Here is a 269,568-nt window from a genome sequence, read left to right on the forward strand (position 1 = left end):
TTCAGTTGGGGGTAACAGTTTGCAGACTCATCTGCTTCAGGTATGACTGGTCTCCTTCTAACAACACAGGCTAATGCTAGATGACAGTCATATTTCCCCTCAGGGGAAAAGGTAAGCCATTTTTCTTTCACCTCAGCAAAAAAGATAACAGGCTTCCCTTTTTGTTTTTTATGCTGGTAGACACTGTTAGGGGCAAAATCGATTGGTTTTTATTACAATATGATACCATTTGAAATATTTTATAAGCTCACATACACTGGGGAACGTTTTTTATTGATCTGGCTTGTTTTAGACACCTAAATCTAGTCAGGAAGGCCCCTTCACTCTAGTGTGCTGAGGGAGGAAGCCTCATTTTGGTGCTTCAGCTGCACAGTTGATTTACAAGGCAGTGCATGCAGATAGGGTCCTGTGGCTCAGAAAGTGACTCCAAAAGGCTTTTTTCTGTGAATGGTGACCCCCTAAGGAAGGTAAAAAGCTGCAACAAGGCTGTAGCAGGGATTGTAGTGTATAAAAACGGTTTAAATCCAACAATTAGCTCCGGTTTGCTTGTTTTAAGAGCTAGAGTCTCCATATTTGCTGTGCAATACTTTCTAAGCATTAAGACACTGGGGTCCAAATTTCAGAAAAATCGGATATTGCCTTCATAGTTTTTTGAACATTCAGAAATAAATGTGTCATTTTATTATTTAAAGAGACAGTAACGTTTTTGTTTAAAATCGTTTTTATTGCATTGTTTGCCTGCCTAAATCTGTTTAACATGTCTGTTCCATCAGATAACCTATGTTCTGTGTGTATAGAGACAAATGTGGTTCCCCCTTCGAGTGTTTGTGATAATTGCACCATAGCGTCCAAACAAAATCAGGACAGCTCTGTTATTTTTCATAATGTTGCCCAAGATGATTTATCTAATGAAGGTAGTGGGGATAGCTCTACATCCTCTCCTTCTGTGTCTACACCAGCTTTGCCCGCGCAGGCGACACCTAGCGCGCCAGTGCTTATTTCTATGCAACAATTATCAGTAGTAGTGGATAATTCTATAGCAAATCTTTTATCCAAACTGCCAGCTTTTCAGAGAAAGCGTGATTGTTCAGTTTTAAATACAGATAAAAAGGATGAACAATCAGAGGCTGACGATGCCTTATCTATTTTACCCTCGCATCAATCGGAATTGGCTGTAAGGGAAGGGCTGTCTGAGGGTGAAATTTCAGATTTAGGAAAAATTTCTCAACAGGCAGAACCTGATCTAGTGGCATTTAAGTTTAAACTAGAACATCTCCGCGCTTTGCTTAAGGAGGTATTAGCTACTCTGGATGACTGTGATTCCATGGTATGTACCAGAGAAGTTGTGCAAATTGGACAAATTTTTAGAGGTCCCAGTGCACGACGACGCCTTTTCCAATACCTAAGAGGGTAGCGAACATAGTGGAAAAGGAGTGGGAGAAGCCAGGTGTACCCTTTGCCCCACCTCCTATATTTAAGAAAATGTTTCCCATAGTAGACCCTAGAAGGGACGCATGGCAAACGTTCCCGAAGGTTGAGGGAGCTGTTTCAACACTAGCGAAGCACACAACTATTCCTATAGAGGACAGCTGCGCTTTCAAAGATCCTATGGATAAAAAATTGGAAGGATTGCTTAAAAAGATTTTTGTTCAGCAAGGGTTCATCCTTCAACCAGCTACGTGTGTTATTACTGTCACTTCAGCGGCGTCCTTTTGGTTCGAAGAACTAGAAAGGTCGCTCTAGAAAGAGACTTCCTATGAAGAAGTCATGGACAGAATTCACGCATTAAAGTTAGCTAATTCCTTTATATTGGATGCCGCCTTTCAAATAACGAAATTGGCGGCGAAAAACTCAGGTTTTGCTATAGTAGCGCGGAGGGCGCTTTGGCCAAAATCCTGGTCGGCAGATGTGTCGTCCAAGACTAAGTTACTGAATATTCCTTTCAAGGGTAAGACCCTTTTTGGGCCGGAATTGAAGGAAATTATTTCAGACATCACTGGGGGTAAGGGCTTTGCCCTCCCACAGGATAGGCCTTTTAAGGCTAAGAACAAGTCTAATTTTCGTTCCTTTCGCAATTTCAGGAACGGACCGGCTAATAACTCCACTGCCGCTAGACAAGAAGGTAACGCGGCCCAGCCCAAACCCGCTTGGAAGCCCATGCAAGGCTGGAACAAGGGTAAACAAACCAAGAAACCTGCTGCTGCTACCAAGACAGCATGAAGGGGTAGCCCCCGATCCGGGACCGGATCTGGTAGGGGGCAGACTATCTCTCTTCGCTCAGGCTTGGGCAAGAGATGTTCTGGATCCCTGGGCACTAGAGATAGTTTCCAAGGGATACCTGTTAGAATTCAAGGACTTCCTCCAAAGGGAAGGTTCCACCTGTCTCGCTTATCTTCAGACCAGATAAAGAAACAGGCATTCTTACATTGTGTAAGAGACCTATCAAAGATGGGAGTGATAAACCCAGTCCCCTCCGGGGAACAAGGTCTAGGTTTTTACTCAAACCTGTTTGTGGTTCCCAAAAAGAGGGAACTTTCAGGCCAATTCTGGATTTAAAGATATTAAACAAGTTCCTCAGAGTTCCATCCTTCAAGATGGAAACCATTCGGACAATCTTACCGACAATCCAACAGGGTCAATTTTGACTACCGTGGATCTAAAGTATGCGTATCTGCATATCCCAATCCACAAATCTCATCATCAGTTCCTGAGGTTCGCCTTTCTGGACAAACATTACCAGTTTGTGGCTCTTCCATTCGGTTTAGCCACCGCTCCCAGAATTTTCACAAAGGTGCTAGGGTCCCTTCTAGCGGTCCTAAGGCCGAGGGGCATCGCTGTAGCACCTTATCTAGATGACATCCTAATCCAAGCGTCGTCCCTTTCCAAAGCGAGGGCTCATACAGACATTGTGTTGGCCTTTCTCAGATCTCACGGGTGGAAGGTGAACATAGAAAAAAGTTCACTGTCACCGTCCACAAGGGTTCCTTTTCTGGGAACAATAATAGATTCTGTGGAAATGAAGATCTTTCTCACAGAAGTCAGAAAGGCAAAGCTTCTAAAAGCTTGTCGAGTTCTTCATTCTATTCCTCAACCCTCCATAGCTCAATGCATGGAAGTAATAGGACTAATGGTCGCAGCAATGGATGTGGTTCCTTTTGCTCAAATTCATCTAAGACCATTACAGCTATGCATGCTCAATCAATGGAATGGGGACTATACAGACTTGTCTCCCCAAATTCAAGTAGATCAGGTAACCAGGGACTCACTTCTCTGGTGGTTGACCCAGGATCACCTGTCTCAGGGAATGAGTTTCCGCAGACCGGAGTGGGTCATCGTCACGACCGATGCCAGCCTCTTGGGGTGGGGCGCGGTCTGGGACTCCCTGAAAGCTCAGGGCCTATGGTTGCGGGAAGAGTCGCTTCTCCCGATAAACATTTTGGAACTAAGAGCTATATTCAATGCGCTCCTGGCTTGGCCTCAGCTAGCGGAAGCCAGGTTCATAAGATTTCAGTCGGACAACATAACGACTGTTGCGTACATCAATCATCAGGGGGGAACAAAGAGTTCCCTAGCGATGAAGGAAGTAACCAAGATAATCCAATGGGCAGAGAATCACTCCTGCCATCTATCTGCTATTCACATCCCAGGAGTAGACAACTGGGAGGCGGACTATTTGAATCGTCAGACTTTCCATCCGGGGGAGTGGGAACTCCATCCGGAGGTCTTTGCTCAATTAACCCAATTATGGGGCATTCCAGACATGGATCTAATGGCGTCCCGTCAGAACTTCAAGATACCTTGCTACGGGTCCAGATCCAGGGATCCCAAGGTGACTCTAGTGGATGCATTAGTGGCGCCTTGGTCGTTCAACCTAGCATATGTGTTTCCACCATTTCCTCTCCTTCCCAGGCTCATAGCCAGGATCAAACAGGAGAAGGCCTCGGTGATTCTGATAGCTCCTGCGTGGCCACGCAGGACTTGGTATGCAGACCTGGTGAATATGTCATCGGCTCCACCATGGAAGCTACCTTTGAGACAGGATCTTCTAGTACAAGGTCCATTCGAACATCCAAATCTAGTTTCTCTGCAGCTGACTGCTTGGAAATTGAACGCTTGATTTTATCCAAGCGTGGGTTTTCAAATTCTGTGATAGATACTCTGGTCCAAGCCAGAAAACCTGTGACTAGAAAGATTTACCATAAAATATGGAAAAGATATATCTGTTGGTGTGAATCCAAAGGATTCTCCTGGAGTAAGATTAAAATTCCAAAGATTCTCTCCTTTCTCCAAGAAGGTTTGGATAAAGGGTTGTCAGCTAGTTCTCTAAAAGGACAGATTTCTGCATTATCCGTCTTGTTGCACAAACGACTGGCAGCTTTGCCAGATGTACAAGCTTTTGTTCAGGCTTTGGTTAGAATCAAGCCTGTTTACAGACCCATGACTCCTCCTTGGAGTCTAAATTTAGTTCTTTCAGTTCTTCAAGGGGTTCCGTTTGAACCTTTACATTCCATAGATATTAAGTTATTATCTTGGAAAGTTCTGTTTTTGGTTGCTATTTCTTCTGCTAGAAGAGTTTCTGAATTATCTGCTTTGCAGTGTAATCCACCATATCTGGTTTTCATTCAGATAAGGTTGTTTTGCGTACTAAGCCTGGTTTTCTTCCAAAAGTTGTTTCCAACAAGAACATCAACCAGGAAATAGTTGTTCCTTCTTTGTGTCCGAATCCAGTTTCAAAGAAGGAACGTTTATTACACCATTTAGATGTTGTTCGTGCTTTAAAGTTCTATTTAGAAGCAACAAAAGATTTTAGACAAACCTCATCTTTGTTTGTCATTTACTCTGGTAAGAGGAGAGGTCAAAAAGCTACTGCTACCTCTCTCTCTTTCTGGCTGAAAAGCATTATCCGCTTGGCTTATGAGACTGCCGGACGGCAGCCTCCTGACCGTTTCACAGCTCACTCTACTAGGGCTGTGGCTTCCACATGGGCCTACAAGAACGAGGCTTCTGTTGACCAGATATGTAAGGCAGCGACTTGGTCTTCTCTGCACACTTTTGCCAAATTCTACAAATTTTATACTTTTGCTTCTTCGGAGGCTATTTTTGGGAGAAAGGTTTTGCAAGCCGTGGTGCCTTCCGTTTAGGTAACCTGATTTGCTCCCTCCCTTCATCCGTGTCCTAAAGCTTGGGTATTGGTTCCCACAAGTAATGGATGACGCCGTGGACCGGACACACCAATGTTGGATAAAACAGAATTTATGCTTACCTGATAAATTACTTTCTCCAACGGTGTGTCCGGTCCACGGCCCGCCCTGGTTTTTTTAATCAGGTTGAAAATTTTTTCTTTATACACTACAGTCACCACGGCACCCTATAGTTTCTCCTTTTTCTCCTAACCGTCGGTCGAATGACTGGGGGGCGGAGCCAGAGGGGGAGCTATATGGACAGCTCTTGCTGTGTGCTCTCCTTGCCTTTCCCTGTGGGGGAGAACATTTCCCACAAGTAATGGATGACGCCGTGGACCGACACACCGTTGGAGAAAGTAATTTATCAGGTAAGCATAAATTCTGTTTTTTTCCCGCCTTGGGAGAAGCTGAAACACGCTATCGGATCACGCTCCAGCTTACAAATAGGAGCGATCCTGGTGCAGAGAGTGAGTCTGGAGCATCAATAAAGTTTATCACTTGGGGAGTTAAAAATTCTTCCCGCAGTTACTAAGCCTGCAGGTTTTTGCGTGCATTGGGTTTTTCGCTTGTGTTACATGATAAAAGTAAATGCGTTCACTTTAAGTTTGGCTTTTTATGCATGCGAGTGAAAACTGTTTACTTTCAATCTCTAATACAAGCACTAACCGACGTGCACAAACCATCTCCATACTGATGAGACGTTTTAGGTCATCTTGCCTGAGCTGAGAGCTTTAGAATATCAGGCCCTAAGTCCCTAATTCAGTGTTTTTGTGACTGTTATTACTGATTGTATTTCCTGCCTGCTATATGAAATATTGCTATAACTTTTTCTTCTGTCATGTAGCATTCTGGTACTGTCCCCATTTCTGCTTCTTTAGAGGATAGATTATACAATGGTCTGTGATTTAGCCTCTTTTACTCACCCAGCTCAATTATGCAGCTAATCGCCTAGACTTAGAGTTTTGTCGGTAAAGACCCGCGGTGCTAACGAGCCTTTTTTTTCTCCAGCGCACCCTTAAGACAACGCTGGTATTATGAGTTGTCTGAATGGCTGCGTTAGCCTCAGAAAAGGGAGCGTTGAGCATAATTTAGCTCCACTTCAACCCTCAATACCAGCGTTGCTTACGGTAGCGGTAAGCTGGAAAAACGTGCTTGTGCACGATATCCCCATAGGAAACAATGGGGCTGAGCTGGCTGCAAAAAAACCTAACACCTGCAAAAAAGCAGCGTTCAGCTCCTAACGCAGCCCCATACCTAACACCCTAACATGAACCCCAAGTCTAAACACCCCTAACCTTACACTTATTAACCCCTAATCTGCCGCCCCCGCTATCGCTGACACCTACATTATACTATTAACCCCTAATCTGCCGCTACGGACACCGCCGCCACCTACATTATCCCTATGAACCCCTAATCTGCTGCCCCTAACATCGCCGACACCTATATTATATCACCTATATTATATTTATTACCCCCTAATCTGCCCCCCCCAACATCGCTGCCACATACCTACACTTATTAACCCCTAATCTGCCAACCGGATATCGCCGCCACTATAATAAATGTATTAACCCCTAAACTGCCGCACTCCCGCCTCGCAAACACTATAATAAATTGTATTAACCCCTAATCTGCCCTCCCTAACATCGCCGCCACCTACCTATAATTATTAACCCCTAATCTCCCGCCCCAACGTCCCCGCTACTATAATAAAGTTAGTAACCCCTAAACCTAAGTCTAATCCTAACCTTAACACCCCCCTAACTTAAATATAATTTAAATTAAACAAAATAAATTTACTATCATTAAATAAATTATTCCAATTTAAAACTAAATACTTACCTATAAAATAAACCCTAATATAGCTACAATATAACTAATAGTTACATTGTAGCTATTTTAGGATTTATATTTATTTTACAGGCAACTTTGTATTTATTTTAACTAGGTACAATAGTTATTAAATAGTTATTAACTATTTAATAGCTACCTAGTTAAAATAATTACAAAATTACCTGTAAAATAAATCCTAAGTTACAAATGCACCTAACACTACACTGTCAATAAATTAATTAAATAAATTACCTACAATTATCTAAACTCAAATACAATTAAATAAACTAAACTATAATACAAAAAAACCCCCACTAAATTACAGAAAATAAAAAAATTACAAGAAGTTTAAACTAATTACACCTAATCTAAGCCCCTTAATAAAATAAAAAAGCCCCCCAAAATAATAAAATGCCCTACCCTATCCTAAATTACAAAGTAATCAGCTCTTTTTGCGGGGCATTGCCCCAAAGTAATCAGCTCTTTTACCTGTAAATAAAAATATAATACCCCCCCAACATTACAACCCACCTCCCACATACCCCTACTCTAAAACCCACCCAAACCCCCACTTAAAAAAACCTAACACTAACCCCCTGAAGATCTCCCTACCTTGAGTCGTCTTCACTCAGCCGAGCCGAATTCTTCATCCAATCGGTGCAGAAGAGGTCCTCCATCCGGTTGAAGTCTTCATCCAAGCGGGGCAGAAGAGGTCTTCCATCTGATTGAAGTCTTCATCCAAGCGGAATCTTCTATCTTCATCCATCCGGAGCGGAGCGGCAGCATCCTGAAGACCTTCAGCGCGGAGCATCCTTCCAGCACGATGGACTAACGACGAATGACGGTTCCTTTAAATGACGTCATCCCAGATGGCGTCCCTCGAATTCCGATTGGCTGATAGGATTCTATCAGCCAATCAGGATTAAGGGTGGAAAAATCTGATTGGCTGATCCAATCAGCCAATCGGATTGACCTTGCATTCTATTGGCTGATCGGAACAGCCAATAGAATGCGCGGTCAATCTGATTGGCTGATTGGATCAGCCAATCGGATTGAACTTCAATCTGATTGGCTGATTGAATCAGCCAATTAGATTTTTCCTACCTTAATTCCGATTGGCTGATAGAATCCTATCAGCCAATCGGAATTCGAGGGACGCCATCTTGGATGACATCATTTAAAGGAACCGTCATTCGTCGTGCTGGAAGGATGCTCCATGCCGGAGGTCTTCAGGATGCTGCCGCTCCGTTCCGGATGGATGAAGATAGAAGATTCCGCTTGGATGAAGACTTCAATCGGATGGAAGACCTCTTCTGACCCGCTTGGATAAAGACTTCAATCGGATGGAAGACCTCTTCTGCCCCGCTTGGATGAAGACTTCAATTGGATGGAAGACCTCTTCTGCCCCGCTTGGATAAAGACTTTAATCGGATGGAGGACCTCTTCTGCCCCGCTTGGATGAAGAATTCGGCTCCGCTGAGTGAAGACGACTCAAGGTAGGGAGATCTTCAGGGGGTTAGTGTTAGTTTTTTTTTAAGGGGGGTTTGGGTGGGTTTTAGAGTAGGGGTATGTGGGTGGTATTTTTATTTACAGGTAAAAGAGCTGATTACTTTGGGGCAATGCCCCACAAAAAGAGCTGATTACTTTGTAATTTAGGATAGGGTAGGGCATTTTATTATTTTGGGGGGCTTTTTTATTTTATTAAGGGGCTTAGATTAGGTGTAATTAGTTTAAACTTCTTGTAATTTTTTTTAATTTTCTGTAATTTAGTGTTTGTTTGTTTTTTGTATTATAGTTTAGTTTATTTAATTGTATTTGAGTTTAGATAATTGTAGGTAATTTATTTAACTAATTTATTGATAGTGTAGTGTTAGGTGTATTTGTAACTTAGGTTAGGATTTATTTTACAGGTAATTTTTTAATTATTTTAACTAGGTAGCTATTAAATAGTTAATAACTATTTAATAGCTATTGTACCTAGTTAAAATAAATACAAAGTTGCCTGTAAAATAAATATATAAATCCTAAAATAGCTACGATGTAACTATTAGTTATATTGTAGCTATATTAGGGTTTATTTTACTGTTTAAGTATTTAGTTTTAAATAGGAATAATTTATTTAATGATAGTAAATTTATTTTGTTTAATTTAAATTATATTTAAGTTAGAGGGGTGTTAGGGTTAGGGTTAGACTTAGGTTTAGGGGTTAATAACTTTATTATAGTAGCGGCGACGTTTGGGGCGGGAGATTAGGGGTTAATAATTGTAGGTAGGTGGTGGCGACGTTAGGGAGGGCAGATTAGGGGTTAATACAATTTATTATAGTGTTTGCGAGGCGGGAGTGTGGCTGTTTGGGGGTTAATACATTTATTATAGTGGCGGCGAGGTCCGGTCGGCAGATTAGGGGTTAATAAGTGTAGGTAGGTGGCAACGACGTGGGGGGGGGGGGCAGATTAGTGGGTAATAAATATAATATAGGTGTTGGCGATGTTGGGGGCAGTAGATTAGGGGTTCATAGCTATTATGTAGGTGGCGGCAGTGTCCGCTCGGAAGATTAGGGGTTAAAAAATTTTATTATAGGGTTTGCAATGTGGGGGGACCTCGGTTTAGGGGTTCATAGGTAGTTTATGGGTGTTAGTGTACTTTATAGCACAGTAGTTAAGAGCTTTATGTTCCCGCGTTAGCCCATAAAACTCTTAACTACTGACTTTTTTTTTGCGGTTGGAGTCTTGTCGGTAGAGGGTCTACCGCTCACTTCTTCCAAGACTCGTAATACCAGCGTTAGGCAAATTCCATAGAAAAGATAAGATACGCAATTGACGTAAGTGGATCTGCGGTAGCCTAGAGTCAAGGAAAGAAAGTGAGCGGTAGACCATTTCCTGCCTGACTCTAAATACCAGCGGGCATTAAAAAGCAGCGTTAGGACCCCTTAACACTGCTTTTTAACCCTAACACAGAACTCTAAATCTTGGCGACTGTATGGCAATTGCATTACAATAGTAAGTCTAATGCGGTTATTGTCTCCAAAGTTTGTCTTACCTCTGATAGTACAGTTCTAAAGTGTGACTCAGATTTAGCTCCAGAACTTAAAAGATTGGTGCCCTCTTCTGTGTCTGAGATGTTGGTGGTCTTGCCCCCTCCAAGTAAGTGTAAAAGAGCTTCTGATAAGTATATGTTTTCTGAATTACTTTCTACTTCTAAGTCTCTAAAGATCAGAACAGCCAATGTTTCTTACTGATTCAGATTCAGAAGTTGAGGTGTCCTCAGATGACAAGGAATTTGTATCTGATCAAGATTCTGATTCCTCTTCCTTTATGTTTAAACATGAACATCTGAAAGCTCTTTTAAGACTGGTCTTAAGTACTTTAGAGGCGCAAGATCCTAAACCTACTAAAGAAACATCAAACAAATGGATCTTATTTTTAAACCCACTGATAAAACCCCAGAAGTTGTTTCCTGTTCATGAGGCGATCGTTGTAATTAACCTTGTGAGATTGAGAGATCATTGAGCAGAAGCAGTAGATAATAGCTATTATTATTAGCTATTAATATTGGTAGTCTAATAGCTCCTTGTTCATTTCAACTCTCTTATATATTTCCTCAAACAATCCTTCTTACTAGAGTGATCTCTTGAATCAAGCAAGAGTAATCAGTAATTTTGATTGATCCAGCCTCACCAAGCAGAACTTGGTTTGCAGGACTAATTTGGATGTCCAGTTGTCTCCCGTGGCCTCTTCCTTTTTGGCATGACCTCCTCTCCCAAGGCCCTCTATATCATCAAGATCTCGAGTCTCTCAACTTGAAGGCCTTATTCTAAAATAGAGGTTTTTTTTTCAGATAAGGTGTTGGCAACCTTAATTCAAGCCAGAAAACCTGACAATAGTAAATTTATCACAAGATTAGGAAGGTTTCATCTGTCTTGGTGTGCAAAGAATGAATTTAGTTGGCATTTATTTTGAACTAATTGATAAGCCTGCCTAGAGGGCAGTCTATGTGTTGGAAATACAACCCCCCAAGCTACAAAAAATAAAAAATAGAAATACAGAAAAAAATAAACACATTATCCAAAATAAAAAAATTAAACCTTATCCCTATGAAAATAAACCCCCCCCCCACATAAAAAAAAAACCCTAATTTAATGCTAAACTACCAATAGCCATTAAAAGAGCTTTTTGTACGGAATTGCCCTAAGTTAAACAGCTCTTTACATTAAAAATAAACAAAGTCCCCCTAACAGTAAACCTCCCCACCCACCAAACCCCCCAAAGTAAAAAAAAAACCTAACACTAATAAACCTAATCTACAAATTGCCCTGAAAATTGCATTTGTATAGGCATTGCCCTTAAAAGGGCATTCAACTCCTTTTCATTGCCCTTTAAAGGGCATTCGGTTCTTTTGAGATTTGCCCCCCAAAAAACCTAATCTAAATAAACAAACCCCCCCCCCAAAAAAAAAAAACCTAACACTAAATCCCCAAATAGTTACTTACGGTTTCAGAAGTCTAGCGAAGAAGGTCGTCTTCCAGGCGGGTTCATCGTCTTCATCCACAGCGAAGGCGGTGCGGAGATCTGGAGCGGTCTTCCCAGATGTGGTGATCCTCAGCGGAGGCGGTCCTCAGCGACATGGAGACTCCTCTTCATCCGTTGTCCGTGGTATACTGAATATTGAATGCAAGGTACCGCAATCAATATGGGGTACCTTGCATTCCTAGTGGCTGAATTTTTCAAAACAGCCAATAGGATTAGAGCTACTAAAATCCTATTGGCTGTTCAAATCAGCCAATAAGATTTCAGTAGCTTTCATCCTATTGGCTGATTTTCAAAATTTCAGCCAATAGGAATTCCAATAAATATGGGGTACCTTGAATTCTTTCTTCAGTGTGCGGCGGACGATCGCATGAAGAGGAACTTCCATGCCTTCACCGAGGACCGCCACCGCCGAGGAGCACCACCGCCGATGACTGCTGCCGAGGATTGCTACTTCTGGAAAGAGCGCTCTGAACCTCTGGTTCCCGCCGCCTTCGCTGTGGATGAAGATCATGGACCCACCTGAAAGAAGACCTTCTCCAACATTTTAGGTTTTTTTTTTGTTTTTTTTAAACTTACCGCTAGATTTAGAGTTCTGTGGCCAAAGGGGTGCGTTAGCTACATGTGCTTTTTTTCTCACGCACCTTTTAAATACCGCTGGTATTTAGAGTTCACAGAAGGGCTGCGTTAGGCTCCAAAAAGGGAGCGTAGAGCATAATTTACTGCCACTGCAACTCTCAATACCAGCGGTGCTTACGGACGCGGCCAGCTTCAAAAACGTGCTCGTGCACGATTCCCCCATAGGAAACAATGGGGCCGTTTGAGCTGAAAAAAAAACCTAACACCTGCAAAAAAGCAGCGTTCAGCTCCTAACGCAGCCCCATTGTTTCCTATGGGGAAACTCTTACTACGTCTGCACCTAACACCCTAACATGTACCCCGAGTCTAAACACCCCTAATCTTACACTTATTAACCCCTAATCTGCCGCCCCCGCTATCGCTGACCCCTGCATATTTTTTTTAACCCCTAATCTGCCGCTCCGTGCACCGCCGCCACCTACGTTATCCCTATATACCCCTAATCTGCTGCCCCTAACACCGCCGACCCCTATATTATATTTATTACCCCCTAATCTGCCCCCCCAACGTCGCCGCTACCTACAATTATTAACCCCTAATCTGCTGACCGGACCTCACCGCTACTATAATAGTTATTAACCCCTAATCTGCCTCACTAACCCTATAATAAATAGTATTAACCCCTAATCTGCCCTCCCTAACATCACCGACACCTAACTTCAAGTATTAACCCTTAATCTGCTGACCGGACCTCACCGCTACTCTATTAAATTTATTAACCCCTAAAGCTAAGTCTAACCCTAACACCAACACCCCCCTAATTTAAATATAATTTAAATCTAACGAAATAAATGAACTATTATTAAATAAATTATTCCTATTTAAAGATAAATACTTACCTGTAAAATAAACCCTAATGTAGCTACAATATAAATTATAATTATATTATAGCTATTTTAGGATTAATATTTATTTTACAGGCAACTTTGTATTTATTTTAACCAGGTACAATAGCTATTAAATAGTTAATAACTATTTAATAGCTACCTAGTTAAAATAATTACAAAATTACCTGTAAAATAAATCCTAACCTAAGTTACAATTAAACCTAACACTACACTATCAATAAATTAATTAAATAAAATACCTACAATTATCTACAATTAAACCTAACACTACACTATCAATAAATTACATAAAATACCTACAAATAAATACAAATAAATAAACTAACTAAAGTACAAAAAATAAAAAAGAACTAACTTACAACTAAGTTACAAAGTTATTGGATGATCGGAACAGCCAATAGAATGCAAGCTCAATCTGATTGGCTGATTGGATCAGCCAATCGGATTGAACTTGAATCTGATTGGCTGATTCCATCACCCAATCAGAATTTTCCTACCTTAATTCCGATTGGCTGATAGAATCCTATCAGCCAATCGGAATTCGAGGGACGCCATCTTGGATGACGTCATTTAAAGGAACCGTCATTCGGCGAGTAGGCGTCGGTAGAAGAGGATGGATCCGCGTCGGCTGGAAGAAGATGGCTCCGGAAGAAAGAAGATTGAAGATGCCGCTTGACAGAAGACTTCAGCCCGATGATGGACCTCTTCAGCGCCCGCTTGGATCAAGACTTCAGCCCGATGATGGACTTCTTCAGCGCTCGCTTGGATCAAGACTTCAGCCCGATGATGGACTTCTTCAGCCCCCGCTTGGGCTTGGATGAAGACTTCGGAGGCTCCTCTGGACGGATCGATGATACCCGGCGTGGTGAACATAAGGTAGGGAGATCTTCAGGGGCTTAGTGTTAGGTTTATTTAAGGGGGTTTTGGGTTAGATTAGGGGTATGTGGGTGGTGGGTTGTAATGTTGGGGGGGTATTGTATGTTTTTTTTTACAGGCAAAAGGGCTGGTAAGGTAAAAGAGCTTTTCTATTTGTATTTTAGAATAGGGTAGGGCATTTTTTTTATTTTGGGGGGCTTTGTTATTTTATTAGGGGGCTTAGAGTAGGTGTAATTAGCTTAAAATTGTTATCTTTTTCTAATGTTTGTAAATTATTTTTTTATTTTTTGTAACTTAGTTCTTTTTTTATTTGTTGTACTTTAGTTAGTTTATTTAATTGTATTTATTTGTAGGTATTTTATTTAATTAATTTATTGATAGTGTAGTGTTAGGTTTAATTGTAACTTAGGTTAGGATCTATTTTACAGGTAATTTTGTAATTATTTTAACTAGGTAGCTATTAAATAGTTATTAACTATTTAATAGCTATTGTACCTGGTTAAAATAAATACAAAGTTGCCTGTAAAATAAATTTTTAATCCTAAAATAGCTACAATATAATTATTATTTATATTGTAGCTATATTAGGGTTTATTTTACAGGTAAGTATTTAGCTTTAAATAGGAATAATTTATTTAATAAGATTTATTTCGTTAGATTTAAATTATATTTAACTTAGGGGGGTGTTAGTGTTAGGGTTAGACTTAGCTTTAGGGGTTAATACATTTATTAGAGTAGCGGCGAGGTTGGCAGATTAGGGGTTAATACTTGAAGTTAGGTGTCGGTGATGTTAGGGAGGGCAGATTAGGGGTTAATAATATTTATTATAGGGTTATTGAGGCGGGAGTGATTAGGGGTTAATAACTTTATTATTGTAGCGGTGAAGTCCGGTCAGCAGATTAGGGGTTAATAAGGGTAGGTGGCGGCGACGTTGGGGGCGGCAGATTAGGGGTTAATAAATATTATGTAGGGGTCGGCGATGTTAGGGGCAGCAGATTAGGGGTACATAGGGATAACGTAGGTGGCGGCGGTGTGCGGTCGGCAGATTAGGGGTTAAAAAATTTATTAGAGTGGCGGCGATGTGGGGGGACCTCGGTTTAGGGGTACATAGGTAGTTTATGGGTGTTCGTGTACTTTAGAGCACAGTAGTTAAGAGCTTTATGAACCGGCGTTAGCCCAGAAAGCTCTTAACTACTGACTTTTTGCTGCAGCTGGAGTTTTGTCGTTAGATTTCTAACGCTCACTTCAGCTAAGACTCTAAATACCAGCGTTAGAAAGATCCCATTGAAAAGATAGGATACGCAAATGGCGTAGGGGGATCTGCGGCATGGAAAAGTCGCGGCTGCAAAGTGAGCGTTAGACCCTTTCCTGACTGACTCTAAATACCAGCGGTAGCCCAAAACCAGCATTAGGAGCCCCTAACGCTGGTTTTGATGGCTAACGCCAAACTCTAAATCTAGGCGTTTGTTTTTTTGGGGCACTTTGAAAAAGAGCTGAATGCCCTTTTAAGGGCAGTGAAAAAGAGCTGACTGCCTTTTTAAGGGCAATGCCCATACAAACGCCTTTTTCCGGGCAATGGGTAGATTAGGTTTATTATTGTTAGTTTTTTTATTTTAGGGGGTTTGGTGGGTTAGGGGGTTTTACTGTTAGGGGGAACTTTGTTTATTTTGAATGTAAAAGAGCTGTTTAACTTAGGGCAATGCCCTACAAAAAGCCCTTTAAAAGGGCTATTGGTAGTTTAGCGCTTAGATTGGGGTTGTTTTTATTTTGGGGGACTTTTTTATTTTCATAGGGATTAGGTTTAATTTTTTTATTTTGGATAATGTGTTTATTATTTTTTGTAATCTTAGCCTTTTTTATTTTTTTGTAATTAGATTAATCTAATGTAATTTTTTTGTATTTTTTATTGTAATGTAGTTTATTTTTATTGTAATTAAGGGGTTAATTTAGGGGGTGTTAGGTTAGGTTAGGGGGCTTAGTCATTAAATTAGTTTTTTGTGTTGTGGGGGGTTGGCGGTTTAGGGGTTAATAGATGTATTAGGTAGTTTGAGATGTTGGGGTTTGCGGATTTAGGGGTTAATAATTTTATTAGGTAGTTGCTTTTTTCTTAATACTTCGTACGGGCGGTTAGTTTATTTCTTTCTTAATACTTCGTACGGGCGGTTAGTTTTTCTTGTTTAATACTTATTGCGGGTGCTTAGGGGTTTTTTTAATAGTTATTGCGGGCGTTTTTTGTTCTTTTTTAATACTTATTGTGTACGGTTAGGGTTTTTTTCATACTTATTGCGGGCATTTTTTAATTTTATTTTTGTAATGCTCCGTTTGCCTTCGCTGAATCCCGGTGAATTCTGAAAATGGCAGGGTGTGAAAGAGCCCACCTGCGGTTCTGTTGGCTGCCTCGCACTGCCAACATTCCTTTGAGCATGCGTGCCCAACTGTCGACGGCGACAGACATTACAAACACAATTATAGTATAGATTCCTAGATTCTTGCAATTTTTTTCTGGAAGGTTTAAATAAGGGTTTGTCTGCCAGTTCTTTAAAGGATTAAATTTCAGTTCTGCCTTTTTTATTTCACATAGAGATTGCAAAGACCAAAAGGTTTCAGCTGTCACATCAGCATTGTGGTTAAAATCACTGATTCATAAATCTTACGTAAGTCTCCTCTAAAACGTATTGCAGCCCATTCTACCAGATCTGTTTCGACTTTCTGGTCTTTCGAAAATTAGTTTTCTGTTGAGCAAATTTGCAAAGCAGCAACTTGGTCATCTTTACATACCTTTACTAAATGTTATCATTTTGATGACTTTGCTTCTTCAGAATTGGATCTTGGTAGTAAAGTACTCCAGGCACCAGTGTCTGAAAAATATGTTCCTACCTTCCTTAAAAATGTTTCTTTTATCCATCCCAACAGCACGTGTGGACTCCACAGCTTGGATATAAAATCCAATGTGCTATGGATCGTGGACTCTCACCAACTTATTAAAGAAAATAATTTCTGCTTCCCTAATACATTACTTTCTTTATATGGTGGTGAGAGCCCACAAGCCCCGTCCAGGTTTTGTAACATTTTTTAAAACAGTACCATTTTACACGTCTATTTTTTCTGCTTTGCCCTTTCCTACTTCACTTTCTTTTACTCCTGCTTGACTATACTGTAGGTAAAACTGAGATGCCAGTGAGGTGGAAGGGATGAAGAACTCTGGAAAGTTTGGGAATCTTTGCCTCCTCCTGTTGGTGGGAATTGTTATCCTATGCATAATAGATTGTGGACTCTCACCACCATGAAATAAAGGAATTTATGAGGTAAGCATTAATTTTGTTTTTGTAATGCTGGAATCTTTAATGCAGCCCAACAGATATATTTTAGATTGCCGTCCTTTCTACCTTTATGAAATAAACTCTAATGCTAATATTTTTCTTTGCCTATATTGTAACTTGCTTAAAGGGACAATGGACTGTACATTTTTCCCCTTTAATGTTTTTCTTATTATCCATATTACCTTCTGGACTGTATTAAACCTTTATTTTGCCATTTGAAAAAGTTGTTTTTCCTGTTGAAACCTCTACCCATACTTATAATTTCAATATTGCAGTAATGACTAGAGAAAAGCTTTGTAAACAACAGCCCTTTAAAGGAAATCAACCTCCCATTTGAAAGTGGGAGAGAGAGAGAGCCCAGGGCCATTTGAAATGGTGATTCTGAATCAGTTTTAGATACAATGGACTTTTATCTGCTGCTTGCCTGAGTTCACTGTTACTTTACCCTTATTGATTTTATTATACAGTATATAAATATACATTATGTTAAAATTGAAAAATTTTAATATGACTTTTCCATATTTATACATGAACATGACAATTACATCCTTAGCTACTGTAGTGCATGCTACAAAACATATTCCTTTATAAGATTATTTTTGTGCAATAATTCAGTCAGTAACTTAAAGGGATAAAAAAAAGTCAAAAATGAAGTCTGCATGGGTGCATTTACATTTGAAATAGAAGTTATTTTGCAATATATTCTCATCAGCAAAAATGCTTCTAGTAAAAGTTATTACTGTTTTTTTTGTTGTGGCATACACACATATCCTGTAAAGGTCGTTCACCAGTATTCAAACATGCCTGTCGGGGGTGTACATTGCTTCTGTAGACTTAATTTGTGTCATACAAGTCATTGTTTACTCTAAGAAAATTTACACCTAGATTACGAGTTTTGCTTTAGAGGCTGTGTGGTGCTAACGAGCAGTTAATGCTCACCGCTCACTTACAGACAGCGCTGGTATTACGGGTTTTTACAAACCAGACAAGAAGTGAGCGTTGAGCAAAATGAGGCTCATTACCGCACTCCAATACCAGCGCTGCTTACGTTAGCGGTGAGCTGGTGTTACATGCTCGTGCACAATTTCCCCATAGGAATCAACGGGGAGAGCCAGCTGAAAAAAAGTCTAACACCTGCAAAAAAGCAGCATAAAGCTCCTTAACGCAGCCCCATTGATTCCTATGGGGAAATAAAATTTATGTCTACACCTAACACCCTAAAATGAAAATCGAATCTAAACACCCCTAATCTTCGACTTATTAACCCCTAATCTGCTGCCCCCGACATAGCCGAAACCTACATTATATTATTAACCCCTAATCTGCCGCTCCGGACACCGTCGCCATCTACATTATGAAGGTTCCTTTAAGTGACGTCATCCAAGACCGCGTCCCTTAGATTCCGATTGGCTGATAGAATTCTATCAGCCAATTGGAATTAAGGTAGGAAAAATCCTATTGGCTGATGCAATCAGTCAATAGGATTGAACTTCAATCCTATTGGCTGATCCAATCAGCCAATAGGATTGAGCTGGCACTCTATTGGCTGTTCCAATCAGCCAATAGAATGCCAGCTCAATCCTATTGGCTGATTGCATCAGCCAACAGGATTTTTTCTACCTTAATTCCGATTGGCTGATAGAATTCTATCAGCCAATCGGAATTGAAGGGACGCCATCTTGGATGACGTCGCTTAAAAGTACCTTCATTCTTCAGTCGCCGTGGAAAGAAGAGGATGCTCCGCGTCGGATGTCTTGAAGATGGACCCTCTCCGTGCCGGATGGATGAAGATAGAAGATGCCGTCTGGATGAAGACTTCTGCCGGTCTGGAGGACCACTTCTGCCGGTCTGGATTCGTTGAGGACTTCGGCCCGGTTGGATGAAGACTTCTCCTTGGGGGGGGATTTGTAATTTTTTTTTTTTTTACAGGTAAAAGAGCTGATTACTTTGGGGCAATGCCCCGCAAAAGGCCCTTTTAAGGGCTATTGTAATTTAGTGTAGGGTAGGGCTTTTTTTATTTTGGGGGGGCTTTTTTATTTTGTTAGGGGGATTAGATTAGGTGTAATTAGTTTAAAAATCTTGTAATTTGTTTATTATTTTCTGTAATTTAGTGTTTGTTTGTTTGTTTTTTACTTTATCTAATTTAATTTAATTGTATTTAGTTTAGGGAATTAATTTAATTATAGTGTAGTGTTAGGTGTTAGTGTTACTTAGGTTAGGTTTTATTTTACAGGTAAATTTTTCTTTATTTTAGCTTGGTAGTTATTAAATAGTTAATAACTATTTAATAACTATTGTACCTAGTTAAAATAAATACAAACTTGCCTGTAAAATAAAAATAAACCCTAAGCTAGGTACAATGTAACTATTAGTTAAATTGTAGCTAGCTTAGGTTTATTTTATAGGTATTTAGTTTTAAATAGGAATAATTTAGTTAATGATAGTAATTTTATTTAGATTTATTTAAATTATATTTAAGTTAGGGGGGGTTAGGTTTAGGGTTAGACTTAGATTGAGGGGTTAATAACTTAGTATAGTGGCGGCGACGTTGGGGACGGCAGATTAGGGGTTAATAAATGTAGGCAGGTGTTGGCGATGTTAGGGATGGCAGATTAGGGGTTAATAATATTTAACTAATGTTTGCGAGGCGGGAGTGCGGCGGTTTAGGGGTTAATATATTTATTATAGTGGTGGCGATGTCCAGTTCGGCAGATTAGGGGTTAAAAAATTTTATTTTAGTGTTTGCGATGTGGGAGGGCCTTGGTTTAGGGGTTAATAGGTAGTTTATGGGTGTTAGTGTACTTTTTAGCACTTTAGTTAAGAGTTTTATGCTATGGCGTTGTAGTGTAAAACTCTTAGCTACTGACTTTAAAATGCAGTACCAGTGTTGACAGGAGAGGGTCTACCGCTCACTTTTTGTCAGACTCGTAATACCGACGCTATGCTAGTCCCATTGAAAAAAGAGGATACGCAATTTACGTAAGTGGATTTGCGGTATTTCCACGTCTGGCCAAAAAAGTGAGCGGTACACCTGTACCTTCAAGACTCGTAATACCAGCGGGCATTAAAAAGCAGCGTTGGGACCGGCCAGCGCTGCTTTTTAAGCCTAAAGCACAACTCGTGTTTAAAATACTGGTGCAGAGTCTTCACAAGACAAGTGCGTAGAAAACTGAAAAACAGTTTTAACTTTTACTAGAAACATTGTTGTTAATGAAAGTATATTTCAAAAATGATTTTATTTCCAACTAGTGGAAAAGCCTGCCCAGAGGGCAGTCTATTGTGGTGAAGGAACCACCGAACCACCCTGCCATTTTTGGATTCTTTCAACACCCTGCACTCTCCCCCCTATCTTTTGCTCTCCCTCTCCTCCCTCTCTTTTGCTCTCTCCCCTCTCTTTTGCTATCTCTATCCCCTCTCTTTTGCTTTCCCTCCCACTCACATTTCCTCTCTCTCCCCTCTCTTTTGCTCTCCCTCCCCCCTCTCTTTTGCTCTCTCTCCCTATCTTTTGCTCTCTCTCCCCCTCTCTTTTGCTCTCTATTCCCCCTCTCTTTTGCTCTCTCTCCGCCCCCTTTATTTAGCTCTCTCTCTCCCCTCTCTTTTGCTCTCTCTCCCCCCTCTCTTTTGCTCTCTCTCCCCCTTTCATTTGCTCTCTCTCCCCCTCTCATTTACTCTCTCTCCCCCCTCTTGTTTGCTCTCTCCCATTCTCTTTTGCGTTCTCTCTCCTTCTTTCTTTTGCTCTCTCTCCCTCCTCTCTTTTGCTCTCCCTATCCCCCTCTCTTTTGCTCCCTCTCCCCTCTCTTTTGCTCTCTCTCCCCCTCTCTTTTGCTCTCTCTCCCCCCTCTCTTTTGCTCTCTCTCCCCCCTCTCTTTTGCTCTCCCTCTCCCTTCTCTTTTGCTCTCTCTCCCCCCTCTCATTTGCTCTCTCTATCTCCTCTCTCATTTGCTCTCTCTATTTCCACTCTCATTTGCTCTCTCACTCCCCCTCTCTTTTGCTCTCTGTCTCCCCTCTCTTTTGCTCTCCGTCTCCCCTCTCTTTTGCTCTCTGTCTCCCCTCTCTTTTGCTCTCTTTCTCCCCTCTACTTTGCTCTATCCCCTCTCTTTTGCTTTCTCTCCCCCCTATCTTTTGCTCTCCCTCTCCTCCCTCTCTTTTGCTCTCTCCCCTCTCTTTTGCTATCTCTATCCCCTCTCTTTTGCTTTCCCTCCCACTCGAATTTCCTCTCTCTCCCCTCTCTTTTGCTCTCCCTCCCCCCTCTCTTTTGCTCTCTCTCCCTATCTTTTGCTCTCTCTCTCTCCCTCTCTTTTGCTCTCTATTCTCCCTCTCTTTTGCTCTCTCTCTGCCCCCTTTATTTAGCTCTCTCCCCTCTCTTTTGCTCTCTCTCCCCCCTCTCTTTTGCTCTCTCTCCCCTCTCATTTGCTCTCTCTCCCCCTCTCATTTACTCTCTCTCCCCACTCTTGTTTGCTCTCTCCCATTCTCTTTTGCGTTCTCTCTCCTTCTTTCTTTTGCTCTCTCTGCCTCCTCACTTTTGCTCTCCCTATCCCCCTCTCTTTTGCTCCCTCTCCCCTCTCTTTTGCTCTCTCTCCCCCTCTCTTTTGCTCTCTCTCCCCCCCTCTCTTTTGCTCTCCCTCTCCCTTCTCTTTTGCTCTCTCTCCCCCCTCTCATTTGCTCTCTCTATCTCCTCTCTCATTTGCTCTCTCTATTTCCCCTCTCATTTGCTCTCTCACTCCCCCCTCTCTTTTGCTCTCCGTCTCCCCTCTCTTTTGCTCTCTGTCTCCCCTCTCTTTTGCTCTCTGTCTCCCCTCTCTTTTGCTCTCTTTCTCCCCTCTACTTTGCTCTATCCCCTCTCTTTTGCTTTCTCTCCCCCTCTCTTTTGCTCTCCCCCCCTCTCTTTTGCTCTCTCTATCCCCTCTTTTTTGCTCTCTACTCCTCTCTTTTGCTCTATCCCTCCTCTCTATGCTCTGTCTCTCCCACCTCTCTTTTGGTCTCCCTCTCCCACCTCTCTCTTGCTCTATCTCCCCTCTCTTTTGCTTTCTCTCTCCCCCTCTCTTTTGCTCTTTCTCCCCTCTCATTTGCTCTCTCTCTCCCCTCTCTTTTGCTCTAACTCCCCCCTCTCACTTGTTCTCTCTCTCCCCTCTCTTTTGCTCTCTCCCCCCTCTATTTTGCTCTCTCCCCCTCTCTATGCTCTGTCTCTCCCCCATCTCTTTTGCTCTCCCTCTCCCACCTCTCTTTTGCTCTCTCTTTCCCCTCTCTTTTGCTCTCTCTCTTCTCCCTCTCTTTGTCTCTCTCTCCCCCCTTTTTCTCTTTCTCTCCCTCTCTTTTGCTCTCTCTCTCCCTCTCTTTTACTCTCTCCCCCTCTCTTTTGCTCTCTCTCCCCCCTCTCTTTTGCTCTCTCCCCCTCTCTATGCTCTGTCTCTTCCCCTCTCTTGTTTGCTCTCCCTCTCCCACCTCTCTTTTGCTCTCTCTCTCTCCCCTCTCTTTTGCTCTCTATCTCCCCCCTCTCTTTGGCTCTCTCTCCCCCCTTTTTTTTCCCTCTCTCCCCTCTCTTTTGCTTTCTCTCCCCCCTCTTGTTTTGCTCTCTCTCCCCCTCTCTTTTGCTCTCTCTCTCCCTCTCTTTTGCTCTCTCCCCCTCTATTTTGCTCTCTCTCCCCTCTCTCTTTTGCTCTCCATCTCCCCTCTCATTTGCTCTCTCTCTCCTCTCATTTGCTCTCTCTCCCCTCTCTTTTGCTCTCTCCCCTCTCTTTTGCTCTCCCTCTCCCCTCTATTTTGCTCTCTCTCCCCCCTCTCATTTGCTCTCTCTCTCTTCTCTCATTTGCTCTCTCTTCTCTCATTTGCTCTCTTTCCCCCCTATATTTTGCTCTCCCTCTCCCCTCTCTTTTGATCTCTCTCCCCTCTCATTTGCTCTCTCTCTCCCCTCTCTTGCTCTCTCTCCCCTATCATTTACTCTCTCCCCCTCTCTTTTGCTCTCTCTCCCCCCTCTCTTTTGCTCTCTTTCTCCCCTCTACTTTGCTCTCTCTCCACTCATTTGCTCTCTACCCCTCTCTTTTGCTCTCTTCCTCCTCTCTATGCTCTGTCTCTCCCACCTCTCTTTTGGTCTCCCTCTCCCACCTCTCTTTTGCTCTCTCTCCCCTCTCTTTTGCTTTCTCTCTCCCCCTCTCTTTTGCTCACTCTCTCCCCTTTTTTTCTCTCTCTCTCTATTTTGCTCTCTCTTTTACTCTCTCCCCCCTCTCTTTTGCTCTCTCTCCCCCCTCTCTTTTGCTTTCTCTCCCCCCTCTTGTTTTGCTCTCACTCCCCCTCTCTTTTGCTCTCTCTCTCTCCACTCTCTTTTGCTCTCTCCCCTCTCTTTTGCTTTCTCTCTCCCCTCTTCTTTGCTCTCTCTCCCCTCTCATTTGCTTTCTCTCTCCCCTCTCTTTTGCACTAACTCCCCTCTCACTTGTTCTCTCTCTCCCTTCTCATTTGCTCTCTCTCTCCTCTCTCCTTTGCTCTCTTTCCCCCCTCTGTTTTGCTCTCCCTCTCCCCTCTCTTTTGCTCTCTCTCCCCTCTCATTTGTTCTCTCTCTCCCCTCTCTTTTGCTCTAACTCCCCCCTCTCACTTGTGATCTCTCTCCCCTCTCTTTTGATCTCTCTCCCCTCTCATTTGCTCTCTCTCTCCCCTCTCTTTTGCTCTCTCTCCCCTATCATTTACACTCTCCCCCTCTCTTTTGCTCTCTCTCCCCCCTCTCTTTTGCTCTCTTTCTCCCCTCTACTTTGCTCTCTCTCCACTCATTTGCTCTCTACCCCTCTCTTTTGCACTAACTCCCCTCTCACTTGTTCTCTCTCTCCCCTCTCATTTGCTCTCTCTCTCTCCCCTCTCCTTTGCTCTCTTTCCCCCCTCTGTTTTGCTCTCCCTCTCCCCTCTCTTTTGCTCTCTCTCCCCTCTCATTTGCTCTCTCTCTCCCCTCTCTTTTGCTCTCTCCCCCCTCTATTTTGCTCTCTCCCCCTCTATTTTGCTCTCTCCCCCTCTCTATGCTCTGTCTCTCCCCCATCTCTTTTGCTCTCCCTCTCCCACCTCTCTTTTGCTCTCTCTTTCCCCTCTCTTTTGCTCTCTCTCTTCTCCCTCTCTTTGTCTCTCTCTCCCCCCTTTTTTCTCTTTCTCTCCCTCTCTTTTGCTCTCTCTCTCCCTCTCTTTTACTCTCTCCCACTCTCTTTTGCTCTCTCTCCCCCCCTCTCTTTTGCTCTCTCCCCCTCTCTATGCTCTGTCTCTTCCCCTCTCTTGTTTGCTCTCCCTCTCCCACCTCTCTTTTGCTCTCTCTCTCCCCTCTCTTTTGCTCTCTATCTCCCCCTCTCTTTGGCTCTCTCTCCCCCCTTTTTTTTCTCTATCTCCCCTCTCTTTTGCTTTCTCTCCCCCCTCTTGTTTTGCTCTCTCTCCCTTCTCTTTTGCTCTCTCTCTCCCTCTCTTTTGCTCATTCCCCCTCTATTTTGCTCTCTCTCCCCTCTCTCTTTTGCTCTCCATCTCCCCTCTCATTTGCTCTCTGTCTCCTCTCATTTGCTCTCTCTCTCCTCTCATTTGCTCTCTCTCCCCTCTCTTTTGCTCTCTCCCCTCTCTTTTGCTCTCTCTCCCCCCTCTATTTTGCTCTCTCTCCCCCCTCTCATTTGCTCTCTCTCTCTTCTCTCATTTGCTCTCTCTTCTCTCATTTGCTCTCTTTCCCCCCTCTATTTTGCTCTCCCTATCCCCTCTCTTTTGATCTCTCTCCCCTCTCATTTGCTCTCTCTCTCCCCTCTCTTTTGCTCTCTCTCCCCTATCATTTACTCTCTCCCCCTCTCTTTTGCTCTCTCTCCCCCCTCTCTTTTGCTCTCTTTCTCCCCTCTACTTTGCTCTCTCTCCACTCATTTGCTCTCTACCCCTCTCTTTTGCACTAACTCCCCTCTCACTTGTTCTCTCTCTCCCCTCTCATTTGCTCTCTCTCTCCCCTCTCCTTTGCTCTCTTTCCCCCCTCTGTTTTGCTCTCCCTCTCCCCTCTCTTTTGCTCTCTCTCCCCTCTCATTTGCTCTCTCTCCCCTATCTTTTGCTCTAACTCCCCCCTCTCACTTGTTCTCTCTCTCCCCTCTCTTTTGCTCTCTCCCCCCTCTCTTTTGCTCTCTCCCCCTCTCTATGCTCTGTCTCTCCCCCATCTCTTTTGCTCTCCCTCTCCCACCTCTCTTTTGCTCTCTCTTTCCCCTCTCTTTTGCTCTCTCTTCTCCCTCTCTTTGTCTCTCTCTCCCCCCTTTTTTCTCTTTCTCTCCCTCTCTTTTGCTCTCTCTCTCCCTCTCTTTTACTCTCTCCCCCTCTCTCTTTGTGCTCTCTCTCCCCCTCTCTTTTGCTCTCTCTCTCCCCTCTCTTTTGCTCTGTCTCTTCCCCTCTCTTGTTTGCTCTCCCTCTCCCACCTCTCTTTTGCTCTCTCTCTCTCCCCTCTCTTTTGCTCTCTATCTCCCCCCTCTCTTTGGCTCTCTCTCCCCCCCTTTTTTTTCTCTCTCTCCCCTCTCTTTTGCTTTCTCCCCCCCCCTCTTGTTTGCTCTCTCTCCCCCCTCTCTTTTGCTCTCTCTCCCCCCCTCTCTTTTGCTCTCATCCCCCTCTATTTTTGCCTCTCTCCCCCTCTCTCTTTTGCTCTCCATATCCCCTCTCATTTGCTCTCTCTCTCCTCTCATTTGCTCTCTCTCTCCCTCTCTTTTGCTCTACTCCCCTCTCTTTGCTTCTCCCTCTCCCCTCTTTTGCTTCTCTCTCCCCCCTCTCATTTGGCTCTCTCTCTCCCCTTTTTTTCTCTCTCTCTCTATTTTGCTCTCTCTCTCTTTTACTCTCTCCCCCCTCTCTTTTGCTCTCTCTCCCCCCTCTCTTTTGCTTTCTCTCCCCCCTCTTGTTTTGCTCTCACTCCCCCTCTCTTTTGCTCTCTCTCTCCACTCTCTTTTACTCTCTCCCCTCTCTTTTGCTTTCTCTCTCCCCTCTTCTTTGCTCTCTCTCCCCTCTCTTTTGCTTTCTCTCTCCCCTCTCTTTTGCACTAACTCCCCTCTCACTTGTTCTCTCTCTCCTCTCTCATTTGCTCTCTCTCTCCCCTCTCCTTTGCTCTCTTTCCCCCCTCTGTTTTGCTCTCCCTCTCCCCTCTCTTTTGCTCTCTCTCCCCTCTCATTTGCTCTCTCTCTCCCCTCTCTTTTGCTCTAACTCCCCCCTATCACTTGTTCTCTCTCTCCCCTCTCATTTGCTCTCTTTCCCCCCTCTATTTTGCTCTCTCCCCCCTCTATTTTGCTCTCTCCCCCTCTCTATGCTCTGTCTCTCCCCCATCTCTTTTGCTCTCCCTCTCCCACCTCTCTTTTGCTCTCTCTTTCCCCTCTCTTTTGCTCTCTCTCTTCTCCCTCTCTTTGTCTCTCTCTCCCCCCTTTTTTCTCTTTCTCTCCCTCTCTTTTGCTCTCTCTCTCCCTCTCTTTTACTCTCTCCCCCTCTCTTTTGCTCTCTCTCTCCCCTCTCTTTTGCTCTCTATCTCCCCCCTCTCTTTGGCTCTCTCTCCCCCCTTTTTTTTCTCTCTCTCCCCTCTCTTTTGCTTTCTCTCCCCCCCTCTTGTTTTGCTCTCTCTCCCCCTCTCTTTTGCTCTCTCTCTCCCTCTCTTTTGCTCTCTCCCCCTCTATTTTTCTCTCTCTCCCCTCTCTCTTTTGCTCTCCATCTCCCCTCTCATTTGCTCTCTCTCTCCTCTCATTTGCTCTCTCTCCCCTCTCTTTTGCTCTCTCCCCTCTCTTTTGCTCTCCCTCTCCCCTCTATTTTGCTCTCTTTCCCCCTCTCATTTGCTCTCTCTCTCTTCTCTCATTTGCTCTCTCTTCTCTCATTTGCTCTCTTTCCCCCCTCTATTTTGCTCTCCCACTCCCCTCTCTTTTGATCTCTCTCCCCTCTCATTTGCTCTCTCTCTCCCCTCTCTTTTGCTCTCTCTCCCCTATCATTTACTCTCTCCCCCTCTCTTTTGCTCTCTCTCCCCCCTCTCTTTTGCTCTCTTTCTCCCCTCTACTTTGCTCTATCCCCTCTCTTTTGCTCTCTATCCCCTCTCATTTACTCTCTCCCCCTCTAGTTTGCTCTCTCCCCCCTCTCTTTTGCTCTCCCTCTCCCCTCTCGTTTGCTCTCTTTCTCCCCTCTACTTTGCTCTATCCCCTCTCTTTTGCTCTCTCTCCCCCCTCTCGTTTGCTCTCCCCCCCCTCTCTTATGCTCTTTCTCTTCCTCCTCTCTTTTGCTCTCCTCCTCTCTTTTGCTCTCTCTATCCCCTCTTTTTTGCTCTCTACCCCTCTCTTTTGCTCTCTCCCTCCTCTCTATGCTCTGTCTCTCCCACCTCTCATTTGGTCTCCCTCTCCCACCTCTTTTTTGCTCTCTCTCTCCCCTCTCTTTTGCTTTCTCTCTCCCCCCTCTCTTTGGCTCACTCTCTCCCCTTATTTTCTCTCTCTCCCTCTCTTTTGCTCTCTCTCTCTTTTACTCTCTCCCCCCTCTCTTTTGCTCTCTCTCCCTCTCTCTTTTGATTTCTCTCCCCCCTCTTGTTTTGCTCTCTCTCCCCCTCTCTTTTGCTTTCTCTCTCTCCCCTCTCTTTTGCTCTAACTCCCCTCTTACTTGTTCTCTCTCTCCACTCTCATTTGCTCTCTCTCTCCCCTCTCTTTTGCTCTAACTCCCCTCTCACTTGTTCTCTCTCTCCACTCTCATTTGCTCTCTCTCTCCCCTCTTCTTTGCTCTCTTTTCCCCCTCTGTTTTGCTCTTCCTCTCCCCTCTCTTTTGCTCTCTCTCCCCTCTCATTTGATCTCTCTCTCCCCTCTCTTTTGCTCTAACTCCCCCCTCTCACTTGTTCTCTCTCTCCCCTCTCTTTTGCTCTCTCCCCCCTCTCTTTTGCTCTCTCCCCCCTCTCTATGCTCTGTCTCTCCCCCCTCTCTTTTGCTCTCCCACCTCTCTTTTGCTCTCTCTCTCCCCTCTCTTTTGCTCTCTCTCTCCCCGCTCTCTTTGTCTCTCTCTCCCCCCATTTTTCTTTCTCTCTCTCTCTCTTTTGCTCTCTCTCTCCCTCTCTTTTACTCTCCCCCCCCTCTCTTTTGCTCTCTCCCCCTCTCTATGCTCTGTCTCTTCCCCTCTCTTGTTTGCTCTCCCTCTCCCACCTCTTTTTTGCTCTCTCTCTCCCCTCTCTTTTGCTCTCTATCTCCCCCTCTCTTTGGCTCTCTCTCCCCCTTTTTTTTTCTCTCTCTCTCCCCTTTCTTTTGCTCTCTCCCTCCCCTCTCTGTTCCTTTCTCTCCCCCCTCTTGTTTTGATCTCTCTCCCCCTCTCTTTTGCTCTCTCTCTCCCTCTCTTTTGCTCTCTCTCCCCCTCTCTCGTTTTCTCTCTCCCCCTCTATTTTGCTCTCTCTCCCCTCTCTCTTTTGCTCTCCATCTCCCCTCTCATTTGCTCTCTCTCTCTCCACTCATTTGCTCTCTCTCCCCTCTCTTTTGCTCTCCCCCCTCTCATTTGCTCTCTCCCCTCTCATTTGCTCTCTCTCTCCCCTCTCTTTTGCTCCCCCCCTCTCTTTTGCTCTCTCTCCCCTCTCTATACTCTGTCTCTCCCCCCCCCTCTTTTGCTCTCCCTCTCCCACCTCTCTTTTGCTCTCTCTCTCCCCTCTCTTTTGCTCTCTCTCTCCCCCTCTTTGTCTCTCTCTCCCCCCTTTTTTCTCTTTCTCTCCCTCTCTTTTGCTCTCTCTCTCCCTCTCTTTTACTCTCTCCTCCTCTCTTTTGCTCTCTCTCCCCCCTCTCTTTTGCTCTCTCCCCCTCTCTATGCTCTGTCTCTTCCCCTCTCTTGTTTGCTCTCCCTCTCCCACCTCTCTTTTGCTCTCTCTCTCCCCTCTTTTTTGCTCTCTCTCCCTCCCCTCTCTTTTGCTTTCTCTCCCCCCTCTTGTTTTGCTCTCTCTCCCCCTCTCATTTGCTCTCTCTCCCCCTCGCGTTTGCTCTCTCTCCCCCTCTCATTTGCTCTCTCTCCCCCTCGCGTTTGCTCTCTCTCCCCCTCTCTTTTGCTCTCTCTCCCCCTCTCTTTTGCTCTCTCCCCCTCTATTTTGCTCTCTCTCCCCTCTCTCTTTTGCTCTCCCTCTCCCCTCTCATTTGCTCTCTCCTCTCATTTGCTCTCTCTCCCCTCTCTTTTGCTCTCCCCCCTCTATTTTGCTCTCTCTCTCCCCTCTCTCTTTTGCTCTCCATCTCCCCTCTCATTTGCTCTCTCTCCACTCATTTGCTCTCTCTCCCCTCTCTTTTGCTCTCCCCCCTCTCTTTGCTCTCCTTCTCCCCTCTATTTTGCTCTCTCTCTCTCCCCTCTCATTTGCTCTCTCTCTCCCCTCTCCTATGCTCTCTTTCCCCCCTCTGTTTTGCTCTCTCTCTCTCTCTCTCCCCTCTCTTTTGCTCTCTCTCTCCCTCTCTTTTACTCTCTCCCCTTCTATTTTGCTCTCTCTCCCCTCTCTCGTTTGCTCTCCATCTCCCCTCTCATTTGCTCTCTCTCTCCTCTCATTTGCTCTCTCTCCCCTCTCTTTTGCTCTCTCCCCTCTCTTTTGCTCTCCCTCTCCCCTCTATTTTGCTCTCTCTCCCCCCTCTCATTTGCTCTCTCTCTCTTCTCTCATTTGCTCTCTTTCCCCCCTCTATTTTGCTCTCCCTCTCCCCTCTCTTTTGATCTCTCTCCCTCTCATTTGCTCTCTCTCTCCCCTCTCTTTTGCTCTAACTCCCCCCTCTCACTTGTTCTCTCTCTCCCCTCTCTTTTGATCCCCCCTCTCTTTTGCTCTCTCTCCCCTCTCTATGCTCTGTCTCTCCCCCCTCTCTTTTGTTCTCCCTCTCCCACCTCTCTTTTGCTCTCTCTCTCCCCTCTCTTTTGCTCTCTCTCTCTCTCCCCCTCTCTTTGTCTCTCTCTCCTCCCTTTTTCTCTTTCTCTCCCTCTCTTTTGCTCTCTCTCTCCCTCTCTTTTGCTCTAACTCCCCTCTCACTTGTTCTCTCTCTCCCCTCTCATTTGCTATCTCTCTCTCCCCTCTCCTTTGCTCTCTTTTCCCCCTCTGTTTTGCTCTCCCTCTCCCCTCTCTTTTGCTCTCTCTCCCCTCTCATTTGCTCTCTCTTTCCACTCTCTTTTGCTTTAACTCCCCCCTCTCACTTGTTCTCTCTCTCCCCTCTCTTTTGCTCTCTCCCCCCTCTCTTTTGCTCTCTCCCCCCTCTCTATGCTCTGTCTCTCCCCCCTCTCTTTTGCTCTCCCTCTCCCAAATCACTTTTGCTCTCTCTCTCCCCCATCTCTTTTGCTCTCTCTCTCCCCCTCTCTTTGTCTCTCTCCCCCCCCCCCCTTTTTCTCTTTCTCTCCCTCTCTTTTGCTCTCTCTCTCCCTCTCTTTTACTCTCTCCCCCTCTCTTTTGCTCTCTCTCCCCCTCTCTTTTGCTCTCTCCCCCTCTCTATGCTCTGTCTCTTCCCCTCTCTTGTTTGCTCTCCCTCTCCCACCTCTCTTTTGCTCTCTCTCTCCCCTCTCTTTTGCTCTCTCTCCCCCCTCTCTTTGTCTCTCTGTCTCCCCTTTGCTCTCTCTCTCTCCCCTCTCTCTTGCTTTCTCTCCCCCCTCTTGTTTTGCTCTCTCTCCCCCTCTCTTTTGCTCTCTCTCTCTCCCTCTCTTTTGCTCTCTCTCCCCCTCTCTTTTGCTCTCTCCCCCTCTATTTTGCTCTCTCTCCCCTCTCTCTTTTGCTCTCCATCTCCCCTCTCATTTGCTCTCTCTCCACTCATTTGCTCTCTCTCCCCTCTCTTTTGCTCTCCCCCCTCTCTTTGCTCTCCTTCTCCCCTCTATTTTGCTCTCTCTCTCTCCCCTCTCATTTGCTCTCTCTCTCCCCTCTCATTTGCTCTCTCTCTCCCCTCTCCTATGCTCTCTTTCCCCCCTCTGTTTTGCTCTCTCTCTCTCCCCCTCTCTTTTGCTCTCTCTCCCTCCCCTCTCTTTTGCTCTCTCTCCCTCCCCTCTCTTTTGCTTTCTCTCCCTCCTCTTGTTTTGCTCTCTCTCCCCCCTCTCTTTTGCTCTCTCTCCCTCTCTTTTGCTCTCTCTCTCCCTCTCTTTTGCTCTCTCTCCCCCTCTCTTTTGCTCTCTCCCCCTCTGTTTTGCTCTCTCTCTCCCCTCTCTTTTGCTCTCTCTCCCTCCCCTCTCATTTGCTCTCTCTCCCCTCTCTTTTGCTCTCCCCCCTCTCTTTTGCTCTCCCCCTCCCCTCTATTTTGCTCTCTTTGTCTCCCCTCTCATTTGCTCTCTCTCTCTCCCCTCTCATTTGCTCTATTTCATCCCTCTCTTTTGCTCTCTCTCCTCTCTCTTTTGCTCTAACTCCCCTCTCACTTGTTCTCTCTCTCCTCTCTCATTTGCTCTCTCTCTTTCCCCTCTCCTTTGTTCTCTTTTCCCCCTCTGTTTTGCTCTCCCTCTCCCCTCTCTTTTGCTCTCCCTCTCCCCTCTCTTTTGCTCTCTCTCCCCTCTCATTTGCTCTCTCTCCCCTCTCTTTTGCTTTAACTCCCCCCTCTCACTTGCTCTCTCTCCCCCCTCTCTTTTGCTCTCTCCCCCTCTCTATGCTCTGTCTCTTCTCCTCTCTTGTTTGCTCTCCCTCTCCCACCTCTCTTTTGCTCTCTATCTCCCCCCTCTCTTTGTCTCTCTCTCTCCCCTTTTTTTCTCTCTCTCCCCTCTCTTTTGCTCTCTCTCTCTCCCCTCTCTCTTGCTTTCTCTCCCCTCTCTTGTTTTGCTATCTCTCCCCCTCTCTTTTGCTCTCTCTCTCCCTCTCTTTTGCTCTCTCTCCCCCTCTCTTTTGCTCTCTCCCCCTCTATTTTGCTCTCTCTCCCCTCTTTCTTTTGCTCTCCATCTCCCCTCTCATTTGCTCTCTCTCCACTCATTTGCTCTCTCTCCCCTCTCTTTTGCTCTCCCTCTCCCCTCTATTTTGCTCTCTCTCTCCCCCCTCTCATTTGCTCTCTCTCTCCCCTCTCATTTGCTCTCTCTCTCCCCTCTCCTTTGCTCTCTTTCCCCCCTCTGTTTTGCTCTCCCTCTCCCCTCTCTTTTGCTCTCTCCCCCCTCTCACTTGTTCTCTCTCTCCCCTCTCTTTTGCTCTCTCTCCCCTCTCTATGCTCTGTCTCTCCCCCCTCTATTTTGCTCTCCCTCTCCCACCTCTCTTTTGCTCTCTCTCTCCCTTCTCTTTTGCTCTCTCTCTCCCTCTCTCTTTGTCTCTCCCTCCCCCCTTTTTCTCTTTCTCTCCCTCTCTTTTGCTCTCTCTCTCCCTCTCTTTTACTCTCTCCCCCTCTCTTTTGCTCTCTCTCCCCCCTCTCTTTTGCTCTCTCCCCCTCTCTATGCTCTGTCTCTTCCCCTCTCTTGTTTCCTCTCCCTCTCCCACCTCTCTTTTGCTCTCTCTCTCGCCCCTCTCTTTGGCTCTCTCTCCCCCCTTTTTTCTCTCTCTCTCCCCTCTCTTTTGCTCTCTCTCTCCCCTCTCTTTTGCTTTCTCTCCCCCCTCTTGTTTTGCTCTCTCTCCCCCTCTCTTTTGCTCTCTCTCTCTCTCTCTCCCTCTCTTTTGCTCTCTCTCTCTCCCTCTCTTTTGCTCTCTCTCCCCCTCTCTTTTGCTCTCTCCCCCTCTATTTTGCTCTCTCTCCCCTCTCTCTTTTGCTCTCCCTCTCCCCTCTCATTTGCTCTCTCTCTCCTCTTATTTGCTCTCTCTCCCCTCTCTTTTGCTCTCCCCCCTCTCTTTTGCTCTCCCTCTCCCTTCAATTTTGCTCTCTTTCCCCCCTCTCATTTGCTCTCTCTCCCCTCTCATTTGCTTTCTCTCTCTCCCCTCTCATTTGCTCTATTTCACCCCTCTATTTTGCTCTCTCCTCTCTTTTTCTCTCTCCCCCATCTCTTTTGCTCTCTCTCTCCCCTCTCTTTTGTTCTCTCTCCCCTCTCATTTGCTCTCTCTCTCCCCTCTCTTTTGCTCTAACTCCCCCCTCTCACTTGTTCTCTCTCACTCCCCTCTCATTTGCTCTCTCTTTCTCCCCTCTCCTTTGCTCTCTTTTCCCCCTCTCTTTTGCTCTCCTTCTCCCCTCTCTTTTGCTCTCTCACTCCCCACTTTTGCTCTCTCTCCCCTCTCTTTTGCTCTCTCTCCCCTCTCTTTTGCTCTCTCTCCCATCTCTTTTGCTCTCTCTCTCCCCTCTCTTTTGTTCTCTTTCCCCCCCTCTTTTGCTCTCTCCCCCCCCTTTGCGCTCTGTCTCCCCTCTCTTTTGCTCTCTCGCTCCCCTCTTTTGCTCTCTCGCTCCCCTCTCTTTTGTTCTCCATCCCTACTCTTTTGCTCTCCTCCTCTCTTTTGCTCTCTCTCTCCCCCCTCTATTTTGCTCTCTCTTCTCCGTCTCTTTTGCTCTCTCTCCCCTCTCTTTTGCTCTCCCCTCTCTTTTGCTCTCTCACCCCCTGTTCTTTTTTTTTAAATTTGGGCACTCCTACTGCCTCCCCTTCCCTGCTAAACCGCCCACCCGCCACCCGCCCACACCAGCAGAAGATCGTTACAGACGGTGACACACACCAGCAGAAGATCGTTACAGATGGTGACACACACAATGTCACCGCATGTAACAATCAGGCATCTAACCTCATATGGAGGGGGAGCTCCGATCGAGCTCCAACTCCATATGCAGCAGATGCCTGAAGGTTCAAGAGCTCCAGAGAGTTGGAGCTCTCCTTGCCGTGAGGTGGCTGCGTGCACATCCAACATTCCTTTAAGGATGCGTGCGCAACTGCTGACAGAGACGGATGTTACAAACACAATTATAGTATAGAAATATATACACATATAAATGCATACATATACATCTTTAGACATGTGTATGTAAGTATGTCTATGTTAAAGCCATTTGCCTGCATTTTTTTTTCTTTAACACCTGAGATCTACTATTTTTGAGCACTTATAACTTTTTTTTTTCATTATTTTTTTAAATAATTTATTAGATTGTGTTATTATTAGTTTAACTGTACTTTGTAATGTGTTTTGATGTGTTTTGTGACACTTTTTGGTTTGCAAAAACTGTTAATCAGAGCTCTATGGACTCTCTAACCCGACGAGTATTAACTTAAATTGCGCTCAAGCGATCGCGTTTACTTTCAACTTGTAATATGAGCGCTTCACTCTGGCCCTATATGTTTTTATTGCTGTCTTTTGTTTCTGTTGCTATTTACTCCATTTAAGGTTTTTTTCCTTTTCTTTCTGAGAAAACTAGCTGCTTTAACAACTATATATTGTTCTTTATCTCCTTTTCTTGTATTCTCGACAGGTGTAAAATTGTAAAAATATTGCTTCACAAAAAACTCGCCTCACTAACTGTCTTACACACGGTTCACCTACTATTACATTATACTTTACCAGCTCACGAAAAACTCGGCAAAAATGTTAAGCCTAGGGCTCCGATTTATTAAGGCCCAAATGCACCTGTTTCTGCGCGAGCCTTAAGACTGCTGCTCCTCTGAGGCGGCAGACAGCAATCCAACACCAGAAATAAAAGAAGTAATAATCCAATTAGAATCCTATCAGCCAATTAGAATTAAGGTAGGAAAAATTCTATTGGCTGATGCAATCAGCCAATAGAATTGAGCTTGCATTCTATTGGCTGATTGGAACAGAAAATAGAATGTGAGCTCAATCCTATTGGCTGATTGGATCAGCCAATAGGATTGATCTTCAATCCTATTGGCTGATTGCATCAGCCAATAGGATTTTTCCTACCATAATTCTGATTGAAGGGATGCCATATTGGATTGAAGGGATGCCATCTTGGATGATGTCACTTAAAGGAACCTTCATTCAGTCGTCAGATCAAGAAGGAAGAGGATGCTCCGTGTCGGATGTCTTCAAGATGGACCCGCTCCACTCTGGATGGAAGAAGATAGAAGATGCCATCTGGATGAAGACTTCTGCTGGTCTGGATGTCCTCTTCTGGCCAGATCGGATGATGACTTCTGCCCCTCTGGAGGTCCACTTGTGCCCGGCTGGGTGAAGGCGTCTCAAGGTAGGCTGATCTTCTTTTTATTTTCTGTAATTTAGTGTGTTTTTTTTCGTAATTTAGTTTATTTAAATTAATTGTAAATAATTGTAGGTAGTTTAGGTAATTAGTTTAATTATAGTGTAGTGTTAGGTGTAATTGTAACTTAGGTTAGGATTTATTTTACAGGTAAATTTGTACTTATTTTAACTAGGTAGCTATTAAATAGTTAATAACTTTAAAATAAATACAAAGTTGCCTGTAAAATAAATATAAATCCTAAGATGGCTACAATGTAACTATTAGTTATATTGTAGCTAGCTTATGGTTCATTTTACAGATAAGTATTTAGTTTTAAATAGGAATTATTTAGTTAATGATAGTAAATTTATTTAAATTATATTTAAATTGGGGGTTAGGGTTAGACTTAGGTTTAGAGGTTAATAAATTTATTATAGTGGCGGCGACGTTGGGGGCGGCAGATTAGGGGTTAATAATTGTAGGTAGGTGTTGGCGATGTTAGGGACGGCAGATTAGGGGTTAATAAAATTTAACTAGTGTTTGCGAGGCGGGAGTGCGGCGGTTTAGGGGATAATACATTTATTAAAGTGGCGGCGATGTCCGGTCGGCAGATTAGGGGTTAAATAATTTTATTATAGTGTTTGCGATGTGGGGGGGGCCTCGGTTTAGGGGTTAATAGGTAGTTTATGGGTACTTTTTAGCACTTTAGTTAAGAGTTTTATGTTCTGGCGTTAGCCCATAAAACTCTTAACTACTGACTTTTAAATGCGTTAGGAGTCTGGACAGGAGAGGGTCTACTGCTCACTTTTTCCAAGACTCGTAATACCGGCATTAGGAAAATTCCATTAAAAAGATTGGATATGCAATTGACGTAAGGGGATTTGCGGTATGCTGAAATCGCAGAAAAAAAGTGAGCGGTACACCTGTACCTGCCTGACTCGTAATACCAGCGGGCGTTAAAAAGCAGCGTTAGGACCCCTTAACACTGCTTTTTAAGGCTAACGCAAGACTCCTAATCTAGCCGATAATATCTAAAAAAAATATCTAAAAAAAACAACTAGCCGAGAATAAAGTAAAACAAGAAAAACATGACATCACTACAAATATCACTTTTTCTGACTAACCATAAACAATATTTTTACTTAGTTATAATTATATATTTTGTGGACAATATCAGAAAATAAGAACAAAACTGAACAAATACATTGACACTGATAAACGCCAAAACCAAGGTTCTTTCTGGGTTATAACATTGTTTTCTGTTTACATTCTGCAATAGGTTCACTTTACATAGGCATATTCTAAATGACCTTTTTACATTATACAGTAGACATTATTTGACAAAATAAAGCATTTTAAATGTTGGTTTTAAAGGGACAGTCTAGTCAAAATTACACTTTCATGATTCAGATAGGGTATGAAATTTTAAACTTTCCAATTTACTTTAATCATCAAATTTGATTTGTTCTCTTGGTATTCTTTGTTGAAAGCTCATATGCCAATTACTAAGCACTTGAAGGCTGCCTCTTATCTCAGTGGACTTGTTCACAACTAGATAGCACTAGTTCATGTGTGCCATATAGATGACATTTTGCTCACTCCTGTGAAGTTATTTATGATTTAGCATTGATTGGCTAAAATGCAAGTCTGTAAATAACACTGATACAAGGAGGCAGTTTGTAGAGGCTTAAATACAGGTAATCACAGAGGTAAAAAGTATTTTAATATAACCATGTGGATTATGCAAAACTGGGGAATGTGTAATAAAGGGATTATCTATCTTTTTAAAAAATAGCAATTCTGGAGTAGACTGTCCCTTTAAGGGAAATTAACAAATCCTCTTACCATTTCTTCCAAACAGAAATCTAAAGCAGAATCTTTGCAGCAGGTATCATATATTTTCTTGGATGCAAGTATAATTTTAGCCATTGTCTTAAGAGGAAATATTCGATACTGTCTTGAAAAATCATAAACGTGGCTAAAAAAATAGCAAAAAGATTAGTGACAAATAATATGCGTCTGTGTAAAAGAAATTATGTGGTACATATGTCTATATTTTGCAGACAGATTTATTTTAACCTAAATCACTGTGGGCTAGATACTTGCGCTCCACTCAGTAATACCAGTGCACGTAAATGTTAATAGGAGCCTTGTTTTCATGCCGATAGACAAGGAAAACCACCCAGCGCATTGCAGGGGCAAATCGTGCAACGTTGGGCAGCATTAAATAAATATATATGTATATGATTAAAAACATATATATGTGTTTATATGCTTATATCCAAATATTAACACAGAAATATATATGTATATAAGCATATACATATATGGTTAAAGAATAAAAAACACAGTCCCTCATTGACATCCACGTAAAGGCACTTTAGGTGCAGTGTTTTCCCCCCTAAACACCCCACATCCCCTTTAACCCTTTATAACTGCTTTGCGCATTTTTTGTTTTATAAATAAAAACGCTTATCTTTATTGTATATGTAAATGTACTTTCCACTTTATTTTGGGAGAAATTGTGGTATTTTTGTTATTTTTAACCAGAGTTCTGACCTCTGGTTAATTGCGCTTAGCGCAAAGTGGAACTGCAAGCTTGCGATCACATTAAACAGCCACTTGTAATGGCTAGTTATTTAACTGCGTCCGTAAACAGGCAAATTTGCCCCTTTAAAGGCACATGTTAAGATAGTGCTCCACTTGTAACCTGGCCCTGTGTAGTAGAGTCTATCATCCTGGCCACATTATGGATAGGCACCAGGGAAGGTTGGTTAAGCCCTTCTTTGTTACATGGTCTAGACTGGATACAGCCCTGGAAACAACATTTGTGCCAAAATATACACAGCAAGGGCTACATTTGTCAGGACACGGTTGCAGTTTGGGAAGAATTGGGGTACAAGCTTGTTTATGTGAGCTGAAAACCTCAAGTTAAGAAGTTAGCATTTGTAAGAAATGATGAAGTTTAAACAAACTCACTCATTGGAGGTGACTAACAATCCCTGTTCTTGCACGAATTGTTACGTGAAAACAGAGGGCAGGGCTGCACAAGAACGCGTTTGTGTAATGATAAATGTGGGCAGCAGATGCTGTCCGCCCACCTTGAATACTGGTAGCCATGTTGCCTGATCGTTATTAAAGGGACATTAAACCCAAATATTTTTTTTTTTCATGATTTAGAAAGAGAATACAATTTTAAACAATTTTGTAATTTACTTCTATTATCTGTGTTGCTTCGTTCTCTTGATATCCTTTGCTGAAAAGCATATCTAGATAGGCTTAGCAGTTGTTGATTGGTGGCTACACATAGATGCCTCGTATGATTGGCTCACCCATGTGCATTGTTTTTTCTTCAGCAAAGGATATCTACAGAATGAAGCAAATTAGATAATAGAAGTAAATTGGAATGTTGTTAAAAATTGTATTCTCTACCTGAATCATGAAAGAAAATGTTTGGGTTTAATGTCCCTTTAAATGCAGCTTCAAACCTAGAAAATTAGTCTGTATGTGTCTATCTTTTTTATCAGAACATAATTGGGGAAATAAAACTTTTTTCTACAGGTTGATTAGATTTCATACATTTCCTGCATTTTGATTTGGCCTGATTTAGCCATAATACAGCCAGGCAGAAAATATCAGATATCTTATCTGTATTTATGCGTTTATATGTGTATATATGTTGGGAAAATAATCCTGATAGAATTGTTCGTTGCAGGGTTGCCACAAACCTTCAATTGTAAAAAAACAATATCTGGGAAGAGCAAAAAAGCAAAGCGCAATAAAATGAGGTACGCCTGTATATACATTTTTTTCAGATTATATATTATGGGAGGTCTTTTTAAGGTGTCCGTATTACCCCAATTGGTGCCTGAAAGCCCATGCATGAGGTTGCTGAACATGATACTCTGCTGCCCTCTAGTGGATATATTCCAAAATGCATGCTTTGCTTCATTTCATCAGGGATAAACTACCAACTCAAGAGAATTCTGCAAAATGCAGGGCAGTGATACTACAGCACTAAAATTTCACAAGTAAGACTACATAATGGAACAAATGCTGAACTTAAAGGGACACTGAACCTAAATGTTTTGTTTTGTGATTCAGATAGAGCATGCAATTTTAAGCAACTTTCTAATTTACTCCTATTATCAATTGTTCTTCGTTCTCTTGCTTTCATTATTTGAAAAAGAAGGCATCTAAGCTATTTTTTGTTTTCAGATCCTGGACATCACTTGTCAATCAAAAATGGGCCGGGATCTAAACTTACATTCTTGCTTTTCAAATAAAGATACCAAGAGAATGAAGAAAATTTGATAATAGGAGTAAATTAGAAAGTTGTTTAAAATTGCATGCTCTATCCGAATCACAAAAGAAAAAATTTGCGTTCAGTGTCCTTTTAAGAATATTCTGCTCTAATAGTGATTCTATAATTAAGCACATTTTTAAAGTGAGATTAAAATTTTACTTTCATATTGTCACCTGCATCATTTCAATTACGTTGAGAGGGTACATCCAAAATGATAGTCCTAGATTACAAGTGGAGTTCAAAAATATTAGTGCTATTAAGTCATTATTCTTGCACTGAAAGTAAAACGTTTTTGCACAAGCGAAAGCCTCAGGTGCACTAATATCTGGAGATTATATGGAGCGGCCGGGCTAAATCCTTCTCCTCATTGACTTTTATGGGATGCGCCACAAAACCCTCTTCACGCTTTTGCTTGAGCACAAACCCAAAGGTGCGCTAAGCCAAAGTGCTCTAAAGCTGAAGGTGCGTCAATAGTTGTTATAGCATTGTTCTTCACTCAGAAGAAATTTTTATTTTTATGTTCAAAAAGAATATGTATGTGTGTGTGTGTATATATATATATATATATATATATATATATATATATATATATATATATTCTAGAAAATGATTCTGCATTTGTGTGTGTCTATCTTTTTTATCAGAACACAATTGGAGAAAAACTTTTTTCTACAGGTTGATTAGATTAGATTTCATAGATTTCCTGCATTTTGATTTGACATGATATTATCCATTAAGCAGAGCATCTAAGGTACATATAGGAACTGATACCTAAGGAATATATTCACTAATGCAGCCAAGCAGAAAATATCAGATATTTTCTATGTGTATATATATATATATATATATATATATATATATATATATATATATATATATATATATATATATATATATATATATATATATATATATATATATAAAATCAGAAAACAAGAAGCACTCCAGAAGTCTTACAATAGTTTCACCTTTTAATTAGTGAACGTTTTCGGGCAATAAACTACCCGTCCTCAAACTTACAAGGTTTACAGAAAACTTACCACCCAGCTGTGTTATAACCGCCACCAGAGAAAAGTGCGCCACGCTCTCCGCGGTAGATGCGCCGCCCCTACCGAGTGACGTCATCGCCCGCGGCAACGTGTGGAGACTGAATAAAGCAAAACAAAAAACAGCATAATTATACAAGCATCAAACAAGCGCTAAGCATACACAAATAATAATACTAAGAACATAGGCAATATTGACAAAATGGGAATATATATATATCGCAATATAGTAGTACACATACGGTTGCCATAGCAACCAGGTAACAGACGCCATATATGGCCAGTCAGCAAATAACGAAAGAAATAAGCAAGATAGCACCAAATATCCAACCGTGTGACTCCAGAGAACAGAACATGGCTACAGAAAAACCACCAGGGCCATAACTGAAATGTGGAGTCACACGATAGGATAAACAAAAGGCCAACAGAATAGAGATATTGCAGTTATCAAAGATACTCAAATGGAACATGTCTCTCATGAAATTGTATACAGTAATAGGAATGACCATGGACTCCCAAAGAGATATGCATGACCCCTGAATTCCAAAGCCAATGACAGCTAGTGGAAAGGGATCAAAGGAACACCTGCCAATCAAGCTGTGTATTAAGCCCATAAGGCACAAGAGTGTTCAATTCAAATGTCCATTTAGCTTCTTTTTGGAGAAGCAGTCGGTTCCTATCACCTCCTCTTGACAACGGTGGCACATGATCTATGATCGTGTACTTGAGGTCCATAACACTGTGTTTGTATTCCAAAAAGTGTCTGGCCACCGGTTGTTCTGATGTGCCTTTATTAAGTGCCGTTTTAATGGCAGATCGGTGATTTGCCATACGTGTACGCAGGTCATCGCTGGTCTTTCCTACGTAATACAGCCCGCAAGTGCAGTGTAGTAGGTATATTATATGTGTCGTCGTACACGTAAGGCGGTATTTATGTTTATAAACTTTACGTTTGTGTGGATGAGTAAAGCTAGGACCAGTAATAAGACCCCCACATGTTGTGCAGCCAAGACATCAGAAGACCCCTGGTTTTTTGACATCCAACCATGTTGAAGTTCTATAACTTTGTATCGGATCAGTTTTAATTAACAAGTCTCGCAGTGACCTGGACCTCTTGTAGCCCACCCTTGGTGGTTCAGCTTTATGTAAGGGTAACGATCTGTCCGTGTTAATGATCTCCCAATGCTTGTTAAGAATGTCCTTTAAGGGGCCCTTGTCGCCTGTAAAAGTTGTGATAAATGTCATCCTTTTATCCTCCTTTATGGGTGCCAAATCCCTGGCCTTGCAAACCTGATCCCGCTGTTCCTTCAGTAGTTTGTCAGGATAACTCCTAATTCCAAAACGTTGCACCATCTCAGTGAGTTGTTCTTCTCTTTTGTCAATTTCAGAGTTGTTCCTGACCACTCTAAGCAATTGAGATTTAGGCAATGCTTTCTTTAGTGTGGGGGGATGGCAACTGGTGTAATGTAATAAGGAGTTTCTATCCGTCTCTTTTCTATACAATGTTGACTGTATCCTACCGTTACTGATATATAACCTGACGTCTAGAAAGTCGATTTGTGTTTTACTGGATGTCATTTTAAACTTCAGAGCCATATTAGCCCCATTAAGCTCTTGGAACCAATTCTCTAGGCTGGCTGACGTTCCAGACCAAATCAAAAACAGGTCATCTATCTATCGCTTAAAAAAGCGAATATTCTTGACCTTAAATAATTCCGTACCAAACTCCTCGAAGTGGGCCATAAACAAATTGGCGTATGATGGGGCCATATTTGACCCCATCGCCGTCCCCTTCAACTGTAAATAGAAGGATTGTTCAAAGCGGAAAAAATTGGTAGTCAGGCAAAATTCCAATAATTGTAGGATTATCTCAGGAGGGGGTCCAATATATGGATATCTGCAGAGATGAAATAGGACAGCAAGTAACCCTTCGCCATGGGGGATTACAGTATATAGACTAGTCACATCTAATGTGACTAGCCATATGTCTTCATCCATGTCCCCAAATTGTTTCAGCATCTCTAACAGTGCCATGGAGTCCCTCAAGTATGACGGTGTATTATACACCAAAGGTTGTAGAAATCTATCAACTAGGGTTGCAATGGGTTGTTGTATTGACCCTATTGAAGATACAATGGGTCTTCCAGGAGGAGGTGAAATCCCCTTGTGTATTTTGGGGAGGGTGTATAGAACCGGGGTTCTGGGATGTGTTACTACCAAATACAAGTAGGTATCCTTGTTGATAAAGCCCTGATCATATATCAGTTTGGTATATTCATCCAACTGTTTCTTAAATGCCTGTGTAGGGTCATGAGGTAGCGATCTATATGTCCCCGTATCAGCAAGCTGTGATATGATCTCCATCCTGTAATCTTTATAATTGAGGATGACCACTGCCCCACCCTTGTCTGCTTCACGTATAATTAAATCCTTGTTGTCCGCAAGGTTTCTTAAGACTTTCCAATCTTCTTTGGAGAAGTTATTAAAAGTCTCTTTGTGTTGTGAAGCTAGAGATTGATTCATATCCTCCTGTAACCGCCTCGTAAAGGTGTTAATACTGGCGTTACCAAATTGAGGAGTATATGTGGATTTTTTCTTTAGTTGATTGTGGTCTGTATCCGTTTCCCCAAATTTTTCTTTTAGGGAGAGAAGTCTCTGAAATTTTTTTGTATCTATATAAAACTCAAATGGGTCAGTTCTAGAAGTTGGAACAAAGTTCAAACCCTTGTTTAGAATCTTCATTTCAGAGTCACTCAAGGGGTAATCACTCAGATTGACTACTATATCATTTAGCATCATTACTTCTGTGGGTGTATGGGTGGTTTTCCTCTTATACCCACCTCTCCTGATCCTCTCCCTCTTCCTCTTCCTCTTCCTCTGTAGTTTTTTGAGCGTGTTGTAACTCCTTTAGGGTGTTGTATCTCTTGAGAGGGGTTTTGTATTTGATCAATGTCAGAACCTGAGCCAGATCCTGAACTTTCAACAGTAGTTAAATCCTGAGGTTTGTAATAGCGTGGTCGTCTCCTCCTTGAAATATGTTGCCTTTGTTCTGTGAAAGATGGTGTAGCATTGAAAACAAATGCTCACTTGATCTTGTGTTATTAGTTATACAAGAAGTGGGTAGACTGCTACAATTAATCAAGGCAGAGATTACAGCTTATGAGTTACCTAATTTGTCCAGACTACAGGCTGATCACACGGAGGATTGGCTTAATAAACTACAGATCAAGATTGATAAATACGAAACAGATCTCATACAATTTAAAAATAAAAAATTGGAAGCTGTGATTAGTGATTATAGAGACAAACGTGTCTATTTATGGCAATTGTCTGCTAGTGAGAGACAGCTGCAACATATTTCAAGGAGGAGACGACCACGCTATTACAAACCTCAGGATTTAACTACTGTTGAAAGTTCAGGATCTGGCTCAGGTTCTGACACTGATCAAATACAAAACTATATCATTTAGCATCATTACTTCTGTGGGTGTATGGGTGGTTTTCCTTTTATACCCACCTCTCCTGATCCTCTCCCTCTTCCTCTTCCTCTGTAGTTTTTTGAGCGTGTTGTAACTCCTTTAGGGTGTTGTATCTCTTGAGAGGGGTTTTGTATTTGATCAGTGTCAGAACCTGAGCCAGATCCTGAACTTTCAACAGTAGTTAAATCCTGAGGTTTGTAATAGTGTGGCCGTCTCCTCCTTGAAATATGTTGCCTTTGTTCTGTGAAAGATGGTGTAGCATTGAAAACAAATGCTCACTTGATCTTGTGTTATTAGTTATACAAGAAGTGGGTAGACTGCTACAATTAATCAAGGCAGAGATTACAGCTTATGAGTTACCTAATTTGTCCAGACTACAGGCTGATCACACGGAGGATTGGCTTAATAAACTACAGATCAAGATTGATAAATACGAAACAGATCTCATACAATTTAAAAATAAAAAATTGGAAGCTGTGATTAGTGATTATAGAGACAAACGTGTCTATTTATGGCAATTGTCTGCTAGTGAGAGACAGCTGCAACATATTTCAAGGAGGAGACGACCACGTTATTACAAACCTCAGGATTTAACTACTGTTGAAAGTTCAGGATCTGGCTCAGGTTCTGACACTGATCAAATACAAAACCCCTCTCAAGAGATACAACACCCTAAAGGAGTTACAACACGCTCAAAAAACTACAGAGGAAGAGGAAGAGGGAGAGGATCAGGAGAGGTGGGTATAAGAGGAAAACCACCCATACACCCACAGAAGTAATGATGCTAAATGATATAGTAGTCAGTCTGAGTGATTACCCCTTGAGTGACTCTGAAATGAAGATTCTAAACAAGGGTTTGACCTTTGTTCCAACTTCTAGAACTGACCCATTTGAGTTTTATATAGATACAAAAAAATTTCAGAGACTTCTCTCCCTAAAAGAAAAATTTGGGGAAACGGATACAGACCACAATCAACTAAAGAAAAAATCCACATATACTCCTCAATTTGGTAACGCCAGTATTAACACCTTTGCGAGGCGGTTACAGGAGGATATGAATCAATCTCTAGCTTCACAACACAAAGAGACTTTTAATAACTTCTCCAAAGAAGATTGGAAAGTCTTAAGAAACCTTGCGGACAACAAGGATTTAATTATACGTGAAGCAGACAAGGGTGGGGCAGTGGTCATCCTCAATTATAAAGATTACAGGATGGAGATCATATCACAGCTTGCTGATACGGGGACATATAGATCGCTACCTCATGACCCTACACAGGCATTTAAGAAACAGTTGAATGAATATACCAAACTGATATATGATCAGGGCTTTATCAACAAGGATACCTACTTGTATTTGGTAGTAACACATCCCAGAACCCCGGTTCTATACACCCTCCCCAAAATACACAAGGGGATTTCACCTCCTCCTGGAAGACCCATTGTATCTTCAATAGGGTCAATACAACAACCCATTGCAACCCTAGTTGATAGATTTCTACAACCTTTGGTGTATAATACACCGTCATACTTGAGGGACTCCATGGCACTGTTAGAGATGCTGAAACAATTTGGGGACATGGATGAAGACATATGGCTAGTCACATAAGATGTGACTAGTCTATATACTGTAATCCCCCATGGGGAAGGGTTACTTGCTGTCCTATTTCATCTCTGCAGATATCCATATATTGAACCCCCTCCTGAGATAATCCTACAATTATTGGAATTTTGCTGACTACCAATTTTTTCCGCTTTGAACAATCCTTCTATTTACAGTTGAAGGGGACGGCGATGGGGTCAAATATGGCCCCATCATACGCCAATTTGTTTATGGCCCACTTCGAGGTGTTTGGGACGGAATTATTTAAGGTCAAGAATATTCGCTTTTTTAAGCGATATATAGATGACCTGTTTTTGATTTGGTCTGGAACGTCAGCCAGCCTAGAGAATTGGTTCCAAGAGCTTAATGGGGCTAATATGGCTCTGAAGTTTAAAATGACATCCAGTAAAACACGAATCGACTTTCTAGACGTCAGGTTATATATCAGTAACGGTAGGATACAGTCAACATTGTATAGAAAAGAGACGGATAGAAACTCCTTATTACATTACACCAGTTGCCATCCCCCCACACTAAAGAAAGCATTGCCTAAATCTCAATTGCTTAGAGTGGTCAGGAACAACTCTGAAATTGACAAAAGAGAAGAACAACTCACTGAGATGGTGCAACGTTTTGGAATTAGGAGTTATCCTGACAAACTACTGAAGGAACAGCGGGATCAGGTTTGCAAGGCCAGGGATTTGGCACCCATAAAGGAGGATAAAAGGATGACATTTATCACAACTTTTACAGGCGACAAGAGCCCCTTAAAGGACATTCTTAACAAGCATTGGGAGATCATTAACACGGACAGATTGTTACCCTTACATAAAGCTGAACCACCAAGGGTGGGCTACAAGAGGTCCAGGTCACTGCGGGACTTGTTAATTAAAACTGATCCAATTCAAAGTTATAGAACTTCAACATGGTTGGATGTCAAAAAACCAGGTGTCTTCCGATGTCTTGGCTGCACAACATGTGGGGGTCTTATTACTGGTCCTAGCTTTACTCATCCACACAAACGTAAAGTTTATAAACATAAATTCCGCCTTACGTGTACGACGACACATATAATATACCTACTACACTGCACTTGCAGGCTGTATTACGTAGGAAAGACCAGCGATGACCTGCGTACACGTATGGCAAATCACCGATCTGCCATTAAAACAGCACTTAATAAAGGCACATCAGAACAACTGGTGGCCAGACACTTTTTGGAATACAAACACAGTGTTATGGACCTCAAGTACACGATCATAGATCATGTGCCACCGTTGTCAAGAGGAGGGGATAGGAACCGACTGCTTCTCCAAAAAGAAGCTAAATGGACATTTGAATTGAACACTCTTGTGCCTTATGGGCTTAATACACAGCTTGATTGGCAGGTGTTCCTTTGATTCCTTTCCACTAGCTGTCATTGGCTTTGGAATTCAGGGGTCATGCATATCTCTTTGGGAGTCCATGGTCATTCCTATTACTGTATACAATTTCATGAGAGACATGTTCCATTTGAGTATCTTTGATAACTGCAATATCTCTATTCTGTTGGCCTTTTGTTTATCCTATCGTGTGACTCCACATTTCAGTTATTGCCCTGGTGGTTTTTCTGTAGCCATGTTCTGTTCTCTGGAGTCACACGGTTGGATATTTGGTGCTATCTTGCTTATTTCTTTTGTTATTTGCTGACTGGCCATATATGGCGTCTGTTACCTGGTTGCTATGGCAACCGTATGTGTACTACTATATTGCGATATATATATATTCCCATTTTGTCAATATTGCCTATGTTCTTAGTATTATTATTTGTGTATGCTTAGCGCTTGTTTGATGCTTGTATAATTATGCTGTTTTTTGTTTTGCTTTATTCAGTCTCCACACGTTGCCGCGGGCGATGACGTCACTCGGTAGGGGCGGTGCATCTACCGCGGAGAGCGTGGCGCACTTTTCTCTGGTGGCGGTTATAACACAGCTGGGTGGTAAGTTTTCTGTAAACCTTGTAAGTTTGAGGACGGGTAGTTTATTGCCCGAAAACGTTCACTAATTAAAAGGTGAAACTATTGTAAGACTTCTGGAGTGCTTCTTGTTTTCTGATTATACTGATGTTTTGACTAGCACCCGAAACTATTGTTATTCAGGATCTGGAGTGCACTTTGCTGCTGTATATATATATATATATATATATATATATATATATATATATATATATATATATATATATATATATATATATATATACTGCGTATATATATAAAATATATATATCACTGTTATCCACAGGACCTTTTTATTGGGTGGACCACAAGGCTGATTTTACTGACCACTCAGCGTCTCTCCACCTCTCCAACAGTAAACTTGTAATACATGCAAGTTAGGCGCACACACTACTGTTAGGCACCACTAGCCTATCTTTGGTTCACCAAAAATGGGCCTGCTTGTAATCTCACATTCCTGCTTTTTCAAATACAGATAACAAGAGAACAAAGAAAATTGATAATAGGAGTAAATTAGAAAGTTGTTTAAAATTGCATGCTCTATCTGAATCATGAAAGAAAAATATTGGGTCTAGTGTCCCTTTAACATAGTTGCAATATTTCTTTTGTTCACGTTGTGTTTTCACTCGCAAGCAAACTTTTTACTTTTAACTTGTAATACGAGCACAATCCAATGCGTGAAAAAAGCCTCCATCTAACGTAGATAGCTCGAGTGGGAGCAATAAATTGTTAAAATCAATGCAATAAAGTTATGGGGGTCTATTTAACAAAGGCCGAATGGCCCCTGTTCCCCTTGTTTCCGCGCAAGCCTTCAGGCTCGCCGGAAACAGGAGTTAAGAAGCAGCGGTCTTAAGACTGCTGCTACTAAACTCATACGCCGCCTCTGAGGCGGCGTATAGCAATCCGCACGATCATGTACGATCGGGCTGATTGATACCCACTGCTAGCAGCCGATTGGCCGCAAATCTGCAGGGGGCGGCATTGCACCAGCAGTTCACAAGAACTGCTGGTGCAACGATAAATGCAGACAACGTATGCTGTCGGCATTTATCGATGTGCGGCGGACATGATACGCTACAGCAGATCATGTCCATCCGCACATTAATAAATAGACCCTGAGGTCCGCACCTACCAATAGGTGCTTAAGTGGAAAGAATGGACATACAAGAAAAAATAAAGTATTTTATATTTGTTGAATTTAATTTATTAGATAATTAATAAAATTATCAAAACATTTTTTGAATAATCAAGGTCTAAAAGAATATTTCTCAATTAAAAATAAAATGAATGAAATGAGAATGAATACATAAATAAAAATGGAAAAGGAAAAAAAAATGGAAATGAAAACTGGGTGCTTTGAAAAACTAGGTATGAATAAAAACCTTCTATATATAAAAAAATGTGTGCATGCAAAAAAAAAATAGAGAGATAATATGCCTAGAAGAAAATGTTTTTCAAACACAAAACCAATTTCAAAGGAAAATTTCAAACATAATTTATTTGAGAGTTGATTTTAAAAGGTTTTTTTTCTCTCCAGCTGAGTGTATGGTATCTTAATTACAGTAAATAAATATTGGTAAAAAAAACAACTCATTTTTTCTACTTAAGAGTTTTTAGTTATTTATATTAGGTAAATCTCTGGTAGTCTCTAAAGTAGGAAACCTTTGTGTCTCTTGGGGTATTGTCGTTGTTATTCTGATGGTAATATTAGCTTCTTTGCATTGGCAGTGACATGACTATTTCATATAAAATAAACCACTGGCAGTGTTAACTTGCATACATTATCATGGCAATATCATTATACATCTCATTATTATTTACCGCAAGGATTCAGGGTACCTTGTTGACTCCCAGTTATAACAGGAACGTCGTGGGAGAGAACTCCCTTGTAGTAAGTCTCTTATCCTGGAGTTTGTTCCCCTGTTGTGCTGGGTCTGAGGCCCCGATGTTCAAAACATCGACGGACCATCGGGTCGGAATGTTAAAAAAGGGGCATGTCCGAGCAATGCCGGTGTTCTATCCGATTTTGCTACCTCTGAGTGTGCATGCTCTGTATTACGTAATTGCACTCCACGTATTTTAAAAAGGAATGTGTGAAATATGATTATGTAATCAACAGCATGCTCACTGAGAGGTAGCAAATTCTGACAAGAAAGTTGTCCTGTCAGAGTTTGCTGCGGCTAGGACATGCATGCATGCACAGTTGAAAATGAATGTTATGATACAAATACATATTCCATATAAAAATAATATATATATATTGTTGCCTTTTTCATGACTATGACAAGTGATTGAACTGTATATATACAGTATATATATATATATATATATATATATATATATATATATATATATATATATATACAGTATATCTATATATACGGTATATATATATATGTATATATATATATATATATATATATATATATATATACACACACACACACACTCACCAGCGACTTTATTAGGTACACCTGTTCAATTGCTTGGTAACACATATTGCTAATCAGCCAATCACATGGCAACAACTTAATGCATTTAGGAATCTAGACGTGGTGAAGACGTCTTGCTGAAGTTCAAACCGAGCATCAGAATGGGGGAAAAGGGGGATTTAAGTGAACATGGCATGGTTGTTGGTGCCTGGTTGACGGGCTGGTCTGAGTATTTCAAAATCTGCTGAGCTACTGGAATTTTTACGCACAACCATCTCTAGGGTTTACAGAGAATGGTCTGAAAAAGAGAAAATATACAGTCAGCTGAAGTTGTGTAGACAAAAATGCCTTGTTGATGTCAGAGGTCAGAGTAGAATGGGCAGACTGGTTCGAAATGGTAGAAAGGCAAAAGTAACTTAAATAACCACTCGTTACAACCAAGGTATGCAGAATAACATCTCTGAACGCACAACATGTCAAACCTTGAAGCAGATGGGCTACAGCAGTAGAAGATCATACCGGGTGCCACTCCTGTCAACTAAGAACAGGAAACTGAGGCTACAATTCGCACAGGCTCACCAAAATTGGACAATAGAAGATTGGAAAAACGTTGCCTGGTCTGATGAGTCTCAATTTTAGCTGCAACATTTAGATGGTAGGGTCAGAATTTGGCGTAAACAACATGAAAGCATGGATCCATTCTGCCTTGTATTAACGGTTCAGGCTGGTGGTGGTGGTGTAATGGTGTGGGGGATATTTTCTTGGCACACTTTGGGTCCCTTAGTACTAATTGAGCATTGTTTAAATGCCACGGCCTACTTGAGTATTGTTGCTAACCATGTCCATCCCTTTATGACTACAGTGTATCTTCTGATACGGTGCAGGATAATGCACCATGTCACAAAGCTCAAGTCATCTCAAACTGGTTTCTTGAACATGACAATGAGTTCACTGTACACCAATGGCCTCCACAGTCACCAGATCTAAATTCAATAGAGCACCTTTGGGATGTGGTGGAACGAGATATTTGCATCATGGATGTGCAGCCGACAAATCTGCAGTAACTGTGTGATGGTATCTGTTCATCATGGACGAATCTTAGGACTGTTTCCAACATCTTGTTGAATCTATGCCACAAACAATTAAGGCAGTTCTGAAGGCAAAATGGGGTCCAGCCTTGTACTAGCAAGGTTTACCTAATAAAGTGGCCGGTGAGTTTTTATATATATAAATAATTTTTTTATTTGTTTTATCAGTATTGTAACATTCAATTTTAACTGAGCATGCGCACTTGTCCTAGTCGCAGCAAAATCCGACAACTTCTTTGTCATAATTTGCTACCTCTCAGTGTGCATGCTGCTGATTAATCACATTCCACACATTCCTTTTTAACATATGTGGAGTGTGATTACTTAATACAGATTTTTTGCACTCAGAGGATGCAGATTCTGACAAGGTAGGAAATGACGCTCACCTAGAAGTCAATGAGATTATGACGTCACCGCCCACATCGCTGACATCTCCACTTGTCGGAATTTTACTGTGGAGAGGCAGGCCTATTTGAAGTGTGCTTGCATGGCGCAAACAGTGCACTCACTGAAACTAAAGTTAGTTTCCTTCCATAAGGCAGGGAGAGTCCACAACTTTATTCCTTACTGTTGGGAAATACACCTGGCCACCAGGAAGAGGCAAAGACACCCCAACAAGAGGCTTAAATAGACACTCAAGTTTAAATTTACTTCCATTAACAAAATATGCACAGTCTTTTCAAATTTAAATATTTAGAATCACCAGCTCCTACTGAGCATGTGCAAGAATTCACAGAATAAACATGTATGCATTTGTGATTGGCTGATGGCTGTTACATGGTATGTGTATGCATTTGTGATTGGCTGATGGCTGTCACATGGTACAGGGGGAGTAGAAATAGACATAACTTTTAAAATTGTCAGAAAAAAATCTACTACTCATTTGAAGTTCAGACTAAGTGCTATTGCATTTTATTGTTATCTTGCATTTGTTGATTATGCAAATCTACTGTGTTGACTGGTCCTTTAAATATCCCACTTCTCCTATCCTCCAGTCATTCTTTGCCTTTCGTCACTATAGTAGGTGGCAGAGAAGTGTCAGAGTATTTGGATAGTCCTGTAATGGGTATGTTCCCTTCAAGAAAGGACTGGAGTTTTAAGTAATCATGTCAACCTTTTAGTGAGAGTATTGATGAAAGTTAGAGTCTGGAGATGCAGAGAAAGTTTTTCTGCAAACCCATCCAGACTGTAGCTAACAGCTCCCGAGCAATCAGCGTTGACGAGTTTCACTGCTTGCTGTTACACACTCAAGTCCATGTGAGAAGCGCTGCTGCAAGACTGTCACACTTGAGAGGCTGTGCCTGTTCCACAGCATGGATCCTGGAGGGTAAGAACATGTTTTATATATATACTTTATATATATATATATATATATATATATATATATATATATATATATATATATATATATATATATATATATATATTGTGTGTTGCTTGGGTGTTTCTTGATCTGCGCTGTGTATGTTGCAAATGGTTATTTTGCTCTAATTAGTTCCTCCTGATATATTTCAATGGCAGCTAGTTTCTGAATATTCCACTATCATCAAATGGAATGTGAAGGAAAAAGGTATGGAGTTGAGTTTCAGAGTTCAGCGCACATTGAATGGAGAAAAACAAAAACAAAAACAAATTATGGTGCAGTATGTCAGTACTAGGCAATCAAAAACTAAACATGAGATTTAAATGTGCTCACCTTGTTTAACCTCAAACATGTGAGGTATGTTGGAAGCATGAAGGGGATGTAATCCCTATCTGTGGTAAAGATGTTTCCAGCTGGTATGCAGAAACTTTTAGCAGGTGGAAATCTTGATATCCCTGGAGTAGAAATATGTTGGTATTTCAGACAAACTTCTCCTCTCTGGAGTTAGGTAGAGACACTTTAATTCTATTTGCTGGATTTCTTTCCTTGTTGCTGTTTATTTCTTTTCCCCTTCTTTATACTTGAAAGGCTTCTCTTCTCTGGAGTATGGTATAAACTTTATGTATGCAAACCAATTAGTGCTCAGTTTACATACTATGAGATCAATTGTGAATATTAATTGCAGCACTCATAAGATGTGTATAAATGATGCTTGCAAGGACACAAAGTGAAATTTAAAATAAAAACACTTTTATTTTCTAATTTCCAATAAAAAATGATAAACAGAAATCCTCTTTGATAATAGTCCAGATCAAGGACAGAAATAGGTGAGCAGATGAAATATAGTATATTTCTCTAAATCCGGTAGTGAGTTTTTTTTATATCAGGGCTGGTGCAAAAACAGCTTGCTGATAAAAATTAATGATATTGTGGTATTGGATGCTGTAAGTACAGCTGGAGGTAAATTCCTTGCGGTGGTTTTGAGCTCTGAAAAGCTCCCAGAGTTCAGGTGGATAAGTTGGTGTTTATGATGGAAAACCGTAATAAATAGTTACATGAACTGCTGTAAATACAGCTAGATGATGATTCCTTGTGGTTTTTTTGAGCTCTAGTGCACGCCCACTTCTGACGTCACTTCCTGTCCAGGGAGACCAAGCTTCAAACACTTCAGCAACGGACCCTGTCACTGACAGGCTAAAGAATCCACATCCATCCGGATATTGTGAGCTATCTAGAGCTCAAAAAAACCACAAGGAATCATCATCTAGCTGTATTTACAGCAGTTCATGTAACTATTTATTACGGTTTTCCATCATAAACACCAACTTATCCACCTGAACTCTGGGAGCTTTTCAGAGCTCAAAACCACCGCAAGGAATTTACCTTCAGCTGTAGTTACAGCATCCTATACCACAATATCACTAATTTTTATCAGCAAGCTGTTTTTGCACCAACCCTGATATAAAAAAACTCACTACCGGATTTAGAGAAATATACTATATTTCATCTGCTCACCTATTTCTGTCCTTGATCTGGACTATTATCAAAGAGGATTTCTGTTTATCATTTTTTATTGGAAATTAGAAAATAAAAGTGTTTTTATTTTAAATTTCACTTTGTGTCCTTGCAAGCATCATTTATACACATCTTATGAGTGCTGCAATTAATATTCACAATTGAGCTCATAGTATGTAAACTGAGCACTAATTGGTTTGCATACATAAAGTTTATACCATACTCCAGAGAAGAGAAGCCTTTCAAGTATAAAGAAGGGGAAAAGAAATAAACAGCAACAAGGAAAGAAATCCAGCAAATAGAATTATAACTTTAAAATGCTATACAGGGTCACAGTGTGGCTCCTTTATACCTTGATAGGATCAAGGGTTAATATCTCCTTCAGGGAGCTTATTGATAGGATCAAGGGTTAATATCTCCTTCAAGGAGCTTATTGGAAACAGCTTGGGGATTTATATCTGCTTAATGTGAGTGTTTTTTGGATTGGAACTAACAGGTTTTACTTTCATTTTTGAAGTGTTGCGCAGCTCATAATAGCTTAGCGCCCTTTTTCATAGCAAGTCCTGTCTTACGCACCACGTGACCGGTTGTGATCTCTTTCATTTCCTAAGATCCTGATGCAGACATCATTCCTGAAGAGAACGTTTTCACTGTTAGCTGTCTGGGTCTAGGAGGTGGTGACCTTCTGTTGGTATATACAAAGCGATGTAGGACTCTGATACTACATTAGAAGGTTCTGCTCCTTCTGTACTGATTAATAATTCCTATTTATATTGTGAGGAGGCTGTGGTTTGCCTGCCTGCTCAATTTTGTTCCATTTGCCTAAACACTGTTCTAAAGTCTAAGAAGGGAGACAAGCCTGCTAATACTCATAGCGCTATTAGCCCTTCTGAGCCGTCTACTTCTCAGGAATCTTTGTCCTGAGAAATTACTACCCTTTCTACATTGCCCACTCCCTATGCAGTACCCCACGGCTCAACTAATCCTCCATCTGGAGATGGCCTTTATCCAGGGGACTTTACCGCGCAGGTACAATCAGCAGTGTTTGCGGCCCTGAGTGCCTTACCTCACTCTAACAAATGCAAGAGAAAGGTTAAACATTGTTCTCCTGACCTAGAGTCATCTAAATATCTGTTGGATTTAGCTACTATATCCCAGATATCCAAAGATGAGTTAAACTCTGTAACTTCAGAGGGTGAACTTTCTGAGTTGGAGACTTCAGTTTCTAAACCTCCTTCAGCCGAGGAACCATACTTTAGATTTAAAATTGAGCATCTGCGTTTTTTATTAAAGGAGGTTCTGTCTACTCTAGAGATTCCAGAGGCTACACTCCCTGAGGAATCTAAGATCCCTAAATTAGTCAGAGTTTAAGAAGATCGGAAGGTCCCTCTAACTTTTCCTGTGCCAGCTAAGATGGCGAACATTATTAGTAATGAATGGGAAAGAGTAGGAACTTCTTTTTCCCCCTCGTCTACTTTTAAAAAATGATTCCCGGTCCCTGACTCTCAATTAGATTTGTGGGGCTCAATCCCTAAGGTGGGTGGCACTATCTCTATGCTGGCTAAGCATACTACTATCCCTCTGGAGGATAGTTCTTCTTTTATGGATAAGAAATGGAAACTTTTCTGAGGAAGATGTTTCAACATACAGGGTTTTTATTTCAACCGGCGGCAGCTGTAGCCGAGGTTGCTGGAGCAGCTACCTACTAGTGCGACACTCTGTCGGAGCTCATTGAGGTGGAGACTCCCCTCGAGGATATTCAGGAGAGAATTAAAGCACTGATAATTGCTAACTCCTTCATCTGTGACGTGAATTTGCAGTTTATTTACATAAATGCAAAAGCTGCTGGCTTTGCGGTTCTAGCCCACCGGGCTCTCTGGTTGAAGTCTTGGTCTGCGGATATAACTTCTAAATTCAGACACCTTTCTCTTCCCTTCAAGGGGAAGATTTTATTCGGTCCAGGGCTGAACTCCATTATCTCTATGGTTACTGGAGGGAAAGGGGCCTTCCTACCGCAGGATAAAAAGAATAGACCTAAGAGAAAGCAACTGTCTGATTTCTGTTCCTTTCGTGCTGACAAGTCACAATGACAGCAGTTCTCTTCCAAGTCCAAGCATCCCAAGAGTACTTGGAGGCCGACTCACTCCTGGAATAAGTCCAAACAGACTAAGAAGCCCACCGAGAACAAATCGGCATGAAGGGGTGGCCCCCGATCTGGGATCAGATTGAGTGGGGGTGCAGACTGTCTCTTTTTCAGATGCTTGGTTCCAGGACATACAGGATACTTGGGTCCTGGAGGTTGTATCTCAAGGATACAGAATAGGATTCAAGTCTCATCCGCCCAGGGGCAGATTCCTACTCTCCAGTCTGTCTACAAGACCAGAAAAGAGGGCTGCCTTCTTAGGTTGCATACGGGATCTCTCCTCTCTAAGAGTAATTGTCCCGGTACCTACAGCAGAAAGAGGTTTGGGGTTTTATTTAAACCTTTTTGCAGTTCCAAAGAAGGACGGAACTTTTCATCCAATTCTGGACCTAAAGTGCCTAAACAAGTTTCTGAGTGCTCCCTCTTTCAAGATGGAGACAATACGGTCAATCCTTCCTCTGGTTCAGGAAGGACAGTTTATGACCACAATAAACCTGAAGGATGCATACCTTCACATCCCGATTCACAGGGAACATTTTCAGTTCCTGAGGTTTGCTTTTCTGGACCAGCACTTCCAGTTCATAGCTCTTCCATTTGGCTTAGCTACTGCTCCAAGGATATTTATAAAAAGGTTCTGGGGGCTCTTCTAGCCATTGCCAGAACACAAGGTATTGCGGTAGTGCCTTACCTGGATGATATTCTGGTAAAGGCACCATATTTTCGTCTAACGGAAGAACATTCGGAGTCCCTTCTCAATCTTTTTAGATCACATGGATGGAAGATAAACTTGGAAAAGAATTCTCTTACTCAAAGTACAAGGGTGAATTTTCTGGGAACTATAATAGACTCAATATCCATGAGAATATTCCTCACAGATCAGAGATGTTGCAAGCTAACTTCTGCATGTCTTGCCCTCCAGGCCTCCTCAAGACCCTCAGTGGCTCAGTGTATGGAGGTAATATGACTAATGTTGTCCTGCATGGACATCATTCCTTTTGCCAGATTCCATCTCAGACCCTTACAACTATGTATGCTGAGATAATGGAATGGCGACCTGGTGGCTCTGTCCAGATCATCTGCCCCAAGGCACGTGCTTTTGGAGACCGTCCTGGGAGATTGTGACTACGGATGCAAGCCTTTCTGGCTGGGCAGCCATTTGGGGTGCCAAGAAGGCACAAGGTCTGAGTTCTCCCTTCTGATCAAAATTTTGGAACTGCGGGCAATCCTCAATGCCTTGAAGGCTTGGCCCCTTCTGGGTTTGTCCCAGTTTATCAGATTCCAATCAGACAATATAACCTCGGTTGCCTATATCACCCATCGGGGGAACAAGAAGTTCCTTGGCGATGAGAGAAGTATCTCAGATACTAGAGTCGGCGGTCCACATTCCGGGTGTGGACAACTGGGAAGCGGACTTACTCAGCAGGCAATCCTTTCACCTCGGGTAATGGTCTCTTCAACCCGAGGTGTTTTCAGAGATATTCAGCGAGTGGGGGACACCAGAGATAGATCTCATGGCATCCTCAATGCCAAGCTACCCAGGTACGGGTCAAGGGATCCTCAGGCAGAACTGATAGATGCCCTATCAGTACCGTGGAGGTTCAGACTCAAATATCTTTTTCCTCCATTACCGCTTCTGCCTCGTGTGGTGGCTCGCATCAAGCAGGAGCGAGGATCTGTGATTCTGATTGCTCAGTCATGGCCGCAAAGGATGTGGTTTGCGGATCTGGTGGGGATGTCCTCATCTCCTCAGTGGAGGTTACCTTGTCGCAGAGATCTGATGATACGGGGTCCCTTCATTCATCAAAATCTAGACTCTCTGGGGCTGAATGCGTGGAGATTGAACGCTTAGTCTTAGCCAATAGAGGGTTCTCTGAGAGTGTTATCTACACTCTGGTTCAAGCTCATAAGCCAGTTACTCGTCATATCTACCATAAACTGTGGGGGACTTACTTGTACTTGTGTGAAGAGTGTGGCTTTTCCTGACATAAAGTTAAGGTTGACAGAATATTATCTTTTCTCCAGGATGGACCGGAGAAGGGTCTATCTGCTAGTTCCCTGAAGGGACAGATACCGGCCCTGTTGATGTTACTGCATAAAAGATTGGCTGAGTTTCCAGATGTGCATTCCTTTGTTAAGGCTCTGGCTAGGATCAGACCCGTGTTTAGATCTGGGGCTCTGCCTTGGAGCCTCAATCTTGTTCTTAGTGTTTTGCAGCAGGCTCTGTTTGAGCCTATAAATACTGTTGACATTAAATTGCTATCTTGGAAGTATACACAAATATATAGGGGTGCCCAAGTTCAAACGATCAAGAAATAATAAGTAATTGCTATAAAATACTTGAGCAACAGTAAGTAAGCTATGTGGTAAATAGTCAGATAAAATACAATAAACATGTCAATAGTTATACCCAGAGAAGCAAAGTCCCATATAGCAAAAAATAGGGTATGGTTGGTAAACCCAAGTGTGTTTGGTGAATCCAGGTCCAGACAGCTGTCTGTAGGTGTATCAAGGTCAAGATCCAGGATCAATCATCCTGGATCCTTAATGATTAAGCCTGATGAAACAGCCACCGGTTGGCTGAGAAACGCGTTGCTTGTTTTTATATGTTTTAATCTACCATTTATTTAATCTGACACCATATTTTATGGTGCATCAATCTTTGGGATATCGTATCGTGACCCAGTGGAGATCGAGTTACACATGAGGTCAGTCTGCTGGGTGAATGTTTGATTCCAGTACACAAAGAGAGGAGAGAGCCTCACAAATGACTGCACTAATAGCACTCTTAGCCTAGACTATATGTGAGAAATTGGAGAAATTAAAAAATAACTTTTATTAGAAAATCTTTAAATAAGGACTCAATGTTAAAAACAACTCAAGAACTGTTGGCCATTTTCCTGTATCTACAAGTCAGCCTTTGATATATTATAGGTAATTGCAGGATAGTGCAAATGCGGTAATTATTTACCATAAACCAACTACTGCAGATCAATAAATATAAGTTAAGAACTTTCTAGTCGAAGATCAATATCCTTCACTGTACCACTTATAATGTGGTGTATAGATATACGTGATATCTGCAGTTAAATGTATTGAGTAATAACAAGTATCCATGTGGCTATCATCCACAAAAAGATATATTGGGGTGTCAATTGATTGGGGATATAGATAGTAATAGATTAAGAGTTATTAGCAAAAAGTATTGTCTATAATAAAGTGCTTGAGTGTCACTTAGTTATCATTGGTTGTGCTGCCTTATTTTACGCTGTTATTATTATCATAAAGATATTATTAGAAATCCTTGGTGTATAACAGATATAGAAAATATAGGCAGTCTAAAAGTTATGTAGTTGATACTAATCGTTGTTTTGTTCCTATTATGGATATGATTGAGAACAACCCCAATGTTGTTGTTAGACTATTACTGTGGTGTATCCACATATAATAAGATACAATTATTACTTGAAAACTATGATCGTGGTTTTGCATAGGGTTGTAGTAAATACTTTATGTAACACAGACTTGATGTTACATTAGATGGAATCCTGTGTGTAGAGAGACATCTCTTGTAGTATTGTAATGTAGAAGCACTATAGTGAGCAATATCTTTGTTTATAATACATATATTTGTTTGACCATGTGCTATTTTGTTCTGATCACCTTCGTTAGAGATCGTTATCTAATAGTGCTCCTAATGGTTACCATATTAGTACTTTTGGGTAAACTGGGATGTCACTATTGAGGCTTGTAAATGTTAAATGTAGTATGAGAATGCTTGCACATTATTCCACCAATCGCGTGGCTCTATTCTAAGACTCGCTGACAATGACAGTTATTGTAGTAAGTCTGCCATTCATATGTTGGCTTCTAATACCCAAATCCGGCTTCATAAATCCTTGCTTTTTAGTAATATGTACACCCTATAATTGTTACTGCTAAATGTGGTTCACAGATATGTAGCTAGCAATATCTTAGTTCCCAGTTTCAGCCCAGCTCAGTAGTTTGATGTATGGCTAACCAGCTGTGTGTATTAGGGCGTGACTGCTATCTGAATTTTATCGTTAAGTAACATTCACAATAAAAAGACAAATTTGTGTATAAGTTTACAAATTGCAGTCCAACTACACTTGTTACTGGTATAACCTTGTATGTGCGGTCCACCGTTGTAACCACAAGGCTTCTATTTATTTAAATAATGTGCCTGGCTTGTGAGTTTGTTTGGGAATTTCAGATATTAGTATTTGAAAGCAAATGCTAACTATGTGGTTCACAGATATGTAGCTAGCAATATCTTAGTTCCAAGTGTCAGCCCAACTCGGTAGTCTGATATATGGCTAACCAGCTGTGTGTATTTGGGCGGGACTGCTATCTGAGTTTTATCTTTAAGTAACATTCACAATAAAAAGACAAATTTGTGTATAAGTTTACAAATTGCAGTCCAACCACACTTATTACTGGTATAACGTTGTATGTGCGGTCCACCGTTGTAACCGCAAGGCTTCTATTTATTCAGATAATGTGCCACGCTTACTAGTTTGTTTGGGGATGTCAACTGTTAGTATTTGAAAGCGAATGCTGACTATATTTTTTTACCGCTCAGTGCGGTCCCCATTTTATAACGTCTGTTTAAATAATAATTATATTTATAAGTATCAATATCCACGAGAATCATAACAATATAGGCTATGTTTCTAAATGAATTGGTAAGTAGGCTATGGTATAATATATTATATAAATATTATAAGTGCTATTAGTTTTATTCTAATATATATATATATATATATATATATATATATATATATATATATATATATATAAGTCCCCGCAGATGCAGGTCAACAGTTCTAAAGTAGGTATTTAAAAATATATAGAGCTCCCCTTAGCTCTACAACCCCCTTGAATGTTTGATTTCAGCCTGTTTTATTTGCACCAAGAGGGGTGCTTCACCAAATGTGAGTGTACACTTTTTCATATACTATCTCTCCCAAAGTTATACAGTACTAGGCCATGTGGCGCTTCTGTTTCCTTGTAATTCCTACAGATGTTATCTTGGAAGGTTATCTTTTTGTTGGCTATTGCCTCTGCGTGCAGAGTTTCTGAGATTTCTACTTTGCAATATGATCCCCCTTATCAGGTTTTTCATGCTGATAAGGCTTTATTACGCACTAAACTTGAGTTCCTCCCTAAGATGGTGTCGAATCATAACATTAATCAAGAAATTGTTGTTCCTTCCTTGTGTCTTAATCCTTCTTCAGCGAAGGTACGTTTGCTTCACAATTTAGATGTGGTTCCTGCCTTGAAGTTCTATCTTCAGGCTACTAAGGAATTCAGACAATCTTCCTCTTTGTTTGTCATTTATGCAGAGAAGCGTAAGGGGCAGAAGGCTACTACAACTTCGCTATATCTCTGGTTGAGGAATGTCATCCGCTTAGCTTATGAGACGGCGGGAAGACAGCCTCCTGAGAGGATAACACCTCATTCCACTAGAGCAATGGCTTCCTCTTGGGCTTTTAAGAATGAAGCCTCAATGGATCAGATTTGTAAGGCGGCTACCTGGTCCTCCTTACACACTTTTTCAAAATTTTACAAGTTTGATGTGTTTGCTTCGGCTGAAGCAGCTTTCGGGAGAAAAGTTTTGCAGGCTGTGGTGCCCTCAGAATAGGGTCTGCCTCTTTTTTCTGTTCCCTACCGTTATTCATTCAGTGTCCTCTGGAGTTTGGGTATAGTTTTCCCAACAGTAGGGAATGAAGTCGTGGACTCTCCCTGCCTTATGGAAGGAAAACATAATTTATGCTTACCAGATAAATTCCTTTCCTTCCTGGCAGAGAAAGTCCACTAATTGTACCCTCACAGATGTGCAAGTTATCCATGCCATGGGTACTGACACACCCCCATACCATGACAGATGCTGGCTTTTGGACCTGATACTGATAACAGCTTGAATGGTCCTTTTCCTCTTTGACCCAGAGGACACGACGGCTGTTTGTTCCAAAAAGTATTTGAAATGTTGACTCATCAGACCACAAAACATGATTCCACTGTGCTACTGTCTATCTCAGATGAGACAGAGCCCAGAGAAGTCGGTGGCGCCTCTGGACAGTGTTGATGTATGGCTTCTGCTTTGCATAGTAAACCCTTAACCTGCATCTGTGGATGCAGCAGCGAATGGTGTTGACTGAAAAAGGATTACCAAAGTATTCCCATTACAGATATGATGGTTTTTGAGACAGGAACGTCTGAGGGATCGGAGATCACGCCCATTCAGGTGGGTTTTTGGCCTTGCACTTTACGCACCGAGATTTAACCGTATTCTTTGAATCTTTTAATTATAATGTGTACTGTAGAAGGTCAAATGCCCAAAATCATACCAATTTGTCTTTGGGGAATGTTTTTCTCAAAGTATTATTAGTGATTATTCACTGACGCATCTGTTGGCAGATTTGCGTGCCTCGACCCATCCTTGCTCTTGAAGGACTAGGCCTTTTTTGGAGGCTCCTTATATACTATGATTACACAATTGCCTCACCAGTTTCTCATCACCTTCTTATTTAAACTTTTTTGGAACATGTTGAAGTCATCAGATTTGAAATAAATGTATATTTTCAAAAATACAATAAATTCACAAGGTAAAACATCAAATAATGTGTTAATAATGTATTTCAATATAGTACAGGGTGAATTAAATTTTCAAATTACTCTTTTTCTTTTTTCTTTTGCATTTTCCATACTGTCCCAACTTTTTCGTAATTGGGGTTGTAAACTATACTATAAAAAATAAATCTTATTATAACTATATCGCTATTTTGCTGAAGTTGTTATCAATGTTGAAATAATGTGTCACAGAGAGGTTAGGTAATTAAGGCCTAAGAAATAGTAACCATCATTAATCACCCAATCTAACCCTATACAGGTATGGGAGTGGTTAGGAGATTAAAGCGTACAAAATAATAATTAACAATAATCACCCAATCAACCCCCATACAGGTATGGCGGTGGTTAGGAGATTAAAGCCTAAACTGACACCTCCCAACGCAAACTAGAACTACACTAACAACTAAACCCCCTAAACTAACCATCTGATGGGTTGATGGAAGCATAGGGGGTTAATAGTTAGCACTTGCGGTGGGTTGATGGCGGCATAGGAGGTTAATAGTTAGTACTTGCGGTGGGTATGTGGCAGTTTAGAGGTTACTAGCGATTTACGGTGGGTATGTGGCAATTTAGATATTTATTAGTTTAGTATTAGTGTGCCATAGTACTACTTTGGTTTAGGGGTATTAGAAGTAGAGATTGGGCAGACGGCAGTAATATTCCAGGGATCGTTTACTATACACGCCATTGGTCGGTTAATTGGCTATGGGTTTCAGCTGTCACATTGCAGTCTTTCTCAAGCCTTTCTGATTCCAATGCTCTTTTGTCTCCTTTTATGTGTTGCTTACTGCAATTAGGCAAAATTTCATTTCTGATCGAGACACTTATCCAATATGAGATCCTGTAAATCTTCTTCTTGGAAATCATTGGTTTTTATTGTATCCTGTAAAAACCTTTCAGTCTCTCCTATATACTACATTTTTGGCATTCTATCAAAGAGACTACATTTTTATCTTTACGCCTAATAGTTTCTGTTATTTTAAAGGATTCCCTTGGATGTTTAGATTTGATTTTTAGTATTGACATGCTTGACATGATCTATAAGGATAATAGCCCTTTAAGGGATTCCCTAATACATCCATATTTAAAACCTTTTTTTTAAATGATCTGTTGGTGCTAAAATTTCTTCTGTTATGTGTGATCAGTCCACGGGTCATCATTACTTCTGGGATATTATCTGCTCCCCTACAGGAAGTGCAAGAGGATTCACCCAGCAGAGTTGCTATATAGCTCCTCCCCTCTACGTCACCTCCAGTCATTCTCTTGCACCCAAAGACTAGATAGGAGGTGTGAGAGGACTATGGTGATTATACTTAGTTTTTATAACTTCAATCAAAAGTTTGTTATTTTACAATAGCACCGGAGCGTGTTATTACTTCTCTGGCAGAGTTTGAAGAAGAATCTACCAGAGTTTTTCTTATGATTTTAACCGGAGTAGTTAAGATCATATTGCTGTTTCTCGGCCATCTGAGGGAGGTAAAAGCTTCAGATCAGGGGACAGCGGGCAGTTGAATCTGCATTGAGGTATGTAGCAGTTTTTATTTTCTGAATGGAATTGATGAGAAAATCCTGCTATACCGTTATAATGACATGTATGTATACTCTACACTTCAGTGTTCTGGGGATGGTATTTCACCGGAATTACTCTGTTAAAATACATTACACCTTTTAATAGGTATTTAATTCATGTTAAACGTTTTTGCTGGAATGTAGAATCGTTTGCATTTCTGAGGTACTGAGTGAACAAATATTTGGGCATTATTTTTCCACTTGGCAGTTTGCTTGTTTTGATTATGACAGTTTCGTTTCTCTCTCACTGCTGTGTGTGAGGGGGAGGGGCCGTTTTTGGCGCTCTTTGCTACGCATCAAAAATTTCCAGTCAGTTACACTTATATTTTCTGCATGATCCGGTTCATCTCTAACAGAACTCAGGGGTCTTCAAACTTCTTTGAAGGGAAGTAGATTCTCTCAGCAGAGCTGTGAGATTTATATAGTGACTGTGTTTTAAAACGTTGCTCTGTGATTTTTATGTTTAAAATTTAATTAGTATTGCTTTACTAATGGGAACAAACCTTTGCTAACAAGTTATGTTGTTTTTAAAGAGTGATGCTATAACTGTTTTTTCAGTTCATTATTTCAACTGTCATTTAATCGTTTAGTGCTTCTTTGAGGCACAGTACGTTTTTGTTAAATAAGATTGTAACCAAGTTGCATGTTTATTGCTAGTGTGTTAAACATGTCTGATTCAGAGGAAGATACCTGTGTCATTTGTTCCAATGCCAAGGTGGAGTCCAATAGAAATTTATGTACTAACTGTATTGATGCTACTTTAAATAAAAGCCAATCTGTACAAATTGAACAAATTTCACCAAACAGCGAGGGGAGAGTTATGCCGTCTAACTCGCCTCACGTGTCAGTACCTGCGTCTCCCGCCCGGGAGGTGCGTGATATTATGGCGCCTAGTACATCTGGGCAGCCATTACAGATAACATTACAAGATATGGCTACTGTTATGACTGAAGTTTTGGCTAAGTTACCAGAACTAAGAGGCAAGCGTGATCACTCTGGGGTGAGAACAGAGTGCGCTGATAATTCTAGGGCCATGTCTGATACTGCGTCACAGCTTGCAGAGCATGAGGACGGAGAGCTTCATTCTGTAGGTGACGGTTCTGATCCAAGCAGATTGGATTCAGATATTTCAAATTTTAAATTTAAATTGGAAAACCTCCGTGTATTACTAGGGGAGGTCTTAGCGGCTCTTAACGATTGTAACACTGTTGCAATACCAGAGAAAATGTGTAGGTTGGATAAATACTTTGCGGTACCGGCGAGTACTGACGTTTTTCCTATACCTAAGAGATTAACTGAAATTGTTACTAAGGAGTGGGATAGACCCGGTGTGCCGTTCTCACCCCCTCCAATATTTAGAAAGATGTTTCCAATAGACGCCACCACACGGGACTTATGGCAAACGGTCCCTAAGGTGGAGGGAGCAGTTTCTACTTTAGCTAAGCGCACCACTATCCCGGTGGAGGATAGCTGTGCTTTTTCAGATCCTATGGATAAAAAATTAGAGGGTTACCTTAAGAAAATGTTTGTTCAACAAGGTTTGATATTGCAACCCCTTGCATGCATCGCGCCGATTACGGCTGCGGCAGCATTTTGGATTGAGTCTCTGGAAGAGAACCTTAGTTCCGCTACGCTGGACGACATTACGGACAGGCTTAGAGTCCTTAAACTAGCTAATTCATTCGTTTCGGAGGCCGTAGTACATTTAACCAAACTTACGGCTAAGAATTCGGGATTCGCCATTCAGGCACGTAGGGCGCTGTGGCTAAAATCCTGGTCGGCTGATGTAACTTCTAAGTCCAAATTACTTAATATACCTTTCAAGGGGCAAACTTTATTTGGGCCCGGTTTGAAAGAAATTATCGCTGACATTACAGGAGGTAAGGGCCACGCTCTACCTCAAGACAAGGCCAAAGCTAAGGCTAGACAGTCTAATTTTCGTCCCTTTCGGAATTTCAAAGCAGGTGCAGCGTCAACTTCCACTGCACCAAAACAGGAAGGAGCTGTTGCTCGTTACAGACAAGGCTGGAAACCTAACCAGTCCTGGAATAAGGGCAAGCAGGCCAGAAAACCTGCTGCTGCCCCTAAGACAGCATGAACCGAGGGCCCCCGATCCGGGACCGGATCTAGTGGGGGGCAGACTCTCTCTCTTCGCCCAGGCTTGGGCAAGAGATGTCCAGGATCCCTGGGCGCTAGAGATCATATCTCAGGGATACCTTCTAGACTTCAAATTATCTCCCCCACGAGGGAGATTTCATCTGTCAAGGTTGTCAACAAACCAAATAAAGAAAGACGCGTTTCTACGCTGTGTACAAGATCTATTATTAATGGGAGTGATCCATCCGGTTCCGCGGTCGGAACAAGGACAAGGGTTTTACTCAAACCTGTTTGTGGTTCCCAAAAAAGAGGGAACTTTCAGGCCAATCTTGGATTTAAAGATCCTAAACAAATTCCTAAGAGTTCCATCGTTCAAGATGGAAACTATTCGGACAATCTTACCCATGATCCAAAAGGGTCAGTACATGACCACAGTGGATTTAAAGGATGCTTACCTTCACATACCGATTCACAAGGATCATTACCGGTATCTAAGGTTTGCCTTCTTAGACAGGCATTACCAGTTTGTAGCTCTTCCATTCGGATTGGCTACGGCTCCAAGAATCTTCACAAAGGTTCTGGGTGCCCTTCTGGCGGTTCTGAGACCGCGAGGAATTTCGGTAGCTCCGTACCTAGACGACATTCTGATACAAGCTTCAAGCTTTCAAACTGCCAAGTCTCATACAGAGTTAGTTCTGGCATTTCTAAGGTCGCATGGATGGAAAGTGAACGAAAAGAAGAGTTCTCTCTTGCCTCTCACAAGGGTTCCATTTTTGGGGACTCTTATAGATTCCGTAGAAATGAAGATTTATCTGACAGAAGACAGATTAACAAAGCTTCTAAATGCATGCCGTGTCCTTCATTCCATTCAACTCCCGTCAGTAGCTCAATGCATGGAGGTGATCGGCTTAATGGTAGCAGCAATGGACATAGTTCCCTTTGCACGCCTACATCTCAGACCGCTGCAATTGTGCATGCTGAGTCAGTGGAATGGGGATTACTCAGATTTGTCCCCCACTCTGAATCTGGATCAAGAGACCAGAAACTCTCTTCTATGGTGGCTTTCTCGGCCACATCTGTCCAGGGGGATGCCTTTCAGCAGGCCGGACTGGACAATTGTAACAACAGACGCCAGCCTTCTAGGTTGGGGCGCTGTCTGGAATTCTCTGAAGGCTCAGGGACAATGGAGTCAGGAGGAAAGTCTCCTGCCAATAAACATTCTGGAATTGAGAGCAGTTCTCAATGCCCTTCTAGCTTGGCCCCAGTTAAAGACTCGGGGGTTCATCAGGTTTCAGTCGGACAACATCACGACTGTAGCTTACATCAACCATCAGGGAGGGACAAGAAGCTCCCTAGCAATGATAGAAGTATCAAAGATAATTCGCTGGGCAGAGTATCACTCTTGCCACCTGTCAGCAATCCACATCCCGGGAGTGGAGAACTGGGAGGCGGATTTCTTGAGTCGCCAGACTCTTCATCCGGGGGAGTGGGAACTTCATCCGGAGGTCTTTGCCCAAATACTTCGACGTTGGGGCAAACCAGAGATAGATCTCATGGCGTCTCGCCAGAACGCCAAACTTCCTTGCTACGGATCCAGATCCAGGGATCCGGGAGCGGTTCTGATAGATGCTTTGACAGCACCTTGGAACTTCAGGATGGCTTATGTGTTTCCACCCTTCCCGCTGCTTCCTCGATTGATTGCCGAAATCAAACAGGAGAGAGCATCAGTGATTCTAATAGCGCCTGCATGGCCGCGCAGGACTTGGTATGCAGATCTAGTGGACATGTCATCCTGTCCGCCGTGGTCTCTACCTCTAAGACAGGACCTTCTGATTCAGGGTCCATTCAAACATCAAAGTCTAACTTCTCTGAAGCTGACTGCTTGGAAATTGAACGCTTGATTTTATCAAAACGTGGGTTTTCTGAGTCGGTTATTGATACCCTGATACAGGCTAGGAAGCCTGTTACCAGAAAGATTTACCATAAAATATGGCGTAAATACCTATACTGGTGTGAATCCAAAGATTACTCCTGGAGTAAGGTTAGGATTCCTAGGATATTGTCTTTTCTACAAGAAGGTTTAGAAAAGGGTTTATCGGCTAGCTCATTAAAGGGACAGATCTCAGCTCTGTCCATCTTGTTACACAGGCGTCTGTCAGAAAATTCAGACATCCAGGCCTTTTGTCAGGCTTTAGCTAGGATCAAGCCTGTGTTTAAAACTGTTGCTCCGCCATGGAGTTTAAACTTAGTTCTTAACGTTTTACAGGGTGTTCCGTTTGAACCCCTTCATTCCATTGATATAAGATTGTTATCTTGGAAAGTTCTATTTTTAATGGCTATTTCCTCGGCTCGAAGAGTCTCTGAATTATCAGCCCTTCATTGTGATTCTCCTTATCTGATCTTTCACTCAGACAAGGTAGTTCTGCGTACTAAACCTGGGTTCTTACCTAAGGTTGTCTCTAACAGGAATATCAATCAAGAGATTGTTGTTCCCTCCTTGTGTCCAAATCCTTCTTCAAAGAAGGAACGTCTGCTACACAATCTGGATGTAGTTCGTGCCCTCAAGTTCTACTTGCAGGCAACTAAAGATTTTCGCCAAACTTCTTCCCTGTTTGTCGTTTATTCTGGACAGAGGAGAGGTCAAAAAGCTTCTGCTACCTCTCTCTCTTTTTGGCTTCGTAGCATAATACGTTTAGCCTATGAGACTGCTGGACAGCAGCCTCCTGAAAGAATTACAGCTCACTCCACTAGAGCTGTGGCTTCCACTTGGGCCTTTAAGAATGAGGCCTCTGTTGAACAGATTTGCAAGGCTGCAACTTGGTCTTCGCTTCATACTTTTTCCAAATTTTACAAATTTGACACTTTTGCTTCTTCGGAGGCTATTTTTGGGAGAAAGGTTCTTCAGGCAGTGGTTCCTTCTGTATAATGAGCCTGCCTATCCCTCCCGTCATCCGTGTACTTTTGCTTTGGTATTGGTATCCCAGAAGTAATGATGACCCGTGGACTGATCACACATAACAGAAGAAAACATAATTTATGCTTACCTGATAAATTCCTTTCTTCTGTTGTGTGATCAGTCCACGGCCCGCCCTGTTTTTTAAGGCAGGTACATATTTTTTAAATTATAATTCAGTCACCACTACACCCTTGGCTTCTCCTTTCTCGTTGGTCTTTGGTCGAATGACTGGAGGTGACGTAGAGGGGAGGAGCTATATAGCAACTCTGCTGGGTGAATCCTCTTGCACTTCCTGTAGGGGAGCAGATAATATCCCAGAAGTAATGATGACCCGTGGACTGATCACACAACAGAAGAAAGGAATTTATCAGGTAAGCATAAATTATGTTATTCTTACGGCTTTTTGCCTTTCTATAAATAATATGATAAAAGAGGGGGAAATACAAGGAAAAATATGTTACTGTTAGAATGAATCGAGAAATGGAAATAGGGTGCCTATTCTGAAAACAAATATTCATTTTTAAATTCATTTCATTGCTCAACTTCGTCTAAAACCGAAAATTATATCTATGTTTTAATTATTTACACAACTAATTAAACATAGAGCTTTTTATAAATACTATCTTATTTCTAAAACTTCATCAAGAGATTAACAGGACCTCATATTAAATACAAGTCTTGATTAGAAAATAACTTTTGTCTAATTGCAGTAATCAATTTTAACCCCTAGATGGCTCTATTATCCTGAATCCTTGCAGTGAATGAGAATGAGTTGTATAATGATACTGCCATGATAATATATGCAAGTTAACACTGCCAGTGGCTCATTTTATATGAAACATAGTCATGTCACTGCCAATGCATAGCAGCTAATATTACCATCGGAGTAACAAAAAAATACCCCAAGAGACACAAAGGTTTCCTACTTTAGAGACTCATAGACTCACTTGCGAGCCAATTATGAGGAGTGGTAGGAAAAAAGTAGATTCAAATTTAACTTTTATTCAGTTATAATATAAAACTTCCGTGAGTGACGGAAATATACATACATCAAAAATAAACATACAATATTAAAAAGGCACAGAAAGACCCACAATACAGTAGTAAGAATACTCTAGCCTCATATAAGACTGGGACACAGTCCCAAATATCACTAATTAAAGAGTATCACTACAGTGGAGTCCCCTGTACGAATTACTATAGCTAGTTGTAATTATATGTGGACAACTTTCACACATATAAAAGCTTCCTGTATAACATATAAGCAACTGTTGAACGTATCATATCAAAAGGGGACACAGTCCCAGAAAAGCTATGCCACAGTTATGTAATATAATAGAACAGAGAGCTCCATTAAACATATAAAACTAGTTATAAACAGTATGTGGAACAAATTTCACACATACAAGCAGCTCACATCAGGTAGTGGTTGCCTGGTACGCATTTCACCATAGCTTTTACAAAGGTGAATGATTCGAATAAATCCTACCCTAATAAAGAGTATAGCGACCAATTGGTGTGAGGATGGGACACAAATCCCCATTTCAATCTGATATTCGATGAACCCGATGAACCCAATTGGTTCACCCCCTCATGTGAACGGGCCATATGCATATGACAGTGGTAACGTCAGACTCAAAAAGAACGCCCATCACTTGCTATTGGATACAAAGCGTAGGTGTGTTTCCACAACATAAACAATTCTTAAATGCGTATAAATCTATACCAGAATCACTGATCATCATATAGCCGTATCAGACACATCAGCACAAATAACGTATTATACCGGAGTCTGAGTGTTATCATATCTCTAATATTTCAGATCGCCTAACTGAGGATATAGTAAATCAATATTGTGCAATGTCAACACTGACAAACATGTCATTGACATCAATGCCCAGGATTAGTACAGAGCAAAATACTGCATAGCCCAAACCTTAAAACATAAATGGGAGTGTATAATTATGGGTATATGGAGTATATATCAACATATCAAAAAATCTCATTATAGCCGGTTCCATATAGAGGCTGACCTGTGAGTCAATAACAATTAGGTAAAAAATATGAGACAGGTAGTCCCAGAAAAAAGCGCATAGACCCAGAAGAGACCATACAGTGTAGTGCACCATTTTGTATGCAGGGTATATAGTAATGTGTCAACTCTATCTAAAGTTTGTAGAAAGTTTTAATACACATATGACAATGTTTCACTTGACACCTTATATATATAGTGCTGGTATACAGAATGCACTCAACAATTTGATATTGATATATTACTGGGTAGTGTCACTGAGGTAGGAGAATAAAGACATATCTGAGTGTATATCCCAGGTAGTCACTGGGAGTATAAAATTATCAGAATAAACACCAAATAATCCCAATGACTATGAATAGGCATGGAATAAACTAAGACAAATGTTCAATTCTATAGAAAAGATCCATATCCTGCATTTTCATTCATGCCCTTAGGTGTCATAGAATTAAGCCAGAAAATCCACGGCTCTCAGATAGCAATAGTATTTGTTCAATGTTACCACCTCGTATTCCTACCTTGATTACTTGTAAAACACACAATCTGACCTCTGGTTTAGCATTATGATGTTTTAAAATATGCATAGCCACTGATGTCAAATTTTTGCCTCTTTTATTGTCCTCAATGCTATTCCTGATATTATTAATGTGTTCACCCAGCCGGGTGCGTACCTCCCTAGTAGTGATCCCCACATAACATTTATGGCAGTCACATTGTAGGCAGTATATCACATTCATTCATCTACAATTTGCAAAATTAGTAAATTTGTTGATGCTTCTAGGATAAATTTGTATTTCTTTCCGATTAAACATATATTTGCAAAAGGAACAAGACCCACAACTATGGGTACCAGATATTAATTTGTTTACGTGTTTACAAACAAAATGGCTCCTCACAAGCTTGTTACTGATAGTAGGTGCCCTTTTCCAACTGACTGCTATACGTTCCCCAACCATCTCTTTCAGATCATCATTAGTCCTGAGTATGTCACAATGTTTATTAAGAATAGTAGTAATTTCTTTGTGTTTCTCATTGTAAGTTGTGACAAATCTCACTTTCTTGTCACTTTCCTTGCTTCTGTTTTTTGGTATCAGTGGATTTTCTCTGTTTGTATGCAAAGCCCGGTGAAAGGCTTTTTTGATAACTTTACAGGTATAGCCCCTAGTTTTGAGTCTTATCTTCAACTCTTTGGATCGCAAATAAAAGATATGCAGGTCAGAGCAGTTTGTTCTTAGTCGTAAGAATTCCCCGACTGGTATGGCTTTTTTTGTGGGCCATAAGTGACAGCTAATAAATTATTTAGGTTTTCTAAATAGGTCTGTCTTCAGGAGTCCGGTCCTATCTCTTTTTTATTTTAATATCCAGAAAATCAATCTCTTGACCGGGCGAACCAATCAGGTTCATCGAATATCGGATAGGTTGAAATGGGGTGGGGGTGTCACATCCTCATACTGATTGGTTGCTATACTCTTTATTAGGGTAGGATTTATTTGAATCATGTTTGCCTTTGAAAAAGCTACGGCGAAATGCACATCAGACGACCGCTGCCTGATGTGAGCTGCTTGTATGTGTGAAATTTGTTCTACATACTGTTTATAACTAGCTTTATATGTTTAATGGAGCTCTCTGTCCTAATATATTACATAACTGTGGCATAGATTTTCTAGGACTGGGACTGTGTCTCTGCCTTATATGAGGCTAGAGTTTTCTTACTACTGTATTGTGGGTCTTTCTGTTTTTATTCCTATATTTTGTACATTGCTTATGTATTGCAGTCTCACACAGGTCTAATCTGTGCCGTTTTTAATATTGTGTGTTTATTTTTGATGTATGTATATTTCCGTCACTCACGGAAGTTTAATATTATAACTGAATTTAAAAAAAAGACCAGTACTAAGCACCCTCCAAAATCCTCTCTTGTGGATCTAATATAGGAACCCTGTGCTACACACAATTACCTTATATTCTGCTTTAGAGACTGCAAGAGATTTACCTAATATAAGTTAGGAAAAACTCTTAAAGGGACATTAAACACTAAATATATGCTAGATAGAATGATGCATTCAAAGAAAAGATTAGTCCATGACTAACATGTAGATGTATTTTTTAAAGTTTCATTAGTTGTTTAAAAAGTGACAAAATAAGTGTAAAGTTTTAGTGTCTATAAAACACTGGGAGCTGCCATGTTGTAACTTGTGTTACCTTCTCTGCTGTGGCCAATTAGGGACAGTTATAAATAGGTCACTAGAGTGTGCAGCCAATGGTTGTGCTGGATTTAACAGTGTTCTGCACTTCCATTTCTAACAGGAACTGAAAAGCTTACAATTTCAGAATGGAATTACAGGCAAAGAGGACAAAATAAATAATGAAAGTATATTGCAGAGTTGTTTTATTATATACAATTTATCATTTTATATTACCATCTCAAAGTGTTTAATGTCCCTTTAAGGACAAAAAAGGAGTTTTTTATCAACTGTTAGATACTATACACTCAATTGGAGGAAAAAGACTTTTAAAATCAACTCTCAAATAAATTATGTTTTAAATGTTCCTTTGAACTCAGTTGTGTGTTTGAAGAACATTTTCTTCTAGGCATATTATCTGACTCTTCACTATAAATATATAAATATATACATATATACTGTATGTATATATATATGTATATATATATATATATATATATATATATATATATATATATATATATATATATATATATATATATATATATATATATATATATATATATATATATATACAGGTGGCCCTCGTTTTACAACGGTTCAATTTACACCATTTCAGAATAACAACTTTTTTTTCCAGTCATGTGACTGCTATTGAAAATCATTGAGAAGCAGTGCATTTATTAAAATAGCCAGTAAGTGGAGCTGTACGCTTGTGTTGCAGCAAAGCCAAGCAAGCTGAAATTGATCAGTTTAACCAGACCTGAGCTATCGAGCAGATTTCAAAGGAACAAGATCTTCCTGTCTATAAATCAGTCCAGATTGGAATGCATAGAAAGAACTGTTTGCAGAAAAATGCAAGTAAAGTCTGTGTTGTGTGATTATTTTATTAGGTTTATAATGTTGTTTAGCTAATATTTTTGTTCATTTAACTTAATTTAATTATATATTCTGTGTTGTGTCATTTTATTAGGTTTATAATGTTGTTTAGCATTTAAAGTCTTCATTTCAAAGCTTTAAAAATAATGTATTAGGTGTTACTTATGACAATTTTGAGAGGGGCCTGGAACCTATCTCCCTCACTTCCCATTGACTTACATTATAAACTGGGTTTCAATTTACAACGGTTTCGATTTACAACCATTCCTTCTGGAACCTAACCCCAGCGTAAACTGAGTGCTACCTGTATATATATATATATATGAATATATACTCTCTTTCCATTAATTTTATTTTAAATTGAGAAATATTCTGTTAGACCTTGATTATTTAAATAAGGTTTTTGCTAATTTTGCTAATTGTATTCATTATCTAATAAATTAAACTCAACATATATAAAGTACTTTTTTTCTTTTATGCCCATTGTTTCCACGTAAGCACCTATTGGTAGGAGCGCACCACAACTGTATTGCATTGTTTTTAATTCTTACTGACTATAGAGGAAGTCTATCCTCCTTTAGTGGAGGGAAGTTTTGGTAGCCTAGTTAGTGGCAACTAGCGCATGTGCTCAACTAATCTCTTTTGGAGTACTAAATTGTATTCCACTCATAATCTAGCCCATAATTTGTGAGATGTCTAATCCAGCTGCGATTCCTATTGAAAGTATAGGGCTTGCTAAAAATTCTCTGATTTTTCTGTTTTACGAAGGACTTGTAATACCATATTGTGCCCTATACTGAGCATGGGCCCACAATATGGATAGCGCACCCTGCACTATCAATAGTGCTCCACTTGTAATCTACACCAGGGATGGACAACTTCCTAACACACGGAGGCCGCAGGTCAAGATTTCTGAAGCCTTAAGGGTCACATGTAAAGCTGATTATAAAACACAAAAAATATTTTACTTCCTAAAAATTTTCAGTGGCACAGGGAATTTAGGTAAGGCTACAGGGTACCCTCATCTTATCTCTTCCCCTTTATAGGGCTCTTTTGAGTTTTGGCCACTCCAAAAAATACATTCTTAGTTCTGCTTTTTCCCTGGGGCCGCAGACACTAGTGCAGAGGGTCGAAAGAGGCTTAGGTTTGCCATCCAGCCGGTATTTTACTATGGCTGGTATTTTTTAGGTTCAGGTCAAGATTAAATATAGAAATAAAAATGCTATCATGGTCAGAGTTCTTCTAAGGGTATTGGAATCTAATTATAAACAAATAATAATTTAAAATCAGTGTTAGCAGCTTTAGTTACTGATCTATACAGCATAATTATGTATGCAAATTTATGCTTATGAGCTTGGCCGGTATTTGTTTCCTTAATGAGGCCCTTGGGCTGCCATTTGGCCATCCCTGATCTAGGCCATATTGTGACAACTCTGCACAATTTCAGCATTGATGAATATTGACCACAGCTGCCAGTTTTGATAGTGTTTATTTGCCTCCTTTAATTAAAAATGTGATCAGTATATTCAATAGCCTTTTCAATTACCAAAGGTTTATCCCAAAATACTGAACTAGAAATAAGGTTGTCAGTTTAGTCTGTATCCAATGTTTGCATTTTCATTAACCCCTTAAAGACAGCTGACTTACCCTGTAAGTTTGTCGTCATTTTTACTTGCAGGGGTATGTACCGTGTCATTAAGTGGTTAAATTAGAAAGTTTTTTTTTCTTGTATTGTGCGTATGTCAACTGATGACATCCCTACAATTTAATGGTTTTTCTCCACCCGTAAGGTCCATTTGAAAACTGCCTAAAAAAATAAGAATTCATTTTTAGCATTTTTTGCTATAACTCTGTTTAAAGAGAGCCTTACGCCTAGATTACGAGTTCTGCGTTAGCCTTAAAAAGCAGCGTTAAGGGGTCCTAACGCTGCTTTTTATCTAACGCTGGTATTACGAGTCAGGCAGGAAAGGGTCTACAGCTCACTTTTTTTTGCCACTCGAGGCTACCGCAAATCCCCTTATGTCAATTGCGTATCCTATCTTTTCTATGGGATTTGCTTAACACTGGTATTACGAGTCTTGGAAGAAGTGAGCGGTAGACCCTCTACCGCCAAGACTCCAACCGCAAAAAAAAGTCAGTAGTTAAGAGCTTTATGGGCTAAAGCGGGAACATAAAGCTCTTAACAACAGTGCTATAAAGTACACTAACACCCATAAACTACCTATGAACCCCTAAACCAAGGCCCCCCCACATCGCAAAACCTATAATACATTTTTTTAACCCCTAATCTTCCGACCAGACATCGCCGCCACCTACATTATCCCTATGAACTCCTAATCTGCTGCCCCTAACAGCGTCGACACCTACATTATATTTATTACCCCCTAATCTGCCCCCCCAACCTCGCCGCCATCTACCTACATTTATTAATCCCTAATCTGCTGACCGGACATCGCCGCCACTATAATAAATGTATTAACCCCTAAACTGCCACACTCCCGCCTCGCAAACACTATAATAAATTAAATTAACCCCTAATCTGCCCTCCCTAACATCGCCGCCACCTACCTACAATTATTAACCCCTAATCTCCCGCCCCAACGTCGCCGCTACTATAATAAAGTTATTAACCCCTAAACCTAAGTCTAACCCTAACCCTAACACCCCCTAACTTAAATATAATTTAAATTAAAAGAACTAAATTTACTATCATTAAATAAATTATTCCTATTTAAAACTAAATACTTACCTATAAAATAAACCCTAAAATAGCTACAATATAACTAATAGTTACATTGTAGCTATTTTAGGATTTATATTTATTTTACAGGCAACTTTGTATTTATTTTAACTAGGTACAATAGCTATTAAATAGTTAATAACTATTTAATAGCTACCTAGTTGATAACAAAGAGATAGAGAAACTGGCACTAGATATAGTAAGTTAGGAATAATAGAATATTACTTCCGGTGCTAACCCTAATATTAAACATACAATTATAAATTGGTAAGGGAACCAAAAAAGAAAAGGGTTTTACTAGCACTCATTCCTAATTAGTAGTTATTTTAAAAAAATTATTAATTTTTATTGAATTCGTGTTAAAACAAGGACCACCTTGGTAAAGTACCCAAACATAAAACTGAACACCTAGCCCCCCTGTTTCCTGGCCGATAGCAGCTCCCTCGGCTTCAGGTGTCAGGGACTAGGGACAGCGTTAAAACCAACAAATAGTGCACCTAAAGTGTGCTTACTAAGAGCACAAACGCGTTTCGGCTGTAGTATTCAGCCTTTTTCAATGTGATATGTCAAGCCGAGGCCCCGGTGCCACCCTCTTAAGTAGTGCTTGTTGTAAGTTTTCCAACCAATCCCATTCCTTTCTCGTGAAACGCCCTATTACTAGCCAATGAAAGTCTGTTGTACGGTAGGCGTGAGAACCGGCTGTGAACTGATTGGATTGACTGTATGAATTTCAACACCAATGATTAATTGATTTCAGAGAGCGAATTACTTTAACTTTATGTTATAAACCTTGTATCATCCAATATTTACAAAGAGACAAACATATAGCAAGACGCTGTATTCGATCTTTACTAAAGTTTATGTGTGATTATGTCGCCTCACTTATCGGCGATTTTATTATATCTCCGTGCTAAGTTATGGAGATTTTACATCCATGTTATCTATTGCACTGTTTATTTTATTCACACTCGTCATCATTGTCTCCTACATATCACAATAAACAATATGAAATATATATAATATAAGTCCTTGTTTTAACACGAATTCAATAAAAATTAATAATTTTTTTTTAAATAACTACTAATTAGGAATGAGTGCTAGTAAAACCCTTTTCTTTTTTGGTTCCCTTACCAATTTATAATAGCTACCTAGTTAAAATAATTACAAAATTAGCAGACATACACGACTTTGCCATTGCTTTCTGATAATTAAAAGGCCGATAATTGTAACTGTGCACAACACTTCTGAAACTCCCGGTAGTGAAGGGGTTAATTACTAAACTGGTAAGGGTAATAGTATTGTAATGTAGGGATTACCCTCCCACATGAAATGTGAGTCCTTTTCTTCTTTGAATTTCACATATTTAAACTTTACAAGATTACATTATGTGGTGCCCCTTTGTTTATCAGCAAATATCTCAAATATTAAACTGGCATTATTTTGCAAATAAAAAAAAAGAAAATGTTTTTATAGTATAGTATACTTGTTTAATGTACTTGCTAGGAAGACTTACGTTTTCAAAAACATGTGTTGATCAGATATATATTCCATACACTGGCTTGCAAAAGGAATAACTGTATATATATTAGGTATAGTTACTGGAGGACCATGCTGTATACTTCTGAAGCATTCTTCTCTCTTTGCATTAAATTGGTCACAGCATAGAGATATTGCCTGATTCTTTGTCCCAGAAAGCAGATCCTCACATGCTCTGTCAATGAGGATGTCATTCTGTAAACATATACACGAAACATACAAACTTCAATATCAACTCATAAACTATCTGTTTTTGTGTTATGAATCATATACAAAATAGAGTATGGACAATTCAAAAGATTGTACAGTGTTAAAAAAAAAAGACATAAAAAAAATGACTAAGGGGTATTGACCCCGAAACGTTGTGATTTTGTTGTCTGAACCTGTACCTATTAAAAGTATTTTGGACTACAACCTTTGAGGAGTCATCCTTCTATTACTATATTTTAAAAAAAAGACATACCATTATAGTTATGCTTGGGGTCCTTAAGGGATATTAAACAGTCCTCCTTTAGTAAAATAAATATAGTATATGTTAAATCAAAGTAAACATAAAAAGAAGTATAATGTGTTAACCTCTTAAGGACATATGACGGAAAAATTCCGTCATAAAACAATTGAGCAAACTGAAAGCTGTGTCCTTAAAGGGTTAAAAGACCCCAGCAAAGAATTGATTACAGAGAAATCCTCAGTATAACCGTTGCATATAATGACATATGGAAGCTGAAATGCTGAGAACTTATATTGCATTCTGCCTCTTCTGAGCATAGACAAAAAACTGACTTCCTGTTTCACTAGCATTTACTGAGCAGTAAGCTAGCTCAAGTTGCTCTAGAAGATTTATGACATCAAGCTAGATATGCCTTCCTGTAGAGACCCAGGCCCCCCTTGTGGGGCTGTAACAGGAAGTAATGGACACTGCACAAATTAAGTTTTCCCAATGATCTATTTTACCTGCTGGAGTATAATAAATTGAATACAAAAAATGATTTAGCTTTATTTTGTTATTTGAAATAGCTGCCTTTGCAGGATAGCCTGCACTCACTCAGATGCACATAGGTTCAGGTGTTGTGTCATGGCCTCTTCTTACCTAACTGACAGCCATAAATGATAGCTTCTAATCAAACACACTAAGAAATCAATAAGGGTATCACAACATTTTGTCATTCTTTCTAGACATACATACAAACAAGGAGGTGGACTACACTCTCAAACCGGAGTGAGTAGACTTCTCATTCCACTGGCAAAACTCATTTCCAGCTCTGCATGTTCACATGGCTCGCTCAGAAAACAAAGTTTGCAGGCAATGAATCCCAGACAAGCATGGGTACAAGGCACTCACTCAGAGTTAGTTGCAGCATTCCTTTTCATATACATTTTGCTTTTGGTAAGTTTATACATATACTTTGTTTTTAGAATAAACTTTTCATCAATAGTATACTCATCCTTCAAGGGGCAGTACAGTCATAATTAGACATTCATGATTTAGACAGAACATACAATTTTAAATAACTTTTCATTTTACAGCTATTATTTAATTTGCTTCATTGTCTTGTTATCCTTTACTGGTTTATCTAAGAAAGCTCAGGAGCAGCACTGAACCAAGGTTCTAGCTGCTGATTGGTGGCTGCATATATATACCTATTGTCATTGGCTTACCCATGTGTTCAGTTAGAAACAAGTAGTGCATTGCTGGTCCTTCAACAAATGATACCAAGAGCATGAAACAAATTTGATAATAGAAGTAAACTAGAAAGTTGTTTAAAATTGTATGTTCTACCTAAATCATGAAATATTTTTTTTGTCTTTCATGTCCCTTTAAGAAAACACTATAGACACACATTTCAACAATTATTTTTTCTTTCCTATGGCATGGAGCGTCCACAAAACAGTCTAATTACTAGTGGGATATTCACTCCTGGCCAGCAGGAGGAGGCAAAGAGCACCCAGCAGAGTTGTTAAGTATCACTTCCCTTACTCATAACCCCTAGTCATTCTCTTTGCCTTGATCACGGGAGGATGGCAAAGATGGTGTCTGAAGATGTCTTTTAATCCTTTATGGGTACTTTTCCCTGCAAGCAAGGATTGGGGTATAGCTGTGTCCATGTCAATCTCTTTAGTAAGAGTAATGGTGGCTACTAGCAGTAAGAAGACGGCGAGGTGGTCTTTGATTAAACTTCTAACATTATTGCTACCCCTATTATAGAAAGCCAGGGTTGGTTACTCTGTTCTTTCTTTTCTATAGGTCCCTGGTAGAAATGGAGAAGCTGCCACACCTCAGAAAACAGCTCCTGCCTGACAGAGCAGGATCCACAGGTAAGTGCTTTCCCTTCTAGGTTTGAAGGTACCGGCACTATAGGAGTTAAATCATTAGGGGCACTGCTTATATAGGGTTGCCAGGTGTCTGCCACAAAAATACCAGACAGATAACCAGGTAATACAAAAGTGTGTTAGTATTTATATATATACATCAGACATCAGACAAAGACAGTTTTCAGAATCACTGCACATAACAAGTGCTCCGGTTTTGTTCTTAAAGTTCTATACCATATTTAAATCCAGGAGGGCTCTTATTACAGGACTTTCTTGATAACAGCATCATAAGTGTATAACGCTACTTTGTTTGCAACATGCTTAAAGATTATCTCATATGACATTGAGGTTTTTAAATGTAAGCAGGTTTTTTATATATGTATGTGCAATAAATACTTGTTTTAAACAGTATAACACTATTGCGGTTTATTTCCATTTCTATACTCATCATTGGGAGACATTTGGGACACCTGAGAGTCTACCATACCCCAGGAAACACCGGAGAAACAATAGTGGAATTCTGTGAAGCTTGGCAAGAAAGGACCAGCAGTCCACAGATCCATTCCTATTCTTAAAGGGCCGGTCTAACAGTGCCCCTCTCCTGAGCTCATCACTTACCTCATAAGATTGGGGTAACTTCTTGTAAGTAGTCATTTTAAAATATTACCACTAGGATTATAAAGTTTATACATCTATAAAAGTGTTCAGCACACCTTGAATCTATATCTACACTGGATTTTTCAAATGAACCGTTGTTCTATTATGTACAACTCTATCCCATAATTGCTCAAAACTTGGATTTATTGCCATTAAATGTGTTTTTTTATATATATTTTTGTGTCAAATTATATTTTTGTGTCAAGTTACATCACTCCGTTGACAATTGATTATCAACATACATTTGACATAGGATTAAAACTGAATATCTACTGCATGAGATTTTTCGGATAAAAGTATATTTAAATTTCACTTTGACATCCACTATTAGATACCTAATAGTCAGCTAGATTACGAGTTTGGCGTTATGAGTGAAAAAGCATCGTTATGGCCCATAACAATGCTTTTTCCCTACCGCTGCTATTACAAGTCTTGTCAGAATAGCTGTACCGCACACTTATTTGGCCATCACGCAACGTCAGTACAGCACTTTAAGAAAAGTCCTTTTTCAATGGGACTTCCATAGCGCCGGTATTACAAGTTTTGCTGTGAGGACAAAAAGTGAGCGGTACAGCCTAAAATAACAAGATCTGTACCGCCATCTAAAGTCAGTAGTTATAAGTTTTACGCTACAAAGCTGTACCATAAAACTCATAACTAAAGTGTTAAAAAGTGCCCTCCCACATCGCAAACACTATAATAAAATTATTAACCCCTAATATGCCGCTCCGGACATCACCGCCACTGAAAAAATGTATTAACCACTATTCCGCCGCTTCCCGACATCGTCGCCACTATAATAAACCTATTAACCCCTAAAACACCGACCTCCCGCATCGCAAACACTATTTAAATATTATTAACCCCTAATCTGCCGTCCGCTCACACCACCGCTATAATAAACCGATTAACCCCTAAAGCTAACACTGACCCTAACGTAACCCTAATCCTAACACCCCCTAACTTAAATATAATTAAAATAAATCTAAATAAAACTTACAATTATTACCTAAATAATTCCTATTTAAAACTAAATACTTACCTGTAAAATAAAACCTAAGCTAGCTACAATATAAATAATAGTTATATTGTATCTAGCTTACATTTTATTTTTATTTCACAGGTAAGTTTGTATTTATTTTAACTAGGTAGACTAGTTAGTAAATAGCTATTAACTATTTACTACCTAGCTAAAATAAATTCAAAGTTACCTGTGAAATAAAACCTAACCTGCCTTACACTACAACCTAACATTACAATAAAATAAAATAAGCTAAATTAATACAATACATTTATCTAAATTACAAAAAAAATCACTAAATTACACAAAATAAAAAACGAAATCATCAAAAATAAAAAAGAATTACTCCTAATCTAATAGCCCTATCAAAATAAAAAAGCCCCCCAAAATAAAAAAAACCCTAGCCTACACTAAACTGCCAATGGCCCTTAAAAGGGCCTTTTGTGGTGCATTGCCCCAAAGAAATCAGCTCTTTTACCTGTAAAAAAAATACAAACAACCCCCCAACAGTAAAACCCACCACCCACACAACCAAACCCCCCAAATAAAAATCTATCGAAATAAACCTAAGCTAACAATTGCCCTGAAAAGGGCATTTGAATGGGCATTGCCCTTAAAGGGGCATTTAGCTCTTTTAATGCCCAAACCCTAAGCTAAAAATAAAACCAACCCAATAAACCCTTAAAAAAACCTAACACTAACCCCCGACGATCCACTACCGGACATCCATCCTCATCGAAGCCGGCAGAAGTCTTCATCCAAGCGGGCAGAAGTCTTCATCCAGACGGCATCTTCATCCATCCGGGATCTTCTATCTTCATCCATCCGGCATCTTCCATCTTCATCCATCCGGCACGGAGCGGGTCCATCTTCAAGACATCCAGCGCGGAGCATCCTCTTCTTCCGATGGTCAACGAAGAATGAAGTTTCCCTTTAAGGTACGTCATCAAAGATAGCATCCCTTACATTCTGATTAGCTGATAGAGTTTTATCAGCCAATAGGAATTAAAGGGTAAACAATCCTATTGGCTGTTGCAATCAGCCAATAGGATTGAGCTTTCATCCTATTGGCTGATCCAATCAGCCAATAGAATGCAAACTCAATCCTATTGGCTGATTGGATCATATATATATATTATATATATATATATAATATTTATGTATATAATTACACTTTTTTTGTGTGTGGGTAATATTAAATCAAACAAAACTGAGAGACATGATGCCACATACCTCATTTTCTTGTAACTAGGTGACAGTAACACTGAGTCTGATTTAATCTTAGACAGTCACACACATTGAAGTGAAAAATTGCTGTTGACTGAGGGAACACACACTCAGAATCACACAGCATCAGCATTCAGCACTGCAGCCTCTGCAGCAGCCCGCAGGTCTTCTTGCTGACATGACGTCAAGTGTGTGATCACGTGACATCCGACAGACGTCAGTGCAAACTGCCTGTGCCCACCACATAGTAGTCCGGTCTGGAGCAGAGTCTGGCTCCAGCTGAGCTAATAGCAGGCTAGATTGGGTGTCAGACTGCTGGTTGGGACATGGGCTGGGCTGGCCTAGACCTGGGTTAGGTTGAGTAATACAGGTCCATTTATTAATGTGCGGACAGACATGTTCCGATATAGTGGATCATGTCTGCCGCTGCTTCTTAAATAGTCTGGAATGGTGGAGGAATTTTTTTTTTTAAACAGACAGTGTGACTCTCTTAGAGGCTTGTCCGTTTTTTTGGACTTATATTACTGGGCAGTAACCAGAAATACCGGACTGTCCGGTCAAATACCGGACACCTGGCAACCCTGCTTATATGTGAAAAGAGGCATCATATTTTATTGGGGCTCAGAGAAAGACAGTGTATGAAGTGTTTGACAGGTGTTTGTTCTACTTTTGTTTCAGCTCAGCTTACTTGGCCCAATCACTTTTGCTGTGCTGCTGTCGGTTTTTCGCGCCGTTTTTGTTTGGCTTAATTTTAAAAAAAAATTAATTGCGGTAACGTGACCGCTCCTCTGCATTTCTGGTCTTTGGCTTGTCTGTTCAGATCAGAGTTTGCCGCGGCGAGTATGGAGGTTGCAGTTTCCTCTGGAGGGGGAATTCTACAGTTGCAAGTGGATTTGGACTGTTCCGGTAACAAGGAGATGTATTTTGCCACTGAGTGTGTCCGGTTTTCTGTGCTAGTGGGTTAGCAACTTCTGGAGGGGTAAGACCACAGCAGAGCTGAGGGTTTTAGGTGCTTTTATTGCTTCATATAAATAAACCTAATTTGGCATTTAAAATTTGTGTTAATTGCTAGGAACTGATACCCAATTATGGACACTAATGCTGAAGTTGATTCATTTGAAAAATGCTTATTGTGTTTGGAGGCTAAGATAATTCCTCCTGTACAGTTTTGCACTTCATGTTTAAATAAAACGCTTAAGTTTAAATAAAAGATGTCTCTCCTTGAGCCTCCTGTCTCTCAGGATAGTGTTATCCTAACTACACCTCAGCTTTCGCCTTAAGCTTCCCAAGCTTCCCAAGCTTCACATGTGCCCTGTGGTTCCTCTCAACCTCCTGGGGGTATTTTTTTACCTAGGGATTTCGCTGTGCAGATTACTTCTGCTGTTTCTGCAGCTTTATCAGCTTTTCCAAAGGTTTCTGGTAAGCGTAAGAGGAAATCTAAATATATTGATGTTAGTAAGGCTGACTCCGCTAAGGCTGCTTTAGTCAGTTTGTCTCAATTATCTTATGAGGATTATTCTTCAGTAGCTTCTGAGGGGGAATTGTCAGATTCTGATACTGTAGGGACCAATTCTGCAGAGTCAGAGTTCTTTTGAAGGAGGTTCTTGCTACTTTGGAAGAATCCGACGCATCTGTTGCGGAGAAGCCAAAGTGGTCTAGTAAACCTAATAGGGTATATGATGTACCCTCATCTGTGGAAGTATTTCCAGTTCCAGACCATATGGCAGATATTATAACTCAGGAATGGGATAAACCAGGAATTTCTTTTTCCCCGTCCCCTGTTTTTAAAAAGATGTTTCCTGTTGCTAATGCTATTCGTGATTCGTGGCGCACGGTGCCCAAGTTAGAGGGAGCTATCTCTCCTCTGGCTAAGAGAACTACTATTCCTATTGAAGATAGTTGTTCTTTTAAGGATCCCATGGAAAAGAAGCTTGAGGGTTTTTTGAGGAAGATGTACATTCAGCAGGGATTACAGTGGCAACCTGTAGCTAGTATTAATACAGTTGTGGGGGCAGCATCTTATTGGTGCAATGACTTATCTAATCTTATCCTAGAAGAGACTACTATAGAGGAGATCCAAGAGAGGATCAAGGCTCTCAAGCTACCCAAACCTTTATTTGTAATGCCAACATGCAAGTTCTTAGGCTGGGTGCTAAGATTTCTGGTTTTACTGTTTTAGCTCGCAGAACTCTGTGGTTAAAATCTTGTTCTGCAGATGTTACATCCAAGTCCAAGCTTGAGATTACGGGTGGAAAGGGTTCTTTTCTACCTCAGTAGAAAAAGAATAGACCTAAGGGTTGCCAGAATTAAAATTTTAGTATCCTTTCGTAACTTTAAGGGACAGAAGTCTTCCTCTTCCAAGTCGGATCAATCTAAGTTTTCTTGGAGGTCCAGTCAGCCTTGGAATAGGGGGAAGCAAGCAAAGAATCCTGTAGTGGATCAAGTGGGGGGCAGGCTTTCTTTTTTTCAAAAGGCTTGGATACGCGATGTTCCAGATCCTTGGGCCATAGATATAGTATCCCACGGTTACAGAATAGGATTCAAATTTAGTCCTCCCAAGGGCAGATTCCACCTGTCAAGGTTATCTGTGAACCAGATAAAGAGAGAGACTTCTTCTTATACTGTGTAAAGGACCCTGTCATCCCTGGGAGTGATTGTTCCAGTTCCTCTAGAGGAACAGGTTCTAGGATTCTCTAGGATTTCGTCCCATTCTGGACCAAAAGTGTCTCAACCAATTCCTCAGGGTTCCACCCTTCAAGATGGAGACCATATGTTTTATTCTTCCTTTGATCCAAAAGGGTCAGTTCATGACGACCATAGATCTGAAGGATAAGTATCTTAATGTTGCTATTCACAGGGATCATTACCAGTATCTAAGGTTTGCCTTCCAGTACAAACATTTCCAGTTTGTTGCCCTTTCTTTTGGCCTTGCTACAGCTTCCATAATTTTTACAAAGGTTCTTGGGGCTCTTCTGGAAGTGCTGAGGTCCCAGGGTATTGCTGTGGTGCCTTATCTAGACAACATTCTAGTTCAAGAGCCATCTTTTCATCTAGCAAAATCCCATACCCAGATGTTGTTGTCTATTCTACATTCCCACGCCCACTGGTATTACGAGTCTGGCAGGTACAGGTGTACCGCTCACTTTTTTTCCGCGACTCGAGCATACCGCATATCCACTTACGGAAATTGCGTTTCCTATCTTTTTTTTTCTCTAACACTAAGAGCCTTGATACATTTTGTTTCCAGTTTTGTATTGTGGGAATTTGTGGTTGTTTCCAGAAATGGGGTATTAATTGTTTAGCTCCACTTAGCATAATGTATAGCAACATTAATTTATATTTGCATTTAAGTTTAGGGGGTTTGTTAAATAGCAAGATCAGGGGATCAAATGGGATCTCTGATGTTAGAGCTTTCTCTATTTCTCTATGTACCTCCTTCCAATAGGATTTGAGAATCGCACAATCCCACCAAATGTGGGCCAAGGTTCCACAGAGACCACAGCCCCTCCAACACTTAGGGTCAGCTTGGGAATATATTCTAGCTAACCTACTTTGATGCAAATACCAATGGCACAAAATTTTCATATTTGTCTCGGTTATAGACATAGAGTAGGGGGATTTGCCCATTTGTTTAAATATCAAGTTCCAATCTTTCAGAGGTACTGTTAGGTCAAGTTCTCTCTCCCATGATTTGGTGTAAGCCGGGAGGTTTCTAGAGTGTATAGCTATCAAATTTTTATAGACTAGAGAAAGGGTTCCTCTCATAGGTGTTTGTGTCCAGCACAGAGCCTCAAAGGGAGTTAAGTTCCTAAGTAAGTTATGTTTGTCTTTATTTTGTATGATAAAATGTGAGAGCTGGAGGTACTCAAACCATCTAACAAACAAGGGGATGCTTTTCTCTGACAAAGATGATTTAGAAAGGAGTTTCCCCTTTTCCTGTACAGTGTAACAGGGTAGGTACGTGTGGATACTGTATGGTTTACCTATGGAAGCGTCCAAATGTATTGGAAATGTTGGGTTATGTAGAAGTGGAGTGAGCGGAAACGGAATTGACGATATTCCGTCCTGTGTCGATGTCAATTTATCCCACATTAGGAGAGTGTCCTGGATCAATGTGGGAATGGGCGTAGTTAGTTGCCGAAGCTGTGTGGAAAGCCAACAGACACTCCCCAAGCTGCTTGAGTTTGCTAACTCATGTTCTAGAATTGCCCATTCTTTATTCTGCCCATTTTTGCACCAGTCCACTATTCTAATTAGTTGTGCAGCTTGCCTGTAATAATTGAGGTTAGGAGCACAGAGGCCCCCGTTAGTCCGATTTCTATACAGGGTGTTTTTTTAAATGTGGGGTGTTTTATGTTCCCATATGAATGTATTGGCTATATTTTGTATTGTATTTAAATAGCTAGGAGGTAGTTGTATTGTATTGAATTTGGTAATGAATTAAACTCAAAATATTCAGGTAATAACTTTTCTACCTTAGTTATGAACTCAGGGGCCGTTAACAAATTGTCTTCTAATTTCCATAAGTAAGTGCCTGTTGGTGCAGAAGGCCATTTGAGTTGCAATATAACTGCGGAATGGTTTGACCATACCGTATGTGTGATTTTGGAAGAAGAAACAGCTGACAGGCCTTTCTGATTCACCAGAAAATAATCAATTCTGCTATAGGATTTGTGTGGGGAAGAAAATAATGTATAATCCCTTTTAGAGGGGTTTAAGAGTCTCCATATATCGTACAGGTTCTGGTCCCACAAAATTTTCCACAATTGTCTAATGGTGCTTTTTGATGTATTGGGACATGGATTTGTGCTATCAATATTTGGTTGAAAGGGGATGTTGAAGTCACCTCCCAACAAAATTGTTCCCTTTGAGAATTGTAATATCTGATTGAAGCTCTTTTTGAAGAACGGTAGCTATTTAGTGTTGGGAGCGTATATATTTATTAATGTAGTTGGAGTTCCATAAAGAAGACCAAAGACACATAGAAGTCTTCCCTCCAAGTCTGCATGTGTTCGCAGCAGTGAGAAGGGAATATGTTTACTAATCAGGATGCTCACTCCATTTTTTTTCACTTCAGATGAGCTATGAAAGTGTTGTGTATATAAAGGGCCAAAGTATTTAGGTTCTTTTTGTTTTTGGAAATGTGTTTCCTGCAGAAAGAGGATATCCCCTTTCTTCTTGTGGAGGTCTGTAAGGGCAATTGATCTCTTCTGTGGCGAATTGAAGCCTTTTACATTTTGGGTTATTAGGGAAATATGTTTATCTTTATTACTTGGGGCCATTTGTTAATTGCATTGTGGATCATAAGCATTAATTAAAACCCTTTCTGATCGTAGGATAGAAAACAAGTGTACCTCCATAAAGTTTCAACAGTGAATAACACATCAACATAAACATAAACAACAGTAAAATACAAAAAACAAAAACAAACCATGGGACCGACCACACTTCCCGAAAAACATTCGGGAGCACACGATAAGTGCATTGTGACTAGCAAACCAAAGAAGGTCACAATTAGTTTGATGGGGCGGATGATGTGGAGTGGTAACCAGCTCCTTAGACAGTTTTAAATTGGTTAAGACATTATTTCAATCATTGGTAAACTCGCAACCATTCTAGACAACACATAGGAAAAAAGATATATTCACCACTATCTTACCCTCCTTTACATAGTGTCAGGATAAAGAAACAGCAAGGTTCATGATAGAGTTAGGTGTATCCAGGGGCAGTCCCCCGGATGGTGAGTTAATTCAGGGAGAGTTCTCATTTTTCAGTGAGTGTCCTCTGCTTGGGGTGTGTGTCTGAATGAGTCATGGCCAACTTCTTCCTTGGAGGTGAGGTATGTGATGTTTGGTTTTTATTTTTTTTAGCGGGATGAACTCATTGCCATTTTTCTTTAGGTTGGGAGGACTGTCTCATATCCATGCGGTTTGGTGTTGACGTCTGTGCTATGCAGCTAGGAGGATCCAGATCTAATGACTTGCAAAAGTTAGGGATATCTTCCATGGTTCTCCAGGATAGCTTCTGATTTTCATGCAGAACATATAGGTGAAATGGAAATCCCCATCTGTACATAATCCTCTTTTGTCTCAGGAGTGATGTAAGGGGGCCTAGTTTGCGGCGTCTCTGGAGCGTGCGTGATGAAAGATCAGTGTAGAACTGTAAAACAGTGCCCCTGAAGCGTACGGGTTGTTTTTTCTAGAGCAGTTCAGCAATTCTTCTTTCTCTCTAAATTGATGAAACTTAATTATATCGCGTGGTGGAGCAGTCTCTGGTGGCCGAGACCTCAACGCCCTATGTGCCCTGTCCCATTGTATGCTATCAGCAGACTGAGAACCTGTGAGATGTTGGAACAAGGCCGGCAGGAAAGTTGGGAGATCTTTTGGAAGTACGGTTTCGGGAACTCCCCTGATCCTTCGATTTTTCCTGCGAATGCGGTTCTCTAAATCTTCAATTTTGTAATTTAATGTGTCAATAAGAGATGAGTGTTGGATAGATTGATCTTGGAGTGCACTAACATCTTCTCTGATTAAATCTGAGTTGTCTTCCAATGCTTCAATGCAAAATCCCAGGGTATGAATATCCTGTTTAAGTTCAGCCATTTCCTCTTTCATGCATGATCTAATTATCTCAGCAATATCTTGCTTAGAGGCAAGAGATGACAAAACAGAAGTTGGAATTTGCGTTGTTAAGTCCTGTGAGGGTGAAATGGAACTTGATGAACTGAGCTCCCTATCTGGAGTGCCCGGGAGTCCTAGATCTGATGATGGTGAAGATCTAGCATGTGTGTTAAAGAAGTTGCTGACTGCAAATTCTTTTCCAGGAGTGTTCTTTGTCATTTTGATAGGCTTAATTGGTTTTTTAGCAGTCATCTTTAAGTGTCTTGAATGAATGTTGTGACAGGTTTTATTTTACAGGTATATTTGTATTTATTTTAACTAGGAAGTTATTAAATAATTAATAACTATTTAATAACTATTGTACCTAGTTAAAATAAATACAAAGTTGCCTGTAAAATAAAAATAAATCCTAAGCTAGCTACAATGTAACTATTAGTTATATTGTAGCTATCTTATGGTTTATTTTATAGGTAAGTATTTCGTTTTAAATATGAATAATTTATTTAATAATAGTATTTTTATTTAGATGTATTTAATTTATATTTAAGTTGGGGTGGTAGGGTTAGGGTTAGACTTAGGTTTAGGGGTTAATAACTTTATTATAGTGGCAGCGACATTGGGGGCAGCAGATTAGGGGTTAATAATTATAGGTAGGTTGCGATGACATTGGGGGCGGCAGAATAGGGGTTAATAACTATAATGTAGGTGGCGGCGGTGTCCGGACCAGCAGATTAGGGGTTAATAATATAATGTAGGTTGCGGCGATGTCGGCGGTGGCAGATTAGGGGTTAATAAGTGTAAGATTAGGGGTGTTTAGACTCGGGTTCATGTTAGGGTGTTAGGTGTAGACATAACTTTTATTTCCCCATAGTAATCAATGGGGCTGCGTTAGGAGCTGAACGCTGCTTTTTTGCAGGTGTTAGACTTTTTTTCAGTCGAATCAGCCCCATTGATTCCTATGGGGAAATGGTGCATGAGCACATTTTGCCAGCTTACCGCTACCGTAAGCAGCGCTGGTTTTGAGGTGAGATGTGGAGCTAAATTCTGCTCTACGCTCACTTTTTTGCGGCTGACGCTGGGTTTCTAAAAACCCGTAATACCAGCGTTACTGTAGGTGAGCGGTAAGGAAAAACTGTGCGTTAGCACCGCACACCATTACCAACAAAAACTCGTAATCTAGCCGATAGATTCCCTGTCCATGAAGATTTTTCTGACGGTCGTCAGAAAATCCAAACTTCATATTTCTTGCCTGTCTCTCCAGTCTGCTTTTCGTCTATCTGTGGCTCAATGCATGGAGGTGATTGGACATCATTCTTTTTGCTTGGTTCCATCTGAGACCTCTGCAACTATGCTTGCTCAGTCAATAAAAAGGGGACCACTCAGATCTCTCGCAGAAGATAAAATTGTATTCCCCAACAAGAATCTCTCACGTGGTGGATTTCACAGGACCATCTGTCTCTGGGCATATGCTTCATGAGGCCTTCCTGGGTAATTGTGACCATGGACGCCAGCCTGTTAGGCTGGGGAGCAGTTTGGGGTTTCTTAAAAGAACAGGGTCTGTGGACTCCAGAGGAGTCGTCTCTTCCAATAAACATCTTGGAGTTGAGAGCCATTTTCTATGCTTTAATAGCTTGGCCTCAGCTAGCTTTGGTCCGATTTATCAGATTTCAGTCGGACAACATCATCTCAGTGGCCTACATCAATCACCAGGGAGGAACTTGGAGTTCCTTGGCAATAAAGGAGGTGACTCGCATTTTTCAGTGGGCGGAGTCTTACGATTGCCATCTCTCTGCCATCCACATACCAGGGGTGGACAACTGGGAGGCAAATTTTCTGAGCAGGCAGACTTTCATCTCCACCCAGAGGTTTTCACAATGATAACTCTCAGGTGGTGGGTCTGGAGTTGGATCTGATGGCGTCTCGTCAAAACGCCAAGCTTCCAAAGTACGGTTCAAGGTCAAAAGATCCTCAAGCAGTTCTGGTAGATGCTCTAACGGTTCCTTGGAGATTCAGTCTAGCAAACCCGTTTCCTCCGTTTGCTTTGCTTCCATGAGTAATTGCTCACATCAAACAGGAGAGAGCTTCTGTGATTCTAATAGCTCCTGCATGGCCTCGCAGGATCTGGTTCGCAGATCTGGTGAAGATGTCATCTCTTCCGCCGTGGAGGTTACCTTTCAAGAAGGACCTTCTTCTTCAGGGTCCCTTTCTTCATCCAAATCTGGTTTCTCTAAAGCTGACTGCTTGGAGATTGAACATCTAAGTTTAACTAGACGTGGCTTCTCTGAAAAAGTCATAGATACTATGCTTTAGGCTCGTAACCTGGTTACTCGCATAATTTACCATAGGGTATGGTGTAAATACCTTCATTGGTGTGATTCAAAGGGTTTTCTTAGAACAAAATAAGGGTTCCTCGAATTTTGGCTTTTCTTCAGGAGGGCCTGGAGAAGGGTTTGTCAGTCAATACTTTGAAGGGTCAGATTTCTGCCCTGTCTATTCTTCTGCATAAACGTCTGGCAGTTCTGCCAGATGTTCAGTCTTTTGTCCAGGCCTTGGTCAGAATCAGGCCTGTGTTTAAATCTCTTGCTCCCCATTGGAGCCTTAACCTTGTTCTTAGAGTTTTACAGCAGGCTACATTTAAACCGATGCATTCTGCTAATATTAAATTACTATCTTGGAAGGTTTTGTTTCTTCTAGCTATTTCTTCTGCTTGCAGAGTTTCTGAACTTTCGGCTCTGCAGTTTGATTTCCTTACCTTATTTTTCATGCTGATAAGGCGGTCCTTTGTACTAAGCTGGGTTTTCTCCCTAAGGTAGTGTCGGATCGCAATATTAATCAGGAAATTGTTGTTCGCTCTTTTTGTCCTAACCCTTCTTCCCAGAAGGAACGTCTTTTGCATAACTTGGATGTTATGCATGCTCTTAAATTGTATCTTCAAGCAACTAAAGATTTTCGGCAGACTTCTGCCCTGTTTGTTGTTTTCTCTGGTAAGCGTAGGGGTCAGAAGGCCACTTCTACAACTCTTTCTCTCTGGTTGAGAAGTGTTATCCGTTTAGCTTATGAGACAGCTGGACAGCAGCCTCCTGAGAGAATTACGACTCATTCCACTAGAGCTGTTTCTTCTTCATGGGATTTCAAAAATGAAGCTTCTGTGGAGCAAATCTGTAAGACGGCCACTTGTTACTCCATAAATACTTTTTCCAAATTCTACAAATTTGATACTTTTGCCTCAGCTGAGACTTCTATTGGGAGAAACGTTCTTCAAGCGGTGATGCCTTCAGTTTAGGTCCGCCTGTCTTGTTCTCCCTCCTTTTTCATTCTGTGTCTTGGGTATTGGTTCCCACTAGTAATTAGAATGCTTTGTGGACTCTCCATGCCATAGGAAAGAAAACAAAATCTATGCTTGCCTGATAAAGTTATTTCTTTCCGGGCATGGAGAGTCCACGACCCGCCCTTATTCTGTTTAAGATGGCAGTTTTTTTGTATAGTCCTCAGGCACCTCTGTGTATCTTCTCTTTCTGTTTCCTTTCTGCTGAATGACTGGGAGTTATGGGTAAAGGAAGTGGTACTTAAAAGCTCTGCTGGGGTGCTCTTTGCCTCCTCCTGCTGGCCAGGAATGAATATCCCTCTAGTAATTAGAATGTTTCGTGGACACTCCATGCCCGGAAAGAAAGAAATTTATCAGGTAAGCATAAATTATTATTATTTTTTTTAAATATCTAAATGAAGTAATTAAAGAACTTTTTTTGTAATTCAGCTTTTCAAACTACATACTGGCAAACTGTCTGTACATAAGATGGGGTTGACTAGACGGAAGGGGGAGGAAAGAGATCTGTTTGGGAGAAATCAGGGAGGTGGAAGGGTAATCCCTACACCACAGCAAATATTATAATATATATTATAATTTATTAAATATATTAAAATAAAAACAACCAGCAACACAAGGAATTAATAGTAGTGCATATGCTATTGCAGTGATCACATGGGACAAATAGAAAGAAAAGTATGAAAATAATAATAAAGGTCCTAAAATGACATAATACCATATTTATTTATTTATTTATTTATTTATTTATTTATTTATTTATAAACTATTTTACCAGGAAGGATACATTGAGATTTCTCTTGTTTTCAAGTATGTCCTGGGTTTCAAGTATGTCAAAGATGCCATATACCATTTGCCCAAACATATCTACAAATCCCCTTATACAATATATATATATATATATATATATATATATGGTGCTACATCAATTTACAATGCAAAACTTGTTGTAGTGGATTAAGTTCCCATAGACTGCAATGTAAATGCACTTTTCAGTGCTGTTTTTTTTTTTTTTTTTAAACACCCCACTCCCGCCAACTTTAAAGCCCCAAAACGTCTTCTGCCCATAGACATCATTGGAGTGCGCAAACTAAAGAAAACTAACACTAATCGCTCGCCTGCTAACCAGACATCACATTAGTCTAACTGCAAGAACCCGAAGGTAGTTAGAAGAAAATCTTCTACTCATTATTAAACAGCTATTACTATATACTGTATATCTGATGATTATTTTTTTAAATATATATATATGTGTGTGTGTGTGTGTGTATATATATATATGTATGTGTGTGTGTGTATATATATATATATATATATATATATATATCGTATAGCCCTTTGCAGTCAAACACCTTGTAATATACCATATATCTTTAAACCCTTATCTTTTTTTTATTAAAATTTATATGTATAATTTCTCCTGTTAAGTGTAGTCAGTCCACGGGTCATCCATTACTTATGGGATATTAACTCCTCCCCAACAGGAAGTGCAAGAGGATCACCCAAGCAGAGCTGCTATATAGCTCCTCCCCTCTACGTCACACCCAGTCATTCTCTTGCACCCAACTAATAGATAGGATGTGTGAGAGGACTGTGGTGATTATACTTAGTTTTTATATCTTCAATCAAAAGTTTGTTATTTTAAACGGCACCGGAGTGTGTTGTTTTCTTCTCAGGCAGAATTTGAAGAAGAATCTACCTGAGTTTTTTTGGTATGATCTTAGCGGACGTAACTAAGATCCATTTGCTGTTCTCGGCCATTCTGAGGAGTGAGGTAACTTCAGATCAGGGGACAGCGGGCAGGTTCACCTGCAAAGAGGTATGTTGCAGTATATTATTTTCTAAGGAATGGAATTGACTGAGAAAATACTGCCAATACCGATATAATGTAAGTACAGCCTTAAATGCAGTAGTAGCAACTGGTATCAGGCTGATATGTATGTATGTTTACACTTCAGTATTCTGGGGAATGGCACTTCACTGGGAAAATACTGTATGCATATAACTTTTAGCCTAACTTGCAGTGTGAACGACTAGCAGCAGGCTTTTAATGACATTTCATAAGTTAGATTTTAAACGTTTGCTGGCATGTTAAATCGTTTAATTATCTGAGGTACTTGGTGAAAAATTGTTTTGGGCGTTATTTTCCACATGGCTGTCGTTTGTTTTAAATTAAAACAGTTTACTGAGCTTCCCTCACTGTTGTATGTGAGTGGGAGGGGCCTATTTTGGCGCTTTTGCTACGCATCAGAAATTCAGTCACAAGTCTGCCTTCTCTCCCTGCATGATCCAGGACGTCTCCACAGAGCTCAGGGGTCTTCAAAACTTGTTTTGAGGGAGGTAATCACTCACAGCAGACCTGTGAGACTGTGCTTTGACTGTGATAAAAACGCTTATATTTTCAATTGTTATACGTTTTTTCTGATATTAAGGGTTAATCATCCATTGCTAATGAGTGCAATCCTTTGCTAAATTTATGCTTTTACTGGGTAAATTTGGTTTTTATAACTAATCCGGTTCATTGTTATTCAACTGTCATAGTTTTTTCTGTGCTTCTTAAAGGCACAGTAACGTTTTACATATTGCTTGTAAATTTAGTTGAAAAGTATTTCCAAGCTTGCTAGTCTAATTGCTAGTTTGTTAAACATGTCTGACACAGAGGAATCTCTTTGTGCAATATGTTCAAAAGCCAAGGTGGAGCCCAATAGAAATTTATGTACTAATTGCATTGATGCTACTTTAAATAAAAATCAATCTGTACATGTTGAACAACATTCACCAGACAACGAGGGGGAAGTTATGCCGACTAACTTGCCTCACGTGTCAGTACCTGCATCTCCGGCTCGGGAGGTGCGTGATATTGTAACGCCAAGTACATCAGGGCGGCCATTACAAATCACTCTACAAGACATGGCTAATGTTATGACTGAAGTTTTGTCTAAATTGCCAGAACTTAGGGGTAAACGAGATCACTCTGGGGTGAGGACAGAGTGCGCTGATAATGCTAGGGCCATGTCTGATACTGCGTCACAATTTGCAGAACATGAGGACGGAGAGCTTCATTCTGCGGGTGACGGATCTGATCCAAATAAACTGGATTCAGACATTTCAAATTTTAAGTTTAAGCTGGAAAACCTCTGTGTATTGCTAGGGGAGGTGTTAGCAGCTCTGAATGATTGTAACACAGTTGCAATCCCAGAGAAAATGTGTAGGTTGGATAAATATTTTGCGGTACCGACGAGTACTGACGGTTTTCCTATACCTAAGAGACTTACTGAAATTGTTACTAAGGAGTGGGATAGACCCGGTGTGCCTTTCTCACCCCCTCCTATATTCAGAAAAATGTTTCCAATAGACGCCACCACACGGGACTTATGGCAAACGGTCCCTAAGGTGGAGGTAGCAGTTTATACTTTAGCTAAGCTTACCACTATCCCGGTGGAGGATAGCTGTGCTTTTTCAGATCCAATGGATAAAAAGTTAGAGGGTTACCTTAAGAAAATGTTTGTTCAACAAGGTTTTATATTGCAACCCCTTGCATGCATTGCGCCTGTCACGGCTGCGGCAGCATTTTGGTTTGAGTCTCTGGAAGAAACCCTTGACTCAGCGCCATTAGATGAGATTACACACAAGCTTAAAACCCTTAAGCTAGCTAATTCATTTATTTCTGATGCCGTAGTACATTTAACTAAACTTACGGCTAAGAATTCCGGATTCGCCATTCAGGCACGCAGAGCACTGTGGCTAAAATCCTGGTCAGCTGATGTTACTTCTAAATCTAAATTTCTTAACATACCTTTCAAGGGGCAGACTTTATTCGGGCCCGGTTTGAAAGAAATTATCGCTGATACTACAGGAGGTAAAGGCCATGCCCTGCCTCAAGACAGAGCCAAACCTAGGGCTAGACAGTCTAATTTTCGTGCCTTTCGTAACTTCAAGGCAGGAGCAGCATCAACTTCCTCCGCTCCAAAACAGGAAGGAGCTGTTGCTCGCTACAGACAAGGCTGGAAACCTAACCAGACCTGGAACAAGGGCAAGCAGGCCAGAAAACCTGCTGCTGCCCCTAAGACAGCATGAAGTGAGGGCCCCCGATCCGGGAACGGATCTAGTGGGGGGCAGACTTTCTCTCTTCACCCAGGCTTGGGCAAGAGATGTCCAGGATCCCTGGGCGTTAGAGATCATATCTCAGGGATATCTTCTGGACTTCAAAGCTTCTCCCCCAAAAGGGAGATTTCATCTTTCAAGGTTGTCAACAAACCAGATAAAGAAAGAGGCGTTTCTACGCTGTGTACAAGATCTTTTACTAATGGGAGTGATCCATCCGGTTCCGCGGTCGGAACACGGACAAGGGTTTTACTCAAATCTGTTTGTGGTTCCCAAGAAAGAGGGAACCTTCAGGCCAATCTTGGATTTAAAGATCCTAAACAAATTCCTAAGAGTTCCATCGTTCAAAATGGAAACTATTCGGACAATCTTACCCATGATCCAAAGAGGTCAGTACATGACCACAGTGGATTTAAAGGATGCTTACCTTCACATACCAATTCACAAAGTGTAAGGATTCCACTCCTGGTTTTCCTTTTTTCTTCTACAGCTCACCTTACACCTCTATTTAAGTCATGTCTCCGCCCCAAACAAGTGCTTAGTTATTAACTTCATATCAGCTAAGCTCTATGCATCTATTTCTTAACCTGTGCATTATTTCATGAATTGAAGATATTTGCTACTTCAAGTTATTGGATTACAATTACCAGCAGGAACTGTTACTACAAACTGCTACCCAGTGAACGAATTTATTTCATCTAAGTTACTTTTACTCTGAGGATTGGATCTTTTTCATCAGACACCTGCAAGCAGTTCAAACCGGGACTTTCAAGGAATAACCGCAAGTAACATAAAATCTTAAGTTGCTGCCACACAGTTAACTGATATAAATTGCTGCAATTGTTATCATATCGCTACTTCTGTTTCAATATAACTTTTTGTAACAAACCAGTTTCACTATAACGCTACGGAACAGCTCTGACGTCATCAGCAGGGGAACTCCTGTGTACTTGACACGCCCCTGTCAGCAGCTGCAGATTTCTGTGTTCTCTCTCACTACATATTACTCGGTTACTACTACAATCAGGTTTAACGGTGGTTAGTCCACATAACTCTTGCTACCTATTTAAACAAAGGACTCAATATTGAAATTCACTGCTTATCAATTCTGAATATTATTTCAGAAATCTTGTACTTCATTTTCAGTTATATTTTGGAATATTGCTACACATTAATTGTAGCTTATCACTACAAATATATACTCATACTTCAATTCATCATATATTAAAACTCACTCTGAATCATCACAGCCTATGCTGAAATAATAGTCTGTATTTCAAAGTGAAACATTCACACTTTAAGGCAGTTGAGATCCAACATAATAAAACTCATTACAGAATAACTAAGCCATTATTATGGATCCAGCCGAACTCCCACAAATTGTCTTTAACCTATCACAAAGGGTAGACCAACTCAGCCAGGGTCTAAGAGAATTACAATTGGAAAATGAGACTTTGAGAAACGTTATAAAAGATTCCATCAATCCTAAGCTATCAGCCCAAGAGACCTCTCCTGAACCCTTTGTTGCTCCTCCAGAATATTTTCAAGGAGACAGAAATCAATACCGCCACTTTAAGAATGCTTGCCTTCTTAATTTTTCTCTCAAGCCTAGGACCTATTCAAATGATAGGGTGAAAGTTCTCTGCATGATAAGCTACTTAAGGGGAGAACCCCGTATATGGGCTGACACACTATTTGAAACTAATAATCCGGTCCTATCATCCTTTTCGGCATTTCTTGACGTCATGGATGAATTGTATAATGATACCAACCTCCAAATTACAGCTGAGAGCAAAATGAGGAAACTTAAACAAGGTTCCAGACCTGTGGAATATTACATAACTGAGTTCAAACAGTACTCCATTGACTCCCAATGGAATGCCATAGCCCTCAGAAATCAATTTAGGCTTGGTCTTTCCGATGCAGTCAAGGATGAATTAGCCAGAACAGAATTGCCAGAGACACTTGAGGCTCTTATGAAATTAAGTAGCCATATCGATAGAAGATTAAGGGAGAGAAGATCAGAACGGCAATACTCAGACCAGCCATACAAAAAGGAAAAGGTTCCCAGTCCTAACCAACCTACTTTTAGGTCTACTAGTCCCAGCGGAGCTGAAGCTATGGATATCAGCATCTTCAGGGGTCCGCTATCACCGGATGAACGTATGAGAAGAAAGACCCGGGGCCTTTGCATGTATTGTGGTGATCCAGCTCACAGTCTTAAGGACTGCCCTATCATACCTCAGAAAAAGAACAGTAAGTGTAGCACTAACTTTACCTCTCAAGTAGTACTTAATAAACCACTTCACTGTTCTCTACTTTTGTCTTTACAGTGGGCAAGTAAACAGATCTCAGTCCCTGCTATCATTGACACCGGAGCTCAAGGCAACTACATTGACAGCTCATTAGTCTCTATCAATAAAATACCACTGATTAAGAAATTGTCTCCTATTTCTCTTCGTGTTGTTGATGGCTCTGAGATTTCTTCTGGACCTATTACACATCATACCATTCCTCTTTCTGTCACAACATTAAACAATCATCATGAACATCTCTCTTTTGATGTGATTACATCTCCATTATTTCCAATTGTTCTTGGGTTGGCTTGGCTACAACTACATGAACCTCAGATCAGTTGGAAATCTTTAGACATACATTTAAACTCTCAATATTGCCAACAAACTTGTATTAGGCAGTCACTACTTTCTCTGAACCCCACTCCTGACATTCTTGTACCAATTGAATACAGTCACTTTGCTGAGGTTTTCAGTAAAAAAGAGGCTGAAACACTTCCTCCTCATCGATCCTATGACTGCCCCATAGAGTTAAAACCAGGTACAACTCCACCTATAGGACATTTATATCCTCTATGTCAATCCGAATTAGACCATCTGAAAAGCTATTTAGATGAGAATTTGAAGAAAGGATTCATTCGTCCTTCTGTCTCACCAGCTGGTGCTGGTATGTTTTTTGTCCGAAACAAGGATAACTCTTTACGCCCTATTATCGATTTTAGACAACTAAATAAGATCACCATAAAAAATCGCTACCCACTGCCACTCATTCCGGAACTCATAGAGAGACTAAGACATGCCACTATCTATACTAAATTGGATCTGAGGGGCGCATACAACCTTGTACGCATCAGAGAGGGGGATGAATGGCTCACGGCTTTTAGAACAAGATATGGGTTGTATGAATACCTAGTTATGCCTTTCGGACTCACCAACGCACCAGCAACCTTCCAATTCTTTATAAATGACATTTTTCATGATTTACTCGATATTTGTGTCATAGTTTATTTAGATGATATTCTGATTTATTCCTCCAATACTACTGACCACATCAAACACGTTAGTTGGGTTTTATCTCGTCTCCAGGTTCACCGACTTTATGCCAAACTGGAAAAATGCATTTTTCATACTACAACCATAGATTTCCTGGGTTATTCCATCAGCCCTGAAGGCATTCAAATGCAAGAAGGAAAAGTTGAGGCAGTAAAATCCTGGCCAACTCCTATGAACAGAAAAGATCTACAAAAATTCCTCGGATTCAGTAATTATTACAGGAAATTCATCCGAAATTTCTCGAATATTTCGAAACCTCTTACCAAACTTACTAGTTCCAATTGCGTGTTCAGATGGTCGAAAGAAGCTGCTGATGCTTTCAATTTCCTCAAGGAGTCCTTTTCCTCAGCTCCTATTTTAAAGTATCCTGATCCCGATCTACAATATATATTGGAAGTGGATTCTTCGGATTATGCACTCGGTGCAGTCTTATCACAACGTAAGACACTCAAAGAACCTCTATTTCCTATCGGCTTCTTTTCAAAAATTATGTCCTCTGCAGAAATGAATTACTCCATAGGGGATAAAGAATTACTCGCCATCAAAAGAGCTTTGGAATTTTGGAGACATCTCCTAGAAAGTACATCTCATCCCATCATAATTTATACAGACCATCGTAACCTTGAGTTTCTACAGAACAACAAAACTTTATCTGGGAGACAGGTTAGATGGAGCCTCTTCTTCAGTCGTTTTGATTTCCAGATTTTGTATAGACCTGGATCGAAAAATGGAAAGGCAGATGCACTCTCCCGCAGAGATCCTAGACCCATTCCTGAATATACACCTAGTTGTATCCTACCACCCTCTAAATTCCTCGCTTCATTATCTATATCAGTTCCAGACTATGAAGCCGCCTTAGGGTTGGAAAAACAAGCACTTCTGAACTCCCTAATTAAGAAAGATGGATTATATTATCATGGTTCTCAAATTTACGTACCTGAACCACTCAGAGCACAAATTATTAAAGAACACCATGATCCTCCCTTACTTGGTCATGTTGGTATCAGACGCACTACGGAATTAGTAAGCAGAACTTACTGGTGGCCATCCATGGAAAATTCTATCAAGCTCTACATTCAGCAATGTATTACTTGCTCAGTATCCAAACCCGAGAGAAGACCTCCCTATGGACTCCTCATGCCTTTGGACATACCCAATTCACCCTGGGCTCACATTGGTATGGATTTTATCGTAGAATTACCGCCAAGCTCTGGTTTCACCACCATTTTAGTCGTTACTGACCACTTTACTAAAATGGCACATTTCATTGCTTACCACAAGTTGCCTACTTCTTCAGAAACTGCACATTTGTTTCTGAACAACATTGTAAGGCATCACGGTTTACCGACTGTTTTGTTTACAGACAGAGGTAGCCAATTTACCTCAAGGTTTTGGAAGACACTCACTACAAGTCTGCAAATTGAACAACGGCTAAGTACTGCTTTCCACCCACAAACGAACGGACAAACTGAAAGATTGAACCAATGGCTCGAACAATACTTACGTTGCTACTGCTCATACCATCAACATAAATGGTCATCTTTTCTTGCTATGGCAGAATTTTCCTACAATAACACTATCAACAGTACCACCAATTACTCTCCCTTTTTTGCTAATTATGGGTTCAATCCTAGATTCAATTTTCAGCATTCCTCTTCTGAAAATACACCATCTGTTGACGAATTACTACAACGCCTATCTGAAAACTTCCATCATCTATCTACTAACATACAACATGCACAAGCATCTCAGAAAAAGTATTATGACTTAAGACGTAGAGTTGCTCCAAAGTATGAAGTAGGAGACTTCGTGTGGTTGTCAACCAAAAATATCAAGTTACATCTTCCCAAGAAGAAATTGGCTAGTCTATTCATAGGCCCATTCAAGATCACTCACATAGTAAATGAGAATGCAGTTACCTTGGATCTACCTGATAATTTGGTAATACACCCTACCTTCCATGTCTCTTTACTGAAGCCTTATACGGGTCGACACCCTCCTACTCCTCTCCTTCCTCCTGATCCGGTATGCCTGGACACAAACATGTACGAAGTTCAGGATCTCTTGGATTCAAGATATTATAATGGTGAACTTCAGTATCTAGTGAGATGGAAAGGGTTTTCATCTGAAGAAGACTCTTGGGAGCCTCATACTCATATTGATGCTACAAGGCTTGTTGCACGTTTCCATAGACGTTTTCCCCACAGACCAAAACATCCAGCCGTGGTCGGCTTGCTTGAGGGGGGGGACGTGTAAGGATTCCACTCCTGGTTTTCCTTTTTTCTTCTACAGCTCACCTTACACCTCTATTTAAGTCATGTCTCCGGCCCAAACAAGTGCTTAGTTATTAACTTCATATCAGCTAAGCTCTATGCATCTATTTCTTAACCTGTGCATTATTTCATGAATTGAAGATATTTGCTACTTCAAGTTATTGGATTACAATTACCAGCAGGAACTGTTACTACAAACTGCTACCCAGTGAACGAATTTATTTCATCTAAGTTACTTTTACTCTGAGGATTGGATCTTTTTCATCAGACACCTGCAAGCAGTTCAAACCGGGACTTTCAAGGAATAACCGCAAGTAACATAAAATCTTAAGTTGCTGCCACACAGTTAACTGATATAAATTGCTGCAATTGTTATCATATCGCTACTTCTGTTTCAATATAACTTTTTGTAACAAACCAGTTTCACTATAACGCTACGGAACAGCTCTGACGTCATCAGCAGGGGAACTCCTGTGTACTTGACACGCCCCTGTCAGCAGCTGCAGATTTCTGTGTTCTCTCTCACTACATATTACTCGGTTACTACTACAATCAGGTTTAACGGTGGTTAGTCCACATAACTCTTGCTACCTATTTAAACAAAGGACTCAATATTGAAATTCACTGCTTATCAATTCTGAATATTATTTCAGAAATCTTGTACTTCATTTTCAGTTATATTTTGGAATATTGCTACACATTAATTGTAGCTTATCACTACAAATATATACTCATACTTCAATTCATCATATATTAAAACTCACTCTGAATCATCACAGCCTATGCTGAAATAATAGTCTGTATTTCAAAGTGAAACATTCACACTTTAAGGCAGTTGAGATCCAACATAATAAAACTCATTACACAAAGAACATTACCGGTATCTAAGGTTTGCCTTCCTAGACAGGCATTACCAGTTTGTAGCTCTTCCATTCGGGTTGGCTACGGCTCCAAGAATCTTCACAAAGGTTCTGGGCTCTCTTCTGGCGGTACTAAGACCGCGAGGAATTTCGGTGGCTCCGTACCTAGACGACATTCTGATACAAGCGTCAAGCTTTCAAACTGCCAAGTCTCATACAGAGTTAGTACTGGCATTTCTAAGGTCGCATGGGTGGAAAGTGAACGAAGAGAAGAGTTCTCTCTTACCACTCACAAGAGTTCCCTTCTTGGGGACTCTTATAGATTCTGTAGAAATGAAAATTTACCTGACAGAGGACAGGTTAACAAAGCTTCTAAATGCTTGCCGTGTCCTTCATTCCATTCAACTACCGTCAGTGGCTCAATGCATGGAGGTAATCGGCTTAATGGTAGCGGCAATGGACATAGTTCCTTTTGCACGCCTGCATCTCAGACCGCTGCAATTGTGCATGCTAAGTCAGTGGAATGGGGATTACTCAGATTTGTCCCCTACGCTGAATCTGGATCAAGAGACCAGAGATTCTCTTCTATGGTGGCTTTCTCGGCCACATCTGTCCAGGGGGATGCCCTTCAGCAGGCCAGACTGGACAATTGTAACAACAGACGCCAGCCTACTAGGTTGGGGCGCTGTCTGGAATTCCCTGAAGGCTCAGGGATCATGGACTCAGGAGGAGAGTCTCCTTCCAATAAACATTCTGGAATTGAGAGCAGTTCTCAATGCCCTTCTGGCTTGGCCTCAGTTAACAACTCGGAGGTTCATCAGGTTTCAGTCGGACTACATTACGACTGTAGCTTACATCAACCATCAAGGAGGGACAAGGAGTTCCCTAGCGATGATGGAAGTATCAAAGATAATTCGCTGGGCAGAGTCTCACTCTTGCCACCTGTCAGCGATCCACATTCCAGGAGTGGAGAACTGGGAAGCGGATTTCCTAAGTCGCCAGACTTTTCATCCGGGGGAGTGGGAACTTCATCCGGAGGTCTTTGCCCAAATACTTCGACGTTGGGGCAAACCAGATATGGATCTCATGGCGTCTCGCCAGAACGCCAAGCTTCCTTGTTACGGGTCCAGGTCCAGGGACCCGGGAGCGGTCCTGGTAGATGCTTTGACAGCACCTTGGACCTTCGGGATGGCTTATGTGTTTCCACCCTTCCCGATGCTTCCTCGTTTGATTGCCAGGATCAAACAGGAGAAAGCATCAGTGATTCTAATAGTGCCTGCGTGGCCACGCAGGACCTGGTATGCAGATCTAGTGGACATGTCATCCTGTCCACCTTGGTCTCTGCCTCTGAGACAGGACCTTCTAATTCAGGGTCCTTTCAAACATCAAAATCTAATTTCTCTGAAGTTGACTGCATGGAAATTGAACGCTTGATTTTATCAAAGCGTGGATTTTCGGAGTCAGTAATCGATACCTTAATACAGGCTAGGAAACCTGTTACCAGGAAGATTTACCATAAGATATGGCGTAAATACTTACACTGGTGCGAATCCAAGAGTTACTCATGGAGTAAGGTTAGGATTCCTAGGATATTGTCTTTTCTACAAGAGGGTTTAGAAAAGGGTTTATCTGCAAGTTCTTTAAAGGGACAGATCTCAGCTCTGTCCATCCTTTTACACAAAGGATGTCAGAAGTTCCAGACGTTCAGGCTTTTTGTCAGGCTTTGGCTAGGATTAAGCCTGTGTTTAAGACTGTAGCTCCACCGTGGAGCTTAAACTTAGTTCTTAACGTTTTACAGGGTGTTCCGTTTGAACCCCTTCATTCCATTGATATCAAGCTGTTATCTTGGAAAGTTCTGTTTTTAATGGCTATTTCCTCGGCTCGTAGAGTCTCTGAGTTATCAGCCTTACATTGTGATTCTCCTTATCTGATTTTTCATTCAGATAAGGTAGTTCTGCGTACTAAACCTGGGTTCTTACCTAAGGTAGTCACTAACAAGAATATCAATCAAGAGATTGTTGTTCCATCATTGTGCCCTAACCCTTCTTCAAACAAGGAACGACTTCTGCACAATCTGGACGTAGTCCGTGCCCTGAAATTTTATTTACAGGCAACTAAAGATTTTCGCCAAACTTCTTCCCTGTTTGTCGTTTATTCTGGACAGAGGAGAGGTCAAAAAGCATCTGCTACCTCTCTATCCTTTTGGCTTCGTAGCATAATACGTTTAGCCTATGAGACTGCTGGACAACAACCTCCTGAAAGGATTACAGCTCATTCTACTAGAGCTGTGGCTTCCACTTGGGCCTTTAAGAATGAGGCCTCTGTTGAACAGATTTGCAAGGCTGCAACTTGGTCTTCTCTTCATACTTTTTCCAAATTTTACAAATTTGACACTTTTGCTTCTTCGGAGGCTGTTTTTGGGAGAAAGGTTCTTCAGGCAGTGGTTCCTTCCGTATAAAGATCCTGCCTGTCCCTCCCGTCATCCGTATACTTTAGCTTTGGTATTGGTATCCCATAAGTAATGGATGACCCGTGGACTGACTACACTTAACAGGAGAAAACATAATTTATGCTTACCTGATAAATTCCTTTCTCCTGTAGTGTAGTCAGTCCACGGCCCGCCCTGTTTTTTATGGCAGGTCTGAATTTTAAATTATACTCCAGTCACCACTGCACCCTATAGTTTCTCCTTTCTCGTTTGGTTCTCGGTCGAATGACTGGGTGTGACGTAGAGGGGAGGAGCTATATAGCAGCTCTGCTTGGGTGATCCTCTTGCACTTCCTGTTGGGGAGGAGTTAATATCCCATAAGTAATGGATGACCCGTGGACTGACTACACTACAGGAGAAAGGAATTTATCAGGTAAGCATAAATTATGTTTTTTCTCATAAAGTGTATATATGAGTGTAACACATTATTTTAATTCATTTATGTTGTGTTTGGAGCAAATTTTTATTCAGCCATAACCCTTTACATGAGAACTTCAGTCATGCTAACTCGACGAGTACAAACCAAATGTGGTTGCATTTACTTTACGACTTGTAATACATGCACTTACTTTAGTTCGTGACTTGTAATATAGCCCATAATGTTCAGCCATATATTCCTATTCCTACTTACACTATAATACCCCTTTAATATTGATCATTTTTAATAAATTACCTTATTCTTAAAGCATCCAGAATCTGCTTCTTCCATGCAGCAATTTGATGTAAACACAGTGAGGTTTTTCACCAGCCTATTCACGTCTTGTAAAGAGTTGTTCACTAAGGTCTGGCTATAGAATATCAGGGCACTAAAACAAAATATAATTATATAATGAATCAAATAGAGCAATTTAATACATATAGGTTTCCTCCTGTTTCACAGTATTTTCAAAAAAAGTCACATTTTGTGTTTCTCATGGGGCAAATTCTCTTGTATTCTTGGGACATTAGACAGATTGTTTTTCACCATGCAGACAACCGCCCCATGGGATCATTGAATGTTACTGACATTGTGAGGTATTTGCAAATATAACATAAAAGGAAACACTGGACATAGAACAGTTGAATGCATTTAGCATTAGTAGTGTAGTTAATGTGATCCCTTCGATATTGGACTAAATTATAGGAGGAGCACAAACAATAGCACAGGATGTGCAGGGCCAAACTGGGACCAAAATTAGGCCAAGCATTTTAAGACAGAGCAGACCATTCCCTCCCCCACCACCCACCCACACACTCACACACTATTGTCATTTAACCATACCCCAAAACTAACAAGTATAATTTACTTGTCTGATTTATAAAAACATTTAAATTTTGTAAAACCCTTCTGTACCTATATTTCAAAACTGATTGTCATTAAATAGTTAGTGCAATGTAATAACAATAATTTAAAAAAAAAACAGAAACTATTGTTTAAATAAAGAATAACTACTTACTGCTTATTAGCCTGTGTAATCACAATTAACTGGCACCTGAGCAGGGTAAGACTGGCCCTGACCTGGCTCACATACACAGCAAGGCAGTGAGAAGCAGCACAGTGCTGGCCCAGTGTCATACACAAATAATAATGCTGGCGACTGGGTAAAGCTAAAGCAACAAACCCCAGCCAATATTTGCCCCAGCCTACAGGGCAAATGCCCTGTATGCACTAAGCTCAGTCTGGAACTGAAAGTGCGTTATCTTTTGGTGCAACCTTGTGCAAAGGGTAACTGGTATTACAAGTGGATGGTTAAATATTTTAACCAAAGTATCATAACGTGGCTAAAACTTTTTAGCGTGCCGTGCCCTATACTTTTAATAGATAGCGCAGGGATAATTAATAGCTGCTCATCACACTCATATTACAAATGGTAAGTTAAGTGTTGTGCTCAAGTGCAATCCAAAATAAAGTTGTTCCATTTAGCACTTTTTAAGATCTGAAGTAAACCATTATTATTATAAGTATAGCACACAGCTACATGAAGAACTTAAAATATTTACACACCTTCAGCTTAGTGCACCCTCTTCTTAGCCCACCATGAGCTTAGCTCTCAAGCAATATCCAACATGAATTTTACTATGTGCACCCATAGAAGTCTATTATGTAAAAGTTAGAATGCCCTAGACTAATGCTTGGGCAATAAAAAAGAAAAGTTGAAAGTGGTGGCGCTGTGTCACCTCCAGGGAACCAAGCTGCCCACGTCCTCTGAGTCAACCTTGTTGCTTTCACCTCCAAAATAAAAGAATTCACATTAGTGTAGCAGATTTCAGACAATGTTGTAGGCGCACAAACTGGTTATACTCACGAGATTGCAGTTAAAATAAGACTTTTATTAAAATCATCACAAAGGTATCTTCAGGTGCAGCTTAAGGTTTTATTTAAAATACAGCTCAATGCTGCTCCAGAAATTGTTTTAACTTTATGCTCTTGATAAAGGCTTCTTTTAGCCAAAACGCGTTGAGCTGTATTTTAAATAAAACCTGAAGCTGCACCTGAAGATACCTTTGTGATGATTTTAGGGTCCATAACATGTGGCATATAATTCCTGGCACTAGGAGGAGGCCAAGAACCCACACAAGAGCTCAAATACCCTCCCATCTCCCATCTCTCCTCAGTTTTGTTCTTGGCCTCCCAGGAGAAGGTTGAGAATAGAGGTGTTCCAACTACTTTTGGGAGCTCAGATCAATCTGAGACCCTTTATTCCTAGGCCATATCATTCACAAAGAAGATGGAAGATATTTCCAGCAAGCTGAATGATACAAGGACATAGGAATGTTATGTGCACAGTATCTTCCTAGGGATTTCAGCCATAACTACCCTCAGGGTGGGCTATCTACTAGATACTGCTGCAGTTTGGTGACTGGTAAGCCGGTGGAGGGTTACAACTTAAGCCACTTACTACAGCAAAAAGACAGCCTACAGGTAGAGTTGCCGCTCTAGCCATTTTTTCCAGGACACTTATGAGTTACACATGCTGCAGGGTATGCAGGGAGAAACATGAATAGTGCTGTCCGGGATCACTATTTGTGTGCTTTCCAGGGGTGCAATTCATGTTCCACTCTGCACACCCTGCAGCATTTATAACTCATAAGTGTCCAGGAAAACATGGCCAAGGTGGCAAACTTACCTACAGGCTATTAGAAGGTACTCTGACACAGGTACAGTATAGCCAGGGGATTTAGCCTGCTCACCCACTGACACACTTTTTTCCTAAATCATTTATATAGTTGCCCTACATCACTTAAGAGGGTACTCCAAGACCACTGACACCCTTTCTGGACCCTTTGGCAGTCCTGGGACCCTGTTTTTCACTCTTTTAAAAAAAATAGGTGTATGGCCCTTAGCGGCTCCTTCACTAAGCATCCGGTTATCTTATGCATGCATGTTTTGGAGCATGTATTTATGTTAAAGCTTTATTATATTTTTTTTTACTGTTTTTAGCCTCTCTGGGGCACTGGCACTGTTCCTGGCAGTAGCCCCACACCCTCAGCTTTGCAGTCTTTTTCTCCTCACTCCAGAGTTGCAGCTGGGGAGGAAAAGGCCAAAAGAGCATCTCCCAGATTTGTCTTTTCAATTCAGTCTCATTTTGTTATCCTGTCACTGGAGGGGGGGTAGCCCCTCTTTCAGGGATCCAATGAACCGCAAAATGGAGTCTTTCCTGAGAAAGCTCTTCCTTCAGACAGGTTTTTTGCTTAAAATAGAAACAAGCGTAAAGTTTGGGCACCAGTTTAGATTCCAAATACATAGATTGTGTATACCCTTGAAAATGTAATATCAAATGAAATTAGATTTAGATGAAGTGAAATTGCAAACTGCAAATCGTCACACACAGGGACAGCTTACCCCAATCTCCCAAGTCCATTTCTTGTAGTGTGTCCCTCAGCATCAGGAGTAATCCAAAAATATCCTTATCAGGAGTGTATTCTGTGCAGGCTACTTAGAGTGTCCCATGCTCTACCTTCGCTGTGCATGCTGCTTGTTGAACACAGATGACGTCATTAGAAGTGGTCCGGTCTTCTGCTTAAACCAGCAGTATCTATCACCTGTGTGGCTCCAGCAGGGGCCCTGTGGTGTGATGCTCTAGCCAAAATGGATTCTAAACAATCCTCTGCTGAGGATCTCCAGAATTGCATTAGAGCCCTTAAAATGCCTAACACCTTTTTATGTGACACAGTAATGGACATAATCAAGATTGATGTTAAAAACATGTGCATGGCAGTTATTGCAAGAAAGGCCTTATGGTTAAAATCGTGGTCAGCAGACATGGTTTGAAAAAATAGATTGATGTCTCTTTCCTTCCAAGGGAAGTTGCTTTATAGTTTGGACTCAATTATCAAGACTGTTACTAGTGGGAAAGGAGCTTTTCTCCCTCAGGACAAGAAATCTAAGGGAAAGAACAGACTAAATAATCGTTTTTGTTCCTTTAGTTCTTCAGGAGATCAGATGTCCTCCTCTTCTCAAAAGCCTGAGCCCTTCACTCCGGCCTGGAAGCATGGTTTTTTATGGGCAAAGATCAAGCAGTCCAATCCAATGCCAATATAAATATGCATGAAGGTGCGGCCCCCAGACCAGATTCTGTTCTGGTAGGAGGTAGATTAAATCTTTTTCAGAAGGCCTTGTTACAGTCAGTTCATGATCCATAGGTTCAAACCATCATATTAGGCAGAGTTAACTCAGCACCAGTGCAGTGTGTTTACTGCCAGGCCTCACACCATCAACCCATAACATAAAGAAAGTCAAAGGCAGCAGCACCACTTCAAAAACTCCAAATTCATTGAAAGTGCAACAAAAAATAAAATCATCAACGTATCAGACCAATCAGTCCTTAATCATGCATAAGTTGTTACCGATGTAGCAGACCTAAATCCCACAAAAGAGTAGAATTTATCCCTAAGCCTATGAAATTTGTACACAAATACCATATATATAAAACTTAATTATGAAACGTGTTTGTAAAAATAATTATTATAAGTGTATGAGATGTAACTATGTGTTTACATGGTGTACTGTAACAGTTGTTATGTGATGTCAGAGGAGGTGGGGTTTAGGGAGGTATTTAGATCTGCTACATCTGCAGCCATTAAATATGATATTATTTCAAAGGAAACTGCAAAATGTCTAATTATTGTTAATCCTAGGATCCCCATTTTTTATACTTTACCAAAAGTACATAAGAACCTGAAAAAACCCTGGCAGGCCAATTGTGTCTATTCTTTCTAATATTGCAATCTATTTGGACAGACTCATAAGACCTCTTGTAGAGAGGTCAAACTCCTATATCAGATATATACGGGGGACTTTTTAAATAAATTGCAGAACTTAGAATTACCAACAGGAAAATTCATTTTATATAGCTTAGATGTATCAAGTCTATATACTTCTATTCCCCATGCCAGTTGTGTTGGGGTAGTGAAAGCATTATTAGCTCAAGCTAAAATGTATAATCAACAAGAAACTGACTTTATCATTGGATTGTTGGAAATTGTCCTGCATTGTAATTTTTTCTGTTTCAAGACCAATTCTACCTGCAGTTACAGGGAACTGCTATGGGTTCCAACGTCGCCCCTACATATGCCAATTTATACATAAATGCATTTGACGAACATTTTGTTTATGAAAATGTACTTTTTATTCAATATGGCGCCACCTGGTGGTGCTATATTGATGATATTTTTGGTGTGTGGTTGGGTGACGTTGGGACAAGATTAGAATTTGTATCTTCTTTAAATGGTGCAACTAAATGTATTAGATTTACTTTGGAATATAGTGAACATTCTATCAATTAATTAGATACCAGGATATATAAGGGACAGAATGACCTTGAAATAGATCTATATAGAAAGGAGGTTAATAGGAATAATCTTTTGCATTATGAGAGCTCACACCCCATGGCTTTAAACAATTCATTACCTAAAAGCCAATTTCTAGTAGTGTGTAAAAGTGTCACCAATACTGATGTACTAGATATTAGATTTAGAGAAATGGCAACACTTTTTAGAAATAGGGGTTATCCAGATGATCTAATTTATAAGGAGAGGCATTGAAAATTCCTAGGACTACACTTTTAGCAACAAATCCTCAAAAGAAAAGATCTGAGAATAGGGATAGAATAGCTTTTGTCTCAGTTTAACAAACAAAGCTCAACATTTTTGAAAATTATTAATAAACATTGGAGCATCTTACAACAGAGTGATCCGTTAGTGACAGAATTTAATAAAAAAACATGGTATCCTATAAACATTACAAAAGTCTGAGAGACAAAATAACCAAGTCTGATGTAGGCTGTAGTAAAACACAGAGACAGACCCTGCTGGGTACTAAAAACAATGGATGTTTTACTCATCTAGGATGTATTAATTGCAATAGCTTTATACGTGGTCCCTATTTTTACCATCCTCGAACTGGGAAAAAAATTAATATCAATGGTTACTTTACCTGTAATTTGGAATATGTGATTTATATTCTTAAATGTCCGTGCTCTAAACTCTATATAGGGGAAACGACCAGAAGGGTCAGAGATTGCGCGGAATTGATATGACAAATCACCAGTAGCATGTAATTGTGTAAACTTGTTTGTAAAAAAATTATAATAAGTGTATGAGATTTAACTATTTGTTTACATGGTGTACTGTTACTTTAGGAAAATGTTTTGTACTCTGTCCAAGGTTGTTCTGTGATGTCAGAGGAGGTGGGGTTTTAGGAGGTATTTAGGTCTGCTACATCTGTAACAACTTATGCATGATTAAGGACTGATTGGTCCGAAATGTTGCTGATTTTATTTTTTGTTGCCTTTGACTTTCTTCAAAACATCATATCCCATTGTTACAGGATAGGATTTTGTTCCAGGCCTCCTTGAGGACGATTTCATCTGTCTCATGTCCTCAAAAATCCTGCAAAGGCAGTTGCCTTCATGTAATGTGTTCAGGATTTAGAGGATATGGGAGTAATTACCCCAGTGTCTGAACAGGGCCAAGGGTTTAACTTCAGACGCATCTTAGATTTGAAAAGTTTGTCAGGATCCCTACTTTCAAGATGGAAACAATTCACACAATTTTACCCTTAATCCTACAGGGTCAATTCATGTCCACTATCATTCATTCATCTTCATTGTTGGCGGTAATCAGAACACAGGGGAACTCAATTGCCACTCTGAACAATATCTTAGTGCAGGCTTCTTCCCTGCCTTTAGCTATTGCAAAGAGCTCTTTAACTCAGCTTCAAGAGTGTCCTTTCTAGGAGTAGATTCAGTCCATATGCGTCTATTCCTGACAGAATCTCACAGAATAGAACTTCAGAAGACATTTCTGTTACTGCAATGTGCTTCATTTGCATCAGTAGCTCAATGCATGGAGGTGGTGGGTCTTATGGTTGCAGCTTCGGATGCAGTTCCCTTTACCTGCCTTCTTTTGCAAACTCTTCAACTATCTATGCTAAATCAGTGGTCAAAGAATTATCTGCAATGACAGATGCCAGTCTTTCAGGCTAGGGCATGATATGAAATTCTTGAAGAGCACATGGAGTTTGGTTCCCTCTGGTAGTGAGGTTGCTAATCAACATTCTGGAACTCTGAGCGATTCTTCAGGTTATTCAGTCCTGGCCCCTCTTTAATAATAATAATAATAATAATAATAATAATAATAATAAAAGAAGAGAGGTTTATTTGTTTCCAGTCAGACAATATCACAGCAGTGGCTTACATAAATCACCAAGGGGTTACCCGAAGTCCACTGGCTATGTAGGAAGTGTCCCAGATTCTGTCATGGAAAGACAGGAATCAATGCTCCCTTTCAGCAGTTCACAGTCCAGGTGTGAAGAATTGGGAAGAGGATTACCTCTCAATCAGGATATTTTTGGTCAATTAGTGATCAAATGGGGTCTACCGGACATATATCTGATGGCCTCTGATTTAAATCACAAACTTCCAATTTATTGTGAAAGATCAAGACATCTAATGGCTCATATGATAGATGCATTGATGTGCCCATGGAATTTTCATATAGCGTACTTGTTTCCTCCATTTGTTCTACTTCCAAGAGTAATTGCTTGAATTAAACAGGAGTCAGCTTTGATAATCTTGATTGCTCCAGCCTGGCCCCGCAGAACATGATATGCGGGTCTAGTGCAGATGTCCTCTTCTCCTCCATCTTTGAATGGTGTTCTTCTAGAGAATTTTCTTTGTATTCCTTTCGGATTCCTAGAATTCTTCAGTTTTGACAAGCTCCCTAAAAGGTAAAATTTCTGCTTTATCTGTTCTCATAGAAAGTCTTTTAAATAATCTTGATGTAGTCAGAGCATTGAATTATTATCTTCAAGCTACTAAGGAGTTCAGACAATCTTCTAGTTTGTTTCTTCATTACTCTGGGACTCATATAAGGAAGAAGGCTATTACTGTAGCTTTGGCTTCTTGGCTCAAAGCTACAGTAATACCCTATGGACTATCATCATTATATGAAAGAAAACAAAATGTATTCTTACCTAATAAATTATTTTCTTTTGGAATGATAGAACATAGACCCACCCATTTTCATTTTTTAGGCGACAGTTTTAATTGCATCTCTATAGACCATGCTTTTGTCTTTCCTACCTACCTGTTCCATATTCTCTGCTCAGTTATGCATTAAACTGAGGAGAGATGGCAGATGGAAGTGAATTTAAGCTCTTGTGTAGGCTCTTGGGCTCCTCCTAGAGGCGAGAATTATATCCCACATGTTATGGACCCTATGGACTATTATCATTCCGAAAGAAAATAATTTATCAGGTAAGCATAAATTTGTTTTTTTATGTACTTTTGGGCACGTCAAGATATTAACCTATTGTTTTATTATTATTTATACTTTATACCTGTTTAAGGGTCAGATGAATATATGTACAATCTTCCCTGGAGACTTATTTAAAGGGACACTGAACCCAAATTTTTTCTTTTGTAATTCAGAAAGAGCATGCAATTTTAAGCAACTTTCTAATTTACTCCTATTATCATTTTTTCTTAGTTCTCTTGCTATCATTATTTGAAAAAGAAGGCATCTAAGCTTTTTTTTTGGTTTCAGTACTCTGGACAGCACTTTTTTATTGGTGGATGAATTTATCCACCAATTAGCAAGGACAACCCAGGTTGTTCACCAAAAATGGGCCGGCATCTAAACTTACATTCTTGCATTTCAAATAAAGATACCAAGAGAATGAAGAAAATTTGATAATAGGAGTAAATTCAAAATTTGCTTAAAATTTCATGCTCAATCTGAATCACGAAATAACATTTTTGGGTACAGTGTCCCTTTAAGCTCAAATCAAGCAAACACGATGATTGTAAACTCTTAAATTACTATCCAAGATTTTTAGACTTACAGGAAAATGTATCAAGCTGCAGATGGACAAGTTCTCAAGCAAGGAGCCTGTCACTTGGTGAAATTTAAAAATGCAAAGGGATTCTCCTGTGCAATCCTGCCCCCTTCTCTTGCACAAACAATCAAACAAAAGTAGGACCTGTCAATCAAACAAGTGAGTTCCTGGGTTATTTATTTCTGAAGTGGCATTCTATATAGTAAAAAGAAAAGAACACTCCAACTGTTAATACTTATTTTAAATACATAGAGGTAAGGCCGCTGCTCCTTAAGTTGTCCTCCACCTTGTAGCGTATCATGTCCGCCACACATAGATAAATGGCGACAGCATACGCTGTCAGCACTTATCATTGCACAAGCAGTTCTTGTGAACTGCTTGTGCAATGCTGCCCCCTGCAGATTTGCGGCCTCTAGCAGGGGGTGTCAATCAACCCGATCGTATACAAACGGGCGGATTGATGTCCGCAGCCTCAGAGCAGGCGGACCAGTTATGGAGCAGCGGTCTTTAGACAGTTGCTTCATAACTACAGTTTCCGGCAAGCCTGAAGGCTCCTGCGGAAACAGGGGCATCAAGCTTCATTCGGAAATTGATAATTCAGCCCCTAAAGGTAGATTTTTTTTTCATTTTACAACAGTGTGGTTTTTTTTACCATAGTTTTAACATTGTACATGAATTTCCCATACAAGTTTACACTGTACAGCAAGTGTTTAATTTTACAATGCGATCACACTGTATGAAATGTTAAATGTACAGTATATATCACATTTGTTACAGTGCGGCCACATTATTAGACGTAAACTGTTCAATACAGGGAACATACTTTGGTATATTTCTAATGGCGCAATCGCATTGTACCAAAAGTTTTATTAAAATAGAACACGTTTGGTATAGTGCAATTGCAATATTAGAAATATACTCAGGTAAGGTCACAGCAGGGTCATAAGTACAGAGGTGTCAGAGGTCTCAACTGAGACAGTGCCCACACCTCTAAGGGGACCATCTGGCTCTGGGTCCTTCAATTAGTTCTGGCACCACTCCACCTGCATCATGTCAAGTCCCTCTGTGTGCCCCCTGGAAACCAGGCTCACAGTTTAAGGAAAGTGTATGGATTTGCCTTTACAGTATGGTGTGAGGGCTTCCAAGATGGCCCCTAAAATTATCATGGGAACAAAGCAAATTTGATAATAGAAGAAAATTGGAAACTTTTTTAAAATTGCATGCTCTGGGGCATATTTATCAAGCTCCGTATGGCTCGCTAGAAACAGCAGTTATGAAGCAGCGGTCACAAAGACCGCTGCCCCATAACCTGTCCCCCTGCTCTGAGCAGGCGGACAGATATCGCCGGAAATCAACCCGATCGAGTACAATCAGGTTGATTGACACCCCCCTGCTGGCAGTCGATTGGCCGCGAGTCTGCAGGGGGCGGCGTTGCACCAGCAGCTCTTGTGAGCTGCTGGTGCAATGCTGAATACGGCGAGCGTATTGCTCGCCGTATTCAGCGAGGTCTGGCGGACCTGATCCTCACTGTCGGATCAGGTCCGCCAGACCTTGATAAATAGGGGCCTCTGTCTGAATCACACAAAAAAAGACATTTAAAAAAAAATACTTAATATGTAAAGATTGTCATTTATGTAATGCAGTAGCTCAATAAACTATGTACACATGTGAACACTTACTTAGTCCGGAATACAGCTTGGATTTCATTTGTTAACTCACATCCTATATTTTTCATACCTTATTAAGAAACAAAACAAAAAAACATCACTTAAATAAAAGCTACCTTTGATTTCTATTTGTACATGCAAATTATACTGAATATGGAACGTATACCAAGCTACAGTGCATACTAAAGAAATAAAAAACGTCTTTGCATCATTTTAAAATGTATTTAAGTTTTTTCTGTAGTGAAAAAAAAAAAATGGTTTGGGTATTTATTCTTATGAGATGCATCACTCTACCAGTAAAGCATTGGAAGGGCTGCTTGTTAGCCAGTGAGCAAATGGGCCTTAAAGGGACAGAAAAGTCAAAATTAAACTTCCATAAATCAGATAGAGCATGTGATTTTAAACAACTTTCCATTTTAGAGTTTCTTAAATATTTGTATTCTTTATAGAAAGTGTTTCTTTAAAAAAAAGTTGCAGGCATGATAACCTTATAATGGTGCAAACCCATATATAGTTACTACTCCAAAACTATTAGATAAGAGAAAATAGGACTTAATACTGTTAGAAAATCCTATAAAAAGACAGGGAGCTGTACAGCACTCTTTTCAAATGTCAATAAAACACTTTTTAAAAATACAGTTCTAAATTCCTGAACTGAAAAAAAAACAAACATTAACAGATGCAGCAGAAAGATATTGCATATATATCAAATTCTCAAAACACACCCAGAACAGTCACTCCTTATAAACGCACATACATCCTATAAATGTTTCCACACTGGAAATCCCTAATCTAAGTCTAGTGTGCACATTGAAAAAGGCCATTTGGCAGTTCATGTTGGAGACTTAAAAAGATCTGCGCTGATTCAAAAAATGAGAAAAAACATACAGTTTTTCAACCAATTGTCCAGTGACATTAAGTAGGAGCCAGGTCAAATATGTGCAGCCATCTGTCAAAGTGTCCTGCAGATTATTTATAAGTATAATTCCTTATGTCACTCACTCTACATCAGTAGTTGTAAGCAAGCAAACAAGCACTTTAGTAGAATCACAGAATATCACATTAAACATCCAGTCAGCTATGTGAGTATATAGCCCCTTTTATAACTTTTGCAGTTCAAGCCGTACATATGATTGTTACAGGGAATGCTACCTTCAGCTACTCGGCTTTCTTCGGTCACACCACTTCAATCTAAACGGAACAAACACATCCAGACATCCCAAGTCTCCCTGAAGTTCAGGGAGTCTCCCTGATTGTAATAGCAGCTCCCTGATGCCAGCAAATGGAATGCAATCTCCCTGAAACTATGATCCAATGTTGCCCAAATCCGGAAAAGTGTTTCTTTAAAGGGCCATAATACCCAAAATGTTTAAACACTTGAAAGTGATGCAGCATAGCTGTAAAAAGCTGACTAGAAAATATTTCCTTAACATCTCTATGTAAAAAAGAAAGATATTTTACCTCAAAAGTTCCTCAGTAGCCACCTCCCATTGTAAAGGATTTCTAAGCAGCATTTTAGTGTGTCTGTCCTAGGACAGCTGAAGGGATGAGCCTCGTGCACTCTCATATTATTTCAACAATCAGGTAAAGGAAGCTTACTATGAAATCTCATGAGAGTTAAGTCAAATCTCATGAGATCACAGTAAGAGTTCATGTCCTCAGCACTGCTGATGCTGATTGGCTGCTGTTCATTTCTTCATTTTTATTTTTTTACCTGCAGCTGGGAGCAGGTGAAGTATAACTTTTTACACAGAACATACTCTGCTAAGCTGAGGAGATTGTGAGGTAAAATATCTTCCTTTTTTACATAGAGATGCTCAGGTGATATTTTCCTGTCAGCTTTTTACAGTTATACTGCATCAGTTTCAAGTGATTTAGCATATGAGTATTATGTCCCTTTAAGGAATGCCTTTAGTTGCTTGGACGTTATATAACCCTCAAAGCATGCATCAGTAACCAAAAAACCCCACTGATTTTAATAAAATAATACACAAATACTACCTTATTTACTGCACGTACATAAACTTTGTATTCTAAAATATTTGAGCATTCAACAAGCGTAAGATCACTGGAAAATAGATTTGTTGTATGTGGTTGTGCAATAAAGCTACTTTTCTTAATGTGACTTTAGTGGGAAGCTACTTTAATGATACGTCTCTATCTTATTTAGGGTTTCAAGGTGTCCAATATATAACTGAGAGGGGGGGTGCAGTAGCAGGAGAAGCCACCTCCCTGAAATTAGTTTTTGCAGGTTGGGATGTCTGCACATCGTACCTTAAGCCTTCATTCCCTTAATAAGTAGTGCTTGATTTTTTGCACCTCCTTCAACCAGATTATGGTACTTTGGTCACCATGTACATTAATTCCGGGGTTACTCACCTGGATGCAGTCCTTTGAAAGAGCAAAGTTTGAGAGTCCAGGATTGGAATGGAAAACGTTTGTGGTCACGGCATAAGAAAGCAAGTGGTGGCATAAAGCACAGAGTGATCGGCTGTAAGTAACCCCGGAATGAATGTACATGGTGACCAAAGTACCGTAATCTGGTTGAAGGAGGTGCAAAAAATCAAGCACTACTAATTAATGGAATGAAGGCTTCAAGTACGATGTGTTTGTTCCGTTTAGATTGAAGTGGTGTTTTGAGAATTTGATATATATGCAATATTTTTCTGCTGCATCTGTTTATGTTTGTTTTTTTCAGTTCAGGAATTTAGAACTGCATTATTAAAAAGTGTTTATTGACATTTGAAAAGAGTGCTGTATTCCCTGTCTTTTTATAGGATTTCCTAACAGTATTAAGTCCTATTTTCTCTTATCTAATAACTTTCCATTTAAATTCTATTATCTAATTTGCTTTGTTCTCTTAGCATGCTTTGTTGAAAATCATACCTAGGTAGGCTCAGAAGCAGTTATGCACTACTGGGAGCTAGCTCACCCAATTTATTCACCTAGCTCCCAGTAGAGCACTGTTGCTCCATCAACAAAGTATTTCAAGAGAATGAGACAAATTTGATAATTGAAGTAAATTGTTTAAAATGGTATGGCCTATGTGAATCACAAAACTAGAAAACTGTCTCATGCCCCCTTAAAGGGGCATTAAATAGAATAAAAGTTCGATCTAATGATGTAATCAGAGCAAAGATCAGTCTGAGAATAGAATATAGACATATTTTGTTTAAATTATATTCATTGTTTAAATATTGAAGATATAAGTGCAAAGCATTAGTTTCTATAAAGTAATGGGAACTGCTATGTTAATCCTTTAAGGGTGGAGACAATTGTACAAGTTCTGAACGTAAACAAAACCTAGAATTTGAGCTATATGCTTTTTCAACCATAATTTACCCTTTTCACATTAATTTCAGACTTTAAGATTGTTGCAATAAAAATATATTAGTGTACACGCAAAACCGCATACATACATATGTGTATATGTATTTTATAATAAAAGATTTATAATGCTACTTGTCCTCTATTCTGTTCCTCTGCCCTCCTTCATTTCCTCTTTTGACTGGGCTGTGACATAGAGAGCAATCTCTACATAGGCTTCCTAAAGGCTTTCAAAGGGCTGGACTTCAAGAATGTCATATGACACACACACTGATTGAATGTTTATTGGAATTGTCATAAAAAAAAAAAAAAAAAAAAGTTCTTCCCAGTGGGCCGGCATTACATTGTAATAGAAGCATTACTATAGGCATGGAATTAACCATTTTCACGGATAGATTTTTTAGTAAAAAGTACATATATGGCAAATACGGCTTTCTTTTGACATCAAATATTTATATATGTACTATAATTTAATCTCAATAAATATTGAGAATATCATAATCCTGATAGGTTTTAGTGCAATAAAACACCCATATTTGTATTCTGCAATGCCCCAGGAGTATAGCAATACAGGTTTTATGGGTTTACTGGAAGTTACCGAGTTAAATATGGGGTTTGCCCATTTTAGTCTTAATACATGGTAATTTGACACCTTTCTCTAAACAGCACTGAAAAAGGTTAAAAACTCCTACCTAAGAGGGGATTCTGGGCTTTAAAACATGGGGAAATGGGGGTCTCTAGGCCTTTTTGATATTCTGTTATAATATTATAAAATGCTTAAACATATGTATTTTATTATTATTTGTTTGGTTTTTAATTGTGCTTATACTTTATACATCCAAGACACACACCATTTGAAAGAGCAGGTAATTACCTTTCAAATGATTGGTCTTTGAATGATGGAAAGTTGAGATTGATGGGTTTAAATATTTTCCCAATGCAGCTACCCTGCACTTCCGGGTTACTGGGGCTTGGGGACATCCCAATGCATAAGTGTGGGATTCCTCCGGCAATGCAGCACTAGCTCATAGTGCTAGGTAAGTGCATTTAGGGACTGGGATTAGTTCTGAAAGCACGTCCAGGATGATGACACATGGTGATAGCATTGCGTGGATGATAACCATGTGCCGTCATGCACATTAAAATGGTAACACTAAATACCTTACAGGATAAGGCATTTGTTGTTAAGCCCTTAATGTTAGGTGTGAGCCATACCATTAGGTAGGCCACTTCCTTGGCTAGGGTAGCACAGGTCTCACCAACAGTGACTAGACTGCACTATTACTGCATGCCTCACCAGGGAGGCAGCGCTATATGGCAGCAGTTTTGCAACAATGTAATACATTAGCAAGAACACTAGATGGCAGCACTATTTCCTGTCACGTATTACCCCAGACATGTGCACCTATCTAGATATAGCTTCAAAAAGGAAAAACATGAGAACAAAGCAAATTTGATAATATAAGAATATTGGAAACTCTTTAAAATTGTATTCTCTATCTAAATCATGTAAGAAAAATTTGGTGTTTCATGTCCCTTAAAACTTACAGTTCAAGCGTAGCAAATTTTATCCTTAAACCAATAAGTCCACCCTTGTTGTATTTGTCCATATTTCATATAAATTACTTGCAAAAATACAGAACTACACTTCCCCAACTCACCAGGGAACCTCTAGACTCCCTGAATGCTCCTATTTCAATTGATGAATTGAGACTCACTATAATTGATGAATTGAGACTCACTCACTATAATACCTTTTCCTCCTCTTATATAACTCTAATCCCTAAAGCTGGCAAGGATCACTCCTTTCCAGAGTCTTACCACCCCATCTCACTCCTCAACATGGACTATAAGATATTTACTAAAATACTTGCAAACCATTTGAAAGCTCTATTACCCTTGCTATTACACCCTGACCAAACAGGTTTTGTATTTAAACATTCATCTGTAGTAAACTTAAGATGTGTGTTGCATATTATAAATTATTACTGGGAGAGAAACAAGATGGGCTCTTGTGACACAAATTCTGAGTAATTTCTTCTGTCTCTCGATGCGGAAAAAGCTTTTGATCATTTTGAAAGGGGCCTATCTTTTTGATACGCTTGATAGGTTCGACTTTCAGCGACCCTTTCTACACACACAAAATGTATTAATCCCCCATAGCTCGCATTTCTGTCAATGGGCTTTTTTGCCCAGACTTCATTTTAGAAAGAGGCACTCGGCAGGCGTGCCCCCTCTGCCCCTTGATTTTCAACCTGGCTCTAGAACCACTGGCAGAGAGATTAAGACAGATCTTCCCAGGGGTTTCCATCAGAGGCAGTGTTCAGAAACTTGTGCACTACGTAGATGACATGCTCCTGTTTGTAGACACCCCGGATGTCCATATCACTAGAATTCTAGAGACTTTGGATGCCTTTAGTAAGTTCTCAGGCTATAAAACTAACATGTTAAAATTTATGGCTGAATTGACATCCATCTAGTAAAATCTCTTACACTTTTATTCAGGTCCCTATCTCTCTTACCTACTTAGGCAAACATCTACATAAGAACTCAAACAAATTATATGAGCTGAATATTACAAACCAATGTCAAACACTCCATACCCAGCTATCTAACTGAAATCTTCCTCTAGGACTCACAGGACGTGTATATCTACTTAAAATGTCTCTACTTCCGAAACTTTTCTATCCACTACAAAAAGCTATCACTTCTCTTGACTAAAATAGACATTAGAGACCTTGAAAAAGCTATCAGCCAGTTCATATGGTAATGGAAGAAACCCTGGATAGCTGAATACAAACTACATCTACAATATCTAAATGGAGGTCTTGGTCTACACAAATATTAAATGTTACAATTGGGCAACTTTGTAATGGTTGGTGACATATTGACAATATAAAATGGTCCATTTCTGTGCATTAGCTTTGGAGGAAGCAATTACAGCACCATATACCTTGGCCTGTCTCCTTTATTGATCTTTGAAAAACTTGCCTTTACATATTAGAAATTGTATTTTATATAGGGATCCCCTTAAAGCCTGGATTCAGGCACATAAGTTTGTGAAATCACAGTTCCCTTCTCCCAAATGTATCCCTCTAAGGAGCAATGGAGATTTCCCTGCAGGGGATGACTATGTCCCCTTTGTTATCTGGTAGGAGAGGGTATTGAAGACAATAGGAAGTGCACTGGACCCTCTGTTGCACACTTTAAGGTCATTTGAACTCCCCAATGGTCATTTTTATGCTTACCTGCAATTAATGCATTATATCAGTGAGTTAGAAAAAAAAAATCAAACTTCTGGAGTCACCCTCCCCCCATTTGCAACATCCCAGATAGCATTTTACCAAGTGTTTACTTAGACAACAGGCAATTGCAACAGGACACCACAGACAAAATAACTATTCAAGATATAAAAAATAGCCTTACAGGGGGCGGAGTCTAGTCACGCTGGAAGATGGCTGCTAACTAGAAGGGCTCCCATCTCCCACACCGACTAAAAGCTTTCTTTGATGGCATAAACTCCCAATCACCCTTCCCTTATGTGCCCGAATAACAGCAGTCACAGCCAGCATAATTTTTAAAGCATTTCCGACCGCTTTACCGCAACTACTGAGGAGCTCCTGCTTGGGGCCTTATTCCACGCCGACTGTAAAGCAACTGACGCATCAACCCCCGATTGAGGTGCACATGAGTCTGACAGGGAGCTCGACATTCCAGTGCTGTATCGGGCATTAAAGCTCCATAGCAAGTGGAAGCAACGAGGACAGAGGTGAGAATAGTGAGCCGCAGCATTAGGCCACTACAAGGTGCGTCATCGAATGAAATAGCTGAGGCCTCGCTAACAACACTTGTAGCTTCAGTAACGGCTGCTTTTTTTCATACATCCCATGCTAAGTTCACTTAGCCTGGCAGAGGTAAAATACTTAAGAGCAGCACTAGCGTAACACATGTTCATCTCATTACGCCACAAATCTCAAAAGAGGTGCCATCACTATAGGGGGTCCTGTTAATAACGAACAGGTTTTTCACATAAGCAGCCACAGCAACAACTGAATGGTCTAACTAACGTTATAAATGCACAAAGCCCCCAAAGCATCATACATAATATTTGGATTTACAACAGGCAGAGGGACCTCTGCTTTAGCTGCACCTTCTCACAATTGGTACTGCACAGTCCTCAGCATATATAAAGACCACATCATATCCCTCTGGGAAACTGCATAATTAGGCTGAGTGAATTGTGCCTTGTTATCATCTTTAATCCTGGCATTTTACATCAGGAGCCCTTTTCTATTCCATAGTAAACAAAGAGACTTTCTATAATATCTCCAGTCTTCCTATCTGTATAAGTGGGTAATGCCTTGTAAACGACAAAATAAAAGTGATAAAACCCCCACCTCAAAACCTCTTAGTCAATATCTTAAACCTATAGTGACGCAATCCCCTGCTGGTACTGAGGGAGCCATGGAAATGCAGACACCTACTGTAACTCCAACACTAATAGGAGACACAGACCTGGGCTCCTTTGTCACAAAAAAGGACATTACACATCTGTCTTCAAAAGATGACATCAAAATTGTTTTGCATGAGATGAGGACTCTGTTTGGGGATCTCAGAAAAGATCTAGGGGCCATGGAAAAAAGGGTAATCTCACTAGAAAACAGTCAAGGGGCCATTGCTACCGAGGTTCACTCTAACTCCTCCAGCATCCAGGAGCACAATGTTAAAATGCAAATACTCTCTGAAAAATTAGAAGACCTGTAGAACAGGACGAGTTGAAACAATCTTAGAATAAGGGTAGTCTCTAAAACCATCTTCCCCTCTGCAATTGAAGGATACCTCCAGGCGCTTTTTAGAGTAATCCAAGATAATCCATCTGCTGGAGACATTCAGATAGAGCGGGCTCACAGAGCCTTACGACCCAAGCCCCCACCTAAAGCTCCCCCGAGGGACATAATAGTTAAATTCCTCAAATACAAAGATAAAGAGGATCTCCTCCGTTGTGCTAGAGAGAAACATCCAATTCTACATGCGGGAGAATAAATACAGCTTTTTACAGATGTGTCTCCTACTACTCTTCAAAAGAGAAGGGATTTATCCCACATCACTACCACCTTGAAAAAGCATAAAGTTTCTTACAGATGGGGCTTCCCGGTCTCGCTGATAGCTTCAGCTAACAATAAAACAGCTATCTTTAGACCGGGATCAGATCTTAACCTTTTCTACAAAGAACTGTCATTGACATCTGCCCTAGATGGAGAGGACATACCACAAAACTCTGGAAGGCAACCTGAAGCTGCGCAGTCTGCAGGAAATAGTTCCACTTCATGCTGACACTTACCATTTGGCTTCTTCTTTTTCTCAAGACCTGGTCAAATGGACGCAGGGACACAATGTCATGTGTGCATTGAGAAGGCCTGGCAGATAGAGAGGGAGGTGAGTGCAAAGAGAGAGGAGAAAGACTGTTATCTGCATATAGTCCTCTACTCATGTTTCTTGATAACTTATCTCTGAACTGGTCTACTTACTATTATTCCTGGAGCCCCCCTCATAAGGACTCACTAATTTCCCGAGCAGACAGAATTTCCCTCCCATAATGCCGCAACTGTTTAATAATTACTTATACCCATGTAGATAGGGTAAGTTCATATAGGCAAAATGTTCTGTTGTATTGTGTTGATACCTTGCTTGTTCCTCAAAAATTTTCAGATGCTTAATTGGTAAAAGGTTATCATGATGGATGCGTGGATGCTCTGCATTCACACAGGTAATCTTCACCATGACGCAGAAATGTCTCCTTATAGGCTTCTACCTCCCACTCCTGTGTGGTAGGTCAAAATGTTCATTGTTGTTAGCTAAAAGTTTTTTTAAATGTTTGTTCGCAAATGTTTATGACTTATTAATGTGCAATTGGTGACTGAGAGGTTCTCCAACCAGACCTACATGTACCTTTGACCTAACAGTAGAATAATTTTCAAATTAGAATGATGTTCCACTTTTTACTATGCCAAAAGGTCTCCCGTCCCCCCCTAATCCCTTACTCCCCCCTACCCCCTCCTTCCCCTAACCCCTTCGCTTACCAAACTCCTCCTTCTCCCTAACCCCTTCTCCCCCACCCTACTTGCTCCATTCTTTGGCCAGATCTACCAATCACTAATAGGACTTGGAAATTAGATGATGCACTATTAGACAATCCTGTCATTCTGAAGGAAATAGAGAAGGATTTAACTGAATACATCTCAATAAACAAAAATACAGCTTCATCTTCTCTATTAGAATGGGAGGCACACAAATCGGTGATACAAGGTCTTTTTATCAAACACAGCGTGAGTTTAGCTAAACAAGCTAGAGTACAACACACAAACCTACTGGATAGGATCAACACATTAGAAAAAACACACAAACAAGACCCAATTCACACAGGTAATCTTCACCATGACGCAGAAATGTCTCCTTATAGGCTTCTACCTCCCACTCCTGTGTGGTAGGTCAAAATGTTCATTGTTGTTAGCTAAAAGTTTTTTTAAATGTTTGTTCGCAAATGTTTATGACTTATTAATGTGCAATTGGTGACTGAGACTGGGACACTCCCTATGTTAACATGTATATTCAGGGTCTAATTTTTCAACTCACTATTTCTACTAATAGATATTCCGTGAATACTAAGGTGACTGATACTTTTTCCCGGGCATTTATAACTTCTCACCTCCTCAATGTTAGTCACACCCTGTCAAGAACCAATGATGAGTGCAGTCCCCTGAGATTTTGGGAACCCCCTTATAGAGGTTCTCCAACCAGACCTACATGTACCTTTGACCTAACAGTAGAATAATTTTCAAATTAGAATGATGTTCCACTTTTTACTATGCCAAAAGGGCCCCCTTCCCCCCTAATCCCTTACTCCCCCCTACCCCCTCCTTCCCCTAACCCCTTCGCTTCCCAAACTCCTCCTTCTCCCTAACCCCTTCTCCCCCACCCTACCCCTTCTTTCAATATCCATGCCATCAAACACAACTACTGTATTCCACCCACTCCACCTAGTTGGAGGTGGAGATACTTCCCCAGTGTAGACACTTTAACGAAGGCTTTTCATGCCGCAAAAAGAATTATTTTATATTTTGCATGGGCCTTTCTTGAGGACCATATACAAGTGCTATTATAATATCTACATTGTTTGCTTGCTCCGTTAGAGCTTAACTCTTCATCCTAATTCTCTATTCCTCTACTCTATATTCACTCTCTCTCCTGCCCAACTCAACTCTTTCCCTTTTTTTTTTTTTTTTCATCCTTCCATCATGCCTAACAATCACAGCAGATTTTGAGAAAACTCCTTCAAAATAACATCTATAAATGTCAAAGGACTTAACAGCCCAGGCAAATTAAAAAGCCAAATTATACTGCTGCAGAAAACTCATTTTCAGAAGGGAAAAGAACCACAATGGTCACCCATGCACTTCCCCATATCCCACTTTGCTTCAGGTCCAGATAAAAAGGGGGGAGTAGGCATCCTCATTCATAAATCTCTACCCATACAAACAACTCACATTACCAAAGATCCAGGGGGACGGTTTGTCTTTCTAGTAGGCACACTATTTGGCCAACCACTCACGATTTTGAATGTGTATGCCCCTAATCAAGCTCAGAACAAATTTTCAAAAAGGTCTCAAATCTTTTACTAGACCATGCTAAGGGTGTAATATTCCTGGCTGGAGATTTCAATCTCTTGTTTGACCCACGGATGGACACCTCGAGAGGGACAACTACCGTCCCAAAATCAGTTTTGAGAGCAGTAAAAAACTAACCTTGATCTTCATGATACTTGGAGAACTTTACACACAAACTAAAGGGATTACACTTTTTACTCCTCCCCACACAACTGTTACACGCGGATTGACTATATAATGACAGATTCTCATGGCCTCTCCCTTACTGGGGAATGCGACATAGGCAATATTACGTGGTCCGATCATGTCCCAATCACTTGCTCCATTCTTTGGCCAGATCTACCAATCACTAATAGGACTTGGAAATTAGATGATGCACTATTAGACAATCCTGTCATTCTGAAGGAAATAGAGAAGGATTTAACTGAATACATCTCAATAAACGAAAATACAGCTTCATCTTCTCTATTAGAATGGGAGGCACACAAATCGGTGATTCAAGGTCTTTTTATCAAACACAGCGTGAGTTTAGCTAAACAAGCTAGAGTACAACACACAAACCTACTGGATAGGATCAACACATTAGAAAAAACACACAAACAAGACCCAATTCACACAGGTAATCTTCACCATGACGCAGAAATGTCTCCTTATAGGCTTCTACCTCCCACTCCTGTGTGGTAGGTCAAAATGTTCATTGTTGTTAGCTAAAAGTTTTTTTAAATGTTTGTTCGCAAATGTTTATGACTTATTAATGTGCAATTGGTGACTGAGACTGGGACACTCCCTATGTTAACATGTATATTCAGGGTCTAATTTTTTAACTCACTATTTCTACTAATAGATATTCCGTGAATACTAAGGTGACTGATACTTTTTCCCGGGCATTTATAACTTCTCACCTCCTTAATGTTAGTCACACCCTGTCAAGAACCAATGATGAGTGCAGTCCCCTGAGATTTTGGGAACCCCCTTATAGAGGTTCTCCAACCAGATCTGGCCAAAGAATGGAGCAAGTAGGGTGGGGGAGAAGGGGTTAGGGAGAAGGAGGAGTTTGGGAAGCGAAGGGGTTAGGGGAAGGAGGGGGTAGGGGGGAGTAAGGGATTAGGGGGGGACGGGGGCCTTTTTGGCATAGTAAAAAGTGGAACATCATTCTAATTTGAAAATTATTCTACTGTTAGGTCAAAGGTACATGTAAGTCCTTAAACAGGACTTAATGACTGCTAGATCGGACCTAAAGCAATTCCTTACAAAAACGCATCAACGCAATGCAACCTTAAACAATACTACTATGAAGGGGGTAACAAACCTGGGAAAATTCTTGCGAGAACCCTCCGCAGGAAACAGTTGTCAGCATATATTCACTCTATAAAGTCAAAAGACGGCACCTCTGTTTCTAGCGGCAAACTTATAGCTTCCACATTCAGAGACTATTATAGGTCACTTTATAATATAGATGATTCGGTTACCCTGCCAAATTCACTACTTAAACCAGACATTCTCAAAGAGCACATGGATAATTACTTTCATAACATTAATCTTCCCTCCTTAAACGAGAAGGAGAAATCAGACCTTGCATCCCTTGTCACAGTAGAAGAACTATAACTAGCCATCAAGGACATGCCATCTGGCAAAAGCCCGGGTCCAGATTGTTTTACCCCTAGATACTATAAACTGCTTAGCAAAACACTGTCTCCCCACTTAATTAAGCTTTTTAATACCTTAAGAGACAACCCCACTTTATCTAACCCGCTTTTAGAAGCACATATTACCGTCATTCCTAAGCCTGGGAAATCAGCATAATGCCCAGAGAATTTCAGACCCATTTCACTTATAAATACAGACATGAAATTGCTAGCTAAAGTCCTCGCTAACAGGTTAAATAAATACTTGCCAAACTTGTTTGCCACAGACCAAGTTGGCTTCATCCCAGGGCGAGAAGCCAGAGACAACACTATTAAAATTCTGCAACTGATAAACTACGCTAAGGTCACAAAAACCCCTCTAGTACTATTTGCAACAGACGCGGAGAAGGCCTTCAACAGAGTTCGATGGTCTTTTCTGCACAGAACTATGGTTGAGATGGGCATCCCACCAATGTCCTTTCTGAACACGTCCATGGCCTTATACTCCTCCCGAACGCAAAGATCAGAATTAATGGTACCCTCTCTGAATCCTTTAGAATTAACAATGGCACCAGACAGGGTTGCCCCTTGTCCCCACTACCCTTTGCCATGTCCAAGGAGGTACTAGCCCAAAAGATTAGAAATAACAAAGAAATTACAGGAGTGGTAGTGGGAGAGGTTGAATATAACCAAGCCCTCTACGCTGACGATGCACTATTTTCCCTGACAAACGCTGAGACGTCTATCCCTGCACTTCTAGAGGAGATGAATAGATACAGTAAGATTTCTAACTTTCAACTAAATATCTCTAAATCTGAAATCCTTAATATCAACACTAACCCAAATTATATACAACACTTAAGCAACATATATAACATCCCCATTGCCCAGCATAAACTGAAATACTTAGGGATTTACTTAACCCCCTCCACTCAGGACATATACAAACTCAATTATCACACTATTACAAATGAAATAATCAGAGATTTATCAACCTGGAAAAACAAAAAGCTTTTGTGGCTTGGGAGGATTGGTGTTTTAAAAATGAACATCCTGCCACGCGTCTTGTATTTGTTCCAAACCCTTCCCATACGGCTCCCTGAAGGATACATAGCCCAATTACAAAAAGCTTTTGAACAATACATATGGGACAGCACCAGACCCAGAATCCCAAGAAAAACTATGTATCTCTCTAGAGACAATGGAGGATTGGGAGTTCCCTGTTTACAGACCTACAAACATGCAATAACACTACAACACATAGTACAATGGGCACACAATTCCAATGACAGGGCATGGATCCACATAGACAGACAAATTTTTAAAACAAACAACATAGCAACGTTGGCTTGGAGGCCACGCCACAAAAGACCCTAACTAATTGACAACTATCATGTTACGGCTGGAATATTGTCAGATTGGGACAAAATCTTATCCACTAGTACGCATATTTCTTCAAAAGATGCCCCACTTACCTCAATCCTGGAACACATAGAACTTCCGTATTGTCGCTTAGGCTTCACCAAACTACAACCATATAGCCTCAGGACAGGGTCTGCTCATTTTATCTAGGGGGATGGGGGATTAAAGACACAATCTGAACTAGAAGCTCACGGGGAGATTTTCTCCTCGTGGCTTCATTACCACCAGCTAGTACACTTCATCTCCCACCATAAACACAAAGAGGATCTTGGAAGGAAGCCCATGCCTTTTGAGACCCTATGCATCTCGCCAACTGCCCCGACTCATCTCATTTCTAAGCTTTACAAAATAATATCCAATCATGACTTAACATATCTCCCATCTTATACACATTCCTGGAAAAAGGAATTAGGTTGTGAGGTTGATGACGAGAATTGGCATCGTGCCTTTCGGTTAATTAAAAAATCCTTAGTTTCTGCAATAATTCAGGAAATCCATTTAAAGCTCATGTGTAGGTGGTACTTAACTCTGTCTCGCCTGCACAGGATCTGCACCTCACTTAACAAGACATGCTGGAGGGGATGTGGAGAGGAGGGCTCTCTTCTTCACATTTGGTGGTCATGTCCCAGACTGAAAGAGTTCTGGTCGGGCACCTTATCGGAGATATCTGAGATCTCAGGGTCTTAGATTCACCACAACCTAAACACTATCCTGTTCCTTGATCTCCCCAAGTTAGCCGGGATGGGTAAACAACCACTATTACTAATTATGCTCACTGCGGCTAAAAAAACTCATACCAAAACATTGGAAATCCCAAACAATCCCCTCCAAGGAAGAATGGAAGGTAACAGTTTCTGACCTCCTCTCTCTTGAGAGATACCATTATCTAAAAATGCATAAACTGGAGGACCATGAGATGATGCTGGCACTCTGGTATAGAACAATATAACTTTGGAACTCTAACCCTGATTATCATTCCCCTCAAAGCAATAAGATTTTTTTTTCTCTCTCCTCTCTCTTCTCTTTCTTCCCTACCCCTACAAACTTGCATTTCTCTTTTTTCTTTAACTATGAAAATCTCTGTAAATGCATGTATTTACCTTTGTTAAACATATAGAAAAATGAAAAAACTCAATAAGCATCTTGAGAAAGTTCATCGTAGAATATAAAACTGGATTCATGTTCATAGCTTCTCTTGTACACCTAATTCTCATTGGAATAGACAATTTTGGTCTGTTATGCTTAAAATATGGTGATCTGGGACTCTTAGATCTACAACATTGTGTTAAAAGCTATAGCCCATGTTTTTCTTTATGTTTGTCTAAATATGCTACCTTGTTGTCATTCTCAATATCTTAATAAATATTTAATTAAAAAAAATAGCCTTACAAAAGCTAAAGCAGCGAAATTAGCAAAGACATTACGGGAGACTCAGGTCCGAATGCTAAATAGAGACTATATTACACCCAGTAAGTGGGTGAAATGGAACTTTAGGCACCTAAATCATTGTATAAAATGACATTACGATAATCCCTCTCTAACTAATTATTCCTAGGATTGTCCATTGGTAAAGTGCTTTTGGGGTCAATTGCAATATTAGCTTAAAATAACCTTTTACATTGACATTCGAACATTACCAAATTATATATTTTTAAATGGGACAATATTAATAGTAAATTCCAAACTTTACTAACCTTATATACACTAATTGCTAGACATTGTATATTGACTCTTTGGTGTTCCAAAAAAAACCCAACTTTGATACAATTCAAACGTTCCCTATACAAATATTTATTTATTGAACATGACGTTTTACTGAACACGAGAAACTGGCTATTCCCTTTCCTAAAAAAGTGGAACATCTTTTTAGAAACCTTATTAAATTTTTAAGCCATTCTCCCAACATGATGCTCTCTGCTACCTTGAAAGGGGAATGGACAGTGTTATATGAAACCCAAACCCCTTTTAATTTAAACCATAACCCAGAAGAGATACTTATCAAAAATCTTTTTGAATTTCCTTTTTCTTTTCTTTCCTTCCCCAGTACAGTTTGGGAGACTATTATGGTTCTGTTTGTCCCTTTTGTGGAGATACCATTATTATTACTGAAGTTCCATTAGAGATATGATCCAGCACTAGGGTTAAAGCAGACTAACTAGTTAAGGAAGGTTATCAGTTTGTAGTAGGTAGTTTGGAGGTTTCATGTTTAAATTTGGTAGTTGGTACTTTGGTGCAGTAAGCATAATGAGCTTGGAGACTAGTTAACTAGTCTACGAACATCATAAAGACCTGGTTATATATGGGAACACTTGTTCCTATTAAACTCTAGCAATGCAGAGTGTTTAAACTAAAGTTCTGGCATATTTTAAGACTATTTTATATAGAAAGCATTATTGCAGGTCTATTGAATATGAGTTAATTCGGGCATAATATAATATTATTATTTTTTTAATATAAAATCTCTAAACTGTTGATATGAAGTTAGGTTATTTTTACAACCAGAATTTTGGTTGCTTAAAAGATAATATTGACACTGGCATACTTCCTGGTAAACTCTAGCTTAATCACAAATGATTGCAAAGGATTGTGAACTTAAGCATGCTCTATGGAAGCAAAATAAACAAGGTTTCAAAACAACAGTTCATTTTTCATACAAACATATTTTGTAAAATTAAAAATTAATAGCATTTGTTACTCATAAATCGGATATTTGTGGTTTCCTGCTCTTAAATTACCTTAATATATGTTAATGCTATCTTTTACTTCCATTTTGTGCAATAATGTTTGTTACTTTTAAAGATTGGATCAAGCAAAAAATTAAGTAAAATATGGCTTAAACCTTTACTAGGGTAATGCTAAGCATCTGGAGCTCTATAACAAAACTGGCAGATATGACATGCAATATATACAGTACATAGACAGACAGATATAAAAAATAGAAACTAATTGAGTCCAGACAAGAATGGAACTGAGGCAATGACAAGAGTTGTTTTAGGTCTAAGTCTGAAAGATGTCAAACCTAGGAGGTAGCCTCAGAAGGAGGCTAGAGCAAGCAACAATCTATAAAATATAGGCTAACCAGACTTTAGGACAGGTAATAGCCAGTAGGGCTCAGTAGAGGATATAGCAGAGGTTAGAAGTTGGTACAATGGACCAACAGAAGATTAATGGATATAAAACCAGAGAAATTGTCAATGAGGGGTCAACAGGTTTTCATCAATCACCAGCAGATACAGTAGAGGTATAAGCAGCAGAAAATAATGAAATACACTGACCAGTAGGCTACAAGGTACATAATGGTCAGCAGGTACCATTGTCTTTAGAGTACAGCAAGAACACAGTGTGTAGGTATTGTTCAGCAGAAACAGATTCAGAGCCATATATCAGAAAACAGACAGGAACAAATCTACCACACAGGTAGCAAACAGAAAAATTAAGTAGCTAATGGACAATTTCATCATTTTAATATAGTTTGAGTGACATTCCAGAGAGAAGTTTCAGCACTACATAGAGCCGCAAGTGCTGCTAAAAATGCATAAGAAAGCAAGAGGTTATTTATATATATATATATACGTTGATTGGAGTAGCCGTGTTAGTCCAGAGATTTAGATATCAAAATAACAAGAGTATTGCATTGAGCAATGATACTTTTTTTATTGGACTAACTATACATTTATAAGATGACAAGCTTTCGGAAGAGTTCCTTCCTTTATCAAGTCTAAAGCAATACTGACCAATTCAATGAAATTTATAGATTATATCTTAAAACACAGAATAGCTAAGAAGACAGTGCAGGGAGAGGAGGAGGTGTCGTAAAAATCATGAGGGGGGCTTAGGTAACAGGCAGACAGTGTCCAGTGTAGGAGAACAGACAGGGGAAATATATAGCTTTTCATAGAGCATATACTGACATAAAGTTATATATCAACATTGAATCAATATCTATAAAGATGTGAAATTGTATATACAGGGGGAATACAAAAGTTAAAAAAAGACAAAAGTGTGGACATAGGCTTACCTGTGTACCTATGTATAAAGAATGTGGAATATACAATGTAATTGACTAAATGAAAGTACATTACAAAATTTTTTGATAATGTGTTAAGAATCCAGAGTCCACATTTAGTTCAGAATTAAACAGGTTGAAGTGCATTATCATTTTCATTTCAAAGGTTTTTCTTTCCATGGTGTTTTTGAAGTTGCCTCTGAGAATTTTGATTTTGAGGTTTTGGATGGAGTGGTCAGGTTGGGTGAAATGGTGACCAACAGGGGTGCAGTATTTTGTTTCACAGTGGTTTTTGATTGAGTGTCTGTGTAAGTTCATTCGAAGGTGCAGTTTTTGGCTTGTTTCTCCAATATAGCATCCCATTTCACATGCAGTGCAATGTATCATGTATACCACATTTGCAGATATACATGAATATGCCCCTTTAATGTTATAAGATTTATTATTGTGATTTGCTGTGCTGCTTTCACAAACGTGTTGACACAGTTTGCAGAGAGCTTTATAGCAGCACTTGGTTCCATTCTGAGTGTTCTTTTTCTCAAGGGGTAGCTTCCTATGTACCAGTTTCTGCTTTAGGTTAGGTGGTTGTCTGTATTCCAGGATTGGGGGTTTTGGAAAGATTTTTTTGAGTGTGGGATCCTCTAAGTGTATCATTGCTCAATGCAATACTCTTGTTATTTTGATAAGTAGTTCCCTAAGTGGAAATGCCCAAATTGGGCCCAATTAGCCATTTTCCCTCCCCGGTGTCATGTGACTCGTTAGTGTTACAAGGTCTCAGGTGTGAATAGGGAGCAGGTGTGTTAAATTTGGTATTATCGCTCTCACACTCTTTCATACTGGTCACTGGAAGTTCAACATGGCAGCTCATGGCAAAGAACTCTCTGAGGATCTGAAAAAAGAATTGTTGCTCTACATAAAGATGTCCTAGGCTATAAGAAGATTGCCAAGACCCTGAAACTGAGCTGCAGCATGGTCGGCAAGACTATACAGTGGTTTTACAGGACAGGTTCCACTCAGAACAGGCTTCACCATGGTTGACGAAAGAAGTTGAGTGCACATGCTCAGCATCATATCCAGAGGTTACCTTTGGGAAATAGACGTATGAGTGCTGCCAGAATTGCTGCAGAGGTTAAAGGGGTGGGGAGTCAGCCTGTCAGTACTCAGACCATATGTCGCACATTGCATCAAATTGGTCTGCATGGCTATCGTCCCAAAAGGAAGCCTCTTCTAAAGATTATGCACAAGAAAGCCCGCAAACAGTTTGCTGAATACAAGCAGACTAAGGACATGGATTACTGAAACCATGTCCTGTGGTCCGATGAGACCAAGATAAACTTATTTAGTTCAGATGGTGTCAAGCGTTTGTGTCATCAACCAGGTGAGGAGTACAAAGACAAATGTGCCTTGCCTACAGTCAAGCATGATAGTGGGAGTGTCATGGTCTGGGCCTGCATGAGTGCTGCCGGCACTAGGGAGCTACAGTTCATTGAGGGAACCATGAATGCCAACATGTACTGTGACATACTAAAGCAGAGCTTCAGAGACTGGGCCGCAGGGCAGTATTCCAACATGATAGCAACCCCAAACACACCTCCAAGACGACCACTGCTAAAGAAGTTGAGGGTAAAGGTGATGGACTGGCCAATCATGTCTCCAGACCTTAACCCTATTGAGCATCTGTGGGGCATCCTCAAACGGAAGGTGGGGGACTAACATCCACCAGCTCTGTTATGTCATCATGGAGGAGTGTAAGAGGACTCCAGTGGCAACCTGTGAAGCTCTGGTGAACTCCATGCCAAAGAGGGTTAAGGCAGTGTTGGGAAATAATGGTGGCCACACAAAATATTGACACTTTGGGCCCAATTTGGACATTTCCACTTAGGGGTGTACTCACTTTTGTTGAGTTATTTTGAGGGGAAAGCAAATTTACACTGTTACATACAGGCTGTACAGTCACTACTTTACATTGTTGCAAAGTGTCATTTCTTTAGTGTTGTCACATGAAACATATAATAAAATATTTTCAAAAATGTGAGGGGTGTACTCACTTTTGTGAGATACTGTATATACACACAGTATATATATATATATATATATATATATATATATATATATATATATATATATATATATATATATATATATATATATATATATATATATATATATATATATATATATAATTTTTGTTTTACTGAAATAAAACTTTTAATATGGCCAGCCCACAAAAAGCCAGACTTACAATTAGTGATGTTCTGGTTTTTGTTGATATGAATACTACATACATTGAGTGACAACCAACAAAAGCTCATATACAAAATCATCAATGAAACTAATCACATGATATATGGCACCAATTACAGAAATTACAGTTACAGAAAAGAACAGAATCACAAAAAAGATGGACTTACATAATAATTGAATTTGCAAAAAGTAAACAGTTGTTAACAAACACTAAGAGGCCGAATTATCAAATGGAGGGTGGAACAATTCGCTGTAGCAAATCATGTCCGCCCAACATCACTAAATGCAGACAGCATACACTGTCGGCATTTAACATTGCACAAGCATTTCTGGTGAAATGCTTGTGCAATGCCGCCCCCTGCACATTTGCGGCCAATCGGCCGCTACTAGCAGGTGGTGTCAATCATCCCGATCTGATCAGGATGAATGCAGTCCGCCACCTCAGAGGTGGCGGACGAGTTAAGGAGCAGAGGTCTTACGACCGCTGCTTCTTAACTTAAGTTTAGGCGAGCCAGAAACTTCGTGGGCAGATCGCAGCAACCACTGCTTGGTAAATCTACCCCTAAGAATGCAACAAAAAAGGTTTTTATCAGCAATGTACAGAATCACCAAATACTGGTACTGCAGTAACAATTTTCTATACTTTACTCTGTAAAGAACAGGCTGCTACTGATCACCAGTTATATGCTCTTCATACTGGATTAACAATTAATAGTGATAAAGTCATTGTCATACACAAAGTACATGTCTGTCCAGGTATGGACCCAGTAGCTGAGAAGCAGTATCAATAAAACAGCCCTAACACACTTGAGGGAGCATGAACCACTAGCATTGAATGTAGAAAATGTGCGTTGTTGTACAGGCTGGGCTGGCAACTGAGAGTCAGAAGAGAGACAGAATCATGATCCAAAAAGGTAGTCAAGTAGATGTCTGTAAACACAATGGCAGTAAAAAACACCAAATCAGCAGGCGGGATAAAGCTAAATTTGGCAAGACAGATGCAGAACAATAACAAGAATATTTAGGACTAGGTCTATTACACGTGCAAAGATGGATACTGAAGCCGCACAAGTGAGCACTTCTATATATAAGCTAAATGTTGTTAAAGGCACAGGAAGATTTTCTTTCAGAATTTGGATAGAGCATACCATTTTAAGCAAATTTCCAATTTAATTCTATTATCAAATGTGCTTTATTCTCTTGTTATCCTTTGCTGAAGGAACAGCATTGAACTGCTGGCAGCTAGCTGAACACATCTAGTTAGCCAATCACAAGAGACAAATGTGTGCAGGCACCAATCACCAACTAGCTCCCACTAGTGTAGGATGTATACATATTCTTTTTCAACATGGGATAACAAGAGATCGAAGCACATTTGAAAATAGAAGTGAATTTAAAAGTGTCTTGAAATTACATGCTCTATCTGAATCATGCAAGTTTGATTTTGACTTTCCTATTCCTTTAATTCTGATTGGTTAATGATTTTAACTAATCAGAAATGAGAATTCTTCTGATGATAATATGATTACAGATTATTTTGTCAAAATGAAGCTGTATTATTGTTAGGAATTGTTAGCATGAATTGTTAGCATGACTAGCGCCATCTTGTTCTTGGCCGCCATTTTGTCTTAGGCATCCATCTTGTCTAATGAATCTTTTATTATAGCAGTTATTATGTAGTGAGAAATATGCTGATGTTAGTAAGAATTGTAGTAGTTTTATTGGCCTTGTAAATGTTCCTGGCAAGGCGCTTGGAAGTCCGTTATTTAGGTAAGATGGCCAAACGACCTTGCTTTAAGCTGAAATATGTGCACAGATGTATTTTCGCTACTGTTATAAGAAACACTCCTTCATACTCCTCTTTCTCTCATATATTTTAATAAGCTTCTTTTGTTCATGAAATATGATATGATGCGGTCATAACGTGTCATCAAGTTAACCCTGTATGCTGTAATTGTTGCCTATAAGACATGTTGTGTGTCTTTCAATAAAGGAGAATCGTATTTAGACTTATTGCTGCGTGGTCTGAATTCTATTCTCGTGGATATCCTCATCAAATACAGTCATTTCCAGCTGATAAGGTGTGTTCCAGGCCAAGCCCTGACTGACACGGTCCCCCTCTGAAAACAACATCTAACAATTATTTAGTAAGATGCATATAGATTTATGTGACAAAAAGATGTATGAGTTTGATTAATTATGATAAATCAACTGTTCCCAGTAGTCTACTGTAACAGCTTGAATATAATTGTACAGGATTGAGCCCTCTATTGTGGGTCGGGGGCTACATCTAGGCAGGTATAATCTTGTTATTCTAAAACATGATTACAGATTATTCTGGCAGAGCTAGTAAAATGCTTGTGAATATTACCGGTAATATATTAGTAACTGACCAGCCATAAATAAGTGAAACTCCTACATGAGTCTCAGCCATATAAGGGAGAAGAAAAGAACAAGATGGCTGACAATAAAATAAAAAAGAAGTGTTGTCATCCTTCACAATAAAGTTATTTTTCTAATGATAATAATATAATAAATATTTTGATGCAATAATAGGTAGGTTTTCCTAGTTTATAAAATGTTGCGTTTTCATGGACTTATATTGAGGAGGATTTGCAACAAGTCTTGTATGCAAAAACATAAAGAAATGGGGAAACTATAGATTTTTCTAAGAAGGATTTCTTTTCTTTCTTTCTTAAGGGATTAAATGCCATATCCTCCTCTGTGGAAAGAATAACTTATAACTATATACATTCTTGGTTTAACATAAACTCAACTTAGTTTCTAAACGTAGAAATAAATAACACAACAAAATAACGACACAACAACTTTTTATGGTTAGAGAAAACCCGCAGGTCACGTTTATTGTGGCAACACAAGAACTAACGACCGTCTGAATAAACATGGACCAGGGGGGCGGCAATCAGGTACTAGCTAAACGTAGTAACCCATGCTAACAAGATGGGCAGTACCAGGGCGCAGGAGAAGAAGCAGAGCGTAGCTCAATACTATAAAAAACAGGGAATTCTCGGCATCGGAATCACACGGGCAGGGAACACCCCAGACGCGCGTCTGGGGACTTCATCCCTGGCCGGAAGTGCCGTCACTCTACCTCGATCACATCCTGCCCCCGGACACTGTCCACCCGCCAGCCCAGGGTGCAAACCACCACTCCGTACCAGTAAGGGCCAGGATCAAAAAGGTGCGTAAACCAGATTGAAATACCTGGGGAGCTGAAACTTAACGTCCTTGGACTTACAGAAATAGGCTGGTTAGCCCTCATCAAGCCTTCGGATAGCCCTAGTCCCTGGGGACCACCATAAGGACGGATCCCCCTACTGATTGCAAAATAATAAACAAAGGGAGGGAAGGGTGGGGAAAACTTTGAGAAAAACAGCAGAAAGAGGACATGTGCTTCCTGTACTGGGCTTAAAAAGGTAAGCTGGAACCCCTCCTCTCTTTCTGCAACATTGTTTCACACACACAACACAACATTCCCCTCCTCCGTCTTGGCCTTAACCCTTATGTGCATTCCAGGCAATTTGCCTTACATTTCCTTAAGGGATTAAATGCCATATCCTCCTCTGTGGAAAGAATAACTTATAACTATATACATTCTTGGTTTAACATAAACTCAACTTAGTTTCTAAACGTAGAAATAAATAACACAACAAAATAACGACACAACAACTTTTTATGGTTAGAGAAAACCCGCAGGTCACGTTTATTGTGGCAACACAAGAACTAACGACCATCTGAATAAACATGGACCAGGGGGGCGGCAATCAGGTACTAGCTAAACGTAGTAACCCATGCTAACAAGATGGGCAGTACCAGGGCGCAGGAGAAGAAGCAGAGCGTAGCTCAATACTATAAAAAACAGGGAATTCTCGGCATCGGAATCACACGGGCAGGGAACACCCCAGACGCACGTCTGGGGACTTCATCCCTGGCCGGAAGTGCCGTCACTCTACCTCGATCACATCCTGCCCCCGGACACTGTCCACCCGCCACGAGATCGCCCAAATATCAAGGGCCACTCTCGCCGCCACCCAACTCACACAAATAGGAGTAGGGGCTGACGTATATCTTCAATAAACAGGTCCATGCCATGGTCCGTAAGATGGACCCCGTCACCTCGGTACAGGCTCCGGTCAGCGGCCGTAATGAACTTGTGTTCCACAACAAAACCACCTAGCTCGCACATAAGCTTCCTAACATCTCTATTGAGCTTCTTGCGAACTTGGAACGCTGCCCTATGATTAGCCATGTGTCTCCACGTCAACCTTGGTATAATGTTTGACCAGCCCATTCTCACACCAGGCAACCAAGCTTTAAAGGTGCGCAGATCTGATTGGATCACTGCGCTCAAGTCCCGGCCGGGAATTGAGCCGAGATCATTTCCACCTAAGTGGATGATCAGAACATGGGGTTTCTCCCACCTCCTCATGGCGGATTGCAGTAACCCAGGCAGATCTGCCCAGCAAAGGCCTCTCCTCCCTAACCACCTAACTACCACCCTAGAGAATGAGAACCCAAGCTGCTGCCCTCCAGGTTGCGATGCTGCTCGGATAGCCGCCCAGTGTACGAACGAGTGCCCAACGATCCAGGCACGAAGTGGCCCACTTCTAGGCCCTGCAATAGAAACAAGAGTTAGGGCATATAATGGCAGTGCAGTGTGCAACATTATCAACCAGCAAATATTAACATTGGGATATAAGTGGCCTAACGTAAATCTGATACCTCTTAGACTTCCACCTCCCAAGCGCCATTATGCGGTCAGCCGACCAGCCTAAAGTCGCCGCCGTCGTAGCAGCTCCAACCCTAAAGGAGTGAGGAGCTATGGTATTGGGATTCAAGCCTACCTTTTTAGCCGCCCACCCCAAAACCTTCCGAAATTGAAACCTCGTCAGGGGGGTACCATCCTGATGAATTAAAAATCTAACCGCACCCACTGGACGCCTGTCCGAGAAGGTCTTCAACAGTGCACTAGGGCAGCAGGCGGAACCCGCATGCGCGGGTAGCGACAGCCAGGCCCCCCTACCATCCTGATCGACTTTTGATCGAGGGATGAAAAGTAATACCCCATTATCCGTAAACCTGACGTGCTCCGCCAGGACGCCACCCACTTTCGCCAACTTAGACTGGGGGACCAATTCCCCCACTCGGAGTGCGCCATGAAACGCCATGGTGAACGCCGCTGAAAAAAGCCGAACCTCGTAGTCTGAGGAACATACCTCCGGTAGAACACGAAGCAGGAGGACCAACCTGTCCGCCGTTATGGGTTCCCTAACGTCTGGACGCCGCACTTCCGACCTTCCCCAACCCCTCAGTATTTGACGAATCAAAAACGTTTTGGAAGAGTCCGTCAGCGTGAATAGTTTACAGAAAAAGGACACCGCCGCTAACCGCGCGGATACCGCCCCTTTCTTAGCTAACTTAGCCCTAAGCTCCGCGAGCCAGCGCAATAGCCAGTCTTGCTCACCAGCACAAGAAGGAAATCCTTGGACATCGCAGAAGAATACCCATTCTTCCCAGTACCTTACATAGGACTTCCAAGTGGAAGGTGCCAGGGACGCCTTCAGCACCGGAATCAGGGACTGCCATCCAAAGCCACCTGCCAAAGAAAAGGGGGACAGGGAAAGCCATGAGTGGCAGCCTCAGGAGCACATTTCCTAAAATTTTCCCATTGAAAGCGAGATAGTGCATCAGCAATAACGTTTTTAACCCCTGGGACATGCCTAGCCCGAAACTCAATGTTCCGCTTGAGGCATCTCAAAACCAGAATTCTCAGATATCGAATTACTGGCGGTGAGGAAGAAGAGAGACCGTTAATGGCGAAAACCACGCTCAAATTGTCCGTCCAAAAAATGACGGAACGGTTCTCGAGCTTGTCCCCCCAGATCTCCAACGCCACCAGAATGGGGAAAAGCTCTAGAAGGCACAGGTTCCTGGTCAGGCCCCTGGCTGCCCACTCGGCTGGCCAAGGTTCGGCGCTCCACTCGCCATTGAGATAGGCGCCGTATCCAAAACCCCCAGCAGCATCAGTAAAGAGGTGCAGTTCTCGCGCCGGAGTCTGAGGGGTTCTCCAAATACAGATCCCATTGAAATCCCTGAGGAACAGATCCCAGACACGGAGGTCTTCCCTCATGTCACTATTAACCATTAGTTTGGCCTTGGGGGAAGTAACTCCCGGCAACAAGCGCTCCATTCTCTTCAGGAAAATCCTCCCCATCGGGATGACCCTCCCTGCAAAGTTGAGCAGACCCAAAACAGATTGGAGCTCTTTCAGCGTGCAAAACTGCGCCGCTGCGAGGCTCCTGACTGCTGTCAACATCTTCTGTACCTTATCAACCGGAAGCCTACATTCCTGGGCTACCGAATCAATTTCGATACCCAGGAAAGTAAGAGAAGTGCAAGGGCCCTCCGTTTTGTCTTCTGCTAAGGGGACTCCAAATTTCTCCATCAACAGCCGCATGGCATAAAGGAGCAGCTCACATTCCCTAGACCCCTGTCTACCGACCAGGAGAAAGTCGTCCAAGTAGTGAGCAATCCTATCCTCTCCTGTCACTTCCGCCACGGCCCAATGCAAGAAGGAACTAAACGCCTCAAAATAGGCGCAGGAAATGGAACACCCCATGGGCAAACAACGGTCAACATAATAGTGTCCGTTGAAGAAACATCCCATTAAGTAAAATGATGCGGGGTGAATCGGCAAGAGTCTGAAAGCAGACTCGATGTCAAGCTTGGCCAGTAATGCCCCATGACCCGATCTGCGTACCACTTGCAAGGCATCATCAAATGACTGGTAATATACCGTACTCAAGTCCTGAGGAATGGCGTCATTGACTGACTTTCCCTTTGGGTATGAGAGATGTTGTATCATCCTAAACTTTCCTGGGTCTTTTTTGGGCACAACCCCTAGAGGCGAGATAACCAATCCCGGCATAGGTCTTTCCTTAAACGGGCCAGCCATTCTACCCAGTGAAACTTCCTTACCCAATTTCTCCTTCAATACCTCAGGGAACAGGGAGGCAGATTTCAGGTTCCTGCGAGAAGCCGCACCCGAAACCGGACCTTGTACGGGGATAACAAAACCTTCCCGGAGCCCTGACTCCAACAAGGCCGCCGCTACCCTATCGGGGTAGAGCGTGAGCCACTTACTAATTGCGGCCACCTTCAGCGGGGTGTCCGCTCTTAGCGACAGCAGGGCCTCTTGGCCCAGTCCTGTCCTGTCTGTCCCCTTTTTTAACGCAGTCTGCGGCAGGGTGAAATCCCCCGCAGATGCGACAAGCGTGCCGAAAGGAACACGAGGTTCCCAACGTGCATTGCTTGTCCTGGAATTTCCAACAGACCCCAGCTGGGCGTCTGCGAAATCTATTTGCAGGTCGAAACTGTGTTGCACCCGCCGGGGCACCAGAAGTACCTAGCGATTTCTCGGGACCCAGCCGGGCCCAGAGTTGCATTTCTACGCACCCAAAATCCAACAGTGGATTACCCACCATCTTTCTGCGGAACTCCTCATCATAATCCCGCCAGGCACCATCGCGATAATTATCAGCAATGATCTCCATGTTTTCCATGTATTTCAACACGGCTAAACACTGGTCCGGCCATTTTTGCAAATAGCAGGACGCATAGATCCTGAAACACCGGCGCCATTCGTGAAATGTATCTGGGCGCTCGTACTTCTTGGGGCCTGTCCCATCCTCCGCTCTCGCTTTCTGCCTTAGGGCTTCCACCGAGAGCTCGAAGATGTTAACAAACTTACCCTCTTGAATTCTCCGTACTGTCTTAGTCTTCAAATGCTCATGCAGATCATAAGAAGACCAGGACCTAGTGTCCCCTTGGAGTGCCACCTTCCGATTAACGGGCCTCCCCACCCCACTTATGCAAAGTCTGGGTGGGGCAGCCCTGTCGGACCTGCCAGAGGCAATATAGTCATAACGGTCACGCAAACCCCCTTTTTCTGATCTCTTCTCTTCAGTTAACCATCTAAGCATCTTATACATTCGTTTATTGCCCTTCCCATGCAACCCCAGTTCCTTGTCATTTTCTGACCCAGAATCATCCGAGGATGAGGTAAAACCCCGCAACCCCACTGAAACTGAGGACTCACCATCTCTCACACCGATCCTGTTTGGAATCGCCACGACTCCCGAAGTAGAAGGACGCTCATCCTCTGACACCATGGAGTCCTGGCCGCTCTCAGCACCTCTCTCCAACCCGCTGCCTGAATCTCCTGACGTAGCCATGTCGCTTTCCTGCAAAAGAGAGGAGTACCACGAAGGGGAAGGTCTGCTCTACCCCTCCCCCTGTGCCCAGACCGCTCATGCATCCCCTCACACACATCCTGGTTGCCTTCGCCACTTGCAACGTCATCATACACACCCTGCTCATCTTCTGTAAAGTCCTCTATCTCTTCACTAAAATGTACTGACTTCTGAGTGATAGGGGTTGCTTTCTTACGCCTAGTGGATGCAACCGCTAAATCTAAACTCTGAAACTGTTCTGGTGAACCATGTTTGGTAGAAGACCTAGTTACTACCTTCCTCGCTGCTGCCGGGGATGCGCCCGGAGCCTGAGGCCTAGCCCCTAGACTCCCACCAATTTGCGCGCCAAAAGCGCCGCCTGCACTGGCGCCGCCTTTGCCCACAGAAACCTTACTATTACTGCCAGCGTTTTTAGGCGTACTCCTAGCGTGCCCAATAGGTGATGCGCCACCTTTATAATTGCCCGATGGGGCCTTTGCCCCTTGACGAGGATTACTACCCGACGGGGCCTTTGCCCCTTGCCGGGCCGCAATGCCCTTTGCAACCTGCCCACGGGGGCCTCCGACGGGGACCCCCGGGTTCATTTGACCAGAGAAATGCCCCCCCTGAGATAATTCCTCCATTGATTCACAATTAGCCTCCTCGTGAAAATCATCCCCCACAAGTGCGGCCCCTGTAGGCCCCATTGCTTCAGCAGAATTGCCCCCTGGAGCATAAGTTCCCCCCCGCGGCACTCCTCTCTTACCTTGGACGCCGCGCGGGGAACTCGATCTGCTCCGCTTCGATGACCGCTGACAAATGGCGGGACCGGCAGTGACGTCACCGGAAGTGACGTCACCGGAAGTCCCGCCCTCGGAGGACCGCAAACCGGAAGTCGCCGCCGATGGAGGAACAGTCGACGCGGGAGCCTGCGCAACCACCGCCGGAGGACCAAGGACCACGTGGGACGCACCCGGAGACCCGGACAAAGACGATGCCCACATCTGGAAAAGGGATACCGCGGCAGCGATGGAGTCCTGAGACACCGGAGACGACGTCAGAGGTAAGGCCGAACTGCTCCCACTAAAACTACCAACTATTGGGGCAAAAGAGCAAGGCCCGTAGGGGCCGGGGACCGGAACGTCACAAGGCCGAGAAGGGCCCGCCGCAACCACGCAAGGGGAGGGAGGCCTAACCAGGGGGACCGGAGAGCAGGGAACTGAGGAGCTAGCGGCTGGAGACCGTATAGCGGGCCTAGCGGGGGGCCCCGCTTTACCGGCAACTTTAGGCGGACATGTGGGCCTGCGAAGGCCAGAAACGGGCCCGGTAGGGCCCGACATAGTAACTAAATTGGGGCCTATGTCAGCACTAACCCCCCGTAAAGAGGGCTCACTCCCGGCCGCATGGCCGACGGGCTCAGACGCACCATCTGGTTGCCCAGCACCACCCCCCATATTGCTCACTAACGCCAGCACCTCCAGTAGGGCCTGATCTGAAATTTCCCCCCTACTAGCCCCAACCTCCCCTGAAGATTGATCAAGTGAAGGGGAAAGGGAGGGAAGTAAAGGGATTCGACCCACCGTTTCTGGCGATGGAGGAATCCACTCAGCTGCTTCATCGCTGTCTTCAACCACTTCTCTCTCTGCAGGTTCCTCCCTAGCCTCCATGATTCGCTTTGGAGGTGCTTTAGATCTCCTTGAACGTCTCATGTGAAAACTTTGAGAAAAACAGCAGAAAGAGGACATGTGCTTCCTGTACTGGGCTTAAAAAGGTAAGCTGGAACCCCTCCTCTCTTTCTGCAACATTGTTTCACACACACAACACAACACTCCCCTCCTCCGTCTTGGCATTAACCCTTATGTGCATTCCAGGCAATTTGCCTTACATTTCCTTTCTTTCTTTCTTTGTTGCAAATTCTCCTTAATATAGGTCCATGAAAACGCAACATTTTCTAAAAAACAAAACAAAGGCAACCCTACCATTTTTTTTTCTTTTCTTTAAACACTCTCATATCACAGCATCAACATATTAATTATATTATAATAAGGAAAATTGAAAGCTTCTGCCATTTTGAACAAATATTTGTGGTTTAAAGGGACATGAAACCCAACATTTTTTCTTTCATGATTTAGAGAGAGCATACAATTATAAACAACTTTCTAATTTACTTCTATTATCTATTTTGCTTCATTCTCTTGATATTATTTGCTGAAAACCATATCTAGATATGCTTAGTACCTGATGATTGGTAGCTGCACATAGATGCCTCCTGTGATTGGTTCACCATGTGCATCGCTATTTCTTCATTAAAGTATATCTAAAAAATGAAGCAAATTAGGTAATAGAAGTAAATTGGAATGTTGTTTTAAATTATATTCTCTACCTTAATCATGAAAGAAAATTTTTGGGTATAGTGTCCCTTTAATTGTGTTTCTATGAGATCTAAAGATGTAGAAAGACTAGAGAAATGGAGCAGTTTTATTGGAGTAAAAATACAAATTTCAACTAAAGACCTACTTGCTATTTAGAGAACTGATATTATATGACAAAATATGTTTTTTGGTATTTCTAAGAGAGGGAAATTTACTAAAAAAAATGTATTCATCCATTTAATAAGTCAAGGTTTATGTGATGTTCATACTATGGGATACTATGTGATATTTTTAATAATGGTTAATTTGATATACAGTATATTCCATAGATTGTGTTTATATCTGTTGCACATACTCTTCTTGAAAATAAAACACATACAGCACTATATCTTCAAAATATATTAGTCCAATTTAAACATGATAAGTATGTTTCATGTTTGAATTGGACTAATACATTTTGATGCTATTATGCTATAGGGCTGCTGCTTCTGAATTTTTTATGTGATTCAGGTGTTGGCAGATACTATTCCTAACAAGGGCCTAGATTTGGAGTTTGGCGGTAGCCGTGAAAACCAGCGTTAGAGGGTCCTAACGCTAGTTTTAGGCTACCGCCTGTATTTGGAGTCAGTCAGAAAAGGGTCTAACGCTCACTTTTCAGCCGCGACTTTTCCATACCGCAGATCCCCTTATGTCAATTGCGTATCCTATCTTTTCAATGGGATCTTTCTAACTCCGGTATTTAGAGTCATGGCTGAAGTGAGCATTAGAAATCTAACGACAAAACTCCAGCCGCAGAAAAAAGTCAGTAGTTTCTGGGCTAACGCCGGTTCATAAAGCTCTTAACTACTGTGCCCTAAAGTACACTAACACCCATAAACTACCTATGTACCCCTAAACCGAGGCCCCCCCACATCGCCGACACTCTATTACATTTTTTTAACCCCTAATCTGCCGACCGCCACCTACGTTATCCTTATGTACCCCTAATCTGCTGCCCCTAACACCGCCGACCCCTATATTATATTTATTAACCCCTAATCTGCCCCCCACAACGTCGCCGCCAGCTACCTACACTTATTAACCCCTAATCTGCCGTCCGCACGCCGTCGCCAGCTACATTATAGCTATGTACCCCGCTTGGGGTTAGATGAAGATTTTGGAGCTAGGACCGATCAGTGATACCCGGTGAGGTGAAGATAAGGTAGGAAGATCTTCAGGGGCTTAGTGTTAGGTTTATTTAAGGGGGGTTTGGGTTAGATTAGGGTATGTGGGTTGTAATGTTGGGGGGGGGATAGTGTATGTTTTTTTTTACAGGCAAAAGAGCTGAATTCTTTGGGGCATGCCCCGCAAAGGGCCCTGTTCAGGGCTGGTAAGGTAAAAGAGCTTTGAACTTTTGTAATTTAGAATAGGGTAGGGCATTTTTTATTTTGGGGGGCTTTGTTATTTTATTAGGGGGCTTAGAGTAGGTGTAATTAGTTTAAAATTGTTGTAATATTTTTCTTATGTTTGTAAATATTTTTTTATTTTTTGTAACTTAGTTCTTTATTATTTTTTGTACTTTAGTTATTTAGTTTATTTCATTGTAGTTATTTGTAGGTATTGTATTTAATTTATTTATTGATAGTGTAGTGTTAGGTTTAATTGTAGGTAATTGTAGGTATTGTATTTAATTAATTTATTGATAGTGTAGTGTTAGGTTTAATTGTAACTTAGGTTAGGATTTATTTTACAGGTAATTTTGTAATTATTTTAACTATTTTAGCTATTAAATAGTTCTTAACTATTTAATAGCTATTGTACCTGGTTAAAATAAATACAAAGTTACCTGTAAAATAAATATTAATCCTAAAATAGCTATAATATAATTATAATTTATATTGTAGCTATATTAGGATTTATTTTACAGGTAAGTATTTAGCTTTAAATAGGAATAATTTATTTAATAAGAGTTAATTAATTTCGTTAGATTTAAATTATATTTAATTTAGGGGGTGTTAGTGTTAGGGTTAGACTTAGCTTTAGGGGTTAATACATTTATTAGAATAGCGGTGAGCTCCAGTGGGCAGATTAGGGGTTAATGTTTGAAGTTAGGTGTCGGCGATGTTAGGGAGGGCAGATTAGGGGTTAATACTATTTATTATAGGGTTAGTGAGGCGGATTAGGGGTTAATAACTTTATTATAATAGCGGTGCGGTCCGGTCGGCAGATTAGGGGTTAATAAGTGTAGGCAGGTGGAGGCGACGTTGTGGGCGGCAGATTAGGGGTTAATAAATATAATGTAGGGGTCGGCGGTGTTAGGGACAGCAGATTAGGGGTACATAGGGATAATGTAAGTAGCGGCGGTTTACGGAGCGGCAGATTATGGGTTAATAATAATATGCAGGGGTCAGCGATAGCGGGGGCGGCAGAATAGGGGTTAATAAGTGTAAGGTTAGGGGTGTTTAGACTCGGGGTACATGTTAGGGTGTTAGGTGCAGACGTAGGAAGTGTTTCCCCATAGCAAACAATGGGGCTGCGTTAGGAGCTGAACGCGGCTTTTTTGCAGGTGTTAGGTTTTTTTTCACCTCAAACAGCCCCATTGTTTTCTATGGGGGAATTGTGCACGAGCACGTTTTTGAAGCTGGCCGCTTCCATAAGCAACTCTGGTATCGAGAGTTGCAGTGGCGTTAAATATGCTCTACGCTCCTTTTTTGGAGCCTAACCCAGCCATTCTGTGGACTCTCAATACCAGAGTTATTTTAAAGGTGCGGCCAGAAAAAAGCCAGCGTTAGCTACGCGGGTCATTACCGACAAAACTCTAAATCTAGCCGAAAGTGATTAGAAAACTCTTAAAATATTAACATCAACTAAACAATATATAAAATATTCTAAAATTGATCAGCAAAGTTTAAAGATAATATTATCCTTAATGTAACTGCAAATAAAAGACTTAAAGGGACAGAAAACCCCAAATTTTTCTTGAATGATTACGATTGAACATACAATTTCAAACAACTTTCCAATTTACTTCTAATATCAAATTTGCTTCATTATTTTGTTATCCATTGCTGAAGGAACAGTACTGCACTACTGGCAGCTAGATTAATATATCTAGTTAGCCAATCACAAGAGACAAATGTGTGCAGGCACCAATCAGCAGCAGCTTCCACTGGTGTAGAATATGCGCATATTCTTTTTTAACAAGGGATACCAAGAGAACAAAGCACATTTGAAAATAGAAGTGAATTTAAAGTGTCTTAAAATAACATGCTCTATCTGAATCATGAAAGTTTAATTTTGACTTTCCTATCCCTTTAAAAACTAAAGCCCAGATTACAAGTGTAGAGCATTACGAATAATCTGTAATCTAGTATTACAAATTGATTGCTACAAATTTTAACCAGAGCATGTTAACGCATCCAAAACGTTTTTAGAATGTCCTATACTTTTAATGGATAGCACAAGGTGCGCTATTAGCAAGCTCACTGCGCTCGCATAAGTGTTGTGCTCAAGCACAATCCAACATGCCACTTCAAAATGTAGCACTTTTTTTAAACCTGAACTAAAACATTATTATTATTAATAGTACAGGGAGTGTAGAATTATTAGGCAAATGAGTATTTTGACCACATCATCCTCTTTATGCATGTTGTCTTACTCCAAGCTGTATAGGCTCGAAAGCCTACTACCAATTAAGCATATTAGGTGATGTGCATCTCTGTAATGAGAAGGGGTGTGGTTTAATGACATCAACACCCTATATCAGGTGTGCATAATTATTAGGCAACTTCCTTTCCTTTGGCAAAATGGGTCAAAAGAAGGACTTGACAGGCTCAGAAAAGTCAAAAATAGTGAGATATCTTGCAGAGGGATGCAGCACTCTTAAAATTGCAAAGCTTCTGAAGCGTGATCGTCAAACAATCAAGCGTTTCATTCAAAATAGTCAACAGGGTCGCAAGAAGCATGTGGAAAAACCAAGGCGCAAAATAACTGCCCATGAACAGAGAAAAGTCAAGCGTGCAGCTGCCAAGATGCCACTTGCCACCAGTTTGGCCATATTTCAGAGCTGCAACATCACTGGAGTGCCCAAAAGCACAAGGTGTGCAATACTCAGAGACATGGCCAAGGTAAGAAAGGTTGAAAGACGACCACCACTGAACAAGACACACAAGCTGAAACGTCAAGACTGGGCCAAGAAATATCTCAAGACTGATTTTTCTAAGGTTTTATGGACTGATGAAATGAGAGTCTTGATGGGCCAGATGGATGGGCCCGTGGCTGGATTGGTAAAGGGCAGAGAGCTCCAGTCCGACTCAAATGCCAGCAAGGTGGAGGTGGAGTACTGGTTTGGGCTGGTATCATCAAAGATGAGCTTGTGGGGCCTTTTTGGGTTGAGGATGGAGTCAAGCTCAACTCCCAGTCCTACTGCCAGTTTCTGGAAGACACCTTCTTCAAGCAGTGGTACAGGAAGAAGTCTGCATCCTTCAAGAAAAACATGATTTTCATGCAGGACAATGCTCCATCACACGCGTCCAAGTACTCCACAGTGTGGCTGGCAAGAAAGGGTATAAAAGAAGAAAATCTAATGACATGGCCTCCTTGTTCAACTGATCTGAACCCCATTGAGAACCTGTGGTCCATCATCAAATGTGAGATTTACAAGGAGGGAAAACAGTACACCTCTCTGAACAGTGTCTGGGAGGCTGTGGTTGCTGCTGCACGCAATGTTGATGGTGAACAGATCAAAACACTGACAGAATCCATGGATGGCAGGCTTTTGAGTGTCCTTGCAAAGAAAGGTGGCTATATTGGTCACTGATTTGTTTTTGTTTTGTTTTTGAATGTCAGAAATGTATATTTGTGAATGTTGAGATGTTATATTGGTTTCACTGGTAAAAATAAATAATTGAAATGGGTATATATTTGTTTTTTGTTAAGTTGCCTAATAATTATGCACAGTAATAGTCACCTGCACACACAGATATCCCCCTAAAATAGCTAGAACTAAAAACAAACTAAAAACTACTTCCAAAACTATTCAGCTTTGATATTAATGAGTTTTTTGGGTTCATTGAGAACATGGTTGTTGTTCAATAATAAAATTAATCCTCAAAAATACAACTTGCCTAATAATTCTGCACTCCCTGTATAGCCCTTAACAACATGAAAACATGAAAACAATAACAACAAACAAACAAAACGAACAATATTTAACATGAATTTTACTGTGTATCCCTATAGAAATCTACTATGTGAGGGATTTAGCACATCCACTCTATTGGACATGAAGATGTCAGGGCATCCTATACTATTGCTCAAGCGTTACAAAAAAACTTTCGGTGTTCAGTTATCCAAGATGGGAGCATTGTACAAGAGCTGTACATAATTTCTGGGTAACAATATCCTACTGAGCAAGTGCACAAGCTCACAGGGTATACGTATACTAGTGTGTGATTGGCTGATTTCTGTCACATGATACAGGAGCCGGAAAATGGGAGAGAGAAAAAATTGTCAGAAAAAAAAATCTGCTTATTTGAAATTCAGAGTAGGTGTTAAATTATTGCCTTTTTATTATGCACTTGTTAATTATACAATTCTACTGCATTGAGTGGTCCTTTAAAGACAGAACAACTTCTTTACCCAAAGGTCGCATATGTAATGTTGGAGCACATATAGATTACTGTGGTGCCATTTTTACTCTTACTTATTTGTGAAGCCCTATTTCTCAATGCAATATTTATATATCTATGGCTAATGAAATGGGTGCTGATACCAGTATTTCAACAGCAATATTGGTGCCAGTCCTTCCTAGACTAGATTGGCTCCTTTCTTATTGTGCAGAGTTGACCACTATGGTGACCAAGATATAACTTCCCCACCTGAAAAAAATATTCCCTTCCACCATAGCCCATCAAGTACTTCTTGTGAAAGGGAGATCATCTACAGCTCTGCCAATTCAACTCTTTTAGAGATGGGGAAAACAATGGCAACTTCAGAGGTTGTAACAATATCTTCTTACTCACCTCTGTTAGTGTTTGCCAGTGATTTGTCCTCTGAGACTCTGCAGGGCATTTTGGAGCATTCCAAGGAATCGGGATGGCTGCTGCAATGTCTTGATAGGGATATGAACATTTCAACGATGTCCTCTTCGAGTCTGGATCCAGCTCATAAAGATAGTGATTATTCCTTTCCTTTTTTTTTTTCAAAAAAAGCTTTATTGAAATAAAATAAGTTAACATTTGTGGACCTTAGTTACATCAGAAGGTTACACATCAATCCATCACTAGATAACACATTAGTATAACTAAGAAGGCATTCAACTTGTGCCGCAGTAAGAAAAATATTAAAAATGATAATAAAAAAAGTCCTTGTGGAGAGATCTAATGTCCATTTCATAGATGTTTTTCTTCTGAACTGATTTTGGTATGTTGATTCTGTGTATTCCATGTAGGTTGTATCTTAAGAGTGAGATTAAACTTTTGAGGAATACAAAATAAATTCAACAACAAATGAACTTCCATGTATTGAAATATAAACCATGTTGTGTCTATTAGTCATGACTCATAGTAACATATCACAGCATAATTAAATATGATGAGTCATGTGATTGGAAAGGAGAGAAAAGGTGAAAATTAGTATTAGAAAAAATAGGAGGAGAGAGGGAAGGGTTGGGGGGAAAAGGGGGGGGGGAGATGAGGGTATGGTGGATATTTCTAATCCCCAATTGCATAGCTTTCCTGGCATTAGACTTTCTCCTTGTAATATGATGTTACTTTGGCATGGTACAAAGCAGTTGTGTTTTTATTGCTATTTTCCCCCGAGCTATTTTGACATAGTAATTCTTCCATAGGTTAGGTTATGCACTCAATTAGTATCACTCTTTACACCTCAGGAACTGTGAGGGTTCACATTCAGACGTGATTTCTTTTGCTATACTAGGTTGTCTTTAATTATAGCATTAAAAGGTTAGGAAAGTCAAACTTAAACTTTCATGAATCAGATAGAGCATGACATTTTAGAAAAATTGTTTTATTTAGAAAAGAGAGATATCAAGCTTATTGGATACATAAGATGGTTCAGAAATAAAATAAAAATAAAAAAACAAGAGCATGTCAGTCAAAAATCTGGAGATGCAGCTCCGCTGTTATATTTCACAGTGCACAATTCTTTCACTCATTTACCCCTTTAAATCCCAGAGCCCCCTTCCACAAACAAAAAAATAAAAAAGGAATTGTAACAAAATATTTAATAGCACTAGTTCAGAGTTCCTAAAGGGGTATATCAGGTAATCAATTTCTCTAGGTGGAAATAACTTGATAAATACAGACAATTTCTTAAATTATAAAATTATATCCTGCTCTGAATTCATATCAATGTCTAGTTGTTCAATAATGCATTGCTTCTTTAGATAGTTTTTAGTTTCCATAAAACTGGGGGATCTTTAATCCTTCAATTTCTTAAAAGTCAGGTTTCTACAAGCTAACATTATTAAATTGAGAATTTAATTATTATCCAGTAATTGGTTCTCGTCTATGAGAAAAATTACTTTCCCTAGGGAGATGCGGTCAAGATTAATCTTGAGAGTATTCTTAATACAGAATTCTATTCTTGACCACAGTTGCCTCATCTTTGGACATGCCCATATCATTTGAATTAGGTCAGCAGCCGGCAATGCACATTTTGGGTATTTAATGAATTTAAGATTGTGCCATTTAAATCCCTTTTCTGGGTTGTAGTGTGTTCGATATATTAGTTTTAAATGTGATTCTTTCCAGTTTGCAGATAGCGTGGTTTGTGGAAACTTTTTTATGGAACGTTTTATAAGATCAGAGTTAAAGTTACTATCAGGTATTAGATTCTCCCATTTATGGGTGATGTCAGCTATATTCAGATCTCCCCTTTGTGAAGCCAGAAGATCATACCAAATTGAGATTATAGGACTCCATTCCTGGCCATTACTGGCCAGTCATCAAGTTTTCCCCAAAACCAATTCCAAATAAAAGAACTGGTCAAGTTGAACACGTAGTACCTTACTTGCAGGTAAGTGAAAAAATCTCTATTCTCGAGCATAAACTCCTGTTTTAATACATCAAAGGTTTTAATATTTTGTGCAGCATGATCTATAAATTGTGCTATGAAGGTCAAGCCTTTTTTATGCCAATTGCGAAAGATTAAGGCTTGTGTGCCCCCTTGGAACTCTGGATTGCCCAGTATTATTTGGTATTTAGGTATATTTAGGTTAACCTCTTCCATGCCTGAATAACAATATAGATAGATCTGATTTGTTTCACATGCCTATTGATTAGGCTAGGGGGGCAGTGAATAAGGGAAACTGGGAGATAAGGTACACCATATTTGTCTCTAAACTATTGTTTTTAAAATAATCCAAATTCAGGATCAAATCTATCACAATTCGGCCTAGAAAGACTAAATTATATTTACTTAGATCTGGGAGGGCTAAGCCCCCAATTTTTTAAGGCAAGAATAATTTATTAATAGAGATTCTAGGTCTTTTGTTTTGCCAGATGAAATATCGGAGTGTGGTGTTAAGGCCTTTAATATCCTTGCTTTTTAATAACACAGGAACATTCTGCGGGATATATGATATTTTGGGTAGAAGCACCATCTTAAATAATTGGACCTGATATAGAGAGAGGAAGATTTTGCCTGTTCTTCATACAGGGAGTGCAGAATTATTAGGCAAATGAGTATTTTGACCACATCATCCTCTTTATGCATGTTGTCTTACTCCAAGCTGTATAGGCTCGAAAGCCTACTACCAATTAAGCATATTAGGTGATGTGCATCTCTGTAATGAGAAGGGGTGTGGTCTAATGACATCAACACCCTATATCAGGTGTGCATAATTATTAGGCAACTTCCTTTCCTTTGGCAAAATGGGTCAAAAGAAGGACTTGACATGCTCAGAAAAGTCAAAAATAGTGAGATATCTTGCAGAGGGATGCAGCACTCTTAAAATTGCAAAGCTTCTGAAGCATGATCATCGAACAATCAAGCGTTTCATTCAAAATAGTCAACAGGGTCGCAAGAAGCGTGTGGAAAAACCAAGGCGCAAAATAACTGCCCATGAACTGAGAAAAGTCAAGCGTGCAGCTGCCAAGATGCCACTTGCCACCAGTTTGGCCATATTTCAGAGCTGCAACATCACTGGAGTGCCCAAAAGCACAAGGTGTGCAATACTCAGAGACATGGCAAAGGTAAGAAAGGCTGAAAGACAACCACCACTGAACAAGACACACAAGCTGAAACGTCAAGACTGGGCCAAGAAATATCTCAAGACTGATTTTTCTAAGGTTTTATGGACTGATGAAATGAGAGTGAGTCTTGATGGGCCAGATGGATGGGCCCGTGGCTGGATTGCTAAAGGGCAGAGAGCTCCAGTCCGACTCAGACGCCAGCAAGGTGGAGGTGGAGTACTGGTTTGGGCTGGTATCATCAAAGATGAGCTTGTGGGGCCTTTTCGGGTTGAGGATGGAGTCAAGCTCAACTCCCAGTCCTACTGCCAGTTTCTGGAAGACACCTTCTTCAAGCAGTGGTACAGGAAGAAGTCTGCATCCTTCAAGAAAAACATGATTTTCATGCAGGACAATGCTCCATCACACGCGTCCAAGTACTCCACAGCGTGGCTGGCAAGAAAGGGTATAAAAGAAGAAAATCTAATGACATGGCCTCCTCTTTCACCTGATCTGAACCCCATTGAGAACCTGTGGTCCATCATCAAATGTGAGATTTACAAGGAGGGAAAACAGTACACCTCTCTGAACAGTGTCTGGGAGGCTGTGGTTGCTGTGGTTGCTGCTGCACGCAATGTTGATGGTGAACAGATCAAAACACTGACAGAATCCATGGATGGCAGGCTTTTGAGTGTCCTTGCAAAGAAAGGTGGCTATATTGGTCACTGATTTGTTTTTGTTTTGTTTTTGAATGTCAGAAATGTATATTTGTGAACGTTGAGATGTTATATTGGTTTCACTGGTAAAAATAAATAATTGAAATGGGTATATATTTGTTTTTTGTTAAGTTGCCTAATAATTATGCACAGTAATAGTCACCTGCACACACAGATATCCCCCTAAAATAGCTAAAACTAAAAACAAACTAAAAACTACTTCCAAAAATATTCAGCTTTGATATTAATGAGTTTTTTGGGTTCATTGAGAACATGGTTGTTGTTCAATAATAAAATTAATCCTCAAAAATACAACTTGCCTAATAATTCTGCACTCCCTGTATAGGGGATATTTAATTTGTACCAGTCTTGAGGTTGAGAGGAGATAGTAATACCAAGATATTTGAATGAATTGGTTACTATTCTAAAGGGAATCTGTGTGCCAGAGTTTTCATGCTCCTTGATCCATAGTAATTCTGATTTTGTAGTGTTGATTTTATAGCCAGAAAATGAGCCATACATGTGTATCAATTTAATTAGTTTTGGAATGTTGACCAAGGTATTAGAGATGTATACAAGAACATCATCTGCATATAGTGGAACTTTTAGTTCATTTTTTCCTATTTTAATTCCTTCTATCTCTTGTCTATTTTTTATGGCTAGGGACTCGATAGCAATGTCAAACAAGAGTGGAGAGAGAGGGCAGCCCTGACGCGTGTCTCTTTTCAGGTTTATAAAGGAAGATTCCAAGTTGTTAACAAGTAGTTTAGTGGATGAGTTATTATATACATTTTCAACCAGCCTTGTAAGGTTATTTTTAAAGCCAAACTGGGACAGTGTGGCTAGCAGGTGGTCATAATGTACGGAGTCAAATTCTTTTTCAGCGTCTACTACGATAATTGGGGTGGGTATTGCTCTTGCCCTCCTCTCTAATTTTCGCTGCCGAATTTCGCTTATTAAGGAAGTCTGCCTGAGCTTTGTGAATAATGCCTTTTAATTCCAGTTCTAATCTTTTTGCTAAAATGGAGGTGAGTATTTTATAGTCTGTGTTGAAGAATGCTATGGTTCTGTATGATTCTTTTTTTAATGGATCTTTCCCTTGTTGGAGGATTAATATTGTCTGTGAGGCTGCAAAACTCATTGGGATTTGCTTGTTCTCTGTATAAAAATAGTTTAAAAGTCTAATAAGTGAGAGGTGATCGATGGGGCAAGAATCTTGTAAAATTCATTTGGAAGTGCGTTGGGGCCCGGGGCTTTGTCTGAATGTAGAGAATGTATGCACAGTGTCATTTCAAGCTCAGTAATGCGTGAGTTAATTCTTGCTATTACAAGATTGGCTAATAATTTTTTGACCTTACTGCCGTGTCTGTAAAATTTTGCCTGCATTTTTAAGTCTGATTGGGTTGTGTTATGTAGTAAAAAGGTATCCCTTTCTTTTTTTAGCTCTTGTGTATCTTAACCAGTTTTCCTCAGTTTTTAAGTGTATGTAGCGATCATAGGAGTAAACCAGTGCTTCCATAACTTCCCTTTCCCTGGCTCTACATTTTCTTTTTCAGTTTTACAGTATAGGCAATAATCTTGACCCTGAGTACAGCCTTTGCTGCCTCCCAGAAAATTGGAGGTTTATCTACTGACCCTTGATTAAAATGTGAGTATTCCAGCAACTGTCCATTTAACCAGTTCTTAAACTTTAGATTCTTAGGAAAAAAATTATGAAAAAAGAAACGTGATAGATGGGGATAATTTTGATTTGTTGGAATTTCTAGTATAATCGGTGCATGATCTGAGATACAAATTGGTGTTAAGCTAGCCTTTACCCCCAGTTTGTATGGACTTTCGTTTATCAAAAACAAGTCAATTCTGGAAAAGGATTTGAAAGTTTTTGAGTAACATGTATAATCTCGTGTGGCAGGTTTCTGTGTCCTCCACACGTCCCTTACAGGCAAGTTTTTAATGACAGTTCTGAACATTTTAGTCTCTAGGGCGTCTTTTTCGTCTTGTTTTGCTTTAGCGTACTTCTAAGTCTGTCTAGTGGGTGTCATGGGGACATATTGAAGTCACTTGCCAGTATGAGGTGACCTTCCATATTTTGCAATATCTTTGACTGAAGAGAGTCCCAGAAATTTGAGTTAAAATTGTTGGTGGTGTAAATATTACATAACGTGTAAATGGAGTTTGCTATTTTCAATTTTAAAAGTAAGAATCTACTATATGGGTCTGTAAGTACTGATAAAATCTCATACCCCAGGTTTTTACCTAGCAGGATCCCCAACCCTCTTTTTCTTGCTATGCTTGAAGTGGCAGGGACTTCTCCTACCCAGGAAAATCTTAATTTAGCAGATTCTACTGAGTTTAGGTGCATTTCCTGCAGAAGTGCAACGTTAGTATTTAATTTCTTAAGGTGGGAAATAATCGTTTATCGTTTTATCGGGAAGGTGATGCCACCAACATTCCAAGATGTAATATTAAGATATTTTACATTAGCCATTATTTACAAGGGATCTTAGTAAATGTCAGAGCAAGGACGTAAAAGGGAAAGAAAAACACAAGGGGGGAAAGTGGAAGGTACATAAGTAGGAAGGGGGGAGACATAAAATTAATTCTGTACACAATCTCTGAAAAACCACATTTGGGGACTGCCCAGAACATTTAACATCAGGGTAAATAACATTTTCAGATTTGGTTTTGATCTTTATCAGCGAATACCTTCTCTGCCTTCTCTGAGTCAAAAAAGTCAAACTCAAAAAAGTGAGTTTAGCCCTCCAAGACCACTCTTAGTCTGGCTGGGTAAATTACCATGGCCTGGAGGCCTGCCTTTATGATTTTTCCACAGACTGGGGATAGCTCTTTACTTTTCATAGACTTTTTAGAGATTTTAGAGTCATCTACAATTATTTGTTGTTGTTTTTTGACGAAAGTATTGCAGGAGCATTACTTTGTCCTGAAAATTCAGGAGTTTGGCTATAATAAGTTTTGGTTGATGAATCCCTTTGAGGTTAGAGGATGGCTTCCGCAGTCTGTGTGCTCTTTTAATTATGATTGGTGTGACTGAGGGGGGGATTTTCATTAAATGCGGAAGTGTGTGAGTGACACATTTTATCAGATCTTCATTCATTTTGTTTTCGGGGACCCCGATAATCCTAATATTGTTTCTTCTTGACCTGTTTTCAAGCTCTTCTATTCTGTTCTGTAATTTAGTAATAATAGTATGGTTACTCTCTATCTTAGATTCATAAGATTCTGTTATATCCTCCAGATTGGAGATTCTTTGCTTAGCTTCTTGGATTCTTGTGGAAAACTGTCTACCTTCCTTTGTTAGTGAGGAAAAGTCTTGCTTGATTTCTGCTTTAAGTAAATCAAACTTGGGGGTCAGAGCTTCAATAATGTTATCAACTAAAGTTTGATTGTCTTGAGAACCATTGTATGTAATAATATTTCCTGATTCTGGATGTACCTTGACTAATGCTTCTATAGAGTTTTTGGTCTTTCTATCTCTATGTTTAGTTGCCATGACTGGAGTTGTGCTATTGCTGTGAGCAAGTGGACTAAGAAATGTATCCATATACAGTGGTTAAAGTGCCTAGAAAACAAATCCAGTATTTAATTGGTATAGTGTGTGAAAAAGAAAAAAAGGGGGGATGAGTGAAGGGGAGAGGTGTAGAAAATAGTGCTAATTCAAAAAGGTTAATAAAGAGTGACAGAGTGTGTTAAAGACCAGTAATGACAAAAAAAAGACAGCTTCTTAGCTTCTATACTGCAAGGTGAAATTTCTCAGAAGTGTAGTGGTTCTGGTTCTCTTATGAAAATAGAGAGATGTTAAAAAATAACAATTAGCCTTAGCAGAGAGAGCTAGTGTTCAGAAGTTGACTGCTTTACAGATAAGTGAAAGACCTGTAGCTATCTGACAATATTTTTCTAGTTGAATGATTCTTTTACTGCCCTGAGTTAAAATAAAAGAAGGGGTTACCCTCTGACAATGCACAAGTCTCAGGGGGAAAAAAAACAGCTTAACTATATTCATCTGCCGTCTTTTTACAATAGTCCCTATGGTTCACTATAAACCAAGAGAGATGAAAAGTATCTTCTCCTGAACCTTAAAAGAGTTCAGCAAGGTAACAAAGTGTGATGTAGAGGGGATATTGAGTTATGCAGAGACTTCTAAACTTGGGATAAAAATAAATAAGTGTGATTTGAGAGACAGTGAGATACTAATAGATATCTGATGAGCAAAATTCCTGCGGATTTCCCAGATATAGTCTACCAATCAACATCCTCATAGTGACACTGGATATACTAGGACTGTTGTGATCTTTCTATCACAGTTAGATAATGTTTATAATTATTTTATTACCAGTTTCTAAGTCTAAGTTCCAGAGGGTTTCAGTTTCTAGTACTGAAAAATGTATTACTTTTTTTTGCTATTAGAGTATAATTATATATCAGTGAGGAAGTCTGAATTGCAACTATAACTTAGCTCACAAGTACTATAAGAAATCAATATGCTTGGCCTATCGAATCTTAAAGAATAAATGTGCTGAAGTCTTGGCTTAGCAATACCTCTAGGTAAACGACAATTAGTAGATCCTATTACAACCATTTTAAACCCATATTTAAAAAATAAAGGAAAAGGTGATTCACTGCAGATTCACGGCCAATCGGCCACTAGCAGGGGGTGTCAATCAACCTGATCGTATTCAATCGGGTTGATTTCTGGTGATTCATGTCCGCAGCCTCAGAGCAGGCGGACAGGTTATGGAGCAGCGGTCCTTCGACCTCTGCTTCATAACTTCTGTTTCAGGCTCGCTGGAAATTCAGGGCATCAAGCTCCGTACGGAGCTTGATAAATATGCCCCATAAATTCTCATGAAGTAATGGTTAACAATAATACTCTGATGCAGGATTATAACTTAAGACACAAAATATTTGAGAGACCATATATTAGAATTTTCAATTCTTAGTGTGCTAGAACTAAGCTGGCTATATGCAAACAAATTATGCCTTAGGTGTTATTCAGTAATATAACACACCAAAAAAAAAAAAGTTCAAAAAGTCCCAAGAAGAAAACTTTTTTCTTTCCCCCTCTCTGCAGAGACAAAAATTATAAGTAGTAGTCTATTTATATAACCAGATTTACTTTTAATTTAGCCTTATGTTTAAAGGAATAATCAAACCCCCTGCGCTCCTGCTGGGTCCTGGAATCTGGTGAACTACAGCTTAGCATTCACGATAAGGCACTGAAGAGGTAAAAGTTCAGACTTAGCGTAAAATTTTGAGTGGTTTAAAGAAACCTCAGTTACCATTTTTCTTTCTTGCTACTCATGGTTTGAATGAAATTGCAGTAGGGATTGTGTTAAAGTATCTTGCTGTCCTGACTTTAACAGCCTTGAGCCTTTTTCAATACTCTGCGCTGTGCCCTGGTTCCCCCGCTATTATGCAGAGGGGAAAGATCAGCGATAACTCCTTAAAGCTGTGTGAGACAAAGCAGGGATGGAGAAAGGGATAATCAAACCCTCCTTTTCGGATTTACGGGAAGTGCTGGTAGATGTCTTCCTATACGTGTAGGTAGGTTACCCGCCTTGAATCAAGGAGTTTTTTTAGCACCAGTCTTCAGGGCTTTTTCTGACTTATCCCTGCCCAGCTCGACCTTTTCGGTGAGAGCAGATTGTTAGCCCCCCCCCTCCTCACGCAGCATCGGTGGAAGGGAGTAGACGAATTAAGGGATTTTGCGGCACCAGCTCTCCAGAGTGAACCTCCGGGTTTTACCTGCCCAGCTTGCCCTCTCTGGTAAGAGCAGTTTATTGGTTTACCTCACGCAGCACCAGTGGGAGGGGGATAGACCAAATAGGTGAACTAGCTCGACTGCTGGGACGGTCTCCAGTTAATACTTCTGGTTCTTTCTTTGTCGCAAAAGCGCCATTCCACTAGCACTTGTGGGAGAGCCGGGTGGCTCCTTCGCTCTTGCCCTTGTCTGCCTGAGTCACACAGGCTACCTGGCGTGAAAAACAGCGTCCTCCGCCAAAGGATCAGGGCTGGGTCAATCTCCAGTCAAACACACATCGTGACTTGCCGTCTGACTCCTCCTTTGGAACTCCAGCAAGATGTTTCCTAGTTCCAGAGCATGTCATTTTAAGACACTTGTAAATTCACTTCTATTTTCAAATGTGCTTCTTTTTCTTGATCCCTTGTTGAAAAAGAATACACACATATCCTACACTAGTGGGAACTAGCTGCTTATTAGTGTCTGCACACATTAGTCTATTTTGATTGGCTAACTAGATGTGATCAACTGGCTGCCAGTAGTACAGTGCTATTCTTTTAACAAAGGATAACAAGAGAATGAAGTAAATTTCATAATAGAAGTACATTGGAAAGTTGATTAAAATTGTATGTTCTATCCCAATCATGAAATAAAATGTTGGGGTTTGCTGTCCCTTTAAGGATGATGTAAACAGATCCATATTATATTGGTGTCTGAGATTTGTAATTTTTCTTAAATTAGACAATGCTGAAAACCATAACTCATTATAGGATCTGTCTACTAGTTTGTGGTTACCCAAAAATGGATAATTCTAATTCTAATATTGTTGTAAGAGTTTAAGTTGTTTATTTCAACTGAATGCTGATACAGGACCAGATTATGAATTAAGCGATATCGTTAGTGCGAGAAGAGTAAACGCAATCGGGAGATTGCGGTGTTCTTTATGCTCAAATCAATATTACAAGAAGCACTCTATTTAAATTACCACAAATTAGTTTGAGTGAACTTGCAGTAATTTACACTCCTCATATTTTATATGGGCAGCGTTGAGCTGAAATATCCGCTCGTTTTACCAATTAAAAGTAAATGTGATCGCTCTAACGCAATTGCATTTAATGCTAAAACTTTCCAGTCATATAAAGAGTTTGGCCAGAGGAAACAGTTGCACTAAACTACTCTATTAACCCCTAAACTGCCAAAAATAATCGCAAACAACCCCTCTACACTATTAACCTCTAAATCACCACACCCCCACATTGCAAACTACCCCACATCTCTATTAATTCCTAAACTGCCACAACCCCTCTAACTATGTAATGTCCCATCAATTCATACACAATACTGCTCTTCAACTCAATATAGGTTCTATAGTTTAAACTGTTATACTGCTTATATTCTGTTTTGTTTTCTGTGTTTTGTTATTATTAGTTTGAAAAATTAGGAAACTCGAACAACTCATGAGGTTTTATACAATTAATAGCTCTGTACAATGTACTGAGAATAAGAAGTCTTCACTTGAACTGCTTAAGCAACATAATTTACATTCCCCTCTTTATTTAGAATGAGAGCTAAGCTTATTGCGTATATTCTATATAGGATTCAAAAGAGGCAAGTATGAAAGAGATATTCAAATGTCTCCATATACACAATTGTAAATTATATACTAGACATTTTTCCAAATTTATGTCTAATTATTTTTGTCTTGAATATAATGGTTGCAATTTCACAACTATTTTTGTTCTTATATTGTATTAGTACATTTCCTCAAAAAAAATTAAAAAAAATGTATAACTTTGAAATTTTAATATGAGCACAAAAATATAAGCGCTTTTGATACCCTGTACACGTGCATTCAAAATCTGCTTCTAATCACTGAGCAGGTCAGTCTGTATCATGTCAGAAATACCACTATCATGTGACTAGAGATGGGTGAATTTGTTTATATTCAAATTCGAATTTCAGAACGAATGTTATTGTAGAAATTCGATTTACATAATCGAATGTTGATAAGAACAAATATTCTTAAAAATACTATAATCAAATGCTATTTACAGTTTTCGAATGTCACTTTCAAATGTTTATAATTAAATCAAATGTCCACATTCGAAATTTAGAATGTAACATTCGATTTAACAGATACTATTCAGAAGTTTAATAGCTCATGTAGTAGGGAATTAAGTAAATTGATACATAATAAATACAAATATATCAATTTGAATGTTTCATTTAAAGAAAGCATTAGAAATACTATTACAAATATATAAATTCAAATTTTTCAAATTCAAATATTGCATAATTTGAATCGAATTATTAGAAAAATTTGAATTGAATATTACGTTTAAAGAAAGCATTAGAAATACTGTTACATTAAAACGAATGTTAGAATGCTATACAAATTCGAAATGAGCAAACAAATGTGTTAAAATTTGTTTCATTTTTTGAATGTTGTGAAACATTCGCCTATTCCTATCAATAACTCCTTAAATAGGTGCAGTGTATGAATGCAGGTACACTCATAGGACATTTACATATGTTCCTGAAACAGTAACAAATTTTGCTAGAACCATATTTTTGCTAATACAAATATAATACAAAAATGCTTATATTCAAAATTGAAATGCACTCAAGCACTTAACAGCTTTTTAAAATATCTTTTTAATAGACTTTAAATAAAGAAATAAGGTAAATAAAAGAATATATATATATAATTATTCACTAATTTATTTTATTATCTGTTTAAAGCTCTAACAGATTCCGCAGCGCTGTCCATGGGTAACAAAGATAAAAGTACAGTACAATATGAGACACCAGACAAGATTTAAAAAACAAATACAGTGGGAATTGGGGGCCCTGTTCCCTTGGGAACAGTATTTGAAAAAGACAATAACTCAAATTCATATATATATATATATATATATATATATATATATATATATATATATATATATATATATACACACACACACATATATATATAAATATACTGTATATATATATATATATATATATATATATATATATATATATATATATATATATACACTGTTAATATGGAGTGCACTCTTCAGATATTCTTTGTGTACCATGTAAAGAACCATCTTCACATCAATATTTCACTATATAGAGAAAGAAAAACCTGATCATGTGCTCATATTATTATATTCTCTTCAATACAAAATATACATAATAGTAGCTTGGATATAGTTTTGACACCTTTACAAAGTCTCAAAGGAGGCCCTAAATATTGGTGGCATTATGTACATTTTGTATTGAAGAAATGAAAATAGAATAAGAATATGAGCATATAATGGGATTTTTCTTTCTCTATATAGTCAAATATAGATGTGAAGAAGAGACAACGATACTTAATCATATTAGGAATAATATAGTTTAGGGCACAGCAGCAATTGTGTTATAATTTGACCAGTATCAAGAAAAAAAAGATGACAACATTTATAACAAATAGAAAAGAATGGGAGAAAAGTAAAGATGGTAAAGGCTTTGATCAGTATAAGCACTTTTAGTTTTGAATATTATTATGTCCCTTGTTGTATATTTGATTCATTTAAATACACATTTCATTTGTAGGCATTTTGACATGTTAGCTAATGCATCACTTCAGGTGGGTGACATGAATAGCATGTGATTATTGCGCATCTAGTTAAAATAAAAATACAAATACAAACAGAAAGAGAAGCAGTATGCCACTAACAAACAGCTCAGTGGCTTGTTCTATGGCCCAGTTACCACCTGGGAGTAGCTTCTTTTAGCCCAATTGTGCTTTTCACAGATGAGAACTTTCTTGAAGTATATCAATCTGATCCGGACTAACGGGGTCAGTCCAGCCCCGAAATACCAGGCAATTCTCTTCTGAGTATAGGTAGAGGTATTTATTTGATAATTGGGACTTGCTTGAAAGAGCTATACTTTTATAAGCTACTCTCCTGAATTATCCTACAAAGCATTACAAGTGTGTGTTTGTTTAATTCTCTTCTGAACAAAGGAAGTGGTAACCCCAGATAATCATTTCAGTCTCCTTTGGGTCTCTTCAGTGAGGTGCAGCCACATCCCTCAAAAATAAGCTACTCCCAGGTGGTAACCAAGTTATAGAACAAGCTACTGAGTTGTTGAACATGGCAGATTGATTATTGTTCTGTAGTTAAAATAAAAATATATTTGTACTTACTGTCATGTGTGTGAAATCCTGTGCCGTAGATCTCAAATTCTGCAATATGGAGTAGAAAAATAAAGATAAAAACTGCACAGCACAGCTTCATCATGACTTAAACGGTTCTTTACTATGAGAAGAGAAAATAATAAAACTGCCTGATACAATGACATACAACAGTTATCATATTTCCTGTCACTTATTAATGGAAATAGTTTAAATACGCAATTTCTGATTTCATGGAAAAGTTAAATTCACTATTAAATCAATAAGATCTTATCATTGTATGCCAAGATCAGTTGTGTGCAAAAAAAAATAGATAAATATTTCTTTTGCTCTGTAAATGTCAATACCACTACATTTCAATCAATGTTTTTATTTTATTTAAAGAGATGCTGTATCTTGCCATTATCTATGTAAAGTAAATTGTTTTGCACATAGGAGACAAAGTGACCTTTTTATTGCAGGACATTATGACCTTGTATTACACAGTAATTTGGACCAACAATTTGTGTTAAGTAGAAAGCCAAGACTGTGTGATAAGAGCAGACAAAAGTGCTCACAGCAGGCCCATGAACAAAATTCAAAAATACCTGTTCGACAATCACTTCAGACTAAACTAATGTTTATTACAGAATGACATATAAATGGTGAATAACCCGGCTGGATATATATTTACATACATTTCAAGTTACCACAAACTGTTTCTGCATTATTAAAACAGTTTGAACTTTCATGAGGTCTTTACATTTATAACCTACAGTGCATTAAATTGTTTTTATTACTTATGTAAAATACAGGAACAAAATATTGTGCCCTTAAAGTGATTTCTTTGTTTTTCATATTTTTGTATAACTGATTTTCTGTACTGACAAAAAAAGGAACGCTTTCAGTATTTATGCTTCTAAATCCTGTTACCTTCACCCATTACAGCATTGGGAGTTTTGCTTGTTAGATAGAGAGCATTTCTCCTAGAGCTTGGTGTTCTAAAGATTTCCAGGTCTGCAAGAAAAACTCATTTCAGTCTCTGCAGTCTTGACAAGCACCCACCAGGCGAAATGTTATAAAAACAAAATGAGTGGCAATGTGCCTGCCATTGAACAATCCAAACACATTGCTAGTGAATGCAATTCTCAGCAGTGTGGAGGGGCATATTTTTAAAGCATGTTTACACAACATATATATATATATATATATATATATATATATATATATATATATATATATATATATATACCCCAAGTTTTAGGTTAAATGCAGTACATTTCTTTTTTGTATAGCACCACAAAATTCCATAGCGCTATAAGAGCTGGGGGAATGTGGGTTTATTATACATGTGTATATGGTGTGTAATATGTATGTATTATACTGTAAAATAGTATATTATGTATTTTAGCTAAGTTTGATATTTAAAGGGATAGGAAAGTCAAAATTAAAGTTGCATGATTCAGATAGAACATGTCATTTTAAGACACTTTTAAATTCACTTCTATTTTCAAATGTGCTTTGTTCTCTTGTTATCCCTTGTTGAAAAAAAATATGTATATATCCTACACTAGTGGGAGCTAGGTGCTGATTGGTGCTTGCACACATTTGTCTCTTGTGATTGGCTAACTAGATGTGTTCAGCTAGCTGTCAGAAGTGCAATGCTGTTACTTCTTCAAAGGATAACAAGAGAATTAAGCACATTTTATAATAGAAGTAAATTGGAAAGTTGTTGGGGTTTCCTATCCCTTTAAATAAGAGTGTTTTCATTTTAGGAACAATATTTAATTTTCTGAATACTAATATAATAGAAGACAATAGTCATAATAACACGTTTGGTAGAGTGTGACCACAATATTAGAAATTAACCAAAGTTCATACTGTACTGAAATGGGCTTATTTCTAACTAGTGATGTCACAAACTGTTCGCCGGAGAACAGTTCCTGGCGATCTTAGCTTGTTCGCGTTCGCCGCGGCGGGCGAACATCTGCGATGTTCGATCCGCCCCTATTCGTCATCATTGAGGAAACTTTGACCCTGTATCTCACAGCCTGCAGACACATTTGAGCCAATCAGCAGCAGACACTCCCTCAGAGACCCTCCCAGATCCTGGGCAGCAGCCATTTTAGATTCATTACGATCCTGCATTCTTAGTGAGAGGAGGTTTAGTGCTGCTGCTGCTGATTGTATAGGGAAATCGATAGCTAGGCTAGTGTATTCAGTGTCCACTACAGTCCTGAAGGACTCATCTAATCTCTGCTGTAAGGACAGCACCCCAAAAAGCCCTTTTTAGGGCTAGAACTTCAGCCCAAAAAGCCCTTTTTAGGGCTAGAACTTCAGTCGTTTTTTTTTTTATTATTTGTAATTTTATTTGCATTTGCCTAGCTGTCAGCCTGTGTGTGAGGCTCACAGCATATACTGTGATTAGTGCCACCACTGATATCTGCTTAACATTAGTGTAAATTAAAAAAAAAAAAAACTTTTACATAATTTTGCTAGTGTAATCTAATTTCATTTTCCATCAGGCCTGTGTGTCAGGCCCACAGCATATACTGTGATTAATAGCTCTGTTTTCCAACACTTATATCTGGTGTAACATTAGTGTAATTTTTTTTTAAAAAAAACTTTTACATCAGTCCTCTTCTTCCAAACGTAAAGAAAAACCAGCGAGCCTCAGATAAAGTTAAGTAAACTTTTATTCCTCCTTCAGGTAGTAAACACTGCACACAGGCAGTGCTGTCAGCTTAGCATCAGTCCTCTTCTAGTGTTATTTAATTTTAGTTGCCAGGCCAGCCTGGCTGCCACTAGTGCCAGCCTGTGTGTCAGGCTGCCAGCATATACTGTGCCTACTTCCATCCTCAGTGCCACCACTGCTATCTGTTGTAACATTAGTGTAACTTTAAAAAAAAAAAAATATATCAGTCTGCTAGTGTTATTTAATTGCAGTTGCCTGTCTGCCAGGGTGTGTGCCAGGCCCACTTTCCAACTAGTGCCACTAATCATATTTGTTATAACAGTAGTGTAAATATTTAAAATAAAAACTTTTTTGACTGTGAATCATCAGTCTGCTAGTGCAATTGAATTGCAGTTTCCTGCCTGCCAGCGTGTGTGCCAGGCCCACTTGCCAACTAGTGCCACCAATCATATTTGTTATAACAGTATTGTAAATATTTAAAATAAAAACTTTTTTGACTGTGAATCATCAGTCTGCTAGTGCAATTGAATTGCAGTTGCCTGCCTGCCAGCGTGTGTGCCAGGGCCACTTGCCAACTAGTGCCACCAATCCTATTTGTTATAACAGTATTGTAAATATTAAAAAAAAAACTTTTTTGACTGTGAAACATCAGTCAGCTAGTGTAATCTAATTGCAGTTGCCTTCCTCCCAGCGTGTGTGCCAGGCCCACTTGCCAACTAGTGCCACCAATCATATTTGTTATAACAGTAGTGTAAATATTTTAAAAAAAACTTTTTGACTGTGAAGCATCAGTCAGCTAGTGTAATCTAATTGCAGTTGCCTTCCTCCCAGCGTATGTGCCAGGCCCACTTGCCAACTAGTGCCACCAATCATATTTGTTATAACAGTAGTGTAAATATTTAAAATAAAAACTTTTTTGACTGTGAAACATCAGTCTGCTAGTGTAATCTAATTGAAGTTGCCTGCCTGCCAGCGTGTGTGCCAGGCCCACTTGCCAACTAGTGCCATCAATCATATTTGTTATAACAGTATTGTAAATATTTAAAATAAAAACTTTTTTGACTGTGAATCATCAGTCTGCTAGTGCAATTGAATTGCAGTTGCCTGCCTGCCTGTCAGCGTGTGTGCCAGGCACACTTGCCAACTAGTGCCACCAATCATATTTGTTATAACAGTATTGTAAATATTTAAAAAAAAAACTTTTTTGACTGTAAAACATCAGTCAGCTAGTGTAATCTAATTGCAGTTGCCTGCCTCCCAGCGTGTGTGCCAGGCCCACTTGCCAACTAGTGCCACCAATCATATGTGTTATAACAGTAGTGTAAATATTTAAAAAAAAAACTTTTTTGACTGTGAAACATCAGTCAGCTAGTGTAATCTAATTGCAGTGTCCTTCCTCCCAACGTGTGTGCCAGGCCCACTTGCCAACTAGTGCCACCAATCATATTTGTTATAACAGTAGTGTAAACAGTAGTGTTTAGGCCAAATTTGGAGTAGGAGGACAGACCAATCATCTTCTTCCATCTCCCTGTTCCAAAAATGCAGGCCATATAGACCTCCCCCGATAGGGGGAGTAACAGGTAGTAGTAAACTGCTAAGATTAGTACTACTTAACACACCACGGGTCCCAGACCGCATGTCTTATTGTTATACTCTGTCAGGGAAATTATATATCTATCAAATCTATCTATTTATCTATCGAATCTATCTAACTATCAATCGTATCTATCAAATATAAATTGCATCTATTGATCTATGTAATTCGTATCTATCAAATGTAGATTGCATCTTTTGATCTATGTAATTCATATCTATCAAATGTATATTGCATCGATTGATCTATGTAATTCGTATCTAGCAAATGTATATTGCATCTATTGATCTATGTAATTTGTATCTATCATATGTATATTGCATCTATTGATCTATTTAATCTATGTATCTATCTATCAAATCTATCTATCTCGTGGTTGTGCAAATGGACTGTTTGCGGTTGTTTGCGGTGCGTTACACGGGGAGTTTGGTCTGTCACTGTGAAGCGGGCATAACCCTTACACTACCTGATCGATACAACATCATACCTGATGTTTTAAAGCACGTTATTCCAAACAATTTAGGAATGTTAGGTGATTTAGGCCCTTTATGGGTTAAAACCAGACTCTGCATCAACTATGTAATTTTCCGTGGGAGTTTTGCCATGGATCCCCCTCCGGCATGCCACAGTCCAGGTGTTAGTCCCCTTGAAACAACTTTTCCATCACTGTTGTGGCCAGAAAGAGTCCTTGTGGGTTTTAAAGTTTGTCTGCCTATTTTAGGTTCGCAACATCACTATTTCTAACATTGCGGCTACACTGTAAAAAATGTGTTATTAAAATAGAACAGTGTGATCATTATATTAGAACTAAATACGTTCAGTAAAGTTTAAACTTGTAGCGGCTATGCAAATACAATGTTAGAAAAAGCCATCTTCTTTTAAAAATACATTTTCCATAGTACAATGTTTAAGAAAAACCTCACTATAGTAAAACAAAAAAAGCAGTGTTTACTGTCTTCTTGGGATATTAATATCCCGTACATTAAATATTGTTCATAAAAAGTAGGGTTTCACTGATACCATTTTTTTATGACCGAGTACAAGTACCGATACTTGTTTTCAAATACTCGCCGATACCAATTACTGATACTTTTTTTTAATGTAATGTGACATTTTACCAAGCACAATACAGTAATAATAATAATTATTTAAGATTCCTTCTTTATAATTATAGAGGACTGTAATTCAAAAGATATTATGAAATAATAAAAGTTTTTTTTGTCACAAAGTTCACTGAACATGTTTATAAATAAAAAATATTACAATAAAATATTAAATTTAAAGGGGTAATGCAATTGGGTTGTAGGGCTGTTATATAACATCTGACATTTGTATGGAGGTTCGGCTCTAAGTTGAACAGTCTTTCACTTTCCACACTACTGCATAGGGCAGAAAGATATTTTTAGGCCATTTTAGCCAGTGCTGGAAATCTGTTTATTAACTGCCCAGTACTTCAGGGGTTTGTCTGAATGAGATAGTGATCTCTCCTACAATAATACAAATAACAGCAATTTGTATTGGCAGAACAGTAGTAAACAATTTTTAGTTTAGTCTCCACTCCAGTTTAAAATAAAATGGGAACATGCAGTTTGAAAAAAACGCCACAAGATAGCATATGGGTAGGAAATGGAGGTATCGGTTTAAGTATCGGTGCATTTGCACGAGTACAAGTACTCATGCAAATACTTGGTATCGGTACCGATACCGATACTAGTATCGGTATCGGTGCAACCCTAATAAAAAGAAAAGAACACCCCAAAAATGGCTGTTTTTTTAAATAACAATCGACTAGATTATGAGTTTTGAGCAATATAGGGATTTTAACAACCGCCACAAAAGCGGCGTTATTTCACCTCCCTATAGCGTTGGTATTAAAGGTTTGTAAAAAGCAGGCTTGCACGGGCGAAATGGTTGTGTTGAGCTCCATACCGCACTGAAAACAAGCACTGCTTTGACGTGCTCGTGCAAGATTTCCCCATAGACATCAATGGGGAGAGCCGGCAAAAAATTTTTTAACACCTGCGATTGCAGAAACAAAAGCTCCGTAACGCAGCCCCATTGATGTCTATGGGGAAAAAGAAAATAATGTTTAAACCTAATACCCTAACATAACCCTGAGTCTAAACACCCCTAATCTGCCACCTACATAAATTATTAACCCCTAATCTGCCGCCCCCAATATCGCCACTACCTACATAATGTTATTAACCCCTAATCTGCCGCCCCCAACATTGCCGCCACCTACATAAAACTATTAACCCCTAATCTGCCTCTCTCAATGTCGCTGCCACTATACTAAAGTTATTAACCCCTAAACCTCTGGCCTCCCACATAACTACCACTAAATAAATCCATTAACCCCTAAACCTAACCCTAACGTAACCCTAAGCCTAACCCTAACACCCACTAACTTTAACATAATAAAAATATAGCTAAATTAAATTTACAATTATTAACTAAATAAACCTATTAACCCCTAAACCACCAGCCCCCCCCACATTGCAACAAGCTAAATTAAACTATATTAACCCCTAAACCTAACCCTAACCCCCTAACTTTAACATAATTAAAATAGAGCTAAACTAAAGTTACAATTATTAACTAAATTATACCTATTTAAAACTAAATACTTACCTACCTGTGAAATAAAACCTAAGGTAGCTACAATATAAATAATAGTTACATTGTAGCTAGCCTAGGTTTTATTTTTATTTCACAGGTAAGTTTGTATTTATTTTTACTAGGTAGACTAGTTAGTAAATATGTATTAACTATTTACTAATTACCTAGTTAAAATAAATACAATCTTACCTGTGAAATAAAACCTAACCTGTCTTACACTAAAACCTAAAATTACAAAAAAAATAATCACTAAAATTACTAAAAATAAAAATAACTAAATTACATAAAAAACAAACACTAAATTACAAAAAATAAGAAACAAATTATCAAAAATAAAGAATAATTACAAATAATCTAATAGCCCTATCAAAATAAAAAGCCCCCCAAAATAAAAAAACCCTAACCTACAATAAACTACCAACAGCCCTTAAAAGGGCCTTGTTACGGTTACCCTTAGTCTCGCTGAGAGATGGACCGCTTAGTAGCCTGGATTCCTATTGCTAAAGAGGGGAGAAGCTGCTTTCCATAGTATTCTATATGAGTCTCGCAAATGTAGAATAATCCCCCTAGCTGTAGTACAGCTAGGATACCCTTCTGCCCACAAAAACGAGTCAACGCTGCGATTGAGGGTCAACCAAGAACTCAGGACTGGGATGCCCAGCCTGATTTTTATTGAGGTTACATGCACACAGGACACTCCCAGGGGGGAAGCATAAAATCCCCCATCACACATTTGGTACATTTAGATAGAGAGACAACGCCCTTTGACAGGCCACAATAGAATTACATTACTTCAGCAGATAACAAGTTACACACAAGAAAACAATGCAGTCCATCTTATCAACTAGCAGTCTGACTCCGGAGGTGATTAGACAATGGGAATGTTTATCACTAAACTTAATTAGAGCTGATGCCAGCAAACTTGTATTTAGAAAATAGCTTCTTAAAGCTGAACAAAGTTAACTCTTTCAGTTCTGACCGAAGGGTCTGTCACATAGCACTTAACGGTACACAATGAAAACTAATGCTTCTGTAACAGTGCTCCCTTTCTGTGGAACACTCTGGCAGACACGGTCTGACCCCTTTTCAGGGCAGACTAAGGCTGTCCAGACCGCTGGTTATGCGGGGCTGAGGTCGGTTTGTCTGGACAACCCGTCGGCGTTGCCATTCTGTTTCCCAGGTCTGTAAGTAATGGTGAAATTGAAAGGTTGCAACGATAAACTCCAATGTAATAGCCTGCCGTTATCTCCAGAGACCCGGTTCAGCCACACCCACGGGTTATGGTCGGTGACCAGAGTTAACTCCTGCCCATATAAATAGTGAGTCAATTTCTTTAATGCCCATACCAAAGCCAAACACTCCTTTTCGACCACTGCATAGCTGACTTCGCGGGGCAGGAGCTTCTGGCTGATGTAGGCAACTGCATGCTCCCCTCCGTCTTCGCCTACTTGGCTGAGGATGGCTCCCAGCCCGAACATGAAAGCATTTGTATGGACGATAAAACGTTTGTTAAGGGCTGGGGCCGCCAAGACAGGAGCGTTAATTAGAGCATTTTTGAGAGCCTCTGAGAAAGCCTTGCTAGCGGCGAAATGTACATCAGGCCTTGTCTGTGTGCATGAGACTTCCTAATTTGTGTTTACCTGGGACTTTTCTAAGCTTATATTGATGTGGCAATTGCCTTCCTTAATCAGTCATTTATAAACCGTTTCCTCTCCTGCTCTAGGTACCAGTATTGCTCAGATTAGGTAATGTTGTTGGGGTCAATCCCCTTTTTAGATTAGCTTTAGAGCAATCCGTGTATTCTCTGAGCCCTGAGGGTTACGGTGTATTTGAACTATTACCCAGGGAAGTAATTCTGTTTTTGAAGTCTCACACACACAGTCCTGATCTGTTTCTTAATCTAAGTTTTAAATGTATGTCTCACATATTTATGTTATACATTTGATACTATTTACCAACCTTTTTTATTTTATTCTATCATTAGTAAAAGTTACGTTTTAATAACCAGTTCTGGACACAATCCGGTTTTCAATGCATACTGTTACTATATAGTGTTTTGTGAGTGCTGGGTACTGTCAAACTTCTCTCTCTTTTTTGTACCTGAGCATTTTTGAGAGCCTGGAAAGACGTTTCACAGTGGGGAGACCACAGAACCTGTCAAGGTAAGTTCTTCTTGGTCAAGTCAGTCAGGGGTTTGGCAAGTGTGCTGTAGTCTGGTACGAACCGTCTATAGTACCCTGCCGTGCCCAGGAAGGCTAGGACCTGAGTCTTAGTGATGGGGGTGGGCCAATTGGCGACAGCTTCTATCTTGGCCGGCTCTGGTCGCTGCTTTCCACACCCCACCCGGTGACCCAGGTACTGTACCTCGGCCATCCCAAAGGGGCATTTTTCTGGCTTCAGAGTCAGGCCAGCAGCCCGGATCTGATCCAGAACCATTCCTATGTGAGCTAAGTGGTCCTCCCAGGACTCACTATGGATCGCTATGTCGTCCAGGTAGGTGCAAGCAAAACTCTGGAAGCCATCCAGGAGCCTATCCACCAAGCGCTGGAATGTAGCTGGGGCATTCTTCATCCCAAACGGCATTACCCTAAACTGATATAAGCCGAATGGGGTGACGAATGCCGACTTGGGGATAGCCTCCAGGGCCAGGGGAATCTGCCAGTAACCTTTGCAGAGGTCAATAGGGGTCAGGTAATTTCCCCTGGCTATACGATCGAGTAGCTCGTCTACCCTGGGCATAGGGTAAGCGTCCGTCACAATCTTTTCATTGAGCCTCTGATAGTCTACGCAGAACCGGGTTGTCCCATCTTTCTTGGGCACCAAGACAACTCGGGAGGCCCAGGGACTATCGGAGGGCTCAATTACCCTGAGTTGGAGCATCTCATCGATCTCCTTCTTCATTCCTGTCCTAACTGCTTCAGGGATTCGGTACGGAGCCTGGCGCAAGGGAGCTTGTCCCGGAGTATCTACCTGGTGGGTGGTTAAAGTAGTGTACCCTGGCTTCGGGGAGAAGGTGAGGTGTTTGGACTGTAGGAGTTGGTTGAGCTGCTCCCTTTCAGTGGGACTAAGTTGGTCTCCTATCTGAACCTGAGCCACTATACCTGTGGGGAGACTCTTTTCTAATAGGTCTGGAATGGGTAGACTGTCGGGGTCTTAATGAGGGGAAAAACATACGGCCGTCATGTTCTCTGGTCGCTCAAAATATTCCTTGAGCATGTTTACATGGAATGTCTTTCTAAGATTGTTGTCGTGGCAGCTAGCTATCACATACGTGGTGTCTCCCCTTTTCTCTACGATCTGGTAGGGGCCCTGCCAGGACGCCTGCAATTTGTCTGTCTTCACCAGCTTAAGTACTAACAACTTTTGTCCTATGGTGAAGATTCTCTTTAGGGCCCCCTGATCGTACCATACCCTCTGTCTTCTCTGGGCCGACTGGAGATTAGCCCGCACGGATTTGGCTAATTGCTCCATTCGGTCCCTGAGTTCCAGCATGTATGGCACAATGGGGACACCGTCAGTCTCCATCTCTCCCTCCCAGTGCTCCCGGATCAGGTTTAGGGGTCCCCGTACCTTTCTTCCGTAGAGCAACTCGAAGAGAGAGAACCCTGTCATTTCCTGGGGCACCTCCCGATAAGGAAATAGGAGGTGCGGCAGGAAGCGTTCCCAGTCTCGGTATTCCTGAGTGAACGTCTTGAGCATTTGCTTGAGGGTCCCATTGAACCGCTCACACAGCCCGTTCGTCTGGGGGTGGTATGGGGAGCTCAGGAGGGACTTAATTTTGCAAACCTGCCAGAGTTGTTGGGTCAATTCAGCCGTAAATTGGGTGCCTCGGTCGGATAGGATTTCTTTTGGAAATCCTACCCGGGAGAACACCTGTACTAGTGCATTCGCTACCGTATCCGCTTGTATGTTGGATAGGGCGACAGCCTCTGGGTACCTGGTAGCGTAGTCCACTACGGTAAGAATGTAGCGCTTACCGGAGGGACTAGGGGTAGCCAGTGGTGCCACTATGTCAATAGCAACCCGGCTGAAGGGTTCCTCTACAATGGGCATATTTACTAGATGGGCTTTAGGGTGATCGCCTCGCCTTCCTACTCGTTGACACACATCGCAGGTATTACAGTAAGTTCTAACGTCAGCGTGTACCCCTGGCCAAAAGAACATGTGAGTAATGCGGTGTAGGGTACGGGTTACGGCTAGGTGGCCTGCTAAGGGGATGTCGTGGCCTATCTTGAGGATTTCTTGACGGTATTTGTGGGGCACTACCAGCTGTCGCCTACGCTGTCCCCTTTTCTCTGTCAAGCGGTATAGTTTCCCTTTTTCCCATAAGAATGTTTCGTTATCTGCCCTGCCCCCTCCAGTCTCTGCTCGTTCCCGGTACTTTTGTAAGGTCGGGTCAGTCTTAGACTCTGTCTCGAAAGCATCTGGGGTGTCCCAGGGTATGGGGCCTAACATGTCAGGCAAGGTCGGGGTAGGTCTTACCTGTGTCTCCTGCACTGGTGAGAGTTCTCGCTCCGTCCAGGCTTGGGCCCGTGTAGTCACTGGGTCCGCCTCGTTGTTGCATACTGGAGCATAGGCAGAAGTCATGGGGCCCAAATCATTGCCCAGTAGTACTTCGGCAGGTAAATTATCCATTATGCCAACGTTCACAGCCCCCTTTCCCGCTCCCCAATCAAGATGCACTTTAGCTGTTGGAATTTTGTACACATCCCCCCCCGCCACTTTAACGGCCATAGTCTGTCCGGATCGCTTGTGCTCCGGCACCAAATGACTCTGTACCAGCGTGATAGTAGCCCCTGTGTCTCTCAATCCCTCGGTAGATCGCCCCTCGAGCCATACCTTCTGCCTATGGTGCTGGCGGTTATCTGAGGCAGCATATACAGGGTCCGCCTCATGAAGCGGCCCCAAATATTCCTCCATAGGGGCCTCTTGGTTAACACAGAGGGCCCGGGCCGGACGATATGACCCAGAGGGGTAATTGTAATTCCTGGGTGTCTGGTGCGTATTAAGGGGGCAGCTAGCCATGAAATGCCCTGGTTGCTTGCATCGGTGGCAAGTCGGTCTGGGACACTCAGAGCTGTTATTGGGTGGTCCTGAGTGTCGGGCGGGCCCTGCGGGCACCGGGGCTCGGAATTCAGCACGAGGGGGTGCACGGTAAACCTCTCTGGGTTCGACCCGTGCTGGAGCTCGGTAGTTCGTGGGTTCGTGAAGACGGGAGTCATAATGTTCATCGGCCAATTTGGCTGCTTCTTCTAAGGTAGAAGGTCGCCTGTCTCGCAGCCATTCTTTCCCTTGCTGTTCCATGCCATTATAAAAATGTTCTAAGAGAAACAATTGTAAAATTTCCTCACCAGTCACCGCTTTACTTCCGCTCATCCAGTGATTTGCCGCTCTCCGCATTCGGTGCGCCCATTCCATATGGGTATCGTTAGGCTTCTTTTTCGTGCCCCGAAACTGTCGGCGATACGTGTCCAGAGTTACTGCGTACCGTCGCAACAGTGTCTCCTTAACTAGCTCATACTGTGTCACTTCCTCAGCACCCAGAGTACGAAAGGCTTCCAGGGCTCGCCCGGATAGTTTCCCAGACAATATCGTGGGCCACTCTCTGTTGGGAATCTGGTGCAGGGCACATTGCCTTTCGAAGTCCGCCAAATATTCATCAATCCCTGTCTCGCTCTCTAGGAAGGGTCGAAATGCCGCATAGGGTATCTTGGGCCTCCCAGCATTTTCGACAGGGATGATTACCTGCGGGGCTTCAGCATTGCGGTGTGCGTTCGCTAGGTTGAGTTCGTGGGCTCGAGTCTTTCGTATATCCTCGTCCGCTTCCGCCATCAACTGGTGTACCAATTCCTTGGAGGGGTTCGGCCCGTACAGTGAGAGCCTCTCCCGAACAATCCTGGTTTTTTCGTCACTAATCGTGGTCGGTGTTTCCGCCATTGTGAAGCTCTGATCCAGTTCGGTCAATTCTGCGATCAGCTCTCTCCTCGGCCGGTTGCTGGCGTACCCCCCTCTGCTTTCAAGTAAATCCTTTAGGGTTGTACGCTTCAATTTTTCGTAAGCGCTCTCCATCCGTTCTGTACCTCTCCTAGGAAATCCAGGATAATCCCACCGCTGCCGCCAAATGTTACGGTTACCCTTAGTCTCGCTGAGAGATGGACCGCTTAGTAGCCTGGATTCCTATTGCTGAAGAGGGGAGAAGCTGCTTTAACTAAATTATACCTATTTAAAACTAAATACTTACCTACCTGTGAAATAAAACCTAAGCTAGCTACAATATAAATAATAGTTACATTGTAGCTAGCCTAGGTTTTATTTTTATTTCACAGGTAAGTTTGTATTTATTTTTACTAGGTAGACTAGTTAGTAAATAGTTATTAACTATTTACTAACTACCTAGTTAAAATAAATACAATCTTACCTGTGAAATAAAACCTAACCTGTCTTACACTAAAACCTAAAATTACAAAAAAAATAAACACTAAAATTACTAAAAATAAAAATAACTAAATTACATAAAAAACAAACACTAAATTACAAAAAATAAGAAACAAATTATCAAAAATAAAGAATAATTACAAATAATCTAATAGCCCTATCAAAATAAAAAGCCCCCCCAAAATAAAAAAAACCCTAACCTACAATAAACTACCAACAGCCCTTAAAAGGGCCTTGTTACGGTTACCCTTAGTCTCGCTGAGAGATGGACCGCTTAGTAGCCTGGATTCCTATTGCTGAAGAGGGGAGAAGCTGCTTTCCATAGTATTCTATATGAGTCTCGCAAATGTAGAATAATCCCCCTAGCTGTAGTACAGCTAGGATACCCTTCTGCCCACAAAAACGAGTCAACGCTGTGATTGAGGGTCAACCAAGAACTCAGGACTGGGATGCCCAGCCTGATTTTTATTGAGGTTACATGCACACAGGACACTCCCAGGGGGGAAGCATAAAATCCCCCATCACACATTTGGTACATTTAGATAGAGAGACAACGCCCTTTGACAGGCCACAATAGAATTACATTACTTCAGCAGATAACAAGTTACACACAAGAAAACAATGCAGTCCATCTTATCAACTAGCAGTCTGACTCCGGAGGTGATTAGACAATGGGAATGTTTATCACTAAACTTAATTAGAACTGATGCCAGCAAACTTGTATTTAGAAAATAGCTTCTTAAAGCTGAACAAAGTTAACTCTATCAGTTCTGACCGAAGGGTCTGTCACATAGCACTTAACGGTACACAATGAAAACTAATGCTTCTGTAACAGGCCTTTTGTGGGGCATTTCCCCAAAGAAATCAGCTCTTTTACTTGTAAAAAAAATACAACCCCCCCAACAGTAAAACCCACCACCACCACAACCAACCCCCCCCCCCCCAAACTATCTAAAAAAACCTAAGCTCCCCATTGCCATGAAAAGGGCATTTGTATGGGCATAAAAATAAAACCCACAAAAAAAAACCTTAAAAAAACCTAACACTATCCCCAGACGATCCACTTACAGTTCTTGAAGTCCCGCTTGAAGGATCCATCCAGCCGGCAAGAAGTCTTTATCCAGACGGCCTCTTCGATCTTTATCCAGCCGGCGAAGTCCTCATCAAGGCAGCAAGAAGTCTTCATCCAGACAGCATCTTCTATCTTCACCCATCTGGCGCAGAGCGGGTCCATTCTGAAGACATCCAGCGGGGAGGATTGAGCTCTCATCCTATTGGCTGATTGGAACAGCCAATAGAATGAGAGCTGCTTAAATCCTATTGGCTGATTGGAACAGCCAATGGGATTTTAGCAGCTCTAATCCTATTGACTGATTGAAATCTTTCAGATAATAGAGTGTATACAGCCCCACCAAGAGGCCAAGGGATAAATATAATCACAAAGAGATAAAAGAAAATATTTAATAAACAATACTTAAAAACAACAGCATAAAAAGCTATTCATAAAAATTCCAAGAATAGCTCACAGGAGCTTGCTCAAAGGTCAAAAGATGGTGAGATATAAATGCTGACAAATACTGGAGTAGTCCCTAGGACTAGGTAATGACAAGTGATCATTTTAAGCAATACACCAGATAAAGAGTGTAAGCTGGTATGACAAAGTAGTAACAAAGCTAACAGTGTATCATACAAATAAATGAATAAATATAATCGATATGTTAGATGTAAGATGTGTGAATAATACCTGTGCACTGCAGTGCAAAAAGAAAAATCTAAAAGAATGAATTCATGAAAAAAACAAAAAATAAATAAAATATGTGAAAATAGTGACAAGTGTAGGTGAGTGCAACAAGATATTCACAAAAAGATATTCACAAATAATACTCACAAATAATACAGTAAATGCAAAGATAAGCAATAAAAACAAATGAAAAATTTCCAAAAATACTCAAAAAATGTGTTGATCAACAAATGTTAGTAAAAAAACAAAAAATAGAAAAAATAGAACAAATGGTGCTGAAAAGTGAAAAAAGTGTTCCTCCAAAGATTAGTCACTAGAACATATCCAAATCACAATGAAAATCCTGGGTCTTAGGTAGATGAAGTTGCCAGTTGAGTCCTAACAACTGTCAGCTGCTGGTATCCTAATAGTGTCCCTGTAAAAAGAAGTTCACAACATAGTATATCCAGTATAAAAAATGGGATAGATATTAAAATAATGCTTATCAATAAGTCAACGCGTTTCTGCCCTCAAGATAGGGCCTTTCTCAAGTCTTACAGCTTTGTAACATAAAACCCATAACTACTGACTTTCAGTTGATGGTACAGATCTTGTAGTTATAGGCTGTACTGCTCACTTCTTGGCTGGACAGGCAAACTCGTAATACCAGCGCTGTGGAAGTCCCATTGAAAAAGGACTTTTTAAAAAGTGCGGTAGTTACGTTGCCTGATAGCCAAAAAAGTGTGCTGTACAGCTATACCTACAAAACTCGTAATAGCAGCGGTAGTGAAAAAAAGCCATAACGATGCTTTTTCACTCATAACGCACAACTCGCAATCTAGCTGTTAGTTTAATTGTTAGTTTAAAATTAATTTATTTAATTTGACAGGTAAGTTTTAATTTAATTTAAGATAGGGAAATTGTAATTTTAATATAAAGTTAGGGGGTTGTTCGGTTTAGGGGTTAATAGTTTATTTTAGTATATTTTTTGTGGGGGGCTTTCGGTTTAGGGGTTAATAGTTTATTTAAGTATATTTTGTTGTGGGCGGATGGCAGATTAGGGGTTAATAATATTCAAATAGTGTTTGCGATGCAGGAGGGCCTCGGTTTAGGGGTTAATAGGAAGTTTATGGGTGTTAGTGTACTTTTTAACACTTTAGTTATGAGTTTTATGCTACAGATCTGTAACGTAAAACTCATAACTACTGACTTTAGATGGCGGTACGGATCTTGTCAGTATAGGGTGTACTGCTCACTTTTTGGCCTCCCAGGCAAACTCGTAATACCGGCGCTATGGGAGTCCCATTGAAAAAGGACTTTTTTAAAGTGCGGTACTGACATTGCGTGACAGGCTAAAAGGTGTGCGATACGCCTATACCTACAAGACTTGTAATAGCAGCGTTAGGGAAAAAGCAGCGTTATGGCCCATAACGCTGCTTTTTCACTCATAAAGCCAACTCGTAATCTAGCTGAATCTTAATTAAAATCCATAATATACTATCTTATAGTATAATACATATATATAACACATTATATACACATGTTCAATATACCCATATCCACCAGCTCATATGGGTTGTTTATTATTATTTATATCCAAGTTTCACTTTATTCTAACAAAAGAGGTTCCGTTTTGGTTTACACGTGTAAGTTGCTTTGTCTTTCATTACTGTCTAAAGAGATTATTTACATTGCAGCTTCTCTGCAGATGGTGATTCTGCTTTTAAAGGGACACTGAACCCAAATATTGTCTTTCATGATTCAGATAGAGCATGACATTTTAAGCAACTTTCTAATTTACTCCTATTATCAAATTTTCTTTATTCTCTTGGTATCTTTATTTGAAATGCAAGAATGTAAGTTTAGATGCCGGCCCATTTTTGGTGAACAACCTGGGTTGTTCTTACTGATTGGTGGATAAATTCACCCACCAATAAAAAAGTGCTGTCCAGAGTTCTGAACCAAAAAAAAAAAGCTTAGATGCCTTCTTTTTCAAATAAAGATAGCAAGAGAACGAAGAAAAAATGATAATAGGAGTAAATTAGAAAGTTGCTTAACATTGCATGCTCTATCTGAATCACAAAAGAAATGTTTTTGGGTTCAGTGTCCCTTTAACTCTCCTCCCACAGTGTAAGTATAGTAATACGCCTCTAAGCGAGACTGCCTTCTTATAGTGATTTCATCCATTTAGAACATTTCACCTGCAATCCTGATTACAATGTGGATATCTTTATACCATAGCGCTATTGCAACAATGCTTTAAAGGGACAGTCTACACCAGAATATTTATTGTTTTAAAATATAGATAATCCCTTTATTACCCATTCCCAAGTTTTGCATAGCCAACACATTTATATTAATAAACTTTTTACATCTGTGATTATCTTGTATCTAAGCCACTGCAAACTGCCCCTTATTTCAGTTCTTTTAACAGACTTGTATTTTAGCCAATCAGTGCTAGCTCCTAGAAACTCCACGTGCATGAGCACAGTGTTATCTATATAAAACACATGAACTAACACCCTCTAGTGGTGAAAAACTGTCAAAATGCTCTGAGATGAGAGGTGGCCTTCAAGGGCTTAGAAATTAGCATATGAACCTCCTAGGTTTAGCTTTCAACTAAGAATACCAAGATAACAAAGCAAAATTGGTGATAGATGTAAATTTGAAAATTGTTTAAATTTACATGCCCTATCTGAATAATGAAGGTTTCTTTTGGACTAGACTGTCCCTTTAACCTTCGGGCCCCCAGGAACCAATGCATGTAAGTTTCACAATGAACAGATTAAATAGTGCTCTATTATATGCATGACAGAATATTATACAGAAAACTGATTTTTGTTTTTCTTAATAACTTTTGATGACCAAAAGTAAACTCTTATTTCAGTTATCAGTTACTAAAAAAGGGTGCTAAACTCACCCTTTCTGTACTGAAGCGGCTCTGGCCACCCACAGCACAGCACTCGTCTTCAATGAGGTGACATTTCCACCTCTAAACCAATAGCCGTGCGTGTCATCTGACATCCTAGCACGGCTATTGGTTTAGAGGTGGAAATGTCACCTCATTGGTAAAGAACGCTGAGCCGCTGTGCACATAAGGTGAGTTTAGCATCCATTTTTTAGTAACTGATGACCGAAACTACAGTTTATTTTTAGTGAAGGTTAAATCCTAGCGTTTTTTTAAATGCTCGGATTTACCATAACTTTAACGAGGTCTCTCATTTTAGACAGAATCATATTTGAAATTAATTAAGCATCGCTCTACTTATCTTTATCAGTGTTAGCTTAGTGGAAGTTCCGGCAATTAACATGTATAGTTGCATGAGGTGCCCAAAACAATGATATCTCACTCATAATTCAAGAACCATGAGCAGCGCGGAAAAACAACAATTACAACTGCAACACACAGAAGGGGTTAATGGGGTTACAAATGTTGTAATTAAAAATTATTGTTTTGTTATCTCAATGGATGAATGAAAAGGTGTTTCCAGGGTCTGGCCATGGGTGTCCTGTAGCATTCTTGTGATTCTCCAGCAGGTAGGCTTCTTCTTTTCTATTCCTAACCACTATGTGGCATCAGGTGGTGGGGCACCTAAGCTACTGGATTAGTTTGTAGCTATTAGACAGTGACTGTGGTACAGACAGAAATGTGGTCAGAGAGGCAAGGTTGGGCAACATGGCACGCAATCCGGGTACAGAGTGGTCATGGCAGGCAAGAGTCCTCATAAAATCAGGCAACAGAGTAGACAAATCCAGGCCAAAAAAGTCAGCAACTAAATACCATCACAAACAAACAGGATACCGCGCACCCACAAAGCTAGTTTTATTAACAGCCAAAGAGCCACTTCTGTCACACCTAAGCCTGGAATTCACTAGTGGATCTGTGCTGCCTTTTTCTAATTCTTTTTCCTGAACTATGTGTTTTAGAAGGGCTGGTGTCTCACACCCGATCATCCAGATCTGAGGAATTTGCAGTTATTTTGCTAAATTAGGCAGCTCAACTCATTCTCCATTTCACTGGCTTTGGTTCCTGCCTTCTGTCTTCAAGCTAAAGATTAACCTGCCTCTAGTCTGACAGCTACAGTGGTACATGCCTCCTGTGTTCCAGCTAAGGAGGTACCTGCCTCCTGTCTTCTAGCTACTGAGGTACCTGTCTCCAGCCTGCCAGCTACAGAGGTACCTGTTATTAGCTTGCCAGCTACAAAAGTACCTGCCTACAGTCTGCCAGCTACAGAGGTACCCGCCTCCGGCCTGCCAGCTACAGAGGAACTTGCCTCCTGTCTTTAAACTACAGAGGTACCTGACTCCTGACTGCCAGCTACAGAGGTACCTGCCTCCTGTCTTTCAGCTACAGAGGTACCTGTTTCCAGTCTGCAAGCTACAAAGGCACCTGCCTCCAGTCTGCCAACTACAGAGGTACCTTACTCCAACCTGCCAGCTACAGAGGTACCTGCCTCCAGCCTGCCAGCTACAGAGGTACTGGTCTCCAGCCTGGCAGCTACAGAGGTACCTGCCTCTAGTCTGCTAGCTATAGAGTTACCTATCTACAGCCTGCCAGCTTGAGGTACACACACCCTGTTTTCCAGCTACAGGGGTATTTGCCTCCAGTCTGCAAGCTACAAAGGTATCTTCCTCCAGCCTGTCAGCTACAGAGGTACCTGCCTCTTGTCTGCCAGCTATAGAGTTACCTGCATCCAACCTGCCAGCTACAGAGGTACCTGACTCCAGTCTGCAAGCTACAAAGATACCTGCCTCCAGTCTGGCAGCTACAGAGGTATATGCCTCTAACCTGTAAGCTACAGAGGTACTTCCATCCAGCCTACCAGCTACAGAGGTACCTGTCTCCAGCCTGCCAGCTAAAGAGGTATCTGCCTCTAGCCTGCCAGCTACAGAGGCACTTGCCTCCAGCCTGCCATCTACAGAGGTACCTGCCTCCTGTCTTCAAGCTACAGACGTACCTGCCTCCAGTCTGCCAGCTACAGAGGTACCTGCCTCCAACTGGCCAGCTACAGAGGTACCTGCCTCTAGCCTGACAGCTACAGAGGTAACTGCCTCCTGTCTTCCAGCTACAGAGGTACCTGCCCCCAGCCTGCCATCTAAAGAGGTACCTGCCTCTAGCTTGACAGCTACAGAGGTATCTGCCTTGCTGCCAGCTATGGAGGTACCTGCCTTTAGCCTGCCAGCTACAGAGTTATCTGCCTCTAGCCTGCCAGCTACAGATGTAGCTACCTCCTGTCTTCCAGCTACAGAGGTACGTGCCTCCAGTCTGCCAACTTCAGAGGTACCTGCATCCAGCATGCCAGCTACAAAGGCACCTGCCTCCTGTTTTCCAGCTACAGCGGTACCTGTCTCCAAGCTGCTAGCTACAGAGGTACCTGCTTCCAACCTGCTAGCTACAGAGGTACCTGCCTCCAGCCTGCTAGCTACAGAGGTACCTGCCTCCAACCTGCTGGCTACAGAGGTACCTTCTTAGAACCTGCTAGCTACAGAGGTACCTGTCACCAACCTGCTAGCTACAGAGGTACCTGCTTAAAACCTGCTAGCTACAGAGGTACCTGCCTCCAACCTGCTAGCTACAGAGGTACCTGCCTTCAGCCTGCCAGCGACAGAGGTACCTGCCTCTAGCCTGCCAGCTACAGAGGTACTTGCCTTCAGCCTGCCAGCTACTGAGGAACCTGCCTCTAGCCTGCCAGCTACAGAGGTACCTGCCTCTAGCCTGCCAGCTACAGAGGTACTTGCCTTCAGCCTGCCAGCTACTGAGGAACCTGCCTCCAGCCTACCACCTACAGAGGTACCTGCCTCTAGCCTGCCAGTTACAGAGGTAAGTGCCTCTTGCCTGCCAGCTACAGAGGTACTTGCCTCCAACCTGCTAGCTATAGAGGTACCTGCCTCTAGCCTGCTCTCTACAGAGGTATGTGCCTCTAGCCTGCTCGCTACAGAGGTACCTGCCTTTAGGGGCAGTTGATAAGTAACCAGCCATTACAAGTAATATCTGCTAGCACAGCTATTGGTTTAGCGGTGGAAATGTCACCTCATTGGTAAAGAGCGCTAAGTCGCTGTGCACATAAGGTGAGTTTAGCATCCTTTTTTTAGTAACTGATGACTGAAACTACAGTTTATTTTTAGTGAAGGTTAAATCCTAGAGTTTTTTAAATGCTCGGATTTACCATCACTTTAAGGGAGGTCTCTGATTTTAGACAGAATCATATTTGAAATTAATTAAGCATCGCTCTATCATCTAAAAAGGTACCTGCATCTAACCTGCCAGCTACAGAGGTATCTGCCTTACTGCCAGCTACAGAGATACCTGCCTCTAACCTGCCAGCTACAGATGTAACTACCTCCTATCTCCAGCTACAGAGGTACCTGTCTCCAGCCTACCAGCTACAGAGGTATCTGTCTCTAGCCTGCCAGCTACAGATGTAACTACCTCCTGTCTTCCAGCTACAGAGGTACCTGTCTCCAGCCTACCAGCTACAGAGGTATCTGCCTCTAGCCTGCCAGCTACAGATGTAACTACATCCTGTCTTCCAGCTACAGAGGTACCTGCCTCCAGCCTGCCATCTAAAGTGGTACCTGCCTCTAGCCTAACAGCTACAGAGGTTTCTGCCTTTCTGCCAGCTACGGAGGTACCTGCCTTTAGCCTGCCAGCTACAGAATTACCTGCCTCCAGCCTGTCAGCTACAGAGATATTTGCCTTTAGCCTGCCAGCTACAGAGGTACCTGTCTCCAGTCTACCAGCTACATAGGTATCTGCCTCTAGCCTGCCAGCTACAGATAAACCTACCTCCTGTCTTCCAGCTACAGAGGTACATGCCCCCAGCCTGCCAGCTACCGAGGAACCTACCTCCAGCCTGCCAGCTACAGAGGTACCTGCCTCCAGCATGCCAGCTACAAAGGCACCTGCCTCCTGTTTTCCAGCTACAGAGGTACCTGCCTCCAACATGCTAGCTACAGCGGTATCTGCCTCCAACCTGCTAGCTACAGAGGTACCTGCCTCCAACCTGCTAGCTACAGAAGTACCTGCCTTCAGTCTGCCAGCAACAGAGTTACCTGCCTCTAGCCTGCCAGCCACAGAGGTACTTGCCTCCAGCCTGCTAGCTACAGAGGTACCTGCCTCTTGCCTGCCAGCTACAGAGGTACCTGCCTTTAGGGGCGGGCGATAAGTAACCAGCCATTACAAGTGATATCTGGTTAATTTTCTAAATGTCTCCCAAATGCCCCCAAAATACAGTGATGTGTTTGTTTTTAAAATAAAATAAAAAATAGCATGTATTTATTTTTTTTAAATATAACTGCACAGTTAGCAGTTTAAAGGGACAATCAAGTCAAAATTTAAAGGGACAGTCTAGTCCAAAAAAAACTTTCATGATTCAGATAGGGCATTTAATTTTAATTTTATAATTTACTTTTATCACCAATTTGTCTTTGTTCTCTTTGTATTCTTAGTTGAAAGCTTAACCTAGGAGGTTCATATGCTAATTTCTTAGACCTTGAAGGCCGCCTCTTAAGAATGCATTTTAACAGGTTTTTCACCACTAGAGGGTGTTAGTTCATGTTTTTCATATAGATAACACTGTGCTCGTGCACGTGACGTTACCTGGGAGCCATCACTGATTGGCTAAACTGCAAGTCTGTCAAAAGAACTGAAATAAAGGGACAGTCTGCAGAGGCTTAGATACAAGATAATCACAGAGGTAAAAATATATAAATATAACTGTGTTGGTTATGCAAAACTAGGGAATGGGTAAACAAGGGATTATCTATCTTTTAAAACAATAACAATTTTGGTGTAGACTGTCCCTTTAAACTTCATGATTCAGATAGAGCATGCAATTTTAAACAACTTTCCAATTTACTTCCATTAACAAAATATGCAGTCTTTTTATATTTACACTTTTTGAGTCACCAGCTCCTACTGAGTATGTGCAAGAATTTACAGAATATACGTATATGCATTTGTGATTGGCTGTTGGCTGTCACATGATGCAGTGGAAGTGGAAACAGACATAAATTTGAAATGTGTCAGAAACAAAACTACTACTCATATGAAGTTCAGAAGGGGCCTATTTATTATGGTGCAAGCGGACATGATCCGATATAGCGGATCATGTCCACTGCACATCGATAAATGCCCACAGCATATGCTGTCGGCATTTATCATGGCACCAGCAGTTCTTGAACCTGAAGGCTCACCGGAAACACGGGGCATCAAGCTCCATACAGAGCTTGATAAATATGCCACTAAGTGCTATTGCATTGTCTTGCTATCATGCATTTGTTGATTATGCAAATCTACTGTATTTACTGGCCCTTTAAAAGTGCCTTTACATTGCAGTCTATGTGGAACTGTGCGTTCTCTATAAATGTATATGCTTATATACATATATTTATGTGCTAATATATGTATATACACATATTAACATATCAATATATTTGTAAATATTCATATACATACATATTTCAATTTACTGCTCATCACTGCACGACTTACCCCCTTTACTGCCCTAGGTTCTTAGCCGTGTCTGACGGCATGAGAACAAGGATCCAATTGGAACCTATGGAAGCGCGCTCTAATGCTTGCAACGCTTCCTTGCAAAGGGAACACGAGGTCAAGTTCGCATTGCACCTAACTTGTAATACCAGCGCACATTTGCTTGCACTGGTATTACTAAGTGGAGCACAAATATCGCCCTTGAAAAAGTTATATTTTGCGCTCCACTTGTAATATGACCCTTTATGTGTGGAGCTACAAAAATATTTTAAACATTTCTATAGTGTGTACTCACCAATCAGTGGCCTATATTTATATACATTAAAGTGCAATGCAAATTGTCTTGTGTAGTTTTTTATAAATTCCAAACCATAAACAGTACAAAGTCGTCATAAGGTGAGTATACATTGCAAATGTTAAAGGACCACTAAACACAAATTGTAAACTACATGATTTTGAAACTTCATATCTATAAAATAATTATGCAATGAAAACTGTAGCTTTATTTTGTCAAATTAGTATAATCTTTTATGTTTATTAATTTCCTTGATTTCCCTGTCCTGGTGGGGCCCCGGAAACGTAAGGGACGTAGGAGGAGGGGCCCGTTGACCGGATGGGAGGAGAAGGCCCCGGTCGGTGGGCGAAGCTCAAGAAGGAAGTGACGTGGGAAACCAGGGCGAGGCTGGGCAGTTCCTGACTTACCTGGTCGCAGAAGCAGCTCCCGAAGTTTGTCCGGCGGAAGTAATCGGTGACCGAAGATCGAGATCGAAGACTTGTTGGCGAGGATCCGGTCAGCAGCGGCAGAGAAAGGCTCTTCTTGGATTGAGGATCGGATCAGCAGGCTCCTGGGCGATGAAGAAGGCGGAGTGGAAGAGGACGCGGCGGCTCCAAGATCCAGACCGGTGCGACGGACACGGCCTCCCAATCGGCTCAGCCCGGAGCAGAGGCCCCAAGGTACTCGACGCAGGCGGAGTCCAAGCAGGGAGGCGAGACCGGGTAAGAAGTCGGGGAGTGTGGCGGTGGAGCATGAGGTGAGGGCAGTGGGGGACGCCCGGCGGTTCATGGTTGAGGCGGAGGTGGAGGAACAAGGACACAGGCCCTCAGGAGGTACGAAAAGGGGGAACGCTAATGGCCCAGGGGGGGCCTTCATTTTCAGGGGGGGAAAAGGCAGTGGCGGGAAGAGGGAGGGGAGCGGAGCATAATAGGAGTGATTCTGGGGGTAATGAGGAGGGTAGCCGGGGGGAGGGGGACATAGCGGACGCGCAAGGCCACAAGCGGGGAAAAAATATGGGAAATGGCCCGTCGGGGCTATCATTACAAGGAAGAAAGAGGCTTTTGGAGGGGGAGGACATATGGGCAGGTCCGCCTCGGGAACGCATAGAGGCTAGTGGGGAAGCTACCCAGCGAGGGGAACATAGGGCGGGGCAGCTCAGGGTGGTTACGGCTGCTCGCGAGGAGGGGGTAGAGAGAGGGGGGCAACATGAGGCAAGGAGTGTCACGGCGGGCAGTGCCGCAATGCAGGCAGATGTAGTTATTGAAAATGGAGGGAGGGGGGAAAGCCCAATATTATTCCAGGACAACTGGGAGGGGGAGGAATTGTACAATAACGGGGATTGTCATTTTGGAAGGGAGAGGGCCAGAAGGGGAGGCAGGGGGGCGGGCGCGGCAACAGGTCAACAATGGCACAGGGCATCCCGCCCCCTTAAGGGTTGCGGGAGAGGGAGGGGCAACAAAGCAAAACCCAACCTTAGTGTTTATAACGAACCAGTACTCATAGAGGAATTCCCTAGCTCTTCAGAAGGGGAGGACATGATTCCCCCGTCCCCTGACCGTAGGTACAGAACAAGTGGGCAGGAACAGGGTAGGGAAATTAATTTACATGGAGGAACTGGTGTTGGGAAAAATGTGGGGCAAACATCTGGGGGAAGGTTGGATATGGGTAGTAATCAGGTTATGTTTTTAACAGATGCAATGGTGTCCAGGTTACAAGGTAGAGAATACCGGGACGGCGGCGAGGACGAGCCTTTCCGCCTAGCAGAATCATGGACGGACACTATACAGCTGGACACGGGTGAAGATGCGTACAGTGAACAGCCCTCGCGGATAGGAATGGTAGTTGGCTACACAAAAAGGGGCAGGGGGGTAAGGGAAAGGGAGGGGCATGTTTTACACCAGGTTGAAGAGGCGGTTAAAAGTAGAATTTTGGGGAAGAGGTCTCTGGGGCAAAGGGGAGGTATGGCCAATAAGGCCAGCGCTGGAAGGTGAAGTCAGACAAAGAAAAGGAGCAGCGTGGCACAAAACAGTATTGTGGGAAAGGGTGTCGCCAGGGAGCGGGGGGTGAGCGCGGTAAGACGGTAAAGTGATGCAGTACCAAAAAGCAATACGGTACCATTTGCCAGGGATCATGCAGTTGATATATTACAGGTTCATCAAGAGAGCAGAGTTCCAACAGAACGTGACCAAGTGAGGAGACGATCACAGTGTGGGGGACTGCAGCAGACAGAGGCGCCAGCAGTGACGGCGTTAGCAGGTGAGAGTTTTTCTTCGTCACAGCTGAGGGGAGCGGGGGCCAGTAGCGACAAAGTGTCCATACAGTTGGTGGAAGGGTTGAGGGTGCTGTTGCGGTCAGTTGAGGCTTCAGCTGTCCCCGCAAGTCCACAGCTGCCACTTGAGAAGGCATGGGCCCCCGAATGGGCAGAAGGGCCTATGGCAGCTTTGACTAGGCCCAATGTGGGGCCACAAACGGCCGCTACAGTTGGCAGCAATGTGTTAGTGTTAACGAATGCACCTTCGGTAGCGCAACAAGGGGGGGCTGAACCCTCGGAGCTCCGAGTGGCGGATACAGCCATGGCTAGGTCATGCCTATGCTCGATTGGTCCGTTAGGGCTGCATCTGACAAAAGAGGTTAGGGGCAGGATCTGGTCCAGGGAATATATAGAGTTGTTCTCTTTGCTCCCTTTGGAGCAGTCGTTTGAAGTAGCGGATGATTCCAAAAAAGACAGCATAAAAAAGGAGGAAGATGAGAGAAAGAAGCGTTATAGGAAGCTACCAAAAACCTTTTCCAATTGGTTTCAATCTTTCGTGATTTAAGCTAGTGTTATGGCAGAGAGGTTTCCGGAACAGGGGGCTTCCATGTTCTGTTATCTAGACGAGGTCGCGGCAGCCCAGCGCACATACGGGGGTATGGCGTGGTGGACATATGACGAACAGTTTCATCAGAGGCTGGCAGTAAAGCCTACAATGAGGTGGGATGACCGGGACATGGGGCTTTGGTTAAAAATCATGACGCCACTGAGATCAGTGCAGTCCTTTCGGTCGGGGGCCGGCAGTCCAGCCACATCTACTTCCACCTCGCAGTCCGCGGGCAGAAAAGGTTTCTGCTTTGCATACAATGAGGGGCAGTGCAAATGGGGAACTTCTTGTAAGTTCCGACACGAGTGCTCGGGGTGTGGTGGGGCCCACGCCTTTGTGAAGTGTTTTAGGAAGGGAAAAGTTGGGGGGAGAGCCGAGCCCCCTAAGGAAGGGGGTGTCCCCAATCAGGGTGGAAAAGATGGAGCCCTGGCTAGGTCGTTACGCCAGTAGCTGGGGCTGCAGGGAGAAAGCGGCAAGGTTATTACATGGATTTAGGTTTGGTTTTATCATCCCATCGGTTGGAGGTTCTGACCATTTTGCGGGGAATTTGAAATTGGCTAGGGAATGGCCGCAGGTGGTGAAAGAAAAATTGGGTAAGGAAGTGGAGCTGGGCAGGATGGCGGGGCCTTTTGACTCCTTGCCTTTTCCAGGATTAAGGCTATCTCCGTTAGGAGTGGTCCCTAAGAAGGATCCTGGAAAATTTAGGCTGATACATCACTTATCCTTCCCGAAGGGTAATTCGGTAAATGATGGGATCCCACCTGAGCTGGCATCGGTAAAATATGCCTCATTTGACTCAGCGGTTGCTATGGTCAAGGCTGCAGGATGTGGAGCGCAGTTGGCAAAAGTTGACATTGAATCAGCTTTTCGGTTACTCCCAGTGCACCCGATTTCACACAAGTTGCTTGGTTGCTGTTTTGAAGGAAAGGTGTTCGTGGACCTGTACCTACCCATGGGGTGCTCCATCTCATGTGCATTATTTGAGAGTTTTAGCACTTTTGTGGAGTGGGTGGTCAAGGTGCGGGCTGGATTTTCGTCAGTGGTACATTACCTGGACGATTTTCTATTTGTGGGTCCCGAGGGGACCACAGTTTGCAAAGTATTGCGAGATGTTTTTTACCAAGTAGCGGAAGATTTTGGGGTACCCATTGCGATGGAAAAATCAGAGGGACCAATGACAATGCTGAATTTTCTAGGCATCACTATTGACTCGAGGTTGATGGAATGCAGGCTTCCTGCGGATAAGGTGCAGGATCTAGTAGGCGTTATTTTACGTTTCTTGTCAGTTTCGAAAGTGCATCTAGTGGAGATGCAGTCCTTGATCGGCAAGTTAAACTTCGCATGCCGTATCATCCCAGTGGGTAGGGTGTTCTGTCGCAGGTTATCATTGGCGACAGCGGGCATTAAACAGCCGCATCATTTCATACGGCTGCTTTGATTCAGCCACCCAGAATATCGGGTGAAGAGCTTGGGCTAATGACGGATGCCGCAGGGAGTAAAGGCTTTGGTGCAATTTTTGGCAATGAATGGTGCGTGGCAGCGTGGCCAACGGAATGGATTGAGAGTGAGTTGATAACAAACTTGGTATTTCTAGAATTCTTTCCGATTTTGGTAGCATTATTTGTATGGAGCGTTGAACTGCGGGACAAGTCGCTCCAGTTGTTCACTGACAACGTGGGTGTCGTGGCTGCAATTAATAGTTTGTCATCATCTTCTCCGGCAGTGATCCGGTTGTTGAGGGTGTTTGTGCTGCAGTGTATGAGGTTGAACATCTTGGTCAGGGCAAAGCACATACCGGGGGTGCAGAACTCGGTAGCTGACGCACTCTCTCGTTTTCAGTGGCAGCGTTTTCGGGAGCTGGCTCCGTTGGCAGACAAAATGGGGAAGGAAGTTCCAGAACATTTATGGAGCCTTGGCTCGGGGGATTGGCCGATGTGGTAAGAGCTTCACTGGCCCCGAGTTCTTGGAGAGCATACGAAAAGATTTGGAGAGAGTGGGAGGCTTTGCTAGTTCAGCAGGAAATCACGGAGGGTGAGCAAGGGCGTCAGAATCTTTTGTTGAGATGGATATGGCAGTGGAAGGGGTGCGGTTTATCTCCCTCCGCTATTAAAAAACGGCTGACGGCGTTGGCCTTCCGATTTAAGTTGATGGGGGTGGTTGATATCACCAAAATGTTTTGTGTCAGGCAGATTGTGAAGGGTTTGAGAAAAAAGGGACGTGGGTCAGATAGTAGAAGGCCGATTTCTTTTTCCCTGTTGTCACACCTTTGGAGAGTACTGAAGGCGGTGTGTACATCCGAGTATGAGACAAGACTTTTTCAAACGGCCTTTGCGTTGGCCTTTTTCGGAGCATTCCGGATTTCAGAACTGATAAGTTGCTCGAGGAGTGCGCAAGGTGTAGTGGGTATTTGTGATGTCGTGGTGACGGACTCTCATGTGTCCATATTTTTGAGACGGTCAAAGACCGATCAAGGAGGGAAGGGCAAAACGATGAGGTTGTATCCCACGGGAGTGGAGTTGTGTCCGTGTAGGACATTGCAAGAATTTTTGGCAATAAGACCGAAGGTGTGAGGGTTGTTGCTGTTGCATAAGGACAGCGAGGCTTTATCACAATATCAATTCTGGGCGGTGTTAGCTAGGGCGTTAGACATGGCGGGATTCAATCCGAGGGAATTTGGCTCACATTCCTTTAGAATAGGCGCAGCAACCGAGGCTGCCGCGCTGGGATTGGGGGAGGAGGTGGTAAAAGGGGTGGGGAGATGGTCATCCAAGTGTTACCGGACTTACGTCCGTCCTCATCTGTTGCTCTAATCATATGTTTCCCCCCCTCCCCCCCTATATGTCTCAGCGCCGCTGCAGGTCTGGTTGGTGGGCCACTCTTTCATTTATTGGGCTTGAAGGGCGGCAGGGGCCAAGGAAGACGGCCTGCAGCTAGGTTTACCAAAAGAAAAAGCGGTTCTCCGGTGGTTCAGGATTCGGGGCATGCGATGGGATCAAGTCGTGTTTTCCGTCGTCGTTTATGACAAACAATTTACCCGTCCCGATGTGTTGGTGATTCATGCCGGTGGCAATGATCTGGGTTCCCTGCCACAGAAAGAACTGGTCAGGAGAATTAAGAGAGATATGTCAAGGTTACGAGAATTATTTCCCGGATTAGTGATCGTTTGGTCCACAATGGTCCCGTGTTTACATTGGAGAACGGCATGGGACCAAATTAGGTTGGATAACAGCAGACGAAAAGTGAACAAATTGATTGCAGCCTTTATGAAGAAGATTAGTGGGGCAGTGGTCCATCATGAGGACTTAGAGGATGTGGGAAAAGGGGAATTTTATCTACAGGACGGAGTTCACCTGAACGAGTTCGGGGTACGGCTTTTCATTCTGGCCATTCGGGAAAGACTCCAATTGCTGATGTGATGGGTGGCGGAACTGGGGAAGAGGTGACTTCCCAGTTTGTGGTGGTGTGCTAGCATCATCAATTGTCAGACCAAGGCAAGAAGTGGCTGGTGGTTAGCCTCCCAAGGGGTGGGGAGAGCTAGGTAATTGGCTCCTTGGGCACGGGGTCCCTTGGAGCTGGTATCAGGTGGATGGAACGGACTTAGCGCCTTGCGAAGTCCTGAAAAAAGACGGCCTGGTCTGGTAGTATTGATGGTGGTTTAACCCCTTGGGGTGGGTTAAGAAAAAAGGGATGTACAGTGATGCTAGCGCATTGAGAGTTGGGTTATTGTTTATTATTGCACTTCGTTTATTTATGTTGATATTTAAGTTATGTTAAATTAATAAACAGGCTGTGGCCAGAATTTTATACCACGATATACGTGTATGGCTCTTTTATTGTTAGAGTGATAAGTTAATAATGATGTGGTCAGGTGGGGGGCCGGTAATGGATGACTCAATAGGTCATGGTGGGGCCCCGGAAACGTAAAGGACGTAGGAGGAGGGGCCCGTTGACCGGATGGGTGGAGAAGGCCCCGGTCGGTGGGCGGAGCTCAAGAAGGAAGTGACGTGGGAAACCAGGGCGAGGCTGGGCAGTTCCTGACTTACCTGGTCGCAGAAGCAGCTCCCGAAGTTTGTCCCTCCCTCCCCAATATAATTTTAAGTTAGTAGGATTGTGAAAATGTCTCGGCCTAGGGGCTGGGCGGTGTGCTAGCATCAACAATTGTCAGACCAAGGCAAGAAGTAGCTGGTGGTTAGCCTCCCAAGGGGTGGGGAGAGCTAGGTAATTGGCTCCTTGGGCACGGGGTCCCTTGGAGCTGGTATCAGGTGGATGGAACGGACTTAGCGCCTTGCGAAGTCCTGAAAAAAGATGGCCTGGTCTGGTAGTGGTGATGGTGGTTTAACCCCTTGAGGTGGGTTAAGAAAAAAGGGATGTACAGTGATGCTAGCGCATTGAGAGTTGGGTTATTGTTTATTATTGCACTTCGTTTATTTATGTTGATATTTAAGTTATGTTAAATTAATAAACAGGCTGTGGCCAGAATTTTATACCACGATATACGTGTATGGCTCTTTTATTGTTAGAGTGATAAGTTAATAATGATGTGGTCAGGTGGGGGGCCGGTAATGGACGACTCAATAGGTCACCAGAACAAAATAATCCTTGCTAACCAATCACAAACTAATATTCAGATATAGCACAAACTCTGTTTGCACATGTGCGTTTGAGAGAGACTGGGGAAGCCTGCCCTTTTCTCTTCCCTTAAGGTGGTTTAGCACTGATTCGACTTAGTTACTATTGCAAAGAATTATTCTCCTATCATGATTGTTGATGCAACACTGATAATCACCTTTAACAAACATGCGACTGCTGAGAATGTTAGGGGGGAGGGTAAAGTAAACAAAAGCTTAAATGATATGGATGTGTGATATGGCTGCCCCCCCCCCCCCCCCTACAATCGGCACAAATAAAAAATCCACTGTTTTTCGTTAATTTGTGCTGTTTTGTGCTGCAAAAAATTAAGATTTGTGCTGCTTTTATTTTTAAGATAATAGCAATTGTTTTTGAGTTATTACAGATTAAACAAAGGTCGCCCAGCCCCCCCTACAACAGCCAAAAGACATGAAACAGGGCTGGTTGGTTAGTGCTACGTCTGTGCTGGTTTGTGCCATTTAAATCTCTGTTCTATCTTGCTTCGTTTGTAAATTATTAGCAATTTAATAAAGGTCACCAAAGGTCACCCAGCCCCCTACAGCAGCCAAAACACATGAAACAGGATGGTTGGTTATTGCTGCATTTGTGCTGGTTTGTGCTGTTTAAATCTCTGTTCTATCTCATTTCGTTTTTGATTTATTAACGATTTAATAAAGGTCACCCAGCCCCCCTACAACAGCCAAAAGACATGAAACGGGCTGATTGATTAGTGCTACATTTGTGCCGGTTTGTGCCGTTAAAATTTTTATTTGTGCTGCTTTGGTTTTTTAGTTATAACAGTTTGTTTTTTTGACAATGAAAATTATGTAACCCACCATCAAACTCGTCTCAGCTGTATAAACTTGGCACTTCATGTTTTTAAAATGGGAATAAAAAATAAGATTCATTTGTGCTGTGTTTCTGCTGATTTGTGCTCAAACATTAACATTAGTGCCAGTTTCGTTTTAGACATATAAGCATTATATATGATCAAACCCATGATCCGCCCACTTTGCACTCCACATTATTCAATTTTAAAAACATTTGTTTGTGCTGAGATTCTGTTGATTTGTGCTCAAAAAAATTAACGTTTGTGCTGGTTTGGGTTTGTGCAGCAAAATCAAACATTTGTGCCAGTTTCGTTTTTTAAATATTGAGCATTATATATGATCAAACTCCGCACACTTTGCACCACACATTATTACGTTTTAAAAACAAATATACTTTTTGTTTGTGCTGCATTTGTGCTGATTATATTTGTTCAAACTCTGCCCACTTTGCACCCCACATTATTACATTTTAAAAAAACAAATATACCATTTGTATTTGCTGCATTTGTGCTGATTTGTGCAGCAAAAACAAACATTTTTGCCAATTTACTTTTTTTAAATATTGAGCATTATATATGATAAAACTCCACCCACTTTGCACCCCACATTATAAAATTTTAAAAACAAATATACGATTTGTATGTGCTACCTTTGTGCTGATTTGTGCAGCAAAAACAAACATTTGTGCCAGTTTTGTTTTTGAAATATTCAGAATTATATATTATCAAACTCCGCCCATTTTGCACCACACATTATTACATTTTAAAAACAAATATACCATTTGTTTGTGCTGCATTTGTGCTGATTTGTGCCGTAAAAAAAGTATGTTTGTGCCAATTTGGTTTTGGAAATATTGAGCATTATATTTGATCAAACTCTGCTCACTTTGCACCACACATTATTACATTTTAAAACAAATATAACATTAGTTTGTGCTGAGATTCTGCTGATTTGTGCTAAAAAAATATAACGTTTGTGCTGGTTTGGTTTTGGAAATATTGAGCATTATATAGGATCAAACACCGCCCACTTTAAAATCCCTGTTATGAAATTTCTCCTAACCATGCCCCAAAGATTTAGTTTGTATTGTTAGGGGGGACTTTGTTTTGTTTTTTTAGAAAAAGAGCCGATTGCTTTAGGGCAATGTCCTACTGTACTGTTATTTTTTTATTTTGAGTAAGGGTTGGGTTTTTTTCAGTAATGTTATAGTTTTTAAAGTAATTTAGTTTTTTTGTTTTTTTTGTAAATGTTTATTATTTTATAATGTTTATTTTATGTTAGTGTATTGTAATTGGATGTTAACTTAGGGGGTGTTAGGTTAGGGGGCTTAGTTATAATTTAATCCTTTGCGTCGTGGGGGTTGGCGGTTTAGGTGTTTATAGGTTAATTAGGTAGTTTGCGTTGTGGGGGGCTGGCGGTTTATGTGTTCATAGATTAATGAGGTACTTTCTGAAATGGGGGGTTGGCGGATTAGGGGTTAATAACTTTATTAGGTACTTTGTGATGTGGGGGTTGGCGGATTAGGGGTTAATACAGTTATTAGTTATTGCTGTGGGGGATGGCGTATTAGGGGTGGCTTGACGCCGCATATGTAATCTTGCCCCTGGAGTGCCATCTTTACACAGCTGAGGCGAATTGGATGGTGGGTTACATAATTTTCGCTGACAAAAAATCAAACTGTTATAACTGAAAAACCAAAGCAGCACGAATAAAAATTTTAACTGCACAAACCGGCACAAACACAGCACTAACCAACCAGCCCAGTTTCATGTGTTCTGGCTGTTGTAGGGGGGTTGGGTGACCTTTAGTGACCTTTATTAAATTGCTTATAAATCAAAAACTAAATAAGATAGAACAGAGATTTAAACGGCACAAACCATTTAAAACTGTTGTTGGGGGGCTCAATGACCTTTAGTGACCTTTATTTAACCTGTAATAACTCAAAAAACTATTGTAATTATCTTAAAAATAAAAGCAGCACAAATCTGGGCAGGGTTTGATCAAATATAATGCTCAATATTTTCAAAACCAAACCAGCACAAACGTTAATTTTTTTGAGCACAAATCAACAGAATCTCAGCAAAAATAAATGTTATGGGTTTTTTTTTAAATTTAATAATGTGGTTGCAAAGTGGGCGGAGTTTGATCATACATAATGCTTAATATGTGCAAAACGAAACTAGCACTAATGTTAATTTTTTAGCACAAATTAGCAGAAACACAGCACAAATGAATGGTATATTTTTATTCACATTTTAAAAACATGGAGTGCCAACTTTACACAGCTGAGGCGAATTGGATGGTGGGTTGCATAATTTTCACTGACAAAAAAACAAACTGTTATAACTAAAAAACCAAAGCAGCACAAATAAAAATTAAAACGGCACAAATACAGCACTAACCAACCATGTCTTTTGGCTGTTGTAGGGGGGCTGGGTGACCTTTGATGACCTTTATGAATATTAATAAATCAAAAACGAAATGAGACAGAACAGAGATTTAAAAAGCACAAACCAGCACAAACTTAGCACTAACCAACCAGCCCGTTTTATGTGTTTTGGCTGTTGTAGGGGTGCTGGGCTACCTTTGGTGACCTTTATTAAATTGCTAATAAGTCAAAAATGAAACAAGATAGAATGGAGATTTAAATGGAACAAACCAGCACAAACGTAGCACTAACCAACCAGCCTGGTTTCATGTCTTTTGGCTGTTGTAGGGGAGCTGGGTGACCTTTGGTGACCTTTATTTAATCTGTAATAACTCAAAAAACATTTGCCGTGGATTTTTTATTTGTGCCGATTGTAGGGGGTCCAGCTTCACACATCCGTAACCTTGAGATTGTCCATGCTTTTCCACATTTTTTGTTCTCAAATCCTCAGAAAATTATTTGCTGCTCTTTCTCTTCTCCATGCTCAATGTGGCACACAGAGACACACAACAGAAAGGTTGAGTCAATTTTTCACCATTTTAAATGGTTGCCGGTGTGATTTCTTTATTGTCAGCACCTGTTAATTGATACAAGTGAGTTTAATTACAAATTACAGGAGCATCACACACTTGGAATGCAATTATTTCTAACAATTTTGAGAAGCTGCCAATAATTTTGTCCAGTCCATTTTTGGAGTTTTGCATTGAATGTGTCAGATTGGCTTTTTTTCTCCACTTTTTTGTGTCATACAAATACAAACAAAAGAAATAAACATGAGAATGCCTAAACATTTGTAATTGCAACAATTTTCTGGGCGAAGTGGTGCATTATCTGACAGAAATGCAGGGGTGCCAATATTTTTGGACATGACTGTATATATTTTCAAAATAAAGTATCGTGGTTTGCAATGGTACCTTTTTATTGGACTATCATAATATTTAAAGACAAGCATTCAAGATATATACTCCCTTCCTCAAGTATATATATAATATATAATAACTAGTCCTAAAGCCCGTTCACACGGGCCATTTTTTGCAGTACAGCGGTTCCTCCCCCTCTCTTTTGCTCTCTTTCTCTCCCCCCTCTCTTTTGTGCTCTCTCTTTCCCCCTCTCTTTTGTGCTCTCTCCCCCCTCTCTTTTGCGCTCTCTCTCTCCCCCCCCTCTCTTTTGCGCTCTCTCTCTCTCCCCCTCTCTTTTGCTCTCTCTCTCTCCCCCTCTCTTTTGCGCTCTCTCCCCCTCTCTTTTGCACTCTCTCTCTCCCCCTCTCTTTTGCGCTCTCTCCCCCTTTTCTTTTGCGCTCTCTCTCCCCCCTTTCTTTTGCGCTCTTTCCCCCCTCTCTTTTGTGCTCTCTCTCTCCCCCCTCTCTTTTGCTCTCTCTCCTCTCTTTTGCACTCTCTCTCTCATCTCTTTTGCTCTCTCTCTCCATCCCTCTCTTTTGCTCTCTCTCTCCCCCTCTCTTTTGCTCTCTCTCCCCCCCCTCTCTTTTGCTCTCTCCCCCTCTCTTTTGCTCTCTCTCCCCTCTCTCTCTCTCTCCCCCCCCCTCTCTCACCCTCTCTCTCTCTCCTCCCCTCTCTCTCCCCTCTCTCTCTCTCTCTCTCTCTCCCCCCTCTCCCCCATCTCTCTCTCCCCCTCTCTCTCTCTCCCCCTCCCTCTCTCTCCCCCCCTCTCTCCCCCTCTCTCCCCCTCTCTCTCCCCCTCTCTCTCCCCCCTCTCTCTCCCCCCTCCTTCTCCCCCCTTTCTCTCTCCCCCCTTTCTCTCTCCCCCCCCCTCTCTCTCTCTCTCTCTCTCTCTCTCTCTCTCGCCCTCTCTCTCTCTCACCCCCTCTCTCTCTCACCCCTTCTCTCTCTCTCCCCCCTCTCTCTCCCCCCCTCTCTCTCCCCCTCTCTTTTTTGCTCTCTCTCCCCCTTTTATTTTTCTCTCTCTTTCCCCCTCTCTTGCAGTACAGCGGTCCCTCCCCCTCTCTTTTGCTCTCTCTCTCTCCCCTCTCTTTTGTGCTCTCTCTTTCCCCCTCTCTTTTGTGCTCTCTCCCCCTCTCTTTTGCGCTCTCTCTCTCTCCCCCTCTCTTTTGCTCTCTCTCTCTCCCCCTCTCTTTAACTCTCTCTCTCTCTCCCCTCTCTTTTGCGCTCTCTCTCCCCCTCTCTTTTGCGCTCTCTCTCTCCCCCCTCTCTTTTGTGCTCTCTCTCCCCCTTCTCTTTTGCGCTCTCCCTCTCCCCCTCTCTTTTGTGCTCTCTCTCCCCCCTCTTTTTTGCGCTCTCTCCCCCTTTTCTTTTGGCTCTCTCTCCCCCCTTTCTTTTGCACTCTCTCCCCCTCTCTTATGTGCTCTCTCTCTCCCCCCTCTCTTTTGCTCTCTCTCCTCTCTTGTTCTCTCTCTCTCTCCTCTCTTTTGCTCTCTCTCTCCATCCCTCTCTTTTGCTCTCTCCCCCCTCTCTTTTGTGCTCTCTCTCCCCTGTCTTTTGCTCTCTCTCCCCTCTCTCTACCCCCCTCTCTCTCTCCCTGCTCTCTCTCTCTCTCCCCCTCTCTCTCCCCCCTCTCTCCCCCCTTTCTCTCTCTACCCCCCTCTCTCTCTCTCATCCCTCTCTCACCCCTCTCTCTCTCACCCCCCTCTCTCACCACCCTCTCTCTCTCCCCCTCTCTCTCTCCCCCCTCTCTCTCTCTCTCCCCCTTCTCTCTCCCCCTCTCTTCTTTTGCTCTCTCTCCCCCTTTTATTTTGCTCTCTCTCTCTTTCCCCCTCTTATTTTCTCTCTCCCCCTCTATTTTGCTCTCTCTCCCCCTCTCTTGCTCTTTCCCCTTTCTTATCCATCTCTTTTGTTCTCTCCCCCTCTTTCTATTTCTCCCCCCTCTCTATCTCTCACCCCTCAATCTTGCGTGCGTGACCGTGACCGTGCCCGGCCCCGCCCCCTTCACACCCGCCCCCTTCATGTCTGGTCACGCCCACTTCTGCCACACCGGCTGCAAAACAGCAGATCAAGTAGGGACTCTAAGGCCAGGTGTGTTTGTCCTCGTGCTGCCTCTACTGCGCATGACAGCTTCGGACAAACACACTTGGCCTTTTATATTATAGGATATATAGATAATGTATATTAATATATAATATGACATTCAATTTGATTCTTAAATATATCATTTAATTTAATATGTTTGTGTTTCACATGTTTTAGAAGTATTTCACATTTTATTATACTAGTTGTAAAGGGCATTCTTTCCTAGAAGAGGTAGACATAAATTTCTGCAAATTCTCTTTAGCTTTGGATACAAAAATTAAAATTTATTACAGCTCTCATGGCCTTTAATGTGTTACCTTGTATGTATAAGAAAATGTAAATATTTGTTTTTTATTTGTTTGGTATTAAAATCGTTTTTTTTTTATTTTTATTTTGAACACAATTCAAAATAAAAAGAGCAAAGTTCAATAATTGCATAAAACACTCAAAGATCAAAATATGTGTGAAAGTTTGTAAGGCCACATGAATCTGTGTCATTTGAAAAACAACAACGTGCAGTCTCTGTGTTTAGGATGGTAACAAACTTTAGAATGGTTATGAAAGATTTACTCGGATTTCTTCTGGGATATTCATAAGCAATCCTATAAAAATAAAAAATAAAATTAAAACCACATACAAATAAATATATTGCAACAAGAAGTATCCATTTGAAATGTTTCTTAAAGGGACATTAAACCTAACATTTTTCTTTCGTTATTCAGACAAAGCATACAATTAAAAAAAAAATCAAATTTACTTCTATTATCAAATTTGCTTTATTCTCATGTTATTCTTTGTTGAAGGGATACCTAGGTAGATAGCATGCACAAGTCTGAAGCACAGCACGACAGTTAATAGTGCTAACATCTAGTGTTCTGGCTAATTATAACATAGCGATATAGTGCTGCAGACACATGCACACTCCGGAACTTACATCCGTGCTTTTCAACAAATGATAACAAGGAAACAAAAAACATTTGATAATAAAAGTGAATTGGAAAGTTGTCAAAAATTATATGCTCTATCTGAATCATGAAAGAAAATTTAAAAATGTGTTTTGTATAAATCTAAATACTGAAACAGGAACTGAAACTGTAAGTAACAAATATATTATTTTCAGGCTCTACCTGCTGCAGACTGGTAACTTTTCTGTGTATTTACCTTAATTTGCATTCACATTCAATGCTGTCTAGGCTCTCAAGACAATTTTTGATATAATTCGAATTGATGGATCAAAATAACTGTGTATTGAGAGAGTTAACTCTATCATTCTAAAATTAAAGGGACATGAAACCCAATTTTTTTTTCTTTCATGATTCAGATAGAGCATACAATTGTAAACAACTTTCTAACGGCTAGATTCCGAGTAAAAAAGCAGCGTTATGGGTTATAAGGCTGCTTTTTCACTACCGCTAGGTACAGCTGTAGGTACAGCTGTCCCGCACACTTTTTTGGCCGTTACGCAAATTAACTTACGCAATTTGCGTAAAGTCTTTTTTCAATGAGACTTCCATAGCGCCGATATTACAAGCTTTTTTTTGGAGGCCAAAAAGTGAGTGGTACAGCCTATCCCGCAAGATTCATAACGCATTCTAAAGTCAGTAGTTATGAGTTTTACGCTACAAAGCTGTAACATAAAACTCATAACTAAAGTGCTAAAAAGTACACTAACACCCATAAACTACCTATTAACCCCTAAACCGAGGCTCTCCCGCATCGCAAACACTAAAATAGAATTATTAACCCCTAATCTGCCGCTCCAGACATTGCCGCCACTAGAATAAACATGTTAACCCCTAAACCGCTACTTCCCACCTCTCAAAGACTAGTTAAATATTATTAACCCCTAACCTGCCACCACCTAACATAGCCACAACCTACATTACAGTTATTAACCCCTAATCTACCGCCCCCAATGTCGCCGCCACTATACTAAAGGTATTAACTCCTAAACCTAAGTCTAACCCTAACACCCCCTAACTTAAAAATAATTAAAAGAAATCTAAATAAAACCTACTAACATTACCTAAATAATTCCTATTTAAAACTAAATACTTACCTGTAAAATAAACCCTAAGATAGCTACAATATAACTAATAGTTACATTGTATCTAGCTTAGGGTTTATTTTTATTTTACAGGCAAGTTTGTTTTTATTTTAACTAGGTAGAATAGTTATTAAATAGTTATTAACTATTTACTAGCTACCTAGCTAAAATAAATACAAATTTACCTGTAAAATAAAACCTAACCTGTCTTACACTATCACCTAACCTTACACTACAATTAAATAAATTACCTAAATTAAATACTATTACCTAAATTACAAAAAAAACAAACACTAAATTACACAAAATAAAAAACAAATTATCAGATATTTAAACTTATTACACCAAATCTAATAGCCCTATCAAAATAAAAAAGCCCCCCCCCCCCCCAAATAAAAAACCCTAGCCTAAACTACCAATAGCCCTTAAAAGGGCCTTTTACGGGGCATTACCCCAAAGAAATCAGCTCTTTTACCTGTAAAAAAAAATTAAAACAACCCCCCCAACAGTAAAACCCACCACCCACACAACCAACCCCCCAAATAAAATCCTAACTAAAAAAACCTAAGCTCCCCATTGCCCTGAAAAGGGCATTTGGATGGGCATTGCCCTTAAAAGGGCATTTAGCTCTATTGCTGCCCAAACCCTAACCTAAAAATAAAACCCACCCAATAAACCTTTAAAAAAACCTAACACTAACCCCAGAATATCCACTTACAGTTTTGAAGACCGGACATCCATCCTCAAAGAAGCCAGGAGAAGTCCTCAACGAAGCAGCAAGAAGTCCTCAATGAAGCCGGGAGAAGTCTTCATCCAAGCCGTCAGAAGTGGTCCTCCAGACGGGCAGAAGTCTTCATCCAGACAGTATCTTCTATCTTCATCAATCCGGCGCGGAGTGGGTCCACCTTCAAGAAATCCGGCATGAAGCATCCTCTTCTTCCGACGTCTAACGAAGGTTCCTTTAAATGACGTTATCCAAGATGGTGTCCCTTGAATTCCGATTGGCTGATAGAATTCTATCAGCCAATCGGAATGAACAGTGAAAAATTCCTATTGGCTGATGCAATCAGACAATAGGATTGAGCTTCAATCCTATTAGCTGATCCAATCAGCCAATAGGATTGAGCTTGCATTCTATTGGCTGATTGGAACAGCCAATAGAATGCGAGCTCAATCCTATTGGCTGATTGCATCAGTCAATAGGAATTTTTAACCTTTAATTCCGATTGGCTGATAGAATTCTATCAGCCAATTGGAATTCACGGGAAGCCATCTTGGATGACGTCATTTAAAGGAACCTTCATTCTTCGTTAGACGTCGGAAGAAGAGGATGCACCGCGACGGATGTCATGAAGATGGACCCACTCCGCTCCGGATGGATGAAGATAGAAGATTCCTTCTGGATGAAGACTTCTGCCCATCTGGAGGACCACTTCTGACGGCTTGGATGAAGACTTCTCCCGGCTTCGTTGAGGAATTCTTGCCGCTTCGTTGAGGACTTCTCCCGGCTTCGTTGAGGATGGATGTCCGGTTTTCAAAACTGTAAGTGGATCTTCGAGGGTTAGTGTTAGGTTTTTTGAAGGGTTTATTGGGTGGGTTTTATTTTTAGGTCAGGGTTTGGGCAGCAATAGAGCTAAATGCCCTTTTAAGGGCAATGCCCATCCAAATGCCCTTTTCAGGGCAATGGAGAGCTTAGGTTTTTTTAGTTAGGATTTTATTTGGGGGGTTGGTTGTGTGGGTGGTGGGTTTTACTGTTGGGGGGGTTGTTTGTATTTTTTTTTTACAGGTGAAAGAGCTGATTTCTTTGGGGCAATGCCCCGCAAAAGGCCCTTTTAAGGGCTATTGGTAGTTTAGTTTAGGCTAGGGTTTTTTTTATTTTGGGGGGGCTTTTTTATTTTGATAGGGCTATTAGATTAGGTGTAATTAGTTAAAATATCTGATAATTTATTTTTTATTTTGTGTAATTTAGTGTTTGTTTGTTTTTGTAATTTAGTTAATTGTATTTAATAAATGTAATTTATTTAATTGTAGTGTAAGGTTAGGTGTTAGTGTAACTCAGGTTAGGTTTTATTTTACAGGTAAATTTGTATTTATTTTAGCTAGGTAGTTAGTAAATAGTTAATAACTATTTAATAACTATTCTACCTAGATAAAATAAATACAAACTTGCCTGTGAAATAAAAATAAAACCTAAGCTAGATACAATGTAACTATTAGTTATTTTGTAGCTATCTTAGGTTTTATTTTACAGGTAAGTATTTAGTTTTAAATAAGAATTATTTAGTTATTAATAGTAGGTTTTATTTAGATTTATTTTAATTATATTTAAGTTAGGGGTTGTTAGGATTAGGGTTAGACTTAGGTTTAGGGGTTAATAAATTTAGTATAGTGGTGGCGACGTTGGGGGCCGCAGATTAGGGGTTAATAAATGTAGGTAGGTGGCGGCAATGTTAGGGGCGGCAGATTAAGGGTTAATAATATTTAACTAGTGTTTGCGATGTGGGAGTGTGGCGGTTTAGGGGTTAATATGTTTATTATAGTGGCTGCGACGTTGGGGGCGGCAGATTAGGGTTAATAAGTGTAGGTAGGTTGCGGCGACATTGGGGACAGGAGATTTGGGGTTAATAAATATAATGTAGGTGTCGGCAATGTTGGGGTCAGCAGATTAGGGGTTAATAAGTATAATGTAGGTGTCGGCGATGTCCGGAGCGGCAGATTAGATGTTAATAAATATAATGTAGGTGTCGGTGAGATTAGGGGTTAATAAGTGTAAGATTAGGGGTGTTTAGACTCAGGGTTCATGTTAGGGTGTTAGGTATAAACATAAATTTAGTTTCCCCATATAAATCAGTGGGGCTGCATTACGGAGATTTACACTGCTTTATTGCAGGTGTTAGGCTTTTTTTATGTCGGCACTCCCCATTAATGTCTATGGAGAAATCGTGCACGAGCATGTACAACCAGCTCACCGCTGACTTAAGCAGCGCTGGTATTGGAGTGCGGTATGGAGCACAATTTTGCTCTACGCTCACTTCTTACCTAATAACGCCGGGTTTAGGAAAACTGTAATACCAGCGCTGTAGGTAAGTGAGTGGTGACAATAACGTGCAAGTTAGCACCGCACCCCTCATAACGCAAAACTCGTAATCTAGCCATAATTTACTTATATTTATTAACTTTTCATTTTTCTCTTAATATCTTTAATTGAAAATCAGGGACATAAGCTTAGGAGCATGCATGTTTATGAAACACTATCGGCTAGATTTGGAGTTTTGTCGGTAACGACCCGAAAAACTAACGCCGGCTTTTTTCTGGTCGCACCATAAAAATAACTCTGGTATTGAGAGTCCACATAAAGGCTGCGTTAGGCTCCAAAAAAGAAGCGTAGAGCATTTTTAACGCAGCTTCAACTCTCAATACCAGAGTTGCTTACGCAAGCGGCCAGCCTCAAAAACGTGCTTGTGCACGATTCCCCCATAGGAAACAATGGGGCTGTTTGAGCTGAAAAAAAACTAAACACCTGCAAAAAAGCCGCGTTCAGCTCTTAACGCAGCCCCATTGTTTGCTATGGGGAAACACTTCCTACGTCTGCACCTAATACTCTAACATGTACCCCGAGTCTAAAAACCCCTAACCTTACACTTATTAACCCCTAATCTGCCGCCCCCGCTATCGCTGACACCTGCATTTTATTTTTAACCCCTAATCTGCCGCTCCGTAAACCGCCGCTACTTACATTATCCCTATGTACCCCTAATCTGCTGCCCATAACACCGCCGACCCCTATATTATATTTATTAACCCCTAATCTGCCCCCCTCAACGTCGCCTCCACCTGCCTACACTTATTAACCCCTAATCTGCCGAGCGGACTGCACCGCTATTATAATAAAGTTATTAACCCCTAATCCGCCTCACTAACCCTATAATAAATAGTATTAGCCCCTAATCTGCCCTCCCTAACATCGCCGACACCTAACTTCAATTATTAACCCCTAATCTGCCGACCGGAGCTCACTGCTATTCTAATAAATGGATTAACCCCTAAAGCTAAGTCTAACCCTAACACTAACACCCCCCTAAATTAAATATAATTTTAATCTAACGAAATTAATTAACTCTTATTAAATAAATTATTCCTATTTAAAGCTAAATACTTACCTGTAAAATAAACCCTAATATAGCTACAATATAAATTATAATTACATTGTAGCTATTTTAGGATTAATATTTTATTTTACAGGCAACTTTGTAATTATTTTAACCAGGTACAATAGCTATTAAATAGTTAAGAACTATTTAATAGCTAAAATAGTTAAAATAATTACAAAATTACCTGTAAAATAAATCCTAACCTAAGTTACAATTAAACCTAACACTACACTATCAATAAATTAATTAAATAAACTACCTACAATTACCTACAATTAACCTAACACTACACTATCAATAAATTAATTAAATACAATTCCTACAAATAAATACAATTAAATAAACTAGCTAAAGTACAAAAAATAAAAAAGCCAATCAGATTGAGCTCGCATTCTATTGGCTGTTCCGATCAGCCAATAGAATGCAAGCTCAATCTGATTGGCTGATTGGATCAGCCAATCAGATTGAACTTGATTCTGATTGGCTGATTCCATCAGCCAATCAGAATATTCCTACCTTAATTCCGATTGGCTGATAGAATCCTATCAGCCAATCGGAATTCGAGGGACGCCATCTTGGATGACGTCCCTTAAAGGAACCGTCATTCTTCAGTTGGACGTCGCCGGAAGAAGATGGGTCCGCGGTGGAGGTCTTCAGGATGGAGCCGGTTGTCATCGGATGAAGATAGAAGATGCCGCTTGGATCAAGATGGTTGCCGGTCCGGATCGCCTCTTCTTCCCGGATAGGATGAAGACTTTGGAGCCTCTTCTGGACCTCTTCAGCCACCGGATGATGGATCGCAAACCCCCGCTTGGGTTGGATGAAGATTTTGGAGCCAGGATGGATCGGTGAACCTGGTATGGTGAAGACAAGGTAGGATGATCTTCAGGGGCTTAGTGTTAGGTTTATTTAAGGGGGGTTTGGGTTAGATTAGGGGTATGTGGGTGGTGGGTTGTAATGTTGGGGGGGGGTATTGTATGTTTTTTTTTACAGGCAAAAGAGCTTAACTTCTTGGGGCATGCCCCGCAAAGGGCCCTGTTCAGGGCTGGTAAGGTAAAAGAGCTTTTAACTTTAGTAATTTAGAATAGGGTAGGGCATTTTTTATTTTGGGGGGCTTTGTTGTTTTATTAGGGGGCTTAGAGTAGGTGTAATTAGTTTAAAATTGTTGTAATATTTTTATTATGTTTGTAAATATTTTTTTATTTTTTGTAACTTAGTTCTTTTTTATTTTTTGTACTTTAGCTAGTTTATTTAATTGTATTTATTTGTAGGAATTGTATTTAATTAATTTATTGATAGTGTAGTGTTAGGTTAATTGTAGGTAATTGTAGGTAGTTTAATTAATTTATTGATAGTGTAGTGTTAGGTTTAATTGTAACTTAGGTTAGTATTTATTTTACAGGTAATTTTGTAATTATTTTAACTATTTTAGCTATTAAATAGTTCTTAACTATTTAATAGCTATTGTACCTGGTTAAAATAAATACAAAGTTACCTGTAAAATAAATATTAATCCTAAAATAGCTATAATATAATTATAATTTATATTATAGCTATATTAGGATTTATTTTACAAGTAAGTAATTATCTTTAACCCCTTAATGACCACAGCACTTTTCCATTTTCTGTCCGTTTGGGACCAAGGCTATTTTTACATTTCTGCGGTGTTTGTGTTTAGCTGTAATTTTCCTCTTACTCATTTACTGTACCCACACATATTATATACCGTTTTTCTCGTCATTAAATGGACTTTCTAAAGATACCATTATTTTCATCATATCTTATAATTTACTATAAAAAAAAATATAAAATATGAGGAAAAAATGGAAAAAAACACACTTTTTCTAACTTTGACCCCCAAAATCTGTTGCACATCTACAACCACCAAAAAACACCCATGCTAAAAAGTTTCTAGATTTTGTCCAGAGTTTAGAAATACCCAATGTTTACTTGTTCTTTGCTTTTTTTGCAAGTTATAGGGCCATAAATATGAGTAGCACTTTGCTATTTCCAAACCATTTTTTTTCAAAATTAGCGCTAGTTACATTGGTACACTGATATCTTTCAGGAATCCCTGAATATCCCTTCACATGTATATAATTTTTTTAGTAGACATCCCAAAGTATTGATCTAGGCCCATTTTGGTATATTTCATGCCACCATTTCACCGCCAAATGCGATCAAATACAAAAAATTGTTCACTTTTTCACAAATATTTTCACAAACTTTTGGTTTCTCACTGAAATTATTTACAAACAGCTTGTGCAATTATGGCATAAATGGTTGAAAAATCTTCTCTGGGATCCCCTTTGTTCAGAAATAGCAGACATATATGGCTTTGGCGTTGCTTTTTGGTAATTAGAAGGCTGCAAAATGCCGCTGCGCACCACACGTGTATTATGCCCAGCAGTGCAGGGGTTAATTAGGGAGCTTGTATGGAGCTTGTAGGGTTAATTTTAGCTTTAGTGTAGTGTAGTAGACAACCCAAAGTATTGATCTAGGCCCATTTTGGTATATTTCATGCCACCATTTCACCGCCAAATGCGATCAAATAAAAAAAAAGTTCCCTTTTTCACAAACTTTAGGTTTCTCACTGAAATTATTTACAAACAGCTTGTGCAATTATGGCATAAATGGTTGTAAATGCTTCTCTGGGATCCCCTTTGTTCAGAAATAGCAGACATATATGGCTTTGGTGTTGCTTTTTGGTAATTAGAAGGCCGCAAAATGCTACTGCGCACAACACGTGAATTATGCCCAGCAGTGAAAGGGTTAATTAGGTAGCTTGTAGAGAGCTTGCAGGGTTAATTTTAGCTTTAGTGTAGAGCTCAGCCTCCCACCTTAAACATCAGACCCCCTGATCCCTCCCAAACAGCTCTCTTCCCTCCCCCACCCCACAATTGTCCCCGCCATCTTAAGTACTGGCAGAAACTCTGCCAGTACTAAAATAAAAGGTATATTTGGGCTTTTTAGTGTGTTTTTTTTAGCATATTTACATATGCTGCTGTGTAGGATTCCCCCTTAGCCCCCAACCTCACTGATCCCCACCAAACAGCTGTCTAACCCTCCCCCTCTGCCTTAATGGGCGCCATCTTGGGTACTGGCAGCTGTCTGCCATACCCAGTTAAGAAAAAAGTGTTGTGTTTTTTTTAGAAAAAAATCCCTTTTTCTGTAGTGTAGCTTCTCCCCCCACCCAAGACCAACCCTCCAACCCTCCAAAATCACTTTATTATTTGATTTATCTATTAGTGGCCTTTTGCCCCACATATGTATTTTTGAACTTTTCTGTAGTATAGCGGTTCCCACCCGCTCCCGCCCGTGCACGCGCCCGCCCGCCGCCCCCCCCCCGTGCACGTGCGCGCGCCCGCGCGCGCCCGCCGCCCCCGATCCCGCCCCCCTCCTCCTTAAACAGCTCACCGATGGCCGCCCACCCGCCTCCCAAGTCGGCTCCCACCCACCAACGATACCGGCCATCGATGTCCGGTGCAGAGAGGGCCACAGAGTGGCTCTCTCTGCATCGGATGGCCTGTTAAGGTTATTGCAGGATGCCTCCATATCGAGGCATCACTGCAATAACCGGAAAGCAGCTGGAAGCGATCAGGATCGCTTCCAGCTGCTTTCCACACCGAGGACGTGCAGGGTACGTCCTCAGGCGTTAACTGCCTTTTTTTTGAGGACGTACCCTGCACGTCCTCGGTCATTAAGGGGTTAAATAGGAATAATTTATTTAATAAGAGTTAATTAATTTCGTTAGATGGAAATTATATTTAACTTAGGGGGGTGTTAGTGTTAGGGTTAGACTTAGCTTTAGGGGTTAATACATTTATTAGAGTAGCGGTGAGCTCCAGTCGGCAGATTAGGGGTTAATAATTGAAGTTAGGTGTCGGCGATGTTAGGGAGGGCAGATTAGGGGTTAATACTATTTATTATAGGGTTAGTGATGCGGATTAGGGGTTAATAACTTTATTATAGTAGCGCTCAGGTCCGCTCGGCAGATTAGGGGTTAATAAGTGTAGGCAGGTGGAGGCGACGTTGTGGGGGGCAGATTAGGGGTTAATAAATATAATATAGGGGTCGGCGGTGTTAGGGGCAGCAGATTAGGGGTACATAAGGATAACGTAGGTGGCGGCGCTTTGCGGTCGGCAGATTAGGGGTTAATAAGTGTAGGCAGATGGAGGCGACGTTGAGGGGGGCAGATTAGGGGTTAATAAATATAATACAGGGGTCGGCGGTGTTAGGGGGAGCAGATTAGGGGTACATAAGGATAACGTAGGTGGCGGTCGGCAGATTAGGGGTTAAAAAAAATTAATAGAGTGTCGGCGATGTGGAGGGACCTCGGTTTAGGGGTACATAGGTAGTTTATGGGTGTTAGTGTACTTTAGAGTACAGTAGTTAAGAGCTTTAGAAACCGGCGTTAGCCCAGAAAGCTCTTAACTACTGACTTTTTTCCTGCGGCTGGAGTTTTGTCGTTAGATGTCTAACGCTCACTTCAGAAACTATTCTAAATACCGGAGTTAGAAAAATCCCATTGAAAAGATAGGATACGCAATTTACGTAAGGGGATCTGCGGTATGGAAAAGTCGCGGCTGAAAAGTGAGCGTTAGACCCTATTTTGAGTGACTCCAAATACCGGCGGTAGCCTAAAACCAGCGTTAGGAGCCTCTAACGCTGGTTTTCACGGCTAACGCCAAACTCCAAATCTAGGCCTATATGTTTTTTGCAGTTTTGCAAGAATGTTATTCATTAAAAAAAAGATTAAAACTGTATGCTCTGTCTGAATAACAAAATCATTTTTTGGGGGTTTCATATTCCTTTAATATTTGCAATATTTATTCAGATATTAAGCTGAATTATCATATTATTTATTTTTTTTATCATTTTGGAATTGGAAGAAATTCTCTATTGAATTTCATGAGCTTTGACATCTCCTTCGTGTAGTTATAATTCAAATATATCACATAATAATACATTTTCAAAACACTAATGCAATGTAACAGAACTACTCTAGAGTTTATTCCTGTTTCCAAAGCATTCTCCCTTTTTATGTTGCTGGTTTCTGTATTAATAAACATCACATTGTTTCACAGACAAGCCCCCATAATAGAAAATGCAGCCCAAAAACGTATATGATTCCCTCTAAGTATACATAAATTAAAGCAATGTAAGATCCAAAATGAAGCTAATAATATATTTTCAAAACATTTATCTATTAATATGTATTATTTTTAAATGATAACCTGGCAGTAACCTCTAGCTTTATTTTGTTGTGCTGTTGATGTTAGGACACATATATCCGTTTTTGTCTTAACTAATAAAAACATGATGTAAAAATGTGTGATATTTTGTGAAATTTTATATAGGATGACTTTTTGCACAATTACTTTATTTTTATTTTTTCTTCAATTTGTATTTTATTTTTTTTTTTGCTACACTAAGTGACTTTGGACAGGGGTAGGAGCATCCATAAATTGTCAAAATGGGTTAAGCCACCCCTCTGGGAAATCATAATATTGTGTCATTTTAAATGTATATAATATTTGTATGTTTAGATATTTTATACCTAATACATTTTATCTTCTGATTTTCAATAATTTGTTATTGAATATAAAATCATAAACTTTGGTGTTTTGGGAAGGTGAATAGATACTAGGAGGCCTATTTAAGAAATATCTTGTGGACCTGATCCGACAGTGCGGATAAGGTCCGCAAGACATCGCTGAATGCGGAGAGCTATACGCTCTCCGCATTTAACATTGCACCAGCAGCTCACAAGAGCTGCTGGTGCAACGCCGCCCCCTGCAGACTCGCAGCCAATGGGCCGCCAGCAGGGGGTGTCAATCAACCCGATCGTACTCAATTGGGTTGAATTGTTGTGATTCCCGTCCGCCTGCACAGAGCAGGCGGACAGGGTTATGGAGCAGCGGTCTTTGTGACCGCTGCTTCATAACTGCTGTTTCTGGCGAGTCTGAAGACTCGCCAGAAACACGGGCTGTCAAGCTCCTTTCGGAGCTTGATAGATAGGCCCGCAAATGTAAAATAACAATGTTTGGGATTTAAATAATTAGGGAATAATGACTTCTGTGGTGCTATTTTTTATGTACACCACAGAAAAATGACACAAAAATGGATTGATTTATTTTTTTTTGCATTTCATTTTGTGGTGTTTTCTTATAGTATGATATTTTTACAGACTAAAGTATTTTTCTAAAAATGCTAGGCCTGCTGAAAAAAATGGTATAATTTGAAAAAAGTTGAAATTGATGTGTAATTGCAATGAGGGCCTAACTAAAAACAGCTCTACCACAGGGGTGTAAATATGGCACATGCAGGAACTGTTAGCGCTTTCTCTTTGTAATACTGCCCCACATCAGGCTGTTCTCTTTAAACAGCACTGTGCTTTGGATGCACTGTTTAAGTCTTCCTTCATATAGTACAACCAGAGCGAAGTGCTGTTTTAAGGGAACAGTTAAATACAGAGTAGCAGCACACTAATTGATTTTTTTCAACCCCACCCCCAAACCTTTTCCAGTCTGCAAAGCTGTGACTCCTGACTTCTTGTGAGCAATGCACCATTTTTAATAACTACATTTGTCCCTTATATTTATCTGTTAGACCAAAAGCAGAGGCAACAAATTTATTTAAGATACGTTTTAAAAAGTTAAAATGTCTTTTTTTACTCTGCAGCTTAATTGCAATGCAATTTTCATCTGCTGCAATATATTATAAAACTTTAAAAATGGTTTCATTCTCAGTTAAACAATACACTGCAGTTGAGCTGGTGCTTTAGTGTAGTTGCCTAATTTAACATTGAATTTCTTTTCAAAGTGAACTGTAGAAAAAAATTTCACAAAAAAAAATCTTATCACAGAAAGTGATATAGGGCTCCATGTACAATGCAGTGGAAGATGCTCTGGAGCCTTTGCAGGGCAGCTTCACATATGCGAGCCTGATTCCCGCAATGTAAAAAGCAGCGGTCATTAGACCGCTGCTTCTTACACTCTACACCACGTCTTAGGTGGCGAGGGGAAATCCCAGAGAGCTCACTCGCTCTCGATGATTAACAGTCGCTTCTCTCATGCGACTGGTTGCGTGAGAAAAGGGGCAGGCTTTACTTGAGCGTGTAATGATATATACGGGCAGTGGATCCTATTCGGCCGCTGCCCGTATCCAGATCCAGATAGGATCCCCTTCATCTGTATCCCTGGTAGTAACACCTATGATCAAAATGAAGCAAATGAGAAGATGTAAAGGAGTAGGTTGTGTCAGGCAAAAAAACACTGACAGTCTACTCCAGAATGTTTATCATTTAAAAAAATAGATAATCCTTTTATTACCCATTCCCCAGTATTGCATAACAAACATAGTTATATTAATATACTTTTTACCTCTGTGATTACCTTGTATCTAAGCCTTTGCAGACTGCCCGCTTATTTCTGTTCTTTTGAAAGACTTGCATTTTAGCCAATCAGTGCCCTCTCATAAGCAACTCCACGGGCGTGAGCACAATGTTATCTATATGGCACACATGAACTAATATCCTCTGTTGAATACATTCAGATAAGAGGCGGCCTTCAAGGTCTTAGAAATTAGCATATGAGCCTAACAAGGTAAGCTTTCAACTAGGAATACAAAGAAAGCAAAATGATATGCCCTATCTGAATCATGAAAGTTTAATTTTGACTAGACTGTCTCTTTAAGGGCTGCCCTGGACCTTAGATTACACATCCCTGCTATAAAATAACTTACCAGTTCAATAGCTGAGAATCGTTACTAAGTTTACATATTTGATCTTTCTCAATAGTTATATTGGATATGGTCTTGGATTCCTGGATTGCTAATTCCGTTAAACAAGTTTGTTTTTCAGGATTGCTTTTAAGGCAGCAGGTCTTCTGCAAAGTATCATCCATCCGCAAGCAAACATGAGCCAAGAGGACATCAGACTGCCAGTAAATAAAATAAAAGGGCACATATTCATTAATAAGCAAATATAACAAAATATGTTTCAGTTAAAAGAGCTGTAAGTGATTAGTAAAGATAAAATAGTTTGACATAATTAAAGGGACAACGTGGTTCTCAAACATCTATCAATCGTGAAAGAGCAGCAGTTAAAGATAGATAAAGGGACATGAAACGCTAAAAATCTTAACTGTACATAGTAAAAATAAAAACTTCAAGAAATGATCATTATATTTATTATCACCCTTCACCTGAAATTTAATTTTGAACACAGTGTTGGAATTGTGCACAACATACTTAACCTCTTAACGACCGAGGACGTGCAGGGTACGTCCTCAAAAAAAAGGCAGTTAACGCCTGAGGACGTACCCTGCACGTCCTCGGTGTGGAAAGCAGCTGGAAGCGATCCTGCTCGCTTCCAGCTGCTTTCCGGTTATTGCAGTGATGCCTCGATATGGAGGCATCCTGCAATAACCTTTTTAAGCCATCTGGTGCAGAGAGAGCCACTCTGTGGCCCTCTCTGCACCGGAGATCGGTGGCTCACTGCGTTGGTGGGTGGGAGCCGGACCGGGAGGCGGGTGGCGGCCATCAATGGCCCTGGAGATGTGGAGGGGGGCGGGATCGTGGGCAGGGATGGCCGGGGGCGTGCACGGACGCGCGCGCGTGCACGGGAGGGCGGGGGCAGGCGCGTTCACGGGGAGGGAGCGGGTGGGAACCGCTACACTACAGAAAATGCTACAATAAAAAATGTTAATAAATGCCTAAATAGTAAAACAAAAAAACGATCAGCAAGGTGGTGGGGGTTTGTCTGTGTGGGGGGGAAGCTACACTACAGAAAAAAAAAAAAAAAAAAAAAGCACCCAAGATGGCCCCCAATAAGGCAGAGGGGAGGGTTAGAGAGCGGTTTTGGGGGGATCAGGAAGGTTGGGGGCTAAGGGGGGATCCTACACAGTAGCATATGTAAATTTTTTTTTTTTTAAACCCTTTTATTTTAGTACTGGCAGACTTTCTGCCAGTACTTAAGATGGCGGGGACAATTGTGGGGTGGGGGAGGGAAGGGAGCTGTCAGGGGGTGGGATGTGTCAGGTGGGAGGCTGATCTCTACACTAAAGCTAAAATTAACCCTGCAAGCTCCCTACAAACTCCCTAATTAACCCCTTCACTGCTAGCCATAATACAAGTGTGAGGCGCAGCAGGATTTAGCGGCCTTCTAATTACCAGAAAGCAATGCCAAAGCCATATATGGCTGCTATTTCTGAACAAAGGGGATCAGAGAGAAGGATTTACAACCATTTGTGCCATAATTGCACAAGCTGTTTGTAAATTATTTCAGTGAGAAACCTAAAATTGTGAAAAATTTAACGTTTTTTTTAATTTGATCGCATTTGGCGGTGAAATGGTGGCATGAAATATACCAAAATGTGCCTAGATCAATACTTGGGGTTGTCTACTACACTAAAGCTAAAATTAACCCTACAAGCTCCCTAAAAGCTCCCTAATTAACCCCTTAACTGCTGGGCATAATACACTTGTGGTGCGCAGTGGCATTTAGCGGCCTTCTAATTACCAAAAAGCAACGCCAAAGCCATATATGTCAGCTATTTCTGAACAAAGGGGATCCCAGAGAAGAATTTACAACCATTTATGCCATAATTGCACAAGTTGTTTGTAAATAATTTCAGTGAGAAACCGAAAGTTTGTGAAAAAATTTGTGAAAAAGTGAACAATTTTTTGTATTTGATCGTATTTGGCGGTGAAATGGTGGTATGAAATATACCAAAATTGGCCTAGATCAATACTTTGGGATGTCTACTAAAAAAATATATATACATGTCAAGGGATATTCAGGGATTCCTGAAAGATATTAGTGTTCTAATGTAACTAGCGCTAATTTTGGACAAAAGTGGTTTGGAAATAGCAAAGTGCTACTTGTATTTATGGCCCTATAACTTGCAAAAAAAGCAAATAACATGTAAACATTGGGTATTTCTAAACTCAGGACAAAATTTAGAAACTATTTAGCATGGGTGTTTTTTGGTGGTTGTAGATATGTAACAGATTTTGGGGGTCAAAGTTAGAAAAAGTGTGTTTTTTTCAATTTTTCCTCATATTTTATAATTGTTTTTATAGTAAATTATAAGATATGATGAAAATAATGGTATCTTTAGAAAGTCCATTTAGTGGCGAGAAAAACGGTATATAATATGTGTTGGTACAGTAAATGAGTAAGAAGAAAATTACAACTAAACACAAACACCGCAAAAATGTAAAAATAGCCTTGGTCCCAAACGGACAGAAAATGGAAAAGTGCTGTGGTCATTAAGGGGTTAAAAATATATAGATTTAAGTGGTAAGGACAATAAAGATATTTGTACAAACACTAGAGAATTAGCCCCTTTAGTGCAATGGGTTTGAGAATAATTTATACCCCTACAGTTCAGATAGAGTTGAATTTTTTTTTTTTTTAACAAGAATTTTATTTATTTTCAAAGTATTAACAGTAACAGGGAGGGACACGCAGGCCCCATGTTCACACATGAATTACAATCGTAGATGTACAGTAGAGAATCGGACCATAGGTCCTAATAAATAAAAAAAAAACAACTAGAAAAGAAAAAGCATGAAACAGGATGGTCTCCACTTATAGAGATGAGCACTAGCGCAAGCAGGAGACCATAGAGTGACCAATACATCACAACACACGACTTGAAGCCAGAATATGATCATGAAGGAGAGGGGGGGGAGGCATGAATGTGGAGGGGGGTAAAGAAGGTGGGGTGTAAGCTATCTAGTGGTAGATGGGCAAAGGGTTTTGGGTCATGACAGGTGGGCTCCATGAAGTGTCATATGTATCTTTCTAGTCAGCCCATACCAATTCGAACAAGTATGATTTGTTTAAGTCAAAGTATATGGTCTTTTCCATGTTGTAAAGAAAGGCCATGGTTTTTACTATCTCGTTCCACGAGGGAGGGGAGTCTTTTTTCCAGGACCTGGCTAAATTAGTTTTAATAGAGGCTAGCAGGTAAATACTGAAGATACTTTGGTGTGTTGGGTAAGTCGTGTAAGCCTAGGTGTAATAGTGCAGTGGCCGGGCCAGATGGGACTCTGATTCCAAAGTCAGTGAGGGTGCGGAGCCCTTGAGCCCACAAAAGGTGTATTTTAGGGCAATCCCACCAGATGTGGAGCATGGTGCCCTGTTGACCACAATTGCTCCAGCAGAGTAGAGAAAATCCTGGGTACATCTTAGACAACCGAGAGGGGACCAGGTACCAGTGAGAGACTACTTTGTAGTAGGTTTCAAACATCGTAATACAATGAAGGGTTTTCTTTGTCAAAAGAATAGCCCTTTGCCAAGAATCTACAGAGATTTGGGAGTGCAACAGAGTGTCCAATCTCAACAGGTGTTGGGGAATTTCAGGCGGAACAGAACCATCAAGTAATCTATAATGAGTCGATAAAGGTCTGACTAGCCTGCGTCCCGCCTTCCAGATTGACTCCCATGGGGTGGGTTGTCAGGAGGTGGTGGGGAGAAAACCCCAGCTTCTCAAGAAGCTTTTAATCCTGATGACCTCGAAGAAGAGGAACGAGGGGATACCTGTGGGTGACTCCAGAAGTGCCAGATCTATGAAACCATCTGGCTGTGAAGCAAACCAGAAGTCCGAGACCTGCCTAATCCCCAATCTAGCCCAGATATTCGGGTGAGTTTCTGCCAACCCTGTGAAGAGGCCAGCAGTCGAAGTGATAGGGGAGGGAGGAAGTGCGATCAATTGGCGATGCCGAATTCTATCCCAGACCTGAAGGCACTCCGTAACGACCAGGTGGGGCAGCGAGGCCTGTTCAATCTTGCGCCATTTGTCGCAAGACTGCAGGACTCCCCATTGGGAAATATAAGTAAGCATGGCCCCCTCATAGTATTGCACCACTGAGGGAGATGCTAGGCCACCTAAGTGAATAGGAAATTTCAAGGTTTTTTTGGGCAATTTGAGGAGTCTTCCCCTGCCAGATGAACTTTGATATCTCGCTCTGGAACTGTAGTAAGAGTTGCATGGGGACTCTAATTGGGAGACACCGGAAAAGGTAGGTGAGCTTAGGAAGAAAAGACATTTTAATAGAGGCAATACACCCCATCCATGAGATGGACTTATGGTCCCAAGTGTTTTTTAAAGATCTCAGCTCTGACAGCAGGGGGACATAATTATCTTTGATCATTTGTGAAGCGCTATTGGATATTTTCACACCCAAATGAGTGACCTGCTCATGCGACCATTTGAAATTAAAGCTTTCCTTTAGATTTTGAATATAATTGTGAGAGTAACCCCACCAGTATATTTCTGTCTTTTGGACATTCAATTTATAGAATGAGAGGTCCCCAAAGGTCTTTAAGACATCCAATAGTCTAGGGATGGCTCTACCCGGATCCGCAGTAAAAATTGTAATGTCGTCCGCGAATAGTGCATTTTTTTGCAAGGTGTCTGATAGCATTATCCCCGGTATGGATGTGTCTTCGCGAATATGGGCAGCCAGGGGTTCAACCGCTAGGGCGAATAGCAATGAGGATAAGGGGCACCCCTGCCTAGTGCCATTCGAAATGTGAAAAGGGTTTGACTGAAAGCCAAGACCCCGAACAATAGCCGACGGGGCGGAATATAGTGCCTGAATAGCTTTACAGATTGAGAGGGGGAAATTAAAGGCTTTGAGGGTTTCCCACAAGTAGGACCAGCGAACCCAGTCGAAGGCCTTCTCGGCATCCAAGGAGATAACCGAGTAAGGTCTCTGCATTCTAGTAGACTCACAGACAATATTGATAAGCCACCTGGTATTGTCGGGCCCCTCATGTTTATGGATAAACCCTACTTGATCAGGACCTATGAGACATGGTAGAAGCTTACCAATACGGTTAGCAAGAATTTTAGAATAGATTTTCACATCCACATTGATCAGAGAGATTGGTCTATAACTTGCACAAGAAGAAGGATCTTTATCAGGTTTAGGCAGGGTAATTATAGCTACCTTCAGGAATTCATCTCTCATGGAACCCTCTTTACTTGCGAGAGCAAAAAACCTCTGCAGATAGGGGGATATTTCGTGGTTTTACACCTTGTAAAACTGGGCAGAGAAACCATCTGGTCCTGGGGCCTTAAAGGGTTTAAGGTTTTTTATTGTTTGTTTAATTTCTACCAAGGATAGAAAGGCTGTAAGTGAATCTTGTTGCTCAGTAGTAAGTGTGGGAAGTTTAGCTGAATATAAGAAATGTCTAATGTCTTGCCTAGTAGTAGGAGTCAGATTCTCAGAGTTTTTAATATTATATAATTTAGAATAAAAATCAGCAAAGCTCTCTCCAATTAGAGAGGGCTTCCTAAGCATTTTACCATTGTAGTTAATCTGAGATATGTGGGAAGTGCTATATTTATGCCTGAGCCTATTTGCAAGCATAGTGTCCGGTCTGTTGCCTTTGTAGTAGTATAGTTGTTTTAATTTGCTAAGGTTGTTTTGTGTACGGCATAGCTCTAAATGATTAATGTGTTCCTTAACTGTAGCAATTTGTGAGGTTAAATCTAGGCTGATGGAAGAGCGATTAAGGGATTCTAGAGATCTGAGTTTCGTGTGTGCCTGTGCGAGAGTAAGGCCTGCCAGCTTTCTCAAGTGGCCCTGTTTACGAATGATAAGGCCCCTAACTGTTGCCTTAATCGTGCCCCAGAGAATGTCATCTGAGGTCTGGCCATTGTCATTATGACCCAGCAGTTCAACCAAGTCCCGTCTCAATTCTTCCCTGAATGGAATGTCAGCCAATATGTGTCTGGGAAGACACCAGTTAGATTTAGATGGTGATTTGTCTGAAGGGAATAGATCCGCCCTGACTAGATCGTGATCCGACCAGGAGCTGAGTGAAATGCTGGATCGGGAGACCGAATCCAGGGATCCGGCCTGGCAGAAAATGTAGTCCAAGCGGGAATAAGATTTGTGTGGGTGAGAGTAGTGGGTGTAATCTCTGTCGTTGGAGTGTAAGCTTCTCCAAATGTCAAAGTACCCATATTGTGTCATTATGGACCGAAATTGGGCTGAGGAGTGCATTTCCTGAGAACAGTTACGACTTGTGTTGGGCAGTTTGCGGTCGAGTTTTGGGTCCCAAGTCATGTTAAAGTCGCCTGCAATCGAAACCCTCCCTTGCTTAAATTTTTCAAGTATCTGAAGGATATTGCGGAGACACGCAGGCTGCCGGGAATTAGGTAGATAAATAGATACCAGTGTATGGAGGACATGGTCCAGTTTACAAACTAGGATTGTATCTGACTTGGGGGTCTATAAATGCCTGGATTTGCTCATAGGTGACCCTGTTATGTAGTAAAATGGCCGTGCCTCTAGCCTTCTTAGAGAAGGGGGAGTGTTCTAATTGAGGGGCACCTAACTGCCAGTGGGTCTCCTGCAGGAAGACAATGTCTGGGTTGTGAAATTTGAGTTCCCGGGACAGAAGGCTCCTTTTAAAAGGAGAATTGAGGCCCCTTACATTATGAGTAAGCACTTTTAGGCTGTGTGTCATCTTAAAGGTCGGGCTCGGGAAAGGGGAGCAGGATGAGAGAGGTAGGGGGAGGGTGGGGGTTAGGACTAGGACAAAAGATCAATTCCTTGGTGTTGTATTGGTAAATGAGGTGAAAATAGTTCACCTAAGTGGAACCCTGGCGTGGGCTACCTATATGGGGGGGGAGCTAGGAGAGAAGTTTCCAGAGAGAAAGCCGAGATCATCGGCCCTTCTCCATGCACAAAGGAAGGAATGCATGTAAATGTATAAATCAGATAATAAACCTGAGAGAGCTTTAGTATATATGTGTGGACAGCAGCAACAAGCATGATTAGGGTGCAACATACCCTTCTAAACAGAAATACCAACAATCATAACTTAACATGGTAAAACAGTGCAGCTACCATCTAGAGAATAAAGGTATTATAACACCTATCTAAATAGAAGTCAATGACCTGCGCTGGGGTAGCCTCATAGATTTTTGAACAAACGAGCATTGATTCTAATAATTCAAACATGAACATACATTAGTATAATAAAAGACAGTAGCATTAACAATAATAATAGTCCCAACGGGGACCTCATAAGCCCAGCACAAGGTGGATGCTTCTTTGACTGTAGGGCCGCCCTTTAGGGACGGACCCTATGACGAGGCATGATGGCAGGGAAATGCTGTTGCTGACCAAAGATGAGTGGTCTTGGGGACCCTGAGAGTCCTGTGTCTGCTGTGTTTTTTGTCTCTTGGAGCGCTGGTCCTTAACGGGCCATTCAGGCGCCGTGGCTCTCAACTTCGCTTTACTGGGAGTGGGTTCCACCGTGTCTCCCTTGGTGAGACCCCACTGTGCTAGTAATGTAGTGCCTTGGGCCAGTGAAGAGATTATGTGAGTATGATTGTCCCTTGAGATCAGCAACTTGGATGGGTTGCCCCATCTATACCGAATGCCAGCTTTTCTGAGGGCCAGTGTGACCGGCTGGTATTGTCTTCTGTATTGTAAGGTGTGGGCCGACAAATCTGGAAGAAGTTGAATAGCTTGAAATTTTTCTGCCATTTGAGGTTTGCGGAAAGCGGCCTGCATCAGCTTGTCTTTAAAGAGGAAGCTGTGAAAGCAGACTATAACATCTCTTGGTTTTTCTTGTTAAACAGTCCTTGGGCGTAACGCTCTGTGCGCTCTTTCCATAGTAGTGGTTAGGCCCTCCGTTGGACCAAGCAGGCTGTCAAAAAGCTCCAACAGAAAACCTTGCAGGTCTGTTGATGTGATATCTTCCGGTATACCCCTGAATCTGATGTTGTTTGTTCGGGCACAATCGTCAACATCTGCCAGCTTAAACTCCAGTTGACTCAGTTGGTCAGACAGAGATTCGGAATATGCCAACAGGTTTGATTGATCTGTGGTAATATCATCTTGCCGCCTTTCCACCCGTTCATCTATTTCCGAAATATCCTTTTTAAGCTCAGTGTGGCTTTTTTGAATTTCTTTCATGATGAAGCGTGTCTGACTAGCAAGCATCTTCTTAAGAGTGTCTTCCGTAATGAAGTGCTGAGACCTGGTGTTTAGCATAGCTTCATGTTGGGAGCCTTCTCCCAAAGATTCTGAGCCACTCAGGCCATCATTGGAGTCTTCTTCTGGCTCCTTATGCTGCAAGGAGAAGTGATCTAGGACCGTTTTCTTCAACGATCCGGGGGTTTTTGTATGTCGTCTGGCTGTATGAGGCATTTTTGAAAGAGCAGCCAAGAGAAAATAGGTGGAGCAAATGTCGACACAGGACAAGTCAGGGTATAGAGGCACCAATGTTTAGACTCACAGGTGTTTACAAAAATAGAAACATGAATAAGAAATCACAGAAACCCTACCCCTCCATGACGGCCACCCTGCTAGAGATTAAATGTCCTCAAGCACAGTTTAAAATGGGGAAAGCCGCCACCGAGGAGTGAGGGCCAGCGAGGCCTCCCCCAGACACAGGTCAATGACAGAACCACCCCCGACCCTATGACTGAGACTAGGATTTACTTTGAGGTAAGTCCCCTTCTGGCCCGGGAGCTGGGGATACGACCTTGCGGAAGGGGAAAAGGGAAGAGGAAGTGACCAACCCAGACAAGCTGGGCCAGAAATGGGGGGCCAGCCGGGGGTCACCCACTTAAAATAATCAATTAAAATCACTCTCCTAACAAAGCAAGTTAATGTCTCACACAAAATAAATCATAGTGGTACACCTCAAAGTAGGACCTGCAATTGAAGATTAGTCAGAAAACATATGCTCTGGGAGGTAGCGCCCTTGTGGAGTTGATTGGCTAATCCTAGGTGTAGCTATGACGAGTCAGTAAAGATGGTGGTGAGGGGCAGGCATTAAATTAGAAAGATCTCTGGGTTTGGGGAATTATTTGTACAGAATGGAGCTAGGTGAATGCGCCGGGCAGAGGCTCCATCAGCAGTACTGCTTAGTTAAGTTAGAATAGGCAGTGACTCTAAAGTGGAAGGCCCCAGTAGTGTAGATTAGGATGCAGTCTGCTGTGTGATGTTGAGCAAGGATTAACTGCTAAAACATATAAAGTGTATGAGTAGCCCCAGCAAATCAAGAATATGGCAGTCACACAACAATAACACAAAAGCACTCCACTCTGTGTATATACATCAGAGAAACATTAGCTGATGCAGCAGCAAAGATGAGGGGTAGGAAAGGAAGGTTATGCAGTCCTTTAATATTGCCCCAGAGAGGAGAAAGGCACAGCTGTTGGGAGCTGAACAAGTCACAGATCTTCCAGTATATGTGACAGGGTGTAAAATTATGCAGGTGATATGGTCCAAAAGTTTTATGAAAAAGAGTGCTGATATTGGTCCTGCTGGGAAAATCACTTACTGCTTCCTCTGGCTATTATAAGACCTCAGTGCAGCAATAGCAGTGTATGCCCCTTGTAGCTTTTACTGTCCCAAATGTTAACCCTGAGGGGATTTAGAGGACAGGGCTGAGGGGGTGTTTACCCCTGTACTTAGTGTTCCACAGTGTCTCCTCTCCCCAGGGGATTAGAACCAGACCCAATTGGTAAAGAAAAGGAGAAGGTCTCTTACCGGGGTATGTCCTCTCACTAATGTGCTAGCTGGAAGGGAACTTGCATACCCGTCTCTCTGCTTCTGAGCGAACCAGCTCTTCTCTTGTTGCCAAACACCACAACTGCCAAGGGCCCGCCACGTGGGTCAGCTATAGCAGTGTGCCTGAGCCCAGCAGCAAAGATGGCGGCCGTTCACGCCGCTTCCTCCTCTGTACACTAGTTCGGGCCAAGGCACCGTGTGGAGACACACCGGTCTCCTCTTCAGACTCGAGTAGGATCAGCCGCAGGTAAGGAAGTCCTAGCGCTCCCACTAGGTTTACTTGTGGAGCCCCGGCCCTTCGGAGCTGCGCAGTGGTAGATAGTAAGTGCAGGGGTTGGCAGGCGAGGTCTTCGGTCTCTTACTGCCAAACTTAAACACTTGCAGTCCCCCTGGGAGGGGGTCTCACCAGCGCAGGTATCTGGTGGTCTGATTAGGAGGCCGGTCTGTGTTATCTAGCCTCCGGAGCGGAGCCCCGACCGTCCGGATGGCTTAGCCCTGCATAGGCCTGGTAGTTGAGTTCCGAGCTTTACCCAGTGTAGCTTTGAGGTGGAACAAGAAGTTGTCAATGTGTCTCTCGAAATAGTGTCCTATGTAGGCAGGATGTCTTGTACACCTAATGGAGACACTTATAGACCATTACAGCTTGGATTGCACTGATTTTAATACATTTATGGAACAGAGTTCTCCTGTATTGCTTCCTCACAGCATCGAGTTGAATTATTTTAATGATGAAGTGCTCTGTTTGAGCAGGAAACACGTCGGAAAGCAGCCTTTTTTTCCCTGTGTGCTTGGGTAACTACTATGGAGTGTGCTTGGAAATATTTTAAAGTGATGAAATAAAGTCTTGTCTTTTACGGAAACTCCTTAAAGTGCAGCCTGCATTTCTTCTAATCCCTTGTTTTGAATGACTTTGCTACATTTATGTAAGGTCCTTCCTGAGGATTGAACCCAAGTCCCCAGAATGTTGCTGTCTTGGCTGCCATTTTAGCCTCTAAGCCACCAGATGGATTTGGCTCACATGAGCATTCTTGGAGCCCTGTTGCCTGCAGCTCCACCTGCTTGCCAACTGCAGGTAATTTTCAACCATCAGTTTGCTATAAAAGGCAGTCTCTCGGTTCATTTTGGGCTCTTGCATTGTGAGTCTAACTCCTGTGTTGTTGCATCTGATCCTGTGTTTCCTGTTTCTGCCTGCCAGTATTGTGACCTCAATCAGTGACTTAACTATCCTCCTGGATTCTCCTCTGGCACTGCAATTTCTCAGACTGGTATTGGACCCTGGCTTGCCATTCAGTTGTTTCTCCTGGAATTTCCTCAGGTACTTAAGCCAGCTCAGATTGAGTTGTAGCTTTGACCTTTGGCCTCTTAAAGTACCTCTTTCTGTGCCTACGTATTCTATGCAAGAATATGTCAGTATATCTGCACTACAAATGTTATCCTGTTTGCCTTTTCTGGAGTAACCTGTCTTCAGTTCTCCCGTTCACCTTATCTGCAACATACATTACAAGTGTAATATTTAAAATGCTTCGTCAAATCACTATTTTTCTGCAAAGTGCCATTTCCTGCATCATTTGTGCTAACCCGTTCCAGAGTCAAGTCTGTATCAGTGACATGTCCTGTGATTACCGGTGACATCATGTTCAAGTGTCAGCTCCTGTGTCTGCTTATCTTATGTAGAAACTTGTCTGTATAACTTCTCTACAAATGTCATTCTGTTTACCTGTATCAGAGTAACCTGTCTTCAGTTTATCTGAACACCATGGGGTAGATTTATCAAGCAGCGGATGCTGCTATCTACCCCCGTTAAGAAATTAAGACCGCTGCTTCTTAACTTGTCCACCACCTCTGAGGTGGCGGACAGCAATTAGCACGATCGGATACGATCAGGTTGATTGACACTCCCTGCTAGCGACCGATTGGCCGCGAATGTGCAGGGGGCGGCATTGCACAATAATTTCACTAGAAATGCTTGTGCAATATAAATGCCAACAGCCTATGCTGTCTGCATTTATCAATGTGCGGTGGACATGATCCACTACAGCAGATCATGTCCGCCCGTACATTAATAAATCTACCCCCTTGTCTTCAATTTGCATTGCAAGTTTAAAACTAATACTTTTTTTGTCCAATCTCTAATTCTTTGAAAAGTGCTTGTTCTTGCATCATTTGTGCTAACCTTATCCAAAGTCAAGCCTACAATTACCTAAGTCACTCTGTATTAGTGACAACTTCTGTGTTTGCCCGTTGCATCCTGTCCAGTGTCTGTACTTGCACTCATCTGAGCTAACTTGTTCCAGAGTGAAATCTGCAATCACTAGACTGTGCCATTTTCCAGTTACCTGTGATCTGTATCTACAACCTGTCAGTGCTGTTCCTAATTTACTCCTATTTAAGAATCCGGCCTGTCTGTTTACAGTTTAATAACCTTCCTGCAGATCTTGTACTTAAAGGGACATTATACACTAGATTCTTCTTTGCATAAGAGGAAGGGAGAGAGAGGGGGGTGTCTGCTGTTTTTGCTATACAACTACTTTCAGTGGATGTTCCAGCTAACCTTTTCAACAGTGCTAAACTGCGAGCTTCTAAGTAAGTTTTTAAACAGTTTTATACTGGATTTTTAAATCAGTATCTGTGCATATTATTCTTTAAAGTAAATGAAAATTGGTGTATACTGTCCCTTTAACCTGATTGTCTTGGGTTTCACCATGCCTAAAAAAAGAGTAAACCACACAAGCCTGTCCCTGGTACTTTAGCGCAACAGCTCCTTACTTCAGAGCCCACTCAGGGGTATTATGACAATTTATATGTACAAAGAAAAACTATATTTTGTTTTCTTAGCACCAATTCAGCTTTCATGTGATGCATTTTAACTGGTTTGTATACAAAGTACCATCAGAAAGATAGTACAGTACTGTAATCAATAAGACAACAGTTGTTGTTTTAAATACAAATAGACTAACATTTGCATTTTAAAACACAAAATCCAAAACAAAGATGCGGGCAGAAAAGATTGTGACTTACTGGTTGGGAAAATGGTGACTTTTAATATACAGTATATATATATATATATATATATATATATATATATATATATATATATATATATATATATATATATATATATATATATATATATACGTCACGTTGATTGGAGTAGTCATGTTAGTCCAGAGATTTAGATATCAAAATAACAAGAGTATTGCATATAGTAAAAGTCTCAATTTTGTAATAATTCTGGATTTTGGAATTCCAGATTTAGAGATTTGTACTTGTATACAAACTTCTCACCAAAAGTGTTTTTGTAAAAGACATAACTATTCAATCACTAATTATACATATACATTATACATAATATTAGTAGCAATATTTACACAAAAGTTTACTGAAACTTGCTATTAAACACAAAATCTACATTACATATTTTGTGATGAAAAACTATTCCAAATAAAATAAATCCAGAAGAGATCTTTAATCACAGGAATACCAGCCCATGTATTGGTTTTTAATATGTGTTCTTAATTTTTTTATTTTTATATTTGTTTATTATTTCATGTTCATTCCTGACATATTTTTGACATATTATTGAGAATATAGTGTAGTATAGAATGTGCGATTCTAGCAAGTACAGCCCATAGGGGAAACATGTCAAAGGCCTGCAGAAACATGCCTTTATCCGTTTAACCCCTAAAGAAAATATAAATTTCCCAGGAGGCTTTTGCAATTCATTTCTAGGAATTAGCTTCAAATATTTTTATTTAGAAAATATTTCTTACTTGATCGATAAGGTTCACGCTATCTCCATTGTTTGTATTGAACTATTGTTTTTCTCTTATTTTGAGTTTCAGAGAACATTTGGAGAAGATTCCATTGTGGTAGAGTATAAACCAATACATTATGCTACAAGCCATTAAACATTAGATTTCATTTAATCTCTGATTTATGTTTTATTCCATATGAAAGATAATATTATCAATACCTCCCTACAATATTGTGCCATCTTCTTTCTGAGGTCATCAACATCATTGAAGCTTTTAAATAACTACAAGCTATGAACTTTTATATATACAGTGTGTGTGTATATATATATATATATATATATATATATATATATTTATATATATACGGTATATATAAATATATATATATATATATATATATATATATATATATATTTATTTCAATTGCTGGAAAGTCATCAAGTCAAAAAAAGATGGGCTCAGTGGGAAATTGATTGGGAGTTTTTTCAAGGAATTTTCTTTTTCAAATTCAAAATTTCAAAAAAAAAAATTGTTGTTTACTAAGTTTATCGAACAGAGGTCTTCAGGCCACCTCCTTCATGGTTATTACTTTTCCAGGTCTCTCAAATTCATTTTCACCAAAAGGCATTTTGAGCTATTCAATGTGACCTTTTAAACTTGAGATTGTGGTCCCATTTGCTTTTCACCAGTGAGGTTAAATTCCAAACTTTTATTTGTTTGCTATTAATCTCAAATTCTTCAGTAAGTATACATTTTGTTTTCCTCAAGATATCCAAATATATTTTTTGTATCTTGCCTAAAAAATTATAACTATGATTCAAAATGATATTACTAAATTACTCCTAACATTATTTTTCATAGTAATTTTCATTAGTCATACAAAGAAGATGTTCCTTAGAGCTCAAAACAAATTATTATAGAACTAGAACAAATAAACAATTTTTATGTACACTATAGTAACAATTTAGAAGAGTGGGTGTACGCATTCTAACATTGGCACTCAATTCCAATCCATCAGAATTCCCATGTAAAGTGTCTTGTATGGTGAGGTTTTCAGAGTCAAAGTAATTCCAATCAATTAAACAAAAAAAATCACACAATAATCAATTTGTACTTAAGAATATGATGTTTGCTTACCCATGGCTCAAAGCATTCTGAAGTCAAAGTTTCTGGTTCACAACATTGAAAAGCAAGTGCCATAATATTTTCCTGAAATTGTAGAGCTTTCTCCAGTGAGTCACCAGGTTTCATTTTGGCATAAAATATTAAAGCCCTTCAAAATAAAAAATGAAGAAGGAAAATACAGATCAAAAGAAAAACTAAACCATGATCCAAATAATATTATTTATTATTCTTTTTTTGTGTGTAAATTTACAATTGGGATATAATTAAAACATGTCCATTGACATGTTTACCACCATAAAACCAAATGGTATATACACAGGTATTTGATTAAACAACATTAAAGGGATATTAAACACTAAATACATTGGGGCATATGTATCAAGCTCCGAATGGAGTAATTCTCTATTATCTAAGCAGACAGAAACAGCAGTTATGAAGCAGCGGTCACAAAGACCGCTGCTCCATAACCTGTCCACCTGCTCTGAGCAGGCGGACAGACATCGCCGGAAATCAACCCGATTGAGTATTGGCCACGAGTCTGAAGGGGGCGGCGTTGCACCAGCAGGTCTTGTGAGCTGCTGGTGCAATGCTGAATACGGCGAGCGTATTGCTCGCCGTATTCAGCGAGGTCTGTCCGCCAGACCTTGATACATATGCCCCATTGTATAAGCATAGTACTGAAGTTTTTCTCTGCCTCCCTCTAGTCATGGGTGCCACCATATTGAAAACTGACTTATAAAGCACTCCAGTGCTGATGTATTAGAACCTGTGCAGCAAATTTTCTTCAGATACCTGCAGTGTAACCTAGGTTCCAAAATGGCAGCACCCGTGATCAGAGGTAGGTGCATAAAGTGTTTTGTGTCCCTTTAAATACAAAACAAATATATTCATGCAGATAAAAGAGCACTGTTTATACATATTAAAATACTTGGAAAATGTATTTATTTTTTGCATGAAAAAAGGGTTCATTTTATGTTTAGTTTGAAACTACCAGGAAGTATATATTTGTGTACAACTGGTGCCTTCTCATTGTGGATCTGATAATGAAAAACTCTCCTGCATGGAGAGAAATTACGTAAAATATTTGGGGGCTTCTTTTGAGCACTATATTGCAATGTATGTGTCTCTCCTTCACATCAAGAACTCTTTTCTAACTTAAAGGGATATAAAACCCAGAGCATGCAATTTTAAACAACTTTCCAATTGTCTTCTATTATCTAATTTGCTTAATTCTCTTGATTTAAAATATCAATAGGCTCAGTAGCTGCTGATTGGTGGCTGCACATAGATGCCTCATGTTATTGGCTCACCCATGTGCATTACTATTTTTTTTTCAACAAAGAATATCTCAAGAATGAAGCAAAATGAATAATATAAGAATATTTAAATGTTGTTTAAAATTGTATTTTCTATCTAAATCATGAAAGAAAATATTAGGGTTTCATGTCCATTTAAGGGACCTCAGAATACTAGCATGTCTGCTTAGATAATAGAGAATTACTTCATTCGGCACTAGATAATAGGGACATCTCCAAAAGTTGCATTAGTATTTTATTTTTTCCATCACAGAAATATACATTCAAACAACAGAAAACTGCAAAACGATAGATGCAAAAAAACTACTGTACTTCAATGGCAATTTAGATAAGTAAAAAAAAAAATATCAAAGATAATGTCCTATGACTTTGCAGATGATTATGTGCAATAGCTGTAAGAGAGAACCAGAACGGATATCCCCCTGAAGTGCAGTATATTTGCTTTATTGATAAAATCAGGGTCGGATTGGGCCACCGGGATACCGGGAAAAATCCCAGTGGGCCGGCAACTGGCAGGTGCACAGAGAGAGCACTGTGCACAGCACTCAGCACAGTGTGAGCAGCCGGTGAAGGAGCGGAGTGGCCAACTTGCTTTTTGAGCACCTAAAAGACATGACAGAGGCTCAAACAGCTCAGCTGCAGATGCGGATGCTCCACACCATTAGGCAAGGTAACACCGTGTGAGAAGGGGATGGAGTGGAGGCTATTGCCTTTGGGGATGAGCTACAGGGAGATGTCCTTACATTGCCGGGGAGATTTGGCCGGAGGAGGGTAAGGCTGAGCCGGAGGGGGGCGGGGCTGAGCAAGAAGTGGGGCCGGGGCTGGGCCAGTCTATACAAATTTCCAGGGCCAGTCTAATTTCCCAGTCTGGCCCTGGATAACATCATTTGGTTTTCAGTTTTATTTATCTGGAAAATGCTGCTTTGTTCTGTTTGCCTCAAGTGGATACAGCCAACAATAAACAGCAGGTTTTATGATTGAGCCTGAACTAAAAACTACAAACGTTTCATCCTACAAAAATCTTACCACCATCAGTGAATTTTGGGCTCAATAACCTTTTGTACTGATAATCAATTTACAATCTAATCAGGGGACTTGGATGGTTGATTGGAAAACCACAGTATGTATTCAAACATCTTGGGTGAGGATTCTAATATAATTTTTAAAAGAAAAAATACTTTTGAGAAATTAACATTTATTTACCATTAATGTATATTGTAGTTCAATATAAATAACTTCAAATCACAAACAAAAATAATACAAGTAATAAATGTGATATAAAAATATAGAGTGGTTGAATTCAACGTGATAATCCAATCGTCAAAAATATAAACTTAAGCTATCTTAAGTTCAAGTGCTGCGTGATCCTGAAAACAAAGCTGTCAGGCTCAGCTTCCACTCGAAGAAAGGAAAAGCAAATATAGTGTGATATTTTATAATATAAATTATACTGAACTTAATAGACACATACTTGCACTTTTTGGGAGCTAATATAAAGCCCCCAAAAAAATGCAGACCTGATATAAGCTATCCGGTAAATCCACACCAAAGGCAATCCGTGAACCGCTTCTATACAAATAATCTATTTATCAAAATACCACCCTACTCGCGGAAATTACAATAAATTTAAAAAAACTAACACCCTACCATAAGCTCCTAGCCTAATAACCCCTAATCCACCATCTCCCCACATCGCCAACCCTAAATAAAAGTATTAACCCCTAAACCGCCATCTACCCACAAGGCAAAATATCTAAATAAACTGTTAACCCCTAAAACACCACCCCCACGACGCAAACTATATAAATAAACTGTTAACCACTAAACTGCCATCCCCCCATATCGCAAACTATATAAATAAACTATTAACGCCTAAACTGCCATCCCCCCACAATGCAAAGTAATACACTAACAACTAAACCCTGTAACCTAACACCCCCTAACTTACCCCAATTAAAATACCAATAAAAACTATACTAACTACCTAAAAAAAAAAAAACCTGTAAAATTAAATTAAAACCTAAGCTTACCCTTAAATACCACTTTCGCCGAGCATTGGCCTGTTCCATATATTACCCGTACACTTGACTCTACCACAAAAGCTGTTCTGTATCTACCTATTTCTAGCAACAAAACTGGTTATAGCCCGAATGTGGCTCCAGCAGGCTTCACCTTCCTGGGAACAGGTTGTCGATACCCTGAGATATATCAAGTCGATGGAATCATATGTCTCCCACATACATGGCTCTGAAGACCTCCAGATTATGATCTGGTTGCACGGTCCTGAGAAAAAACCCAGCTGCAAACCTTATTTATATATTCATGATCTCACACACTATGATATCACATAGTGATATCCTCTGACACTGTGAACGGCCTTAATTATCTCCCCTTCCCCCCCTCCCCTAGTCTGAATCCTTCCCTCTTCCCCCTCCCCCCCCTTTTTTTTTCTTCTTCTCTCTATCCCTTCTTTTCTTTACTTCGTCCCCTTCTCCTTCTTCTTTTTACTGCTCAGCGCTGACCTGATAGTAAATTTAACACCCTGCATTTCAGCAAACAATGGTTTAATATCAATGCTAGTAAAAATAGTTATTTCGTGTCTATGTGTGATATCTGTAAACCATAGGTCCATTCTGACAAACAGAAAACAAAAATAAGGCTCTCCCTCTCTTTATGGTGAGCCACCGATATTTTCATCTGGTAACACCGGAGGGTCCCAGATGACTATGGACAATGGACTGTGTCGCTCAGAAAACCCTATAATAAATGTTTATATTTTGAAGAAAGTGGCATGTTATAAATATTGCACTGTATGCCAATGATACTTGTATACCTGTTCTTATTGTTATCGTTGTCAATTGCCTGAATAAAAAGTTTATTTATTTTTTTTAAAAACTAAGCTTACCCTAAAAAAAAATTACTTAAAAAAATACATTACAATAAATAAAAAAATTAACATTACCAAAAAAAAAAACCTACCCTTTGCAAAAATAAAAAAGCTAACACACAAAAAACTAAATTCCACCCCAAAATAAAAAAAACGTATTGTACAAATAAACTACAAATAGCCCTTAAAAGGGCCTTTTGTAGGGCATTGCCCAAAAGCAAACAGCTCTTTTGCATAAAATAAAACAATTACCCCCTAACATTACAACCCCCCTCCCCCCCAAAATAAAAAAAACCTAACTAAAAAAAATAAACTACCCATTGCCCCAAAAGGGCATTTGGATGGGCATTCAGCTCTTTTTCTGCCCAAAATCTTTTAAAAAAAATCTAATCTTTAAAAAAAAAGAAAAACATCTCCATCTACATCTTGGTGGCGCTCCATCTTCATCCATCGCAGGTCTAGCTTCTTCCAGGCCGCGGACCATCTTCATCTCGGTGGTGGCGGTGAGGTCGGCGGGAGCTCCCTCTTCATGCGGTCTCCATCCGCACAATGAAGAGTGAATGCAAGGTACCCCTTTTATATAGGGGTACCCTTGCATTCCTATTGGCTGATTTGATTCTACAAATTTAAATCAGCCAATAGGATGAAAGGTAAAAGCTTACATAAAAGGAGTACTTTGCATTCAATCTTCAGTGTGTGGCTGAAGATCGCATGAAGAGGGATCTCCGTGTCAATCGTCTAAAGAGGATCACCGACGTCGCCGCCAACCTCGCTGCCACAACTGGGATAAAGATAGAAGGTGGGCCGCGGCCGGGAAGAAGATGGATCCACGATGGATAAAGATGGAGCGCCGCCGGGATGAAGATAGAGCTCCACCAATCATCATTGGTGAGTAGTTATTTTGGGGTTAGACTTAGGGGGGGTTTTTTGTTTTTGGGTTTTTTGTTTTTTAGATTAGCTTGTTGTTTTTTTGGGCAGAAAAAGAGCTGAATGACCTTTTAAGGGCAATGCCCATTCAAATGCCCTTTTCGGAGCAATGGGTAGTTTAGTTTTTTTTTTTTTTGTTAGTTTTTTTTTATTTTGGGGGGTTGTAATGTTAGGGGGTAATTTTTTTCATGCAAAAGAGCTGTTTGCTTTAGGGAAATTCCCAACAAAAGGCCCTTTTAAGGGATATTGGTAGTGTATATGTAGAATAGGGTTTTTTTATTTGGGGGTGTAATTTTTTTGGAGGGGGGATTAGAATAGTAATATTTTTATATTTTTTTGGTATTTTAATTGTTATTTTTTGTCAGGGTAGCTTTTGTTGTTTTTTGTAATGGTAGTTTTTTTTGTGTGTAAATGTTAGGGTTTTTTGTGTTTTTTTATTTTTTGTAAAAGGTAAGTTTTTTATTATTTTTTTTTTGGAATGTAAGGCTTTTTATTTATTGTAATGCATTTTTTTTAAAACCTTTTAATGCTGTTATGCCGTTGTATTCCGTCACAACGGCACTGGGCTTTAAAGCCGTTATGACGGAATACAACGTCATCGCATGAACCCTACTAGGCTTGCAGGATTTGATCGCAGTCTGGAGGGCGTTCCTAGCGTCTTAGGGACGCCCCTCAGACCCAATCCTATAATTGAAATCTCGCAAGTGAACGATCGTGTGATTTCAATTTGTCTACATCGGAACGCTGTTCCGATGTAGACTTTTTAACCCGGTCATGAAAGGGTTAAGTAATGTTTGTTGTTTTTTAAGGGTAAGCGTAGGTTTTAATTTAATTTTACCGGTACATTTTTTATTTTCTTAAGGTAGTTGGTATATTTTTTATTTAATTTATGGGTATTTTAATTGGGGTTAAGGTAAGGAGTTTAGTTGTTAGTTTATTACTTTGCGTTGTGGGAGATGGCGGTTTAGGGGTTAATAGTTTATATAGTATATATATATATAGTTTATATAGTTTGCGTTCTAACAGTTTATTTTGTTAGTTTGCGATGTGGGGGGATGGCGGTTTAAGGGTTACTAATTTATTTATATAGTTTGCGATGTGGAGGGTGGCGGTTTAGGGTTTAATACTTTTATTTAGTGTTTGCAATGTGGAGGGTGGCAGTTTAGGGGTTAATACTTTTTTTTAGTGTTTGCATGTATGTATGGGGATGGCGGTTTAGGGGTGAATAGTGTAGTTTATGGATGTAAGTGTACTTTGTAATGTATTTTTGTTGTGTTTTGTGCTCCTTTTTTACTTCGGAACACACTTTACCAGAGCTCTATTGCGCTAGCACAATGGCGAATTCTCCCGACTTGTAATATTAGCAGGAGAAAAATGGATTGCAAAATCGCCATTGTGCTAGGTTGTCAGTTTAAATGGCTAATAACATCTCTTACTTGTGTGTAAAATTGTGCTTTGTTCCATACACTGAGGCCTAAGCTAAAGAATTTTCTTTTTGATCTCTCTAGAGAGCAACGGACAAAAAAACAAGTTTTTATACAAAAGCAAGAGATGTTTAATGTCCCTTTAATACAAGCTAGCTTTAAAAGTTAAAAATTGTGTTAAAACTGTAAATCTATGTTGTGTTTATTTGTCTTCATCAATACTGTATTATGTTTAAGATATATGCACACATCCCACAGTGAATAAAAATACAAGGGGTTTTAGGCTAATGGTCTGATGAAAAATACAACAGAATATGTTCCGAATGCATGGTTAAAATTAAACATGCAACTTTAAACAACTTTCTAATGCATTTCTATTATCACATTGTATTTGTTCTCTTGGTAGCTTTTGTTGAAAAGCACGGATGTAGGCTCAGGAGTGTGCATGTGTCTAGCGCATTATATGGCAGCAGTTTTGCAAGAATATTATCCATTTGCAAGAGATCTAGATGGCAGCTTTATTTCCTGTCATGTAGCGCTTCCTACCTAGGTATCTCTTAAGAAAAAAATTGTATGCTCTGTCTGAATCACAAAAGAAAATTTGTGGATTAAAAGCTTACTAAAGTGACAAGAATTTAATAAATACATCAGGGAAAGTAACTAGAGTGAGGAAAGTAAAGAATGTTTTTCTCATGAACCTATTTTATTTTTGATGCATAATAAATCATATAACACAGATAGACATCTGACATTTTTTTGTAGTGAAATAAACACACAAATAAAATTAAAACATGTTTCTCCTCACCCGGGTTCTTGTTCCCACTGTCTGGTTACATCACACATTTGATTTTCTACTTTTATTTTGTTTCCCATAATTAGAGGAAAAAACTTTTTCTGCAGAGGTAAAAAATATGTTAGGTTATTCAAGTGTATCCACATAACAGCATAAAATAAGTATTTATTATTATTATTATTATTATTATTTTTATTATTACTTACATTGGGCCATATTTACATTAAAGTTACATTGATGATGTTATTGTTTGTTCATTTATCTAAAGAAAGCACTTATAAACAGAGAATGTTAACTTGAAATAATCCAGTTGACAAACACATCTTCCCCTTCAATTTGGCCATTTTGGCCACCATTAAAGTCAATATGTGTGAGGAATTCATAAAGTTGGAGCAACCCATTGTGGTTCTAGGGGTTTGCCTGGGGTTGCTATGGGGCCCCTTTCATATTCTATATTCAGGTGCCATAAAACATGTTTATATCTTCAGTGGTCTACCCAAGATAAGGAAAGAGAAAACAAGGGAATGGATGATTTTTCATACACAGTAAAAGATGGGGTTCCCTATCTGTACCCTTAATATTTAGCTTTCTGGTCCACCTTTTACACCCCCAAATAATATGGTCTAGAACTACTCTGGTCACATATACTGAAACCACTTAATGCTTAATTGCATACCATTGCATTAGTGTTCTTAACTTCTTCGATACACACAACAACCCATTATCTTTATGCACATCAGAGCCTAAGGGGCCGATTTAACAATGTCTGTCTGACATGATACTCTGTAGCGTATCATGTCCAACAGACATCGCTGAATGCGGACAGCATATGCTGTTAGCATTCAGCATTGCACAAGCAGTTCTAGTGAACTGCTTGTGCAATGCTGCCCCCTGCAGATTTGCGGACAATCGGCCGCTAGCAGGGAGTGTCAATCAACCTGATAGTATTCGATCGGGTTGATTGCTGTACGCCGCTCAGAGGTGGCGGATCCAGTTAAGAAGCAGCGGTCTTAAAACTTCTGCTTCTTAACTCCTGCACGGAAACAGGGCGAGTTGTCCCCATTCAGGGCATAGTAAATCGGCCCCTAAGTGCGTATGATAACCCATGATGAAGTAGGAACACCAAACTGAACAAGCCAGGGAGCTTTAATGGCCTAGCAGGCAGCAGTTCCAAGGATTCAATGACTTCAAAGTGACAGCTTTAGTGTAGCTGAAAGGGAGTTGGATGGGGGGAGGTTATACAAACCCCTTGATCTGAGCTCCCTTATCAGTTACATACAATCAAGACCCCTTATTTGAAAGATGGTGGTGGTCTTCAAAAGGAAGAATAAAATATTTATAGATCCCCAATAAAGATTATTTTTTATAGGACAAGTCTCTATCTAAAAACAAAAATAAATATGCACATTTTGTCTGTTTAGCCAGGTGATCAGTGTGGTTAAGTGATTAACTTCCAAAATAAAATGTGCTTTTATTTCTACTATGGTACAAAGGGCCCCTCTAGTTTTTATTACAACCCCAAAAGCCTCTTTGGGCCCATCTTTCAAAAGTGGATAGTATTGATAACAATGTTTTGTAGATAATCCATTTATATAGCCCATCTTGGAGTGTTTTTGTAACAATGTATAGTTTTGCTTATTTTTTAATAACATTGTGCTGATTTTGAGACTCCTAACCAAACCCCAAAGTGTCAGATGTATACACATGTTTACAGACTCCTACTGGTTCCTGTTTGTCTAATCAGTCTTTTTATATGCAGGGAAATGGGGGAGTGGGTGTTCCAGCTAACCTCATCAACAGCGCTAAACTTGAAGAATCTAAGTAAGTTTTTAACCGCTAAACACTTTCCCGCCTGGGTGCTAAGCTGTTTTAAGGTTGTTTTTTTTTGTTGTTTTTTTTTTTAAATATTTTTTTTTTACTTCCCCCCCCCCAGATTCCCAAGACTTACACTGTTGAAAAGGTTAGACAATTACCTTTCCAACAGTGCCTGAGATGCCTGAGATACAGGCTTCTAAGCAGCATGCCCCCGTTCCCTATACTTAACATTGTCAGTTTGTTAATAAAGTTGCACGGTGACGTCATCACGCCGATGTGCGTGATGTCACCAAGCAAAACATGAAGCCCTGGTAATGCCTGTCACTATACAGGCATGATTGCCGGGGTAGGAGCGGGTGGGAGCCCCCAGATCTCCCTCAAGGTGGGAGAGTGCTAACAACGGCTCTGAGCCGTCATTAGCACCAGAGTGGGAAACTCTGTGACGGCTCAGAGCCGTCGTTAGCACTCAAAGGGTTAGAAGGTTTTATACTGGATTTTTAGATCAGTATCTGTAAAATGGAAAGTAGTTTAAAATTGTATTCTTTATCTGAATCATTAAAGAATATTTTTGGTTTTCATGTCCCTTTAAGTTTGTTTTTTTTTTGTTTTATTTATTTTTGTCTGTTTATTAACAATGTTTTTTCATATACATAGCTAATATATAGGCACTCAATGGGAGTTTCATGAGTGTTCAGTAAGAGTAGCTTGTATTTTAATAGGGAAACATAGCTGGGAGTTTCTAATCTTTCAAGGAATATCCTCATCTTAGTTCCACATTTTTTACGCATACCAGTCTCGCCAGTTTTAAGTGGCAAGATTTTTAATTGTAAGAAATCTACTGGAGGAACAGTGAAACTTAGTTAACAAATGTATTATTTGAGCTGTTACTACCATTTTACTATTAGTGAACGCCCATTCTTTTGTTGTGTAAACATGCTTTAAATACATGCCCCCCCCCCCCCCCCCACTGCCAAGATCTGAGATCACTGGCAATGAAGGCGAGTTTTTGCTCAGACATTAATCCCTATTGTTTTTTATGGAAGGCAATATCACCACTTGTCGGGACAGAGAGCATAAGCCCACTATTTTATAAAATATCTCTGGATACACGGATTTCGAGACTGGCGAGACAAGAAAATAACATTTCTCGTGTGTCTGATGATCCTTTTATCATTGGGTCTCTAGAATGGTAGGCCTAGATTTAGAGTTCGGCGGTAAAAGGGCTGCTAACGCTCCGCAGGTTTTTTTCTGGCCGCACCATAAATTTAACTCTGGTATCGAGAGTTCAAACAAATGCTGCGTTAGGCTCCAAAAAAGGAGCGTAGAGCATTTTTACCGCAAATGCAACTCTCGATACCAGAGTTGCTTACGGACGCGGCCGGCCTCAAAAACGTGCTCGTGCACGATTCTCCCATAGGAAACAATGGGGCTGTTTGAGCTGAAAAAAAACCTAACACCTGCAAAAAAGCAGCGTTCAGCTCCTAACGCAGCCCCATTGTTTCCTATGGGGAAACACTTCCTACGTCTGCACCTAACACCCTAACATGTACCCCGAGTCTAAACACCCCTAACCTTACACTTATTAACCCCTAATCTGCCGCCCCCGCTATCGCTGACCCCTGCATTACACTTTTAACCCCTAATCTGCCGCTCCGTAAACCGCCGCCACCTACGTTATCCCTATGTACCCCTAATCTGCTGCCCTAACATCGCCGACCCCTATGTTATATTTATTAACCCCTAATCTGCCCCCCACAACGTCGCCGACACCTACCTACACTTATTAACCCCTAATCTGCCGAGCGGACCTGAGCGCTACTATAATAAATGTATTAACCCCTAATCCGCCTCACTAACCCTATAATAAATAGTATTAACCCCTAATCTGCCCTCCCTAACATCGCCGACACCTACCTTCAATTATTAACCCCTAATCTGCCGACCGGAGCTCACCGCTATTCTAATAAATGTATTAACCCCTAAAGCTAAGTCTAACCCTAACACTAACACCCCCCTAACTTAAATATAATTTACATCTAACGAAATAAAATAACTCTTATTAAATAAATTATTCCTATTTAAAGCTAAATACTTACCTGTAAAATAAATCATAATATAGCTACAATATAAATTACATTTATATTATAGCTATTTTAGGATTAATATTTATTTTACAGGTAACTTTGTAATTATTTTAACCAGGTACAATAGCTATTAAATAGTTAAGAACTATTTAATAGTTACCTAGTTAAAATAATTACAAATTTACCTGTAAAATAAATCCTAACCTAAGTTATAATTAAACCTAACACTACCCTATCAATAAAATAATTAAATAAACTACCTACAATTACCTACAATTAACCTAACACTACACTATCAATAAATTAATTAAACACAATTGCTACAAATAAATACAATTAAATAAACTATCTAAAGTACAAAAAATAAAAAAGAACTAAGTTACAGAAAATAAAAAAATATTTACAAACATAAGAAAAATATTACAACAATTTTAAACTAATTACACCTACTCTAAGCCCCCTAATAAAATAACAAAGACCCCCAAAATAAAAAATTCCCTACCCTATTCTAAAATACAAAAATTACAAGCTCTTTTACCTTACCAGCCCTGAACAGGGCCCTTTGCGGGGCATGCCCCAAGAAGTTCAGCTCTTTTGCCTGTAAAAAAAAACATACAATACCCCCCCCCAACATTACAACCCACCACCCACATACCCCTAATCTAACCCAAACCCCCCTTAAATAAACCTAACACTAATCCCCTGAAGATCTTCCTACCTTGTCTTCACCATACCAGGTTCACCGATCCGTCCTGGCTCCAAGATCTTCATCCAACCCAAGCGGGGGTTGGCGATCCATAATCCGGTGCTCCAAAGTCTTCCTCCTATCCGGCAAGAAGAGGACATCCGGACCGGCAAACATCTTCTCCAAGCGGCATCTTCTATGTTCTTCCATCCGATGACGACCGGCTCCATCTTGAAGACCTCCAGCGCGGATCCATCCTCTTCTTCCGACGACTAGACGACGAATGACGGTTCCTTTAAGGGACGTCATCCAAGATGGCGTCCCTCGAATTCCGATTGGCTGATAGGATTCTATCAGCCAATCGGAATTAAGGTAGGAATTTTCTGATTGGCTGATGGAATCAGCCAATCAGAATCTAGTTCAATCCGATTGGCTGATCCAATCAGCCAATCAGATTGAGCTTGCATTCTATTGGCTGATCGGAACAGCCAATATAATGCGAGCTCAATCTGATTGGCTGATTGGATCAGCCAATCGGATTGAACTTGATTCTGATTGGCTGATTCCATCAGCCAATCAGAAAATTCCTACCTTAATTCCGATTGGCTGATAGAATCCTATCAGCCAATCGGAATTCGAGGGACGCCATCTTGGATGACGTCCCTTAAAGGAACCGTCATTCGTCGTCTAGTCGTCGGAAGAAGAGGATGGATCCGCGCTGGAGGTCTTCAAGATGGAGCCGGTCGTCATCGGATGGAAGAACATAGAAGATGCCGCTTGGAGAAGATGTTTGCCGGTCCGGATGTCCTCTTCTTGCCGGATAGGAGGAAGACTTTGGAGCACCGGATTATGGATCGCCAACCCCCGCTTGGGTTGGATGAAGATCTTGGAGCCAGGACGGATCGGTGAACCTGGTATGGTGAAGACAAGGTAGGAAGATCTTCAGGGGATTAGTGTTAGGTTTATTTAAGGGGGGTTTGGGTTAGATTAGGGGTATGTGGGTGGTGGGTTGTAATGTTGGGGGGGGGGTATTGTATGTTTTTTTTTACAGGCAAAAGAGCTGAACTTCTTGGGGCATGCCCCGCAAAGGGCCCTGTTCAGGGCTGGTAAGGTAAAAGAGCTTGTAATTTTTGTATTTTAGAATAGGGTAGGGAATTTTTTATTTTGGGGGTCTTTGTTATTTTATTAGGGGGCTTAGAGTAGGTGTAATTAGTTTAAAATTGTTGTAATATTTTTCTTATGTTTGTAAATATTTTTTTATTTTCTGTAACTTAGTTCTTTTTTATTTTTTGTACTTTAGCTAGTTTATTTAATTGTATTTATTTGTAGCAATTGTGTTTAATTAATTTATTGATAGTGTAGTGTTAGGTTAATTGTAGGTAATTGTAGGTAGTTTATTTAATTATTTTATTGATAGGGTAGTGTTAGGTTTAATTATAACTTAGGTTAGGATTTATTTTACAGGTAAATTTGTAATTATTTTAACTAGGTAACTATTAAATAGTTCTTAACTATTTAATAGCTATTGTACCTGGTTAAAATAATTACAAAGTTGCCTGTAAAATAAATATTAATCCTAAAATAGCTACAATGTAATTATAATTTATATTGTAGCTATATTAGGATGTATTTTACAGGTAAGTATTTAGCTTTAAATAGGAATAAGTTATTTAATAAGAGTTAATTTATTTCGTTAGATAAAAATTATATTTAAGTTAGGGGGGTGTTAGTGTTAGGGTTAGACTTAGCTTTAGGGGTTAATACATTTATTAGAATAGCGGTGAGCTCCGGTCGGCAGATTAGGGGTTAATAATTGAAGTTAGGTGTCGGCGATGTTAGGGAGGGCAGATTAGGGGTTAATACTATTTATGATAGGGTTAGTGAGGCGGATTAGGGGTTAATACATTTATTATAGTAGCGCTCAGGTCCGCTCGGCAGATTAGGGGTTAATAAGTGTAGGTAGGTGTCGGCGACGTTGTGGGGGGCAGATTAGGGGTTAATAAATATAACATAGGGGTCGGCGATGTTAGGGGCAGCAGATTAGGGGTACATAGGGATAACGTAGGTGGCGGCGATTTGCGGTCGGAAGATTAGGGGTTAATTATTTTAAGTAGCTTGCGGCGACGTTGTGGGGGGCAAGTTAGGGGTTAATAAATATAATATAGGGGTCGGCGGGGTTAGGGGCAGCAGATTAGGGGTACATAAGTATAACGTAGGTGGCGGTCGGCAGATTAGGGGTTAAAAATTTTAATCGAGTGGCGGCGATGTGGGGGGACCTCGGTTTAGGGGTACATAGGTAGTTTATGGGTGTTAGTGTACTTTAGGGTACAGTAGTTAAGAGCTTTATAAACCGGCGTTAGCCAGAAAGCTCTTAACTCCTGCTATTTTCAGGCGGCTGGAATCTTGTCGTTAGAGCTCTAACGCTCACTTCAGAAACGACTCTAAATACCAGCGTTAGAAAGATCCCATTGAAAAGATAGGATACGCAAATGGCGTAGGGGGATCTGCGGTATGGAAAAGTCGCGGCTGAAAAGTGAGCGTTAGACCCTTTAATCACTGACTCCAAATACCAGCGGGCGCCCAAAACCAGCGTTAGGAGCCTCTAACGCTGGTTTTGACGGCTACCGCCGAACTCTAAATCTAGGCCGTAGTGTCCATTTATTTACACTTTGCTATTATGGTAGTTTTTTCTCATTTCCACTAGTACCAGCATGTCTGTAAAGTCTATAGCTTTGACAATTCAGTTAATAGACCTGAGTGACTAAGCAAATATACATAAACTAAGTTATAAATAAATAAAAAGTAGCCTGTCTAAAATTACTATAAAAAGTTAACATATAACATATAATATATACCTTCCTGCTCTCTAGTATTTCATTGCCTATTTCAATTTTTTTTTATATATATATTTTTTTTATTATCTATCATAATTATTCACTCTGTTATGTTAGCTCCTGTACCAAACTATTATTGTCACTTATGCAATGCGTTTTGATTGTATTGATCATATATATGTAAACAAGGTTCCTACTGCTCATTGAGTTGCAAAGGTGGTCCCCTATAGAATGTAGAGGCTTATCCTGACTACTTAACATGCTTTGAATTTACACATGTTTCCTGATAGCTTATACATAAGGTACCTATGGTTATAGTAGTATATATTGGCCCAAAAGTGGCCGTATCCATCACTATAGTTTCTCCCACAATTATCTATGTGGTTCAGGGTCCAAAAGTGGCCCGTAATATCATAGGAGGAGCTCACAAATATTTCACTGGAAAAAGAAAAAGAAAAGAGGTTTCAATATATGTTATGCATTTACTCAATCTATTCACCCGTTTTATTGGGGGTTTTTTGTTTGTTTTTTAATATATGACCTCGAACTGTAAATTCCAATCCATGTATATGACTCTTATGATTGCTTTGTCAGTTCTGCAAATGCTTTTCTTTTTATTATTGTAAATGGCTAAAATCCTCAATTAAAAAAAAAAAAAAAAATACTATAAAAAGTTATACTTACTTCAGCAGAAAAACAAGACTCTAGTTTTTCAGATCTTTCACAGCATTTCACGTATATCAGAAGGAACGGATAGAACATATTTATAGTTAAAGGGAGAGAGAATTTTCTAAGTCTTTTGGTAAATTCGTGGAGGTAGCTATAAAAAAGCACAGAAATAATTATATTTTAATTAAAATATTTACTCATCTAGGCCTTTATGACAAGTCTCTGAGTAGTATGTTTTTATTAGAAACAATATATCTCTTTAATAGTACTCCCTCAATGTACAGTATATTCATTAATGACAGACTTTAATTAATAAAAAGTTTTCCTTGGCATGTGATCTCTTTAATGGGGCATGTAAACCAGGCATTTATTTAAAAATAATCACTTCAAGTGTCTTATTGTGGTCAGTGGCGTCGCTACAGGGGGGGGCGAGGGGGGGCATTTGCCCCCTCTAAGCAATTGCTTCCTCTCCCGCCAGCCCCCCCCCCCCCCCCGCCAGCCCCGGCACTTTCATAATGCTGGAGGAGGAGCGTGAGTGAATATTTTTGTTTAAATTGTGTAGTCACTGTAGTGCATTTTAATTTTTACTCTGGTCAGTAATTGTTTTATATTTTTAAATCAGTGCCAGATCATGATGAGAATGAGTCAATGACTGAGTCTGAGGCTATGGTACTTGCGCAGTGGCAGCGCGCTTCCCCGACCCCTGGCTGTGTTCAATTTGGAACCAACCCACACCACCACAACACGTGCCTCATCATGCTGGCTTTCCACGCAGCAGTGCACCACGGGCAGCACTCCAATATACCCCATTGGTGCAATCGCATGCATGCTGGCGTTATTTGCATGCTCCTCCTCCTCCAGAGTCCAGACCAGTTCCAGACTTGGTCATGTTCCTTCACAGCATGAAGGAACATGACCGGAGACTCTGGAGAGGAAGAGGGAGGAGCCAGTATGTATATGTATGTGTGTATGCATGTGTATGTGTGTGTATGCATGTGTATGTGTGTGTATGTATGTGTGTGTGTGTGAAAGTATATCTGTGTGTGACAGTGTGTATATGTGACTTTAATATTAATTGTTATTTATCATAAATGCACCTTGGCAATCCTATTTTGAAAATAAAGTTTTGTTAAAAAAAAGCCTTATTTTCATTTTAAAGTAGGAAGTTGCGGCTGCCGGTGTAAAATTGGTACATGGAGTATTAGATAGTTACACATACACACCACACCAACAAACACTCAGGGTCTGTTCATTGGTCTTCATCAGTGAAATATTTAACATAGGATATTCATTACAGAGCCCTGGTATTTGCTGAAATTGATTTAAACTATAAGGAAAAGCTTTTGAGAGTTTTCCTCTCTTTCTCAGGTCTGAAGCAATACCTGAGGAAGAAAGGAAAACTCTTGAAAGCTTGTCTTTTAAGGATTAGGTTAGTAGAATAAAAAGGTATCATTGCATACTGCATTACTATGGTATTTTTTAATATTTATTTATATATATATTTAGTTAGTTTATTTTCAGTGGTATTATTTAGTGGTGAAAATTATTAGTGCCCCCCCAGTTTGACTGTGGTATCTTATGTGCCCCCCCCTATATATTTTTTCCTAGAGTCGCCACTGATTGTGGTATATGCCAGCATATTCTAAAACATATTATGTTCTACATCATTTTCAATTTATCATTGTGTAGCTATGATACAGTCCAAGCTCCTGCACACTTCTTTAAAGTAGGCTGAGGATCATACAGTTAATCAGAAGCCATTAGAGCATGTGCTCAGTGCCCCAGACTTTGTTTCTCCTCTATGGTAATGAGTACCTGGAAGAACACTCTCTTTGAGAAAAATAGCTCAGGGGATAGGGCTAGAGTGCCACTGGCAAACTTAGCTAACTTGTATTGTAGCAAACTGTTTTATGATGTTGCAGCACATTACAATAAGACAACTGATAATAATGCAGGACTTTTCACAAGGTAAACCAGAATATATAAAAGGGACATGAAGATCAAGATTACATTTTCATCAATAAGAAAGATGGTTAAAAAAAATGTTCAATGTACTTCTGCTATCAGTCATAAAACTTTCTCTTAGTATCTTTTGTTACAAGCTCTTTTCCATGAAAGCATACTGAAGTAGGCTCAGCAACATGCACATGTCCTGAGCTCTGTATTTATAACATTGCTACAAACATTATTGCATTTTCCTGATCCTACATTAGTATGCTTTGATCAAAAAAGAATACCAAGATAAATTAGTAAACATGATGCTATAGTTAAATTATTTCTATGGAAAATGAATGTTTAATTGTGACTGACATGTCTTTTTCTCTTTGACCATACATTGACATTTTTTAGATTCATGGAGCATTTTAAGTAAGACCCTAACCTTTCAATAAATCCAAGTTTATCTACAGTCCACGAAAGACATTCCTCGCCGTAGCTGACGTGGTCTTCTCCCAATGAAGGCAGAGGTACAGTATAATTATTTTGCAAGTTCAAGAAACATCTCTCTCTTTGCAAATGATCTTGGTCACAACATGGAAGAGCTTGTTTGTTTTTGGACTTTGATATTCTATCTTCACAAATTCTTCCTTGAATAATTATATCCTATAGAGAGAGATTAATTCATTTGCTAAAATTCTGGCTTTCTGCTTGAATATTTGTAAAGTAGATATCAACATGTATGACATTTTTGGCATATGATGGTCTCCATGCTGTATTTTATAAAGTAGCTGTCTTAAAGGGACACTGAACCCAAATTTTTTATTTCGTGATTCAGATAGAGCATGCAATTTTAATCAACTTTCTAATTTACTCCTATTATCAATTTTTCTTTATTCTCTTGCTATCTTTATTTGAAAAAGAAGGCATCTAAGCTAAGGAGCCAGTCAATTTTTGGTTCAGATGGCTGTACAGCACTTGTGTATTGGTGGGTGAATTTATCAACCAATCAGCAAGAACAACCTAGGTATCTAAAAATTACATTCTTGCTTTTCAAATAAAGATACCAAGAGAATTAAGAAAATTGATAATAGGAGTAAATTAGAAAGTTGCTTAAAATTGCATGCTCTATCTGAATCACGATAGAAAACATTCGGGTTTAGTGTCCCTTTAAATTGCAGTGTTTTATGTTTCAAAAGCCATTTCTGCATATAGGGAGAAAGAGATACCTTTCCTTTCATGAGATGTGACTATATTATAATCAGTAAAAAAGGCCCCTTCCATATAATCTAATTCTAAAAATTGTGATCTTCCAGACTCAAAGGGACAGGAACCCACATTTATTTCTTTTATTATTTCTATATTTGGATAGAACATACAATTTTTAACAAATTTACTTTTTTATCAAATTTGCTTCATTCTCTTGTTATCCTTTGCTTAATGAACAGCCTTGCACTGCTGGCAGCTAGCTGAATCCATCTAGTTAGCCAATTACAAAAGACAAATGTGTGCAGGCACCAATTAATTAATTTATTTATTTATAAAATATTTTACCAGGAAGGATACATTGACATTTCTCTCATTTTCAAGTATGTCCTGGGTCCACAAAATATTGCATTGATACAATAGGGTACAATAAAATTCAAAAACAATAATAATACACAATATATGCAAAAGTTTTACATAGAACAGGTAGGAAATATATAATCAACCATGACAGGTGCATTCTGTTTTGAGATATGTAGAGAGGGATATCTTAAAGGATATTAGGCTTGGGGAAGGTTTGAAAGTGTGCGGGAGGTCATTCCATAACTGTGGCGCTCTGTAGGAAAAGGAGGATCGAGCTGCTTTCTTTTTGTATAGAGGCAAGCAAAATAATGTGCTGGTACTGGATCGGAGGTTATAGGAGGTGGGAATAGCCGGGGAGAGCATTCTGCTCAGGTAGGTTGGGAGCTTCCCAGAAAGGCTCTTAAACACAAGGCAGGAAAGATGGAGGGTGCGTCTGGATTCGAGCATCAGCCAGTTTAGTTCTTTTAGCATGTCACAATGGTGGATCCTGTAGTTGCATTGTAGCACAAAGCAGCAGAACGAGTTATACAATGTATTAAGTTTATTAAGGTGAGTTTGCGGTGCAGGTGCGTATACTACATCCCTGTAATCCATGATAGGCATCAGCATTTGCTGTACAATCTTTTCCTTTACTGTAGGGCTGAGGCAAGATTTTTTTCTGTACAAGGCACCTAGTTTTGGATAAAGTTTAGATGCAAGTTTTTCTATGTGGAGGCCAAAAGATAGATTAGGGTCTAACAACATACCCAAGTATTTGAAAGAGTGGACTGCGGTAAGTGTGCAATTGGATTTTGTTTTGATGCGTAGATGGGAATTTTGTAATTTCTGTAATTTAGGACCCGTTCCAAAGATCATTGTGGAGACATATTGTGATCAATCCGATACATATGATCGAAACCAGGTTAACGGACGATCAGCAATACCAGAGTTTTTTTAGTTTGAGCAGTAGTATGTCGTGGTCTACTGTGTCAAAAGCCTTTGCAAAATCAAGGAAAATAGCTCCAGTTAGGTTTCCTTGTTCCATGACAGCTTGGATGTCATTGCAAACTTTTAGGAGGGCAGTTGTAGAGGAGTGATTTGGGCAAAAACCTAATTGATCAGGGGTCAGATAGTTAGAAAGTTGGTAATACTCGCAAAATTGCGTATGGACGCATTTTTCTAAGATTTTTGACAATACTGGGACCAATGATATAGGGCGATAGTTAGAAACCAAGGTTAACTCCCCACTTTTATGAATAGGCACTACTCTTGTAGTTTTCCAAAGTTTGGGTATGTATCCAGACATCAAGGATTCGTTAATTAGGGTTGGGACAGGCTTAGCAATTGCCGGCGCACTGAGCTTCAACAGCATTGCTGGGATTTGATCAGGTCCAGACTTGTTTTTCATTTTTAGATTATTAAGTTGTTTCTTAATGACATTGATGGGTACCAATCAGCAGCTAGCTCCAATAGTGTAGGATATGTGCATATTCATTTTCAACAATGGATATCAAGAGAACAAAGCACATTTGAAAATAAGTTATTTTAAAAGTGTTTGAAAATTACATGCTCTATCTGATTCTTGTAAGTTTAATTTGGACTTTCCTATCCCTTTAACACTGCAATATTCCACAAAGTGGTTGGTTTCACACGTTATTTATAACTGTGTTTAACTGGCCTCAGAAGGAAACATACATTACAACATGGCTGCTCCCATTGCTATACGGGCACTAACATATTACATCTATTTTTTCAACATTTAAACAACTAATATAATTTTAATAATACATCTACATAATGTTATAAGGCTAAACTTTTCTTTGAATACATAACTATGTCTAGGATATCTAGTGCTTAATGTCTTGGGCTGGTACTTCTGCAGCCTATCCTCAAGAGAGTCTCTCCAGCTTCTAAGTGGGATGTTGTATTTTAAGGTTTGTATGTTGTTATTAACGAGACAGTAAAGTATTTTTATATGTAAAGTATACATCAGCAATTAAGCACTGCACTGCAAAAGGTCTATAAAAATATATGTTTATGAGCTTTAAAACCTATCATTCCATTCTGTTTGCAATGTGCATGGTTTTGTTATTGCCAGAAAAAGGTGTAAAATAGCGCCTTAATTGATTAAAGAAATAACTAGCATCTCACGGGAAAAAATGCATTATTTTTCCAAATTATAAATCGCAAATAGTTTCTGATTCCGTTAAAACTAAGCACAAATACTTACTTTACTGAAGAAGCACTCAAGATGAGGTTGTTCAGCACAACAGCTAGCAATAAAGGATCTCAGCTCATTAAACAGTCTTTCAATGTCATCTAAAGAGCTGAATGCCAATCTTTGACTGTAGAACACAATGGCCCTGCAAAGGTGACATATATAAGACATCAAAGTTCTTTTTTTACCTTTTTATTTTATGTTTCTGATGGACAAAGAAAAAAAAAATATCTATCTGAATATCATAAGTTGTTTTATGACTAACATAAAGCTTAAAGGGACAATAAACCCACATTTTTTCTTTCATGATTCAGATAAAGAATACCTTTTTAAACAACTTTCTAATTTACTTCTTTTATCTAATTTGCTTCATTCTCTTGATATTATTTCCTGAAAAGCATATCTAGATAGGCTCAGTAGCTTCTGATAGGTGGCTGCACATATATGCCTCATGTGATTGGCTCACCAATGTGCATTGATATTTCTTTAACAAACAACATCTAAAGATTGCAGCAAATTAGGTAATAGAAGTAAATTGGAATGTTGTTTAAAATTGTATTCTCTATCTGAAACATGACAGAATTTTTGGGGGTTTAATGGCCCTTTAACCCCTTAGTGACCAGAGCACTTTTCCATTTTCTGTCCGTTTGGGACCAAGGCTATTTTTACATTTTTGCGGTGTTTGTGTTTAGCTGTAATTTTCTTCTTACTCATTTACTGTACCCACACATATTATATACCGTTTTTCTCGCCATTAAATGGACTTTCTAAAGATACCATTATTTTCATCATATCTTATCATTTACTATAAAAAAAAATATAAAATATGAGGAAAAAATTGAAAAAAACACACTTTTTCTAACTATGACCCCCAAAATCTGTTACACATCTACAACTACCAAAAAACACCCATGCTAAATAGTTTCTAAATTTTGTCCTGAGTTTAGAAATACCCAATGTTTACATGTTCTTTGCTTTTTTTGTAAGTTATAGGGCCATAAATACAATTAGCACTTTGCTATTTCCAAACCATTATTTTTCAAAATTAGCGCTAGTTACATTAGAACACTAATATCTTTCAGGAATCTCTGAATATCCATTGACATGTATATATTTTTTTTTAGTAGACATCCCAAAGTATTCATCTAGGCCCATTTTGGTATATTTCATGCCACCATTTCACCGCCAAATGCGATTAAATACAAAAAATCGTTCACTTTTTTACTAATTTTTTCACAAACTTTTGGTTTCTCACTGAAATTATTTACAAACAGCTTGTGTAATTATGGCTTAAATGGTTGTAAATTCTTCTCTGGGATCCCCTTTGTTCAGAAATAGCAGACATATATGGCTTTGGCGTTGCTTTTTAGTAATTAGAAGGCTGCTAAATGCCACTGCGCACTACACGTGTATTATGCCCAGCAGTGAAGGGGTTAATTATGGAGCATGTAGGGAGCCTTTAGGGATAATTTTAGCTTTAGTGTAGTGTAGTAGACAACCCCTAGTATTGATCTAGGCCAATTTTGGTATATTTCATGCCACCATTTCACCGCCAAATGCGATCAAATTAAAAAAACCGTTAAATTTTTCACAATTTTAGGTTTCTCACTGAAATCATTTACAAACAGCTTGTGCAATTATGGCACAAATGGTTGTAAATGCTTCTCTGGGATCCCCTTTGTTCAGAAATAGCAGACATATATGGCTTTGGCGTTGCTTTTTGGTAATTAGAAGGCCGCCAAATGCCGCTGCATTTCACACGTGTATTATGGCTAGCAGTGAAGGGGTTAATTATGTAGCTTGTAGGGAGCTTGCAGGGTTAATTTTAGCTTTAGTGTAGAGCTCAGCCTCCCACCTGAAACATGAGACCACCTGATCCCTCCCAAACAGCTCTCTTCCCTCCCCCACCCCACAATTGTCCCCGCCATCTTAAGTACTGGCAGAAACTCTGCCAGTACTAAAATAAAAGCTATATTTGGGCCTTTTTTGTGTTTTTTAAGCATATTTACATATGCTGCTGTGTAGGATCCCCCCTTAGCTCCCAGCCTCACTGATCCCCCACCAAACAGCTCTCTAACCCTCCCCCTCTGCCTTAATGGGCGCCATCTTGGGTACTGGCAGCTGTCTGCCAGTACCCAGTGTAGTAAAAAAAAATGTGCCTTTTTATTTTTTTAAATGATCTTTTCTGTAGTGTAGCTTCCCCCCCCCCCCCAAGATCAACCCCCCCACCCCTTCCAGGTCCCTTAGCTGTTTATTTACAGCTTTAATAATTTTTTTTGATTACTTTACCCAGTTTATTTTTCTGTAGTGCAGCGGTTCCCTCCCGCTCCCGCCCCGTGCACGCGCCCGCCCGCCGCCCCCCGTGCACGCGCGCGCTCCCGTGCGCGCTCCCGCCCCTCCCGCCCCCGATCCCGCCCCCCTCCACTCCATTCGGCACATCGATGGCCGACCACCCGCCTCCCAGACTTGCTCCCACCCACCAACGATACCGGCCACCGATGTCCGGTGCAGAGAGGGCCACAGAGTGGCTCTCTCTGCATCGGATGGCCAAGGGGGGTTATTGCAGGATGCCTCGATATCGAGGCATCACTGCAATAACCGGAAAGCAGCTGGAAGCGTGCAGGATCGCTTCCAGCTGCTTTCCAGACCAAGGACGTACGCCACACGTCCTCGGTCATTAACTGACTTTTTTTTGAGGACGTGTGGCGTACGTCCTTGGTCATTAAGGGGTTAAGCAGTGATACCTAACTTTGGCACCCCAGATGTTTTGGAACTACATTTCCCATGATGCTTAGGCATCATAGGAAGTGTAGTTCTGAAACATCAGGAATGCCAAGGTTAGCCATCACTGGCCCGGGGGTTGATTGCAGTCAATCGAAATTCCTGTGTAATGTGCATTGAATTCTTTTTTGTTTTTTTAATTAAAAACTATTCCAAATCATTTGAACCCGATGATCTTAAGGTCTATTAAAGAATGTTCGTCAGTCCTTCTATTTCTTTGGTGGAATGATCTTCTTCACCAAAAATTGTATTTTATGAAAAACGTAAAATTTGAATATAAATCAAACAGGAATATATTAAATTAAATATGCACTGCGTAAATTGTAATTTAAGTACATTGGATGTGAAAAAATCACTTAGAAATTCATACTTATAAGTATTAAATACAAAGCATAATTGTTGTTTTTTTGTTTTTTTTAAATAACCTGAAAATGGTCGTTCCATAAGCACATATGAAGTTCAGTTTTTTCTTGCAAACTAAAAGTTGGCGAGCTGATCTCAAAACGTACAAAATACTTATATCCTAATAGAAAAACACATGTATACAAAAAAATATAGGTGATTGTAAGACGCTATATGCAGAAAGCAGTGTAATGTGGTTTATATTGGCTGCAGGATTTTATTTTTAAAGTGCGTCCCCCTGCTCACTGCTAACTTTGCTCCACAGAGCGAAGTTACCCTTTCCAGTGAGTTCCATTACTTTCAATAGTAGACATCTCGCCACTTGCAGGGACTGCCCCTTTTTTACAATAATTCCACCGGGGCAGACCCTGCAAGGGTTGGCAAGAAAAACCAGGGTGATTTGGCGAGGTTTAGATCATCAGGCCGCCAGTGAAAACAGCATCTTAGGCATTTCACATTAATTTTGTGGAACAAAATAACCGTTTTATCTGACATAGGGGCAATTTAATGTCTTTCAAGCAGTTTTCAAGGATTTTTGGACTTTTTTTAAATTCAAAACAATGGACTTGTTGAAAAAACTTTTTTGTGTGCTTGTTTAAGTGGCATTTTTGGTCATTTGCTCAGCTTTTTCTTGTGCCTTCTCAGTTCTTGAGGAGTATTTATTAAAGGTCTTGCGGACCTGATCCGACAGTGCGGATCAGATCCGCAAGACCTCGCTGAATGCGGAGAGCAATACGCTCTCCGTATTCAGCATTGCACCAGCAGCTCACAAGAGCTGCTGGTGCAATGCTGCCTCCTGCAGACTCTCGGCCGCCAGCAGGGGGGTGTCAATCAACCCGATCCTACTCGATCGGGTTGAATTGTGGCAATTCCTGTCCGCCTGCTCAGAGCAAGCGGACAGGGTTATGGAGCAGCAGTCTTTAGACCGCTGCTTCATGACCGCTGTTTCTGGCGAGTCTGAAGACTCGCCAGAAACACGGGCCCACAAGCTCCATACGGAGCTTGATAAATGGGCTTCCATGTGTTAATAAATCATATTTTTATTTAATAAAATTAAAAATAAAATTCAGATCACACAATTTGTACAAATAAATAAATACTATCATCTAATTGTTTATTTATTATAGTAATAAAGTGGAGTTTTAATCATATTAATTTTAATGGTAATCAAAAATGTATTCAACTATTGATGGACGCATTTAATTAATTTAGATTACGAGTTTTGCGTTATGACTCATAACGCTGCTTTTTCACTACCGCTGCTATTACGAGTCTTGTAGGTATAGCTGTACCGCACACTTTTTTGGCCGTAACGCAACTACCGCACCTTTCAAAAAGTCCTTTTTCAATGGGACTTCTATAGCGCCGGTATTACGAGTTTTGCCTGGGAGGCCAAAAGTGAGCGATAAAGCCTATATTGACAAGATTTGTACCGCCATCTAAAGTCAGTAGTTATGGGTTTTGCGCTACAAAGCTGTAGCATAAAACTCATAACTAAATTGTTACAAAGTACACTAACACCCATAAACTACCTATTAACCCCTAAACCGAGGCCCTCCCGCATCGCAAACACTATAATAAAATGATTAACCCCTAATCTGCCGCTCCAGACATCGCCGCCACTATAATAAACATATTAACCCCTAAACCGCCGCACCCCCGCATCGCAAACACTAGTTAAATATTATTAACCCCTAATCTGCCGCCCCCAACGTCACCGCCGCCACTATACTAAGTTATTAACACCTAAACCTAACCATAACCCTAAGTCTAACCCTAACACCCCTAACTTTAATATAATTAAAATAAATCTAAATAAAAATTACTATAATTACCTAAATAATTCCTATTTAAAACTAAATACTTACCTGTAAAATAAAACCTAAGCTAGCTACAATATAACTAATAGTTACATTGTAGCTATCTTAGGTTTTATTTTTATTTTACAGCTAAGTTTGTATTTATTTTAACTAGGTAGATTAATTAGTAAATAGTTATTAACTATTTACTAACTACCTAGTTAAAATAAATACAAATTCACCTGTAAAATAAAACCTAACCTTTCTTACACTAACACTTAACATTACACTACAATTAAATAAATTACATTAATTAAATACAATTAACTAAATTACAAAAAAAATAAACACTAAATTACAGAAAATAAATTATCAAATGTTTAAACTAATTACACCGAATCTAATAGCCCTATCAAAATAAAAAGCCCCCCCCAAATAAAAAAACCCTAGCCTAAACTAAACTGCCAATAGCCCTTAAAATGGCCTTTTGCAGGGCATTGCCCCAAAGAAATCAGCTCTTTTACCTGTAAAAAAAAATACATACAACCCCCCCAACAGTAAAACCCACCACCCACACATCCAAACCCCCCAAATAAAATCCTATCTAAAAAACCTAAGCTCCCCATTGCCCTGAAAAGGGTATTTGGATGGGCATTGCCCTTAAAAGGGCATTTAGCTCTTTTTCTTTGCCCAAACCCCCAATCTAAAAATAAAACCCACCCAATAAACCCTTAAAAAAAACCTAACACTAACCCCCGAAGATCCTATTACAGTTTTTGAAGACTGCATATCCATCCTCATCAAGCCGGGAGAAGTCTTCATCCAAGCGGGCAGAAGTCCTCAACGAAGCCGGGAGAAGTCTTCATCCAAGCGGCAAGAAGTCGTCCTCTAGGCAAGCAGAAGTCTTCATCCAGACGGCATCTTCTATCTTCATCCTTCCGACGTGGAGCGGCTCCATCTTCAAGATATCCGGTGCAGAGAATCCTCTTCATACAGTCCCGGCCATACACTGAAGGTTCCTTTAACCCCTTAATGACCACAGCACTTTTCCATTTTCTGTCCGTTTGGGACCAAGGCTATTTTTACATTTCTGCGGTGTTTGTGTTTAGCTGTAATTTTCCTCTTACTCATTTACTGTACCCACACATATTATATACAGTTTTTCTCGCCATTAAATGGACTTTATAAAGATATCATTATTTTCATCATATCTTATAATTTACTATAAAAAAAAACTATAAAATATGAGGAAAAAAATGGAAAAAAACACACTTTTTCGAACTTTGACCCCCAAAATCTGTTGCACATCTACAACCACCAAAAAACACCCATGCTAAAAAGTTTCTAAATTTTGTCCAGAGTTTAGAAATACCCAATGTTTACTTGTTCTTTGCTTTTTTTGCAAGTTATAGGGCCATAAATATAAGTAGCACTTTGCTATTTCCAAAACATTTTTTTTTCAAAATTAGCGCTAGTTACATTGGGACACTGATATCTTTCAGGAATGACATGTATATAATTTTTTTAGTAGACATTCCAAAGTATTGATCTAGGCCCATTTTGGTATATTTCATGCCACCATTTCACCGCCAAATGCGATCAAATACAAAAAATCATTCACTTTTTCACAAAATTTTTCACAAACTTTTGGTTTCTCACTGAAATTATTTACAAACAGCTTGTGCAATTATGGCATAACTGGTTGAAAAATCTTCTCTGGGATCCCCTTTGTTCAGAAATAGCAGACATATATGGCTTTGGCGTTGCTTTTTGGTAATTAGAAGGCAGCAAAATGCCGCTGCGCACCACACGTGTATTATGCCCAGCAGTGCAGGGGTTAATTAGGGAGCTTGTAGAGAGCTTGCAGGGTTAATTTTAGCTTTAGTGTAGTGTAGTAGACAACCCAAAGTATTGATCTAGGCCCATTTTGGTATATTTAATGCCACCATTTCACCGCCAAATGCGATCAAATAAAAAACAAAGTTCCCTTTTTCACAAACTTTAGGTTTCTCACTGAAATTATTTACAAACAGCTTGTGCAATTATGGCACAATAGGTTGTAAATGCTTCTCTGGGATCCCCTTTGTTCAGAAATAGCAGACATATATGGCTTTGGTGTTGCTTTTTGGTAATTAGAAGGCCGCAAAATGCCACTGCGCACAACACGTGAATTATGCCCAGCAGTGAAGGGGTTAATTAGGTAGCTTGTAGAGAGCTTGCAGGGTTAATTTTAGCTTTAGTGTAGAGCTCAGCCTCCCACCTGAAACATCAGACCCCCTGATCCCTCCCAAACAGCTCTCTTCCCTCCCCCACCCCACAATTGTCCCCGCCATCTTAAGTACTGACAGAAACTCTGCCAGTACTAAAATAAAAGGTGTATTTGGGTTTTTTAGTGTGTTTTTTTTAGCATATTTACATATGCTGCTATGTAGGATTCCCCCTTAGCCCCCAACCTCACTGATCCCCACCAAACAGCTGTCTAACCCTCCCCCTCTGCCTTAATGGGCGCCATCTTGGGTACTGGCAGCTGTCTGCCAGTACCCAGTTAAGAAAAAAGTGTTGTTGTTTTTTTAGAAAAAATCCCTTTTTCTGTAGTGTAGCTTCTCCCCCCACCCAAGACCAACCCTCCACCACTCCAAAATCACTTTGTTTATTATTTTATTTATATATTAGTGCCCTTTTGCCCCACATATGTATTTAAACTTTTCTGTAGTATAGCATTTCCCACCCGCTCCCGCCCCCCGTCGGCTCCGCCCCCAATCCCACCCCCTCCACCTTAAACAGCTCACCGATGGCCGCCCACCCGCCTCCCAAGTCGGCTCCCACCCACCAACGATACCGGCCATCGATGTCCGGTGCAGAGAGGGCCACAGAGTGGCTCTCTCTGCATCGGATGGCCATGTAAGGTTATTGCAGGATGCCTCCATATCGAGGCATCACTTCAATAACCGGAAAGCAGCTGGAAGCGATCAGGATCGCTTCCAGCTGCTTTCCACACCGAGGACATGCAGGGTACTTCCTCAGGCGTTAACTGCCTTTTTTTTGAGGACGTACCCTGCACGTCCTCGGTCATTAAGGGGTTAAATGACATCATCCAAGATGGCGTCCCTTGAATTCCGATTGGCTGATAGAATTCGCCAATAGGATTGAGCTCGCATTCTATTGGCTGATTGGAACATCTTGTGAAATATTTGTGCAATGCTGTCCCCTGATCATTCGCGGCCAATCAGCCACTAGCAGGGGGTGTCAATCATCCCGATTGTATCGGATCGGATGATTTCAGTCCGCCACCTAAAAGGTGGCAGAGAAGTTAAGGAGAGCAGTCTTACAACCGCTGCTTCTTTATTTCCATTTCAGGCAAACCTGAAACAATGGGCGTAGAATGCAGCATCCGCTGCTTAATAAATCTACCCCCTTATCTTAAATGTAGAAGTTGTATCCATTATTTGTCAGTTATGTCAATATTTCTCACTTGCATAACCATCCTATTTTAAAAATATAAAAGTATTTGATTTAGCAAATGACTTAAAGTGACAGTAAATCAAAATTAAACTTCAATGGGTAAGATAGAGCATGACATTGTAAATAACTTTCCAATTTACTTCTGTTATTAATTTTGCTTAGTTATCTAGGTATTTTTTGTTAAAGAGTAATCCTAGGTGAGTTTAGGATTGTGCATGTGCCTCTAGCCGTCTGGTAGCAGTGTGTGCACTATTGTTTATAGCAATGTTATACATAGAAACAAACACTTAAAGACACATGCATGACTCTATCAGCCTACCTAACTTTACTCTTTAACAAAGAATATCAGGAGAGCAAAACAGATTTAAAAGTTGTTTTAACCACATGCTCTATCTGAATCACGAAAGTTTAGTTGTGACCTTACTGTTCTTTAAACATTTCTACTCCTTGGGAGGGTATGGCATGTAAGACCATCAAAAGCAACTTATGCACATGTCCACCAATTGCTGGTTGTGTTCAGTCAATTCTTGAATTTTTTAGTATTATTATCATTTATGTAGCGCTGGGTACGATGATAGGGGTATACAAGGACAAGGATTTGTGATAAAATACAAAACATAACAAAAATAAATAAATCTAGTACAGGAGAAAGAGGGCCCTGCTCCAGAGAGCTCACAGTCTATAGGTTTAGGGTGCAGAGACATAAGGTTGGGGTAGCTTGTCACATCGGTTGTAGTTGCAGCAGTGAGTCAGGCAGTTCATGTATTAGTTTGGTTCGGATGAGAGATGGTAAGCCTCTCTGAATAGGTGGGTTTTCAAGGAGCATCTGAAGCCAACGGCAGGATTTGGTAAGTGCTTTTATATGTGGGTTGAATGTGAGCTTTGAGTCTAGTGTGACCCCAAGACAGCAGACCTGGGGTGAGGTTGAGAATAGAGTCTCCAAACGTCAGAGAAATGTCAGGTGTTGGATGTCTCGAAGAGGGGGGAATAAGAACCAGCTCAGTTTTGGACAGATTGAGTTGGAGGTAGTGTGAAGACATCCAAGAGGAAATTGCAGAGAGGCAGTCGGAAATATGGTTGAGTAAAGAGGGAGAGATATCAGGAGAGGAAAGATAGATTTGGGTATCATCAGCATATAAGTGGTACTGGAATCCAAAGGAGGCTATAAGTTTCCCAAGGGAGGATGTATAGAGAGAAAAAACAAAGGGGCCCAAGACAGAGCCTTGCAGTACAGCAACTGAAGCATAGGATTGCAAGATATGTTGTTAAAGGAAACTGAAAGTGAGCGGTTTGAAAGATATGAGGCAAACCAGGAGAGGGCTGTGTCTCGGATGCCAAATGAATTAAGTATTTTTAGGAGGAGAGGATGGTCGACTGTGTCAAACGCAGCGGATAGGTCAAAAAGAATTTAAAGGAGTAGTGGCCTTTTGCTTTAGCTAATAACAGTCATTTGTTACTTTAGCAAGAGCAGTTTCTGTTGAGTATTTAGGGCGGTAACCAGATTGTAGTGCAAGTAAGGAGTTAGTTGTGAGAAATTAAGTTAGCTGATTATAGACCAGTAGTTCCAATTATTTTGAAGCAAAGGGCAGTAAGGAGACCGGCCAATAGTTAAAAGGCATGGAGGGGTCGAGCAAGGGCTTTTATAGGATTGGTATGATTGACGCATGCTTGAATGTATCAGGAAATGTGCCAGTGGTGAGAGATTGGTTAAAGAGATGAGTTAGAGTAGAGGTTAGTGAAGCAGAGAGAGAGGAAAGAAGTTGTGAAGGAATAGGGTCAAGTAGGCAGGTTTTGAGATGAGCCAAGGATAGGAGTACAGAGACTTCTTCTTCTGTTACAGGAGAGAAGTAGTATAGAGTTTTGTTAATAGAAGGGGTGGGTAGGATTGCTGGGTTTGAGGGGTGTGAGGTGCAGATATCTTTTCTAATGGTGTCAATTTTATTTTTGAAGTGATCAGCAGTAAGGTTGGTAGTGGGCGGGGGTGCAGGCAGACGTAGAAGGGAGTTAAAGGTTGAGAACAGCTTTCTGGGGTTGGATGCGTGATATGACACAAGGGAGAAAAATAGACTTGTTTGGCCAGGCTGAGTGCAGAGTTGTAGGACTTAAGGATGAATTTCTAATGCCAGAAATCAGCACAGAATTTATATTATCATGCTGCTATAGACATTTTGCAATTAATTCAGCAACTAAAATAAATAAGGTCAGATATTTTGGTGCATACCAGTCTGCTTCATACAGTGCCTTCTATGCCAAGTTTGTCTCTAGTTCTAATCCATCGGTTTGTGGTGTCAAAACTTTTGCACACAGCTTGGGTGATCTTTGTTTTCTAACTAACTGTAGTCCATTAAAAGTGCTGCCATTATAATTAGTCAAGCCGTCTTTATTATTTATACAATATAACAGAGAAAATAATTGAAGAACCCTGAAGGGGAACTCAAAGAGGCGTGCTGAATGTATGTTTGTGTAATGTCCAAATATTACCAAATAGTTACTTTTGTGTAGAAGTAACAAATTGTCCAAGATGCAGAAACTGTAACAATATAAAATGTTTCCATTGTGTGGCAAGGCACCTCTACTTGAACCCGGTGCACAGGGCAATCTATACAAACGAAAAGATGAAAAGAGGGCGCCTCATAGTGTAATATGTTCCATATGGATTGGTGGATGCTAGTGGTAAATATGCTTACCAGATCAAGTTGCACCGTACTATGACCGGTGCTAGAAGGCTGGCTAGCACTCTGCAGTGGCTAGTACACTGATCGGGGTGTCCCCTGCGTAGTTCTCAACTGGAATCCAAGTTTCGGCAAAACCGCAGACACTATCAATATCCACTTGTGGGGTTAGAGGAAGGGTTAAAACAAGAGGACAACTTCCGATATTTAAAAGGTAAGAAAACACTTTATTTTTTTACAGCAACACATTTCTTGACCAAAACACACTGGTCGTTTCTTCAGGCAGTATAAAAAAATGAATACAAAGCATTGTAATTAGTAACATTATATACACTTGTAACAAAATAAAAACGGAAGTTGTCACACAAAGAGGAACCAATGGAAATAGGAGTGTGAACTGCGTCTTAGGAAAGGAAAATTACTTTGGCTGGAGCCGTAACAGGTGTTAAATGTTAAGTGCAAATTAATCAAAATGGTTGATTCTTTAAGAAAAGAGAGACTTTTTGTGCAAATTACAAACACTCAAATAGCATACTAGTGGAGCCTTATATTAGAAACAATGTATACTTAAATTTTTCATCTTTTAATGAATAAAAAACCTTATCTATAAAAAACATGCATTTTAGTGTATGCATACACATAAAAAGTATATTGCTTCTTCAAACATGATCCAAATATTTGCCTAATAAAATCGGATAAATTGTGAATTGTGAGTATATGTAAAACCAAATAAGTGAGAATGTGTGATAGTGAAAATATAATATGAGTCATCAGTGTCGACAATTTAACTGGCTTTTGAAATAGTAAGAGAAACAAATATGTTCGTATATTAAAAAATGTAATATGTCAAATGTCATCGTATAAAAGGTGTAAAAATAGTTGTTAACCAAACAATGATACATGAAAGAATTAAATATATCATTGTCTTGTATATCTGGTTGAATGGATCCTACGATGAGACAGAGGAAAGTGTATCTGTACCAATAAAGTCTGTGGTATAAAACTATGTCATTAAATACCAGTATATAGAATTCCCAGTGGGATCTATGAAACAATAATTTCATATGTGAAATAGAGGTCTGTATTCAAAAAGGACCTGATAGGCCCTCTCTGCATCAGTAACTCTGCAACTCTATTTCTGCAGTGCCCCACTCGTGGGACATGCAAAAATAGCGCAATCTCGCCCAGGACTGCCTGGTTATACAGGGTATGATGCTGGTCCTTATGGGCTTAACGACCAGCGTCATACAGCAGTGACGTGCAGTAATAGGAGGCAGGGGAGGCAGTGCCTCCCATGTCCAATGAGGGAAAAAAAGATTTAAAATAATATTTATTAAAAAAAAAGTGTTTTTTATTTTAGAAATTTTTGGCCACGCCCACCCTCACCCCAAGGGTACCCCCCACCCCCGATGGCTATTACTATTACTATTACCCAGTAGTCTGTGCGCTGTGCGCTACTGCACTTGCGCTGCAAAAGTCACCAGGCATCATCATCCATTGTTGCGCAATTAGGAGGCAGTGAGCCGGTCCACTGCCCTCCATTAATTGTGCAACATGGATCTAACCAAGTGTTGACTGCTCTAAATGAGCTGCGCCACCCACTGGTGACTCGCCGGGCCCGCATACAAGCTCCAATGGAGGCGGTTCTCAAAACCGCCTCCATGATGAGCTAGTTCACTTGAGCCAATCATTATTCAGTAGCACTGCGGGGAGGCGTGCCTGCTGGGCTGCTGAATGACAGGTGTGGGTCATGTGACCATTTGTGACGTTGTGTGTGCCGAGACAGACTGGCAGGAAGACTCAGTAGAGTGTGGAGGGAGTTGCTGAGGTGCTGAGCATTAGTCTGCGTGCCCAACCGTGCTGCCTAGTGCCTACCTAGTTGTGGCTGTCTGGAGGAGGTCTGTCCTGCCCTGGAGGACTGAGGACTGTGCTAGTGTGCTGCCTGGAGGGGACTGAGGGACTCAGGGTCTCGGAGGGACAGGAGAAGGAGGACGGTGGTGGACAGAGGAGCAGAGCCCCAGTGCCACGTGGGTGGACCCGGTCGCAGTGGAGTGAGTGACAGTCGTCGTTTGAAGTTCTGTGACAGTGTGACACTGGATTCTTTCTCGGGTAAGGAGAGGAGAGGACCACCAGACCACTTAGGTTAAAAATGTTTATCGATGTTCATAATGTGGGTGGTAGACATTTTTTTTTAATATGAATATACAACACATCTTCAAGTTCTCACTAGTACTATTTTAAATTATTTTTGAATTCCATTATATATAATGCAGTAAGTAAAATATTTTGTAGTTGTACACTTACAGCTTGCTATTTTATTTGGTAGATAAAATGAAATGAATGAAAAACAAACATAAATTAATTAACACATCAACAGAAGATAATGAGGGTTA

The 269,568-nt window shown here is 40.6% G+C and overlaps 2 protein-coding genes across 2 annotated transcripts in view; both read right to left on the bottom strand.

The window, feature by feature from the left end:
* Positions 1 to 17,796: 17,796 nt before the first annotated feature.
* Positions 17,797 to 168,857, bottom strand: LOC128647376 (vitamin D-binding protein-like). Its single transcript, XM_053700161.1, has 6 exons — positions 168,761 to 168,857; positions 118,028 to 118,085; positions 107,703 to 107,835; positions 78,775 to 78,992; positions 37,031 to 37,163; positions 17,797 to 17,850 (listed from the first exon to the last, which is right to left on the bottom strand). The coding sequence occupies exons 1-6, from the start codon at positions 168,852 to 168,854 to the stop codon at positions 17,797 to 17,799; spliced, it is 690 nt and encodes a 229-aa protein (XP_053556136.1). The 5' UTR covers positions 168,855 to 168,857.
* A 37,592-nt stretch (positions 168,858 to 206,449) lies between these two features.
* Positions 206,450 to 269,568, bottom strand: part of LOC128648108 (albumin) — a 93,928-nt gene continuing 30,809 nt past the window's right edge. The window contains exons 3-9 of the mRNA XM_053700767.1: positions 256,072 to 256,204; positions 252,739 to 252,959; positions 250,374 to 250,509; positions 242,284 to 242,372; positions 234,937 to 235,072; positions 220,232 to 220,425; positions 206,450 to 206,889 (exon numbers count right to left, since the gene is read on the bottom strand). Of these exons, the coding sequence (XP_053556742.1) occupies positions 206,733 to 206,889; positions 220,232 to 220,425; positions 234,937 to 235,072; positions 242,284 to 242,372; positions 250,374 to 250,509; positions 252,739 to 252,959; positions 256,072 to 256,204 (1,066 nt within the window). The 3' untranslated portion in view covers positions 206,450 to 206,732. The remainder of the gene's footprint in view (positions 206,890 to 220,231; positions 220,426 to 234,936; positions 235,073 to 242,283; positions 242,373 to 250,373; positions 250,510 to 252,738; positions 252,960 to 256,071; positions 256,205 to 269,568) is intronic.

Source organism: Bombina bombina, chromosome 2 (assembly GCF_027579735.1).
Source record: "Bombina bombina isolate aBomBom1 chromosome 2, aBomBom1.pri, whole genome shotgun sequence".
NCBI lineage: Eukaryota > Metazoa > Chordata > Amphibia > Anura > Bombinatoridae > Bombina > Bombina bombina.

What these genes read in the sequence shown, in the direction of transcription:
- LOC128647376 (XM_053700161.1), bottom strand. Translation starts at nt 168,854, where the DNA reads ATGATGAAGCTGTGCTGTGCAGTTTTTATCTTTATTTTTCTACTCCAT. An exon ending in AGGATTTCACACACATGACA is followed by an intron (nt 118,086 to 168,760) that starts GTAAGTACAAAT and finishes TTTCTTAATAAG; the next exon opens with GTATGAAAAATATAGGATGT. An exon ending in CAAGCTGTATTCCGGACTAA is followed by an intron (nt 107,836 to 118,027) that starts GTAAGTGTTCAC and finishes ATTTTGTTTTAG; the next exon opens with TGCCCTGATATTCTATAGCC.